We start from the raw sequence: 268,861 nt of genomic DNA on the forward strand, positions 1-268,861 counted from the left end.
ATCCCTAGGAAAAATGTAACTTACTAATACTGACTCAAGAAAAAAAAAATGTTACAACTGCTTTAGAAAAGAATTGGGCTTTTTCTGGGCAAGTTGAAAATAGAGATAGCCTGTAAACAGCAGTTACACTGCTAGATATATACTTTTAAGAATTCATGCATTTGAATATCATAAAAATGAGTAAGAATATTTTTAGAAGCACAGAGTGCTGTTCATAAAAGCTAAAAAATTGGGAACAACCCAAATATCCATCAGAATAGAATGTGGCATGAATGTTATAGTGGAATAATACTCTACAATGAAAATGCATGAAGGACAGCTACACTCAACAGGGTGAGTATTACAAATGTAATGTTGAGAGGGAGAATGAAGACACAAAAACATGTATTCAGGGAGACCCTGTCAATATAAAGTTCAAATATATGCAAAACTAAATATATATATTTGCATATGTTAAATATATAATATATATTAGGGATTTACAAGAAACTTGGGAGTGTTGGCAATGTTATCTCTTGGCCTGGATGGTAGTTACACAGATGTTTAGTTTTTAAATTATGCACTTAGTTTTTATGTACTTTCTGTATGTAATCTTTCTTTCACAACATAAAAGAGTGTTTGAAAGAATGGGGCTGGCAACTGGTTGAATAATAGCACCAACTTCTGAAATGGAGTTTGTTTCAGGAATGAGGGTGAACTCAGAAGATGGAGAATCCAGAAATGAAAGATCCATTTTTGCCATATAAAGTTCACCATGTCCTTTGGACATTCAGGAGGAAATCTTGAGTGTGCAATTGCATGTAGAATTTCAGAGGACTCAGACCATGGATCTGAAATGAATAGAAGATACTTATAACAGACACATCTGACATAGAGCTCACATCCAGAATGTATAAAGAACTCCTACAAATGAATGAGAAAAGCCAGACAACCTTGTAGAAAAAAATGGGCAACCGACTTGAGCATGCTAGGTTTTCATGTAAGAAATTACACAATTGGAGATTTTATGGGAGTGAGGAATCCAGTGGCATGAAATCCCCCTCATTGACTTAAGAGACTGGTCACTTTCAGGAAAGGATCTGAGATGCAAAAAATTGAAATAACTATTGATTAAATTTCAGTGAAAAGGCAAGAGTTTAAAAAGTGCTGGTGACGTGGCCAACAGAATCTTACCTCCAGATGACCACCACCCCGATCAGCTCCTTGGGAAGTCCACTCACGATGAGGCTCTGTGGGTCGCAAGCATCTTCAGTGTGCCACGGCACAATCTTCATGGTTCAACCAAAAAAAGTCATCCCAGGCAGAAGCTCTCAATCTCCTATCAAGTAACTATAATGCTATAATTATATCTGAGCTATAATGCCAGATAATAATGTGGATCATTGTAATTGGGCTAAGAAATTTGTAGGCTGACCCACAGATGTTCCTTTTAACATAACAAGACAATATAAAAAATGAATCATAACATTGATATTGCTGTATAAGTTGTGTTTACAGTTGTAGTAAGAAATTTTATAATCATTGTTTTATGTACAGCATGTTCTTATTTTTACAATGTCTAAAACAAAATCCAAGCAACTAAATTTATGTCTGATTAGATATACAGTTATGTAAGTACTTAGGAATAATTTGTTCACCATATTTGTAAGTCTCCCTTGTCAGGTGTTTGAAGTGTTTGAATCAGATAAATTGAATCTGTAATTGTAGTTTGAAATATCTGAAGGAATTTGCTTAATTAAATGTGTGAATGGTGTTAAGACTTTATGGGAATTTAATCTATCACATTTATGAGTTAATTGAATATGAATTAATGAACAAGTAAATGTGATCTTGCTTTTATATCAAAATTACCAAGTTCATAAATAAAATATCAATATCCATACATTGGAAGTAAAAGCTAAATTAAGAGCTAGGTTCTATGATCTATAACTGTAATAAACTAAATATTGACTGGAATGTGAGTAATTATAATTATCCCTCACTAGCTGAATTCTCACATCTGAATGGCTTACCAAAAAAAGCAGTGCCCCAAACATACTAAACAATAGAAATTGAAGAGTAATTAATATACGTGTTCTTCACTGCTAGAAGCATTTACATTGCATGCAAGTCTCAGTGAGAGAACACAGTGGGTGCTGCAGATGAATCACCCCTGTTCTCCCAGAGAGATCAGGTTTTTGGCTTGATTATTCTCCATACATTTTCCTTGCTTTTGCCAGACACCTGGGGGCACTCCCAGCCCAGGTCCAATTCGGATGGACTCTACCATCTTTAACCTATCCATCTACTAGTATTTGCAGTGCAGCAGGTGTTCACTGTGGTGCAGAAGAAAAATCTCCTTCACATCTACACTCTATATAGTCACTATATATATACTATATATATATATAAAAACCCCTGGTCATCATTCATGCAGTGTTAAGAAATTGGGTGATTTAAAAATAATAAATAATAAATAATAATTTTTTTATTTCAGTTTACAAAGCCTTGATTTAGGCAGAAATCCCTGAAAGCCTGCCATATACATGTTTAATCGTGTTTTTGAGATATTTGAGTTGATTGGTTGGGAGTTTGGATGGGCTGGGAAAACCGTATGGTCTCCCAAGTGCTACCGACAAGGACAGATTCAGTTCACGTGAGGAGAAATGCTGGCGTCCCCTTCTGGGCAGACAGCCCTTCTTGGAGAGAAAGGACAGCCTTCACTTCTCTCTTGTCACTGGAACATTTTAATTTCCCACTTGCTTTTCATCTTGGTGTGTATAGATGCCTGGGAAAACGCAAGGGAGGAGGACTAATTAGCCAGGAGGTGTCCTCCATTCCTGGCCGAGTCACCAGATTTACACCACCAGAAAACATCACCTACACCTCCAATGAGATGTTGATGGATGTCATTACAGATGCTGAGAAATGATTCAGCTCTCCCTGTTCAAAGGGTGCACGTTGGGGCAGCTTTCTGAAGGCCAGGGTTCAGTTGGTAGGAAATGAATACATGTCACAGCAGGTGTGGATATTAGCTGTCACCATCTCCTTTCACCCTTGATTTTATGGTATGGGAACTCAAGGGTCAGAGGAGGAAACGAGGTGTCTCAGGACACTCCGTTAAGGAGTGTCAGCCCCTGGACAAATCAGTACTAGTGTCTCCTCTCTGCCTGCCTGGTATCTCACATTTATTAGAAGGCTCTCCCTTCTGGGTGCCATGCTGGGGATCTTTAAACACAGGGTGGACTTTATTGCTGCCATTTGTCAAATGAGAAAACTAAAGCACAAAATAGGTAGGGGACTTGCCCAGCGATCCTAACCTGGTTCTGACAATGCCAAAGCCCTTATTCATCTCGATGTCTAGGTCTGTTCACTACTATTTATTCAGGGTATGTGGGCAAGTTACCAAGAAGTGACCAACAGAATGCTGAAAGGAGAAGAGGTTAACACTCCAGTTGACAAAAGAGGCTCTGGGGGCCTTTCCATCTATAGGATTAACTCAGGAAACCTGCTTTCAGACTTTTTCCTCCACTGGAGTGAAGTAACTCAGTGAACTTTCAACTCATTCTGGAGCTGATGTATGATGTTTGCCCCCCTTGGTCTAGGAGCTGCAACCAAGAAACATGGGGTCCTTTGGGGAGACCCTGAAATATTGAGCAGCCCAGGCACCCACAGCCTTTGGCTCTAGAGGAGATGTCATTCTCTACTCCAAACTGAATCCTCAACCTTGAAAATTTTCCTTGTCTACTTCTGGAAAACACTATGATAATGAATTGAAGAGGAGTAACAGTTTCTGGCTCAAGAAAACTTGCAATCTCCAGCTCTGGAAAATTCTGTTCCTAGAAAAGTTCTGTCCACAGCTCTGGAAAACCCTGTATCCTTGCATCTGGAGAAGCCCTCCCTCTTGAGCACAAGAAAACACCTCAGTGCAAGCTCCGGGAAACATTGGTCTTGACCTAAAAATCACTCCATTGCTGGCTATGAAAAACACTCCATTCTAAGCTGTGTGCAGCATTCCCTTCCTGACTGTGAAAACCACTGCCCAGGGCTCTAGAAAATACAGTATCCAAAAATCTAGAAAACCTTTGCATCACATGATCTGGACAACCCACTGCACTTCGGGGCGAATTCTAAATCTGGAAGGCTTTCCCTTCTAAGTCTGAGGCCTCAGAGTGATGGGCTCTTGGTGGGGGAGGGGAGCTGCTGCAGTGTCTGCTGATTTCCGTGGCAATTGGACTACTCCCGCCCTGGCTGATTTCCAGGTACTACTGTGACATCACTGAAAGCAGGTTTGGGAGGAGATGCATGCCATGACCTCATACAATCACCAGTGAGCCGTCTGCATCACCCTACCATTTAAGGCCCCAAAAGTGGAAGACTATAAACCCTGACTGTGGTGGACTCTGAGTCCCTGGATATGGAAGACCAAGCTTTTAAGTGGAAAAGACTCTGGTTCTGGAATAATCACAGCCCAGAGGTCTGATGGCTCCCAGGTCCTGGGTGCTCCAAGTCACGCAGGTAGCTAAGCCCTGTCACGTGACTTACGGCGTCCCTCCCTAAATTAGTAACTTCAACTCAAAGATTTAAGGGGACGTAAAAGGCAAGACTCTTCTGAAAAACCACATTCCTAATGTCCTAGCATATCCTGAAATTACCCTAATGACCTCCATAATATGTACATATTTAAGGTTTTTCCTCCTGTCTGGGAGGCCTAGAATTTGATCACCTGGGAGATAAGGCCCATTTTCTAGGTGACACATGAGTAGAATGGTTGTGATTATAGGCACACTGCTCACTCTGTCTGAGAGAGGGCCCCCAGGAGATGGAACATGGGGTGACGAGTTTGGGTGGGGTGTTGAGGTAAATTTGGAGGTCCTGACAGGTTGCACAGACCAGTAATAGGCTCTGTGTATATCCGTGGGTGGAGAACGGGAAGAGGAGTAGGCCTGACTGAAACAGAGCCATCTTTGTTAAACACAAATTTACTTTTCCCAACCTCACAGCCTCTGAAGGGCTGGCTGGGGCCATGGCCCAGTGTGACAGAAAAAAAGCCCTGAGCTCTTGGGCCTGGTGGAGATGCCCACTTTGTGCTGGGAAAAGTCCATTTCCATTGTACCTGGTCCAGAACACCCTCTGCCTGTGGCCTGTGAAACTCCACCCCAGCTCTGAACAATGCCCATCACCAGCTCTGGGAAATGCTCAGACTGTGGTTCTAGAAAGGTCCTTCCTTGCCTCTGGAAAGCACTTTCTCCCTTACCCCCAGACACCCACCCCACCACAGCCCAGACCCCAGAGGACTCCCTGCCCTTGGCTGCGAGGAAGACCCAAGGGATGCCTCACTCCTGCCTCCGGAAAACATCTGGTCTCTGACTTTGGAGGGCCCTTTCTGACAAATGTAGGAAAAGCACTTTGTAAAACTAAAAAGCTGTGCCTGGCATGCAGCAGATGCCTAATAAACATGTGTGGAATGAAGGAATGTTCCTGGGAGATCTTTGCAAACTGCAGTGCCCAGCACGATCCTCAGATATTATTCTTACTGTGACTAAATAAAGCGGTTATCAGAGGTATTATGGGAAACGCCATATTTCTCCCTAACGAGATCTTTTTCTTGTGAGTTCCCACCAGACAGGGAGCAGAGGGTCTGGCTCACAGTGGGCATCAATAAATGTTTGACAAATGAATGGACGCATGGATGGATAAATGAGGGATATATGGATGGATGAATCACCATGTGGATAATGAGTGAATGGAAAGATGGATGGAGTGCTAACACATTGGCCTACTCATCAGCCATCCCCCTCTTCCCCTCTCTCCTTCCTTGCTAAATGAATCCCAGTTTTATTCATGTCTCTAGCAACTTAGGAGGAGATGGGGACCCTAGGCAACACATCTTGTTTAGTTTAAGGCCGCCATGGTGATACATTTTCCCTTGCGAGAGTTGTTTAGGAATAGCCATGTGATGCAATTCTGACCAGGACACACGAGGGCACGTCCACTGGGGATCCTCCAGAAAAGTTTTCCTTGTTAAGGGAACACAATAAGATGCCTAGGCTGCTGCAGCTGTGAGGAGATTTTACAACCAAGAGGAGAGAACATGGAGAACAAAACCTGAAGGTCTGAGTACCATAGAGCCAAAAATATAGACAGCCTGGGCCTGAAAGCTTCTCACTGAACCTCTGAATTACTCAGTGTGGGTATGTGTGCGTGCAGATGGATGGATGGATGGATGGATGTGGAAGTATATAGTTGGATGGGTGATGTATGGAGACAGAGGTATACTAAAATATAAAGGATCATAAGTAGTAGTATTGTCTCCCTCTGAAAAACACCCACTCCCAAGCACTCAAGGTCAGAAGTGGCTGAGAACTGAACTTTTCCAACACTTCCCTCCAGGCCTTCATGCCTGCTCCCTATTTCATGTGCCCTGGGCCTACCTGTCCAGGCCAACTTGCCTTCTTATTTGTCACCTGGCTGGAAGGGCTTCTGCACACCTGACCCTTTCATGCAGGGGCTTACCCTGCCAGAGACATGTTTGGTCTGTTAAACAACTCAGGTGAATTTGGAAGGCAGCCTGGCACAGTGGACCCAGACAATCCTGGCCCTGCCTTCTAGCCCACCTGAGATCAGCCTTCTCATCTACAAAATGAGGATAACAACACCGCCTCAGGGCTGCAATGGGAGAGGGGAGATCGTGTATGAGAGCGTCCAGCACCATGATAGCCCCTAGTAAGTCCTCAGCAAACGCTGAGCCCTCCTGGATTCTCCTGGCCAGCTCAGCCGTGGCTGGGCACGCATGGGCTGTGGCCAGACAGCAGCCAACACAAGGATGCAGAGAAGCCCAGCCTGGAAGAACAGCCTGTGTGCCCTCTATCCGTCCTTTTGTGCAAAGCTGTCTTGAGGCACTGCTCCATGGAGCCAGCACAGGGATCACGGAAGGGCCAGAGGAAGCTGAGCAAACCCAGACTGCTTCCTCCTTTCTTGGTGCTGCAGGGTCTGGCAGGCTGTGTGGGCTGCCCGGTGCCGCGGGCACTTGCAGGTTCAGAGCTGACAGTGGACAGCGGCTCGGCAGGCCGGGGCGGAGCCAGAAGAGGGTCGTGACCTCCCATCCTATGGCACCGGTGCCCTCCTGGACAAGTCATCCCAACAGGGCCAAGCTCTCCCTCACGGCCGTGCCTTTGCTTACGCTATCCTTCCTGGCTTTCTGCCCCTTCCCACCCTCCCCCTCATCCTTTAAGACTCACCCCAAATGTCAAATGCTCCAGGAAACCTTTCTGTGTTACACCGAACCCCCTGTCAAACCACACATGAGACCCTGAATTTGTGCCTTTACTGCACAAATCACACTGTCTTCCCAGATGTCTTCCCCATTAGACTGGGTGCTCCTTGCAGTTCGAGATGGTGTCTCGTGGATACTTGCTCCTGGTGTGTGATCAGCTCACTCATTCCTACCTTGCTGAACACTTATTCTGATGCATCCAAGTAGTCCTCTATTGTGGGCACATGACCGTGCAATGAGAACACCAACGCCTGCAGCTTATCCTTGGTCCTGTGTACTTGTCAAAGCACTTGAACTCTCTTTTCTCATTAGTATGAAGCTCTCAGTCAAACACATTGATTTCTGGCTCGGAGAATTATTAACTGTGTCCTTGGGCAAGTACTGACCCCATGAGCCATAGTTTACTTATCTGTCATTCATTGATTCAACAAAAATTTATGGAGAATCTACTGGAGGTCTGTCTCAGGTGCTGGAGGAAGTGACAGACTCAAGGCAAGCCAGCAGCACAGTGGGGGCCACACGTCATCCTGCTCACCCATGGGGCCTGCGAGGCCCCAGGTGCGCACACCTGTTGGCCTCTCCTCTTGCCCGGCCTGGGACGCCACTCAGAGCCTGGACCATCCCTAAGTCACACAGCTCTCCTGAGACACTTCATAATCACACTTCATTCTGAGTTTGATAAATAAAGGTAATTGTGGGACAATTAGACTCTCTTCTCTTCCAACATTTTAACTGAAGCAAGATGCATGATCCTTTCTTGCACAGGATCTTGCCATGCATATTTGAGGCTTTTCACCAGGGTTTTCCTATGCACTGTAGGAAGAGTGATGGCTCAGAAGCCACTGCCATGACATGCCCGGAAGTCAATAGGCAACTCCCACAAGACCCCTGACTAATCACCATGAATGTCTCTTGTCACATGCTGGGAGGGTCCCCAAGTAGATCATGGTCTCGTAACCACAGTCATCAATTGCATGGTTGCAGTGCTCTCCACAGCACCTGCACAAGTGAGAAGCACATGACTTTAGGAACCTGAAGATCCAAGTTCAAATCCCAGCTCTGCTACCAACTCGCTATGTGGCCTTAGACAAATTGCTGAACCTCTCTGAGCTGCAGTTGCCCCAAATAGTGGTGATCATCCTTCACATTATCAAATAAATAAGACAACACTTGTGACAAGGCTTCCTAAAGGATCAGGCGGACGTCACCTGGGTGCTGCCCACCCCACCCCCGCCAGCCCCCATCCACACAACCTGCAAAGCAAAGCCTGACTGAAGAGAGGGAAGAGCAAAAGTGAGAATGGACAGGCCTTCTCTTGGGATCAGTAGCTCAAAACTGCACACTGTAATTCAGAGGCACAAAGGGGAAGGCACAGGAGTCTTTCTCAGACTTTTCACAAATTATCTCGCCTCAAACACCCAGCCACTGATGGCAGGGGGCAAGGGGAGGAGAGGGACTCTTCATTGGCCAGTTCATCTCCAATTAAATATGACTCCGTCCCCCTCCAGTTTAATATGGTCTCTGGGGTTGACTCAGTTGCCTTGCAGTGAATGCTCAATGTTTCAGGGTTTCCTCCCTTCCAACTTCTCCTTCGGAATATGGCAGCCAGGCTCGGGGCAGGCGGTGGGGTCAGGGAAACTGACTGAGCGTCCCGGAAACAGTGGGGTGAGATCTCTGGTCTATGTGCTGCCCACCTGCTCCACACTGGCACCCACTCAAGTCGCCTCTTCCTGCTTCTCTCGGCACTGGCTGCAGTCCACAGTGGCGCCGCTGGTGATGGAACAGGTCCCACAGACCTGGGCCTCAGCCAGCCTCCACTGCAGTGGCCCAGGATGCCCCATATCGTCCCTGGTCACAAGGTGCCCCTCTCTGCTGGTGGTTGATCCTAGTGGCATGCTGTAATTCTGGACACCCCACACGGATCATGGGGACCCAGCATGGCTAGGTCAGCCTCATCTAACCAGACACCCCCCTACCCAGTGCCATGTTCCCACCCCTACAATCCCACGTTGGATAAGGGGACCATCAGCACTGATGTCTTAGGGCCTTTCGTGGGGTTTCTGGTATCTGTGGTCTCATCCCCGCCGGAGGCTGATGCCTGGGAATGCAGGCCCTTGGGACCAGGCCGTGTCCTCACCCTTGTCCGCCCACCACCCCCACCCCAGAATCCCTGTCTTCCCCCTCCTGTGATGGCGGGCTCTCCACTTCCTCTCTTTATCTGGCAGGAATTCCCCCTCTTCGCCTCCTTCGTCCCCTCCACACTCCTCCTGTGATCTCAAAGGCAGCCAGGCTGGGCTCTTGATATGCAAAGAGGACTTCAGGGGCTTTCCCTCTCTCAACAAAGCCTGGCTTTCAAGACCATTAACTGCAGGACCCTATTCACTCCAAAGCTGAACATCATTTCTTTTCTTTTGTATTCCTGATCCCCAATCCCATTTGTCACTCAAGCCCTGGATGCCTCTGGCTGAAAAGAAAAAGTCACATAAAAGCTGTTAAGAAGCACACAGGTGCATTCAAAAACAGTATCGTTCCTGATACACCAGGCTCCCTGGCTGTAGGAGCAGAAAGGTCCCTTGCAGAGAGCTTCTCCCACCCACTTCAGAGTCCCAGAGAGGACAAAGACTTGCTTCAGGCCACACAGCAAGGCCATGGCAACGTGGGACCCGGAAACCACGTCCCAGTGCTCGATTCAAGGCCCTTCCCACTACTGGTCTCCATGAGAGAAGGGGTGCCGGGGACGTCCCTCTCTGGACCTCCTGTGTCTGGGCACTTTTCAGCCGCTCTCTGAGGCAGGAACCACATCTGTCTCGCTCACCAACACGTCCCCATCCCCCAAACCCGGGTCCAGAACATGTTGACTGAGGTTTGTCATCCCATGTCATGCTGCTCCGGTGGGTTACATCGCCGCCCATTCTCCATCCTGGCAATCATTCGTTCCTCCACCCAGGCGCCTCTGTGCTCTCCCTGTGTGTGCAGCACTCTGGGCTTAGATGCTGGCCGAGATGGAATAGACCTCCCCGCCAGGCCCTTCCTCCATGCGAGGTGCTATGGGGCCTCCTTATCCCCAGTCCTGCTGTCCGGGGCTTGAGTTCACCATTGTCTGACCAAGCTTCAGTTTCCCCATCTTTAAACATAAGAATCTGACAAGACAGTGGCTTTTAGATATTTTTTAGCTCTGGAAAAACAGAGCTGCTCTCTTAAGCAAGGAGATGGGGTCTACCCATAGTGCCTGGAAAATTGGGAGATATGTATGTATATATTCATGCATACATAAAGATGTATATACACATACATACATATACAGTTTTATATGTATTCAATGATTCTGCTGGTCCCCTAATGTGCAGGTGCAGCACCAAATTTGAAAATCACTGACCTGGATATTTCCTCAATGTCCTTCCAACACCAACTTGATTAGAATTTAAGACTCAGAGAATCTAGACACAGATAATTCATAAATACACTCAGGTGCAAGTAACAAAATTAAAAAGAAAAAACTGATCTGGGGCTTACATCAAAGAGGGGTTTCTTGTTCTCATCTACCAAGAAGTCCAGAAGGCATTCCCAGGCTGAGAGAGGCTCAAAAAAGGCGATGCCGCTGGGCTCCGAACCTCTCTCCACTCAGCTGTCCCCAGCATGTGGCCGCAGCCGCAGACTCGGGAGCCTCAGGGTATCAAAGTGGCTGCTCTCACTCCAGCATCTTGGATGAGTTCTGGGCAGGAAGAAAGGACTGGCCACCAAGCTAAAAGCCCATACCTGTTGAGTGACCTCCTTTTAAAGACTCTTCTGAAAGCCCCACCTAGTGCATCTGCTTAGATTTCTTGGGCCGTGATGTGTCACATGGCATCCCAATAGACTAGGGAGAACGGGAAAAAGTAGTTTTGGTTTACTAATCTGGGCACACTGCCATCATGGAGGAAATTTGGGTCTCGTGAGTAGAGATGAAGAAGAGGACAATAGGCAACTCACTGTGATAGCCACAGAAGGCCTGGGGCCAGTCCCAGGCTGCCGTAAGTGTGTGTGGTTGGGGGCATATCCCTTCACCGATCTAGGACTCAGTTTCCCAATTTCAAAACCAGGAGAATTGGACCAGGTGCTATATGACTTTGTGCTCTGGTGGCCTGGGTGTAAACCCTGACTCCACTACCTACTAGCTGTGGGGCAGGGTATGCGGCAGCCCTGTGCCTCAGTTTCTCCATCTATAAACTTGGGACAGTCATGGTGTTTACCCCATAGGGCTGTGAGGACTAAGTGGGCTAGAGCATGTAAGGCACACAGAGGAATCTGACAGAAGGTCAGAAGCCAAAATTCATTACTAACACTGCTGCTGAGTTTCTGAGAATCATGAGCCCTGAGTTCTATTTCTGCCAGTCCCTGGGTGCTGTGTGACATAGAGTAGGTCCCCTCCCCTCTCTGAGCCTTAGCAACTAATTATAGCAAATAAGCAATTAATTGGACACTGCCTTGGCCCCAACAGCCCTGAGAGTTGCTCTCAGAAACTGGGCTGGGCTGTTGACAGGACAGCAAATCCCTTCGTGGACTGGGAGGGAGAGACAGTCAGTGGGTTTCCTGTGGCCAGGGCGGTGACCTGGGCCGCATAGACTTCCTGTTTCCCAGAGGGAATCCAGGACTGCTTGTCCAAAACTGTCGCCGAGGCGACCTTCCCTGCGTCATCCGCATGGGTGAGGGGAGCCCCAGCAACAATGTCCCTTTGTCCACAGTGCTCTCTGCTGCCTCCGGCCCTGAGAGTCTCATGCCCATTTCCCAGATGAGAAAACTGGTTAAGGGAGGGGAGGTCACTTGCCCAAGGTCACAAGGCTGGAGAGAATTTAGCTGGCTTTAAAACCCGAGTCCACAGACACCCTGAACATGAGAGAGCCTGGAATCTGACCCTTCAGTGGCCTGGTGACCTACAATATGACTCCCAGGCTATTGTCGCCTCCCTGGGCTGGTTCCCTTGGGCACAAGGCTTAGGTCTCCTGCTGTACCCCCTTGTTTGCCTTTAGCATGCAGCTCCTTGACCTGTCCCTGGACATGCAGTGACCCATGCGGTGGAATGTAGGGCAAATAACCACATTACAAAGTGGCCAGGCCGACATGCCACTGGCCAGGAGCAGGGGCTTTGGAGCAAGGGAGCCCCAGGTTCAAACTCTGACAGTGGTATTTACCAGCTGTGTGCCTTGGACTGGTGACTTAACCTCTCTGAGCTTCAGTTTCCTCATCTGTGAAATGGGCTGTATTCGCTTCCTAGGACTGCTGTAAACAAATTACCACAAACTTGGTGGCTTAAAACAACAGATATTTATTCTCTCATAGGTCTGGAAGCCAAGAGTCTGAAATTAAGTTGTCGTCAGAGCTGGCTCCTTCTTGGGGGCTCCGGGGGAGAGCATGTCCCAGGGCCTTCTCCCAGCTTTTCGCTTCTCACAGTTGCCAGCAATCCTCGCTGTTCCTTGATGGTCCCAGCACCACTCCAGTTGCCATCTCCATCTTCAAATGTCCATCTTCCCTCTGGGGGCCTGAACTCCTGACTTGTGCCTGTCAAACTCCCAGTGGCTGAACTAACAATAAAAGCCAACACCTACTGAGCACTTACTGTATGCCAGGCACTGTCTGTGCCCTAATGAATGTCAGACCACTCCATCCTCATGGCTTTCCTATGAGGTAGCAACTTCCATTACCCTTTACAAAGGCAGAAACAGAAGTTCAGAGAGATTAAGTAACTCGCCTGAGGTCACCAGCTAGAGAGAAGCTGGACTTGAATACAGTGGGTCCAACTCTCTTTACTATACAGCTTTCCAGCCTCCCAAACAGCAGACCCTGGTTCAGGCCCACCAGCCACCTGCCTGCCTCATCCTCCTCTCGGCCTCACTGCAACCTTCCCTCAGCGGCTTCCTGTGGGGAGGCCATCTGCCTGGACCCCCGTCTCCATCCTTCCCGCTGCTGAGCCAGCCTGGTCCTGGATGCACACCTCACCTCAGGCCTGAGACTCAGCAGTGCAGGTGGATCTCAAAGGAGAGGCTGGAGGAGACAGTCCAAGTGGGGAAACAGCACAAGCGAAGCTGTGGCATCTGGAAGGAGGGAGCGAGTCGAGGCACAGATGCACACAGAGCACAGAGCAGTGGGAGGTAAGGTAGGAGTCAGGTTAGGCCTGGTTGCAGGGACACTGAAGGCCAAACTAAGGCATGTGGATGGGAACCGGGGGGTGAGGGGGAGCCCAGGAGGGTGTCGGGGCAGAGTGGGGACAGACTCAGGCTGGTACCACAGAAACCCTCCCTCCAGCAGTGCAGGCTGGCTGGGCGGCAGGGAGGCCCAGGAGACCGTCTCCAGAAGGAAAGCTGCCGCCAGCTGGGGGCAGAAGGGCATGCGGCCTCTCCACCCCTGCATGTGCACAGTCCCCAACATGCTGCATCCTCACCAGGAAAGGTCCCCAGCCCAGGTGGCCCTGTCTGCCCTGATTAGTCTGAAGGAAAGGGCAGACAGAGAGGTGACCCGAGACAAGGGGGTCCCACCCCCACTGATGTCCTGAGCCAAGCCTCCTGGCACAGGTCAGGTAACAGTACTAGATACATTAACCCTTACTGAGCAGTCATGACGCACTGTGGGGCTGTTCCAAGCAGTCGATATGGATTAATGTCTTTACCCTGACAAGCAACCCTATTAGCAAGGGGTTATTATTGTCCCCATTTTATGAAGAAAAAAACTGAGGTTAATAGACTTTCTAGGTAAGAATTGGAGCTGGACTTGGAACACACACCCAGAACAAGCCCTGTGCACCCAGCAGGGGCTGAGTGAGAGTGGGGGCTGGATGTCTTGGGATGGGAATAAGGGACAGTGAACTCTGACATCTGAGAGCTGACTTCAAAGGCCAGGCAGGGAGGAGGGCATCTCAGTGGGAGCCAGTCTGGGGTACCAACAACCCAGAGGGCATGCCCCAGTCCCAGGGCTGCCGCAGTGAAGTCTCTTCTGCCCTCTTCCCTACCTAGACACACCCCCACGCAGGGAGCCTCAAATGACTGAGATTCCCTTTCACTACACCTGATAAGATGGCAACAGGTCAATGATGAAAGTTGCATTTCGTATGAGCTAACTGTGGCTTCATACCTGATATTCTATCATCAAAACCATTATACAGATAAGGAACCTGAGACTTAGAACAAGTAGTGAAGCTGTGCGTAGTCGAACACCAGGGTCCCAGGCCGTGAGCTCAGTTTACTCAGGCCAGTTTGAGTAAACCTGGATGCACAGTGAGGCCAGCTGGTGCTTGCTACTCTGACAGCTCTTTGGTTCAAATCCTGTCTCTGCCACTTGGCTGTTATGCAGCCTTGACCAAACTGCCTCTCTGAACCTCAGTTTCCATGTCTGTAAGATAAAGCTAATAGTAGCTCCCTTCATTAATTCATTACACATGCATTTATTGAGCATCTACTATGTGCCAGAAACTGGGGAAAGTGCAGTGAATAAACCTCTTGGGTACGTCAGGGTCCACCTAATAAATGAAGAGCCATTCCCCTTCTTTCTCCACCCATATGTGTTCACCCCACAGCAGCTGACTTAGGCCCTGCATCTGTAGGTACAATAACACACAAGCCTGTCATGGTGGTTCTAAGATGTTGTAACTGGAGACTCTGGTACTCAAGGCATGTTGCCTGAAAGGAGAGACAATCAGGTGGGAATTCCTCTTCTGAAGCCCCATCACCATCTGTGTTTGCCGGAACTACTGGCCTGCAGGGCCTTCCCACTGACCTGCTGTCAGGGGTGTGGCCACACGGGTGGAAATGGAAGTCAGAAGGCGGCGCTGGCTCCCAGCCATGACTTGGGCACCGGAAAGTGTCCCATCTGGGGAGGGGAAGCCCCAGAACCTGTTCCAGCCATTCTGTCTGGGACAAGGGCTACCAGCCTTCCTTCTGAGGGTACTCCTGGCAAAGCCAGTCCTGGGCAGGGCCATGGTAAGCCTCCAGACAGGCCTGTGTGTGTGTCTCTGTGCATGTGTATCTGTACCTCTGTATGTGTCTGTGTGTGTATTTGTGTGTGTACATCTCAAGTTTACCAAGCCCCGGAAGGGAGAGTACCCCAGACCCTCCTATATAAACGCCATGCTGAGATAGACACACAAAATACCCGTATAAACCACCCCAGAGGCCCACTACCCAGCCACAGTCTCACATGCACATAGGTATATCATATATACATAGATGCAGCCATGACCACAGACACACATCTTCACACAGGGACACATGCAGACACCCAAGAGCAAGAGCTGGCAGCACCAAAGCCTGGAGGGTAGGGTGCCAAGACAGGACAGAGATGGGCCTTCCAAAGGCTCACAGCCTAGGGGAACAAACATATTGGGTCCCTCACTGCAGCACAGGGTGAGCTGTGCCCAGATAGAAGGCAAAAGGAGGAGCACAGGGCCCGGAGGTAAGAGCCACCAGCCGTGGCAGACTGGGGTGAGGCCAAGGAGGGCTTCCCAGAGGAGGTGGCAGAGTTTCGTTAAAAGAGGAGCCTTGCATCTCAATCCATTTGTTTAATAGGTTCTTTCCTAACAGTTATGTAAGACACCAGGAGTCCAGAGACAGGAAGAGGCGGGTGGGGGTGCGTTTTGGAGTGTGCTCACTGCTGGGGGAGGGGTGAAGAAAGACGGTACTTCAAATGCCCATCACCTCATCCCTGAACCCCCTGCAGGCCTCGCTCCCACCTAAACCGCCCTCCTCACCCGTCATTGTCCTGCATCCCCCCTTCAGTCCCCTCCCTACTCCATGTCTGCAGCCATTACTGAATGGTGTTTTCCACCCGGAAATCCTGCCCCCAGTTTCCAGGTTACATGGTAGAGGAAAATGGAAGGAAAAGAAAAGGAAAACAGTCCGCTTCCCTGGGAGAATTTCCTCTCCCCAACTCCATGTGGGCGGCGCGATCCCAGCGCGCCGGTCGGTCTCGCGCCCCGGGATGTACACGCGGCTGCTAGAGGAGGGAGGCTCGCAGTCCCCAGCGCCGTGAGCGGAAAGGAGGACCTTCCACCTCCTGCCCAGCATGAGAAAGGATGGCTGGCGTGGAAAGAAATGAGCCCAACAAGAAAGGCAAAGTGGGGGGACAGACAGCCCGACAACTCTGCTTGAGTCTCTGACCCCGGTGCGTCCTTCTCCGGGAGGAAAGTCAGCTGAGTGCGCTTGTCATGGTTCTGCCTGGGCTTCTGCCACCCGCAGCGAGAGGGGCGCTGACGAGCACAGTCCCTTCTGTCCCTGCCTCGTCACCAGCTCCCACCCAGGCCTCCCCATCATGGGCTCTGCCCCACATGCACCCTCCCAAACCCCCTGCCTCCCCACCTCAGCCCCCTGAAGGAGCTGTCCGGGGGCTCCCATGGCAGCTGCAGGCCAGATTTCCCAGAACTGGTGTCCAGGCCTGAATGAGAAGCTCCCTGTTAGCAGGGATGAATAGAGCAGGCTTGCTGGCGGTCAAGCCTGGGAACCTCTGCCCGTTCTAAGGTATCAACCCCTCCCTGGTCTTCCTGCCTGCCGTCTCTCTCCCTCTCCTCCACCCCATCCTGTGCTCTGCAGCCAAATCTGCCAAAAATGCAAATCTGACAATGTCACTCCCCTTCACACACAACTCTGACCACTCTGTGTGCCTTAGGGGAAAATAGCCTTTACCCTGGCTACTAGCTAGGAGGTAGATTTGGCTTCTAAGGCAGGGACACCAAATAACACTGGCTTAAAAAAGAACAAAGTTTATCTGCCACTTATATATAATAATTCACACATTAACTGTCCAGTGGCTGGTGCTCCTTGGCATCATGGACCCAGGTTCCTTCCAGCTTGTTGCTCCATCCTTCCTGGGCTGTTGCCTTCATTCACACATTCCAGATGGGACCACATTTACCTTCCAGCTAATGGGGAGGGGAAAGGTTGAGGAATGGGTACTACCCTTAAGGGAACAACCCTGAAACTGGCTGAAATACTTTTGCTTGTACCCTATTGGCCACATTAATCGCATGCCCCCCCCATGCAAGGAAGGCTGGGAAATGTAGTCTATTTTCCAAGCAACCATGTCTCATTAATTGGGAAAGAAGGGAGAATGGCTATTAGGGGCCAGCCACACAGCCACAGACTCTGCTACAGCCTGCCATTCAGGGTCCTTCATAGCCAGCCTTGTTCTGGGGCTTGGTACCTTCACATGTGCTGTGCACCTTTGCCCACCTATCCTTTTCTACCTCCAAGTCTGGGAAGCCTTCCCTGACCACCACCACCCCAGCCTGGATTATGGGTCTCAGTGTCCATTGATCACATGGTTGTGAGCAAGAGTCTGTCTCTCGCCCTAGATTTGGAGCAGGTCCAGGGGAGGGACCACAACTGATTCAATTCTGTGTCCTACCCAATGCCAAGCCTGAAATGGGATGGACACCCGGGAATATAGAATAAAGGAACGAATGAGAGAGTGAACTGTCTAACTTAGAGCTCTTGAGTTGGTGAATGGTTATTGATGGAGTGATGGCTGAACCCGGGAGGCACCTGCATTGATGCTGGGCTGATTCGGCAGGCCAGGCTTCCCTCGGGCTCTCGCCTCCACATATGCCCTTCCCTCTACCCAAAATGGTCTCCGCACCCTCTGACCATCTAACTGCTGCTCAGCCTTATGTCTCAGCTTACATGCCACTTCCTGAGGCCTGCCCTGACCTACCCTTCACTCCTGCAGCACTGCTGCCCCCAGACAAGGGCAGCCCCTCCCATGGCAGGCCCAGGCCACACGCCACAGGCCCCTGCCCTGCCCTTCGGGGCAGCACTCAGCCCAGCTGTCATTAACTAATATGCCCTGCACTGATTTGTTCAAAGACTGAAAACTCCATGAGTGTGTGTCCCGAGAGCCTGGCACAGGGCTTGACACACAGGAGCTGGCCGGGGAAAGGTAAGTGAGTGAACCTGACCTCTAGGAGTATGTCCAAAGGGGTTAACACTTGGGTTCCAAGAAAGGTCAGCATAATGTTTGTGGCATAAGTGGGTAGGTGACACCAAGAGGCTGTGTCCAGTAGTAAGCCTGACTGAGGGGCTGGTGGGGACAAGGGACAAGGCAAAAACTACCCACAAGGCCCAGTGACAGAGCCCTCAGCTCAGCTCGGTCTGCTACCTAGAGAACAACGAAGGGCCTAGGAACCACACTTCATGAAGACTGCCAGGAGGAGAGAGGCCCACTGGAGGCAGAAGACACGGAGACATGGATGGCAAGTTATTGAACTGCCCTCTGCCTCAGTTTCCCCCCTTTGAGGAGGATAATAGTAGTGCCTTCCTCATGCAGTTGACATGAAGATTTGAAGGGTTAATCCATGCCCAGTGCCAACCTGGGCTTGCTCCCTTGTAAATGTTGGCAGATAACAGAAAGGGACAATGAAAACATATCTGTTCCCAGCTCACAGGCCTGAGGGGACCCCATTCACCCTCATGGAGCCTCAGTTTTCTCCTCTGCAAAGTATGCCTAACCTCGGGGGCATGGAGAGATGCAGCCAGACAAGGATGTAATGGGCTCAACACCACGCCTGGACCAGGGAATCCTTTCTTCTTCCCCCAAGACAGAGAGGAAGAGGGAAGGTGAGGGGGGAGGCCGCCTGGTGAATAATCTCGTTAATGGTAATCATCACCCTGATGCTCATTAATATAATAACACTGGCTCCCAGCCGCTGCCTGGCTCAGAAGCTGGCTCCTCAGTGCCTCTCATCTCTGCCTGGCAGGGGGCTCCGTAAACAGTCATTACACTCCAGTCTCCCGGGAGGCCGCCGGGAGAAGCAGCTATTCTGGGCACACAGCTCAACTCTGGGCTGCAGGGTCTGCTTTTAATAAACATCATTACACACACCCGGGCACTCACACACACAACTGCTCACTTTCCAACCTCTTGCTGACCACTAATAATAATGGCTCAGAATGACTGAGCCTTACATCATAACAATGAGTGGATACTCAGTAAGCACTTCCCACTTGCCAGGCACTGGGTTCCCTCCAGGACACTGCAATTCTGTGCCTCCACTTCCTAGCTGTGTGTCCCTGGACGAGTCACATCACCTCCCTGGACCTAAGTTTCCCCAAAACAGAGACAATAGCTGGCACTGAAGAAGCATTTCCAACACTCCTGGAATGTTCCATGTGCTTGCCAGGTGGCATTTCATTTTATGCTCACCACAGTCCTCAAAGGAAGATATTAAAAGTCTATGATTTTTAAGATTCTGTTATTCTACAGAATTCTGATTCCCATGGGGTCTGTTATGATTCTATTCAGCAGTCTGTGAATCATTGTGTTAAAGGATTGCATGAATTGATGATTCATTGAGCCTCAAGGGCAAGAGACAGCCCTCAGCCAGCCTTGAAGACCACCAGTGTCCACCCCCTGCCCCTGCCCCCATCTTTGGCTATGACATCAGAGCCAGCTGAGGCAGAACAACCTGTCTCTATGACATGACCTTGAGTCCACAGCAAGAACTGTGGAGGCCGCCAGAGTGCTTAGTGGGTGACTCTCAGACAAAGGGCACCATGGATCCGCCTCCGCTGCCCTGGCCCAGCCTCACACACAATGCAAGGACCTTTTGAGGCTGCACCCAGCCACCCCCTCCCTCAGTCAGACACCCAGAAATGAAGCTGAGTTCAGTTCCAGAGCAGGCCCCCTCCCCTTTCAGAAGGTCTACAGCAAGGAGGTGGGGAGGAAAAGAACAAAAATACAGACATCTCTTCCCTCTTTTCCTGTTCTGACCTCTCTACCTTTGATCGTGCTGTTGCCCTGACTGGCATAGCCCCCTCCATCCCCATCTGTGCATCCTCCAAAGGTCAGCTCAAGTGCCACCTCCTCCAGGAAGACCTTCCTGGTTACTCTAACCCTCACTGATCTCCCCTCTCCTCAGTCCTGTTCCATGGCATTGGGTGCTCATAGCTCATAGATACCAGTTTCTTTTCCTCTCCATCCTCCCTGCTATCACTGGAGTAATCTCTCTGGGACACAAATGTGACCTTGTCACTCTCTTTCTATAGATCTTGGTTTTCCATGTCTTTCAAAACCACTCCCATCTCTGTCCCAACCTTTCTGTCTGACTTCATTTCCCACCTCAGATGCATGCACTAAGGCTAAGGCTTGACCAGATAAAGTGGGGATTTTGCCTCCCTGACTACATGGGGACCCAAGCCGTCCTTCTGAGGCTGGAGCCGCTGGGACCCTGCCTTGATCCCAAGACACAGCTGTTGAAGGTCCCTTCCCCCACCTCATTTCACACACACACCAAGCTGCCACTAGGGAGCCCACTGGGGTTTGAAGCTTTAGCGTGTAAAGAGTACCATGGACAGCGCCAGGGGGCCTGCTCTGGGTGCTACTAAAATCCACCTGCATGCATGCATGGATTTCATACAGCAGGCATTTGCTGGGCACCAGCTGCTACTGGATGCTCCGCCCCTACTAGATGTTATGGGAAAATCAGAGGAAAAGACATGGCCTGTCACTGCCCACAAGGAACTTATAATCTGGTAGGGAAATTGATTGTCCTGCCACCAAATTCTCACCTACTTCCCTATAGGCTACCATAGCCATGTTTACAAACCACAAGTCTGACCACATCGCTCCGCAAATAGCTCCGTGACATCCCCCATTACTTAAAAGGTAAACTCCAAGCCATTTAACATGACCTTCAAGACCTTCTCTGACCCAGGCCACGCTGTCCTCCTGCCCTCACCACCGTGTGAACCCAGCCCCAGCCTCACTTGACTTTCATCTGTCTCCGACTACCCTGGGTGCTTTTATCATTCTTTCCCCCTCATTTAAGAAGTATTTCCCCACTTCTTTTCACTGAGAACTCCAACGTAACCCTCAAAACTCAAATATTTCTTCCTCCGGGAAGCCTCAAAGTTCACTGTCCCCTCCTTCAGACTCCCAGAAGCTTTGTATGTACTTGTATCACCTGGCATCACTGAATTCTGCCATCTATCAGTATTGGGTAATAAACAAACTAGAAAGAATCATATGGGCTACTGATCAGATTGCCTAGTTTGAATTCTCATTCTACCATGTGCTAGCTACATAATTTTAGACACACTTTGAAGAGGCCTCTGTTTTCTCATCTAAAATGGGCATTTTAAAAATTAATAGTATCTACATCATTGGGCTATGATGACATCTAAATGGAACACTGTATAAAAAGGACCAGGCCTAAAATAGTAAGTGTTCAATAAAGAAGGTTCATTGTCATTATTATTATGACTGTTGGGTTGGACTGTTGGGTTTATACTTAAGCCCACTGGAATTCAGAGGAAGAGAGAGCAGCATGAAGTGGAGTTAAACCCAGATGACGTTATTAGCTAATATTCAGGAAGCATTTTCTCCATACCATGTATTAATTAAACATGAGGACCATTCTATAAGATAGGTACTATGATTATTCCCATTTTTTCCCCATAAGGGAACTGAAGCACAAAAGGTTAAATAACTTATGAATTATGTGTTACTTAGCCAATAAGCAGAAGAGCCAGGATTCAGACTGGGACAGACGGTGTGGCCCCTGTCTGTTTCTAACTGTACACCACACAGCTAACCTCAAGAAGCTGGAGGCTGAACTGGGCCTTGGAAGACAGGCCACAAGACAGAGGCATCTGTGGTGGGAAGAAGGACCAGGAACTTTCCCCTCCACACCCTTCCCCACAGCTGACCCAGGGGCTCTCTCAGGTCTCCAGTCCCCCATCAGATTCACTTGCTCCCCACCCTGCTCAACCATGGCCTCCATCAGGCTCTCTCTTCTCTCAGTCCTCTGCTTTCCAGGCTAATTATTTCCTTCTGGCCTCTCTTCCTTCCCTTACCAGCCCCAGTGACTAATGCTGCCTCAGGAGTGATGTCGAAATAGGGCTTTGAGGTACCCATAGGAGTTTGCCAGGAGAAGTGGGGAGGGGAGCCAAGGTGGACTGTATTTTTAGCTTACACCCGCAGCCTTCTTGGCGTCTATACCTCAGTTTCTCCAGCTATAAACACGAGCATAGTAAGAGTACCTACTATGTCTCAGGGCTTTTGTAAATATCAAATGCATTAGTCTGCTTGAGCTGCCATAACCGAATACTGTAGACAGGGTTTACTGGCTTAAACAACAGACATTTGTTTCCTCACGGTTCTGGGAGCTGCAAGGCCAAGAGCAAGGTGCCGACGTGGACGGCCGCTCGTGAGAGCGCCCTTCCAGGCTTGCCGATGGCTGCCCTCACTGCGCGTTCACAGGGCCTCTCCTCTGCACATGCAGAATGACCGAGCCCTCTGGTGTCTCCTCTTAAAAAGTAAGGGACACTAATCCCATTGGTTTATTTTCCCAAGGCCCCACCATTATGACCTCATTTAACTGCCTCCTTAAAAACCCCATCTCCAAATACAATCACTTGGGGCCTAAGGGTGCAATATATGAATTTTGGGTGGGAGTCAATTCAGTCCCTAGCATAAATAAGCTCATACATGCAAAGCTGTTTTATTCTATAAATACCTATATAGTACTTACCATGTTCCAGGCATTTACTATTCTAAATGCCACACGTATTTAAAAAGTGCTTAGGACATGTCTGGCACATGGTAAGTGCAGTCCATTTGTTGTTGCAGTTATTACTGTGGAGACCGCTGCTGTTACCTGCTGTGTGTCATTGTGCTGACCTGCCTCCTCTTTGGATCCCCACAAATGTCTGTAGGAGTCCTCGCTGTGCCCATTATACAGAGCAGGAAGCCCAGTCTCAGGTGCAAAGTGGCTTCCCCGGGACAACCTGGCAGGAACTTGCGGAGGCTAGTGAAGAGCTGAGTGCCCATGCCGAAGGCCATGCCCTTTCCTTACAGCCTGCTGTGGCTGGCAAGAGTCTATTTCAGTATTTCCAGGGAGGCATGATAAAGATCTAGACTTGGCCAGCGCCTTGAAAATGGGGAGAAAGTGACCAAATCCAATGTCCTTCTAAGTGGGAGGAGAAACCCCCAATGAGGCCCCCCTCCCAGGACTGATGTGAACAATAAGCAAGGCCAAGAATTCCCTGAGAAGCCCTGGTACCCCGCCCACGTGGGAGGGGCCATTTCCATTGCGCTCTCTGGCAAAATGCAAACACCTCTGGAGGAGGGCGATAGCTGACACCATGTCAATCATCACAAGTTTCTGTGAATTCTTTCATTAGAGCCATTCATTCACAAGAGAAAAAGGGGAGGGAAGGCAGCCAATGAAGGTGCTGGCCATCTGGAAGTGGACGACGTTAGGCGGGAGGAAATACGACACTGCAGGAGTCCACAGCAGGGCCGGGGCCGGGGCAGGGGGCCTGGGCTTGGAATCAGAAGACCCAGCTCTGCGTTTACTAGGCGTGCAACCCCTAGCAAATCCTCAGGCCCCGCTGTAATCAGTTTCTTCTTTTTAAACGTTTTATTATGGAGAACTCAAAATTTAAACGTAGAGGAGATAGAATATGAACCTATGCACCCATTACTCAGCTTCTACAATCATCATCTCAAGTCCCGTCTTACTTCCTCTGTTCTCCCGACTCCTCCCCATACATATTTGTAAGCCAAACCCAGACATCCTATCACTTCATCTGCTAATATTTCAGTCTGTATAAAGCGTTGGACCTTTTTTTAAAAAACATTAATTACAGGGCTATTATCACATCTAAGAACACCGACAATGATTCCTTTATAACAAATACTCAGTGTTCAAATTTCCACTTGTCTCATAATTCATTTTTTCTTTAATTTGTTTGAATCAGGATACAAATCAAGTTCCCACATTGATTGTTAACATGCCTTTTAAATATATCTATAAATTCCCTCTCCATGTCTTCTTTTTATCCCCATCTCAGAAGCTGGGCTGTTTGTCCTGTAGAAGGACCCACAGTGTGGATTTTGTTCATAGGGTCAATGTCTTCATCCATAATGTGGTGGTAACCATTCTCTTCAGGAACTAAATGAGATACCGTCTGTGAATGGACACCAACAGTTGGGAGGCAGCCCACAAATGTCATGTGTTAGTGTATCTTTTGAGCCATTTAATACCCTGCTGCTTCTGTTCTTCCTGATGACATAATCAAGGTTCAGAGAAGCTTAGTAACCTGCCCATGCTCACACAGTAGCTAATGGTCCTGGGAAGGGACAGGAGGGTGGAATTGAAAAAACTCTGACTTCAGGCAGAAACCCAGACTGGAATGCCACTGCACCTTGGGTTTCTGCTCTCAGCCTCAGTGTCCACTGGCCAGGAGGCCAGACCTGCATGAGGCTAAGATGAGATAATGTGAGAAGAGCCCTTATCATCCCATGGCTTTTGCTGTGTGCTCTCCAGCCCTAATTCCCCCACTCCCACATCAGGCCCAGCCTCCTGCCTTCCTGAGTGCAGATGAGGCCTGCAGTGCTGGCAGTGGTAAACCTGGACCTGGGTCTGCCCCAGTCCACCCTCCAGCCAGCAGAGACACGGTGGGCGGCCCTCAGAAGCTGAGCACACTCTGTTCTCGGAGCATCTTAGGCAGGCAGCACTGTGGCCTCTCAGGCTGCAGGAAACAATCAGCTATTCTTCCTCCCTCCCTCTCTGTTTGCTGCCATCCCTTGAGCCAAGGGGCCAAGAGAGATGCTCCAGCTCCCAGCAGTGCCCAGCCCATCTGTGCGGCCCTTGTGTCCGGTGCACAGACATTGGCCTTGACTCTGATGAGCCTAAGCCTAAGGCATCGTTCACACCAGAACTGCCACAAAATTTTGATTTCTACCCAGATTCAGGGCCATTTACTCATTCAATGGGCAGCAGGCTGGCCCAGCAAATGATGACAACAATAAGGATGACAGTATCAACAGTAACCATAATAGCCCACAGTCATTTGGCGCCTACTCTATGCCAGGAATGGTTCTAAGTGCCATGCATTTGAGGCAATACTTTTATTGTCCCCATTTTACAGCTGAGGAAACTGAGCACTGAGAGTTCAAATAACTCGCCACAGTCACATAACTGGGCAGTAGCAGAGCTGGGGTTTGAAAAATGCCTGCCTGCTAAAACACTGACACGACAAAGAGAGGGACTGAAGTCCAGCTCTTGACTTTCATCCAAGCCTCAGGCTAGTTGCTTTCAACATATTATCTCATTTAACCCTCACAACAGACTCCAAATAGCAGACAAATGAGCTCAAAGAGGTAGAACATTGTGCCCAAGTACACACAGCTGGGTGCTCTAGACCCCAGTATCATACTCTTTCTACTCTTTATTCTTGAGAATAAAATGTGGATGCACATCACTAGAATTCAAATGAGAAGGTGATGGAGCCCTGCAGGAGGGGAGATAACTAGAGGCTACAGGGACTCAGAGGAGCAGGGGATTACCCTCTAAAAGCTTCCTGGAGGAGGAGCCATGTCGAGAGCTGGCCCTTGAACGGCATCAGACGGAGCCCTCACATCACAGTGCGCCTCTGCCCGGTACCCAGTCCTGTTAGAACCCCCAGTGGCCAGGCTGGCGCCTGCATCCCATCTCACAGCTGTGCAGCCTGAGGCTGTCAGGGCAAAGTTGCCTAAGGTCCCACGGTGAGGACCGAGGACCCGGGCTCTGTCCCTGAACTGTCTGGCAGTAGGGGCATGCCTGGGTGGTGGGGCTTGGAGGTGGTGGCCAAGGAAGAGGGACACCCACCCCAGACCAGTATTCAGTCATGAGACTCTGGGTGTTGTCTGTAAGTGCTCAGGGGGCAGGGTCTGGGTCTGCCTCGGTGACCTCTCATCTCGTTCCAAGCACAGGGCCCGGCACAGAGTGGCACTCAAGGAAGCTTAGTGGAGTGGGAAAGGGGTGGGCAGGATCTCATACCAAATTCCGGGGCCTTTGACTCCAACCCACCTGGGAGCCATCAGGACCCTGTGTATTACATTTTAAGAGGACTAAATTTACAGAGGAAATATTTGTGGGACACGGAGGGGTTTCCCTTGGAGAAGGGAAGCCCATGACCATACCCACATGCCAAGGGGCTATCCCATGGTGGGGGCAGACCTGGTGTGGCACCGAGAGACTGAGGACCAGAAAAGGGAAACACTGGAGGCAGATTTTGGCTACAAACAAAGGACTTCTCAACAGGCAGAGTCCCCAGGATGCACCAAGCTCTGCCACAGAGGCGTGCAAGCAGGTGCAGGCGCATGTCCTACTGAGGCCCTGAAGAGGGGTTTCCACACGGAGGGGCCCAGGGCTGGCTCTCAGGCCCCGCAAGCTGTACCACCTTGGGATCTAGGCATCAGTCCGTGGTTCAGACCATGGAACTCCTCCCATCCCAGGGCTCTGTTGTTCCAGCATCCTCCCTGAAAACCCTGGGAGCTGAAGCCGACTGTGCCAGGCCCACTGTGCCAGGCACTGCGCTAAGTATTCCTCCTCCCGTAATCCTTGCCACAGTCCACTTAGGGCATGTTCATTGTTATCCCATTTTACAGGTGAAAAACTTGAGGCTCAGAGAGGCCAAGTAGCTTCTTGAGTCAGAGCTAGGAAGTGGACCTGGGCTTGAAACCAGGCCTATCAGACCCCACAGCCACACTGCCTCACAGGTCCAATGCCAGTACCCTGCAGTCCCAAGGTTCTCTTTGTGGCCTGAAACCACGATTCTTCCTCTGGGGGTGGACCACAGGCCCCCACTGCCACCACAGCCGGCCCCCACCCAGCTGCAGCGCCACTGGGCCTCACCACATCCAGCTTCGTGGCTTCCTGAATGCTCTCAACCAACAGCACCTTTTACCACAACAGTTCCCACGAGGGGCTGTTGGTCAATTTTCCTTGCTTGGATCTCAATTTCCTTCAAAAGGGAAGGTGGCTGAGGTTCAAGGGGGGCAGTGGGCTGCTCCCCCACAAATGACCTCCATCTTCATCTCACACTCTGGCCACACTACATCATTTCAGTTTTATTTTATTTCCTCTTATAAATGGGCACAGCATGGGAAGTGTTAAAAAAACAAACAAAAACAAACAAACAAGAAACAAACACAGAAACCGGAGCGGTTCCTTCCCTGGCTGGGACATGTGAACAGCCACAGCCGGCCGGCGCCCTGGTCTTTCTCCAGCCTTTTTCCTCCGCGTCTCATTATTGAGAGTTTTGGCCATGAACTCAGGACAGGTATGGTTAATAATCAGGTTATGGGGAAGAGAAAGGGCGGGGAAGGCCTGGCAGAGGGAAGGACAAACTCCCTCCAACCCCAGGCCAGGTGCTTGGAGGGCCTGTACAAGAGAAAGGACGCACAGGGTCAGTGTCTTCAGGGGGCTCTCTGGAGCCTCGCTGCCTACGAAAAATATTTACACGTATTCGCCACGCTGGGGCCAAATGTGCTGAGCTGCCAGGTGGGCACCTGGGGGATGCTGGGGCCATCAGCCCTTTGACGGCAACTCCAAGGCCCAAGCTTGGTGTCTCTATAAATCTGTACACAGTTTACGGGCTTTTATTTACAGACAGGAGGCCTGGGGAAACAAGTCCAGGGTGGTGGCTGTCCGAAGAAATCCAGGAGAACGGAGGAGGTGGCGGCCACTCCTGCCCTGAGAGGCAGAGGTGGGTCTGCTCCTTGTCCTGGAGGCCTGGGCAGGTGGCTTTGCCAACCCTGGGGGGGGTCTGGCCTGAGCACCCCAAGCCACTGCCTGCAGACCTGTCCAGCCCAGCCCAGGTGACCACCCATCCACCTCCAGGGATCAAGGGGACCAACCTTTCAGGAGAGGTACCCCTCTGGCCCCCTGGAAAGACACAGCTGGAGGGTCAGGCTCAACCCTCACCTCCTGGGCCTCAGCCTGCCTCATGCTCCATGGCAGCCAAGGCCCTAGAAGTTTACAAGCTGCATAAGCTCCCTCTCCTTTGGAATTGGCCGTCCTTCCAGGAAATGCTAGGGCCATGCAGGACACCCTCCCCAAGAGCACCAGGGGGCTAGGGAACCTTCTTGGGCAGGCCCTGCACACATCACCCCCATGCCCAGGCAAGGTGAGGGCCCCACACCCACATTGCACCTAGGAGAGCTCCAACCAGCTCAGCCTTTTAACCCACCTCGGGTTGCCTTGCCCAAGTGGGCTGGCCAGACTGTTGAACATCATGAGGTTAAAGCCTACACATTTGTCTTAGGTCCTGGGCTCTATGAATAAGGCCCTGGGCCTCTTCTCTCAAATTCAGGATACAAAGAGGCCTGTGCCAGGAGGCAAAGCCCCAAGCCCCAAGTTAGAAGCCAGTCCTCAGGATATGAGGATTCAGACCTGCTGGGGCCAGGCTGGACCCCTGCAGGCCACTGCAGCCAGCCTAAAGCCTGGTCATCCATCCTGTGCGGGACCCTGCCCCCACCATGGGCTCCAGCTCCAGGCAGAAGCTGCACCCCCATGGGGTCTCCTAGCCCAGTCCCAGCATCCTGGGGCTTCCCTGGGTGGTCCAGGTCCTCTCTGCCCCATGCTCCCTGGCTTCTTAGCCTTGTCCTGCCCAGGCCTTCTCACCAGAGCTGCTGTCCCAGAGAGAGCAGCCCACCAGGAAGCAGAGTAGATAGAGAGAGGCTGGGGCTTTGATCTCCCCGGCACGCCCAGCCCCTCTGCTCCAGGGATGACTGAAGCCAGGTCTCCTCCAACAGATCATGGGCCCAGGGTGCCTTCCCCCACTTCTGCCCCTTTCGAAGGCTGGGACCAGCTGGCTCCTCACAAGCCTCCAGACCCTGCTGAGGGGCTTTCAGTCTGAAAGGTAGAGCGTCAGCCTGGAAATAGGATGGTGGGAAGTTCCCTGGAACCTCACCCTCACTGCCTCGGCACCCCCAGCCCTAACCCTGCAGACCTCTGTTGCTAAGGTGTCTTGAAAAGGGAACAGAAATAAATCCTGGGTTCTTGACTTTAATCTGGGTTGTGGATGAAGGGAGGGAGTGTGAGCACCATTCAACCACAACTCAGACCACATCCCTTGGCCCCAAAGCCCCCACCAAGCACACGCTCCCTAAGGGAGATTTGTTGACCCCACATTTAAAATATCTAAGGAAGTGGCCCCCCTTGCAAGGGTAACAGAAGCAGGAGGCAGGCTGGGGCCTGTGACACCGCCTCCCCCACCTGCCCTCAGCTCTCCACCTGAGGCAGTGTGCCTGCATGGGCTGCTTCCAGCTCCAGGTCCATCCAGCTGCAGCCAGAATGCCAGGTTGTTTGGCCAAATGAGTGGACAGGCCTCCAGGGAGGCCCCGGGTGGGACCGAGGCAACCCTGGAGAGGCCAAGGGAAGAGGGTGCAGAGGGCCTGGGCAGCAGGCCCACCCTCACAGGCACTTTGGAGATGTGTCCTGGGAGGCAGAGGCAGCCCCTAGCTTAGAGCAGGAGGGGGAGACAGGGTGACCAGGTGCCAGACCACACGCCACTCCCCAGCCAGGGCCTGTAGTCCTGGGAGCCAAGCCCCCTCCATAGCCTGGGGCCACATTCCAGGAACCAGCGTGCCCTCCTCAGCAAGGCTCCACATGGTGGGGAACTGGCCTCAAACCAACCCCTCTGCAGGCTACAGAGGGGAAGGAAGCAGGTGGGGGAGGCCAGGCCCAGCAGGCATGCAATGCCCTGAGGGCGCTGGTGGCGCCATCCCCCCACACCACCCTTTATTCTGTAAAGCCAAGTGCCCACCTGTCCTACTCCAGTGTGAGAGGGGGACTGTGTGGGGGTGATTGTGCATCCATATGGGAGTGTATCTGACATGCTGGGGTCGGTGGCAATGTGCTTGATGTGAGTGTCGTCGTGAGGGACTGAGTGTGACAGGGCGATTCGGGTGACCCAATATGGGCTGATTGTTCTGGCTGAATCCACCCTCCCCAGTGAGCCTGAAAGCTGGAGACAACATGTGTGGTGCCAGAGTGGTGGTGGGGAGAGGTGAGGGACAGAGAGAGAGGGAGGCAGGCCACACCATCACCACCGAGGGACAATGTCTAGCGACTTGCATTATAGTTAAGTATTTGGGGAATTCGTGAAAACGCATGAGAAAAGCGTCTTTGGAAGAATGTGTGTCTGTGACCTGTCTTGGATTGGCTGGGTGGTAGGATTGCTCTGATTTTGTCATGGCAGTATGTGTGACTGTGCGGGGCACGGTGTCTGTGCAGAGTCCACTTGCAAGAGGGAGGTCCAAGCAGCCCCATCCTCCTCACCAGTGGCTGCCAGGGGACTCTCAGGAAGCCAGTTCCTCAGGGGCTGACTGGAAAAGAGGTGAACTATGGGTGCATGTGCACTGGGCAAGGGTTAGGGGAGAGGGACCCCACAGCCCCAGAGAGGCCAGGACAAAATGGGCAGATGACAGCGGTCATCCTCTCATGGAGCCTTGGGGCAGGAGCAGTGACTTCGAGGGCTAAGCCTGCCAAATGCTTGTCCCGGAAACTAGCCTGAGTGCCTCTCTGCCCCTCGGTGCCAACCAGCCTGGTGGGGCCAGGTTGGGACTCAAGCTCATCACAAGCCGCACCCTTCCTTCCACCAGCCAATCAGGAGCTTCCTTGCTCCTGTGCGTCTGACAGGAGGTTCTGAAGCCCCTCGGTGGTGGCAGACAAAAGATGAGCTCATAAGGGCCCAGTATGGGGCAGATGGCAGCACCCACTGCCCCTCAGGGAAGATCTGGGCAGGCCTTGGGAGGGTGGGCAGAGATGAAGCGGGGCCAGGCTCCCTCCCAGACCCAGTCCCAGGCCGGGGCTGGCGCAGCTGGGCTGGGGACCGAGCAGAGGGGTGGCGCTGGGGCTACAGGGAGGCACCATGTCTCTGCTAGGCGTAGAACTCCTCCTGCTTGTCAGGCTTCTGGTACGTGACGCTGGCCTGCTTGGGCTCCTCCAGCGTGTAGCTGCCCTCGTCCTTCTTCTTCATGCGGTAGACGAGCAGCGCGACCAGGAAGGCAGCAAAGAGGGCACCCACCACCCCGCCTACGATCACAGCTGTGGAGGAAGAAGGCAGAGGTCAGGGGCCGGGGCAGGGTGGGACCAGATCAGTGCCTGGCGAGAGGGCAGGGGACCCTGGGGGTGGGCGCAAGAGTAGGGAGAGGGCAGGGGGTTTCAGATCTGAGTCTGGAGCCGGAGCAGAATTGGAGTCAATCTAACACCACCATGTATGGCCTGGCTGCCTCACTGCGGCCTAGCTCCATTCTGGACACCTACCACACACGAATACATCAGATCCTCATACGGTGCTATGAGGAAGATGCTAGGATCCTTGTCAGACATAAAGATCCCATCAGTCCGAAGATGCTCTGGTATTTTAGGTACTATTAGGGAAGAAAAGCTCTGCCCACTAAACTAGGACATATCCCAACTACAGGAGAGTTGACACAACATATGAAGACTTCATAACACATGAACAGATGTGCATTGAGACAGATTAAGTGGGAAATGATTATCCCCATTCTACACATGACAAAGCATGAAGGACCTGCCTGAGGTCACACTCCTAAGTGGGGAGCAGGGTTTGGATCACAAGTCCAGAGCCTCTTCAGGAGATGCAGCCACGACAGGGCCCCAGGGCAGGCATCAAGGTTAGGGGCGGGTCAAGCCAAAGAATGAGGTCAGAGATTAGGATCCAGGGCATAAGATCCGGGAAGGGTCAACCAGCACGGCCCAGGGAAGCAGGGGTCAAGGCCAGAGTCTGAAGAGGTGTCTGAAGGTGCTGAAGAAGAGGAAGCCAGGGATGGATCGTGGGATGAAGGAAGGTCAGAGGGCAGGTCCTGGAGGTCAAGTCCCCAACTTTCCTGTCCTAAAAAACTAGGCTCCTAGGAACCAGGGTTCCTAGAGGGCAAACCAAGGCCCAGCTAGCCGCCTCACCGTGAGCTCCTCCCAGGCCCCAAGCTCACCTACAAGCACCTCCTTCCGCTCCAGGATGCTCTTCTGAGGCAGCTGAGCAGCTGAGCTGCCCGAGTCGATGGCATTGTCCAGGAGGCCAGGGCCTGGGCGAGCACCCTTGGGCACTGTCCCAGGAGGAGGTGATGGCTTGGCCGCAGCCCCACCCACAGCCACCACCTCATTGGCTGTGTCTGGCTGTGTCGTCTCTTCCTCCGGCAGCTCAGAGTCCCCGCTGGGTCCCCCACTCACTGGCACCTCTGGCTCATCCCGAATCGTGGTCAGGAAGGACTCTGGAGTTGGGGTCTGTAGAGAGGGTGGCATGAGTCCAGGAGCCAGGCCCCAGCACCCACTGCCACAGGGCAGTCACACACGCACACATACACACACCCATTACCACCACTCCACTTCCCTAGTGTGACTAACACTTAATAAGCACTCACTATGTGCCAGGCACTGTGCTAAGCATGTATGGGTATTTTACTCTCATAACATCCCCATGAAGCGGGTACTATTAACCCTAATAGAATAGAAAATAGGCTCAGAGAGGGTGAGTTACTTGCTCAAGGACACTCGGCTAGTAAGCAGTAGAAGTAGAACTAAATTCCAGTTCTATCCAACTCCAGAGTCTGTTTCTAACCCTATACTACACTGCCTCTGCTCTCACCTGGCCACATCCTGTCCCCATCCCACCTCTGTCACTTCTCTGTCCAGCTGCCTTAGTAATGCTCTTTTAGTGGGGTCCTATCAAGTTGCTATTTGGGGACTGCTGGATACAGCAGTTATATACTCTGGTCCCCCCGTCCACATGCCTGGGGCAGGGGTGAGTCCCTTAGCCTGGAGGTCAGTTCAAGAGCACAACCGCTAAGTACAATGTCCCTTGGGGGCAGGGGTCCAGGAAACCAGCCCGGTGGCAGTGAATCTTGTCGGCTCCCACCACGTGGAGGCCGGGGCAGAGCTGGGATTGGGGCCGGGGTATGGCTGCTTCACTGGTGGGCATGGAGAGGGTGGGCCTGCTGTCCAGGCCAAGAGGCCACGCACAGAGGCTGCACCCGTCACTGGTCCCCATGCCATCATCGTCCCCCCACCTTCCTGCTTGGCCAAGTACCAGTGAAACACCAGGCTGGGCCAGTTGCTCAAGGAGCCGAGGGCCGGCCTGCGTCTGGCTGGACTGGCTGGGAGTCAGGGGCGCTGATGTGGACCTGACAGCAGCCCCCCAGCCTGAGAGCCCTCCTCTGTGAGGCCAATCACAGAGGGCTTTCACACCCTAAAAAAATGTCAGCATACACCCTCTTTGCCCAGCGTCCCAGCAGGGACCAGGCTGCTGCCCCCATTGCCCGGCTCCCATCCCCCAGCCTTCCTGACTTCATCCCTCATCCTCTTCCCTTCAACCCCCACCCACAACACCCTCAACACACACCCAGGCCTGGCCTCTGGAGCTGCCTGCCAGGTTTGAATCCTGCCTCTGCTGCCATTGCCAGTGGCCAAGCCTTGGGAAAGTAGCCTTGTCTGTAGAAGGGGGATGATGGCAGTGCCACCAGTGGTGTGGGGGTGGGACAAGGGAAGATGACACAGCGAGAGCTGAACACAGAGCCCACCAGCAGGCAGCACCCCCAAATGTGAGCCACGAGCACCCCTCTCATGCAACCCTGCTCTTAGCGGCCCTCAGACTAATAACGATGACAAAGGATGATGGTGACAATAATACCAAAACTTTTAGTTTGTTTACTATTGCCAGGCACTAAGCACTTTGAATATGTCGGGAAACATAATTCTCACAACAGTGACTTGCATTCTATTTTTTTCTCCTTTTCACAGGTATAGAAAGGATCAGTGGCTTCTTGAAGTCCTATGGCCAAAGAGGGTTGGTGGAAGGACTCCAAGCCAGGCTGCTGGCGGCCAAGTTTCCTTAACCAGAACACAGGCCCCGGCCCCTCCCCACTAACAGCGCAGTCACCAGTCCTGCCCCATGGCTGTCTTGTCCCAACATCCTGGGATCCAGGCCCAGTCCCCCTTCTCCCGCCATCCATTCTGACCTCTGCCCTCATCCTGGGACCCACCCCAGCCTTAGGACTCTCTGCCCTCCCCATCCCTGGCTGGCTCAGCTGCCTGTCCTTACCTCCTGCCCACTCCATCCTCTTCCCCCAGGCCCTGCCCCACCCCCTCTGCTCTCACCCTCAGCCCTCCCCCAACCCGCTCACCTGAGCCACCTCCGAGGGTCCAGGGGCAGCGGTCCCGAGCGGCAGGGTGCTCTTCTCAGGAATGTCAGGCTCCTGGGTGGTAGCTGGCCGGGGAAGGGCCCTGGGCCTGGAGGTAGCCGCGCTGACCAGCCTGGGTGTTGGGGCCTCTGTGTCCAAGACGGCCACTGTGGTGGGAGGTGAGGGCGCCGCTGGGGTGGTGGCCCAGGCCGTGGCTGCCGTAGTCAGTGGAAGAGGCAGAAGCCTCCGTACACTGGTGGTCCTTACGACAGAGGTGACAGCTGTAGAAGGGGGTGCTGCAGGGATGCTGGAGGCAGCGGGGGCCACTGTGGCAGGCCCCATGGCCACGGTAGGGGCCCCTGTGGTTGTGGCAGCTGTGGTCGTGATGGGAGTGGAGATGGTGGTGGCTCTCTGGCTGGGCTCTTCTGGGACCTCTGTCACCACTGGGGGGCTGGTGGCTGGCTGCGGGGTGGGGTGCTGAGAGGGGAGCTCTTCAAACGGGGTACCCACAGGCTGGATGTCCATGGTGGGCAGCACAGCAGGTGTGGTGGGCCCTGCCAGGGCCACATCCGGGCTGAACCGCATGGCTGTCTCGATGCCCGACTCCTGCTCGAAGTCTGAGGGGGTGCAGGAGAGGAGAGAGCTAGGGAACTGGGTAATCGTGAGGGCCTGAGGGTCCCAGCCATCAAGATGGGGGCTCCCAATCCTTGCTCTTTGCACAACTTTCCCAGGATGGAAGAGGGCAATGAGGAGGCATGGTCAAAAGCTACCAGCTGGCTTCCGCAACTCTTCTCTGCCTGGTCAGAAACTCTTCCAGCGCATCACCCCTTCTAAGAAGGCTTTACTATTGCAGTCCTCACTACTCCAGCCCACTCCGGCCCACCCAACCTCCCAGCAGGCTGAACCCAGGCAGTGGAGACTTAGACCCTACTGGCCACAATCTTCCTGGAGGTGGAGAGGAGTAGGGGACTGGCATTCTGGGGAGAGTCGGACCTGAGGACACCAACCGTGTGCACAAGGTGGTAGGTACATGAGGCGCTCCCCCCTGGATTCAGGCAGAAGGCAAGAGACAGAGCGAGCCCTTCCTGCAGGGGCTGACTCAAAGCCAGGACCAGTGAGGAAAGGAGAAGCCACAGCCAGCTCCCAGGGGGCCTGCTGCAGGCAAAGGAGGGGCGGACAGGAGCCGGGGAGGGTTGGGAGTACAAACATGACCCATCAGGGATGGGCTTTACAGAGATTAACTTGCAAGAGGCTTGAAAGAGCAGACGACAGCAGGGAGACTAGAGGCAAGGGGCTGCAGGTGACCAGTTCTGTGGCACATGGACCTCCTACCATCCCATCAGACCCAGACTGTCCTCTCACTAGGCCCAATCTCAGCACACACCCCTTTACTACCATCTTAAGAGCTCCTTCTCTGCACCAGACCCTGAATACTTATGCTGAAGCCTTCCAGAAGCTCTGAGAAGAAGGCGTATTTTTCACCATTTACAGATAAGCATACAGAAACTCAGAGAAAGAAAGTGGCTAAAGGTAGCACAGCTTTTAAGTGGTACATCTGGGACTCGAAATGGGAGCACCTCCCTTGTCTCACACCACTTTGCAGGCCTTCCCAAGGTGGGGCCATAGGCAGGGCTAGGCCACAGGGCTGTCCCAGGCTCCGCAGGAAGCCCATCCAATGGTCTCTGCTGAGAATTTGCCACGACAACCGAGAAGTGGCTACTAAGTCCCTTCGAGAAGTCAGAGCAGTACTAAAAACTGGATTTGCGGGGCAGCAGTGCTCAGTGAGGCAGAAAGGTCTGCAGGGAGATACAAGCCGTGGGTCCAGAGGCACAGAGACAGCAGCAGTGCGGAGCTGGGGGTCCGGAGCTCTGAGGTCTCAGGGCCCTGGCTCTGCCCCTGGGGGGGACGGCTGGCCCTTCTCGTGCTTGAGGCCCACGAGTGCCCCTGCATGACCTCCTCCCCGACCCATGGCTGAAGGAGCCTGCGTGTTCCCTGCCCTTAGCGCTTTGGATGGGCCACTGCTCACGTGCAGGGAAAGGGAAGGGGGAGGTACTTACAGCCTGAGCCTGACCCCGAGTAGAGGTCATCCAGCTCATCGTCAGGAAAGGAGTCATCGTCGCCAGAGCCCTCGAGGTCCACAGGCCTCTCGAAGTTCTCGCTGCGCCAGCGCTGAGCCTGGGGAGGGCAGAGGGGACACAGGGCTTAGCGCCTGAAGCCGGCAGCCTGGACATGCCCAGAGGGACAACATTAATGCTCACGGGCAGAGCAGCAACAAAGGGACAGCATCCGATGTGGCCATGACGTGGACAGAGACCTGGGGCAGGCCTGTTTACCACCTCCCACCGAGCCAGGGGCCAGGGGTGCAGCCCCATCTTCCTGCCTGACAGCCACCACTAGGGACCCTGGTCACTCCCTCATTCCCTGAGCAGAACTGCTGGATGGCAGACCCAGTTGAGAGCCTGAATGCTGGGTTTGAGTCCTGGCTCCATGGTTCCCTAAATGTGTGACCTGGGGCAAGCTCCTTAGTCTCTCCATGCCTGTTTACCCCTTACTCATAAGCAAAGCCCATCTGCCTTCAGGGCTGTGAACATGCAGTGTCTAATGTGTGCAGTGCTGAGCACCTGGTATGCAACAGGTGCTCAGCAAGGGCTAGCGTACTTGGTGCGACCAGGGTCATGGCCCCACTTTCTAAGGGCCTTTCACAGACAAGATCCCACTGAGTCCTCGGGAAAAGGGGGTTGGGGGGAAAGCCGTACACCCCACTCCACAGAGGACAGAACTTAGGCCCCGGTCAACAGAAAGCACGTGACATGATGAGACGCAGACTCCATAAGGGAGCCCAAGTACACTTCTCAAAACCTCAAAGGAGGGCAGTTAGTGCCATCAGATAGACCGCGTGGTGGGGAGATCTGGGGCTCTGGGAGGGAAGCACCTCGGATAAGGGTGGGTGGAGAGAAGGCAGAGGAAGGAGGGAGGGCTCTAGCCCTGGCCCTGGGTCCCCCCCGAGCAGGAAGTCAGCCCACAGCCCCCCAAAAGTATCTCAATGCCCAGAGTCAGCTCAGGAGCTGGAAGTTACTTCCATGTCTACTACGAAGTGGGTCAGAGGTCAGGAGGGGTAAGGAGTGTCCCCCAGGGCCAGGACTCTGTCCAGAGTCAGAACCTGGGAAGGCTGGCTGTTAGGGCTCCGGGGCCCAGACTGTCCCCCTCAACTGGAATGCTGGGGACACTCAAGGCAGGAGGACAATGCTGCTGGGAGGGGCAGGCATGGTCTGACCCCCAGCCACATCTCTGACCTCGGGCTCCAGACTGAGCCCAGCCAGTCCCTGCCCCCTAAGAGCTTTCCCGAGGAAGGCAAGATTGACCCCTGGTGCTCAGATCTGCAGGATTAGCAGTCAGGGCTTAAACAAGGGAAAGAAATGCATCCCCAACAGAGGGAACAGAATAAGCAAAAGACGTGGGTAAGCGCAACCTGGCCTCACCCATCCCCCAGCCTCATCCAGGGTTCCTCTGCACCCCTTCATTTGATTCCAGCTATCCTGGACCCTGCTGTTCCTGGAACATGCCTGGCCTCTTCTGCCTCTTTCACTCATGCTGTTCCCTCTGCCTAGAACACTCTTCCTCCCCATCCCCTCCTTCTCCAACCTTTTGCCAGCCAGCTCCTGCTCCTGTCACTTCTGTGGAGAAGCCCTCCTACCTTGATCTATCTGCATGTTGTACTTCTGAATTTACATCTATCACTACTTGTGAGCTGTGTGTGTTTGAGCGTGTACTTGGTCTGTGACTGTGCCCCCCACTATACCTCGATGGAACCTACCATGTCTGGCACAAAGTAGGTACTCTGGAAATGCCTGTTAACTTATAGAGTCGGAGTTGGAAGAAGTGACTCATTCCTGGAGCAGGGGTAGAGTGGGGGCAGCCTGGAGCTAAGGCTGGGGAAGCCCCATCACAGAAGGCTTTCAGTGTCTGGCTGATAACTGCATCTTAGCAGCTGGTCACTTTTCATTCTGACTGCACATCAGAAAACTGTGCAAACTGAATTCAGGGTTCAGCAGGTCTGAGGTAGAGGCTGTCTGACCAAAGTGGGGAGCCACGGAGGGTGTAGGAGCAGAGGAGGGACTGGCTTGGCATGGCCTTCTATGCTCAGCCTCTCACAGCCCCACCCCCGGCAGGCCCCCACCTGGAGTTAATACAGATCTCGAGGGAGGCTCCCAGTCCTGGCTTCCTGACCCCAGCCTGGACCACCTGCTCCAAAGCTGTACCCATGCCAGCCAGGGAAGGAGGCCAGGGCAGGGAGCCAGGAGATTCCTCCACCCCACCCACCCCAACTCTGTTACCCCCACCACCACCACATGCACACACACACACACACACACACACAGAGTCTGAAAGTAATGAATTAATCAGTATTTACTTGCTACCAGTGAGTCACAGAGTGGAACAATTAGTGTAATTGCTCCCGTGACTAATTGCTGGGTCTTCCTCTGCTTTAGACATTCCAGGAGCTCAGAGCTGCTGTTGTCCAACTTTCCCCAGCTCCCATGTCCGCTCCCACCACCCAGAAGAACAAGTCCCCTAGAAGGGTCCCTGCACTACTGGCCCCCACAACCTGGCCAGCAAAGCTGGAGCTCCTTGGGGCCCTCCTGCTCAGCTCTTAGGCGAGCAGCCTGAGGCAGAGGCGTGCAGCTCCTGCTCAGGGCCGCACTGCAGGCTGGGGATGCAGCAGCCACCAGGCCCCGGGCTCCAGCCCCAGGGCAGGGCCATCTTCACTATTTTCTATCCTTCCAGGCAGCATGGGGAGTGGCTGAGAGACCTGTAGCTGGGAGGAGGGGGTCTAAGAAGTCTGTGGTCCCTGAAGACCCCCAAGCTGGGGTAAACTTGGGAGTCAAAATAGGGAGTCCTCATGATTCCTCAGTAACTAGTGCCCCACACCAGCCCCTCTCACACTGCACCAGGAAGGCCAGCACAAATCCAAAGATCCCCATCGAAGCCACATAGACCCTTTAAATGACACCGAGACACACAGAACATACACAGGCACACCCTGATGCACACTCACCTAAAGGCAGCCACATAGAGGCACTGCGTGTTGGCATGCCTTTGAGTGCAAGCAGGCACATGCATGGGGGGTGGGCACTGGGTGGGGGCACACGCTATGCAGGTCTGAGGCTGAGGCAAGCATGGATCCTCCTGTGAAGCCATCAGCCTCCACTCAGGTAGCTCTCACCTAGATGCTATTCATCCCCAGCTCAGTAGCCATCGACATGACAACCGTTACCAAGGCAACCATCTCCTCCATGCTAAGGACTGGGAGCTCCAGCTCCCCACAGAGATGGGGGGCAGGAGAGGGGGAGCTGGAGCCACAGAGATGATGGCAGGGAGGAGGGGGCAGAAACAGGGACGGGAGGAAGTCAGGGTCAGAGGGACGCAGCGGAGGACAGGAGGGGGAAGCGGAGGGGGGACTCACGTGGGAGAGAAAGATGGGAAGGCGAGAGTGGGAGCGCAGGGAGAGAATTCTCTCACATCTTAATTTAGCCTCACACTCAGAGACAAAGCTGGGGAAGGGGCCACCTCAGTGATTTTCCAAACCTGCATCTAAGAGAACATTCTTTCTGAATAATAAGCAACCCCCATTGGAAGGGCCAATAACCCAGTTACCCCTGAACTTGCCCTGGGAAGCTAAATGCTGGGGACACCTGTGGGGGCAGGAGGGCAGCTGCAGGGTGCCATCTTGCCCAGCACCAGCCAGGCAGCTGAGTGCCAGCTCTCCCCATCCCTGGGCCGGCTGGGGGGCCAGGGCTCCTTAGACGCTCCCAGGAACACTACAGGGATGCTGGTAGCTAATGCTCCCCGGAGGACAGAGAGGGGAGAGGCAAAAGATGGGGGCAGGGGACTGAGCCTGGGAGGCAGCAGGGAAAGCCTCCGGAGCCGCGGAGGACAACGGCCTTTGACCCCCAAATGACCCCCATTTGCATAATCCATACATAATTAGCATAATTATCCATACTATTCCCTTAGAGGAGCACAGAATCCCAATGCCCCAGGACCTGCAGCCTCCCCCTGAAACCTCACTGCACCCCTCCCGGGTAAACCCAGACCCTCTGCCTGTGAAACACACCCACACACCAACACACACACACACACTCTGCAGCTGATAATCCAGCCCGACATTCTCATGCACACATCACAGTACACACACAGCCACACCCCACAAAAACACACAGTTGGCACACACATGCCCACACACACACCACAAGGTTACAGGCAACATTTACTGACACCAACATGTGTCCACCTTGGCCCATAGACAATACAGCCTGGAACACATCCACGCATGTGCTACATCCCTAGCTTCACAGACACACGACTGCACCTTTCTCCTCCCGTGACACACCCCACAGATGCCCCCACACACTCCTACCACGGTCCCCAAATCACACATCACTGCACACTCTCCCCATGGCAAACACCCTCAGACTCTGACACAAACCTCACAACTTGTAAATGACCTTTCTCATGCTCATATCCCCGCCCCCACTGGACTCAAGGCGCTGGCCGGTGGGCAGTGCCCACCACAGAAGCCCCTGAACCTTCTGCTCTCTACCACCACCAGTCTGGCGAGCAGACTCCTGGCTGCAGGCTCCCTGAGCAGCTGGTGAAGGTCTGAGCCCCGGGGAGCCACTGGGGGTGCTCAGGAGGCTTTGGAGGCCTCTGCCCACAATAGCCGAGGGCCTGCCCCACGTCAGGCACTGGACACACTTTAACTTACTTGACCTCCTTCGGCTGTCACAGCCTCCCAGAGTTTTATTATCCCCATTTCTCAGATGTAGGCACTGAGCTTGGGGCTTAGAATTGAGAAATGAGCACAGGCCCTCAGCCTCTGGAATCCTTGTCCTGAACACTGCAGGGCCACCCTCAACCAACTGTTCGCCTAAGACTCCTATACCCGTGACCCACAGCCCCACTCACTGCCTGGACACCACCCCAGTGGTCCTCAGAACTACCCAAAGCTGTCCTTACATGCCATATAGACTAGCACACGGCAAACACCATATGCTCCCGAACCCGCCCACGAGTTCCTCGACAGGCACCCACTGCGGCATAGGCATGCCGTACTCTCAGATGCCCACCAGCAGGGCCCTAGAACCCGTGTTTCCAGCCCCCACACGCTCCCAGGCATGCACACAGGCACACTTTCCCTCCCAGGTATACATAAGTGCCCACGCAGTGCCAGGTGAGACAAGGTACCCCCTCCCAATGAACTGCCATGCCCCTGCCATTTTCCTCACTGCCCCTCACCTCCACCCTGCCTTGAGCTGACCCACAGCCTCACCCCAAAGAGGCATCCCAGGATCCCACAGTGATCCCTCCCTCACCATCCACCCCTACCTGATCCTCCCCTAAGTTCTAGAGCAGCTGGGTGAGGGGCCCAAATCGGCTGATATCCGGTATTAGGCACGTCCCCTCACTGAGTGCAGGGCATGTGTTCAGGGAGAACGCTGAGGCACCTCCCTCTGCCTCCAGCCTCCTTCCAAGGCCAGAAGTCTGGGGTCTCTCAAGCTCCACCCCCTCCCCACCTGCTCTCCCCCATCATGAGCCTTCCCAGAGAAACGGGATAGCACAGGAGTTAAGCCAGAATGAATCCATTCTCCCCTTACTACCCATGGAACATCAGGCAAGCCACCAAATCCCTGAGCACCTCAGTTTTCTCATCCATGAAATGGGGATAATAATAATAGTATGCAGCTTGCAGAGTTGCTGTGATAATCAAGATCATACAGGTAAGAGCACAGGACCTAACACCTAGAGCTGAATTAATCACTGTAGGTGCAATTATTGTTAGTTATATGTTAATATTTATGTTATTACTTCTGAAGACTTTATGTCATTTAAGCTTCACCATCCTCACTGGTGAAGTAGAATCAGAATGATTACAACCCACACTGCAGATGAGGCTATGACTGCCCAGAGAGGCTAGATGCCATTGCCAAGGCCACACAGCAATGGAGAGTAGAGAGAGAAAAAAAAGGTTGGATGAAGGAGAAGAAAGGGCAAGTTAGAGAAGCAGACACAGACACACAAATTAGGTCAGCTGGCAGAGGGCCAGAGCCCAGCACCTCAGTGCAGTGCTAACCTTGCTGCAAAAGCTAAGAATAAAATCAAGTATAATTAATTCTGCCCAAGCTTTCTTCCCCACTTTAGCCAGATGCAGGCACCATTCTCCTGGTGACTAGAAGCAATGTGAGCAGGGGTTGGGAGCTCAGCTTTAGAGTCAGACAGTCTTGGGTTCAAGTTCAGCACTGCTTACTTGCTGGGTGACTCCAGGCAAGTTACTTAACCTCTCTGATTAAACAGGAACAAGAATAATACAGAGTCCATAGCACTAGTGTGAGGATCATGTGAGAACGCACCAAAAATACTCTTGTTGCCCAGCATACAAGTGGTGCTCAGTAATGATTTGTTAGTACTGCCAGAGCACATGTTTCCTACCTCAGGCCTCACCCTAAGGCTAAACTAGGCCTGAGCGATCACAGTGCTCAATTCTCCTCAATGTAGGAATTGAGGCCCAGAGAGGGGAGTGCCTTGCCTTATTCCACCCCATAAGCGGGGTGGGGGGTGGGGAGAGGGGAGTTAGCCCACCAGGTAGCACTCAGAGAGCTTAAGTGATCTGTGCAGGGCCACACAGTGGCTTGACCACTAGTTCTTGGAGGCAGGGTAGTCTCAGCAGGGCCCTCCGGATCCCCACAGGCTGCGTCCCGTCAGTGCTCAGCCCCAGAAGGCCCTCAGTCCTGTGAGAACTCAGTGCCCCTCACGCTCACCAGCTCCAACCCGGAGACCCAGAGCCTCATCCCAGGAATGTGGGCCAGGGCCAGGCTCCGGGCGGCGGGCGGCCAAAGGGGCTGCACAATGGAGAGCCAGGCCGGGAAGGGGGCGGCCTCGGTGTCCACCCCCAACCTGTCCACAGCTGCCCTGGCTGGAAACCCAGCTCCCACCACAGTCGCCGGCTGCTGCTGGAGGGGGGAGGGGCGCAAAGGCTGCATCTGCGGGGGAGGGGACCGCAGAGCCCAAGCTCCCGAGAGCAGAAGCGCCGGGGGAGGGGTGGGGTGCGGGGAAGCAAACGGCCCAGGCTGAACTTGGCAGACCTCCCCATCAAAGTAAAGCCCGCAGAGCCCAGGCCACACCTGCTGACACGCCCTCCTTCCAGCGCCCTTATACTAAACACCTGCCCCCAGATCTTCCAAAGGGCAGCTCAGAAGGCAGGAAATACCCCTTTGGGCCCATCTCCTCTCAGCCAACTGAGCCGCAAAGGACATCCCAGCCGCAGAGCCCTCCCTACCCCACGCCCAGGTCCCACCACCAGCTCCGTCACCTGCACTGCCCCACCACCCCCAGGCTCCCACCAACCTCCCCTGAAGCCCCTTCTCCACAGCAGCACTGCCCCCATCCACACCCACCCTGGGTCCCTCGGGAGAGCAGGCAACGTCCCAGCTCAGGAGGACACGGCCTCTGAGACCCATACAAGTCTGTCCCCCTTCTCCGCACTTCCACTGCCCCATTTGTAAAACAAATAGTCAAGCTCGATGCTCTAAGGGCCTTTCTCATTCTGACACTCTGGGCACGCAAGAATTTAGTCCTTGGGTCAAAGAGATCCGGAGCAATGTTACTTAATAGAGAGAAAAGGTGAAAACAACCTACATTCCCAACAGAGGACTAGTTAAATAAGTTAGGGCGCAATCATAACATGGAATATGATGCAGCTATTGAGAATCCTGTTTTCACAGATCCACAAATTTACTCAGGTCATTAGAAGACAAAAACATAACAGAAGGCTTTTATTTTTCCCTTGTTTCAAAGAACATGTAAGGACATGGGAAAGTGTATGCATGCCTGTCGGGAGACTGTTGATAGGATCATACAGATGATCTGCCTCTCAATACCTGGATGACCTTGGGCAGGTACTTAACTCTCAGCTTGCCTTTCCTGGTAAGCAAAGATAATAATACCCACCTCGTGAGGTTCACTTTAGGAGTCTCCAGGTGCCCACACATTAACAAATTGCTCGATAAATGTTGACTATTAATATTATTATTATCAAGTTTAAAAAACAGGTTACAAAAATATAAAGAGAACTTGATCCTGCTTTAATGAACTCACCACCAGTGAATTTCTAAACACTGAATGCTACTAGAGGTTCCCAGAGGCTCTCTCTGGGTGGTGGGATTACAAGCAGTTTTTCATTGTTCTCTCAGGACCTGACTGCATTTTCCAAATTTTCTACAATAAACTCAGAGTGCTTTTATTACTAGAAAGAGCACGTCCTTTCTGAGTCCCCATCCCTGCTGTTCTCCAGTCTGTGAAACTCCCTGGCCCTTGAGTTCTGCTGAGACCCCATCGGAACTGCTCCTGAGGAACCTTAGGCGCAGGGAGACCGGCAGAAAGGAAACCACACAAAAGCCTCCGAGGGAGCTGCAGTAGCTGGCCCTCACTGCAAACAGGCTGGCCCGGCAGGGCCAGGCAACCTTCCCAGGCACCCACCCGTCTGGCAGCCATGCTGGCCCACAGTGCCCAGATGCCCTGCACGACTGCCGTTTTCTCCTACCAGCCCGGCTCCTGACCCTGCCGTCCCCAGCCGGGGTGCAGCTGGCCACCCCACAGCTGCCCTCCCCGTCACCTATGCCTAGATGGAGGATGACAGCACAATCCTGGGAAAACCAGCCCCTCCAAAACCCAGGGCTGTGACGCCCTCATCATTGTCCCATCAATCCAGTCACCTGCCCTCTAGAGTCTCCCCCTTGGCCACCCTGACTCACACTGATCGTTTATTCCTGTCCCCACGCTCGCTCGTGCCTGAGAGCAGGACCACCCACTGAGGCCCTGTTTGCAGACTCAGCAGCCTCCTCCCCCAGCTGCTCGCTGCCTGCCCCGTAATTCTCCTACACCCTGTAGGGTTCTGGGAAAGGGGGGAGGGGGCTCGTAGGGCCTTCCACATGCTGTTCCTGCTTCTTGGAACATCCTTCCCCGTCTCTGCCTGGCCAGTACCTACCCCATCAGTTAGTCAGGACAAGAAGTATTTAGGAAGCACCTTCAGTGTGCCAGGTGCTTTTTCTGGGCACTCATGACCCCACGATCAGCAAGACAGGTACATCCTCATGAAGCTCAGGCAGCTCAGTTACCCTCCCCTCTGGGAGGTGGCCACAAGCCAACCACCTGCCTGCCCCGAAAAAGGACGTCCCTTCTTGGGAGCTCCATCTCCACGAAGTTGTCATTTACCAGGGGAGGAGGGGCCACCAGCCTTGCTCTCCTTACTCTGATGGGCCCCTTCTGCCGGACCTCACTGAACCCACGTGACCACCGGGGAGGCAGGCACTAAGGTCCCATCAGATGAGGAGACTGAGGCTATGAAGCCAGCAGCAGGGGCCCGGCCAGATCTGAGCCCTGGCCTCGCTGACATCAGACCCTGTGCTCAGTGAATTCCTGAAGCCCTGAGAATGCACACAGAGGTCCCATTTCATCCAGGCATTTTCCCTAAGGAGGCCTGGGGTCACCCTGTCCCTTACCGTGAACAACAGTTACAGCTACCACGGAGGGAGCACTCACTGTAAAAATAAACAGCACCAGGCTCTTTACTTGCACATTGCCTCATTTCTCTTCACAAACACCTTACTGATGAGGGATTATTATCCGTATCTCACAGACGGCCATCCAAAGTTCAGAGAAGTGAAGCACCTGGACTAAAGCCACACAGCAATGAGGCCAGATGTGAACCCAGGATTAGTGCAACCCCAAGGACCATGCTCCTTGTACTACAGTGTGTGTACTACTCGCAGCCTGCACCAGTCTCCCCCACCAGGAAGCTCCACACAGGCAGGGCAAGCATCAAGGTCCGCAGACCCCCCACTACCACCAGTGCCCTGCACAAAGACAGAAAGACAGACGGACCGAATGTCTGGGAATGAGCAGAAATGGAAGAGAAGCTCTCCTGCCTTGACAGGTAGCCCTGCTCAGGGAAGCAGCCCCATCCACCACCTGCCTCCCCAGCAGGTGCCTCTGGGACTGAGTCTCCAGGCTCTGCAACCATCATTGCCAATGAACGTGGCCAGGGCCTGCCCACTCCTGGGGCCTGAGTCTCTAAGGAACAACCCAGTGTGGGGCGAGGTACTCCAGTCCTGGCTCCCAGGGAGCTCTAGGCAAGTCCCCTCACCTCCCTGGGACTCGTCTGCCCTACTAAGAAACAGGGATAATGATTCCCAACGCCCCCAGATACCAGCTGTGATATGCCGAGCAGTTACTAGGCAGGTAGTAGGTGCTACAATGTGTCCCTGATCGAAGCTCCCCTCCTCACAGAGGCCCTCCCTGAGCACCAAATCCACTCAAATGACCTCCCCACACACCCTATCATTCTGTCAACACCAGGGTCGCCTCCTGGCTCACCGCTGCCTGAAGTTAGCTTACATATTTCCTTGTCTAATGTCTGCCCCCTGGCCCCCAACAGCTCCTGGGGGCAGTGACAGGGTCTGCTGAAGCCACTCCTTTGTCACCAGGGCCCAAAATATTTCTGGGACACAGTTGGCCCCCATCAATATTTGTTCAATGAGTACTGTGAGTGGGATCACCTCCTACAGACCCACGTCACCCGCTTTCTGGCCCCAATCACTGTGTGATGCTGGGCAGGGCCCATTCCTCTGGCAGGTCTTCCCATGAGTGACAAAGCTGTCCATCACCGGTTCTCTCTGGGGTCTCCAACCAATCAGGAGGACTCCAACCGAGCTGGGAGGAGGGAAGAGAGACTAGACTGATCCTGGCACACATTTCCATAAAATGTCTATGCAAATTATATGCAAAAATATGCAGATTAGCAGGCTCCTAGTGGAGCCTACAATTCTGGCCATTTGACAAGGTCTGGGCTGGGAAGAAAGAAGAAAGTTCCGGAGCATCTACTAAAAGCCAGGCCCCTTACTGATGGAGCCAGGTGAAATGGACCTTCTTACTCCATAGACTCAGAGAGAACAGGCGACTTGCAGGAGGTCACAGAGAACTCAGTTAAAGTGTCAGAATGGAGCTGAGGAAGGCAGGGCCTGCGAATGGGGTCTGGTGGTGGGGAAGGGGCTGAGTGAGCAGAGAGGCCCCAGTGCCATGTGTCTGGTCCCCATGCTTACCGGACCCGAGGGAAGGCCAGTCCAAAGGGCAGAGGGATCTTCAGCCTATTATTGAGGGCCACTGAAGTCAGGCGACTGACCCCCAGCCCTTCTCCAGGAAACTGAACAGAGGTCCTGCTGGAGTCAGGCCAAAGCAGGCTCAGCCCTCCCAGCTGTCCTGCACCAGTGCACAGCTCCGACATCCTCCCCAAGCCCAGCCCACACCCTGAGGATACACAGCACATGCACACAGCCCCAAAATGTCCCCATCTGTGTGTGTGTCCAGGCCCAGCCCTCTGAGGAGTCAGGTTGTGGTCCCCCCACCATCCTGCTTGTTACATTTATAACCAGCACAAACTCACACTGGAGATGCAGCTCCCCACCCCTGGCCCAGAGCTATCCCACTGGCCTCTGAGCTGCTCCATTTAAGGGACAGAAGAGCCAGACTCAGGTAGAGTGAGCCATGGGGGCCTCCAGGGCTGCCACCACTATTGCCCAGATGGGAAATGAAGGCACAGAGCAAGAAATCACCAAAAAAACCTGAGGGACGGACTGGCAGAGCCTCCAAAGACCTGCCTAGGGCCACACTTTCCCCGAGGGCTCCCTCCAGCCCAAGATGACATTGTGAGCCACAGTGGAAAGACAGGGACAGACTGGTACCTGAGCTCTCACCCTCAGCTCCTGGGTCTGGGGGACAGGCGGGGCCTTGCACTGAGCAGGAGCTCTGAAGCTAGGCTGCTTGGGTCCAAATCCCAGCACTGGCCCTCAGCAGCTGTGTGACCCCAGGCAAGTAAGTTTACCTCTCTGTGCCTCAGCTTATTCTCGTATAAAATGGGTATAAAAGTGGTACTGACCTCAAACAATTGAGAGGATTATATGAAATTATCCAAACAGATTCTCAGGCCAAGACCTGGCTACTTCTCAGCTAGGTGACCTTGGGGCATCCTGCCTGGCCTGAGCCTCAGTTCTCCCATCTGGAAACGGCACAATATGGCCCAGTGGGTCATGAGGACTGAAGCAAAGGTTCTGACACAGAGGAGGTTGGTCAGCACACACAGGTTCCTTTCTCTCTTCCTCTGCTTTCAGGGGGCGCAGTGAATCCTGACCACTCCCAGCGTCCCCCCTCCATTATCTTTACCTCATCACTAAGCACATAGAGGTTTTTATAGATATTGTGCCACTGAATCTTCTAACAGCTCCTCAAGGGATAAATTCTCTTCCTAATTCTGCAGTGAGCACCCAGCCTTGTCAAATATAGATGTTCTATAAATATCTTAGGAATGAACGGATGTGAGAATGAATGTGGTTAGAAAGTCAGAAAATAAGAAGTGTTGGCGAGGATGAGGAGGAACAGGGACACCAGGGGAATGGAAATGGGGCAGCCACTGCGAAAAACAATCCAGCAGTTCCTTCAAAGGTTCGGCAAAGAGTTACCACGTGACCCAGGCAGGCTATTCCTCGGGTGTATATCCAAGAGAAGGGAAAACACGACAACACATAAAAAAAAACAAAAAAGGCAGCATGATTTCATACCAGCCAAAAAGTGGGAATAACACAAATGTCCATCAGCTGCTAGGTTGAAAAATAAAAGATGGACCGTCCATACATGGACTACTGGTCAACACACAAGAAATGACGTACTGATACATACTATCACGTGGACAGACCTGGAAAACATCATGCAAAGTAAAAAAAGCCAAACACAGAGGACCAAGTATTGTGTAATTCCATGTACATGGCATGTCCAAGACAGGCAAATCCATAGAAACAGAAAGGAAGTTAGCTTAGGGCTGGGGGAGTGGAAAAACATGGGGAGTGATTGCTAATAAGAATGGGGTTTCTTTGGGGGATGATAACTGTATAAAATCAGTGATATTGCACATCTCTGAAAATGCACTAAAAACCACTCAATTATATGCTTTAGAAGGGTAAACTGTATGGTACACAAGTTAAATCTCAATAAAGCTGTTGCTTAGAAAGAAACAAAAGAATGAATATGAGACTGAGGCTCAGAGAGGGTGAGAAACTCACCCAGGGTCACACAGTAGAGCCTGGACTCAAACACTCAGATGGGCAAGGAGGTGAGCAGGGCTAAGGCTCATCTGAGTAGCACCCAAGAAGCCTACCAGCCCCCACCTCCAGAATGGCAAACATTGACTCTTGCAGACCACAAGCTGGGAGGGGCCCAGCATAGCAACTGCCTCCTCAGTGCTAGTCATAGGTTACCTTGTCAAGTGGGACCACTGGAAGGCGGCAGGCTTGGCCCAGAGTGACCCAAGACATGGGAGGCAATTCCAAATTCAGACTGGCTGCCATATTCATCCCTCCCCACTGTGTCCCAGTGCCAGTTCTCTGTGGTTCTGGGATGCCTCCCGCCTGGGCCCTCTGTCCACGTGGCTGGCCCCTGGCTGTCCTCAGGAAGAGGCATGAAGATATACCCCTGCCACGGAAGGGAGCAGGAGGGTGGCGGGGCCCCGGTGGTGAAGCACATCTGAATTTGAAGACAAGTCCATCTGTCGCCCTACCCCCTGCAACTGTCCATGGCAGCCTTCAGGACACACACGTCTCTGGGGCCTACCCCCACCCCCTGCCCCACCTCCACTTGGCTTGGGACCTGGCCTCCACCCATCCCAGCTGGCAGCCACCAAGCCCCCGGCTGGTTTCCACTCTCTGTTCTCAGAGTGAAGGCCCCTCTGTCCTGAGGGCTAGGCCTACATGAGCAGCTAGGCCTGTCTGACAGGTGCTCGGTACACCAGACGCACCCCACACCCCGACCAGGCTGAATTCAGGAGTGAAGCCTGCACGGTTAGTCCCCTGCCTCCAGTCCCTCACCTCCAAGAGCTTCCCTGGCCCTGGCTCTGACCCCGTCTGTCACTAAGAGGGGAAGAGGTGACCTCACAGCCCTACAACACAGACTGCAGGGCAGAAGCCACAAGGATCCTGAATTGGGGAAGCCAAGAACTCCGCAGCCCCAGTTACAGGGTGGAGGGAGCCAGAGGAGGCCCCAGTGCCCCTCACATCATTTCCCAGCCTCCTGCGGGTACAGCACATCCCTGTGTCCAGCCTGCCCATGCTCAGCCCACTGCCACGGCTTCCCACTGAGCTCAGAGGGAACCAAAATGCCCACCAGGGACTTAGGAGCCCTGAGTGCCCTGGCCCCCATGAACCCTGCAGCCCAGGGATGCGAGAGGCCCTCCTCTCATGTCCCTGGAACATGGCTGCCCTGACCTCATCTCCTACAGATCTCGTCTGTCCCCTCAGGCACTGGGCCTTCTGCAGGCAGGGTCAGAGGCCCCAGTCCTGGGCTCCTACCATCAGAGCCCCAGCCACACCTGCCTGGACCCCCGCCCCACTGGGAGTTCCACGAGCCCCGCCCCAGGCCAGAGCAGGGCCCCTGGGAGGTCTGGATGAATGAGCCCCAAATGGGCCAGCCCAGGTACTGGAGCAGATAGAGCCTGTGGGGAGAAGGAACTGGACAGAAAAGCAGGGCTCAAAGTTAGACATCTAGCAAGGGACTGCTACTGGGACCACATCGTGCTCTCAAAACCCCAGGACAAGGACAGGGTAGTGTTTGTCACCCTGTGGTGACAGAGGCCTCTCACTAGTCCCTGTTATTATCAGCACTGGTCACCAGCTCTGGGCCCTATAAGACCCTGGACCTTGGGCCAGGTAAACCCTACGCCCTGCAGTGCACGGTAACCATCCAGCTTTACAGAGGGGCCCACAGGCACAGTGCGCTGCCCCGGGTCATACAGCTGACAAGCAGAGGTCAATGCCCTGCTCGGGCCTCCCTTCCCCTGGAGGCTTCCCCATCCCACCCATGTCCCAGTGACCTCCGCCCTCCCTGTTCAGGGCCCCAAATTCAGCATTTCCAGGTTGGAACTCATCTTCCTACTTTGTCCAAAAATGCTCTGGCCAGAATAGGGTTCCCAGAGATCAGAATCCCCAGCAGGCCTCACGTCTTCATCAGTCAGGGCTTTAAATGAAGGGAACACCTCCCCGGCCTCTCTAATCCCAGCTGTCACTTTCCTCAGGGAAACACAGCCACACCCTTCTCCTTCCTCCCCAGGGTGTCTGCACCCAGAGTTCCATAAATTACATATAACCAAATCTCAGAAAGAACCCAAGTTTTGAGTTTGCAATGTCCCTGGAGGTCAGGCAGAAGATAACGCTCCGTCTCCCCCTGCACCCCGCCTCTGCGCTTGCTTTAATCACTGCTAAGGAGGCCAGGCGAGCAGCTGCCCCCTCTGGCTGGGCTCCCTAGACTCTGAGATTAAGAGCTGAGATTAAGGATGGGCACATTCCTTGTAGCTCAGAGCCCCAGAAACATGCATGCTTGCAAATGTGTGTGCGTTTGTGTGTGTACACGCAGGGTGCAGGTGCACACATGCAAGCACATTCCAGGGTGTTTCTGAGCATGCGTGCAGGTACATTAGTGTGTGTACACCTGAGGGATCTTAGATGGGCTTAGATGCCTGGGTGGGTCCGGGTGTGTTCACGTGCATACCCAGGCTGTATCTCTGTGAGTGGTATGTGTGCACAGGTGGTGTGTATGTAATCTTGTGTGGGTGTGCCTGTGTGTGTTCAGGCATGTACATGGGTTTGTGTCTCCACATGTGTGCACATTGGGAGGATGGGTAGGAGTTCACTTGAAAAGGGAACATCCATGCAAAGTGAATAGTGCATGCATAGACATGAAGGTAAAATAGACGATGTTGTGCCCTATACACAGGGAATAGCCAGGAGTCTTGGGTTGTAGCAGTGAGGGGTGGACAGGGCAAAGCGATGAAGCTGGATTAGTACAGTGAATGCACTGATGGGAATCATTTTGGCATAGAGTCTTGGGCTGAGGGCAACCAAGACTGGGTCATGGAAGGCATCCTGGCAAGGGAGGAAGGACCTGGGCCAGCAGTCTGCACAGAATAGAGACAGGTAAAGAGAAGAAACATGGTACAAGGGATGGTACCCTGCCCAAGAGTCAGGAGACAAAGTTCTCAATCCCAGTTCAGCCGCCAACTTGCTGTGTTACTCAGACAAGCCACTGTACTTCTCTGAGCCTCAACTTCCTCTTATGTAAAATAAGAAGGCTGAACAACCAGATCTTAGCACATCCTCACTATGACTACTGATCACTCCTTTGGCATCAGTTTCCCCTTCTGGACAATAAACAAGTTGGATAGGAGAGTGTTTCCAAAGGCCCTTCCAAGTGAAGTCATCTTCAATCCTCTGATCTTCAGCCTGTGGCCCAACCTGCACAGAAAACATGCAGCAGAAAACAGAACTGAGAGGGAGCCAAGAGCCCCCAGGTCTGGGTCAGGATCTCCCCACAGCAGCCACATGGGCTCCCATATCTAGCAAGACCTGATTCTGTTGTCACCTTCACCTTTTCAAGGCACCACACTTTCCAGTTTGCACCATACAAGGCAGCATGGAGCAGTGCTTATACACCAGACAGTACTCTGAGACCAGCCTGCATAGGTTCAAATCCTAGGAAATCTGCCACTACTCGCTCTGAGACGTCGAACAAGTTGTTTAACTTCTCTGTGCCTCAGCTTCCTCTTTTGTAACATCAAGATAATAATGGTGCCTCCTTCGTAAGGCCATTGTAAGGATTAAGTGAGTTTTTGTACATAAGACTTTTGGCAGAGTATCTTGCACATGGCAGACACTTAACAGACATAATTCAATATCAAAATTATTGCACCCATGCTCTTGTTGGCATTCAATGCCAGCCCTTCAGGGCAACGGAGCTGTACCCACTTTATAGACCGACATCCTCTACCTGCAGGATGGAACCCAAATGCCTCGGTTTGGACTCAAAGCCCACCTTGTGAGCCACTGGTGGCTTGCATGCCAACACCCTGCAGCGTTCAGCCATTCAGCCCCAGAGCACCCCATGGCATAGGGCCTGGCACCCAGGAGGTGCCCAGTGAATGCCTGTTAAATGCTAAAAACAACATACTCGCATTAGAAACGAGGAACCTACAGCATTGGTTCCTCCACCCCAAAGGAAGGTATGTTCCCACCTCAACGTATGGCTCCCCTTCCCTAGTTGGGAGTTGCTGCTTTTAACCACCTTTTAGTTCCCCAATGTACCATGACGCATCCCACCTGCACCTTTGTCTACCCTGGTCCCTCTGTCTATCAGTGTGCTGCCACCCTTTAAGGCCTGGTACAAAAGACACCTCCCCCATGGAGCCCTCCCTGATTCTCCAGAGCCAAAGCCAACCTCTCATTCCCTGACTGGCTCCCTCACCTAACTGGGAGCTTCCTGAGGTCAGGAACCAGGCTAAGCCCCCTTGGGGTTCCTTGTGCTCAGGCCAGAGGGAGAGGAGGCATCAGTAAACAGTGGCTGCAGTGATGGGCAGGTCAGCAGCAGAGTAGGGACAAGGACCCAGATACCAGACTCTCTTCCCAGTGCTCCTCCTCTGCCAGGAAAACAGACTCACAGCCCAGCCCAGCCCCAGTGACCAGATTTGACCAATCACGTCCCAGAGACTGGGAAGAGAAGTGGTGCTCGGTGTGATGGGCAAGAAAAGGGGCACCTCCCACCCTGGCCCAAGAGGACCCACAGAGAGGCCACCCTCCTGCAGCCCAGCAGGCCTGCTCTGCCCTCCCCTCTGGGCCGCCCCAGGTCGGGCCCTGCCCGCTCTGGCCTCAGGTCTTTCTTACGGCTCCTTAATTGCGAAGACAGGAAGGGCCCTGGGTCCCCCAAGCCAATCTCCCCACATGGCAGATGTGGAAGCAGAAGCTCAGATGGGGAAAAATCTGCCCCCAGTCACTTGATAAGCCAGTATCAAGTGTATGTGTGACATAACAATCTCAGGGAAAGTCTAATAGTCAACTATCCAGCAGTAGTTTCTGCTCACTGGCTAGCTAGCTAGTTAACTAGCTGCATCTCCCCACACTATGCCTACCCTATCCTAGCAAGTGAGGCACTACTGGCCCATTTGACAGAGGAGGAGACTAAGGCTGAGTCAAGCAGTCGCTGGCCCAAGTTCATTCCACTTCCGTGGCAAAGCTGGGATTCGAACTTGTCTCAGAAGGGGTGACAGGGCTTCCCTCCTGGCTTCTCTTCAGTGTCGCCCCTAGACCCTCACACAGGCACAACACACCCACCACAAACACACATGCCACTCAGCAAGGCTCACTGATAAGACGGGACACACGCGCAAGATTCCCCCGCACACCCACAGTCCCTAGCATGGGGGCAGGCATACAGCAGGGGCTCAATAAATGTTTGCAGAATGAATGAACCAATCAGAAGACAGACACCCCCCAACCCATGCATAAGCACACACAGCCACTTGCCTCCTCGGCCTGCCCAGGGCCCCCAAACATGGCATCTCGGGAAGCACAGACCCCATCTGCTTACTAACTGCCTCACCTTAGGCACGTTGCTTAACCTCTCCAGCCTGTGTCCCCATCTGTAAAATGGGGTAACAATGCCTACCTTATAGGGGCACAGTAAGAACACAGGGAGAGCATGCGAGGCACTCAGAACCAGGCCTGGAGCACAGCACGCACTCTGCCAATACTGGCCGTTATTATCGTCAAGGTGGTCACCCTCGGTGCCCGTCTTGCCAACCCCAGGAACATCTAGAAGGCAGCAACCAGAGTTCAGCGGCAGACACCCCTACCCCAATCTCAACAGCAGCCTGGCCCTGAGAACATAGCAATGAACACAAGTGGGTGAGTAAGGGGTAGAAATAAACACGGGCACCCGCCCCCAGCCATGCGCTCCTGAGACAGTGGTGGTATATGGTTCCATTAGGCACCCGAGAAGCACCAGTATCCTTCCCCTGCTCCCAGAATAACAGCCCCCAGCTCCCTAGGATCCTTGTCTGCTCAGCCCCCACAGCCTCCAGATGAATCCCCCAACCCCACCCCAGGGAGGGAGACAGGCCTAATAAGCCACCCACAGCACCCTGGTGCCTGCAGTCAAATTGGCAATCAGTTGCTGCAATTAGATTTCCCAGATCCTGCTGGTGATTGATTCTAAATTACCCTTATTAAAGTCTGGGCCAGTGAGCAGGGCTGGGGGTGTTGGGGAAGGACAGGATGGTGGGGGGCCTGGCTGGCAGCACGGGGGGTGCAGAGAGCTGGGAGGGCTTGGGCTGAGGCTGGCCCTGGTGTGAAGCAAGCCCACGGCGCATCCCAGAAGCAGGATGAAGACCCTAATCAGCACCATCCCCCACCTCAATCCTGTCTCAGAAAACCCTGGTCCTGAGGGAGGTGTGATGACAGGCCAGCAATGCGACAGGCAGAACTCTGGCAAAGGGGTGATGACTGGACATATGGCTCTGCCAATACCTGGCTGTGTGAGTTTCGGCAGATGGCTCAACATCTCTGAGCCCTCTTCTAAACAAAGGGAATACCACCAGCCTCCTAGAGTGACGGGAAGACTCAATGAGACCACGTATGGCTGGAGAACCGGCCCCAGTCCTTGGGCAAAGCCCCAGGCCAGCCCTGGGCTTCAGGATCCCCATCTGTGTGGTGACATGCTGCGAGGCTGCTCACCTCTTCAGGGCTCTCCCCTCTCCAGGGTCCTCCACACAGTGACCGTCCTCCTGGGGCCAAGGCCTGCAGGATGAACACACAGCTGAGGTGCTCCCCAGCTGGGAAGAAAATGGAAGAACTCGGTGTCACCATGTCACGAGCTAAAGCTGCAGACAGCAAGGTCTCTCTGGGACTCCAGGACCAGAAGGACCTAAGAGCCAAGAGTCCAGTCCAGACTGGACCGCAGACTGCCGACAGCTCCAGAGAACCACACTGCCCGTGAGCTCAGCACCGCGAGGCAGTGGAAAGCGCTACCCCTACCCGGGCCCCGATCCTGCCTGCTCCAGCTGGGTGGGTGTCCTGGCCCAAGTTCTTCTTGGCGTAGCCCCCAAACCCAGGGTTCTGTGGTAGGTCATCCATGATCATTCAAACTTGGTTCCCACACTCTCCAAGGGAAAGCCTTATCCTCATGCCCAAAAAAGCAATTCCTCAGTGAGACCAAGAAAGGGACAGGAAAGAGCAAAACCAAAGCAGGTAAACGGAATTTTAAAAAAACTGCATTTTCAGGAGCAGCCACTCCTTATCAGATACCTTATTATTTCATGTTGTTCATTCCCAAACAACTCTGGGGCAGAGAGAGGTACTTTTGGCTCATTTTAAAGAAGAGAAGAATGAGGCTCAGAGAGGTTAAGTGAATTTGTCAAGATCACACAGGAAGAGATTGGCAGAACCAGAATTTCAACTCCAGTCCAGCTGGCTCTGGGGCCTCTGCCCCTTCTACTACCTCAAGCTGCACCCGCAGGTTTGGAAACCTCAAAACAGACAGAGCACCAAGGCCCAGGTGGGGAACCAGGGATGGGAAGAAGGCAGACTTCAGCCAGCTGGGGAGTGAAGTTTGTAGAACACTCCCCACCTAGTATAAAAGGACAGCCTAGGTGTTCTCTGCTTTCTACCCTCAGCAGCCAGGTAGTTAAGAGCCAGATCATTTGTCAGGGGCCAACTCCACACCCATCCCCCAGCTGGGCCCTCAGCCATTGCAGCTTAGAGTCCCCCTGTAATCACAGCTTCCTGTTTGGCGCTGAGACTAGGCCTGGTCAGTGGGGGAGGGGAGAGGCCGCCCCTCTGGCCAGAGCCTGGTCTGCAGGGAGGGGGCCGGAAGTGATGGCTACCCGGCCTCCTGGAACCTTGGGAGGCTGAGAGCCAAGACAAGATGTCAGCCAACAGACATCTACCAGGCCCTGGCCTGATGTTCCCAGGATGTGGCAGAATGTTAATAGGACAGCAAGACAAGTCAGGTAGTTCAGAACCAGCCTAGCCCCTACTAGACTGGAGGCACGGGGGAACAAGAGGCTGAGCCCCAGGACAGCTCCTGGCTCCTGCTGCCCTACCCCATCAGACACAAAATCACAGGGCTCCAGGCAGCTGGGCAGGAGCCCAAAGCCACAATGCCTCAGTCCCACCCAGACATGGTGGCCACACCTTGGCACTCAGACCACAGGCCCACCCCATGAGGCCCCCCAGCACCTCCCAGCCCACAGGCACACGTCTTGCACCCAGCAGGACTCCGCCAGTCTCCCTGTCCCCCACCCCCCACCCACCTCCACAGGAGAGAACACAATGTCCCAGCCTGGGCTCCAAAGCTTACAGTCCTGGCTTCCCTCCTGCCTTCATTCATTCGTTTGTTCATTCGTTCAAGCCATTCAATTCTGGGCCAGGCACAAAGTTGGCCTGAAGGGTTCAACAAAGAACAAGACAGCCACAGAGGTGGCCCTAGAGACCTCATGGTCTATCAGGAAAGCATTCTGACACTTCTACTGACTTCTGTGTGACCTCCACCAAGTACTCCCCCTCTCTGAGCCTCAGTCAACTCAGGCTAGAGAGAATCTTAGGTGCAATGGGCGCAGGACACAGAGCAGGATGGGGGGAGGGGGGGGCAGGGATGTAGATTCGGGCTCCACACAACAACTTTCTAAGGGACAGAGGGGATTAAAGTCAGACCAGAGGGAATGGTGGCTTTTGGACCCCCTCATCCTGAGGTTCTAAATACTTACCCTCTCTTGTGCCCAGACATGAGCCCTGCCCCCTCAGTCTCGTTGACAGCCATGCAGTTTACAGAGCTCTCCCTCAATCTATCCCCAGTGACCCTCAGAATACCTCCATTTTACAGATGACAGAGACTTGTGAGGCAGTGAAGGACCAAGGGCTCTGGGCCAGGCCCCCAGCAAGCCCCTTCCACCGCCTGCAACGTGGGTAAGGTCACCCGCCAAAGGCTAGAGTGAGACTTAAATGAGAACAGATATGGGACATGCCTGGCTCAGAGTCCAGCAGAAAGCAGGCTTGTGAAACAGTAGGTAATGTGGACATAATTTGGGGGTAGGTAGGCCCCAGAGAAGTAAAGCAACTTGCCCCAGATCACACAGCAAGAAGGGGTAGAATTAGGACAACAGCCCAGTTCTATTAGCCTGCCAAGCCCTGGCTCAATCCAGCTCTGCCATCTTCCACCTGTGTGACCTTGGGCAAGTTATTTAACTGCTCTGTGCCTCAGTTTCTCAGCTGCAAAATGGAGGTTCTAATAATTCCTACCCTACCCCCAAAGATTGTCATAAGGATTAAAGGAGCCAATCCACGGACGGTGCCTAGTGGGTGGAGCTCTCAGGAAGCATTAACTGCTGTTCTATTATTAAGCCCTCAGAGGTGCGGAGCCTGCTGCCCAAGTCCTGCCCTCAGCCTCTGCCAGGCTGAGGGGTGGAGACCACCACCTTCCATCCCCAGCCGCCTTAGTCTCTCCAGTCTTCAAGAATCCTATTGCAGCCCCTTCTAGAATGACCCATCCCTCTCCCCAAGGCAGCTTTGGGGGAAGGCCCAGCTCCAGTGGGAGAGTCGGAACGGAGGCCTGTGGCAGCCGGGCTCCTCGGAGGAGTTGTCTCAGCCTCTTTCTCCTCTTCAAGATGACCCCTCTCACCTACCCCACTGCTCCCCAGCAGCTTCCAGAGCCCAAACCCAGTGCTGCCCTGGGGCCCCCAGGGGCCCCATACCTCAGTCTACGAAGTGGAAGGAGCCATTTTTCACAAGGCAAACCGCTCTTTTCTCCAGCAGAGCTCAACCCCACACCAACCCCCAACATAAGGCAACAAGAAACATGCTGAGCTGGAGGTACTGCGTGGCCCCCCAGGGAGAAAGCACCAGGTCCCAATCCCAGCTCTGCCTTGAGGATGTTACAAACCCCCAACAACAGTTCTGTAAGTCAGGTATTTGTCCCCGGCTGACAGGTAAGAAAGCTGACTCAGGGCAAGCAGGCTACATACAGTTTGCTCAGTGACACATGGTACCACTTCTACAGCTTAGATCAAAACCTCCTCCTCCAGGGAGCCCTCCCTGACCCTCACCCCCAGGCTCCCTCCTAAAAAGACCCCATCTCCAGAGAGCTCATTACATGGCAGACTGTGCTCAGTCCACCCAAGGAGTTCATTTTCTTATCACAACAACCTGTGAGGCTGGCACTGTTTATGTCTCCATTTTACAGATGAGGAAGTTGAAACAGATAAATCCCTTAGCCAAAGTCATACACCCAAGTGCCTGTCCCCAAAGACCTTAACACCTTGGGGGCTAACAGGCAGACCACTGTGGTGCCCCTGTGTCAGGGCCTGGGCTAGAACAGCCGGGGATCCCTGACTCTTACTTTTTACAGTAAGAACAATCTTGCCTGGCAGCCCAGCATTCATAGTCAACCAGAGAAGCAAAAGCATGCAGAGCAGCTCCTGGATGCTTGATATAGTAGGGGTGGGAGGGAGCAGGCACCTCCAGGCCTGGGGAGGGGCTTCACAAGAATTCCCAGGTGGATTTCCCTTTCCATGGTCCCTTATCCTTTCACTTCTCACCCCTGCTGCATTCCCAAGCAGGGAATAGCAACCTTGTAAAAAAAGAAATCAACATTTATTGAGTGCTTGCAAGATGCCAGGCACTGTGCTAAGAACTCTCCATGTTAACCCCTTTCATTCTCATATTCTCCCAGTTTTAGAGGTGGAAACAAAGGCAGAGAGAAGTTAAATAACTTTCACAAGGGCACACAGCCACAAAGTAGTGAACTCCCAACATAGGGAATATTCAAACAAGACTAACTAACACCTAAAATCCCTTCCAGCCCTGAGCTTCTAAAAGAACATGTTTCCAAGCTAAAATTTTTCCAAGATCCCCACACTACAAGCCTCTCTGGGTGATGACTGAAGTGTCCTGAAGGGCCCTTAAAATCTTAGTCACCTGGCTTTACAGCAGAGAGAACTCCCCAGATGCCAGAAGACACCAACCACCCACCCCCACCCCGCAACTCACCATCAGCAGCATGAATGAGACCTCCTGTCCGCAGAGGCCACCTTGGAAGCCTGCCACCCCATACACATGCACTTCTTTCAAGCCAGTGGGCAGATAGGGGTCATCTTGTCCCCTCCTTGCCCTGGAAACAGCCACTGCCATCCCAGCGATGTCCCTAGAGAACAGCACCATGGAGGCCACTTCTAGAGCCATCGTGGCTGGGGCTCTGCCAGTCCAGCCTCAGTTCCTCCTGCTGCAGGCATCGCCCTCTTCCTCTGGTACCCCTGACACCTGGACACCACCCACTAACCCTTTACCTCCAGGGTCAGATAATGCCCCTCTTTGACAGCCTGACCCCTGGGTAGCTGTGGAAAGGAACTCCCCCAGAGAGGGACTCCCCTGCTTCACTTGGGGTCCCACCCCTCCTCTGCTCTAAGTCAAGCTCCCCATTTCCACCTCCAGGTCCAAACCTGTGGGGGGACTGCTTTATCTACCACTCAGTATTGGGTCCGAACCACACCCACTGTATACTTCACCTTCAGATCCAGGGCACCCTGTCTCATTGAGGCCCTACTGTGCACCAGAGCCTGTTTTATGGATAAGGAACAGTTGTTCAGCGAGGGACATGGCCTGCCCAGAGTCACACAGCTCCAGACTCCTGCTGGGCCTCCAAGTCTAATGCATTTTGTCCTGAGCTCCCTTTCATTCACCTATACATCAAATAGTTACCGAACTCCTTATGTGTGTGAGCACATGCCTCCTCTCATTGAATCTCTGAGAGGGATATTAGGTCCATTTCACAGAGGGGAAAACAGGCTCAGAGAAGGGAGATGACTTGCCCAAGATCACTCCATGAATCAGTGGTGATAGCAGGATTTGAACCCATGGCTGTGTGATTTCCACGTCTTTGATTTCAAAAAGGGTCTTCCAGAAAATGGTCTTCCAGCAAGAGGTGACCCAACTGCTAGGAAGGGCTGGGTCCCTGCACCCTGCTCTCCTCCCTATACCCTGCTCTCCCTAATGACACTGGGACTGAGCTCAACTCCATGGCTGCTGTGGTCACTCAAAGGGACTCTCAGATTTTTTTTAAAAAGGGACAAAGGGACAAATAGGTCACCTCCTGCACATATACTCACCTTGGCATCCCCCAGGGTACATGCCCCATGCACAGGGTCACCCATGCCCCCACATGCACACGCATGCACATGCTCACAAGCCCGTGCGCACACACACTCCCACAGCGCCAAGCACACGCCCACCACAGGTCTCTCCCCCACACACTCTCAGCCCCTACAGGCACACACAGCCCTGGCCAACAGTCGCCCAGTCTGGTCACTCACTGGTGCACACCGTGCACAATGGGTCACCCTCACTCGAGCACACACACAGGTAGGTGGCACCCACCCATGTGGCGGGCCTGTCCTCACCCGCCATTCTTTACCCATACACACCCCAAGATGCCAGCACCCTCACCGAGGTGGACACACACACACACACACACACACACACACACACACACACGGTCACCTTCACCAAGTCACCCTCACCCCTCCCCCTCTCTGGGCCCCCACCGCCCTCACCACAGCGACCCTCGGAGGAACCAAACGCACACCCACTCCCAGCAGGGAGAACCGACCCGATTCCCTCCAAGTGGCCGAGGTCTGGGCACACCTACGAAGCCAAAGCCACGTTCACTCCAGACCCAAGACACACCCAGCCCGGCCCCGCGCCGGCGACCCCCGGCCGGCGCGCCTCGGCCGCCGGCGGGCAGGCAGGTCCTCGGGCCGGTGCGGAGGGGCAGCGACGAGCCGGCTCCCACCCCGGCCTCCCTCGGGGGAGGGGTCCCCGCAGGAAGGCGACAAGCCCCGGGAGGCACGGCGGCGGGCGGCGCTCGGAGGGGCGCGCGGCGGGGAGGCCCGGGCGCGGGGTCCGGCGCGCGTCACTCACCCCCGCGGCGCGCCCCGCCAGGAGCAGGAGCAGCAGCGGGCGCAGCAGCAGGGCGCCCGCGCCCGTCCCGTGGGCGGCCCCGGCGCGGTGCGGCGGCCCCGGCTTCATGGCGGCGGCGGCGGGCGCCTTTGTTCCCGAGGCGCGGCGCGGGGCGGCTGCTCGGCGGCGGCGCGGCCCGGCGGCTGGACCGACGCGCTCTCGGCTCGCGGCTCCCGGCTCGGCGGCCCGGCTCCGCCTCGCAGCTCCGCGCCCACAGCAGCCGCGCCCGCAGGAAGCGTGCGCCGCCGCCGCCCGGCCGCCCCCAGCGCGGGCGGAGCGGGAGGAGGGGCGCGGGGGCGGGGCGGCCGGAGCGCGCCCCTCAAAGGCCGCCCCCGCCCCGCCCCGCGCCGCCCGCCGGGGGCCCCCGCGCGCCCTCCCCGCCGCAGCGGGGGCAGCAGGGACGGCGGCGCTCGGCGGGCTGCTGTGCGACCTGGGGCTCGTGGCCTGCCTCGCTGAGCCCCGGTCCGGAGATCGGGGATCCCCCAGAACGCGCCTCCTCCGCTGTCCTGAGGGCCGGACGGGAAGCCCCGCGTGGGAAAGCGGGGACGCGCTGGCTCATTTGCGGGCCTGGGGGATCGTCAGCTGCCCCCGCTGAGGGCGCCGCTCACGGGGCTCCTCCGGACCCCATCACCCACCCGCCCATGGAGGGGGCCGGAGGTCCTCCAATCCCAGGGGCTCTGACGTCTCCAGGACACCAGCCAGGCGTGGCCCTCCCTGGGCCTCAGTCTCCCCTCCGCACGTGAGGGGCCTTGGCTTTGGGGTGCAGTCACTGGATCTATGGAGAAAGAACCAGGCAGACTGGGGTGGTGCTGATTCCCCACAAGCTAATGGCCTCAGGCAGGTGGCCCCAGCCCTGAGGCTCGGACTTCTGACCTCAGAATGGAACCCGCTGCCCCTTCAGAGCAGGTGCTGGGGCAAGTGTGTCCCCCAGGCAGTGGCTTGCCCTGGTGGTGTTTATCCCCTGCGTGCTCCCTGCACGCGTCTCTAGAGCCTTCATCCCCGTCTGACATACTAGGCACTTGACCATCTATCACTGGACTCTCCCACCACAGCACATGAATCCAGGAGGACAGGAGACTGGGTCCTCTGGGTCGCTGCTGTGTCCCCAAGACTAGCCCAAGGCCTGGCACGTAGTGGGTGCTCAATACAAATTTGTTGGTCAATGAGTTTCCCATTCACCTGAGTTCATCCCCACCCAGGGGTGTTTTGGGGGGAAAGGAGGCACATACTGATTAAGCCCTGACCACGTGTCTGGCTTGGTGCCAAGTGCCTTAGGGGGTGATCTCCTTCACCCCTCAGCAGTCCCATGAAATGATGCGGTCAGTATCACCACCACCCAGAGGGAGCGCTGAGGTCCGGAAAGGGGAAGTTATCTGCTGACTATGGCAGGCTGGAAGTGGGCCTGGGGCTTCCCACCCAGTGAGGGCCCGCCATCAGGAAATAGGAACTGAACTGAGCTAAAATTGGGACAGTTCCCCAAGAAAAATGGAACTGAAACCAGGACAAAGAGAGCCAGTAGGGGAGAGGGCTGGGGTGGGCCCTGGGGAACAGACGCTGGGACACCAGCCATGATTTTAGGGTGTCAAGGGGACCCACACCTGTCCTTTCAGGGCCTTTGGGAGGAGGCCAAGAGGACAAACATTAGCTCAACATAGGGTGAAGCGTAATTAGAAGGTGTGCCCCGAGCTGGAATGAGAGCCCTGTCCCTAAAGGATGTTTAAGGCCAGGCTAGCTGCCCATTGGTAGAGACCGTGGAGAGGAGGAGAGGGAAACTTTCCAACTCTGAAATTCAAAAATCCCTAGGAATTTTGAGGTCGCAGCCTCTGGAAAGCCCATTCCCAAATCTTTTGGAATTCTGATCCATAGGCACCTTCAGGAAATGGGTGGAGAGGGGCTGATGGGGCCTAGTAACTGGGGAGCTGGTTCTAGTTGAAGCAGTACAACTCTGATTGAAGAGCTCTGGCTGTGAGTTAGGCAAATCCCTATGTTCAAATCCCAGTCCTGCCAGTTAGGAGCTGTGTGACACTGGATGAACAACTTTACCTCTCTGAGCCTCAGTTTCCCAAGTGTAATGTGGAAATAATGACCACATGAGGTTCATTCATTCATTTGTTACTTCTCCCAATATGAACTGAGTGCCTGTGTGTGCCAGGCCCAGGTGTTGGGCTGTGGTTGAATGAGCTCTTCCCTGCCCTTGGATGGGGGCTCATCAAAGGCGGCTGGAATGATGCTTATAAACTGAGGGATCCAGATGTAGGGATCGTCACCTCCCAGAGGGGCAGCCACAGGCCCAGGGAACAGTCTGTTTTTGAGGAGCTTCTAGCGGGCAGGGTAAGGGCCAACAGTCAGGGTGGGGACTGTGACAAGCCCGATGCCAGCTCCGTGGGAGGAATGCCTTGTGCACAGACGGCAGTGGGCCCTCCGAGAGATTGTGAGCACTCTATCTGGGAGGTATGGAAGGCTCAGAACAGCTTACAGGGAGGCCATTAGGACGGCGGTCCCTTTGCAGAGGGTGGGCAGTGAGCATGGCTCATCTTCAGGTTCCTCCTGCCGGTACTGAGACTTCTAGAAGCAGCAGCAGCCCCTCTTCTGCCATCGAAAGAGGAGGGGTGGGGGGAGGATCTTCGGGCCGGGCAGGCCAGGAGCGCCACCTGCTGCTCCTCAAAGATACTGGGCACAGCAAGACCTGAGCCGGTTCTGGGCCCCTGAGGGTCTCAGCCTTCGCCTCACCCGCCCTCCCCGCTCTGGCTCGCCTTGGGGTTCATAGAGCACACATTCATCTACCGTCCATCACATGGTGCATGCAAACAGTCACCCTCCCCCAGGCCTACCTTTGCCTTCAAGCCATGTCACACTGTCACACGGACACAACCAACAAGCACCTCAGGGTCTCCCTTCGCCTGCCATCACCTCCCTACGAGCACAACTCCCATGGCCCACGTGGCCCCTGTGGGGAGCATTCCTGACTCTCTCAGGCAGGGCTAGCCCCACCCCTGCCCAGCACCCTGGACAAGCCCCATCCTGGCTCTTCCACCCTGCTTCCAGCCTCCACTGCCTGTGTCGCCCAGCAATGGGGGCACCTCAGTACCCCCAGTGGGCAACAATCACAGAACTCAAGCAGAGCTAACTATATGCCAGGCACCGCTCTACAAAATACACACTGACATTATCTCCACCGAGGCACAGAGAAACTACGAGACGTGCCCAAGCTCACATAGCTGGTAACTGAGAGCTGAGATCCTAACCCAGGCTCTTAACAGTCACTCTGTAATGCCAGGTCCAAAGGTATACAGGGAAGTGTTTGATGAATGACTTAAATGGTCAGTGAGGGGATTCACACTGTCATATGGACACAGCCAACTGGCAGGCATACTTAGATGAGCCTAGAACCCAGACAAACACATCCAACAAACACACCTAAGGGCCATGCCTCACTACCCACCCTGGTCAGACCTTTCTCTGCCCTTGGCAGGGCCTCCTGGCTCTAACAAGGCAGCAGAGGGCAAGTAGGAGGCCCAGCCAGCACTTCTGAGGCCCTTGCCTGAGACTCCTCGTTTGAGAGTTGCATCTCTGAGCCTGGCACAGAGTAGATGCTCAGTAAGTTATCTGACGACACCTGCCCCCCAGAGGTTTGACTAAACAGACTGGCTCTTTGGAACTAGCACCGCCGTGTACTGAGAGCCAGCACCTACTGAGGGCTCACTGCTGCCAGGCACTGCTCTCAGCCCTCGGCAGCCCACTTGCATTACCCCTCCCCATAGCCCAGTGGTTTGGGTACAACACGCACACTTGCTTCCCGAGGCTGCTGCTGTGGGGACCAGATGAGCTAACACTTGGGAGCCCTTTCAAGGGAGCCTGGCACGCGTGAGCGCCATGCCTGTGTTGGCTTTTTGTTCCATTTTGCATCCAGGGCAGTGGCTCTGAGAAGCTGGGTGGCAAGCCCAGGTACACAGCCAGGAAGCGGGCATGCTCGTGGAGATCCGCACTGCACCACCCCCGGTGGGTACAAGGGGACTCTGTGACCCTAGCTGGCCCTCCTGCTCACGGGCAATCATGTGTCTCAAAAAACAGGTCCCAGTGCCCAGGACACCCCTGGCTGCACTGTGCTCCCTCCCCTCCTCATCCACCTTCTCCGCGATGACTTTCAGTCTTGCCCAGGATTCAGGATGGAGGCCGGAGCCTGGGTTTGCTTTTGAGAAAGTCTGAGTGACAACAGTCCTGAGGTCAGTGACTCCAAAATTCAGAAACTGAAACAGGATTCTGGCAAGAGGGCTCCTGACCCACAGACCACTGAGGGAGTCTAGGGCGACGCAGGTCTGCCGCCCCAGGTTGCAGAAGGCTCCCAGGCAGGCTCCTGGGCTGCGGGGAGGGTCCACAGGGCCTGCAGCGGGGTCCAGCAGGCAGTGGGAGGGCTTGGCTCTGTCTGTGGGGCCTCCATCTGTGAAGAGCCCCTGCCTATCTAAGGGTCATGGCTGCGTGAGGGTCTCACAGGGCCATCCTGGAGCTCGTCCTGAGTCCTCTGTGTCCTACGTAAGTCTTTTCAAGATGGGGGTGGGAGAGCGACACCCCCACAGATACACAGCTGCCAGGAGTGGGGTCAGGATTTGAACCCAGGCCCCTACTAGGCCTGCAAGCTGGGGACTCCTGAGGGCAGGTGTGAGACAGGCAGGAGGAAGGCAGGCTGCTTGAGCCAGATGGCCTGTGAGCCACAGAGCAGGGCCTGAGCTGGGCTTGCAGGAGGAGAAAGGCAAGGCCACAGAGGCCCTGAGCAGAGCCCACGGATGCAGCTGGGACAGGTGTGGCCCAGGTGCCAGGCCAGCAGGTGGGGATGGCGGCCAAGGGTCACTGTTGGAGGGGAGGAGGGCTCTGGGACTTCAAGCTGGGTAGGAATGAAAGTAGGGGTGGGTCCAGGCTCTGTGGGGCCTGAAGTTCATACAATTTGAAGGGATCAAGAATATAATATTAGGAACAAGACTTTGGAAGGGGACCGTGCAGATGGAGCCCCGAAGCTTAATCTTCATTAATTTTACAGTAAGTGTGCTTCTGAATGGAAGCCCACAGCCAGACATATTCATCAACTGAGTACAGCAAAGTCGGTGGGGGGACTGTGCAGGGAGAGGTTAACACCACTCTGAGGGTCTGGGTATCATGGAGGGAACCTAGGAAGGCTTCGTGGTGGTGGCGGCATCTGCACTGACTGCTGTCAGGCAGGCACTGGAGAGTGAGCACTCTGGAGTGGTGCCCTGCCCAGGGGGAAGGCCTCTGAGGTCTTGCGCTCCAGCTCCAGGCTTTGGGTGTCAGGTGTATGGGTGAGGCTGAGAACATTCTAGGGCTTGCTGACCATAACCTAGAACGGACAGAGCATGTAGGGCCTTGTGCTGCTCTCCTCGCTCAACTCACTTCATCTGCCCATTTCACAAATGAGAAGACTTGAGCCCCGAAAGGAGGGAGTGACTGGCACAAGGCCACACAGCCCACCTGTGGTAGAACTGCAGACTCCTTCCCTCCCTGCTCTGGGGGCTTTGGCTCACCACCCACTTCTCCTAGACCAACTGCCCTGTTGTTTGGGGTCCACCTCCCACACAACCAAGACCCTCAGTCAAGCCCTGCCATGGGCCTCCCACACTTACCGGTCTGAGGTCAGGGCCTGGAAATGGCAGTGTGAGGGCATGGGGGCCAGGGAGCCCAGGCCTGGGATCCGGGAGGTGGAGGGAGAGGCGAGAGCAGAGGGGGTGGGAGCAGGGCCCTGCCGTTCCAGACGCCATTCCACTCACACACCCCATCCCTGGGAATAATTGCACATTTGGAGTCATTTTTCTAGAAGAAAAAAAAGCTCTCTAAAAATATTTTTTCTTTCTCGTCTCATCCTGGGGCTAGAGCAGCCCAGCTGGTGACACCCAAGAAGGGAAAACAGGAAGCAGGCTAGGGCCCCCGCATGAAAAGGAGGACTGAGGGGGCCAGCAGATTCCCCCCACGCCGGTCCCCCATCCCCAAGGCCTCAGAATCCCAGCAAGCACGACTGTCACAGAGACACTTGATGTGTCTTGTGTTTTTGTTTGTTTTTGAGATTCAGAGACCAACACTCAGACTTCACCCTCTAGTTACGGAGTCCCCGCTAAGGGCACTGGGGGAGCTGGCATCCCAGGATAAGAGGTGGGCAGTGACCAAGTACCTTCTTTCCCGTGGGGTGGGTCCCAGCTCTGTCCCCTACCATCTCTGTGGCCCTGAGCCAGTCACTTCCCTTGTCCTGGACCTCAGTCTCCTCATCTGTAAATGAATCAGATCTCTCTCGTGGTCAAACTTAATTCCCAGCACCCAGCAGGTGGCCCTGGGAACAAGGCTCTGCAGAGGGCTGGAGCAGGGTCTGGCAGCATGGGCCCTAAGGAGAGGCATGGGAGACTCCGGGGTCAAAATCTGGGTCTGCCATTGCCTGGCGGGTGACCTGGGCCAATTTCCTATGAAGTTACAGTGTGTGACTGTTAGCCCCTCCCAGGGTTTGAGGTCTGGGAACAAGGTAACACAGGGCAGTGTCCAGCTCAGGGTGGGACCCACAGCTCAACTGACCACTGTTTCCAGTCATTTGCTGCTTGACACACTCCAGACCTGAGGTGGGTGGGCCTGGGGACCCTCTACTGGGACTGAGAGAGGCTGAGCCACCTCTGGAACAGAACAACTACAGCCTCCTGGAGTCCCTGGTCCAGCCCCACCCAGAGGCATGTCTCCACCCTGGGTTCTGAGGAGCACCAGGAAATTGCCTGGAGTCCCGCCAAGGGCCAGCTCATGGGGGTGGGGTGGCAGGGGCAGAAACAGGCTCTCCAAGGCCAGCACAGACTTGGGGGCAGCATGTGCCTGGTGGGAGAAATGAGCAATGGGCCTTCTGCTTTGCCTGGGACAGCCCTGGGTTACACTAGTCTTTGCGCTGTGTATCAGTCATCCATCGCTGTATAACAAATTACCCCCAAACACAGCAGCTTAAAACCATAAAGACCGTTTCTGTGGACCAGGGGTTCCAGAGCAGCTGAGCTGGTCTGGTTTGGGATCTCTCGTGAAGTTGCAGCCTTACGAGACGGCAGTTCAACACTAGCTACAGCAGAGACCTCAATTCCTTACTGTGGGGACCTCACTGAGTGTCCTAGAAAGTGAGCGAGAGAGCCCAGAGAGCCAGCCTGAGCCGCAATGTCCCGTGGGGCCTGGCTTCGGAAGTCACACCCCACCCTTCCGACAATAGCCTAGTGTTTCCAGGCAGCCCTATTCAAGGTGGGGAGGGTGAGAACACCAGGAGGAGGCCGCTCTGGAGGCTGGTTGGTGGCCATGTGCTATAATAATTCAGTGCATCTGCTTTTATGCTTTAAAGTGTCCTGGTTTGGGAGGCCAAATTAAATAATCACCCTAGTGAAAAGTCCAAGAGCCCCAACACAGCAGGGACAAATCAGTAGCAGAGGTAATAATAGTAACAACTCCTATTTATGGCTTACTAATGTGCCAATGTTTCTAATGTACCCTATGAAGAAGAACTATCATTATCCCCATTTCCCAGATGAGGAAATGGAGGAATAAAAGGGCAAATGATTTAAAAAGGTCACATTAGACTGGTGGCACTAGGATTTGAAGCTAGGCAGCTATTTATTGGTCACAAAAAGACTTGTGGATTTTAGTTGTCTGAAAGCTTGGTGGAAAAGCCAGGGATGTGGCCCCAGAAAGAGGCCCCAGAGGCTTGGGTCATTAACAGTGGCATGGCACTGCTTCCTCTGCCCCAACCATCTGATTCATACCAGCCCCGTAAGGGTAGCCAGGCTGGGCTTCCACCCCGTGACGGCTGGAGAAACCGAAGCCCAAAGGTCAGTGATTTGACAGCAGTAACACAGTGAATCAAAGGCAAAGGGGCAGCCTGTGAGCCAGATCCATGACCATATCCTGCCTTCCCAAGCCGGACTGAGGGACTAGCTCCATGCTTAGAAGCTGGGGAGGGAGGCAAGAAGTGGGGAAGTCAGAACAGATGCCAGACCTCCAGTCTCCAGGCCACTCAAGCCCTTTAAGCTGGGGAAAAGCCATCCCAACCTTGACCTTGGAGCCTTGAGCCCCTAGAACTTTGTAATACTTTATTAGGGCAGCGGCACCCTCGTGTGGCTACAACTGGCAACTACATGAAGTCCCAAGTTTCCTCCTGTGAAACGCTTCTCCCCGGTGCCTTGCCGTTCCAAAACCCAGCTCAGCCTTGAAAAATAGAGAAGACAGCTTATTCCTGGGGCTGATGAAAGGAGACAAGACCAAGATGGCAAACTTCAGATAAAATCCTTACTTACTGACTCATTTTATGGCCTGGGTCTTAAACCCCTCATCTGTATAATGGGCTGGTAACATCTACCCTCTCTCACTCCCTGAGGCTTTCATGAGGACCAAGGAATCAGAAATGAGTGGGCTCTGTAAACAGTTAAGCACTGCGAACAGGTAAAGGATGATTATATAAACTGTGGGAGGAAGCCATGTTGGAGGAGCTCTGGCAGAACGCAGGTTGTCTAGTTGATGGCAGCCAGGACACCAGCAACCATCCTTGGGCAGAGTTGGTAGCAGTGGGTACTGCCAAATGAAGTGGGCACTCGGCCCAGGACTGCAACTCAATCCTGCAGAGGCAGGGGTCTGCCCTGGCCCCCACTGCTCTGATAGCCAAGGGGGAAAGCCTCAGGCTCAGAACTGGTCTGATCTAGAGACTGCCTCAGACCCCAGAACCTGTTTCCATATCTGAGTTGGGGGTGACCACATTCCTCGCAGGACCTGAAAGGAATGAGAGGACATACAAAAATCATCTCTTCGGTGTCTGGCATAGAGTTGGTTCACAATAAATGACTTCATGTTAACTTTTTCACGTGGTGGGCAAGAACTGTTCTGTCCACCAAAACCTGTGCACAGATATTGGATGAGTGATGGTAACGGTGAGAGATGGTAGGTCCCATTTGTTTACTAGACGAATGTGCCGGGGACTGGGCTAAGCTACGAAATTGCATTCGGTCCTCACAACTAGGTGCTATTACTTCCCTCATTTCACAGAGAAGGAAACTTGGCCTGAGAGGAGATGATCCAGGCAATTAAAGGCAATTGGGATTAAAGCCTCCCGAGGCCTCAAAGACATGGGCTTGAAACAAAGGCAAGAGTAGGGTGATCACATTTCTAACCCAGTATTGAGTTCTACCACTGAAAAATACAAACATAAAACATTTCAGTAAATGCTAAAGAGTAAAAGGAGGCAGACGGGGGAAGAGAAGTATAAATAAACCAGGTAAGAAGAAAACCAACCTGTGAGTGCCTAGCATGTGCCAGGCTGCTAGTGTATGTTAAACAATTCTGTTACTACAGCTCTATGAGGCATTATTCCAGTCTTACAGAAGAGGAAACTGGGTTGAGCTCACAGGCTCAACTACTTTCCCAAGGTCACAAAGGCAGTAGGCAAACGGGAGAAACCCAAGCTCCTCCATGGCTTACCTACTTCACATGCTGCCTCTGCAACTCTGGTAAAACCCCCATAACCATTCGATCGCCGTAACTTCCCATGACAGGTGAGGGAACCACTTCACATACATGTTGTGTCACCTTCAACCTTCAGCGAGGAATCTGATAAAGATGAGGTGAGAGGACCCCAAGCACACCCAGTGAGTGGCGGGAGCCACACCTGACCCCAGTCTATCTGGGTCCAGAGCTGCCATGTTCAGAGCTGCACTGGCTGTGGCAGCTGGCAGCACCCTCAGCATGCTGCCTCTGGGGAGCCCACGCTGACAGCTGCGCTGGGAGAACGCTGGGGAAGGACCTGGTCACTGCCACTAGGGCACAAGCTGTTCTAGACCGGAAACCTGCATTCTCTCCCCATCTCCCTTTGTTCCCTGGACCACGGTGCCTGCAGGGCTTGTTAGTGGATGTCTCATAACCTTGGAAGGTACTGGGCAAAGTTCTTTCTGCAGCCAGCCTGTGGCTGCACTTCCAGACAGGAGGTGGTGTGGGCTCCCCGCAGGCCTCCTGGGCTGAGCTCAGGCTGCAGCTACTACCACTGACCAAAGTTTCAGTGGCAGGTTTTGCCAAAGCTGCTTCTGGAGCAAAGGTGGTGAACGGAAGATGGTCATCCTCAGGCATAGGTGACAGGCACCTGAGTGAGCAAGTGACCCTGTACTAGGGTCGAGGAGGTCCCCAATATGAGGTAAGATGAGCAAGCTAGGCTATCAGGCCCACCTGTGCTGGCCACAGCGTGTGGGCACCAGTGAGCAGCATGAGAGGAGAGGAAAGGGGGCCTGTGGGGAGACCCAACAGCCAACACTTAGTTAGGAGGCATTTGTAATTAACTGGGTTCTGTCCAGCTCCTGGCTCACAAATGCTACAGAGGCCAGAAAGGCCAATGAAGATCACCAGCAGAGAACAGGTCAACTGCAGGGCCTTCTGAGGATGCTCCAGTGACTAGCATGCAGACTCGGCCCAGAGAGGTGAATATTCTGATTTTTCAATAGAACTTAGAAATTTGGATTAATGTGGAATGTCCTGATTTTTGAAGCACTGGTCAGGCTAAACCCAGCATCCTAGGGTTAAACTGGGCTCAAGAGCCAACAGTTTGACACCCCAGCCCTATTCCAAGTCCCCCCCATCCCCCCACAAAACAAGCAGGAGGAAAGAAGCACAAACAACAAAGAAAGGGCTATCCTGGCATTAGTGCAGGTTGTGGTGGTGGGGGGGGGGGGTTAAAATAAAGCACAAACTCAGATTCCAAAGTTCTGTATTTTTCAAAATAAAGATCACACATTGTTTAGAGACAATCTACACAAGAGTTACAAAAAATAGTTGCCCAGGCATAAGCATACACAGGTTTGTTAATTATACACATATGGTTACAAGTGTGCTTGCAAAAAAGTTCATTGGAAATATACACAAGGCTCTGGAAATGTACACCGTGTAGTGTTACAATTCTATATTCAAACAAGGAAAATTGACAGTATGTTACATTCACTTACAAGTAGACAAAATGCAAAATACAGTTCATCTTCTGTACAAAAAGGGCAATTCACACTTTACAAGGGAGAGGGGCTCTGATTGTAAGGAAGGCTAGGGCAGGGTTGAACTTTGCACGTCCTTTCGACTGTCACAAAATAAGTAAAACATTACTTTAGGATTTAAAAAAACACTAATGTGAACTGAATCATCTTGAAGAACATTTAGAAAGGACCTTGCTACTTACTGACTAGGTGACAAATGAAACCAAGTGTTTTTTTCTTCTTTTTTAACGTTAACTATGCTGTATAAAGAACATTTATTCCTTCAAAAGAAAAAAATTTACTTCTGGTTGAAATTACAATTTACAATATACAACACTATATGCTACGACCATAAAAGGTGTGAATATACACTGAATGCACAGGGCTGGCTAATTCTCTTTTCTTACCAAAAACGTGTTTATGTTGATTCAAACTTCTCCACATTTACATTACAGGTATACAAATGTACAATTGTACAATCAAAATTATGTTCGACTACTAGGGTACATTATAGATACAGATTAGACATCAAAACAAGAAAATACTACAAATTTGTATATATGCAAAGTCTACACCAAGTATACACTATATATTTATAGAAGCAAGACCAAAAGCAGAGTTGGATTTTTTTTCTCATGCTAAATAATCAGATTTTGCCTTTTAATGTTAACAGAAAAGAATTCAGTAGGCAGCAAACCGATATACCCGCCCACCCTTGAAAAACATCCTGGATGCGCACATCTCCTCCTCACAGAACAGACTACGTAATTTTCTTCAGCATAAGAGAGTCTCCAAAAAAGGCAATTTTTAGAAGTTTCATAAACTTAATGTCATAAACTGAGGTTTTAGCAACTCTTAAACAATTTTCATTATATATATATATGTATATATATATATTTTATAAACAGTGTTAAATGCCAGTTTGAGGTCATTTAACTAAAATTCAATCCTTTCAGGTTTTTTTGTTTGTTTTTGTTTTTTACTAAAATGAGGAGGTGGAGAAGAGCTATTTGCAAAACTTGCCAGTGAGGCAAGTGATTTAAAAACCTTCTTCTTTTTTTTTCTTTTTTTTTAACTTTTTTTGTTAAACCAACCACCCTGAAAGTTTCCATACGTGGGATATAGATACAACATTGAACAAAATAATGTGGCCTCCCGTGTACACTGGTAACCTATGTACAAGTATCCTATACACCAGTAAAACAACAGGGCAATTAGTCAATTAAAAAAAATAATTAGTACATGTTATGCGTAATAAAATTAAACAAATTTACAAAGGCTTTTCCACTGTGGATTTGATTCCTTTTTTTAGAGGACAGGGTACCCATTTTAAGTCTACACTAGAACATTTCTGGTTGCTGGCTGGACTTGCCAATGGGCCAATGAGGTGAGTGGGAATGAGGGGACAGGGGTGACACTGCCTCAGATAATACCATTGGGGGGGCCACAGATGGGCCCTAAGTCGACGCCGTTCTTCATGTAGTATTTCTCCAGCTTGGCCAGAATGTGCTTGCCGTAAGTATACTTGCGAAGAGTTGCGATGTGAGGCCGGATCTGAGGAGGAATCACATTTTGCGTTACTCTGGCTGGAAGACACACTGGGGCAGGCTCCCGCTGTGCTCCCAGACCCCCAGCCTGCACCCGGGCACACACCCCTCAGCAGCACTCTCACTGGCTCAGCGGCAGCACCTGAATTCTAGAGCTAAGTGGCCCATCAGATGAAAAGCACAGCTCCTATCCTGAGTGTTGACACAAGATGTGAGGGGTCTGGAGGCTAGACAGCCACAGACCACCTCCAGGACAGAAATTGTGTCCTGAGTGACAATCACAGCGTCACCACCGCCACTGCACAGGGCCTCCCTGAGGCACAATGATCAACCCCTCTGGCCCCATGCCAGGAGCCTCAGCTCCCCTGAGCTGTGAGGTTTTCTTTCTGGGTACCAAGACTCCTGAGCTCACTATCTAAACCTGTCCTCCAGTTCACAGAAAGCTACTAATGACAACAATAAAAATGACAGACGTGACACAGGTACTGTTCATGTAAGCCTCATAGGCATATGTGATTATCCCTCTTTTATGGGTGAAAAAATGAAGGCCCAGGGGTTAAGTGGCTCATCCTGTGTGTGGCCCCTCTAGAAATTACCTTTCTCCCCACCATGCCTTCCCGTCGCTGCCTGCGGCAGTCTCATTCCTCACCTCTCCCACCCATGCTCGGCTTGGCCCTCCCAGCATTCTCCCCTCCTCTCCCGCCCCCAGGGTGACCTGTGCTGAGAAGTCCTGTGCATCCCAGACAATGAGAGGTGCTTCATCTCTGGAACCACCTTCCTCTTCTGTGAGCTTGTGGAGCTTTCTACTACCTCTGCCATGGCACATACCAAACTGCCTTACAGTCACTTGCTTAACCATCAGCTATTCCACATAGGCAGTGAAGGACCACAGCTTATTAACCTGTTTCCACACACCGCACGTGCAACTCCAACACTGAGACAAATGTACCAGGGAAAACGGATACTCTCCAGATGGAGAGTTCTATGTGGGCCACAGTTTTTGTCTGTGTAGCTGTGTCCTCAAAGCAAGGAAGAGCCAAGTGACTCTAGAAACCCCTCTGGACCACAGGACACAGACCCGTGCTAGCTACTCCATTCTCACTTAAGAGCCTATGTGGGAAACTGTTAATGGTCCTTGGCTCGAATTCTAAGCTGTGCGACCCAATTTGCCTAAACCTACCCCTCGTGCTTTTTGGCAGCTTTCCTTTTAGAAACTAAGTGAAGATTCAATTTTTTTCACCTCTCTATCCCTGGGATTGGTTGACTGATAGTTCATCCACTTAACCTTTATACACCTCCTTTTCCAGGCAAAACTAACAACCCACATGCACGTGCATGTATAATATTACTGAACTCCATTCTTCACTGGGTTTAATGGGAGGTGAAAAGCAACCTGCTCCACTGTTCCCTCTTACTGAAAAGGGCACTGCCTACCAGTGAAAGCTGAAAAAATATTAGATATTTTTTAGATTCTTTGGGGCTTTTCCTCTCAGCACCCTCAATGAACTGCTAAGCCCCACGTAAGTCCACTTCTCAATCCCAAAGCCACCACCATCTCTTGGCTGAACAGCCTTCCACCCAGTCTCCTCACTGCCTCATTTCCTGCTGCCTCCCCTCCTCCAAGATGCTCATCAGCCAGGACAACCGTCTGACATGTAAATGTGATTCTGGCACCACGGTCCTGCCCTCCTGAATGTGCTTTACTTCTTCAAACACACCATCTTGTCTCCTGCACCCAAGCCTTCACACAGGCAGGTTCCTCTGCCTGGAAAGGATCAGGGCTTTATTCAGTGTCACTCTCAAATGTGCCACAATCTCACACAGCCCTCTCCAAACTATCCCCAGATCATTGTGACAATGATACAGTAGCTGCTCTGAAAGGACTTGCTACTGAGTACACATGCAAGTTTTTGTTGCATGAATGGATATGCCATAAACTTCTATACTTCTCCAACATTCCCTCTGCCTCCAGCAGCGCCACCTGTGAGTCTCACACCTTTCAGGACTCTGGACTCCCCCAGCCTTCCACTGCCATGGCCAACACCAGCACGGTGTTTTGTTGTGTCTTGTTTTGAACTGGAGGTGGTGAGTGCCTCGTCTGGCTCAGAACTTGAGTCCATAACAAAGATTCTCATTACCGAACTTTGTTCTCAGTGAGGGCAAGTGGTTCATCACTGCCAGACCATGACCAACCTCTTCATTGAGTTCAAAGCCCAAAGGCTGAGGGTTCAAATCAGAAGCACCCCGAGGCTCACGGCCCTGCCTGGCACAAACAGGGGCAGCGCACCTGCTGTGGGCTCGTTTTGCTTCCTGGGCCCCGTGGTCTGTGTGGGGCTGGCTCAACCTGCTCCGTGACTGTTCTGGAAGCTGTGGCCTCCCTCAGGTGTGTTCTGTCAGCTCCCACTCACAGCACCTAACAGTTCAGATTTCTGTCACTTTTCTCCTGTCTACCTCCTCCTTAGGCCTGGTCTTCTCTCCTGCAAAGCCTCCCCTCAGACTCAGGGAACGTGCTCTCACACGCTCTCCACTGCCTTCCGTCACCCTTTCCCACTGTGCTCTGGAGCAGTCATCAGCTTCATTCACTTCTGTGCTGGCGTCTGGCACACAGTGGGCATCAGGTTCGTGGGCCAGGCCGGGCACTGCACTGAAAAGCTGATCTCCTGGGGACACAGGGGTAGACGCATGGCCTGAAGGTCAGGCAGGAAAATCCCTCACAACAACTGAGTTTAAGACTCTTTCACACCAATGAGTTAGTGATAGAGGTGAGGTGGCTAACGGAAACAATGGCCACTCCAGATAAAAGGAACAAGGAGCACAGCGGGAGACGTAGTCCTGTGACAAAGTCCACCAAAGCAGCCAACTATTCGCCCTCCTTGGCACGTCACAAACATGAAGAACCTGGCACACATTCTCTCTGACTGATTTCTGTCGCACCCGGCCTACCTTATGCATGACAATCTTGCGCTGGGCTGGCTCTGCGACATCAATCATCTTCTGGACCACGTAGTTGGCATACTGGTCCTTCATCATGGTGTATAAGGCACTGTGGGGACCGTCGTTCATGGTGCATACCTCATCAATAAGCACGGCACGCTCCGTACGGGACGCGTGAGTGACACACTTCTCCACAACATTGCTGAAATGAGACAAGTCCAGGGGAAACTCTTAGAAAAGGGACGCTGTTAGGCTGTACTTATCTGGCCTCTGCTCTAACCTCAGATTCAGCAGCAAAAGAGAGCCCAACATTTTCGGGTAATAAACTCATCAACTGGTTGGCTCTACGAGACTCTCCACCTTTGCCATCTGAGGCTTCCTATGTGAACCATGGCTGAGACCAGGTCATGGAGGATAGCAGAACCCCCACCACCACCCCAACAGGTGAGGGTAAAAAGCCCAGGTAAAGTGAAGGGACTTAAACACAAGGTTCACAAAACTAGTTAATAGCTGAAGTGGTTCATGAGCATAATTTCAATATGTACCAGAATCTATCAATTCTTCCTCACCTCTCTGAGCCTACTGAAGCCAGAACAAGTATTACTTAGTATTTATATTCCTGTAGAGCTTGGTAGTTACGAGAGGCTCTATGGACTGAGTGAGTGAAGGAATACACAAGTAGGGACCATAGCACTCTTTCAATTACTTCATGCTGCTGCTTTGGAACCTAAGAACAAGAACCCTACAGGTGTGCCTGCATTTCTAAATAGTTCAGAAATACATCATCCTGCGAAAGGAAAAAAGGAATGTGGTTGTTTCAATCAGAATTTTTCTACAATCCAGAAGGACTGCAGAGGCTGATCAAACTGCACACAGCCATACTAATGGATAGTTATCATCCAGGAGTGGCTGATTACTTACTAATGTTTGATTTTTGTAAGTCAACACCACTTTGTATCTGGGGTTCTGTGGCAGGAGACAACTGTGTGATGTCAAAGAATAAGACATATTATTTCTATTTGTATTGCTGGAGCCAATACCTGGCAAAGACAATATTTGGTAGGTGGGTGGGCAGGCAGTTGAGGGCTTTGCAAAGAGTTCATGACTGGAGGAAGAGCTGCTCTGGATCACACACACTCAAAGTAGAAAAGGAATTCAGAAGAGCCCAGACCTAGCTAATGCAGAAAGCTCTTTTGTGACAGTTCTGGAAGATGGCCATTTAGTATCTGCTTGGGAATTTCAAATAATCTGGAAGTACTTACTTTTTAGGGCAACCCACCATATGGGTGAATGGCTCTGTTAATCATTCTTCCTTCCTAATTTTGCCTTCAGGGGCTAAAAAAGGACAGGTATACCTAACTCCGGGGGCACCTGAAGGCAGGGACAATGTTCTTACTCCTTCTGCCAAAGGCCAGCCTTCTGGATATTCAGCTAGTCACCACAGTAACTCTCTGTCCGAGAGGTTTTTAAACCTTAAGAGGGTGTTGCTCTGTAGGGTTCTGAAAGGACCCTCTCATGTTACCTGGCTTTGCACACTGAGCTTAGGCATATGCTTTTATTTAGAAAATGGAATTGTCAACTTAAAATGTTTAACAGCTATCATCCTACCAAACATTTCTTCAATATTTCTTCTTAAAATATACAGTGTATATCAAATCTGGTGAGCTAATGTATCAACTCTAATATTAAAACAATAGTCTCTCCCCTCTGATAAAGCAATGGGGAAACTTATCCCCCTACCCTCCTTCCACGGTACTATGCAATTCTAGCCTGAGCTGCAGGTGTAGTACTGTGGAAGTGATAATAGCCTAATAGCCACTGACTTCTTCCTTGGCAGAAAAAGGAGTTAAGATATTACTGAGCTGGTTCAGAGAACACAAAACCAGTCACTGTCTCAAAATGTTCAGGCAAAGAACTCATTGCTTTTCAGGACTAGTTGGCTGAGTTATACCTTTATCCACTCCAGGCCCGCTTCTCCTACAATGGGGTCAGAATTAAAACAGGGCTTTGTACTAAACTGGGTTGGGGACACTTCTTCTGGGTGGAGGACTCAATCCTCAGCACTGACCTGTCTTCCAAAAAAGCAAGCAGGTGCATCAGCCCTATCATGGGGTACCCCCTCCACACACAATCAAGTATTGTTTCAGTCTTTGAAATTTGTCCTGGTGCTTCCAAAATTGTAGTTTCCAACCCACTTGTAAGTCATGAGATCAACTTAGTGGTTTGTGCCCTTTTTAATTTTTTTGATGAAACAGAATAGTATCAGAATTAATCGTGGGCAATACAGTTCCAGCCACCTGCGCACATTGTGCTTGCAAAGCTGATGAAAATTTTACTCTGTATTCTGGGTCACCATCAAAAATGTCACAAAGTCATTAATCTATTTTACTGGTTTATTTCTATTAAGATATTTTCTAATTTCCTGCTTTCTGTTATCTCTAATCTGCTGTTAAGGTCATACAGTGAACTCTATTTCAGATGATACATTTTTGTCTATTCTAGAATTTCCATTTTGTTCTTTTTATAATAAGGTTTCCATATCCTACTAACATTTATGCTTTTATTAATTACAAGCATATTTTCCTTTATACCTCTCAATATAATTAAAATGGCTGCTTTATGATTGATCTCTGCTAACACCAACGTCTGGGTGGCCTCAAACATGTGGTTTTTGTTACCTCTCTTTTATTTTCTTGAGTATAGATCACATTCTCCTGTTATCTAGACATAGTGAATGATTCACTATAGAAACTGGGTACTACTGTGTTCATCCAAAGAGTAGGTCCCACCCCCTTATTTTACTGCAGTTACCTTGGCTGAACTCAAATTGTAAACTCCCATGCAGGAGGCAAGCAGCTGAAACATCAGAATACTTTTTAGCTCCAGTTGGGCTGCCTCGAGTTTATCCCATGGAAACGTGGTTCAGGAGTCAACTAGGTATTTACAAAGTTTAAATTTGGGCCTCTCCTTCCCTAGTTCTCTTTCCCTCTAGGATTTCTCCTTTGTCACTCTGCCACTCTCCATGTCAGGTCCGCCCCAAACTCTGCCTTCTGGGAACACTGCAGAGTATTCTATCCCAATTTTAGGAACCCAGCATGGAGCACTGTGAAGTGCCTACAGGTTGAAGACATTAAAAATGGGTAACTTCCTGACTGTAGTCGACAATACTGTATCATAAATTTCAAAACTGCTGAAAGACTAGATCTTAATGGTGTTCCCAACACAAAAAAGAAATGTAACTATGTGACACAGTAGAAGTGTTAGCTAATGCTACTGTAAGTTATATTGCAACATATATTGTACATTTCAAACATGCATAATGTTAAATTATTGATATTTCAATTTTAGAAAAACAGAGAAGTTTACCCAGTGCAAATTACCTTCTTCCAAGTATCAACAGTCCACACCCCTCTAGTATCCACCTGCTCTTAGTCACTCTCTAGTGACTTAACTCAGGTAGTTCTCTGACATTTTGTTCACAACTTATAGTTGTTATCTGTGCGAGGGTTGGGCCCACAGTAGCCACTCGGTCACTACCAGACCACAAATCTATTATAATATTAATTACATCCAAGGGTGACATTATTAAACACACTAAACAAAAAGCAAACAGCATAGTGACCCAAGGGAAAGATCTAAGGGATCCTGACCCCTTTCCCTGGTCCTTGCCAATGTCCAGAAGAGGCTATATGAGGTCTCAGCGATGACCCTGATCAGGTAAGGCTATTGAGAGACTAGATCTATGGATGATTTTATCTCTTTTCCCCATTATCCATGCTACAATATTGTAAGATTTTACTAACTAAAAATGAACAATTTAAAAACATCAAGGTTGTAGAGCCACAGCTGCTGGCAATCTATTCTAAAAACCAGAGAAGAAAAAATTCCCAAAATACAAAGTACTATGTTATGTGTACAGCAGAGGAGAACACACAGAATCCACTTAGAAGACCACACCACTAACCCCTTGGAAGGGTCAGCGATTTCTTTTCCAGCCACTGCTACTTAAAAGTTACCTAAACATCCTTCACAAGCTGGGAAGAACTAGTGCATCTGATCTTTGAGTGGGGCACGACATAAAGACTGGAAGAAATTCTAAGAACATTAAGGCCTGTACAAAGGTGTGGTACACTGCCTCTTGATTCAAAGAGGAAATGAGTAAAGGACATTTCACAATTTCAAGCATATATGCTAATGAGATGTCTAGTTTACCAATGTACAAAATCTATATTCTTTAGAAACATATTCACCAGATTTCAAAGGGGCTGATTCTGGTCCCATTAAAGGACCCTTTATGTCTTTTACTTTGTAGCATATTTTGTAGAACTATTTGACTTTTTAAGTTAGGTATACATTGAAAAAATGAATATTTGAAGAAAACAGAATGATAATTTTCTGGAAAACAGAGTTTGTATAATTCAAAGCACATACCTTGCAAATTTGTGCTGACTCAATACAAGTACATTGCCTCGGATTTCTGCTACAATTTTACTTTTATCCTCAGGACGACCATGCTCCAATACATGCTGGATTACATAATTTCCGTATTGATCCTATTTGAGGAACAACAAAAATAAAATCTATGTAAAATGAGTTCTGTGGGTTACCTAAATCCTTACATCTAATCAACACCTATCTTCCTGTAGTATGACGAGGGCTTACCTGAATGCTAATGAATACTTTTGAATTTTTAAAAATGGATAATGATCATTTTTCCCTGCCATTACAAAACAAGAACACATTCCCAGACAATAGACTATTTCTATATGCATTTACACTCAAAGGTCCTAGTTGGGTTCTTCATACAGTATTATACATAAAACTGTAGGCCTCCTCTTAAAATTTAAAAAAATTTTTTAAAGGGGGTTAGGTGGGAATAAAGAGCGATTTTGCTTCCTAGTAGAAATGTACAGATGGTTCACTGAACTTATCTATAACAAAGAGAAACTGGAAATAATATGTATGTCCAACAAAACAGACAACACCTACTTAAGTAACATCATAGGCATACAATACATATATTCACTCATCTAAAGTGAAAAGTACTTTGAGAGAATACATGCAAGGAACTCCAGTGGCAAAAATATCTGTAAGATAAAAAATTAAAAGTGTACAAAAATATTGTTTTTAAAAGTGCCACTGCCAAATGTGTTTGCTTCTGGATGGCAGGATTATGGATAATTTATTTTGTTTCATGGCTACTTACTGCACTTCCAAATTTTTCCACAATGAATATTTAATACATTCCCAATTTCATACCTCTCACCAAGTAAAAAGTAAACAACACACACTAACAAAAAAAAAGAAAAAAAAAATGCTTCAGTATACCAAATACTACATGTAGAAAGTTTTCAAACGGTTATTATGATATGGAATAAATTTTTAGTGGCAGAGCAAGAGAAGTATCAAAACATAGAAAGAAGAAATATAGCCTAATCTGCTTATTTCATCTGAAATGATGAAAATGAGACAAGAGAGAGTAAATGGCCTAGGGTGACTCAGCTAGGTAGTTCTCAACAGAGCGCCGACAGGCAGATCTCTTCGCTCCAGGGCCAGGGCTCTATTCATCACCCATAGTCATAAAACATAAACCAGGCAGGTATAAATGAAAACCAGTGCCCAAAAGCATCAATGGGCATTTAAACACATTAACATTAACCTCTTCTGGAACCTGTGCTGAGAAAACACACAAGCTCTGGGCCTGCACAAGCCCACAGGTGTTTGCAGTTACTCTACTGGCAACTCCACTACCTGTACAAGTTGCTCTGTGTGCTGGTGAAGCTCCTCTAAAATAGGGAGTGTCTGGTCAGGGAGACAGTGCTCCAGGATCCTCTGAATCACCCGGCAGCCATAAGGATGCGTGGACAAAGCAAATACCTGGGGCAGACAAACAGAAATAAGAAAGCCCAAAATGACAGTTGCCAGTTTTCAAGGCTTCAGTATTATATATATTATGTTATGTGTTACATAACTATATATATTACCATATACATATTATACATTATGTACAATTATCACAGTGACCCTGACAGTCATTACTGTCAGCAGAATAATGAGAAAACTAAAGCTCTTAGAATTTTATATAATGTGCTTACAGTCATACAGATAGTAAATGACAGAGCCAGGATTTTATTACCTAGTCAGAATCAAAAGCCCAAATTATAAACAGGGCATTTAAGTTCTCTCTAAAAATAATAAAACGTATATGTATGTGTGTATGAAAACCCACTGCTTAACTATCCTAGGAATTCATAAATGCACATAAATTCAGAGCTGTAAGGGACTTTCCCAAGAAGCCTAGACAGGATCAAAGAATCAGTCAAGGTCAGGAAAAACACAGGTAAGAGTTCACAGTGTCAAAAGACAGGGTTAAAAACAGGAAAAAAAAAAAAAAAAAGGCTGGCCTGAATGCTTTCACATAACCACACCACAACGTTCCAAATTTAACTGGGGTACTTTCCAGTAATAAGCAAGGGGAGTTTCCTCTTTTGTGGGGTCTGGAGCTGGATGATCACACAGGCATCAGATCCAAACTACCAGATCTCTACCCATCTCAACTCTGCCCTCTGCAGCTCAACAAAAGGGAGCAACTTGCACCCCTCAGATCTGTACCAAGAATGAGTACAGTAATGACAGGAAAAATAACAACAGCTAACAATTAGATGTTTACCAAGTATCACTCACCATACTGCCTTATGTGTGGTTTTATATATGCAGCGTTATGAGTACAACTGCACACGTACACAGTACAGTGTGAGACCCTGCTCCATTTTAGCTTTATAAAAATGCTAAAAACCCGCAGTCTGAGACGAACTGACTTATTTCACTCAACGTTATGTTTCAAATATTTACTTATAATTCTATGGGCTTCTGCAGTTTACTCTGGATAGCTATATAGTACATTGGATAAGTGTATGAGTTTGGTTTTTTTTGTCCAACCCTCTGTTGATGGACATCTAGGTTATTTAGTGTTTTCCTATTAGGAAAATAATACTTCTGTAAACACGTCTGAATATGTCTCGTGGTGTACATGTGCAAATGTTTCACCAGGTACACACTTAAGCCAGGAGTGCTAAATCACAGGAAATATGAGAACTCAGAGAGGCAATAGTAAATTATTTTCCAAAATAGTTGTGCTAACATCTACTCCTACCAGCAGTGTATCAGATCCCATATTCCTGCCAGCACACAGCAACAGATAGAGACCAGTCTATCACTTATGGCTATATTTTCTATTTTCCTGATTGCTAATGCAATTATTTTTTCCTATACCTACTGACAATTTGTATTTCTTATGCCTTTTCAAGCTTTTGGCCCATTTTTGCACTAATCTATGTTGTTGTCTTTGATAACATGAGTCTTTATATATTCTTCATAATTATTATATAGCTATCAATTCTTTGGCAGTCTTGAAAATATTCTCTTCCATTAATCCTTTATTTTCTTTGCTGTATACTTTGATAAACATAAGATCTTAATTTTAAAGTAAACATATCTTTTTTTCATTAACTCAGAAAATCTTAACACCCCCTGGGTTCCCATCTGTATAAGCATGCCCCCTTTTATTGCGTTTCATTTTATTGTGCTTTGCAGATACTGCATTTTTTACAAATGGAAGGTTTGTGGCAGCCCTGTGTTGAGCAAGTTGACTGGCACCATTTTTCAACAGAATTTGCTCATTTGGTATGTCTGTGTCACATTTTGGTAATTCTCAATTTCCAGTATTTCAAATTTTTCATTATCATTATATTTGTTATAATGATCTATCATCAGTGATATGACTCCTACTGAAGCTCAGATGATAGTTAGCATTTTTTGGCAATAAAATATTTTTAAATTAAGGTATATATGTTGTGGTTTTTTAGATATATACTATTGCACACTTCAGAGCCCAAAGTATAGTATAGACATAACTTTTACATGCACCGGGAAACTAAAAGATTAATTTGACTCACTTTATTGCAGAGGGCTGGAATTGAACCTGGAGTATCTCTGAGATATGCCTGTAATTTATTTAACCACTGCCATCATTGAAAAACCCCAAATCCTAAACAATGCAAAAATCCACTTTGATATAGGCTTAGCAGTACACATGACTGCACCTATTAATCTACTTGGTAGTTCACATTCTTTTTCCCTTAAAAAAAAAAAATCACATCTCCAAGAAGGAATTATGTTTTACTCGTTTCACATAATTTAGGAGGGTATGAGGATGTTGTTTTATGGCAAATGAAATTAACGACAATAGCCAATTATGGGACAGTTATGGAAAACCCATGGCATAAGAAAACATCAACTCTGCTTGGAAGCGGATGCTCAAGAGCATAGAGGCTCTTACACCATACAGGTGAACAGCCAAAATTAGAAGCTCTCTCTGGTTGTGTGGCTACTTAACAGAGTTCAAACAAACCTGATCACCCCCCATTAAGAAAAAAAGTTAAACAAGAAGTACCTTGTTATTTTAAAGATATATTAACGCATAACCTACAAGATTAGTTCTATAAATGACCTGACTTTTAAACTGTGATAAAAACTTTAAAATAGCAAGATAAATAGCATTTAATCGAAGGAAAAATATTATTCTTCAAATATAAGATTTAATCTTAACTCTGATGACAGTGTCTCATCCCAACATGAGCAGGTAAGATGGAGAGAAGATCTCAAACAATTAAGGGAAAAGGCATGGATATACAGAGATAGGTACCTGACACCACTGAATAGAATTGCTATTTATTGTAGTCTAAAATACACACAGCACTAGAGAACATCCACAAATCCTATCCTGTTCTCTGCTCACAATGAAATACCCATAAATTTGTTTTCCGTATTTCTTTCCTAAGTCACTTACCTGCCCCTTAAATGCATCGATGATAAACTGCAAAGACTGGGGCTGCACACACTCAATGCATTTCTGAACCACGTGATTACCATTCTGGTCTTTCACACACTTCAGGACATGGCCGTCTAGTTCCCGAACCATCTCATTCTATTGGAGACAAGAAAAGAAAGCACCACCAGAATCACAGCGAGCAAACACCTGGGCAATTGCGTTCTCCTTAACAAACGTGAAAGCACTGATCAGGGAATCCATGGTAATGAAAGGGGAACAACTCAGTTATGGCACTGTGACAACAACATAATGGCAACAAATGACAACAGTTTTTCCACATGTTAACCAATTTCCTGCAAGAGTAATCAGTCTAAAAGAAAGTACTATAACCTGCAAAAGACTTCTGGGAGTCTGCAAAAATGTAGAGAAATAGAAAGGAGCTTATATCAAGTACACTGTATTAGAAAATTTCACATACAATTTCATCATGTTTTTATCTTGACAACCTTTTATGGTACATAATATTAACAATACAGGTTAATCTATAGCTTACTCCAGGCATACCTCTCAGTGCTTAAACATGTTTTGACTCAACAAATTCTTATAACAATCCTATGCACTGGACACTCTTACAGATGAGGTAACCAAGGCACAAATTAAATGACATAATCACAGACCCAGGGCTGCCATGGTTCAAACCCGAGCAACCTGGCTCCTGTGTATGGTAGGTAGAACAGTGGGTCAGTAAACCAACTGTGAATGACATACTACCTTACACACCTCCTCCATCACTTTCAATGAAGAAATTTACCCTGAGAGGTTAAGTAACATACTTAAGACTATAGACAAGTGACTGAATGAGAATTCTAAGCCCAGGTCTGTGACTCCAACACGGCATTTCTGCCAGGCCAGTGACTGCAATGTCGGTGGGAATGGTACTCTCATTAACTCTCAGTTAATGAGAAGTGTCCAAATTCAGAGAACACAGAAGACCGGACACGAATGTGTATTGTGTAAAGAGAATGAGTAGAGGGGACAGATAAATATACTGGTATTGTGACTGGATCCCTTCCCCAAAACTCACTGCCTCAGGTCTCGGTATCTTGAAGATGAATACCTGGTACGATAGTTTGGCCCTTGTACCTGCTGCCGTAACCAATCTCTGAATATCAGCTCTACTGTGCTGACTCTAAATTTATGGTGAAACTACAAGCCAGTTTAAAATGGTGACATATATTAATGCAATGCTTTAAGTCTCTCAGATGTTGAGTAAGTCAAAGCAATTAAGAGATTTTCTAATTAAAGAAATTCAAGACTACAATGCCAGGAGCTAAACAAGCAAAAGACAATAGACTCAGGAAATTTCCCTAAAGCAGTCAAGTACCAGAAAAGATTTATTCTGAAAATATAATTATGGGAATGATAGAGAAAGAATGATGCCTATATATAATGGTGCACTTATAACCAAAATGAAGGAGAGGTGGCTTTCCCAAATATTTTGTTGAGACCAAAAGGTAAAAACTCTACCAGAAATGAGTTAACTCCACCATAATAAACCTGCACCTAAAAACAGTAAATTATCCACAGCAGTAAGAGAGAAGTTCAGGCTCAGAACAAGGTATCACAGAGAATCCAGCCCAGAAAATAATATACAGAAATACAGGGAAGAAAGAACAATAGCTTGGGAGAATAGGAAAGGAAATAAAAAACAACTACAATGTAGCCACCCAATCAGAAGACAGTAAAATCTGAAAAGCTGGATATAAAAGCAATGATTTATCATGATCATGGGAGGGGACAAAGATGAGAACAATACCTGGGACACTGTAATATTCCTGCTTTCTCTGAGCAAGTGGGCATTACCATCAAAAAAAGGTAAGAAATTTTCATGTTCAAAAGAAACAAAAAACTAAAAAGGAAAGATTCAACCATTACATTTCTACCCATGAAAATCCCAAGGAAAATCAAAGTGAATTACAAATTTTAGAAGAAAACTAAAAGGAGTAGCTTCACCCCTGCACCTAACTTCTTCCATATAACACTGTTTTATTTGCTGCATCTCCAGTTCTGAACATGAACCAATGAACTCCACACGTACCTGTGTGTCTCTAACATTCCCTCTGCCTCCAGCAGCGCCACCTGTGAGTCTCACACCTTTCAGGACTCTGGACTCCCCCAGCCTTCCACTGCCATGGCCAACACCAGCATGGTGTTTTGTTGTGTCTTGTTTTGAACTGGAGGTGGTGAGTGCCTCATCTGGCTCAGAACTTGAGTCCATAACAAAGATTTCTCATTACCGAACTTTGTTCTCATTACCGAACTTTGTTCTCAGTGAGGGCAAGCGGTTCATCACTGCCAGACCATGACCAACCTCTTCATTGAGTTCAAAGCCCAAAGGCTGAGGGTTCAAATCAGAAGCACCCTGAGGCTCACGGCCCTGCCCGGCACAAACACAGGGGCAGCGCACCTCCTGTGGGCTCATTTTGCTTCCTGGGCCCCGTGGTCTGTGTGGGGCTGGCTCAACCTGCTCCGTGACTGTTCTGGAAGCTGTGGCCTCCCTCAGGTGTGTTCTGTCAGCTCCCACTCACAGCACCTAACAGTTCAGATTTCTGTCACTTTTCTCCTGTCTACCTCCTCCTTAGGCCTGGTCTTCTCTCCTGCAAAGCCTCCCCTCAGACTCAGGGAACGTGCTCTCACACGCTCTCCACTGCCTTCCGTCACCCTTTCCCACTGTGCTCTGGAGCAGTCATCAGCTTCAGTCACCTCTGTGCTGGCGTCTGGCACACAGTGGGCATCAGGATCATGGGCCAGGCACTATACTGGGCTGGCACTATACTGGGCTGGCCCTCATTCAGTAAAAGCAGACAGAATGAGAGGAAGTGAAGGAAAATAGCAGGGGGTTGGATAAAGGTTTGGTTTGTTGAAGTGGTCAGTTCAGGATGAAGAAAATGACAACTTAGTATTTTACCTGCTTCAATGCTTGCCAAACAAAAAACTCTCCTATAAAATTGCACCTACTTATTAAGACTAAATTCTGGTCAACAAGAAATGTTAAACCACCAGTTTTCACACAGGACACTTGATCCACTATGTACAGTTACAAAATTAAATGGAACAGTCCATGCTCGCCATGCACAGAAAGGCAGCCACAAGCATCAAAGAAAAACTGTAAAGCTAAAGACTGACAAATTTACAGGGTTCACTACATATACCATGGCAAAACATCAAACACCAAGAGAAAAGTTAAAGTGGAAACTTACAATTACCTGCTGGTCTGAAGGAATAAATTCAAGAGCTTTCTGGATAACACGGCAGCCGTACATCTGCAGTGCCAATGACAGGACATGGCCTCGAATCCGTTCTGCCAAAGCCAGCTTCTGTTCAAGGCTGCCAAACTAGACATAACGTGAGGGCGGACACCATTAATTAGGTGGAAGAAAGGAAGCCAGAGAAAGCAAAGCGTTCATTATTCTGTGTCAACCACTGGCACAACTTCTGTTAGCCCTGTCACCTACGAAGAACTAACCAAACCTTTTGTTTAAAAAACTTTGGCTTCTTCAAGCCAAGAGTTCTCAGCTTCTGATTATTAGTTCTGAGGAACTCTTTTTAATGTTGAAAATTTTCTCATTTTTGATGTCCAACAGTAGTAATTTGACTATTAATAGCTACTAAACAACTTATATAATTTCTCAAACTGCCATTTGTTAATATTAATAAATATATATAATCTATTAATTATAAGAGCATTTACATTTATTCTAAAAATAACAATCAACATGGGTGACATTGTTTATTAAGGTTTTAGACAATGTCTACGGAAAACTCAAGGTCTTTTTGCAGCCCAGATGATCTACAGCTCTCAGGTATCTACAGCCTGCAAGTTGAAAAGCTCTTCCATCTACATGAAGTTTAAGACAAAGAACATATGGACACTCTGTTTTGAATTAAGTGTTCTATATCCAAGAACTGATATTGTCTAGTTATACAAGGCAACAGAATAAGAGGTGGAGGGGGGAGTTAGCAGAATCAAGAGGTATGGCTATGTCAAATTATAACTCTTCCTAGAATGATTCTGCACCCCTGGCTTTTAATTTTCATTTGGATTGCATAATCATGAGACTGGAGGAGACTTAAATAATCAGCTTGCCCAAAACACTCATTTGTCATACAAGAGAACTAAAGTCCAGGGACATTCTCTAGGCCAGGGAAGTTCTCTAGCTTGTCCTGAATCATACAGTTATAATCCATGGTTCATTCTGACACCCCTAGCTGCATTAACCTCTGGAGCTGGAGAGCTCTATATTTTTATATCTGTGACAAAATGGTGGTGAAAAGATAAAAAATACAAGAGTCATGTTTAAGTTGATTTCTTAAGGTATATTGCTAGAAAATTCAGTCAGAAAACTTTAGTCTTTATGAAAAAATTTGGGAAGACAAAGGCTGTGAGTGAGCCATTTTTTACTCTTCATACAAATCAAACAAATTAAGATACAAGAAACTTGGAAATTTCTTTTGTCTGGAGGCAGGTGATATGCAGAGCTCCAGCATTTTCCTGCTATACCAGATTCTTCATCCCAATGATTCATTCCTTTCTGGCTTTATAACTTGGGGTTGCTGACACCGGTGTACCAGGGCTACAACAGGAGGCAAAAAAATCCCTGCCTTTCTGGCATTTTGGTTTAGTAGGGAAAACAAGACATTAATCCAACAATCTCAATAATCCTTTCCAAAGATGATGATGAGTGGACATTATTCACATCAACAGAGTAAAATAAGGAACAAAGGCTGAAGGATCACCCAAGAAGAAGCATTTAACAATCCTCACAGCTATAGTTTATCATGAAAAATACTAGAGATGATGTTCAAAAATAATTCTCTAGGAATCCTAAAAACAAAAATTCTTTTTTTCAGAACACTTCATTGTATCCTGCTAAAATTATCTCACAAGGATTATCTCCTCCAAAACTGACATGTTTGGTGAAACTATTGTAACAATCAGAAATAATGGGCTGAATCCTAAACAGGGACAATGGTTCTTCAAACACATTTCTAAAACAGACGCATCATTTGCTTGGGCATTAATTTAAACAATGCATTGCTGCTAATGACTTGGAGAAGCATTCAAAAGCTCTTCAGGATGACCATATATACACTTCATTTTGAGGACTGGCATAAGACAGCAATTCTAAAAAATAGCTAATGAAAATCAAAATGCTGTGGAGATTCTCTAGTCAAAGGATAGAAAGAACAAAGACTTACTTCAAAGAACTTCTGAATGACATAATTTCCAAATACATCAACCATTAGCTGATAAGCGGCCTGGAGGATTTCATTGAAAACAAGCTGGCGCTCAGCTGGTGTGGCCCGCTCTAATTTCAGCTGAATGAATCTGAAGTACAAAGTAAAAAGGGCAATCACAGCATTTTAAGACACTTGCAAATAAATAAGGATTAGCTCAATTTATATAATGTTATCAGTTCTGAAACTACAGGTATGTATGTGCAGGTGTATACACACAAATACAAATAGTGTTATTTAAATGAATCACTTGGCTCACTTAATTGAAGAATTTCTGAAAAGGGAAAAAAACTATATTGCAAAGTATCCCCTAACTTACCTGAGCTTTTAGAAGAATATTTAAATGTCAGTGTATTTCATTACAGTAGGACATAACATACAAATTGTACTTATGTGAGGTGTTGAGAGGGAGCTGAAAAGGGGGGGTAGGAAAAGAGGAGGAAATGAAGACAGGCACAGGGCGAACTTCTGACCAGTCCCACGTCAATGAACTCAGAGCTATGGTCCTTACTGCATGCTTTAAGTCGGACTGATGTAAAGCAGTATTCACTAATGATGTGGAATAGTGCTATACATGTCTGCACTGTCTTCTCAAGTAGTAGCTACTCAGTTTGCTATTTGTTTTTAGTTCAGGTGACTATTATCTGAAAAATCATGCTGACTCTCAATTTGATCTACAGGATCCAAATATGAGAAATCCTTGCCCAGTTAGCAAGCTAGCAGCACTTAAGGGGTGTTAAGTTCTTCAGAAGCTGTTTCAGTGGGCAAAGTGAGAGAAAAAGAAAGAAACAAATCAGAAAGAAGAGGTCACCAAAATTATGCTTCTCCCCCAGGACAAGGGTCCCTTTCTGTGAAGCCACTGGCACAGCCAAACAGGGAGGGGTAGCCTAAGATAAACTGTGTTCTGTAACACCTTCTTCTCCGTCACCTCTATGCAGACTTTCCTTTCTAGAGTGGAACAACAAAGAAAAGTGGTGGAATGTCTTATTCCTGAATAGCAGAGAACCAAACTTATATTTGAATAATGTCTCTTGAGAATAAGATTCTTAATAGTGACTAAAGTAGCAAGTATGTGCATATCTTTGTGTGTTTCTGTTTCTTAAACTGTAGACATTCTGTGAAGTTCTCATGAACTAGTACCATCGGGGTAATCTTTCAGAAAGGAATAAAGGTTTGTTTTAATCATATGATCCGGATTACTAAATGGCTCTTTTCAATCACTTTTATATCTGGTGTCCCTCAAATCCATGTCCCTCTGAAATAAATAAGGACATTAAGAGGCAAACTTCATTTAATTATTGTATGGCAACTTACTGTATACCTTATCTGCAGCACAGAACTTAAAGCACTGAGACTTCAGTTACCTTAACTGCCCAAGCCAAGTCCTCACCTGGACCCATGCTGGTCTTGGGAAAATTCCATTATATGCCCAGCAATCTCCCGCAGTTGTAAATTGGGGTACCGGTTATTTCGAAAATCTTCTAAAAGCCTGCTCCTGCCAGAGGGCATGACATCAGACATTCCATATCGCAAACGAGAGGAAGAAAAAAGGGTGCTGCTGGGGCTGAAGAGGCTGGAGGCACTACTCGCACTTCGGTACTTGGCTTCAGCGCCTGGAGCAGCAGAGATGTATCTTCCACTGCCATTCGTGAGTCCTCCTGTTGGTTACAGAACAGGAGAACTCAAGACTCATTCTTAAGCCACTTTGTTCAAGAGAGGAAAAAGCATCCCACACATGAAAGCCTGCATCACTTCTGATTTCAATTCTGTTGCTTTTGTGCTAAAATTTAGTTCTATTAGTGCCACAACTTTCATTAAGGCCAACTTACCAAGCTGGAAGGAAACTTTTGCACAAAGTTTTAGTGGAGAATGCTTTTAACCACTGACAGAAGATGGGTAGCAACAATGGAGCAATAATTGGTATAGCCCTTGGTAAGTAAAGTGATCCCGAAAGTGCCCTGCTGTGTGAACCAGCACCTGAGCACCAGGAATCAGAAAACACAAAATGCACAGACTTCAGTAATTTCCGACTCTGAGCTCTGTGGCAATTCCTGTCATTAGTGAATAAACCTCCCACTCACATATGAAACTCTTCCCCAAATCACACCCCCCCCAAAAAAATAAGGGTACCTGGATTAGTCTATTTCATATAGGGGGTCCCCAAAAAAGCTTTGAGGGAATGGTTTTCCACTAAATAAAAATCTGAAAATCACTAAGCACCCCAAAATCACTGAGGATTAAACATAAGGGGTTAAAAAAGAAAGGACATGCTTTGAAATGGAAGGTTTCAAGCACTTTATCAGGAATGGGCAGCTCGTTATTAACACCTTCTACTGGGACAAAGCCTGAAAAGACTGCAGCAGCTTAGCTGCAACCTGCATGCCACTGATACTGCTGTTTTGACTGATGACAAGGGAATAATTGTGAATCACTAAAGAACAGATGAAATAAAGGTAAGACAAAAAGGCTTATCAAAATGTAAAGTAGAGTAACAAATTTTAATGTACATATTTTTAATATTCTTTGTTTATAATGACGGATTTTTTAAACTTTAAATTGCACTATAAAAAGGATGTGAAGTCTTTGTTTCCCCCCCTCACTCCTGTTAAACAAAAAAGCAAAGTATGTAACAAAGATCACATAAACCACAAAGAGTACAGATGAGTAATAGTTCAGGAGAAAAGTCACCAACACAAACTGTTCACAGACATCTTCATGTGTTTTAATACATGTCTGGTTTGAACCAAGTTTAATTAATGGTAGCTACAAAAAGACATCCAGCTTGGCTTTCTCCAGAGATTTCTAGGGCCCATCTTCAAAGGTCTGGATCTCAGTGACACTGATGGAACCAAAAATGGCTCAAAGTTAAAACCTGCAAAACATTTACCGAGCATTTCTTCTATACCAGGATCTGTGCTAGAAGTATTTCATATATACTTCCTATTGAATTCTCACTGGAATTTCAGAAAAGTAGTTTTTAAAGTCCATTTATGTAACAGAAAATTAAGGCCCAAAGAGGTGAAATGCTCATCTAAAGATATAAAACCCAAGATTGCCAAGGCCAGAATCTGACACAGGACTCTAACTACAGAGTCAATGTCCCTGCAATGATAACTACATGAGACTCATTTTCATACTCAGTAATATAAAGCTTTCGTGTTCTAAAGGACAGCTATTCTTGTCAAATTCTACAATATTTCTAATCCAAATGATAAACGTTTCTTTAAAGAAGGGATGAGATGAAGGTTATTAAGAAAAGAGAGAACTGTGAGAATATATTCATAAATGACAGATTCAATAAAGGGTTGACATCCAAAATATATAAAGAGATCACACACCTCAACAAATAAAAAGCAAATAATCCAATAAAAAAATGGGCACAGGAATCAGAGAAGGCACACAGTGGATCTCTGGCATCTTGCTGCACTGATGGACAGTGACTGCATGGGGTATGGGTGGAGACTTGATAATATGGGTAAATGTAGTAACCACATTGTTTTTTCATGTGAAACCTTCATAAGAGTGTACATCAATCATGCCTTAATAAAAAATTAAAAAAATAAAAATGGGCACAGGATCTGAACAGACACTTCTCCAAAGAAGAAATTCAAATAGCCAACAGACACATGAAAAGATGCTCCACATCGCTAATCATCAGGGAAATGCAAATTAAAACCATAATGAGATATCACCTCACACCAGTAAGGATGGCCAACATCCAAAAGACAAAAAACAACAAATGTTGGCGTCGATGTGGAGAAAGGGGAACCCTCCTACACTGTTGGTGGGAATGTAAATTAGCTCAACCATTGTGGAAAGCAGTATGGAGGTTCCTCAAAAAACTCAAAATAGAAATATCACTTGACCCAGGAATTCCACTCTTAGGAATTTACCCTAAGAATGCAGCACTCCAGTTTGAAAAAGACATATGCACTCCTATGTTTATAGCAGCACTATTTACAATAGCCAAGAAATGGAAACAACCTAAGTGTCCATCAGTAGATGAATGGATAAAGAAGATAGGGTACATATACACAATGGAATATTATTCAGCCATAAGAAGAAAAGAAATCCTACCATTTGCAACAACATGGATGGAGCTAGAGGGTATTATGCTCAGTGAATTAAGCCAAGCGGAGAAAGACAAGTATCAAATGATTTCACCCATCTGTGGAATATAACAACAAAGAAAAAACTGAAGGAACAAAACAGCAGCAGGCTCACAGAACCCAAGAATGGACTAACCGTTACCAAAGGGAAAGGGACTGGGGAGGATGGGTGGGAAGGGAGGGATAAGGGGGAAAATGGGGCATTACGAATAGCACGCATAATGTAGGGGGGTGGGGACATGGGGAGGGTGGTATATACAGAGAGGACAAGTAATGATTCTATAGCATCTTACTATGTTGATGGACAGTGACTGTAATAGGGTATATGGGGGGGACTTGATAATGGGGGGAGTCTAGAAACCATAATGTTGTTCAAGTAATTGTACATTAACCATATCAAAATAAAAAAAAAGAAAAGAAAAGAAAAGAGAGAACAGTAGCCATACGGCTGTTCTTTGTTCCATTTCAGAAACAATTCTTTCTTCTCTGACTTGAGACTGGGGGAAGTGGGCAAAGAAGTAGTAGCCAACTAAAATCAGCAGGTACCGGGAGAGTGTGTTAACAGCAAGGAACATGCTTAAGAAGAAAGGATGGTACAAACACACAAAGTTTTAAAAAACAAGTTAACCTAAAATTCATATGGAACCACAAAAGACGCCAAATAGCCAGAGCAATCCTGAGAAGGAAGAATAAAGCTGGGGGGATTATGCTCCCCAACTTCAAGTCCTACTACAAAGCCACAGTAATGAAGACAATTTGGTACTGGCACAAGAACAGAACCACAGACCAATGGAACAGACCAGAGAGCCCTAATATAAAACCAACCATATATGGTCAATTAATATATGATAAAGGAGCCATGGGGAAATGACAGCCTCTTTAACAGCTGGTGTTGGCAAAACTGGACAGTTACATGTCAGAGAATGAAACTGGATCATTGTCTAACCCCATACACAAAAGTAAATTTGAAATGGATCAAAGACCTGAATTTAAGTCATGAAACCATAAAACTCTCAGAAGACAACATAGGCAAAAATCTCCTGAATATAAACATGAGCAACTTCTTCCTGAACGCATCTCCTCGGGCAAGGGAAACAAAAGTGAAAATGAACACATGGACTATATCAAGCTAAAAAGCTTCTGTACAGCAAAGGACACCATCAGCAGAACAAAAAGGCATCCTACAGTATGGGAGAATATATTTGTAAATGACATATACGACAAGGAGTTAACATCCAAAATATATAAAGAACTTACAGGCCTCAACACCCTAAAAGCAAATAACCTGATTAACAAATGGGCAGAGGATATAGAGACAATTCTCCAAAGAAGAAATTCAGATGGCCAACAGACACATGAAAAGATGCTCCACATCACTAATCATCAGGGAAAAGCAAATTAAAACCACAATGAGATATCACCTCACACCAGTTAGGATGGCCAGCATCGAAAAGACTAAGAACAACAAATGCTGGCAAGGATGTGGAGAAAGGGGAATCCTCTTATACTGCTGGTGGGAATGTAAACTAGTTCAACCATTGTGGAAAACAGTATGGAGGTTCCTCAAAAAACTCAAAATAGAAATACCATCTGACCCGGGAATCCCACTCCTTGGGATTTACCCAAAGAATACAACTTCTCAGATTCAAAAAGACATAAGCACCTCTATGTTTATCACAGCACTATTTACAATAGCCAAGATATGGAAGCAACCTAAGTGTCCATCAGTAGATGAATGGATAAAGAAGAAGTGATACATATACACAATAGAATACTATTCAGCCATAAGAAAGAAACAAATCCTACCATTTACAACAACATGGATGAAGCTAGAGGATATTATGCTCAGTGAAATAAGCCAGGCGGAGAAACACATGTGCCAAATGATTTCCCTCATCTGTGGAGTATAACAACGAAGCAAAGCTGAAGGAACAAAACAGCAGCAGACTCACAGACTCCAAGAAGGGACCAGTGGTTACCAAAGGGGAGGGGTGAGGGAGGGAGGGTGGGGAGGGAGGGAGAAGGGGATTGAAGGGTATTATGACTGGCACACATGGTTGGGGGGGGGGTTCATGGGGAAGACAGTACAGCACAGAGAAGGCAAATATTGAATCTGTGGCATCTTACTACACTGATGGACTTTGCATTACTGACTGCAATGAGTTATGTATGGGTGGGGACTTGATAATATGGTAAATGTAGTAAACCACATTGTTTTTTCATGTGAGACCTTCATAAGAGTGTGCATCAATAATACCTTAATAAAAATTTTTAAAGAAAAAAAAAAAAGTTAGAGGCTATTTAAGAACCTGATCACTAACAAAGCCACTTAGGGAAAAGTAACAAATCAACAGAGAAAGAGAACCAAACTCCTAAGAGGCCTGACAAACATCCACATTAACATGGAAGGTAGCCAGGTCCTTAGTGACAAGGGTGAATAACAGAAACTAACTCTGACTACTCTACCTCTATATTTTCAGTTAAATAAGCCAATAAATACACTTACTACAAGTGTCATTGAGATAGCTCAGATGATGGTTAGCACTTTTTAGCAATAAAATATTTTTAATTAAGTTATATACATTGCTATTTTTTAGACATAATGCCATTGCACACTTAATAAACTACAATATAGTATAAACCTAACTTTTATATGCATTGGGGAACCAAAAGATTGATCTAGAACTAAACACATAATATTTCCAGGGTATACCTGTATTCCATCCTCTTGTTATGTGGAATATTTTCATTCATTTGCTTTTCGTACTCACAGATCTAACAGATGCCTAGTGGGCAAAGCCCTGACTGATTTCTTCACCTTAAAGTAAAAATTCCCAAGGTCCCCAACATCAGGCTCTGTATTTAATTAACACAGGCAGAGCCAATATTGCTCACCAAATGTTTATATAACAGGTTCTCCCCAATCCATTCCCTAATATCACAGCAGGCAGCCCCAAATAAGAATAAGCCTAAGATCGTCTTTAATGTGTATATGGAGTCCAAAGTAAGTTCATTTTCACATGGTTGTGTTTTACAGATGGCCAGTCACTTTCAGAGAACCAGAGAAGAAATCACAAAATACCTGCATTTCCATTTAAAATGAAGAAGTACCTAAAGGCACACACACAACTGACTACCAACCTGAACTTAATACAGTTTACTGAACAATAAATTAAAACCATCTACTGCAGTACAGACAGGGACAGAGAAAGCCATTTTTTTGGTTTGAACATTACTTTTCTTAAAGGACTAAAACATACAACCTTGAATTTAAAGTACAGAAATAATCCATTTTAAGAAGACACGAAATTTATCATGGTAATAAAACTAAATGCTTGCATTCTTTTGCCTGGACAGATATGAACTTTTGAGCCCATTTTTATTTTATTTCAATACCATGGGAATCAACAAGCAAAATACTTTTTTTCCAGGGTACATTAAAAAGCTAGGGTCACTGACCATGTGCATAATAATGTATCTGCAAATGGCCATACTACCCAAAGCAATCTACAGATTCAGTGCAATCCCTATCAAAATACGAACAGCGTTTTTCACAGAACTAGAGCAAATAATCCTAAATTTGTATGGAACCACTAAAAACCATGAATAGCCAAAGCAATTCCTGAAAAAGAATAAAGCTGGGGATATCATAATCCCTGATTTCAAACAACACTACAAAGCTACCGTTTATTTTATAAAACAAGTACAGTACTGACAGCAAAACAATGGAACAGAATAGGCAACACAGAAATAAACCCACCCCTGTATGGTCAATTAATATATGACAAAGGAGAACATGCAACGGGGGAAAGATACTCTCTTCAATAAATGGTGCTGGGAAGACTGGATGGCTATACACACAAAAAAGAAACTGGATTACTGTCTAATTCCATACACAAAAATATACTCAAAATGGATCAAAGGCTAAAATATAAGACCTGAAACATAATACTCCTAAAAGAAAACACAGGCTGTAAACTATTTGGCATTATTAACTTTTTCTGGATATTATCTCCACACACAAGGGAAAGAAAAGCAAAAACAAACAACTGGAACCACATCTAACTAAAAGCTTCTGCACAGCAAAGGAAACCATCAACAAAATGAAAAGGCAACCTACTGAATGTGAGAAGATATTTGCAAATGGTATCTCTGATAAGGGGCTAACACCCAAAATATATAAAGAACTCATACAACTCAACACCCTAAAAAAAAACCAATTTAAAAATGGGCAGAGGAACTGAATAGACATTTTCCCAAAGAAGTCACACAGAAGGTCAAAAGACATGAAAAGATGCTCAACACCATTAATCATCAGGGAAGTACAAATCAAAACCACAATGAGGTATCACCTCACTCTAGCCAGAGTGGCTAATATTAACAAGACAAGAAATAACAAGTGTTGGCAAGGATATGGAGAAAAGGGAATTCTTATACACAATGGTGGGAATGTAAATTGGTGCAGCCACTATGGAAAGCAGTATGGAGCTTTCTCAAAAAAACTAAAACTATAAATACTAGTAATTCTATTTGAGTATCTACCAAAGAAAAGAAAATCACTAATTTGAAAATTCATATGCACTCATGTTTATCAAAGCATTATTTACAATAGCAAAGCTATGGAACAACCTAATCATCTGTCAAGAGATAAATGGATAAAGAAGTGTGGTATCTATCTATGATGGTATATTACTCAACCATAAAAAAGAATTAAATCTTGCCACTTGAGACAACATGGATGGACCTAAAGGGTATTAGGCTGAGTGAAATAGAGGAGACAAATACCACATGATTTCACTTATATGTGGAATCTAAAAAGCAAAACAAACAGAAAACAAAAACAGGCTCATAAACATAGGTAACTGGTCATTGCCAGAGGGGAGCCCGGTGGAGGAATGGGTGATACAGGTGAAGGGGAAAAAAACTAGTGAGAATGTTTGATATCTGAGTGATGGTTACACATGTCAAAATTCAGCTACACATGTCAAAATTCAACCAGCTCTATGCTAAGATTTGTGTATTTTATGTACCTTAATTTGGTACGTAAATTTATGTAGGAAATACCTTATGGAAAAGAAATGCTATAGAAATAGACATCTGAGTAGTTCCCACCTGCTTGGGTACAACATGTCATATTCTCTTTACCAGCGTAAATTCTTAATAAATATGTTCCACATTAAAAAGTAATAAAGTGAGGCGGAGCCAAGATGGCAGCGTGAGTAGGACAGTGGGAATCTCCTCCCAAAAACATATATATTTTTGAAAATACAACAAATACAATTATCCCTAAAAGAGAGACCAGAAGACACAGGACAACAGCCAGACTATATCCACACCTGTGAGAACCCAGCGCCTGGTGAAAAGGGTAAGATACAAGCAGCAGCCCGGCGGGACCCGAGCGCCCCTCACCCCAGCGACCGGCCGGAGGAGAGGAGTCGGAGCGGGGAGGGAGAGGGAGCCCAGGACTGCTAAACACCCAGCCCTAGCCATCTGCACCAGAGTGCAGACACAGTGCATGTGTGGGGTGCTGGAAACCAGGGAAGCAGGACAGTAAGACCTATGAGCGGGTCCCGCAGCTGGCGCCTCTGGGACAAAGAAAAGCGAGTGCTTTTTGAAAGTCTTAAAGGGACAGGGACCCACAACTGGACGGAAGCATCCCAGGTCACAGTCCAGCAGCTGGAAATTCCAGGGAACTCCGGGCGCACTAACCCCCTGGGCAACAGCTCTGAGACCCCTCACGGAGGTAAACAGCCAAACAGCCCCCCCCCCCCCCACCGTCCATTACCCCTCCAGGGCCCCGCCATAGCAGAGCAGCAGCCTGAGGCTGGCCACGCCCACAGCAAGGGAGCTTCCTCCATACCAGCCGGGCAAGATACAGAGACTCAGTCTACACGCAATTGCCCAACACAAGCCACTCGAGGTCGCAGTTGTACCAGAAAAGAAAGGCCAGGAGCAAGCGGAAAAACTCTTGGCTCTCCCAGCTGACACACGAGTCAATAGCACACCACTGCACCTATCAACATGAAAAGGCAAAAAAATTTGATCCAGACAAGACTAACCCAGACATCTTCGACATCTTCTACATCTTCCCCTGAGAAGAAACCTGGGGAGATAGATTTAACCAATCTTCCTGAAAAAGAATTCAAAACAGAAGTCATAACCATGCTGATGAACTTGCAGAGAAATATGCAAGAACTAAGGAGGGAGAATACAGAAATAAAACAATCTCTGGAAGGACTTCAAAGCAGAATGGATGAGATGCAAGAGGCCATTAATGGACTAGAAAACAGAGAACAGGAAGGCAGAGAAGCTGATGCAGAGAGAGATAAAAGGATCTCCAAGAATGAAAGAATATTAAGAGAACTGTGTGACCAATCGAAACGGAACAATATCCGCATTATAGGGGTACCAGAAGAAGAAGAGAGAGAAAAAGGGATAGAAAGTGTCTTTGAAGAAAAAATTGCTGAAAACTTCCCCAAACTAGGGGAGGAAATGGCCTCTCAGACCACAGAAGTACACAGAATTCCCATGACAAGGGATCCAAGGAGGGCAACACCAAGACACATAATAATTAAAATGGCAAAGATCAAAGACAAGGACAGAGTATTAAAGGCAGCCAGAGAGAAAAAAAAAGGTCACCTACAAAGGAAAACCCATCAGGCTATCATCAGACTTCTCAACAGAAACCTTACAGTCCAGAAGAGAATGGCATGATATACTTAATGCAATGAAACAGAAGGACCTCGAACCAAGAATACTGTATCCAGCACGATTATCATTTAAATATGAAGGAGGGATTAAACAATTCCCAGACAAGCAAAAGTTGAGGGAATTTGCCTCCCACAAACCACCTCTACAGGACATCTTACAGAGACTGCTCTAGATGGGAGCACTCCTAGAAAGAGCACAGAACAAAACACCCAACATATGAAGAAGGGAGGAGGAGGAATAAGAAGGGAGAGAAATAAAGAATCATCACACTGTGTTTATAATAGCTCAACGAGCGAGTTAAGTTAGACAGTAACAGTAAAGAAGCTAACCCTGAACGTTTGGTAACCACAAACTTAAAGCCTGCAATGACAATAAGTACATACCTTTCAATAATCACCGTAAATGTAAATGGACTGAATGCACCAATCAAAAGACACAGAGTAATAGAATGGATAAAAAAGCAAGACCCATCCATATGCTGCTTACAAGAGACTCACCTCAAACCCAAAGACATGCACAGACTAAAAGTCAAGGGATGGAAAAAGATATTTCATGCAAACAACAAGGAGAAAAAAGCAGGTGTTGCAATACTAGTATCAGACAAAATAGACTTCAAAATAAAGAAAGTAACAAAAGATAAAGAAGGACATTACATAATGATAAAGGGCTCAGTCCAACAAGAGGATATAACCATTATAAATATATATGCACCCAATACAGGAGCACCAACATATGTGAAACAAATACTAACAGAATTAAAGGAGTAAATAGAATGCAATGCATTCATTTTGGGAGACTTCAACACACCACTCACTCCAAAGGACAGATCCACCAGACAGAAAATAAGTAAGGACACAGAGGCACTGAACAACACACTAGAACAGATGGACCTAATAGACATCTATAGAACTCTACATCCAAAAGCAACAGGACACACATTCTTCTCAAGTTCACACGGAACATTCTCCAGAATAGACCACATACTAGGCCACAAAAAGAGCCTCAGTAAATTCCAAAAGATTGAAATCCTACCAACCAACTTTTCAGACCACAAAGGCATAAAACTAGAAATAAATCCTACAAAGAAAGCAAAAAGGCCCACAAACACATGGGGGCTTAACAACATGCTCCTAAATAATCAATGGATCAATGACCAAATTAAAATGGAGATCCAGCAATATATGGAAACAAATGACAACAACACTAAGCCCCAACTACTGTGGGATACAGCAAAAGCAGTCTTAAGAGGAAAGTATATAGCAATCCAGGCACACTTGAACAATGAAGAAAAATCCCAAATGAATGGTCTAATGTCACAATTACCAAAATTGGAAAAAGAACAAATGAGGCCTAAGGTCAGCAGAAGGAGGGACATAATAAAGATCAGAGAAGAAATAAATAAAATTGAGAAGAATAAAACAATAGCAAAAACCAATGAAACCAAGAGCTGGTTCTTCGAGAAAATAAACAAAATAGATAAGCCTCTAGCCAGACTTATTAAGAGGGAAAGAGAGTCAACACACATCAACAGAATCAGAAACGAGAAAGGAAAAATCACGACGGACCCCACAGAAATACAAAGAATTATTAGAGACTACTATGAAAACCTATATGCTAACAAGCTGGGAAACCTAGGAGAAATGGACAACTTCCTAGAAAAATACAACCTTCCAAGACTGACCAAGGAAGAAACAGAAAATCTAAACAGACCAATTACCAACAACGAAATTGAAGCGGTAATCCAAAAACTACCAAAGAACAAAACCCCCGGAGCCAGATGGATTTACCTTGGAATTTTATCAGACATACAGAGAAGACATAATACCCATTCTCTTTAAAGTTTTCCAAAAAATAGAAGAGGAGGGAATACTCCCAAATTCATTCTATGAAGCCAACATCACCCTAATACCAAAACCAGGCAAAGACACCACCAAAAAACAAAACTACAGACCAATATCCCTGATGAACGTAGATGCAAAAATACTCAACAAAATATTAGCAAACCGAATTCAAAAATACATTAGAAGGATCATACATACACCATGACCAAGTGGAATTCATCCCAGGGATGCAAGGATGGTACAACATTAAAAAATCCATCAACATCATCCACCACATCAACAAAAAGAAAGACAAAAACCACATGATCATCTCCATAGATGCTGAAAAAGCATTCGATAAAATTCAACATCCATTCATGATAAAAACTCTCAACAAAATGGGTATAGAGGGCAAGTACCTCAATATAATAAAGGCCATATATCATAAACCCACAGCCAACATCATACTGAACAGCGAGAAGCTGAAAGCTTTTCCTCTGCGATCGGGAACAAGACAAGGATGCCCACTCTCCCCACTGTTATTCAACATAGTACTGGAGGTCCTAGCCACGGCAAATAGACAAAACAAAGAAATACAAGGAATCCAGATTGGTAAAGAAGAAGTTAAACTGTCACTATTTGCAGATGACATGATATTGTACATAAAAAACCCTAAAGACTCTACTCCGAAACTACTAGAGCTAATATCGGAATTCAGCAAAGTTGCAGGATACAAAATTAACACACAGAAATCTGTGGCTTTCATATACACTAACAGTAAACTAATAGAGAAATCGGGAAGACAATTCCATTCACAATAGCATCAAAAAGAATAAAATACCTAGGAATAAACCTAACCAAAGAAGTGAAAGACCTATACTCTGAAAACTATAAGACACTCTTAAGAGAAATTAAAGAGGTCACTAACAAATGGAAACTCATCCCATGCTCCTGGCTAGGAAGAATTAATATCATCAAAATGGCCATCCTGCCCAAAGCAATATACAGATTATATGCAATCCCTATCAAATTACCAACAGCATTCTTCAATGAACTGGAACAAATAGTTCAAAAATTCATATGGAAACACCAAAGACCCCAAATAGCCAAAGCAATACTGAGAAGGAAGAATAAAGCAGGGGGGGAATCTCATTCCCCAACTTCAAGCACTACTACAAAGCCACAGTAATCAAGACAATTTGGTACTGGCACAAGAACAGAGTCACAGACCAATGGAACAGAACAGAGACTCCAAACATTAACCCAATCATATATGGTCACCTCATATTCGATAAAGGGGCCATGGACATACAATGGGGAAATGACAGTCTCTTCAACAGATGGTGCTGGCAAAACTGGACAGCTACATGTAAGAGAATGAAACTGGATCACTGTCTAACCCCATACACAAACGTAAATTCGAAATGGATCAAAGACTTGAATGTAAGTCACGAAACCTAATAAACTCTTAGAAAACAACATAGGCAAAAATCTCATGGACATAAACATGAGTGACCTCTTCTTGAACTTATCTCCCCGGGCAAGGGAAACAAAAGCAAAAATGAACAAATGGGATTATATCAAGCTGAAAAGCTTCTGTACAGCAAAGGACACCATCAATAGAACAAAATATGGGAGAATATATTCATAAATGACAGATCCGACAAAGGGTTGACATCCTAAATATATAAAGAGCTCACACACCTCAACAAACAAAAAGCAAATAATCCATTTAAAAAATGGGCAGAGGAGCTGAATAAACAGTTCTCTAAAGAAGAAATTCAGATGGCCAACAGACACATGAAAAGATGCTCCACATCGCTTGTCATCAGAGAAATGCAAATTAAAACCACAATGAGATATCATCTCACACCAGTAAGGATGGCTACCATCCAAAAGACAAACAACAACAAATGTTGGTGAGGTTGTGGAGAAAGGGGAACCCTCCTACACTGCTGGTGGGAATGTAAATTAGTTGAACCATTGTGGAAAGCAGTATGGAGGTTCCTCAAAATGCTCAAAATAGAAATACCATTTGACCCAGGAATTCCTCTTCTAGGAATTTACCCTAAGAATGCAGCACTCCAGTTTGAAAAAGACAGATGCACCCCTATGTTTATCACTGCACTATTTACAATAGCCAAGATATGGAAGCAACCTAATGTCCATCAGTAGATGAATGGATAAAGAAGATGTGGTACATATACACAATGGAATATTACTCAGCTATAAGAAAAAAACAGAACCTACCATTTGCAACAACATGGATGGAGCTAGAGGGTATTATGCTCAGTGAAATAAGCCAGGCGGAGAAAGACAAGTACCAAATGATTTCACTCATATGTGGAGTATAAGAACAAAAGAAAACTGAAGGAACAAAACAGCAGCAGAAGCACAGAACCCAAGAATGGACTAACAGTTACCAAAGGGAAAGGGACTGGGGAGGACAGGTGGGAAGGGAGGGATAAGGGTGGGAAAAAAGAAAGGGGGCATTACGATTAACATGTATAGTGCATGGGGAGCACGGGGAGGGCTGTGCAACACAGAGAAGACACGTAGTGATTTTAGAGCATCTTACTATGTTGATGGACAGTGACTGTGAATGGGTATGTGGGGGGGACTTGGTGAGGGGGGGAGCCTAGTGAACATAATGTTCTTCATGTAATTGTAGATTAATGATACCAAAATTTTTTTTAAAAGTAATAAAGTATATCTGCTTAGAGTTTTTAAATAGCACAATCTGGGGATTATAGGAAAATTGTTAATAATGAAGAAGCATCTCAGGAAATGAGGAGTGGGTGGATGTAGGACGGAGCATTTGTGCGTAGGCAGGACATGAAACCATTAAGGTAAGAACCAGATCTTTTGGAGATTCACATACCTTCCTCTTTATCTTACTGACATAGGAAATGTAATTCATTAGAGATGGATGCTTTAGGCATAGGGGAGAGCCTAAAGGCTTAAATTAATCCACTACAAACCATAAAAAAGGATTATAGATCTAGTTAATAATAGTATCAATAATTGTGAAAACAATACTTTTCAACTGAGAAATATAACACATACTTAAGCGAAATAAAATAAATACAACATATGTCTTGCTCAGGGTTATAAAAAATTTATTTGTATTATTAAACATGCACGTGCATGTGTGTGTATTTATGTATGGGAGAAATGGGAGGGAGAGATTGAGAGAAAGTGGAAGTAAGATTTTACTTTTTAAAAAAGTACTACCTATGCCAACAAATTTGACAGCGTAGATGAAATCGGCAAATTCCTAGAAAGTCACAAATTAACAAAACTGACTCAAAAAGAAATGGAAAATCTGAATCTATAAGACATAAAAAATTGAACTAGTAACTAAAAAGTTCCCAAAAGTCAATATCCAGCAGGACGGCTTCACTGTTGACAAACTCCCCCAGAAAATAGAGAGGGGGTAGCACATTTCCCAACCTACGTTATCAGGTCAGTATCACCAGGTTCAACAAATCAAACAAAGACATTACAAGAAAGGAAAATGACAGATACCTTTCTGAATATAGATGCAAAAATATTTAACAAAAATTTTAACAAGCCAAACCCAACGTGATCAAGTGGAGTTTATCCCTGGAATGCAAGGTTGGATTAACACCCCCTACCCCCGCAAAAAACAATGAATGTAACATAATCATAGAACAATAATGTACATATTGTTATATACCTACTATACACATATTCATAGAATAAAGAATAAAACCACATGATATTAATAAACAAAGAAAGTATATAACAAAATCCAAAACACTTTTTTGACAAACTTGCAAATTTGGAATAAAAAGGAACTTAACCTGATACAGGGAGTCTATGAAAAGCCTACAGAGATCACATTTAAAAGAGGAACACTTTATCTTCAAGATCAGGAACAGGGAGGGCAAGGATATGTGTTCTCCTCTCTTCTACTTAATACAGTACTGTTAAGTTCCAGTTTTAGCCAGTGCAATCAGGCTAGAAAAATAAAAGGCAACCAGACTGGAAAACTGTCTTTATTTGCAGGTGATATGATCTGACAGAGAGAATCCTAAGAAATCCATCCAAAACTATTAGGTAAGTACAAGAATTCTGCAGAATACACAAAAAAATTGTTTTTCTACAAACAAGCAATAATCCAAAAACAAAACTAGAAAATAGTTTGCATTCACGATAGCTAAAAAAAAAAAAAAAGTTAAATATGTAGGAAAAAATTTAACAAAGGAGTGTAAGGTCTATTCTATGAAATTTTTAAAACTTTGGTGGGGAAAATGGTGCATGCAAAAAATAAACCATCCTTCCTAATTACAACCCTTAAATAGAATTCATGCCTCATATCGAATTTACCGAGTATCATAATTCTTCCAAGTGGTAAAGACACCTCAAGACAAATGCTGGGCATAGAAGCCACAGGGCATAAATATGCAAAGAAGTAAAAAGCTAACTTTTTCAAACAATAAGGCTTCTCTCTCACTTACCAACTTCACATTTCCCTGTATGGCCCCGGAAGATGACTGGTTAGCCAGAGACGGGTAAGATTCCTCAAGGGAGGAACAACCTAAGACAGGCACAGTCGCAGGGGGGCCATCAGGTGAGAAACTGGGGATCAACAGAGGTGAGGCTTAGAACCTCACCCGCCCTGTTCTGAGAGAAATCTTCTGCATATGTGGATGTTTTATTGCCCTTGTCTAGCTCGAATTAACACATAGTCTACAGGCACACACCTGATCATCTACATTTGCTCTCTTACAACACTAAACTATGTTTTCTACCTTTATCTTGTATCTACCTACCACTTCAGCATTTTATTAAAAATAATAATAATAAAGAGAGAAATGTGGTATCCACATATAAATCAAGTATTAAAATCAAATGAGTATTCATATTTGAACTGACTGTTTATAGTTCATAATGCATGAGCAAAACCGAAAGCTTCTGTGATGACTGCCCTTGTAATGTTCACCATGTAACTTATTCACTATGTAAGAATTTGTTCTCCATGTAAGAACTTGTTTGTTATGCTTCAGAAGACTGGAGACTGACGAAAATTAGGCTTGGGGTGGATTAATAATGATTGTGCACTTAGCATTGACCCCCCTATACAGAATTTTATTGTTGTTAACAACCATTTGATCAATAAATATGAGAGATGCCCTCTCAAAAAAAAAAAAAAAAAAGAAAAGAAAATATATATATATATATACACACACACTTCCAATTGTAAAATAAATAAGTAACCGGGATGTAATGTATAGCATAAGGAATATAGTCAAAATATTGTAACAACTTGGTATGGTGATAGCTGGTACCTAGAATTATCATGTATATAAATGTTGAATCACTGTGTTGTACACCTGAAACTAATGTAATACTGTGTGTCAACTACCCTTCAATAAAAAATAATTATCTAAAAAAAAAAAAAAATGAACCATCACCTCAGATGATACACAAAGTTAATTTAACTCAGAATGGATCACAGACTTAAATCTAAGAGCTAAAACAATAAAACTTTTAGAACAAAATACAGGAGAAAATCTTTAAGAACAGAGCAAAGATTTCCATACCAGAAAGCAGGATAAACCAAACATCATCAAAATTAAGAACTATTGCACTTCAAAAGATGCCACTTAAAAAAGGATAAGCAAATAACCAGAAGAAAATATATGCAAAACATACCTGATGAAGGACTTGTATCCAGAATACATGAAAAAAAACCTTACGACTCAAAATAAGACAAATAACCCAAAAAAATGGGCAAAAATATGAGCAGACAAGTCACAAAAGATATACAAATGGTTAATAAACACATGACATGATGCTCAACATCATTAGTCATTAGGGAAATGGAAATTGAAACAAGAATGACATACCATTTCATACCCATTAGAATAGCTATATTAAGACAAGGAAGAACAAATATTAGTGAGGATGTAGAGAAATTATAGTCCTCATACACTGCTGGTGGGAATGTAAAATGGTGTACCAACTTGAAAAAGTTGGGCAGTTCCTCAAAAAGTTTAACATAAAATAACGTATAATTCAGCAATTCTACTACTGAAGAAATTAAAATGTGCCACAGAAAAGACTTGCATGCAAATGTTCACAGCAGCATTATTTCTAATAGTCAAAAACAGTAACCAACAAACTTCTTTCAACTGTGAGTGGTTAGACAAAATGTGTTAAATATACATAAAATGGAAGACAATTCAGCAATAAAATGGGACAAACTACTGACACATATTACATCATGGATGAAATCTCAAAAACATGAGAAAGAAAAAATCCACACAAAAGAGATCACATACTGTATGGTTCCATTTATATGAAATGTTCAGAAAAGGCAAATTTTGAGAAAACAGAAATTACATCAGTGGTTGATTGGGGCTAAGGGTGTGAATGAGGATTAATTATAACTGGTCATGTTTGGGGTATAAAAATATTCCAATATTTAATATTAGATAATATATCTGGGATAATAAGAGATAAGCTGAAATGTGTGTTCCAAAACTTACTTGTGTGGATTATGAAAGTCATTACATCATGCTGAGTTTAAGTTTCCCTTTAGAGAATAGTTATTTGAGTATTTAACACAATGAATGAATACAATGAACAAATGCGTAGTATAATTGTTAGTGACCCAGGAGTTGATGGTGTGGCAGTAATGAAGTAGTATTAATAGTAGAAGCTATATCAGGTGTGGCCCAGTATGCATTTGGCAAAAAAATGTTAAGCTTCTTGCACCAAAATGTTAAGGATTTATATGGACACTGTTAGAAACAAATTACCACACCTCTATTTTCTCTAAAACTAAAGCAAACAAGAACCCTTTTCTCAAGGAAACTAACTAAGCTGAGACAAAGTTCTACCTATCAAGATACAAAGTTCCTCAGGAGTGACAGGTATGATTTGCATAGTACATGTACCAATGGAAATCCAATGCAAATACATACAATTCAATTGCTTAAACGAGGCAAATCTTTTTTAAAAGGGAAGGTACGTTAACAAACTAAGCAGACAGTAAGAACCATTAAAATAGGAAATAACTCACACCAATGGTTATTTCCTACTACACAGGGGAAACATGAATTATGAAGTATTTCATTAAATTACTGGTATATTGGAAAGAGGAAAGGCACCATGCATGCAAATAATGTTTCCAGCTCCATTTTCAAACACCAAGAGCCACAGCATTTAGTCAGAGGTTGACAAGCTACAGTCCACAGGACAAATCTGGCCTGCCACCTGTTTTTATAAATAAAGTTTTATCGGAAGAAGGTGCACATTCATTTATGGTTTGTCAGTGGACTACTTTCCCACTTCAACAGAAAAGCTGAATATTCACTGTGGAGACCATCTGACCTACGAGTCTAAAATATTTGCTATCTGGCTCTTTACAAAGAATGTTTGCAGATTTAGTTTGTTTAGTGCTTGGTATGAGCCTGACACAGTTTAAATGTTTAAACCAAGAAATTTAAAGGTAAGATTTCTGGATCTGATAATGCATTGGATTAAAGATATACTGGGCACATCATGTGACAGCATATATACTGACATTGCAATACTCTGGAGCCAAAAAGGGCTGACTCTGTATCTTTCAGATATATGAAGATCTAGGCAAGATATTTAAGTCAGTTTTCTCATTTCTTTATCATGGGCATTATACCTATACCTTCCAGAGTTGTATGTACAGCACCCAAAAATAGCAGTTGGTAATAAATGCTTAAAATATGTTAGTTCCTTCCACCTACATTCTAAACTGGGAGTTTTATATACCCTCATAATTTTGCAATAACTTCAAAGCCAGGCAACCTGTCAGTAGCAAACACTATTGTATTGTGCAATGTACATCATTCCCTTATCTATCCAATACAGATTTTACCAATCTGGAATATCTACAACTTTTCTATAGTAATGTCCATATATAACCTGAGATGATGAGTTCTACAACTATAGTTCTTACCATGTGAAATTTCAGGATACACACATATACAAATATGTATATGTTTTGCCTTAAAACTCATCTCTCAAACTCAAAGATAGCACTCTTTGTTCTAGAATAGTAACTATATTATCCTATCCACTTCACAACTTTTTCTGATTTTTATCTTTCCAAATTAGTCCTCATTTCTGAGTCTATGAAGCCACTTTTAATCTTGCTGGTTAAAAACTGAAAAAATTCTACATAAACTATAAATGTCAGAATGTGTCAATGTAGGTTCCTCGGATGCAACAAAGGGTATTACTCTGGTGAGGAATACTGATAATCGGGAAAGAGATACATGTGTGGGGCAGAGGGTACAGGGGAAATCTCTGTACTTTCCTCTCAATTTTGCTATGAACCTAAAACTATTCCTAACAAAAAAAGTCTTAATCTTAAAAACAGTAATAATAATAATAAGAGGATTAAAAAAGAAAGCAAGAAGGAAAAACAGAATCTTGTAGACAAAGCAGCCATACATGATGACTTTTCCTGGGACCGTCCTAATGTAGGCCTGTCATCACAGAGTAGTTATTAACAGCACCCCCACTTACTCTCAAGTGTCCTGGGTAGCATAACAAATTACATGGTCACTTTGCTTCAATGCCTCAACTTTCCCCATTTAAAAAACCTATCAGTACTTCAAAATCCAAACTCAATAAATAACTGGGGAAAGGGAGTATGCACCATCTCTTAAATCTTGAACGATTTAGAAATTTGCTACCCAAAGTGTTAATACAAGTTTCTCTTCATTTTTACAATACTTAGAATCCTCTTTTCCCTCATTTTCTAGGATCTAGATAGTAACATTAAAAAAATACCATACATACAACCTAAACATAGAACTGGGAAATACATGTCTATACTTTTTCACATACTATGATACTTTAATAATGTATACACAAAGTATTTTTTAGGAATCTAGCAAAATTTTTAAAATAAAATGCTTTATGTGAAAAATTGGGATATTAAATGTATACATGGTGGGGGGGGTCTGAAAAATAAGGCAAAATATTAATTGGGGTGATATGTCAGTGGTGATACTAAGTGAACATACATTCTTTTTCTCTATGTCAGTGTTCCCCAGATTTACTTAAAATGCATCTGTACTGTGTTTATAATAAAAGACTCACATATGTAGCCAAAGAAAAAGATGTTCATACTAAAGCTGAAGTGCATATATAGGGGATGCACCCAAACTTTAATAAATTCAAAACTGCTATGCTATCTAGGTACAGCCTAAATAATATGAGGTACTTAAGGAAGGCATAAAATACCCAGGAAACTTTTAGGATAAAGGGACTGTCCTTTGCTTATGCAAAGTACTTCTAATGTCATCAGTGGCAAGATTCTAGAGTTCAAGGTGGTGGTAGAGTAATGGTTCTTACCCAGGTTTAAGCTTGAAGAGGATCCATGTGAAGAGAGGGAAGGAGGTGGTGTCTGTGAATGTCCTGGTCCCTGACTAGGGAGAGGCATGCCCACGGGTCCAGGAGAGGAGGAAAAGCTAAGGCCGTTATAAAAACTGTGTCCAATGGGGGTCAAGCTGCTCGATGTCCTCTTATAAAGGTCACTGCTGCCAGTCAGGGAGTCACGGCGGGAGCCACTGCCAGTGTTGGAGTTTGCAACTAAAATGGAATTAAAACAATGCAGATAAGAACAGGCCTGTTCTTCGAAGAACAAGCCTAGTGACCTGTTCCTAACACTTTGATCCAGACTCCTTACCACCGCAAATTTATCAGCAGAGACAGCTAACTGTTCATGTGGCAATTCTAGGGGCAGATAAAGTAATAAAGAGGACATGGCTCACGTTAACATGAAACTTTTGTTCAAACCATCACACTTTTGCTAATTTACCTTCCTTCTGTGTCACACATTATGGGGTGGGGGTGGATTAAAAAGCTCTGATGGCCACATAAGCTATGGAAAAGGTGAAAGAAAATGGGCTAGAAAGAATGCCTTTCATCAACCCAAAAGTTGTAATAGAAAAATGGAGTACAGAAAAAAAGATTTGTAAATGGGGTATCACCCCACCCGCTACACAAGACGGATTCAATCAAGAGTTATTACTAACCCCCAATTCCAATTTAAGATATTTTCTCTCAAACATGCCCTTCTGTTTTCAAATCACATTGTTTTACAAACACTGCAATTATCCCATGTTTACCTTACTACTTTCCTGCTTATTTCTCCCATCAAAACATAAAGTATCTTGATCTAATTTCTTTGCTTTCACGTTTCTATGATTATCCACCTTAATTCTTCTCAAAAGACTGAAGAAAATGACTAAGGACTGCAGATTATGGAGTTCATTCCCCTGAGGTCCTTGATAAGTCAGTCCTCCTCCTGCAGTTTTTAACATCCACATTTCTGTACTTCCCTCTACATTCTTCCCAAAATCTGCAAAAATCTCCCTGGTTTTTTAATCCCTGAAACAAATCGACTATGTGAGTATAAATAAGTAGCAACATGAATATAGAACTGAAGTAGGCCCCAACTGTATAACTTCATTTTAATATTAATAGTCCATCATCTCAAAGATATGTGGGTGGCTGAATTCCCATGGGGTTCAGCCCAGATCTGCCTGGGGTATCTGCCCAGGGTTCCATGACTTATCAGTGTTCCATAAAGATTGTAAAAATAATTAAAAACAGTTTAACAGCACATCAGTCTGATTTCTACCTGCTGTTCCAAACCCTCCAAGAGCTGATCCCAGGGTGGCGCCGAGAGAACTGCTACTTCCAAATCCCAAGGATGTGCTGGCAGGCTGGGCAGAGCCCTGGGAGAAGAGGGAGCTGCTCTGCGAATTGCTGCTCAGAGAGTTGTTGCCATAGAAAGAGCTGGATGCCAGGCTGTTATTGGGCTGCTGCTGGGGCTGGGGCTGAGGCTGCTGGGTTCCTAAAGGGCGAAATGGTCCATTTGTTGTTCCAGCAAGACCACCGGCTGCTCCATTTGCTGAAGCTGCGGCCGCTGCAACAGCTATGAAGAAGAAAGCAAACCATTTGGCTATGAAAGGGATTGGCCACATTTCCGAACTACGTTGTTATCCTTTTGAAAACCTTTTAATGCAGCCCTATCTTTTCAGAGCAGACACAAACCTTGCAAAGAACTATACAAATCTCTTTCATTCCTTCATCTGAAGCTTCTACTTTCTATTGCTATTTTCAATTTGAAGTTAAAATACCACTGGAGTCAAATTCACTATGTTGGTAGCTTTGAAGAATCTCTTGTTTAAAACAGGTACAGATATCAAATGTACCCATTTTAAATATAACTACTTCGTAAAATCTCAGATTGTACAAATATCTATATTAAGGACATCTTCCCAGAACCACTGCCAACCACATACTAAGGCTTCAAAATTCCTAAGATACTTAAGCATACTGCTCTCTTCTAGATGTTCTCACCACTATTCCTAATTGAAAGAGGAAAAAAATACATATATGTATATATAGACATACATGTTTATACACACATACATACAGCTTAAAATAAAAACCTATTCCTGCCCCCACGAAAATTTATTGTACTGTACTTCTCACCATCCCCTTCCACTACCTCCATCCCTGCACCCAACGCACCAAAATAACACACACGCCAAAAAAAACACATTATGTTAAAACAATGACATGGGTTTCTGTGTAATTAGCCTTGGACTTCGGCTAACAGTGCCATTCTGTGTGAGTAATCCAACTTTCTATGTTCACAGTGGAGCAGGTCTTTGCTGCTAACCAGCTGGTACATGTTGTCAACAGAATCAGAATCTATCAAGGTCACTTGCTGCTTCTGATTCTCTCTCTGAAGTATCACAAGGTAGAATTGCTATACTGAGATTTGTCATATAAAGTTTACTTGAACATATTTTTAGGAATACCATCCACCACCCCTTTTACATCTCTGACATGAGTCCATTAAATATAAGCTCACCTGCTTGTGCGGCTGAGGAACTAATGATGACTGGGGCAGGAGCTACCAGTCGAACAGGAGCTCCAAGACCATTTCTTGCTCCAGCATTCACGACAAGAGCACCAGTTTGGTCATAGTAAGCAGCAGGAGCCAAAACTGGATAACCTGAGAATATCAAACCAACATGTAAATACATATGAAACCAAAAATGTCCTCTGGGCACGAGCATATTATGAATAATCACAACTCAGCTTTGGGGACAGATGTAGATTTATTTACCTGGCTTCACCAGTTAGCCATATAACCCTGAATCTCTGGGTAGCCATTTCCTCATGTGTAAAGCAAAGATAATACCAACACCTGCCTCGTACAATTCTTGTGAAGATTAAAAGATGGTATCTGGTGCAATAAGGAGCAGTGTTTTTTACCATCCACTAAGTGCTAGAATGGGAATTTGGAAGGATGAGGAAAAACCTGTGCTCTCCAAAGTGCTAACCAAGGCATATCACCAGCAATCATACACTGACAATTTTTTTTATTTTGTTATCATTAATATACAATTACATGAGCAACATTGTGGTTACTAGATTCCCCCCATTATCAAGTCCCCACCACATACCCCATTACAGTCACTGTCCATCAGCATAGTAAGATGCTGTAGAGTCACTACTTGTCTTCTCTGTGCTATACTGCCTTTCCTGTGCCCCCCACTACATTATGTGTGCTAATCATAATGCCCCTTATTCCCCTTATCCCTCCCTTCCCACCCATCTTCCCCAGTCCCTTTCTCTTTGGTAACTGTTAGTCCATTCTTGGGTTCTGTGAGTCTGCTGCTATTTTGTTCATTCAGTTTTTTCTTTGTTCTTATACTCCACAGATGAGTGAAAACATTTGATACTTGTCTTTCTCCACCTGGCTTATTTCACTGAGCATAATACCCTCTAGCTCCATCCATGTTGTTGCAAATGGTAGGATTTGTTTTCTTCTTATGGCTGAATAATATTCCATTGTGTATATGTACCACCTCTTCTTTATCCATTCAGCTACTGATGGACACTTAGGTTGCTTCCATTTTTCGCTATTGTAAATAGTGCTGCAATAAACATAGGGGTCATATGTCTTTTCCAAAGTGGACTCCTGCATTCTTAGGGCAAATTCCTAGGAGTGGAATTCCTGGGTCAAATGGTATTTCTGTTATGAGTTTTTTGAGGAACCTCCATACTGCTTTCCACAGTGGTTGCATAAATTTACATTCCCACCAGCAGTGTAGGAGGGTTCCCCTTTCTCCACATCGTCACCAACATTTGTTGTTTTTTGTCTTTTGGATGGTGGCCATCCTAACTGGTGTGAGGTGATATCTCATAGTGGTTTTAATTTGCATTTCTCTGATGATTAGAGATGTGGAGCATCTTTTCATGTGCCTGTTGGCCATGTGAATTTTTTCTTTGGAGAAGCATCTGTTCAGATCCTCTGCCCATTTTTAACTGGATTATTTGCTTTTTGTTTGTTGAGGCGCATGAGCTCTTTATGTAATTTGGATGTCAACCCCTTATCGGATCTGTCATTTATGAAGATATTCTCCCATACTGTAGGATGCCTTTTTGTTTTACTGATGGTGTCCTTTGCTATACAGAAGCTTTTTAGTTTGATATAGTCCCACTTGTTCATTTTTGCTTTTGTTTCCCTTGCCAAGATATGTTCATGAAGAATTTGCTCATGTTTATATTTAAGAGTTTTGCCTGTGTTGTCTTCTAAGAGTTTTATGGTTTCATGACTTACATTCAGGTCTTTGAGCCATTTTGAGTTTATTTTTGTGTATGGAGTTAGACAGTGATCCAGTTTCATTCTCTTAGATGTAGCTGTCCAGTTTTGCCAACACCAGCTGTTAAAGAGGCTGTCATTTCCCCATTGTATATTCATGGCTCCTTTTTCATATATTAATTGACTATATATGCTTGAGTTAATATCTGGACTCTCTATTCTGTTTCACTGGTCTATGGGTCTGTTCTTGTGCCAGTACCAAATTGTCTTAATTACTATGGCTTTGTAGTAGAGCTTGAAGTTGGGAAGCGAGATGCCCCCTGCTTTATTCTTCCTTCTCAGTATTGCTTTGGCTATTTGGGGTCTTTTGTGATTCCATATGAATTTTAGAACTATTTGTTCCAGTTCGTTGAAGAATGCTGTCGGTATTTTGATAGGGATTGCATTGAAGATGTAGATTGCTTTAGGCAGGATAGCCATTTTGACAATATTAATTCTTCCTACCCAGAGCATGGGATGAATTTCCATTTATTAGTGTCCTCTTTAATTTCTTTTAAGAGTGTCTTGTAGTTTTCAGGGTATAGGTCTTTCACTTAGATACTGACAATATTTTGTCTTCTTGTCCACACAAGTAACAGCAGGTATAATTCATTACAACAATCATAGTACTTTCATACTACGTAATAGTCTAAGCACAAATATCCTGCAAGTTAGCAGCAAAAGCATAGACGGGTTTCAATGAACACGATTTTTTAATATCATATGAGACAGCATCTCCAAATCCTACTGAGTCATTGGAAAAATTACAGGTAACTTCCTAATAAAACACAAATGCTTAGTAGCTAACAAAACAGATATGATTCAAGTTAAAGTTACTCAGTGAATTCATAAACAGATCAGTTAATTTGGCTATGATCCATGGTCAGTGAAAATCCATAAACTTATGCTGAGGTCTCACAAGGACCTGTGTCTAAGGAAGAACCTCAACTACATCTAACCCATGCAAAGAATAGGACTAGGCGATAATGAGCCAAGAATAAAATGTATTCAAGATATGTGTGTGTTTGTGTGTATCAATCATAGCTAAGCAGTTACAAAGCACCTCTACTATTGGTTTGGAAGAAACCCTAGAAATGTAAGGGATGACCCCATCAAAGAATATGAGGAATTTCTTCCTAACAATACTATTCAAAGACATCAGTGTAAAGACTAAAGCCTTGGTGTGATGTTGCAATAGCTTGACCACTCCTTCAATCCCTAATCCTGAGGGAGAAAATAGATCATTATCAAATGAAAATAGCATATTCCAAGCTTTATGTACAATCCCCGATATGTACGAGTAAGACTGGCTCAGAACAATTAGGTGCTCTCATCAACGAACTATGGTCTAAGTGAGGGCAAGTGTATGTCTTCCTTGCCAGTCCCCAAATCATGACAAGTATAAGCAAGCTGAAAGTAATTCCTGCTCTCTGAATCCCCTCCAACAAGCAGAATTTTTCTTTCTCAAAGTATTAGGAACAACCATGCAGCCTCACCTGGCATGCCTGCAGCCAGTCCTTGTCCAAAGGCAAGGGCAGAATTCACTGCTGCAGCTGCCACTAGTGGATCTGTTTGCTGCCCCTGCTGGTTCTGATTTGGGGTCAAAGGACGCTGACTGGCTCCTCCACGGAGAACCTGGGAGATAGAAATAAATCAACCACTTTCTTCTCATTAGAAATATCTAAGACCCACAATGTGCTTAAGTCGGGTTGACTTTTAAATAAAAATTGATGGTCATAAACTACTTTTCCTATAATGGTTTTTATATGGCATGGCTGTTAGGATATAAATTCAATAAGCAACATTTCATATAGCGATATCTCATTCTACCACTCTTGTTTTAAACATACTACCTTTGGAAGCAGCCAAAAGCATATAAAAGTGATGACTCATTCATTAATCAAATACTTAATGCCTACCATCTGGCAGGTACTAGGATGAACAAAGCTTCAGCCCTCTTGGAGCTTGTGTTCTAGTGAACAGACAGACAATAAAAAGTAACTCTATAATATTCTGTCATTGCTCTGACAAAAAGTGAGTGAAGAAGAAAGAATACAATGGAGTGGGGAAGGGAGTTTAGAAAGGATGAAGAGGTAATGTACCCACATAATTAAGTTGAAATATCTGTGTCTAAAAGAAAAAACACAAAAAGAAGTTGTATTTTCTTTATGGAATATGAGAACATTTTCTCTACCCTGTAACACTATTCCCATTCATCAAGGCCCAAATGGCCCCAAATGAGCTCACCAGATTTGATTTAGGAGGCTTCTGACCTGTTTCTATTTCTCCTCTCATAAATTCCACAACATACAGCAATCTAAATGGAGATGAGTATTAGTCAAGAACACTGACATTTCAGTGCAGAATACCAGTTCTGCCACTGTGATAAAGGATCTACTTTTTATTAATGAAACATAGTATCAAAATTCTGGTAATCATTCTTATTCTGAATGCTCCTATTGAATTCTGAATTTTTAATCCTCTTGAATTCTATTCTGAATTCTGACCACAAGATCTAGACAACCCAAATCAAGTAAAAATGCAAAACCCACAGACCAAGGCTAAAATCACCAAAGTTTATAAATAATGCATTTTGCAATGTTTTCAAAGGTAATGTTCTTATCACTTTCACTACTACTCTGCTATTCATAAAAGATATGTGGTCAAGAACCTGGGTACAGATTATTCTGGGTACCATTTGATAAAAAGTTTAAAGAGAAATATCAGTAACAATCAAATGTTTATTAAGTGGGCATAAAGTGAACTACACTGAACATACTGGCAGGAACAGATGTGTAGACACTTAATTTACCCGAAGTTTCTTACTTCCTTATTTGTAAAAGTGGTGAGAATAAACGCTGATGTTCCAGGTTTGTTGGGATCATTAATGTCTGCAAGGCACAATACCTTGCAACCAAGAGATAATCAGTAACCAGTAACTAATTCCTATCAAAATACTGGGCAATTTATTTCTGTTTGTGACCTAACGAATCTAGTAAGACTGAAGAGTGCTTCAGTCTACATAGAAGAATCAAGGGAGATTGTGCACAGGCTAAGTGTTTGAGGCAAGACATAGGAGACGCCTAACCTATAACCCTGAAGATCTCTCACTGTAGGAAAAGTTAACAGCATGCACAGAAACATGGCAATACTAATAGTTCAAGAATAAATTCTAATAAAAAAATGAAAGCAGCATTTTTGCATGGTATAATGAACTAGGTTTATGTCTGCTTAGAGGTTTTGTGAAAGGTCAGAGGCAGGGGAATGTACAAGGTGCCTGAAGACAGGGGTAGTCCAGCTATTGAGTCCTGTTTTAATTGAGAAGAGCAACTTATTTCCTTCTTGTATGGTGCTTGATAAATCAAAGTTCTTAAGTCAGCTGCCAATGTTTGTGTATTTCAATTTCATCAATAGCTGTCAAGTCTGGATTTTACGGAAACAAATTAATGAAATTTCACAAGTAACATTTTAATATGTAATAAAATCAGTAAAAATGACTGCATATATATTTGTAAAACACTAGATTAGGAGTTAGTTTACTACCTGTCTTATGATGCAAAAACTCTCAAATTTAGATTTCTTTACAAAGGTACTTAATGTACTGATTTAAACAAACCTTTTTGAAATCTACCAATACTTAATAAGCAAGAACATGCTCAATGGGGATATTTTAATAATCATCCATACTTCTGTATTTCTGTAGTTCATGATGCTTGGCAGAATCATCACCTATATAGTCCCCCTAATCTAGGAAGTTCACAAGCCATTCAAAGCTCTTCTGCCTCAAAATACAATATCCAACACCAAATCACCACCAAGTTTACTACCTGTGTTGGATTCAGCCTAACACCCAGGATTTTTTCTTGAAATAGAAAAAGAAAAAACTTTTATCATATGTGGAAGGAACCTTTGAGAAGGATGAAAAAGGTATCAGAAGGAAGATGGAGTGGCTGGAATGTCAGTGACTCTACCAAAAGATCCAACAATTAGATTTGGAATAGTTAGGGTGCCTAGAACATAACAAATGCTTTCTGATAAAATGTAAAGGCCAAAAAAAAAGTTTTAAAAGGGCCTCTCATTTCCATGACCAAGACAAAGGAGTTCACCAAGAAAATCATATTTTCCTAAAACAACTAAAGGCAGAAACTGGCAAAAATAACACTGGAACTGAAATATGGCTGTTTATTAAAGAGTAATGCTAACAGTTTTTCCATAATAGGTTTTCTAATTGCGGATGTGAGAAAACTCTAAAATGCAAATAATTATCAGGCCAATATTATAGCTAAGGCATCTAGATTTAGAGAGGTTATACAACTTACCCTAGTTGCAACCAGTTAGTAGCAGAACAAAGACCAAATCTCAGGTCTTCTATAACTCCAGACATCACAATATGATCAGAAAATAGGTCAAGCTGTGAAAGTACACACTTGTTCTCAAATCTTAAAAATATACTATCTGTGTTACCTTGGGCACACAAATTCTATCTCCTTAATTTTATGATGGGAAGTCATATAATCTACCAGAATTAGAGTAAGTAAACAGAAATCATATACAGAGCCATTAGCTTTAAACAGAAAGCTTTCAATAGGAACTACTTATTACTATTTTTCTTGTTCATTCTATTAGAGATAATTTTAAAACATGGTTATTACTTGTCTTTTAAATACACAATGATTTGGCAGCCATTCAACAACAAAGATCACACAAATACTGACTATCCACAGAGTAGCTATTAAGAAATTTATTAACAGAGATCACCCTTTCTGTCAGCAAATTATCTGCTGAAATCCCTTATATACCTGGTACTAGAATGGTATCTATAGCAAAGAAAATCATACATTAGCTTCCCAAAAAATCACCTTACTATTGACAAACTGACCAGGATAAACTAGCTAGAATTTTAAGACCTCTGTGTTTTTCCTGTAATTTTGTGGGATCTAAAAAATTAAACACTCTCTTGGTGAGACTGATTAAAAAAAAAGGACCATTGTTTGAATCTTATGTACATACATGAGCATGGTTATTTTGCCTCAAAAGACAGCCTTAACTTGCAGCACATATCAAAAGGCCTAAATACTCATTTTATCTACTCAAAAAAGTAAGTCTGTTTCTAGGAATTTATTCCACGGAAATAATCATGGACTTACATAAAGGATATTAATCAGCCTTATTTATAACACAAAAATATTGCTAAGTTAAATATCAAATAAAAACGAACTGGTAAAAAGTAAAGTATGGGATACTCTCTGATGGATTTAAATATAGCTGGTATTTTTTTTTTAATATGGACCACTTCTCTAATTTGCTTATCATCCTTGAGCAGGGGTCATGCTGATCTTCTCTGTGTTGTTACAATTTTTAGTATATGTGCTGCCAAAGCTACTAGCATTAGCTGGTAAATGTTACTAAAAAGAACATCAAATAACTTGGAAAAGTGTAAAAACAGGATCCAAATCATGTGGACACCATAATTCTAATTTTGAAATTAAATAAATAATAAGGCTGGAATGACAGATACCAAACATTGATATTGTTTTTTTTTCTGACATGAGGATTTAGAGTGATTTTTTTTCGAGTTTTCGAATTCACCACACTGTTCAGCAATAAATAGGTGTTATTCTAGTAAGCAGAAGAAAATGGCCTGTTTTAAATAAAAAGACATACTTAAGTTTTGCAGCTAAACATCCTTTACCAACTCAGTTAAAAAGCTATTATTACTAGCAGTTAAAACAAATACAATAGGTTTAAAGATTTATATCCAATTCAACAGATGTTATCAATAAGCAGTCTGAAGAACGAGTACCTCCCACGGCAAGCTACTTGTAAGAGAGCCCGAAGTGATGTGGGAATTGTTTAGAAGGACGCTACAGTATAGCAGAAAGAAAATTTTACTATCAGTGTGAATACTCAGTCACTCGCTAACTATGTACCCTTAACTGGACAGTCCTCTCAGCAGTTTTCTCGTATGTAATATCATGATCTCACCTAGTTATACTGACCAAGGATCTGATACATAATAGGCACTCAGTAACACACACGAGAGGGAACTCACCCACTCACTCAGTGTTCCTCCATTAGGAGCAACATCACCTTTAATTATATACAGAACAACCATTCACACTTAGTTGGGGTGAGACTTGCTGACATTTACCTGCTGCTGCCCTTGCTGAGCCTGGGGGGTAGTCTGCTGATTAGCAGAATTAGTTGCTGCAGCAGCGGCAGCAGCTTGCTGCTGAAAAAGACTGGCAGGGTAGACTCCCCAGGGAGTGACTCCATAATACTGGTGAGGAACCACAGCAGGGCCTAAAAACAGCAAAAGAAAGGTAAGGAAAGTTTAGACCAGTAACAGTCATCTCAGGGTTTCCAAACACTACAGCTGACTCGGCAGATCCTACTGTAAAATAGTAACTTAATATATTGACTCATTCTAGCTAATCACAGATTGTTTTTTAAAAACATTAAATATATTTGAGTCCCACACCAAAATCTTCTAAAATCAGTCATATACTCCAGGCCTAAAAGAACAAGCTAATGAAGGACAAAATACTGAAGATATCAAAAGAGAGAAAAACTGACAGAAGTGGAAAGGGATAGTTTAAGAACAGATGGAGGAACTGGCCTTGGTCAGCAAGAAGGCAAAAGCATGTTTTTCCCCTGAGAAAGAACGGATATAGAACAGACAGATATAGGCAAAGGTTGTTGTTAGAAGGGAAATAAATGGAAAGTTTGTGTACTTACTGTGATGGAACAGAACTAAAGATACAGTTGTACCCTGCTTTTGGTGGTAAGGATGGCACCTGAGGTGACTGATATGGACAGGGATTCTGGTGCTTCATTAATTCCAAAAGCATGAAAATGCATCAAGTCTTTTGACAACAAAACCCAGACACTCTAGAACCTCCATTGCTCAATCCCTAAGAGGCTTGGTTTTCCTCTTTCTATTCTTAAAGTCACAAAAGTCATTCAACACAACTACATTCAAACACTGATATATGAAATTTTAAATTTAAGTCAAGATTGAAAACAAAAAATATAAAACACCTTGACTTCTTATAGACCTGCTGAGTATACTAAACAAAAATCATTCTGCTTTGAACTAAATTATCTGTTCATCTTTGGCAACAAGCTACAGCTGCAGTCTCTGCCATACATGTAGGCATCAGAGAGGTAGCAGAGCTACGCAGACAGCAACATGGGTGTGCCAAAAGTCACAACCACATGATTCTATGAAGGTGGTGGCAAGAAAACACCAAAGCTGCCTATTTGCCCACCAAGACAAAGGCTTAGTAAAAGCACAGTTTAAAATATCTGCACCTTGACTGAATGATAACCTCATCTTTCAATGGAGTTCCAAAGAGTTGTTTCAAATACATCTATTCTGACATAGTAGCTAGTCCTGTAGCAACATATACTTCAAGTCAGAATAAATTGGTACACTTTTTGTTTCCATGTTTTTAGCTTCTAAGACACAATTAAGTCAAATTACATCACTGTTCAATATTGCTCTGACACTTTAATTTGGTATTTTCTCTATCTGTGGGCTTAGCCAGGATCAAGAAGCTCTGTTTATAAAGGTGCTCACTAAGAAACACTACATGTGGGTGCAAAATAAAGGCACTGCTTAGAAAAGCTATTTTTTTCATAATAAGCAAATGGGTTAAAGAACTTTTAACTTAGAACCTGAACAGTCTAAAAAACCATACCTCCAAGTTAAAGAGAATGGTGAGCCCCCAAACTTTTCTGACTACTTATAAAGTGGGGTGGTCTTGAGCAGTTAAAGAAAAGAATGAAAGAGACACAACAAAGACCCTGTCCAAGCCTTAGTTTCCTCATCTGCAAAATGGGTGTGTAGTAAGTGGTAGGGTGTTGCCACTCTCTCATGAAAAGTTAAGTGGCAACTGCAATGACAGCAGCAATGTTCCCACAAAAGGCAACAAAACAAATGTCTACTGTGCACAGACAGGTATTCCCACAAACATTTATGCTATCTTTTACATTTTCTCAAGTGGGATTTCTACTACTTTCTCCAGTCATTTGGCCTAAGACTGACTTTAGGAAAATACCCAAGGGTGCATCATTAACTGAGCCTGGCTCAACAGGATGCCTGCTTCAATTCCTGTGTGATTAACACTCCAAAAGAATATGCACTTTCATACTTTGGGTAGTTAACATTTCCAATTCTGTGTGAAATTAAGTCATTTTCACTCTGGCTCAGCTGATGAATACAAAAAGCAATATTCTCATCACCAAACTATGATATCAGTAAGGACAAGTGTGTCATCCCTGAGACTAGTTCTTTGTTTCAAATAACATACAGTTAAGTCAGTAGAGGAAAATAACTTAGTAGAGGGAAGAAAGTATAGAAAAGACAATTCAGGATAACACGGACATTGCATGCCAAAAGTGAAGTGCATGTATGGGCCTTGAATTAGACCTGGTTCAAACCCCCAACTCTACAACATTCAAATTGTGTGACCTCAAAAAGACAGCTCTCTCAGCCCAACTCCGACCTGTAAAACCATCATCCAACAAGTGAAAGAAACAGTACAATGCCTGCAAAACAGTTAAAAAGGGCTCAATACTAATGTGGTTAGCAAAGACCATTCTGCTAGGAAGCACTTTCTATTTCCCCAAAGGCTAGGGCCCAGAGGAATTACACTATTTATGTTCACATCACAACCCATGCCAAAATGCGAATAATTTTAAAGAAAATAATTCTATACTGAATGTGAGTTCATAATTGCAAATTACATGCTCTATACTAAGTAAGATCTCCTAATAGTCATGATTTACATGACTTGGAGGGATCTGTTCCCAAAAAATATCACTTTGGATGACACTTTATTTGTCCTAATGTTGAATTCAATCTACTATACATTTATGACCCAACATGGTGACAGCAACTGTGCCACAAAGAGTCACACAACAAGTGTCTACCTTTGAAAGAATTGGGTCTCAAGGGAGTGAAAAGCCCTACTCATGTACACATCCACAAGCAAATATAAAGCAATAACAAGTAACAGACAAAGAAAAGGGAGGGTTAGCAAAGGAAGGTTTTCTACAGTGGACAATGCCAGCAAAGGAGCTTTCCAGGCAAAGAATGGGAAGAGTTCACTACAGAGGACAAAGACCACAGTGTCCAAAGATACAGAGGGTTAAACCAGTGTTGTACCTACAGCAAGCTAAAGTTGGTTTAGTATTGTTAGAATGTATGGTGTGAGCCAGTGGTAGCCAATGTGGAGGAAGAGAAAATGGTGCACACATAAAAAAAATCATGCAGAAATCCCTATGTACAATGGGTCCGAATCCTCACTAATCCTCAGAATGCTATGGCAGTTCCTTAAAAATACTGAGTCCAAGGAACAACATACCACCACCACCACTGCTACCACCCAATTAGGTTGGAATGATCAGCCAGGTTTGGTAATTACTGCAGTATATGCTGTATGAGGGTAGGTAAGACAGACATCTATGAACGGTTTAAGCAGAAGGGTGAAAGGGTAAGATTTGTATTTGATACAGTGTTCTTGTACAATTTAGAGGGTTAAGGAGAGGGGAGAAGAAAGGAAATTAAAAATATGTAAAAGAGAATAGCTACAAAAGTCTAGGTAAAGAGTTTAAGGGCCTGGACTGTGGTAGACCAGAGGTAGCAGAAAAACCTGGGCAAGGGGAGAAGTTCCCACGATATATAAGAGCAATGGTGGCTCCATGGATCCACCAAAATACCTATACAGGAGGTAGCTGATTAATTTGCCTTTGGATATGTTCAAGCCTGAGGTTACAGCTAAGCAGAGATATCCAGCTGGCAGGTAGACGGCACTGGAAATCAGGAGAGAAATATCCACTGGTGACATGGATTTGCAAGAGTATCAAGAAAGCATGCCCATCAAAACCACTTTTTAGCAGGTGTGAAAATCCCTCATGCAGCAGAATGTCTTACCTAGTGTTGCTGCAGCAGCCAATCCAGCTGTGTAGGGGTCCGTCCCTGGGGGAGCAGCACTGATGATGTAAGGATTGGGAACAAACGCAGCAGGAGCTAAACCTGCTGAAAACATACCTGTCAGTAAAAACAAACTTGACTACAACTGCAGCCCTACCAAAAAGAGAAGATAGGATAGGTTAAGAGAAGAGAGACATTTTTAAAAGATAAAATAATCCAGAGAAGACGAGTAATGACTTTATAGTATCTTACTATACTAACAGACAGTGACTGCAATGAGGGAGGTGAGGACTTGATAATATGGGTGAATGTTGAAACCACAATGTTGTTCATGTAAAACCTTCACAAGACTGTATTATCAATGATACTTTAATAAAAAGAGATAAAATAATCCCTCTACTAAATATTATGACAAGGTTTTACCTATCGTCTTTTTTTTATCTTAGCTAAAGAATTACAATTAAAGCTTATGTAATTTTAAATTCAGCACAATTTCTAAAAGACTATTAAAATGTTAACAGCTAAAATAAAGCAATTTATAAGATTTTGTGATGGGATGGAGGGAAGGATTCATTTTCCATTTAAAATAATTTTGCAGTTTTCCTCAAAAGAAAAAAAGTATAGGTATTAATAAAGGTTACCTCCTACAACTATAAATCAAACCAGGCCAAGGCCTTTATGTCTGGTCTTACTGTATCTAGGTTGGAAGCAAGTCTTTTTTCCCACAGCATATCATAATCTACGATTGGCAATCTCCTTTCTATGCAATCATGTCATCTTGACACATTAAAAAGAAAATTTGTTTCTACTTATACTTATTTCTTTGGCTCAAAGAGACTCTTAAAAGGTACAGGGGTGGTCTATGGAGTAAGACAAAAATTATGTGTATCAAAACATGAACAATCACCATAGGAAAAGGGCAAAGCTCCTTTAAAAAACAGTAATTATATGAGAATACATTTAAAATTTTTCAATACATGCTGCTTGGCAAGTGGATTTATAGGTCCTACTTGCTACTTAACGAGAAGTTATATGATCCCCATCTATACAATACCAGCAAAGACAAAACTATCATTACGTAATTGATTTCGTCCAATCTCACCAACATAGTTGATGCTAGTCACTTCTTTAGTAAAAATTTGACCCTAAAACAGCTGAGATAGAACAACAGCTGGATGCTAAGAAACCTTAGGTCTAGAAATGTCAAAAATAAAGACTGTGGCTAAGACACCTGGATGAGAGGAAAAGGCCATTTACTTTCAGGGACCTGTGTGGACTGTTATAATCAGTCTACACTACTGGGTTTCAATAGCAGCCAACTATTCTAAAATGGTAGCCACAGCTGTCCTACGGGGGCGACAGGCATCAGGACTTACCAATGTGAGGCTGATGAGCGGCCGCAAGTGCATACTGCTGCTGCTGAGCAGCTGTCAACTGCTGGACGGCAAGCGCATTAGGTCTTTGGAACAGCTGAGGTAAGAAAAAGAGAGAGTGAGGTCAGAGAAACTGTCTCATAATAACATTAAAACCTCTCCGAGTAAGAAGTTCTACAACCCTTAGTTTATTAGCATGATACTTGAAACAGCATTTTCATGCTGTACTCCATTGCCGTGGTACGGCAGCACTTCACAGTTCTTTCCTTCCCCCCTCTACCTTAACCTCACTTGGGCACACCCAGCTCCCATGAGCTGACCACCTCACAGGCTGTTCCCTGAACTGCAAACATACATACATATGCCCTCATGGTTGTCAAAAGACTGTCCTGCCTGATCCAAGGCACACTGAAAATTAAATAAATACACTACAAAATGACTTACCGCAATGCTCCTGGTGCTAATATCTCCCTTCGGTTCTTTCAAATTCCTCCCCACCCCAACCCCAAGTATTTTGTTTGGGAAGGAAAATGAAAAGTACTCATTTCATCCTCTGGCTGCCTCTTCCCTGAGAAATGATACTGGATACCTTCCTCAACTAGTAGCTTACTTATCATAACGAGTAAACTAGGTAACTGCCAACTTTTGGGAATTCCCAAGTTTCCTAGGATACCTATTGTTTATAGGTAGGAAATAAAACAACAGAAATACAGCTGCTACTCAAAACTGGGATATAGCACACTTCGTAGTTCCCAAGAAAAGGAAAGGAGTTCAAGGCCTTGACATTAAGAATATCCCAAAGTTCTAGCTTAATACAAAGTCAATCATTTATTCGTCTGTTCTACAAATACTCATGAAACAAGTAATACCTACTAGGGGCTGTGCAAGGAACTAGGGATACAACGTTGAATGATATGTTCATACATGTTAGTATGAACCATATAGGTACAAAGAAAGGCAATTTTGGATCGCCTTGATATGTGCCTCTTTCCAATGAGTCATACAGATGACTTCTTTATTTGCTGAAATCAGACTGAGAGCACTTACTAAAGGGACCTCCCTAGAAAGGACCTTCAACCTACCTGCTCTTTCTATAGGACTTTTCAACAGCTCAGCTGACATCACTTCAATGATATATAACAGACACCATGGATCTTGAATTACAGATGTCCTCATAAAGAGACCTAACAGTTTCAGACATTAGAAGATAATACTATTCTACCAACTCAGCTTAATTATTGTCATACCTGGACGTTTAATGTTATCCTAGGTAGTGGAGAGACTTTCTGTCCTATGATTTGACTACTTCTATGCCTCAAATATATGAGTAGACTGATTTTAAATAAAAAGAAAACAAAAGGTATTTTGAATATACTGGCCAACTTCACCTATTATCTCTTTTTCCATACATTCATCTTTCTAAAAACCAGAGTAAAATTAGTCTTTGCTGTTTACCGCATGAATGTCCAAAGTAACCATGTACAGATTTCAAAGACTGTAGAATTTCTAAATTTTTAAAGGTTAAAGAAAAGAAAAACTTGATTATGATGCTGGTAAAAAGATAGTGCTACTTTACAGGCATTGATTAAATATCAAGCCTTCAAAAGAAATAAATACTGGCATCTATTGACAAACATATCAAAACAACTGTTCATTCTAGAAAGGGAGCCAATAAGTACTATTTGGTAACTATGTAATCTTGTGGTTTTTGCCAAGTTGGTTTCACATTTCTGTTCTACCTAAAGGACAGTGTCTCCTACGAACAGGATGCAGTCTACTAGGGAGCAGCAGCCAGGAGGGAGAAAACAAGATAGTGTAAAGTTGTTTTTAAAATATTGTCAAGGTTGTAAAAATACATCCTAGCTCCATTAAATACTTACTGTTTCTTCAATGGATCTCTGTAATTTTCCTAGACTAAAACCTTTTGAAATATTTAACTTATCTCAGACATTGCTCATGCTAGTCTCTTCCTACTACCTTTTTTACCCTGCTACAAACAACTCATTTCATTCAATGAACATTTTTTTGAGTGCCTGCTATTAGCTAGGTGCTGTGACATGGAGCTATGGCAATAAAGATGGTGTGTTCAGAATATAACTCTAGAAATTATCTCACTTAACTGAAAATAGTACTCCAATGCCATTCCACCTGACTTATCCTCATTTCATGTTTTTAACATTACATTTAACTCATTAGATGTATGTGTACTGTATCTGTAAATATACATACAAATACAGTATGTGAATACCACAAAAATAATCATTCTGCATAACATTAGTTTGTGCTCACCACGTTACCACACTTTGAGAGTGGGGACTATTACTTTTAACTAGAAATATATAGGCCCTATGAGAGATCCCATATATCCTGTGTTTGAGAGTTGATTAATCTCTCAGTGATTATGATGAAAAGAGTATTTTCTTGAGTGCATTTTGCTATAAACAATTAACCAAAGTAAATCATGCATCTACAGCAAACAGATTTGATTATAGCATAGATTACAGCAATTTTAACACATTCTCCTTATGTAAATGGTCCAATATTAGCAGGAAATACAGGGTATTCAAAACAAAATTGGGTAATTGGCAAGTAATAGATTCCAAAGGATTCTGAAAAACACATACAAATGACATCTGCTGGGCAAAGCACTCAGCTCTTTAACAATTCCACGATTTTCACAAAGCAAGCCAATCATAACAGAAACACAATGCTGTGAGATTTGGAAAAAATGCTTATTTTAAGGTAGGTATAATGATAAAAACATGCCACTACTGATTACAATTTACTTAGGTAGAATTCATAAGCTGTCAAGAGACTGAATGCAGGGGAAAAACACTATTTCAAGCTTATGAAGATTCCCAATCAGAAATATTGAAGGCATAATTTGGGAACTATACAACAAGCTGATCTAACAACTCCCTTCTCTGTCACTGTATGATCTTAGAAAACAGACCCTGCAAGATTTTTACTACAGATAAGAATCGCCAGTCAATAACACCTAAAACTGACCTACAGCTGGCATCTTATGAAAGATAGCTGCCACTACTGTTACTGTTATCAATAATTGATTGGCATAAAAACAATGTTCTTGAGTTTTTAGAATCTGTAGGAATAACATCTAAATATGGAGTTAGTAAAAGTGAAAGAGAAACCACCCCTTTCCCCAACCAAAATAAAATAAGCAGGCACAGGCAATAAACATAGTGGGTAAGAGCACAGACTCTGGGACCAGAAGGTCTGGATTCATAACTAGCTCCACCGCTGACTTTCTATTGTTACATTGAGCAAGACAATCTCTCTGTTGCCTCACTCTCCTCCTCTTTAATAGAGACAATAATAATACGTGTAACTCATAAGGTTGTTGTAGATATTGAAATTAATACATATAAAGAGCTTAGAACAGTTCTTTATGTGTGATGCACCTTCTGATGACTGGGGAGAGCATTGCCACACAACTCTTCCACGTACCACCTCTTTCTTACAGCTCCTCCTCAGCCAGGGCAGCCCGGAAAGTGGAGAGCAGAGAGCATGACTCTTCCAAGTCAACGTTAAAAGTCAATACCCCACCGAGTCTGTGAACACCAACTGCTGTCAGCAAGTCTCAAAACAACATGGAGGGAAGAAAACCTGTTTGTTTTTGTTGCTGAGTACTTTCCTCAAAAAAAAAAAAGCTATGAATGCAGTTGAATATGAAGATGAGATAACTCCACATTATTAAAAGGCTTTGTGTTTCTAGTACTAGGTCCAAAGGAAGCAGCAGCCTGGAGCTAGAAACCGAAAAACAGATGTCTGCATAGCTTGTAGTACATGGCCTTCACTAAATCTCTTAGCTTCAAGCCTTAACTTTCTTATCTGTAAAAATATAACAGCTGCCTTCCCACATGGGACTGTTGGTAAGGATTCACAGAGAAATGCTCTTCAAAACACTAAAAGTATTACATCAATGATGGGACTATAAATTTTTAAGAAAAAAGTCTTATCTTAGAGCTATTCCTCAGTACATGAAATTTGTGAAAGTTTGCTTCCAGATCAAAGCCCATTTTTGATGAGGTTAGCTGAAACACTGCAATGACCAACTAAACTAATGGTTACAATGATGTTTAACAGGTACATACAAACCATGCTGACAAATATTTAAAAAAGAAAAAATTCTTCACATTCGCTTAGCAGATGAAGAACCTGATTCCAAAATAAATGATTTCTAAATACGGTAGAAAAAACAAAACATATCCAAGTCCAATAATAAAGGTAAGCTTCAGTTGACCAAATTGCTAAAAGTCAGTGTTTTGACAATGACTATACACATGACACTGATAGAATAATCCTCCTCTCATTTGTACACTGAAAAGCCAAGAATATTAAATATCTATATTAAAACTATACACACACTTGGCCTCCTAATAACGAAATTTAAGCACGACCACACTTTTAAAAGCAATGCATGCCAATTTCCTCTCCCATTTGACTGGGCTGGGAAGAAATGAATACACTATGACCATTTTACCTTTCAGAATATTGTCTCTGTTAAAATTCATACTTAACAGTTAAGCATTTTAGTACATCATTATCCTCTTTTGTAAAACATGCTACATTAGACAATTTTTAGATTAACTGAATTCTAAATGCAGAAGATGAGCAATTAATCTGATTAATCTAAACCAATGTAATCCTGGCTTTGGTTTTTGATACATATGATTACAATATAATGAAACCTAGTAATAATTTTCTAAAATATGCTTAGGGAACAAGGGATAGTTGTATATAGCTGCATTCAACTTAAGAACATTGCCCAAATGTCATAACAAAAAAATAGTATGAATACATCCTCTATGATCTATTCACTGTGTTTTCCAGGACTAAGGAAAAGACAATGAGAGGAAAGTGAAGAAAGAGGGAGAATACTCCAGAGTTAACAATGAGCATTTTAAGCTATCCTAAATTAGGGGGTTTTGACCCCAGATCTTTGTACCTGGGACAGGTAAAATTATCTTGATTTTCATGAAATTTAGCATGGGATTTCAATTATGATTATAGGCAACACAACACATCAACATTAGTAATACCATCTGTAACTTATTCACACACATAAAAAAATCACATATTATTTTCATGTTACTCTGATTACTAGACATCTCAAAATCTTGTTTATGTTCATTATGACAGCTAGCACACCTAAATCTGTTTCATGCATATGATACAGCATATATATATTAAATTTGGTTTTAAATATTTTTATAGCTATTTTTATATAACTGGCTTCCTTTATGATCCTATTTATGCTACACATTTTAAAACATTATTCTGAGAATTCAGTCCACAGATCTCACCTAACTGCAAAGGGGTTCATGGCACAAAAAGAGGAATCCCTGCTCAAAATAAACCTTAGAAAATTTAAGTTTATGATGTTAATCATGTGACTAGGCAAGTAACTTAACTATCCAAAACCTTAAGTACCATTAAGTTTGTAATGAACTAAATGAAAATTACCCTTTCTTTTCAGGCTGCTGTACATATCTCAGTTTAAGCTGGTATTAACAGTTTTATGAAACCAACACATTATACCAAATCAAAGTCCTGATTAAAAGGAAGTAAGACACAAGAAGGAATTTATTCACTGTCAATATCTAAATCAGAGCCCCTTATAAAATCACTAATAAAGCTACCTACCAATTGTAGCAAGTAATTCAAAACTAAAAAAAGAAATACAGCCTTTGATGCCCATTTAAGAAAGCCAAGAGAAAAGAGAAAAATGTACAGAAAAAATATGTATGTACCACCCTAGATGTTTAGTTCAATCCTCACAATCATTAATATTGTCTGGGACTCAGCCTATCTCTCCAGGCCTCTGTGACCTGGACTTAATAACCAAGTGCACATATCTCCTTTTCCCCTTTCACATGTATCTTCTTCTCTTGTCAGCCTATGACCACACCACGGTCATTTCCATTTCCATACCTATGTTCTGAACTGCAGCAATATACCCTCCACCTGTCTGTCAAGTTAGGCCTATGTAATTCTGGTCCTAATCAAGCCCTATCCTGGTCTGACAGCATTCCAGACCAACCGATTTAGCACTTAGTTCCTCAACTGTCCCACAACTGTTTCATGTATAACAGCCTTACTATGAATAGTAGCTCTGTTCACTATGGGAAGAACCTGGGTTCCTGGAAAGCCACACAAGTCAACAGATAACTGACTAATATGGGTAAAAGAATGTCTACTAAACTGCTACTATATTAACACTCAGCACAAAATACTAAGCAGTAATTAAGTCATTCCTTCCAAAAAACATTTTGTTATTGCTCTAAGGCATCAAAGCAAATTGGTAAAGACATACACCACTATCTACGCAACCTCACAAGTCATTTTTTTTCATCCTCAACTACCACCTAGGATAACTGCTTTTACATATATCTACTTAACACACATACCTGCTGACTTCTAATTTTAAGCCTTTACCTTTACTATTTCCTCCTCTGGAATTTTTATTCGTTTCCTAATATAAACAAGTCTTGCAAGGTACAGCTCAAAATCTACCCCTCCCGTAAATCCTTCCAATCCAAGAGAGCAGAATATGCTCTCCCTTGGCTAAGATTCCTAGAACACAGACAGGCATGATGGTCTCATCATGTCACTGAGTACTTCCTTGCACTATTTAAACAAGCAAAGGAGTCACAATAACTAAATGGAGAGCCATGAGAGCCCCCTCCATTCATGAAAGATATGCTTGGCTGCAGGTAAGAAGAATGCAAACAGAACGTTATAATCCAAAACCCACAGATGAATGACCTCCCTAGTTATCCACAAAATTGGGCATCAAGAGAATTACATACATTTTTCTGATGAGAGGACCATGGCTTTTGATCAGATGGCAACAGAGGGCTGTGACCCTAAAGTGGTCAAATGCTGATCCAGGAGGTAACTGTCCTGTCTATTATGCAGGTTTAGTTATTCGTATATGAAGCACAAGCTAGTGAGCTACATCTAAAGGACTTGCATATGCATGCTGGGCCTCAAAGAATAACCTCCAGTTTTCTTAGATGGCTAGTTTCAAATTTTAGTTTTGGGAAGTATATTAAATATGGAGAATATTCTGTGGCATTATACAAGGGATATGAAAAAGGTTTCCTGAAAACTTCGTCTGCTAAAGCAAAGCAAAAGACACAGAGAGGACAAGACCTAGGCCTTGCCCTAGGCCTAGCTAAGTAATCATAACACAAGGGAGACCATGGCGACACCTTTTCTCAAGGGAACTGCAAAGCACTACAGAGTTCAAAGAAGAGAGACAATACAACTTTCTGATTTGAAGAGCAAGAAAGGTAACAGCACTAGACCTTGAAGAATGAGAATGATTTAAATTAGCAGAAATGGAATGGGAATAATGTGTGATGAAAAGCAAAAGGCTAAGAAAGATTGGAGATATAAAACACCAATTTCCAGTAGAAAAAGGATCCTTCCTTTTTAACAACTCCTGGGATTCTATGCAGGAGCCTTTGGGAGGTTAAGTCTTCATACTTAAGAGTGCTGGGTCAGTGATACCCAGGCATGTTATTAGGGCACCCAGTACAAGAATGTGTAAAACAATCTACTCAGACAAACAAGAATTATGGGCCCATAGGGGGAAAAAAAAAAGATAGTATCATATTTGTTGATATATGTGTGTTAACAATGCCCATATGTTGCAGCAAGACATATATGGGAAGCCAGACCTAATAACAGTTTTAGTTTCAAAATAATAATGTTCACTTTCAAAACTGTTGAAGGTTTTGAAACTGGTGAAGACACCCTGGTTTTATACATCTGAGTGGGTAATGTTTTTGACGTAATCATGTTAACTACCTGTGGATATGCAGAAGTACATCTCTGTTCAAGTTCTAAAAATTATCCAGCCTTCAAAAAAAATGGTAAAATTATTTTAAACCACGGATCAACTAATAAAAAAAAAAAAAGAATTCCAACTCTGAATATGAAGTAAAGAACAACTGAAAGAGAATTAGATTTTCATTCTTAAGAGGTTGGAGATAAACACTTCTCAAAGGAAAAGCAAAGAGTTATAGGCTGGGTTGGACTGGGAATGGAGGCTAAGAACCAGAAAAGGCCAGAGTGCAAAGGGTTCCTAGGTAAGTTCAGACCAAAGACACAAAGTAAATGAAAGAATTCAGATAAACCTTCTTGATATAACTATGTTAGAGGATCCTGATTTGAAACAGCCTATGCTCACAAACCTTAATTCAGATAGAGAAATTAGCCATTAATATTTTAAGCTGGACACACTGAAGTCTATATAGTAATAGCATGTCCCTATATTTCCTGATGTGGAATAAAATATTTTCAAGTCTAACACATCTTCAGCATCCGAAGTACTTTCTGGCTTCACTGCCATTTTGAGAATTCATTGTAAATAGGGACTAAACGGTGAAAGTACACTGTTTCTCATAAAGAAGAGAAAAAGCACAGAAAGTCAGTTCTTATGGAGAAGTGGGCATTATCTAATGGGAACTACAGGGAGAAGAAGAATGTACACTTTCAGTTTAACTCTCTCTGGAGAAAGGAAAAAGAGTTTATTAATTAAACTGTATATATCCATCCATTTGATATGGCCACAGAGTATGCACATCCCGTCACTCCTTAATGGGGATTCCTTTTTGTAAACTTCGTACTCTTAAGTATGAAGACTTAACCTCCCAAAGGCTCCTGCACAGAATCCCAGGAGTTGTTAAAAAGGAAAGACCCTTTTTCTACTGGAAATTGGTATTTTATATCTCCAATCTTTCTGGATAACTTTATAATCCAGATGTCCATCAGTCGAGATGCCTTTAATATGAGCTTTTATAACTAAAGGGACAGTACGGTACAACTCATCTCCAAAGACCATAAGCCCATTTTGCCCTATAGGTAACTTCTAAACTTCAAAATGAGATTTTAACCTTCCAAACCTTTAAGTTGATATTTATGTTCCACTCCAAAATTAATGAGTATCAGAAATTCATGGCCCATTAAACTGCTTCCAGCTACAAGAAAGAACTTGTCGGACTCAAAGAGACCAGGAAGCCACCAGACAGCTGATTTTTCACTTAAAGAAAAAAAACTCAACAGAAGGATCAGTAATCCCTGAAGGCAGCCATACCATGCCTTCAAAACCAGGAGGCACACACACAATGTTTTCCAGGGATTTATGAATAAAAGAAAAGCCAAGTAATTTCACTGTAGATTTTATGTGAAATGATTTTTTTCCCCCAATCACAGGTATGTTTGTTATCTGTATTAACTCAACTAAAAGACATGACTAATAAGGCAACCTAGCACTGGACTCCTGAGAGTGGCAGATACCAGAGAGTTTACTATTTTAAGAACAAACCAATAGCACTGCAATTACATTAATCTTCAGCAAGACTAATTCAGCATCAAAGAGGACTATGTTCCAAAAGGTACCACCTCACCCACTCCCCAGGTCCTGGGGCAAGAGAGGAGCCAAAGAAGTACACGTAGAACAGAGTGGTCTCTTGCCAATAACCTTAGCCGGGAATCAGCTTCTTGAGGGGATGACACAGAGGCTTTGTAAACCCACACCACTGTTGGGTTAAGAAGGGCTGGCTATCAATAGCCTAAAATAATGCTACCCTCCTCCCATTCCCCCATTCTTAGTTACTTGAATAATACACTGACTGGAGGGAGAGTAGAGAGAGTGACAGAGACACACACAGTACCTGTTGTTGAGAATTGTAGTCAAAAAGTCCCACAGTTGCTGCTGCTGAGTCCACAGGTACCTGCGTGCCTGAATAATCAAACTGAAGAGGCTCCATGCCCACATGTTCCATGGGGTCCAAGGGGACACTCTGGGACTCCATGTTGGAGAAATCCTCCACAGGCTTGGCACCATTGGTGCTGGTCAGCTGGGCTAAGCCCTCAGAACCATTCTGGTTTGGACCCAGAAGATCCACTTCATTAGCAGAGTTCTGGCAATTACCAGGGGTACGGCTAAACAGAGAAAGTAAAGGGCATTAAACCTTATTTTGAGTGGGGAGGGACACTACAGCAACCTAAGTTTAAGGACAATGTCCTTGACATAGCTTATTATCAATAATACTTAAAACTATTTCTTACAAAACCACCAGATACCCTTTATTGTGTTTACATGTTATATCCTATAAAATGACTCTTCTATTGCTAGCCTTCCCACCACAACCCACCTCTTAAACTTACATTAACTGCTATTCATTTACAATCCCATTAATGAAAGGGCCCAGATTTGAGGAACACTGGATGAACTAGAAAAGTGACTGCCTATGGGTTCATGAAAACAGAGATCCCAAAATGCAGACAGTAAAACATGCCCCCAAAAAGCAACATGTACTCATTAAACATAGAGCCAAAGGAAAAAGTAGTTTCTAAGGGAAAATTCTGCATCTGAGAATGATTCTATTAAAAAAAAATGTTATGTATTATCTGGGTACTACTGTCCAATGTTAAAATTGTACCCTCTTTCTCCTCTAGGAAACCAGAAGCAGGCAATTACGAAATAGTATAACTCTAAGAATTAAAACTTGAGAATAAAATTTATCATCCAAACCAGGATACTCATAAGAGCAGAAAAAGGTACTACTAATAAATATTCTGGGACAGAGATATAAAATGAGTACTGTCCTTGGTAACCCAGAACTCATGGTACATAGTAACATAGCTTATATAGTAACCCTATATAAAAGGACTGCAGCACTATATAGAATCCTACAGCTGATACAAATAAAAGCTATTGTTGTGTACGTACACACACACACCTACCACCACCACCTGCCCCAAAGTCTAACACCACACAACACTGCTGGACTACTTGAGATTCAGGAATGGGGAGGCTACCCAAATTCATTCAAAAGACCTTAGGTAAATGTTTTATTACTTGTGCCTCAAATTTCCTCCAAAGACGGTAATTCTTTATACTCACAAGAAACAAAAATTAGATTAAGGAATACTGAACAACTGAATGTTGTTCTACAAATGGTAAGTCAAAATACATTTTAATTTTGGCTTTGGTAGATATTAGGATAAAGGGTGTGTGTGTGTGTGTTTACCAACATATACATATTAGCTTTAGAGTAACATTAAAATTATTCAAAATTAAACTGTCTACCTGTATGTTACTGACCAAGGATTTTTGGGTTTTAAAATTATATACCATCATTGAAGGTTACCTATATAAATGAAGAGTACTTGTCAAATGTGGAAGACAAATATATAATATCATTTTAATACAGTGTTGTTTAAAATACAGGGTAAAACCTGCAAATCAGTCATGACCAGAGATGAAATGAGAGGCATCCATGGAAGGGATATAATTAAAAAGTCATTTAAACTGCATCTCTGATTCTTCAAAATGAGTAATGATACCTGACCCACCTACCCCAAAGGGAATTTATGAGTCTCAAATGAAAATAATACATCTGTTCTCAACTGTTTTTCCCTCTATTTCACCATGCCAGGAAAATATGCACACTTCCATCAGTGGCCATGTTTTCTCCCCAAATAGTGATTTGGAAGAAACTTGAGAAAAGTCCCATAGCACTCAGGTGATTCTGATATGTGAGAATCACTGAAATGGTCTTTATGGAATGATTCTGCAAATTATAGAGCACTATACAAATGTAACATCTATTGTTTTGGCAAAGCAACAGGCACTGACAGCTCTTAGAAAATTCCACCTTAACAGTTAATTTACAATCATCGTGGTATGGCCTACACTAGACCCAATTCTTAAAAAGGACACATACGAACTAAAAATCAACAAAACTAAATCACAACAAAAACCCATAGTCCCCATTCATAAATCAGAAGTGTAAAACATACAAACCTAAAATCTTTGACGTCTGCGTCAATCCCATTCTGCACTGGTAAACCATTGGTCTTGTCCATCACATCACCCTCCTCCTTCAAATCTCCTAGCTTATCTCCATCAAACGTACCCTTGTTCTTCTTTTCACCTTTGTCGTTTTCATCACTGTCTGCATCCCTTGGGCCCTGTTTAAAAAATAGCTTCAGCTTCACTAATCATCAACTAATAATAGTGGGCAACCACTGTGGACACCAGACTACACTGGACACTAATTAAAACAGGATAGTGTCTGTGCCCTTTCAAGACATTACAATCTAATTAACAGACAACACAGAGGCAGGAACACTGCAGAAAGTCTTGCCAAATGGGGGAGACAGACATACATTTATGTTACGAATTTAGGACAGTCTTACCATGCCCAATGTCCCACCACTCCATTTTTTTCCTTTCTACCCAAAGCCCAGTCACTTCATTCTATCTCTTGGTCCCACTTGTCTATCCTCAAATCTAAGTCTATATAACAGCATGACTCCTAAGCCCCAGGTATGGCAGCCAATAGTACAGATGGCGTTAAGCCTACAATAAGAATTTCCTATTTCACCAATGCCTATATAAACTCCTCCTTTACTTCCAAATATTGAGCTAAGTGTGGTTTGACGTCATTTTCCAGTTCAATTATTCTAAACTCTGTCTTGGTATATATGTCCTACCAACTTGTATCATCACCACCACTACCCTACCGCAGTTCCACCCTATGGCTCACAGCTTACTGCATCAATAACTCACCCATCATCCCTAACTTTAATTTTTAAAAATTTTTTAACATGTTAAATCTAATTGTGAAATTCTTTCACCAAGAATACTCTGTGTTTGTCTGTTGTCTTTCAATGTCTACATGGAATACCAGATTATCTTGAGACTATTTGAAAGCATGTTAAATTGAATCACTGATGCAACAGAATTTATGTCCAAAGTGTATCAGACTACAAAAGTTCAAAGACTGGACCTAAAAGAACTGACGTGGTGCCAAGGACACTGCTGTACTGCCTTCTAAGGAAATTAAGTCTGTCTCCTCTTACCAACATCCTAAATTAACCTGAACATATAAAAGCAAATGTGCCAGGATTTTCAAAAGGAAAAAATTTGGAACTAGTGCTTGGCACAGCACAGACAGCTTTGAAGAATCTCACCAAGGAATAAGTAACCTTTGCTTTTGTAAAACTAGAGAAAGGCAATCTTGCCTGTCCCCACCACTGACTTCTAGTTTAAGGACAACACAAATACATCCGACCAAATCAAAGCTCTTGGTAAAAGGCAAGACCCAATCAGAAAAAGAAGACAGCTGCTGCACAGCATTTCCAGTCACCATAATCAAATTTCTTTGGGGGAATATGAATAATGGAGGCTGGAGCAGCACTCAGTTGTGAATGAGTAGACAAAATCAACACATGCTCTCAAGAGTAGTTCTCAGAGACCTCTGGTCCAGAAAGGGTGACTCATGTGCCTTGACATTCTTAGACCTTTCAACTACTAGTCCAGAGCCCTTTTTACTTTCAAAATCAGTCCCTGTTCAAATGAAACACAGATAAAAGAAAGACTTCATGGCTAATATTAACAAAGAAACACACCTAAGAAGGAACTTAGGAAAAAACACAGCTTAGTTTCATGTGGCATCAGGTGGTACACTACAGTTTTGGCAGCCATTGAGATGTGACTTCCACAGCAGAATCTCCCAAGTATTGTTATTGGTTGAAAAGGAGTGAATGACAGCCAATTAAGTACCACATTGAAATCCCAAAGCAAAAACAGAAACACGAAATACAGGAAGATCTTTCAAAATGTCCAGAGACAACAGTTCCCTACTACTGCAAAGATAAAATGACAGAAACTGTGTATTCATTTTCACATCCCCAGCACCAAATACAATGCCTGGCAGAAGTTCAAAAAAACATGACAAAGAAAACTGAAATGACCAAAAAATTGTGCAGAATTGTAATGCTAAAATAAGAAGGATCTTCCAGTGTCTTATCATCAGAAAAGAGCCCAGGAGATGGTGATATGATCTAGATTTAACAAACAACTCTGCCTTTATCAGACACCATTAATGTCAATAAAAATAAGCATTAAAATAATAATCCCACTAACACACCTAAGTATCTTCTATAAACATACAAAGCAAGTTACTTGCTCAGGAGAAACAATTCAGTTCCAGTTTCTCATAAGGAGTCCAAAAGGTCTGCAGGCAAAAATAGGAAGAAAATGGGATAAAGAAGCAGTAAGAAATTTCACCAACAAGCAAGAAATCTGGTGATGGGGACACTCACTAGCCCAATCAACAATCTGCATTATCTTTCCTCAGTGACCCTTTACAAGGGCTTGCTGAGAAGCTGCTCAGCCTGTGCCTAAGCCAACTGTTCTGGCCTGAAAATATAGCCACTGATAACTTGCATTCTCAGTTATACTGCTATGGGCTTGATTTTCAAAGGTATGCCTGTGATGTGCTATTTTTGACCAAACTGTACAGTCCATAATATAGCCATCGGGTTTTCTATACCGAGTTTTCTACTCTGAATTAACTATTAATGCCTCAGCAGAAGAGTAGATTTCTTCCACTCAAAGGTCGGGGACCCAAGGGAGGATTCCGTTTTGTGATCTGGATGGTTGCATGGGTGTATTCACTTTGCAGAAATTCATAAAGATGAACGTTTGTGACTTGTATACTTTTTTGTTACAGGTCATATTTCCACAAAAAATTTATTTAAGAAAAAGAAGTTCAGTAAGCCAACAACAGCCCTAAATAAGAATTGATGACATGAATTGTGATTTCTGAATGACATCAAGAGCACAAATGGGAACCGATTTCATCAAAAACCTAAAGAGAAATAGGGTTCTGGATCATAAAAATGGTCTCTTAGAAATATGAAGAAACCTAGAGAGAAGAATAGGGGTATAAATGGGTTTTTAATATTTTTTATATTTAAGATAAGGTATTCATTCATAGCTATATAGTCTTTAAGTACTAACCTAGATTGCACAGAACCTACATTCTATCTCAAGTGCTAACACACTGGTCATGGGACTTTGGACAGGTAATGAAACCTGAGTCTTAGTTTTCTCATCTATAAAAGAGGGATAATTTTGCTTAAAACAGAGCAGTTATGAAATGATGTATATGTAAAAGTTTTTTAAAGTATAAAATATTTTATATAAATGTAGTATGATTATTAATAAAAGCTATCCATTGGGATGGTATTTCTTACGTAACATTATGACATCAAGATTAAAAACCTTACATGCCCCATTAGGTAGTTAAACTCTACTGTAAGTATATAGCCAATCTGGCTCTCCCAGGGACACTGTCATTTTCACACTGAAGCAACTCTATGGCTAGTGTTGAACATCACAATCTTTTTAAAATTTACAAGTGTCTGAGGTCTCTCCAAGAGATTTTCTGATTTAACTGGCCTGTAGAAGCTCCCACAAGTATTATAAAAAGCTTCTTCCTTTGGTTAACTTCAGTAAAAACTCTCAGTTGAGAACCACTGTAATTAAGTCCAATATAAGCATCATAAAGGCAGGGTTTATGTTTGCTTTTTTGTTACATATTACCTAGTACATAATAGTACAAAGTCTATTGGCTAAACGACAGAAAAAACAAAGAAGGATTGATAGCATCTTTTTACTGTGGGCTTCCTTTAGACAAATGTTAACCCAAACCTATAGTATTCAAATATAGGCTTCACAGAAGGCTCAAAATGCAAGTGGCCAAACCAATCAAAACTCAAGAGTGAGGTCAGGAAGGGTTCTGAGAGATCCCACATCTACAGAAGCAGATGAATGTGTTCTGCTGCTAGACATGAAAGAACTGCGAGAAGCAGAGAGAAGAACCATATATTGTGGAGATCAGAGTCCACCCATTTACGGCTCAGCTTCCTCAAAAGCCTCACATAACAGGAGGCATATTTTAGAGACTATTAATTCTGAATGAAATCAGAGAAATGAGAATTTAATTTCTCCTCTTACTGCGATGATCTTACCACAAAGCTTCACACAGCAGAAGTCACATTCAATGAGATAAGCCATTTTCCTTCCTTCTTTCTAAAAAATAATGTTTTGCATATGTACTTAGAATACTGAGTCCAGAAACCATAACATTAACTAAAATGGTGTTTTCTACTGTGTAGCTGTGTTTTCCACAAAACGCCAAAACACAAAATGTCAATTTTTTAAAGTTCAGCAGCTTTATTAGTAATAAAAAAATTTAAATATTAAAAAAATGAGAAGTTTAGATTACTAGCCATGTGAATTACTCTTAAATTAACATTATTAAATATGATCCTATTGTTAAGAACTCAACTAGTAAAACAAGCCAGCATAGCAGAGTAGAAAGCAGTATAGCTAAGAACTGAAATTAGAATAAAGTTTGAATCCAGGACTCACCACTTCCCTACTAAGCCTCATTTTTCTCATCTATAGATTCATAGCGACAACAGTATCTACCTCAAAGGGTTGTTTCAAGGATGAAATAAGGCAATTCATGAAAAGTAAAATTTTTTTTAAACTCTTAAAAGGACTTTATCAAATTTTCACATTTTTTCCCAAAGCCTTTTTTAGACATATCCACCCTCACTACCACAAAGCTTTAAAATTGCTAGACATCTTGTGTTTTTCCCCCAGGGGGTGGAAAAAAAACTATTACGGATCAAATCACTAGACCCTTTGTCCCACTGATTTTTCTGAGGTTATCTGTATATCACTACCAACTACCACATTTTATCAAATCTGAGACACGATTTATAAGACATACTATCATTTTATGTGCTGTTATAAGGAAAAACTGACAATTAAACTATGACTATCATCTCAATCTCAAGATGCATTCCCATTTCAAAACAAAGTGGGGAGGTATGCTCTTTAGAAGTAGAACACAGAATACAGCAGTGTGTGTACAGTTCACCCAATTCCTGGTGAGCAGAAGGGTAAGAGTTCCTCTCTGCTGGCCTAACCAGATCCAGGAAAAAAAAATTGTATTTGAAACATATAGGATGATATTTATTGTCATTACAAAGATGGGCATCCCTCCTGCCAAAAAAAAACGTTTCCTAGAAGTTGTGGGGGCTTTAACTTTTTATCTAGTCAGTGTCTAAAAGCTGACTGCAAAGTATAGCACATATATTTCTTGTTTAAGGGAAACTAAAATCTGAAGCTCCACCCTGTAGAAAAAATTTCTGAATTTGATTCATAGCCTCAAAGTAGGTAACTTAATCTTCCAAGCAAATTATCTTACAGCATAACTTTAATGTGCATACAAATCACCTGAGGGTCTTGTCAAAATGCAGATTTTAATATGTCTGGGGTAGGGTCTGAGATTCTGCCTTTCTAATAAGCTCCCAGATGATGATAATGCTATTGGCCCATGGACTTCGTGGAATAAGATTTTGTAAGTTTTACAAAGCATTTTCATATATATTGCACAGCCACATGAATTAGACTTTGTGGATTTTTAATTATCCCCATTTTGCAGATGAGACTCAAACCACTGACTTCAATCTGTACTATACTACACAAAGTTTTTAAACAAAGTCAATTACAGCAGCACTAGCTAATCTAAAACAAAGTGAAGACTAGAAAAACAAATCAGATCCAAATGAACTGATGAGTGTGCATGCATCCTCCAGGTCAGAAAGCAGCCCATCTCTACCAGTAAGACAAGTAGAAAAGCCTTCCCAAGATATTTTTTCTATGTATTTTTCTTCTGCAAGGTTTGGGTGGTCTTCACCCAAATTGAAGTTGACAGTGGTCTTCTCATTTCCCAAGGCATCATAAACCAGGAAAGAAATTCCAATCCATTTCTCTGTTCTAAACATCTTGTTCAAACTCTTTAGAACACTTAGGCCACAAAATACAGTAGCTACATGTGATTGTGTAGCCACTCTGAACTATGCACTTTTTGGGATGGGGGGACATGTGGAATGGGGACAGGATGGGGGACTGTCTTATTTCTGGAGTAAATAAAGGATACAAAAAGAAAATCAAAATTAAAATAAAAGACTTGACTCTCACTTAACTGGTATTCTGAGTTTTTCTATTATTCTGAAACCAGTCCCCTAAAGTTTCTGATTCAGATGTGGAACACTACCAAAAATTTATAGTGGGTGCTAACAATAAAACACTGCTGTCAGATTCTTACTGCAGCCTGAAAGTACTCTTACCACAGAAGCCAAAGCTACTAAACTGAGTCCATTTATACAATCAAAATGAACTTACAAAAGCTCAGGAACCAGGAAACAATCTTCCTGAAAATGGAAAACTACTGTAGAATGAGTAAATTATTTTACCGCCTTTAACTGAAAAATTAATCAGTCTGAATTATCTGTTGTCAGTATCTGAGAATGGCCCCTCAGTACTTGCCAACGTTGAGGTTTCCATTTATTATGCTATCAGAAATGATGTTTTCAGCTCTCAGGGGATTAATGTGGAGTTTCTTCATGGCCTGGAGGTAATGTTGGTATAGCCACCCAAAAAGTGTTCTGACCTATACACCACTAATTACTACTCTTTAGAACACTATAGAACACTACTTACAAGAAGCTGATATTCTATCTTCCTTAGCCTTAAAACTCAGCACTTCAAATGACAGACCAGATTTTTTTTTAAAAAGGCTCACCTTTTCCAAGAAGATGCATGCATACCATGACAACCAAAAAATGATTCATGTTTCCATGACCAGAGCTTTGGTCAAATGTCATCCTAACCAACAGGTAGAGCAAAGCCAGGTTAGGTGTAAGATAAGCAGGAGACAACCAGAAAGTTGATAAAGTAATTCACTGATACACAGACCTCCATCTACCAGAAGACTGGATATGCCAATGTAGCAGCTTGGTGTCACTAATCAATCCTGCTGTATCACCCTTCAGATGCAACTCAAGTCAAAAAATGGAGTAATAGTTCATTCCCCACAACCTTCTTTCTGAGAAAAGGTTGGAACACATATTTGGAGAATTTTCATTTATCTTTATGCAAACCTCCAAAGCTCAGTAAAATACCTGAATGTCAGTTCAATTTTCTGATTTCAATCCTGAGGTCTTAATCTCCTCTGGTGATATTACAGTAACAGAGCTAAAAGTCACTAGCCTCCCAGGACAACTAAAGATGGAAGCCACCTTTATAAAAATGAATACAAGACACTGAATGCAAAAAATACAGTTCTGTCATATGGTTAACTAATGAAAAACGGGCAGTAAAAGTAATAATTCAGTCTCAGCATTTTACCTTTCTCTGAATTCCAATTATTTTTCTGCCTCTACAAACTTCACAGTAACCCAGGCACAGGCCTCCTGGCTAATACCCAAGAATTACAAAGTGGTCACACACATGATAGAGAATTCATGGCAAAAGTCATACAGGTTCCAGTTCTCCAAATTAACAACTTATGTATGCATGATAATAACTTTTCTCCCATAGTAAATAACTAATAACTAAAAGTTATAGGCAGAAATTAGAAGGCAGCACTTCCTCTGAGGAATCATGAGATGAGAAAGGTATGAGGACAGAAAAAGAGGTGAGATGGGGATAAAGTGAAAGAAAAGAAATAACACCATTCTTCCCAGGGAACAATAGGCAAATGATCCTATTTGACTGATTCCATTCCTCACATTCAAAGGGTAGATCTTGTTCTTCCCAAGCAGCCCCTTGGGAAGGTTCAAATCAAAGAAGCCTTTTCCTATCTGATCCACAAGCCACTAAACCTGACCTCTGTCTTGTGCAGGGTCAAAAGACCCAGAAGCAAACAGGTCAGCTTTGGAATGGCTAGTACTCAAAACTCAAGGCAAAAGCCTCAATTTAGTCCCTTGATCTTCCTAAGGGTTATTGTCAAAATAAAAGATCCTCTTCTGGCTAAATTCTTCATACCAAACTTCTAGGTGCAGAGCCATGAGAAATCCAAACCAGTGTCTTAAATTAAAGAAGTTCATTTTGCTTCTTTTATTTTTTCCTGGTTTTTCTGTGGAATTAAAAGCTCCAGTTCACGTGTCAAGTGTCAATGTCAGCTAAAGTATCATCTTTGACATGCCTAAAGTTAACTCTACGTGGGTTCTGGTTACCTAACATGCCACCCGTTCACTTCATGCCAACCAAGTCAACAATCATTCATTTAACGTCCACTAACATATTAAAAAATTGTACCTGACACTTGAGGAAGCTGCACAAAAAATGAACTGTTACTCTTAAGAAATTTCAAGTGGAATGGGGAGGCCAAGCCTCTGATACTTGGCAACAAATGTATGACAATAAAAATGTTGACAACAAATGCTACAAATAAATAAAAGTGGTGGAGGCAAAATTATTAATATGATCTGAGGGAAAGAAGGTCTCTTAAATGATTGCCAACAAGTAGTATATTAGCCCAAAAAGACTTCAGGGAGAAAGGGCTTTGAAAAGGTACAAAACAAGTTAAATTGGTAGAAGGAGGGAAAACAGATACAGGGAGTCTCTCGTGGCCTTCCTAGCTGTGACTTGAAATATAAAACCAGTCACAGAATACATCACAAGAAGACTCAAATAGAATTACATCTCAAGGTTTCTAGATCTACAAAGTTGGGGATCAAGACAGAAGTGGTTCTGAGAAAGGTATCAAAGATGCTTGAGGAAGACTGCTTAAAATTTAAAAGGGAAGAAGCTGTAGACAAAGAAGCTGCTCTGACTACAACTTAGCATTAAGAAAGGTCAATGGTGATGAATCTGAAAAAAACTGCAGATATAGAATTAACAAAACTTCTACTTTCCTAATAGGCTGGGTGTGAGAGGCAAAGCTATTCAAAGAGAGTCAGAGATCATCCCATAATTAAAGCCTAGCTAGCAAAATAGAATGATCAATCCTACATATGGTCCATCTTAAGGATTCTGGGGTATTGGCAAATCACTGCTCTCAGCACTATTCCCTACTGACACCCCAGCTTCAGTTTTCCTATTTAAAAAAAAATTTCCTTCTCTTTTTAGTTTTTTTTTTTCTTTTGGTGTTAAACTAAAAATGGTGTTTTCTGGTAGACTGATGATCTAGATTTCAGTTCTTATACCTTACATTACTATCAATGTGTCTCAAAAAAAACATTTCTCTACTTTTAAAAAGTTTAGTTTACATCTCCTACTGCGTTTGCTGATCTAACTGCAATAAAAGTGTTTTTTAAATACTCTATAATTACTGCTATAAATAGCTAAGGAAACTAAACACACATGTTTTGCTTTGGGGGGGATAAAAGAGAGAGAGATAGGAACAAGTTCCTCAAGCCAACTTACAAATCCTCCTTTTCTTAGACAGGAATCTCCCGGGGATGAGCTCAACACATACTCCACCATGCTAACGCCTAGTCCCCCACTCTCCGACCGTGGGGACAGTACAGAATTGACCTCACTGTTCACATGGAAACTCTGACCAGGTCTTCTCTGCACCATGATTGGCTGGGAAACTGAATGATCTACAAAAAAGATACACAAGCATGATATAGTGCAGCCAGAGGCTCAAACAAATTATGAGTGATGTCTCATGGATAAACCAATGACTGGGAATCAGGAAACCTGCCATGGTCAGTTGAGCCAAAATCTCCTATCATATTTTTCCTTAAGTATTCTACATAAGCTAAGGAAGAGGAACACACTCCTCAAATATCCAGGATAACAGAGCAAAACAGGTCACATAACTCATTTATCTAGCTAAATGAATAAATTAATGTTCACCCTTTTCAATAGCAGAAATTCTTTTAAATAAATTTTATTATTAATATTACTAAAGCAAAATGTGATTTTACTGCCCTTTTTAAAAACAACATAATTTGACCTTTTCACACTCATTGACTCACAGTCTTCTGAGGCGCCATTCTTACACTGTGCTGTAACACAGCACAACAGCTTTTGGGTTTTCTCTCTCTCTTTCCTCCCTATCATTTGTCACTTCTTTCTGCTGTCATTGTATCTGCCTCTACAAATCTCCCCATCTCTCTTCAGGGGTAGTGTGTCAGAAAAGCATCCATGCCCAGTGATTTGATTTGGCCTCAACCACATTTATAGAAAGATCATCCCATACACAGTACACAGGGGCAAAGGGAAGAAAAAGAAACACGAACTTCAAATGGCAGGCAGGGATTTTCTAATTCTAAGTATGCTGACAGCAGTACAGAATAAGAAGTTAAAGCTGAAATTATGGTCATTTCAAATAAGACCATTCTCCTGTGGCTAGCACTTCAGTAAAATATTGAAGACTTAACTTTGTGTTAATTATGTTTTAATAAATTACATCATATAAGCTCCTTCACGGCAATTATACTATAGGACAGGACATTGCTTGACATGCTTATGTCACTGATGTAAAATTCATGACTTGCCAACTGCTGAGGAAAGGAGCTCTAAGACAGGCATAAATCACAGTACAGATGCTAGATCTAGATTACCTGATGTTCCCCAGGCATTGTCTCGCCATTGATCACCCAGGAATATTCCTTTTGGTCCATCTTTGCTGGATTCATCTGTTTCCCAAAACTTTTTACCTGGCAAGAGCTGCTGCAAATTAAAAATAATAGATGCTTTTAAAGAATTCATAAAGGATGAAAGTACAGCAGTCAACACTTTCTTTCAGACAAGGGTACTGAAGATGCTCAGGTGCCCTGAAGATCGTTAATCAGTGTTCTGACTACACAGTTCTGATCAGAACACTACTGCTAATTTGATAAAAGTCACAGAGAGGCCTAAAGCAAGGGAGGACAAGGGGGGAAGTACAGATCAACCAACCCATCACAATAGGGACTCAGCTTAACTATCTAGAATTATTCACGTAACTTATGCCACGATTTTTTCAGGGGGCTTAGGGGACACTAATGCTAGATCTTAAGTAGCTAACTGCTGGCTAAAAAGACTCTTATTGAAAAATAAAGTACCTACAACTACTGAAACACTTCTTCCCTACATGTATACTAACTGACCATATAATATTACTCAAGCTGGGGGTATTAACTCAAACCCCAGTTATGAGATGCTAAAGACAAAATTTAAATTTACCTCCTTCATACACAGAGATTCTGTTCATCAAATGCTTTCATCACCAGAAAGGGTGTCAGACTCTATCAGGGGGACGGGACACTTCCCAACCGCATCATGAACCTATTCCAAAGTTTTGGAAGGACAGGAACAGGTATTTCTCATGGAAGGAAATAAAGTCTCCTAACCTCAGTTAATTTTAACAATATTTATTAATGCCATAGTGACTTCACAAAACATTCCATGCTTCATAGAAATGCACACAATGGCCCTAAACCAATATGAGAACTTTAAACTACTTTGGACAGAAGAAACGCAAGGTACCCTTCAAGCAAAACACTACAGTTCTGCACAAGATTAAAGCAATAGTGACCAGGGTTACAAAGTCAAATTCCACTAGAATCCCATCTTTCCGGTTATCAGTTTAACTCATCAGTGTCCCTCTTATTTCCTTTAATTATGTTTTCATTTCAGCTGCTATTAGACAAGAAACTCAGAAGTTCGAGACAGTACTTAATCACTCACTGCTTTTGAGTACAAAAGAGTACTCCTGGAAAGTTTAATTTCTTAGAGGAAACGAATAAAAAACCAGAAAGCACAAAACATTTGCTCTCCTCTTTGACAATATTTTCCTTTTCAAATCATAACCTATAACCCAATGATAATGGAGGAATAACTCACCTTTGCCCTTATTAAAATGAATTTCAGCTTTCCAAACCTATATTCTATGTTTCTCAACATAATTTTAGTCTAGCTCTATATATCTATCTGGTACACATGGGTTATTACATGAACCAAAAAAGTTGCCCACACTTTTCTCTTCAGGTCTTCATTTGTTATTTTCTAACCCAACAAGATCGTAACAAAAGATAACATTCTGGCCTGATATTCAGCTACAGGGATGCTTAAGGTTTATTTTAAGGTGAGTAGCTTTAAGCAGTCATTTCCTTGTGTGCCTCTTGGGTTCATTCTCTGAGGAAAACAAAGACATACAGCTGGTCTGTTAACTTGAGAGACGGGAGAGAACAGACGGAGGGAGAGCGCAGAGCACAGATAAGCAACGGAGTCAGGAAGCCTTGGACTAGGCAGCTTTGATTTGCCCTGGGACAAACTGCCCAACTGCCCTGGGCCTCAACCTCTTTGTACTGATGAAGGAATTATTTTCAAGTTCTTGTGCTTATCAGAGATATTTCTGATGAGTGTGTAGCACAATGCCCACCATATAGCACATTCTCAATAAATGTATTCAGAGGCATCACACCAAGGCAAACAGCTGTAAATCAGAGAAGGGACACTGAAAATTAATGTGAACTGCTCCAGCACAATTCAAGAATACTTGTTTTTAAACCTTTTTTCCTTATGGTCTCAAAAATGCACTCTCACAAGATTACAAATAAAATTTATTTCACTACTGGTTGTACCCTTTCCAACTAAAATTCTCATTTTTCTTCTGTATTTTGTAGGGACTGCCAACAAGTCCACTTCAACTTCTCTTTTGTATATAGAAGAAAGACTGTCAGTGCAAGGGACACCTCACATGTTGGTTAATTTTATTTTCCATGTAGCAGTAGAAAGAGAGGAAAAGTGATCAAAAATATTCAGTGCTCATCCCTCTCCACACAAATTTGGAAATTTTTGTTCAATACTCAGGGGAAAGCTTCTGTATTAAGTACCAGCCTCCATATGCAAATATAGTGTACCCATAATTTGTCAAATTGCTTACTAAAAGCAGCAGCCCTTGATCTCAAGGCTTCAAAAGTGATTTCTGGGATCCTGTCATCTCTCACTGTAGCCTGCCAGGTTGTCATTAACAGGCAAAGACAGCAAAAGCAGGAAAACAGACAAGCAAGGCTGTTTACAGGCCAAATTCTCTTGAAAGAAAGCAATACAACCAACATGGAAAGAAGCACTCAAAAGTGAAGATCCTACTTCAACGTAGTAATAGATGCATCAAGTCTCGAAGTAGTAGACACAAAAAACTCAAGACCCTAATCAGATACCAAGAAGCAACCGTATCTCCCACTATAAACAATCAGTATAAATATAAATTCAAAACAGATGCTAGGAACAGCCCAGAAAGCACTAGAACTCCATATGCTTTGGCAAAGTAAGCAGCAAGACGACCAATTAATTATTATCAGTGAAAACAGCAAGGACTGAAAAGGCAAATTTGTAAGAGATAAAAAGGGGGTGGGAGAAGATGGCAGCATGCCAATTCTGGGAGGAAAACAAGGTGGAACCTAGGGTTGCAAGAGTGCTCTGCAAATGGGAATAAAAATAAAAAACTGAACCAAGAAGGTACAAGAGCCAAAAAAAAAAGCACTTAGCAGACCTTTTCGGAGTCTCTGCATCTTTCTCTTTTACTGATCCACCATCCACAGTGGCAGCAGTGGCACCACCACCAAGATGTACATTTTCATGAAAACCCTTACAGGGAAGGTCCACATTCTTCAGGCTGAACCCTCAGATATAACAGAAATGTGAAGGTCAAGATCCAGAATAAGAAAAAGGAATTCCTCCTGATCAGCAAAGACTGATCTTTGCTGGCAAGCAGCTGGAAAATGGACATACTTTTCCGACTACAACATTCAAAAGGAGTCCACTCTTCATCTTGCATTGAGACTCTGAGGCGGTAGTAAGAGAAAGAAGTCTTACACCACTCCCAAGAAGAACAAACCTAAGAGGAAGAAGGTTAGGCTGGCTGTTCTAAAATATCCTAAGGTAGAAGAGAATGGCAACAGCAGTTGCCTTTGCCGGGAGTGCAATTCAGATGAATGTGGTGCTGGAGCTTTTATGGCCAGCCACTCTGACAGATGTTTCAGTGGCAAATGTTGTCTTACCTACTGTTTCAACAAGCCAGAAGACAAATAATTTTATATGGGTTAATAAAAGACATGAACAGCAGCAACAAAAAAAGAACTTAACATTTCTCTTTCCTCCAAAACACACCCATCTCTACTCCTCAGCTGTGTGGGAAGAAGCAGCATCTGAAATGGCTCCTAACGACCTCTGCCTCCTCATACTCAGGCCCTTTTGTAATCCTACCCTGGACGGTTGACTAGACCTGATGACGTGCTCCTAGGGAGTAACACAAGACAAAAGGGATGGGGTGTCACTCTCAAGATTAAGTTACAAAAAACTTCAGTCTTGCTTCTGTTCCTTTCTCCTACCCTCCTATTCTCATCTCTCTTGCCCTCTTGCTTGCTCACTTTGATGAAGCTAGTCAGTCTGTTGTGAGATGCCCTGTGGAGAGATTCACATGACAAGGAACCAATTCGTTAGGAATTGAGGTCCTCAGCCCACAATTTGTGAGAACCTTAATCTTGTAATCAACCACGAGTTAATCTGAAGCAGACCCTTCCCCAATTGAACTTTGAGAAGACTGCAGCTCCGGTTCAAATCTTGATTGCAGCATGTGGGAACCCTGAAATAAAGGATCTTATGAAACCATGACTAGGCTCCTGGCCTATAGAAAGAAATTTTGAGGCCTAGTCAACTGTGCTATTTTAAGTCACTAAATTTTGAGGTGATCCGTTACATAGCAATAGGTAACTAATACAGGTGTGACCATGGGGGGAGGGGTTTCTTATATAACACTTCTCTAAGGGTTTGTTTTCAAGAAGTACTTCGTCTTTCATTTCTAGTATCTTTCGAATTTGGAAAAATTACTCCTGTTCCATTTCATGTTGTCCTCTCTGTCTTACAGCTCTTCTTATTAAAAAATGACTGGCTCTTTAAATTCTGTAAAATTACATCAACTTAGACACGTTAAGCTTACTGAGAAGTAGCAACCACATATTCAAAAGTCAACTAAAATAAAAACATTAGCTGTTCAAACCTGATCATCTTAAAAGAAGCTATAATCTACTGAACTGTAAAACAAAATGACAATGAGAAAATGATTGTTGTTTCAAATTCAACAGCAACCCCTCTGGAGGTAACATCATCCACAACACTAGCTAAAACATTGTTTCACCAACCTACTGGCATAAACTCAAGGAGTTGCCAAACCTTTATGTAAGCCACACCTAAATTCAATCACCAAAAATTTAAATGCAACTTGCATATGAAAAGATAGGCACTGCTTACCCCCATCAAGAATTTGGAAATAAGGAGTGTTCTTTGACAAGACATAAAAGAACAGATCACAGCAGAGGTTTACAAAATTCACTTTAAGGAAAGATTAGGCAATAAAAGGATTAAAAGATTTGACAATTCTAAAGGGAGATAACAGGAATTAAGAACTGGTCCAAAAAAAGCAAAGGAGACCCAAGGAGTCAGATGTATGCAGTATTATCTAGTTGGCATGTTCAGGGAGAGAGCACATGATGCACAAACAAGTCTATCCTTATAAAAGCAATTAATGCACCAGACTAGATAGCAGTTTATTTACGGTAGCCACAAAACCATACAAGTAACTTCCCTGGCTCAGACTCTGCTTACCAAGCAAACTTCTTATGAGAACTTGGCTTCCCCTCAGTCAAGCATGCTGATCACTGAACACAATTATCCTGTCTACCTGAGAGTTATTATTTCTCCTAATAAATTAGTACTGCATTTTGACCTTTTCTTTACATTAGTCTCTTGTGGTTCTGGTTAGTATAGGTCAATCCCATATTCCAATCATCTCTGAATTAGTAATCTAAGTCCCTTTCGAGACCTACAAACTGATAACCAAGGTTCCGGTGGTCCCACCATTCTCCCCAGCAATTCAACAGACCCTGTATTCTCCCTTCTATTATCCTATTAAATAGGATCCACAGTCACCCTTGCAGTAGTGTTTTTTCTCTTATCTTTGGGAGAAAAACACACACACTATTTATCCCAGTCTGTAAAAGAAAAGGCTTAAGGAAAGCAAGGAATCAGCAAGCTTATTCATTAGGCTTCTGGAGAACAAAACAAATCAAGCACTGGTTTACAAGGCATGTTAGCCACCTCTAAATTTTGTTTGGAAACACCTTTTTTCTTGTATCAGCTAACAAAAAAGACAATATACAAAGCCACACTTGCACAATCAATCATCACATTAACCCCTACTAAATGCCCTTGTGGGTAAAATTGTAACATTTCCAGAATATCTGGCCTGGCTTGACTGCATTTGCATATCCTCAAGGGTGGAGAGTTTATCTCCATATCAGTGAGTATAACAGAAGGTGTGTCTGAACCTGAGAGTTTAAAGGGAGAGACTGGCTTACTTCCTTGCTTTGCTTCTTCAGGAGCAGAGGGGAGAGATGAGCCTGGACTCCAGTTTGTAAGCAATTACACAGATTTTAAACGTTATTTCTCCCTTTGACTGATTTTGGTTTTTAGAGGTATTTTGCCCCGGGATTTCCTCTCCCCAGACTTACACCCTTTAAACAGAAATGGGAACAATACAGGACTGAGAATGTCAAGAACCTCTAGGCTTCTTATTTTAAGAAATATTGTACAAATCACATGCAAGTGCTCTGAGATCATTTTAAAAAAAACAGACTGGTTGTAACTTCCAACTGTGCACATTTAACCCCTCTACACCTCAGTTTTCTCACCTATGAAATGAACTATGAACATTAAATGAGATATAAAGTAGTACAGTGAACTCAGAGTAACCACTCAAAGAATGAGTTTCTACTATTATTTCAGAACAAAGTAGTAACCAAGAGACTTCACAATAATGGCTAGCCAAGGAATGCTCCTAGGTACTCCGCCAGCAGTGAGCACAGAATCTCCCATTTAATTCAGTGTGAATCCCATAAAATTAAGAGCCCTAACAAACACTGCAAGAACCATGACTGATTACTGCTTTGCAGGAACTAAGAGGTATTATTAAGGACTAGACTTGTTTGACCAGTCCACCACTAATATTTGCAGAGGGAAATATCAATGAGGTTCTCTGGTGGTCTCAACACTAAATGCACACTCCAGCAAGTACTGTGTACTCAAGAGTAAGAAAACATTAGATAACTGCTTACATACTCAACATAAGCTACTTAGAGATGTCTCTCTGAGCAAAAATTTTACTTCTTAAGGAGTACTATTCACAGGGATGCTACAGCCCTGCAGGCCAGATCAGGTCTGATCATGTTATCTTGGCAATGAAAGCTTCCAACACAAGCTTAGTTTCATTCAAATGCAGCCAATGCAGGAGTCAAATATCTGATATTTAATAGCTGGCAAGACAGAGACCCCCAAAATTTTTAAATCTCTTTGTAAATATTCCCACTACATTTTGACATCAACTCAGAGAAAGAACTGCTCAGAATTGACTGAAATAAAGAAGTATTACTAGTGATCACTGATAGTCACACGTTCTAGTCAGCAGTCCAATGTGTGAAAAATGTGTATTATTTAGAAATTCCTTCTCAAAATCTTCACACCCTAAAGGGATTTACCTAGACCTCCATACCATACAAGGCTGTGTAAATCAAGTGAGACAGTATACAAAGTCTTTTCACAAATATTATGAACTACATTAATATAAGTTATTACTAAAGCTTTAAAAACAGGAAGTTTAAATATAAAAGTATAAATTAGTATCCTTTACAGGGCTTTAAAAAAAAGGTACATCCATTCACCGTTAGGACAATTCTTTTGGGAAGAGTTCAGAAAATACATACATCAAGAGTCATGTTCCTGAAAATGTATCTCAAAAACAAAAATTCAAAAGAAAACTACGAAGTGTAAGAGCAAAAAAGTTGAGAGCAAACTAAATGTTCACTAAGATAGGTGCAGTATAAAAAGGTAAGCTCACCAAAAATAACCACAACAACAATATGTAATACTTATAAAATAACATTAAATTTCAGAAGTAAATACAAAATTGTACATGTAAAGACTGCTTCTTCATGCACCCTTCCCTTCTGGATATAGATTAGAAAGAAAAATAAGAACTGAAACAGGTGCTTGTTGGTGTAGTGAGATTATAAATGACTTGTTATAAAATAAACTTTCATGATGATTTAGAACTGATTTTCTAATAAATAAAAACTGAGATTATGGTGGTATGGAATTCACCACAAATAAGTAAGGCATTTTTTCCTAAGCAGACACTTTTCACTTCAAAATAATTTTGAAGTGCCAAAAATAAGTGGCAATTTTAAGAGAGGTCACACAGTATGTTTCAAATGTTTTTAAGAAAGTAGATGATAACTTCCAGTCAACTTTGAAAACTGTACCTTAAAAAAAAATAGAGAGAAGAGCCAAGATGGCGGTGTAGGAGAGCAGAAATCTCCTCCAAAAACCATATATATTTTTGAAAATACAACAATTACAACTTTCCCTAAAAGAGAGACCAGAAGACACAGGACAACATCCAGGCTACATCAACACCTGCGAGAACCCAGCACCTCCCAAAGGGGGTAAGATACAAGCCGCAGCCCGGCGGGACCCGAGCACCCCTCATCCCAGCTCCCGGCAGGAGGAGAGAAGTCGGAGGAGGGAGGGAAAGGGAGCCCAGGACTGCTAAATACCCAGCTCTAGTCATCCGCACCAGGAGCACAGACACACAGTGCATGGTGTGCTGGATACTAGAGAAACGGAACAGTAAAACCTGCGAGCTCATCCCTGCCACCGGCACCCCTGAGACAAAGAAAAGCGAGTGCTTTTTGAAAGTCTTAAAGGGACAGGGGCCTCAGAGCTGGATGGAAGCGTCCCGGCACACTCAGCCTACCAGCTGGGAATCCCGGGGAACTCCGGGCGCCCTAACCCCTGGGCAGCAGTGCAGCACTGAGGCCCCTCACACCGATAAACAGCCTCCCACCCATTCCCCCTCCGGCGCAACCCAGCCATAGTGGAGTAGCAGCCTGAGACGGGCCACACCCACAGCAACTGCAGAGTTTACTCCACACCAGCCAGGCAAGAATCAGAGATTCCATGTGCACGCAGCTGCCCAGCACAAGCCGCTAGGGGTCACCATTCTTCCAGGAGAGGAAGACCAGGCGCAAGTGGAAAGGGTCTTGGTTCTCCCAGCTGACACATGTGCCAACTGCACACGACTACCTCTGTCGCCATGAAAAGGCAGAAGAATTTGATACAGACCAGACTAACCGAGACATCCTCCCCTGAGAGGGAATCTGAGGAGATAGATTTAACCAAACTTCCTGAAAAAGAATTCAAAATAAAGGTCATAACCATGCCGATGGACTTGCAGAGAAATATGCCAGAGCTAAGGAGGGAGAATACATAAATAAAACAATCTCTGGAAGGACTTAAAAGCAGAATGGACAAGATGCAAGAGGCCATTAATGGACTAGAGATCAGAGAACAGGAATGCAGAGAAGCTGATGCAGAGAGAGATAAAAGGATCTCCAGGAATGAAACAGTATTAAGAGAGCTGAGTGACCAATCAAAACGGAACAATATCCACATTATAGGGGTACCAGAAGAAGAAGAGAGATAAAAAGGGATAGAAAGTGTCTTTGAAGAAATAATTGCTGAAAACTTCCCCAAACTGGGGGAGGAAATAGCCTCTCAGACCACAGAAGCACAAAGAACTCCCAACACAAGGAACCCAAATAGGACAACACCAAGAAACATAATAATTAAAACGGCAAAGATCAAAGACAAGGACAGAGTATTAAAGGCAGCCAGAGAGAGAAAAAAGGTCACCTACAAAGGAAAACCCATCAGGTTATCATCAGACTTCTCAACAGAAACCTTACAGGCCAGAAGACAATGGCATGATATATTTAATGCAATGAAACAGAAGGGCCTTGAACCAAGGATATTGTATCCAGCACGACTATCATTTAAATATGAAGGAGGGATTAAACAATTCCCAGACAAGCAAAAGTTGAGGGAATTTGCCTCCCATAAACCACCTCTACAGGGTATTTTAGAGGGACTGGTCCAGATGGAAGCACTCCTAAGGCTAAACAGATGTCACCAGAGAAAATAAAATCACAGCAAAGAAAGCAGAACGATCAAATACTAACTAAAGGCAAAAAATAAAATCAACTACCCACAAAAGTAGTCCAAGGAAACACAACAGAGCACAAAATAAAACACCTAACATATAAAGAATGGAGGAGGAGGAATAAGAAGGGAGAGAAATAAAGAATCATCAGACTGTGTTTATAATAGCTTAATAAGCAAGTTAAGTTAGACAGTAAGATAGTAAAGAAGCTAACTTTGAACCTTTGGTAACCAGGAACCTAAAGCCTGCAATGGCAATAAGTACCTATCTTTCAATAATCACCCTGAATGTAAATGGACTGAATGCACCAATCAAAAGACACAGAGTAATAGAATGGATAAAAAAGCAAGACCCATCTATATGCTGCTTACAAGAAACTCACCTCAAACCCAAAGACATGCACAGACTAAAAGTCAAGGGATGGAAAAACATATTTCAGGCAAACAACAGAGAGAAGAAAGCAGGGGTTACAGTACTAATATCAGACAAAATAGACTTCAAAACAAAGAAAGTAACAAGAGATAAAGGAGGACATTACATAATGATAAAGGGCTCAGTCCAACAAGAGGATATAACCATTATAAATATATATGCACCCAACACAGGAGCACCAGCATATGTGAAACAAATACTAACAGAACTAAAGGACGAAGTAGAATGCAATGCATTCATATTAGGAGATTTCAACACGCCACTCACCCCAAAGGATAGATCCACCGGGCAGAAAATAAGTAAGGACACGGAGGCACTGAACAACACAGTAGAACAGATGGACCTAATAGACATCTATAGAACTCTACACCCAAAAGCAACAGGATATACATTCTTCTCAAGTGCACATGGAACATTCTCCAGAATAGACCACATACTAGCTCACAAAAAGAGCCTCAGTAAATTCCAAAATATTGAAATTCTACCAACCAACTTTTCAGACCACAAAGGTATAAAACTAGAAATAAATTCTACAAAGAAAACAAAAAGGCTCACAAACACATGGAGGCTTAACAACATGCTCCTAAATAATCAATGGATCAACAAACAAATTAAAATAGGGATCAAGGAATATATGGGAACAAATAACAACACAAAGCCCCGACTTCTGTCGGACGCAGCGAAAGAAGTTTTAAGAGGAAAGTATATAGCAATCCAGGCACACTTGAACAATGAAGAACAATCCCAAATGAATAGTCTAACATCACAATCATCGAAACTGGAAAAAGAAGAAGAAATGAGGCCTAAAGTCAGCAGAAGGAGGGACATAATAAAGATCAGAGAAGAAATAAATAAAATTGAGAAGAATAGAACAATAGCAAAAATCAATGAAACCAAGAGCTGGTTCTTTGAGAAAATAAACAAAACAGATAAGCCTCTAGCCAAACTTATTAAGAGAAAAAGAGAATCAACATAAATCAACAGAATCAGAAATGAGAACAGAAAAATCACGACAGACTCCACAGAAATACAAAGAATTATTAAAGACTACTATGAAAACCTATATGCCAACAAGCAGGAAAACCTAGAAGAAATGGACAACTTCCTAGACAAATACAACCTTCCAAGACTGACCAAGAAAGAAACACAAAAGTTAAACAAACCAATTACGAGCAAAGAAATTGAAACGGTAATCAAAAAACTACCAAAGAACAAAACCCCTGGGCCGGACGGATTTACCTCGGAATTTTATCAGACACACAGAGAAGACATAATACCCATTCCCCTTAAAGTTTCCCAAAAAATAGAAGAAGAGGGAATACTCCCAAACTCATTCTATGAAGCCAACATCACCCTAATACCAAAATCGGGAAAAGACCCCATGAAAAGAGTAAATTACAGACCAATATCCCTGATGAATGTAGATGCAAAAATACTCAATAAAATATTAGCAAACCGAATTCAAAAATATATCAAAAGGATCATGCACCATGACCAAGTGGGATTCATCCCAGGGATGCAAGGATGGTACATTCGAAAATCCATCAACATCATCCACCACATCAATAAAAAGAAAAGACAAAAACCACATGATCATCTCCATAGATGCTGAAAAAGCATTTGACAAAATTCAACATCTATTCATGATAAAAACTCTCAGCAAAATGGGTAGAGAGGGCAAGTACCTCAACATAATAAAGGCCATACATGATAAACCCACAGGCAACATTATACTGAACAGCGAGAAGCTGAAAGCTCTTCCTCTGAGATTGGGAACAAGACAGGGATGCCCACTCTCCCCACTGTTATTTAACATAGTACTGGAGGTCCTAGCCATGGCAATCAGACAAAACAAAGAAATACAAGGAATCCAGATTGGTAAAGAAGAAGTCAAACTGTCACTATTTGCAGATGACATGATATTGTACATAAAAAATTCTAAAGACTCCACTCCAAAACTACTAGAACTGATATCGGAATACAGCAAAGTTGCAGGATACAAAATTAACACACAGAAATCTGTGGCTTCCCTATACACTAACAATGAACCAATAGAAAGAGAAATCAGGAAAACAACTTCATTCACAACTGCATCAAGAAGAATAAAATACCTAGGAATAAACCTAACCAAAGAAGTGAAAGACCTATACCCTGAAAACTACAAATCACTCTTAAGAGAAATTAAAGGGGACACTAACAAATGGAAACTCATCCCATGCTCGTGGACAGGAAGAATTAATATCGTCAAAATGGCCATCCTGCCCAAAGCAATACACAGATTTGATGCAATCCCTATCAAATTACCAGCAACATTCTTCAACGAACTGGATCAAATAGTTCAAAAATTCATATGGAAACACCCAAGACCCCGAATAGCCAAAGCAATCCTGAGAAAGAAGACTAAAGTAGGGAGGATCTCACTCCCCAACTTCAAGCTCTACTACAAAGCCATAGTAATCAAGACAATTTGGTACTGGCACAAGAACAGAGCTACAGACCAGTGGAACAGATTAGAGACTCCAGACATTAACCCAAACATATATGGTCAATTAATATTTGATAAAGGAGCCATGGACATACAATGGCGAAATGACAGTCTCTTCAACAGATGGTGCTGGCAAAACTGGATAGCTACATGTAGGAGAATGAAACTGGACCATTGTCTAACCCCATACATAAAATGGATCAAAGACTTGAATGTAAGTCATGAAATGATAAACCTCTTAGAAGAAAACATAGGCAAAAACCTCTTAGACATAAATGTGAGTGACCTCTTCTTGAACATATCTTCCCAGGCAAGGAAAACAACAGCAAAAATGAACAAGTGGGACTATATTAAGCTGAAAAGCTTCTGTACAGCAAAAGACACCATCAATAGAACAAAAAGGTACCCTACAGTATGGGAGAATATATTCATAAATGACAGATCCGACAAAGGCTTGACGTCCAAAATATATAAAGAGCTCACCCACCTCAACAAACAAAAAATAAACAATCCAATTAAAAAATGGGCAGAGGAACTGAACAGACAGTTCTCCAAAAAAGAAATACAGATGGCCAACAGACACATGAAAAGATGCTCCACATCGCTAATTATATCAGAGAAATGCAAATTAAAACCACAATGAGGTATCACCTCACACCAGTAAGGATGGCTACCATCCAAAAGACAAACAACAACAAATGTTGGCGAAGTTGTGGAGAAAGGGGAACCCTACTACACTGCTGGTGGGAATGTAAATTAGTTCAACCATTGTGGAAAGCAGTACGGAGGTTCCTCAAAATGCTCAAAATAGACTTACCATTTGACCCAGGAATTCCACTACTAGGAATTTACCCTAAGAATGCAGCAATCAAGTTAGAAAAAGACAGATGCACCCCTATATTTATCGCAGCACTACTTACAATAGCCAAGAATTGGAAGCAACCTAAGTGTCCTTCAGTAGATGAATGGATAAAGAAGATGTGGTACATATACACAATGGAATATTACTCAGCCATAAGAAGAAAACAAATCCTACCATTTGCAACAACATGGATGGAGCTAGAGGGTATTATGCTCCGTGAAATAAGCCAAGCGGACAAAGACAAATACCAAATGATTTCACTCATCTGAGGAGTATAAGAACAAAGGAAAAACTGAAGGAACAAAACAGCAGCAGAATCACAGAACCCAAGAATGGATTAATAGGTACCAAAGGGAAAGGGACTGGGGAGGATGGGTGGGTAGGGAGGGATAAGGAGGGGAAGAAGAAAGGGGTTATTATGATTAGCTTGCATAATGGGGGGGAGTGGGAGAAAGGGGAGGGCTGTACAACACAGAGAAGACAAGTAGTGATTATACAACATTTTGCTATGCTAATGAACAGTGACTGTAAGGGGGTCTGTAGGGGGACCTAGTATAGGGGAGAGCCTAGTAAACATAATGTTCTTCATGTAATTGTAGATTAATGATAACAAAAAAGAAAAAAAGAGAGAGAAAGAAAAGGGGGATCACTCCCTGATAGGATAAAACTAACTACAAATCACCAATTAATGCATGCTTTAAATATCCTTAATTTTGAAAGGGTGTCAGATGGTCAGCTATGGAAGTACATTTTTCTAATAATATTCCTTTCTCTTAAAAAAAAAAGCAGTTCCTGTGTGGTGATCTCCAATAAGTTCTTCATAGTGGTATAAAGGGCATATCAAAGTGTGGGCAAAGGGTTTGTTTGTGTTTATACAGAGGATCAAAGCCTAATTTGGCTACCCAGAAAACGAATTAAGATATGATATGAAGAAGAACTTCCAACATCAACATTCTCTGGAAGAGTCATTCCAGAAGATGATCATCAAAAAACTTCAACAAGGATCCTGGTACTGTTGCAGTTGTAGCTGCATTCATCCCACCGGTTCCTGGACTTGCCATTGGAATGAAGAAGGAGATATCTAAGCTGTCCTGTGCATACGGTAAAACAACAAATTTGACTGGATCTATACTATCGGAACTCAACCAAGAATTAGGAGAAGTGCAAGTTGCAGCACTCCAAAATCGAGCGACTACAGACTATCTACTGTTAAAAGAACATAGGGATGTGAACAGTTCCCAGGAATGTGTTGTTTTAATTTGTCTGATTTTTCTCAAAATATTCAAATTCAGTTAGACAATATCCATCATATCATTGATGTTTTCACAAATGCCTAGGGTGCCTAACTGGTTTTCTTGGTTTCACTGGATATGGCTGGTAATTGTAGGTCTGCTTTGGTTATGTAGCTGTATTCCTATTATGTTAATGTGTGCATGCAACTTAATTAGTAATTTAAAACCTATGCATGCTTATGTTACACTACAAGAAGATATGTCAAAGAAATAATCAATCTTCCCATGTTTTCTTCCATCTCCTACTTCTATAGCTTCTCTTCTTCCTTCATAATCACAACCCCTAAGTAGAATTCGTGCCTCATATCGAAATTACTGAGTATCATAATTCTTCCAAGTGGTAAAGATACCTCAAGACAAATGCTGGGCATAGAAGCCACAGGGCATAAATATGCAAAGACGTAAAAAGCTAACCTTTTCAAACATTATTGCTTCTCTCTCACTTACCAACTTTACATTTCCCTGTATGGCCCCAGGAAGATGACTGGTTAGCCAGAGACGGGTAAGATTCCTCAAGGGAGGAAAAACCTAAGACAGGCACAGTCGCAGGGGGGCCATCAGGTGAGAAATCGGGGATCAACAGAGGTGAAGCTTAGAACCTCACCCCTCCCCTGTTTTGAGAGAAATCTTCTGCATCCGTGGATATTTTGTTGCCCTTGTCTAGCTTGGATTAATACTTAGTCTATAGGCACACACCTGATCATCTACATTTGCCCTCTTACAGCACTAAACTCTGTTTTCTACCTTTATCTTACATCTACCTACCACTTCAGCATTTTATTAAAAATAATAATAATAGTAATAATAATAAGGGAGAAATGTGGGATTCACATATAAATCAAGTATAAAAATCAAACGAATAATCATAATTGACCTGATTGTTTATAGTTCATGATGCGTGATCAAAACTGAAAGTTTCTGTGATGACTGCCCTTGTACTGTTCACCATGTAAGAACTTATTCACTATGTAAGAACTTGTTCACCATGTAAAAACTTCTTCGTTATGCTTCAGAAGATTGGAGACTGTTGAGAATTAGGCTTGGGGTTGATTAATCATTGTGCATCGAGTCCCCTATACAGAATTTTATTGTTGTTAACAACCATATGATCAATAAATATGAGAGATGCCCTCAAAAAAAAAAAAAAAAAAAACCTACCCAAGAGCAAAACTCCCGGGTCAGATGGATTTATGGCGGAGTTTTATCAGACATACAGAGAAGACATAATACCCATTTCTCCTTAAAGTTTTCCAAAAAAAACAGAAGAAGAGGGAATACGTCCAGACTCATTCTATGAAACCAGCATCACCCTAATACCAAAACCAGGCAAAGACCCCACCAAAAAAGAAAATGACAGACCAATATCTCTGATGAATGCAGATGCAAAAATACTCAAGAAAATATTAGTAAACCGAATTCAAAAGTACATCAAGAAGATCATACACCATGATGAGGTGGGATTCATCTCAGGGATGCAAGGATGGTACAACATTCGAAAATCCATCAACATAATCCACCATATCAACAAAAAGGACAAAAATCACATGATCATCTCCATAGACGCTAAAAAAGCATTCGACAAAATTCAACATCCATTCATGATAAAAACTCTCAACAAAATGGGTATAGAGGGCAAGTACCTCAACATAATAAAGGCCATATATGAAAAACCCACAGCAAACATTTTATTGAACAGCGAGAAGCTGAAAGTATTTCCTCTAAGATCGGGAACAAGACAGGGATGCCCACTCTCCCAACTGTTATTTAACATAGTACTGGAGGTCCTAGCCATGGCAATCAGACAAAACAAAGAAATACAAGGAATCCAGATTGGTAAAGAAGAAGTCAAACTGTCACTATTTACAGATGACATGATATTGTACATAAAAAATTCTAAAGACTCCACCCCAAAACTACTAGAACTGATATTGGAATACAGCAAAGTTGCAGGATACAAAATTAATACATAGAAATCTGTACCTTTCCTATACACTAACAATGAACTAATAGAGAAATCAGGAAAACAATTCCATTCACAATTGCATAAAAAAAAATAAAATACCTAGGAATAAACCTAACCAAGGAAGTGAAAGACCTACACCCTGAAAACTACAAGACACTCTTAAGAGAAATTAAAGAGGACACTAACAAATGGAAACTCATTCCATGCTCTTGGCTAGGAAGAATTAATATTGTCGAAATGGCCATCCTGCCCAAGGCAATCTATAGATTTAATGCAATCCCTGTCAAATTACCAACAGCATTCCTTCAACGAACTGGAACAAATAGTTCAAAAATTCATATGGAAACACCAAAGACCCCGAATAGCCAAAGCAATCCTGAGAAAGAAGAATAAAGTAGGGGGGATCTCACTCCCCAACTTCAAGCTCTACTACAAAGCCATAGTAATCAAGACAATTTGGTACTGGCACAAGATCAGAGTCACAGACCAATGGAACAGAATAGTCTCCAGACATTAACCCAAACATATATGGTCAATTCATATTCGATAAAGGAGCCATGGACATATAATGGGGAAATGACAGCCTCTTCAACAGATGGTGCTGGCAAAACTGGACAGCTACATGTAAGAGAATGAAACTGGACCACTGTCTAACCCCATACACAAAAGTAAATTCGAAATGGATCAAAGACCTGAATGTAAGCCATGAAACCATAAAACTCTTAGAAAAAAACATAGGCAAAAATCTCATGGACATAAACATGAGCGACTTCTTCATGCCCTTCCTGGGCAAGGGAAACAAAAGCAAAAATGAACAAGTGGGACTATATCAAGCTGAAAAGCTTCTGTACAGCAAAAGACACCATCAACAGAACAAAAAGGTATCCTACAGGGAGAATATATTCATAAATAACAGATCTGATAAAGGCTTGACATCCAAAACATAAAGAGCCTCACGTACCTCAACAAACAAAAAGCGAACAATCCAATTAAAAAATGGGGAGTGGAGCTGAACAGACAGTTCTCCAAAGAAGAAATTCAGATGGCCAACAGACACATGAAAAGATGCTCCACATTGCTAATCATCAGAGAAATGCAAATTAAAACCACAATGAGATATCACCTCACACCAGTGAGGATGGCCAACATCCAAAAGACAAACAACAACAAATGTTGGCAAGGTTGTGGAGAAAGGGGAACCCTCCTCCTACACTGCTGGTGGGAATGTAAATTAGTTCAACCATTGTGGAAAGCAGTATGGACGTTCCTCAAAAAGCTCAAAATAGTAATACCATTTGACTCAGGAATTCCACTTCTAGGAATTTACCCTAAGAATGCAGCAGCCCAATTTGAACAAGAGAGATGCACCCCTATGTTTATCGCTGCACTATTTACAATAGCCAAGAATTGGAAGCAACCTAAGTGTCCTTCAGTAGATGAATGGATAAAGAAGATGTGGTACATATACACAATGGAATATTATTCAGCCATTAAGAAAAGAAATCCTACCATTTGCAACAACGTGGATGGAGCTAGAGGGTATTATGCTCAGTGAAATAAGCCAGGCAGAGAAAGACAAGTACCAAATGATTTCACTCATCTGTGGAACATAAGAACAAAGGAAAAACTGAAGGAACAAAACAGCAGCAGAATCACAGAACCCAAGAAAGGACTAACAGTTACCAAAGAGAAAGGGAATGGGGAGGGTGGGTGGGAAGGGAGGGAGAAGGGGGGAGAAGAAGAAAGGGGGCATTACGATTAACATGTATAGTGTGGGGGGCGGGCACGGGGAGGGCTGTGCAACACAGAGAAGACAAGTAGTGATTTTACAGCATCTTACTACGCTGATGGACAGTGACTAATGGGGTATGTGGGGGGGACTTCGTGAAGGGAGGAGTCTAGTAAACATAATATTCCTCACGTAATTGTAGATTAATGGCACCAAAATTAAAAAAAGTAGCGAATGCTGAAAATGTTCAATGGTTTTACCACAAGCCAGTTACTTTTTAAATTTAAACCAACTAAGTATATACAGAAACAAATAAAGAAGATGGTATTTTAATCTTCACCTTCTCTTTGAGTTTAAGGCATACAATCTTCTAAATTCTTCCCATTTATATAACTAAGAATTAAGGAAGTATCCTGCATTCCTTTTAATCAGTCACTCAATACTTTTATGTAATGATTTTTAAATGTTAAAACATTTTTGCTGTTTCATTTAATTCAAACACAAAAAAAGCTATTATCTAAGAATTAATATTTGCTGCATAATCTTTTCCTATCTCTCTACCTGACAGCATCACAATCTGGCATCTAGTAATTACTGCTTAAAATTATTTTAGCCTATGTGGCAAGATGGCTATTATGTAAAACAAATCCATATTAATGGTCCCTTAACTAAGTATCTTTTAGTTGAAATGTAATACACTACTTTAAAAAAAAAGTTTGATTTTTCCATAATTATAATTATGCAGTATATAAAATTAACAGATTTTTCTTGTAAATACTTTCCTGAGTTATTTAGCACTTTTCACGAGTACCGTTAATGGTTGCAGCCAATGTCCTTTACCACTAAGGTGGAAATCACACAAATCACTTAGGCATGACCAAGATGAGGTAATTTGACCTTTCCTCCCACATATTAAAAACCAGTAGCACTTTCCTGGCTATTGAGAAAATTTAAGATTTAAGTTTCAGCATCTGAAATGCTTACTGATGTCAAAAAGTAAAGTATTACTTGAACATACACTGAAAAGCACTGCCTGCATTAGCCATACTAGAAATAACAAAAGTAGTAAAAGACATTCTGTGCCCTAAAAGGAAAAAGAAGAAAAACCTGCCAGGAATCAAACTGATGCAGTTACAAGGCATTTTAAGATAAGCACACTAAAAGTGTGACACAGACTGCTCAACTTTGCAATCTATTACAGATGAAAGAACCACCACCTAGTCGAGGAATGCCTTAAAGGAAGGGGGAGAGTTCAGAGTGAGAGATATTGCAAAAGGCTTTCCACAAAAAGCAAAGGTAGAAATAAATGAAAGTAGTGGGACAGGTGCCCACCAATAAAAAAGCAGTCTGGCCACTAATGCAGGGGAACATTAAGGAGGAGAAAAAGCACAAGTCCAGAGAGAGGCTTTACGGAGCACCAAGGAGTTAGGCTCTATCGAATCCAACAGGCAGGAATGGGAAAAACAGGAAGGAAAATTTAAAAACATTTAAAAATTAATTTTAAAACATTTATCTGCCATTTCTCCACAAAATGGGGTAAAGGAAAGCAAATGGATGCTAGGAGGCTAAGCAGCAACAAAGTCACTGCAATAATCTGGGCCTGAAATGGCAAGAGAAGCGACCTGAAAGAAGGGGGTCAAGTAAGGTACAAACTGCTGCTTAGATGTCTCTCTCAGTTTTCAAAGCATTAAAAAAAAAGCTATATAATTTCAAAAGTGAAGATTCATAACCTATTAGGGTGATCAAGAATGAAGTCACTAAGGATACCAACGCCAGTCTATCACTGAAGTTCTTTTAGTCAGGAATCTATTCTGTAGAGTCAACTGAGTACAACGGCTAGATGAAAACAGGATCCAATTACCTAAGAATATGGTGTTGCAAGTTTAAATTTACAAATCCAATGGTGAAAGTTTTAAGGTTGTCCGAAAGATTCACTGTAGGTTGCTGTGGAACAGTAACAGCAAGAAGAGCAATCAAGTAGTGAGTGATAAGCCTTCGGTAGCTCTTAAATTAGGACAACCACAAATTAGAACTGCAAAGAGCTGCAATTGATTACTACTGTTAAACTCTAAAATGCACTCTCCTCAAAGCAGCACAGGGGTTTCCCAGTGTTCTTTACCACACAAAGAACATAATCACTGTTAACAACTTCACCCTTGAAACGAAATATACAAAAAACAGTTTGTACTTTTATAAAGCAAGCCCTTCCAGAAAATTTAGATACTGTTATCACCTCAATTTCCATGTTATTCTGTGATAAATTACCCTGGGGCAGCTCCACACTAATTCTTTCTCCAATGCACATCCCCCTCCTGAATCCACAGAAAGTAAAGTTTTCTTTATACCTTACTACTTCAAATTATTCGAAGAGAGCCAAAAGATACTTTTCTCTGCTATCTTCATAAAACTTGATAGACTGACGGTTAGCTATGTTCAGAAAATGAAGAAATACCTAGGGTGAACCAGGCTTTTCTGCAGTATAAAAGGGAAAGCATATATGGAAACACAAAGGACTGTTACCTCAAGCTACCTATAAATTACCTACAAATAAGGTAATTTGTTCTTATATGTGCATAAGCTATACAGTTGGATCTATAACCTAACTATATTATTGTATATAGGTCTAGACTTTAGTAATTATATAAATGATTCTTACAATAGTACCTGAGAGCCCAGGAAACCTGTAAAGTTCATGAATAAAACTATGAAAAAAACATCTAGATTTCTTCATAACCTACCCAGCATATCCCCAAAGCAGGAAATAAGTAGCTCAATTAAGGGAAGTAAGAGTCCTTTGCCTCACCATGGGACTAAATACTCAAACCCAACCACACACCCAGTCAGCCTCAGAGTATTTTTAATTATTAAATTGACAAGGATCTCAGCATGCCAGATAAGGACAGCCTCCCTTTTTCATGCACTCCAGAAGATGAAAATATCATAGATATGGCTATTATATATACAGGGAAGACCAACACAGAAAATATACAACTTCCCCACATGCTTTGCTATAATGAGAACCAGAATGCATTAATTAATCAAGAGACAGTGAATTAACTTCAGTGTTCTGGTTCCGCATCAGGAAAATTAACAGTAAACAAGAAAGAACTGCACACAGCATAGTTTAATACAAGCCTGAACAATAAATGTAACAAAAGTAATTCCAGTTTTCAAAACACCATTTTATTAATTATGTATATATATAATAAGGATATTTCCATGCCCTAGGAGATGGTCCAAAGAAAGTGTCCTACTGATCTGGTTACAACTACATTAAACAAAAGATCCTTTATAATAAATGCCTTTATGTCAAACTCAACTTGGATGGTAACAGCATTGCTGATTTACTATTCACCTTAGGTACCTTTGCAAAACTAATTATCAAGTACTTAAAAAATGTAAACACTTGCAGAGAAGGTTGAATTAAGGCTTTTCACCTCTGCCTGTTCCTTGTCCTCCCCTGCATATCCCAACATCCCTCAAGATAGAAAAATAATCTGATAGAGAATACAGGCAACAAATATTTACTGAATTGAACTGAGGCAGGATGATACCAACTTTCGAAGTAAAAGAGAAAATAAAGGGGAATCCATGTTCAGAAAAACATATATATACTGGTGTAAGAGTCATTCAACACAATAAATTAGACAGCCACCGCAAGTACATTACCTGAAGCCCCTGTCCTTATCAAACTTATATGCAGAAAGCAATTACACAAATAACTATACATACAATAAATTAGGGCCATAAGAATGATATAAGTAACTTGCTACTTAAATTCCCCTCCACAGCTTCTGGCTGGTGAGTGCAAGAGACCTTTTATAGGGGAGCTGATCACTGAAGTTGATTCTGACTGGACATACAGAAACAAACAGCAGAACACTCTGGATTTGGAGTGATAGAGTCAAACAACTGACTCATGATAACACTAACCTCTCAAATCCCTTTTTGCCTGGTCTATAAAAGGTACCTTATTATTGCAGAACCACTGTGAAGACTGTTATGTATATGAAGTGATTAAGCAAAGTACCTGAAAAAACATACTTGCTCAATATATTGCAGCTACTATTTCTGAGCAATAAAACAGAACTTGGAGTTAATCCACATCTTGGCACTAATGAACTTACCTGCCCTTAGGTTTCATTTTCCTCATGCAAAAATTGGTACTAGTATCTCTCAAAAATCCGGGAGATTCACCCAGGTAATGAAATTAACGCCAAAGTGTCTTGAGAAGTGATTGTGTATTATTGTAGTTATTTAGTTGGCTTGCCCTCAATTAAAGCATACTAATATGGACGAAAAGAATGAAAACTTTTTAACCAGAGGATAAAAGGGGAGGAATTTCATGAAGACAAAATAAGCAGTATGTGGATTAGCTACTTCTTGCAGCAAAAGCGCATGTTTCGCTGCATTCAAACATACCAAGACAGCTCAACATACACAGTGGTAGGGCTGGCTAGTCTTCCCAGTACAGGGTGACAGCAGATAACTGAATGAGTGGGGGTTCCACACAGGTCTCAAAATGACAGGGAAGAATTGGGAACGAGGTTCCAAATGTCAAACGCACCCACATTCTCAGGGTTAAAAGACACCTCCTTCTTATCCTGCCCTCAAAATGCCCGATCCTGTTTCCAAAACTATTATGAGATCCAAGGAACTTCCCCAAATAAAACTCATGAAGTGGTCCTTGACTTCTAACATAGTCATTAAGATAACAAAGAAAAGTTATTAACTAAGATTTCTTTCCTCTAGGTCACTTGACCTGGCTATGTTTTCTCTAAAGTAAACATCTCATTTTAGTAGCAAGATGTCAAAAATGCCCAAAAACCAAATGGAATTAGTACAAAGTCAATGGAACTAGGCAGCTTTTACCATTCCTATCTGTACTCAAAAGCTGTATTTTGGGGGGAAAAAAAGATTCATTATACCGTTTGGCAGTTATTTTCAGATTAATTTTCCTTTTGCAAGAAAGGTTGCAGGATTTTGCCGGCAGACAACATATCTCCTTTCCAAAATTCAATCCATTTTGGAGCCAACTGAGTTACTCTTATGGAGCTCTAACTCCAAGGAACTGCCAGGGGTGAAGGAGCCTTTCTAGGGCTGCGAATTCTAGAAGTACTTATAGCTACTGAAAAGCCCTCCAATTCTATGAGCCATTCTGTTTGCCATGATGGAAAGATATGGAAAAGAATTTAAAAGATTTGGTATCCACATTAGGCTTCCACTTGCCCTGATTTCAGAATTACCACCCATGAGCCCTGAGGGACACTTCAACTTCTTAGGCAGCTGCAGAACTGGTGAATGAGTCATTTGAGGACTCAGTGAGCCTCAACATCACAAGGGGGAAGTCACTTCAAAAAGACAACTTTTGGATGCCCTCTGGCATATCCTAGGAAAAGCAGAGCTATTTCTCTTTTCTATCTTTTTAAAGACAGAAATAAGGGCAAATTTCAAGAATCTTAGAATTGAGAAGGTCCTGGGAAACTAGTCCAATATCTTTGTCCTATGAGTGGGAAAAAAGCAAAGTCCAAAGAATATGAATGTCTGAACCAAGGCTGGAAGCTGTGACTTCAGTGTTCTTGGTCCAGTAAGATTTCTATCCCATTGAGTTATACCTTTCTTTGGGTGAATAGCTCTCCAAACCACCATCAAATTTCTCCCTCTAAAGCCATTCTTTTATCTCAAACTTACAAACAGATATCCTAGGTAATATCTAATGAGAATCTGCAACTGTATTTTTTTTTCAGCTTTTGACATTATTTATTGCCCTTTGCTCCAATATGTGAGGATTCAGTTCACTTACGGTATTTAGCTCACTTGCATGTCTTCTTTCTGCTTTTCCTTCTCTTGTTATTTTTAAAAAATATTACTGGCTTATGGCCCAGAGAAGATAATCAATGACTCCACAACATCCCACTACAGTTGATAGACACTGACCGCAATGGAGGGGGTGAGGACCTGATAATGTGGGCGAATGTTGAAACCACTGGGCTGTTTATGTGAAACTATCATAAGATGGTTTATCAATGATATTCTTTTTTGTTATCATTAATCTACAATTACATGAAGAACATTATGTTTACTAGACTCCCCCCTTCACCAAGTCCCCCCAACAAACCCCACCACAGTCACTGTCCATCAGTGTAGTAAGATGCTGTAGAATCACTACTTGTCTTCCCCGTGTTGCACAGCCCTCCCCATGGCCCCCCCCACATTATACATGCTAATCGTAATACCCCCTTTCTTTTTCCCCGCCCTTATCCCTCCCTTCCCTCCCATCCTCCCCAGTTCCTTTCCCTTTGGTAACTGTTAGTCCATTCTTGGGTTCTGTGATTCTGCTGCTGTTTTGTTCCTTCAGTTTTTCTTTGTTCTTATACTCCACATATGAGTGAAATCATTTGGTATTTGTCTTTCTCCGCCTGCTTATTTCACTGAGCATAATACCCTCTAGCTCCATCCATGTTGTTGCAAATGGTAGGATTTCTTTTCTTCTTATGTGTATAATATTCCATTGTGTATATGTACCACATCTTCTTTACCCATTCATCTACTGATGGACACTTAGGTTGCTTCCATTTCTTGGCTATTGTAAATAGTGCTGCGATAAACAAACGGGTGCATCTGTCTTTTTGAAACTGGGCTGCTGCATTCTTAGGGTAAATTGCTGGAGGTGGGATTCCTGGGTCAAATGGTATGTCTATTTTGAGCATTTTGAGGAACGTCCATACTGCTTTCCACAATGGTTCAACTAATTTACATTCCCACCAGCAGTGAAGGAGAGTTCCCCTTTCTCCACAACCTCGCCAACATTTGTTATTGTTTGTCTTTTGGATGGTAGCCATCCTTACTGGTGTGAGGTGATATCTCATTGTGGTTTTAATTTGCATTTCTCTGATAACTAGCGATGTGGAGCATCTTTTCATGTGTCTGTTGGCCATCTGAGTTTCTTCTTTGGAGAACTGTCTGTTCAGCTCCTCTGCCCATTTTTTAATTGGATTATTTGCTTTTTGGTTGTTGAGGTGTGTGAGCTCTTTATATATTTTGGACGTCAACCCTTTGTCGGATCTGTCATTTATGAATATATTCTCCCATACTGTAGGATACCTTTTTGTTCTATTGATGGTGTCCTTTGCTGTACAGAAGCTTTTCAGCTTGATGTAGTCCCACTTGTTCATTTTTGCTTTTGTTTCCCTTGCCCGGGGAGATATGTTCATGAAGAAGTCCGCTCATGTTTATGTCCAAGAGATTTTTGCCAATATTTTTTTCTAAGAGTTTTATGGTTTCATGACTTACATTCAGGTCTTTGATCCATTTTGAACTTACTTTTGTGTATGGGGTTAGACAGTGATCCAGCTTCATTCTCTTACATGTAGCTGTCCAGTTTTGCCAGCACCATCTGTTGAAGAGACTGTCATTTCCCCATTGTATGTCCATGGCTCCTTTATCATATATTAATTGACCATATATGTTTGGGTTAATGTCTGGAGTCTCTATTCTGTTCCAGTGATCTGTGGCTCTGTTCTTGTGCCAGTACCAAATTGTCTTGATTACTGTGGCTTTGTAGTAGAGCTTGAAGTTGGGGAGCGAGATCCCCCCCGCTTTATTCTTCTTTCTCAGGATTGCTTTGGCTATTCTAGGTCTTTGGTGTTTCCATATGAATTTTTGAACTATTTGTTCCAGTTCGTTAAAGAATGCTGTTGCAACTGTATTTTAAAAATGTCTCACCTACTCTACTTCCAGGGAACATGATAGGATTTACTATTACTCCATTTACGGGAGTACTTTTCATATCTCCTTCCTCAGGTTTACAAACTTGTCTATTACCAAGGCTAAGTTTTTCTATGTTTCAGTTTTTTAAGACAAAGATGAAGAGTCACATACCTAAATACACTGTCTATTCTAGAAATAATCACTATTATCTTAATGTCCCTGAAAGCTGTCAAGTTTACTTCATGTAAAACATTAAAGATCTTGAAGAAATGATGTCCTTGGTTTTTGTTTTTTTATTTTGCTATCATTAATGTACAATTACATGAACAACACTATGATTACTAGACTCCCCCTATTATCAAGTCCCCACCACATACCCCATTACAGTCTCTGTCCATCAGCATAGTAAGATGCTACAGAATCACTACTTGTCTGGTGTTATACTGCCTTCCCTGTGTCCCCCTCCCTAAATTATATGTGCTAATCATAATGCCCCTTTTTCCCCCTTATCCCTCCCTTCCCTCCCATCCTCCCCAGTCCCTTTCCCTTTGGTTACTGTTAGTCCATTCTTGGATTCTGTGAATCTGCTGCTGTTTTGTTCCTTCAGCTTTTTCTTTGTTCTTATACTCCACAATGAGTGAAATCATTTGATACTTGTCTTTCTCTGCCTGGCTTATTTCACTGAGCATAATATCCTCTAGCACCACCCATGTTGTTGCAAATGGTAGGATTTCTTTTCTTCTTATGGCTGAATAATATTCCATTGTGTATATGTACCACCTCTTCTTTATCCATTCATCTACTGATGATGGACACTTAGGTTGCTTCCATTTCTTGGCTATTGTAAATAGTGCAGCGATAAACATAGGGGTGCATCTCTCTTGTTCAAATTGGGCTGCTGCATTCTTAGGGTAAATTCCTAGAAGTGGAATTGCTGGGTCAAATGATATTTCTGTTTTGAGTTTTTTGAGGAACCCCCATACTGCTTTCCACAATGGTTGAACTAGTTCACATTCCCACCAGCAGTGTAGGAGGGTTCCCCTTTCTCCACATCCTCGCCAACATTTGTTGTTTTTTGTCTTTTGGATGTTGGCCATCCTAACTGATGTGAGGTGATATCTCATTGTGGTTTTAATTTGCATTTCTCTGTTGATTAGCTATGTGGAGCATCTTTTCATGTGTCTGTTGGCCATCTAAATTTCTTCTTCGGAGAAGTGTCTGTTCAGCTCCTCTGCCCATGCTTTAACTGGCTTATTTGCTTTTTGTTTGTTGAGGTGCGTGAGCTCTTTTATAATTTGGTGAAGTCCTTGGTTTTTAAAAGTGAGAAAACCAATTATGCAGAATAAGGTCCCTTTCCTGTAAGACTCTCAAAGTCCTTTCCAATTAAAACTGCTCTCCTCTTTTTAAGGACATGAACAGTAATAATGCTCCCCTCCTACAGATGGAACAAATAAGTCATGCAAGATCATAAACCAAACCAAGGTAGAAACAGCCCAGAAACCCCTAATGAGTCTTCCCTAGTACTACAAAGATACAGTCCTGAATACTCAACTAACAGACTAATCTTTTCATATGTGAAAAAAAGCTGCTCAAATATGCATTTAAACTTTTCAGGGCTCAAAAACTTTAAAATGAATGAAAGGGTCTGGCAAGGAGAGCAGATGAAATCTTTTAAAATAATTGTGGCCCTAAACCTAAGACATTTTCCTGCCTTTCTTTTTATACTGACTTTCTGGAGTAGGAGGCAAGCACTTGTACTGTCCTTCAGCTAAGAGCAGCTTACTTCAGACAACCAGCAAGGTCTGAAAGTGATGTTTTAAACAGCCACTTCTTAGCAAGATTTCTATTAAGATATGCTCTAAATCTTGCAAAGTGACACCAAGAGTCTAGTAGTGACTTTGATGAAAAAAATATAACAAGAGCCAAGCACCATTAACTTTTCTAGAGATCAATTAATTACCTTCAATGGAGCTAATTCTCTGAATTCTAAAGATTCATACATTCTTGAGCATAGGTATTGTTTACATAAAATACCTGCAGCACAAATATATTGTGCCTGGGTTAAAAGCCCATGCAATTTACTTGAAATTTTAGTGTTTATATGGGTAAAGACTCTATTTATACAAACCCCCTCCCAGACAAGTTTTGCTACTTAAAGGGAAGGAAGTTTAATGAAGCTAAACTAAGTAGAAGCTGTGCTATTTTATTATAAAAGCTTATTTTCTTCATTTCTCTTTTGTGCTGAATTACTCTTGTATCACTGCAGAAAACACTCTCCCAAACTGTACCTGTGCAAATCCTAACTTAACTAGATGTTTCCCATCTTACACATCCTTCAATCAAGTAATCACAAAATAGTCATGCCAATACTGATCACCCCCTTCTCTAAACTCAAACCATACAAAAAACTGTGCACTATTTCTGTTGTCATATGTGGTCACTGCTTCCTCAATTAGCTCAAGAAAGAGTTCCTTGAGTACAGAAACCTCACTCCATACTTATTTCGCTTATCCCCTTTGTGCCTAGACACTGTTATGTTTTCAAAAATAACTTCAGTAATTATCTATATTTTGGGGTGGGGGTGTATGAAGCATTTTTTAACATCCTCACCCAAAATACCAATTTTTATAAAGCTTACTAAATGAGATTTTTACCATCAGTTATTTTACAAGTATTGGCTTCACTTACTCAAATGGCACACGCTTTGGGAGGGGAAGCCAGGTCAGAATCCCAGCTTCATCACTTACTAAATATGTGACTCTGGGCACAGTAATTCACCTCTCTTACCCTTCTTCCTTATCTGGGTAACAGAACTGTCCTGACTGAGTTATTGATGAGAGACTACATGCAAACCCCTTAGCATCTGCCTAACAGATGGTGAGTAAATGGTAGTTAGTACTACTTTGTGAATAAATAATGAGGAAACCAGGAGGAAGAGAGCCCCTACTTTACTGCTGGAATGTACTTTGTGTAGTATTTACATTTGCCAGCATCCAGGTCTGGGGAATTATTTATATGTACAAAACGATGGCATTTCTAACAAAAACAAGGAGGATGAGGTTTGGGGACCTTAGGGAAAAAAAGCAATGGAAGAAAAAATTATTTATAAATATTTTTTTATGCTGTCATTTAGATAAAATTCACTTTCAATTCTGTTCACTACTTTTCAAACAGAATTTAGAGGTTATAAAGTGCTGCTTACAAAACAGCAACAGAGCGTTATTTTTATTTTGTATAATTAATTTTAAAAACTTGGGATTCGATTTTTGGTAAAGTGGACCAGGTTAGAATCACAGGACTGGGTTAGAAGATAAATGTTGTTTCCCATCTATACTTAACATCAGACTCATCTGTTAGCTTTCTGTTCAAACTCTGTGCCAGAGTTAACTGATAAAACCTTTTACCCGATAACCATCTAGGGTTTGTTCATGTGCACTGTTTCAATGATATCAGGCAGGCACAGGAAACACAAGGACACCCAGTAACCTTCTCTTAAAGCTCTTGGGGGAAAACAAGAATAGGCCAAAAACCCATGACTCCAAGATGATGAGACGCTGGACTCTAACCACAAGATGATTCAGGAAAGCTGGAAACGGAATCTTGTAACAAAGAAAGTAAGAGTCTCAGAACCAAACACCAAAAGAATTTAACTATATAATGCCTAACCGCAAAGGCAGTCAATGAATATTATTATAAATCAGGAAGGAATTATCTTAATTCTGAATCCTCAGAACCTAGTACAGCTCCTGAATCAAAGAATAAATGTATGTAATGAATGATATAAAAGAGAATCCAGAATAAAACTGTTCTGCCTCCTTTAAAAACATTAAAATAGATGTGGGAGCTTTTGAATATTAGATACATACAAAATAAAACAGAGAAAACACCTAAAGTTAATTTCTGGAACAAGACAATCACAAGCAAATGCCCACAAATTCAGAATCTGTGACACCTTTAGCACTTAATTCACACTATATAATACTCTACCTCGTCACCAATACATTCTTACTGTCAACAACTAGACCCACCAGAAGTCAGCTGCACTCTATCTGTACTCCCTTTTCTTTTAGAATCATGACAATCTTCCTTATCAATATAACAGATGGTAGCAAATTTTGTTTTTGCAATTTTTAAGCATTATAAACAAACCAAAATTATTGTTTCTGAGTTCTATGTATGCAAGGGATGACTGGCTCAGTCTTCTAACTTCTGGAATTATTTCATCAGAAACCTAACATCTTCCTCTTCCCAATGGAGCCCTAAAAAACTTTCTCAAAAATGGCTCTACTCTAAAAATAAGTTATCAACATATTCTGATTAGAAACCAATCTGACCTTTTCCACTGCAAAAGTACCTAGCAACTAGAAAATGAAGCAAATCTAAGGACATTTGATGAATATAAAATTATTTTTGTAAAAATTCAATGTTTCAATTTACAACTAACCAGTTAATGTAACATTCAATAATTTCTGCTCATACTTTGGTTATTTGGCTTTGTTTTTAAGACATAAGGCTCAAGTTAATATTCTTCTTATAATGAGATCTTTTTGGCAAAATTCTACAATATCACACTCCTACCATGAGGATGGCAACAAGGAAAAGCAAGCACATACTTCTGGAGACTAGATTCGGACACATTTGATGAAAGACAGCTCCAACCTTCCCTTAAAAACAGGCCTACTTTTCTGACACACCAGTTCACTTACCTCTCCCATCGCTCTTCCCTCCAGAGCAAGTGCTTGAAAATCATGATTCAGTTCATCCATAGACCGAACCTATTCAGAACAGAGGGAAAAGTTTCAAGTAAGCATCTTGGATTTTACATACACATTAAACACAACTGAAAAGCTTTTCTATGTTTATTTTCAGATATTGACAAAGACAGTTAACAGTAATCAAGTGACTAAAATTAAACATCCACTTACCTTTAACCATCAGAGTTCAGCACAGACCCCTGCTTTCTCCCCTCCCATACCCTTTTGTTTTCAAAACATGAAAAACACATAATCCAGAAAAAGAAAAAGCAAATTCCATCACATGAGAATTTTATTAGCTATTTTTCATACATTTTAATTTAGTAAGACCAACATGCTGAAAGCAATGATGTATGAGAATGATTACATTACCTAAACCTGGCTACTGAGTCAAAGGCCACAGTGCTTGTCCCCAGCTGTGAACATTAAGTAAAAACTAGGAGACTCATTTGATCCAATCCAGTATTTCTTTCATAAACCTAAGGGAAAGGTGCTACAAACTATGTAATGGAATGCCCCAACATTTCTCCATATTGGAAGATTTATTTTTGGGGGCTCCCAGAATCTCAAAACCAGGAGAGGAAAAAAAAAATAGCACATATCATAAGAATTCCTTCAAAATTTACCTGTCATTTAATTAAATGTACTACCCACGTAACAATCTTTACAGGCTTCAATTAACTCATTTCCACGGTCATTACTAAAAGGTAATGTTACAATCAAGGTATGAAATACATTATTCAAAACAGTCATAACTCAAAATCCTTTGTTGTCCAATAGTCTACTGGTCCTCTCAGTTATGACAACAAGCCATCTCTGCAAGAGTTTGTTAAAGAGGAAGGCTCTTTTGCCTGAGACAGACTGCTGATTGCCTGAAGCAGGAGTCTCCCAAACATCCTCATCTGATCATCACTACCTCCCAATGCGGTGTACAATTTCTAGCAGTGGGTAAATACAAAGAAGGTCAAGCTAGGGCCAGGCACAGAGAGGGAAAAGTATAAAGACCATGAATCAGAATATAGCTGAGGGAACCAATTTAAGGATTTTATTAACATTCTGTCTATGTACAAATCATCTTAATTTGACAAGACTGACACCACATAAAATACAGCTGCATTATTTTTTAAATCACCTATTTTCAAAAACCAGAACTGACTCAATATGACACACTGTATCACCAAGAAGTAACAGCTTTGGGATGCTTGCTAAAAATATAACTTTCTAAAATTCAAATGAAGTTAAAATTTAGCCATGAGAACAGAGAGACAAGGCTTGTTATTGTAGTGAAAAACAGTTTCAAAAGACCTTGAAATAGAAGCTGTATCACTTTATGAGGTGTTTACATTATTTAGGTAAGCACACTGAATAAGCTGCTAAACTATATAGGTGGTAAAAATAAATGGGGATAGACTGGGGATGAGGACAGGATATTAGCTGGAAACTCTACAAATGTTAGTTGAAATCATTTTGAATCTTTAGGCCTGAGTTAACATTTACAAAGCATGTAAATCAAATGCATAAAGCTCTGTATCTAGCTTTTTCTGTGGAATCTAATCATACATTTAACTAGAGCTAGTCATTCCTGAAAATCCAAAAATCTACAAATAGTTATAACCAAGAATGTTGGAAATTTTATTTATATTTTCCAAGGAAAAAGTAGGAATAATAAAGGAAGATAGAATATGCAATACATATATCTATGTAATCATCACAACAATCTCACAGTAGTTATTCCCATGTAAGAGATTAGAAGAAAACTAAGACTCAAAGAAATGCCTTCACCAACTACTGTTATGTAGGGAAGAGCAGTTCAATGGCACTGCCGAGCTCTAAATCCAGGTACTCCCACTTAAAGTGCAATATCCTTTCTTTGTCACCAAGCAGCCTCTCTGGCAGCCACAGCATGTTTCCACCCACAGATAAAAGTGCCTTCTGTTTCTGCTGTGGGCTTTGAGGAGTGTGGTCTCTTGGTCTTCTTGCTTTTGCTTTTTACTGTTTCCCCCCACACCTTCAAAATTTGCCCATCCTGCCCTGGTAGCAATTTGCATTCCGTCATACTCTCTCTTATTTGCCTCACTTCTTATTTGCTTGCTTGCTCTCTCAGGTCTCCTCTCTCCCTCTCTTTAGCTCTCTCTCTTCACTTCCTCCAGCTCTTCTTCTCAGGGTATCTTCCTGTGACTCATGTACAGAATGAACCACTCTTCCTCCTACCTTTGTGTACTACCCTCCCATCTTTGTGGACAACTGTTGAGAAAGGAGCTTAACTTTCTGTGAAGTTTTCTTTATTAGTCCAGAAACCCATTTAAACCATTTGCACCCACAAGGGCTAGACCAGATAAAAACAAACCACTCTCACAAAAATGTTTTTAACTAGTCAGGAACTTATTATTTATAATGGGAACGGGCAGACTCTCCAGACAAAATTCTCCCTAAGAAACAAAACTAACAATCACAAGAAGATGCTCAGGAATCAAGAAGACACAGACGATTCTAAGAATTATTTCAGGTAGGTAACAAAGACACCTTTTATATCACAAAGGAGAAAAGCGGGCTATAAATTATAATCAGAGTAAATGTTCCCAGCAAGACAGAACATTCTTTTCCCATTCTTGTACTCTATTTCCCCTTTCTCCAGAATTGAGTTTGTGGTGGGATAATGTTAATTTCTAGTACTATTCACTAATTCCTCCTTCACTTTTGCTAAAGTGTCTACAAGCCTCCTTTCCTTCCACTAACTGATCCTGTCTATCTCCTTTGGTCTTACCAACGTATTTTTCTCTTTGGGATACTTGCCAGTAATATGAAACTTTCTCATCCAGAGGAAGACCATCCAAGACTTTTTCTACTGCTACATCTCCCCATAAAAGCATCTCCCATTCCCTTTACTAAAGAGGCAAAAAGCAAGATGACCACTTTAGTGGTCCTACCTACCTGACTTACCTCCACAGTATTATCTCTTCATTCCACCCACAGATCTCACACATATATGACCTATATTTCCGCATTTCTCTTCCGTTTCCCAGATCCCAGAACTTTCTTTTGTAAGCCTCAACCCTTGGCTTCTTACAGGGATCCTGTCCTAACTAGAACCATAATTTAGCAAATTAAGTTGATGTTTTACCACATACAAAGTTATCAAATCAAAATAAACCCAGAACTACATATCACATTTGGAAAATAAAAAATTAAGCACAAGTATCACTTCACAACCTTCATTTTAAGAATCATATTCTAAAGTGCCTGTACCATCCATCACCCCTTGAGAAGCCCCTTCACCATACCAAACATCCCATACACTTATCAAAATCATCAATGAAAATATACACTTCACTGTTTCCTCATCTGTAATACTGGTGTTAACACCAGCTATTTTACAAGTTTGTTAAAATAATTAAATGAGACAAAATGTCTAATACTTAGTAGGCACTTACTCAACTGTACGCACCTCAAAATTTATTCTTTTAAGTGACCTAAACATCTCCTTCACATATTCATGCCTTCTTTCCCACCCTCAGTTTGTGTTGGTCATTCACTGTTGGGAGGGAGAGGGCACAGGAGGCACTCTAGTTCATCATTTCCATAAGCAATATTACAAGTACCTAGAGTTTATGTGAATGTCTAACTTACTTTCTAAAACTTAGCGTATCCATTTTTCTCTATTCTCAATTCCCAGCTAAATCATCAATTCAGAGAAAATTCCACTCTCCATTCTCATCCATTCAGAAACCCCCTGCCCACCCCCCCAAAAAAAAATCACTGGCCCAAGCCCTTATTTATATTGTTCTCATTTTTTCGAAAAATTTTCAGTTTAGTCACTTTCTAAAATTCCTTCATTTCTTCACTTGCATGCCACCATCTCTTGATTCTCCTAACTCTCTACTTAGATTTTTGTCTCTTTTTGCCAGCCAACATTCCAAAGAAAAATAAACTGAAACTCAGACTTAAGCACAAAAGAATCTGAATGTAAGAAGTTAATGATCCAAATATTTTATGTATTATAATTTATCAGCTTTTCAAGAAGATATTACTAAACATTAAGCCCCAAAGAACAGAAGAAAGCAGTTATCATGGTAGACCATGCAGTGAAGAATAAAAGACCTAAGTAAGAAGCAAGTTTTGGTAGCATTCTGGTTCAGTTCTTGGCCTTCCTTTGCTAACATTCCTGTCGTTGAATTACTGTCCTTAAGGGACATTATACATTTTATATGTATGTTAAGCTGCTCAATGTGTCTTTTCAATAACTATCCCTTTATTTGAGCCAGTTTAGTTCTCTGTTACTTGTACAGAAGAACCAAACTCAGAAGAGGGTATCAATGAGCTGGTGGGTATTAAATCACACTGGAAGTCTGTATTTTTAAAAAGAGTAACTCAGCTATATACTGCACTTGGAAAAATTTAATTCAACAAATCACCACGTACTTCCTCTAACAGACACGTTTTAAGACACATGCCTAGGCAGGGCAACTTCATGATTTCCACCACCTCTGGCCACACCTATATACCAAAAATGTTCCCTTAAAAAGTAAATGGCCAAATCCCTAGTACCTGGTATGACAAACTGACCAAATGAAATTCCTCTCTTAGCATTTGGGCCAGATAGTGAAAGAGAAATAAAATGAAATTCCTAAAGACCTGGCAGTTGTGCTTGTCATTTTGGGTCAAGTATAACCTGGTAAATAAGCAAATTGTCAACATAGAGAAGAGAAAAAAATGTGCTGAGAAAGGCAGAGACAAGAAACTATGGAACTATGGGAACAGAAAACCTCCCGATGCTCAGGAGGCTCTCCACATTTCCTGCTCTGGGGTTCACAGAGAATCCTTGATGTTCTCTCACTTTATGCCCTGGGTTTTTGCTAGCTAGAATAGATTTCTATACCTTGAGACTAAAACTGCCTTTCCTAGAATATTTGTTTCTTCAACCACTGACTCTAAGTTGTCAGGTATTTTTCTCCTCCGCATCTACCTTCGTTCTCCTGTAGGATTTTTTGCACAAGGAGGCCTGAATCACTATGTCTCCATTTCACTAGCAGAGATTCAGAACAATATAAGCAAAAGAGATGGTGCCAAGAACCATTACAGGAAGGAGGTACCAGTGAGAAAAATCTAGGCAAAGGCAGAAGAAACTTGGACAATGAGAAGAGGAAATCGAATATGAGAATTAACCTAATTTGAATATAGGGAAATCATTAAGGGAAAAAAACCTAGTCAGTCTGTTGTACAGGGTCTTCTGCTCCACTATGTATCTGTATTATAGTAACAATAACTCATATTTACTGATACTTGCTTTGTGCCAGGCCCTGTCCTATAAATTCTTTATATGCTTGATGTTCTCTTTAATAGTCATAATCTGCAGGTTACTCTTATCCCCATTTTTAAGAAATGCAAAAAGCTATTACATTTCTCAAATAAAATATAAATAAATCAGCATTCTTCTTGATTACTACAAAGAAAAAAAACAATAAACTATGCTTTTGGCTTAAGTGGCTGCAAATCCTACTACATGATCTTATTTATGAATGTTTCCATTCTTATTTATTCACCATCAATAACACTAAATACCAGCATTGCTGAATTTCAAGGCACTGTACTGCAAAACAGACATTATTCCATTTTATATATGAGGAAACCAAGGTTCAGAGAAGTAGTTGTCCAAAGTCACATAGCTGGTAAAGATTAGAAAAGGAATTCAAATTCAGGTCTCTGTGTTACTTACCACTTCTCTCTGCTTTCATCAAAGGCAGCACAAATGCTCCATCACACCTGGGTTAAACAGCTGCTGTTTCAGTAACTGATAACTACACTATTTTTATAATCTTTCATGATGGGGGTGGGGATAAAATCATGACAGCAGCCAGGTTTAGGGTGAACTTTCATTTTTTTATTATTTATCATTAAAAACTGCTACTATACCTTTAACAACTAAAGTAAATCTATTAAAGTTACAGATTATCTAATGTTTTGATGGTACTCTGCTAGGATAGTTAACAAACCTAAGTGACAAACCATAATTAAATTATCGAAACTGTTCTGCTGCCAGACTACCAGAATATATGCACCTCATGTAAATGTCAGCACTTCATCGACACAGAAGAAAACAATTTACACAGATAAATTTTCAAAGTCAGTTAATGTAGTAGTCTATGACACTGGTGACCTTTAAATACAAAAACTTCACAATTGCTGGTTCTGGCAGTCTTTTTCTTCTTAATTTCACCAATCATGATCAAGCTGAAATCCATAATGAGGGCAAGACCATTTTAATTGGAGAAAGTGTTTAACTGATTTGGAAGAACCTAATAAAATAAGGAAAATTTTATCTCTGCTTATCTGGAAACTACAATATATAAGCCATTTACGTGAATGGCATATTCCTGACTTCCAAAGCACAAATTTCAAAAACATGAGAAAATCTTATTTACATCAAAAAATGTTTATTTGAAAATGGAGAACACATCAAAGGACTTCATCAATAATAGTAAAAAGTTTCATTCTGAAATACCAATCTCAAGAGATGACATACAGAAAAAGCAACAACAAAAAAGATAAATCAACAACATTCACCCAAAAGTTCTTAAACCAGGTTGCAGCAAATCTCTAAGTATCAGGCTCTTTTCAAAAAGCTAAATTAAATTTAATATATTTGCCACCACTGGAATCAGGAACAATCTTACCAGCAGAGTAAAATCTATGTAATTAATGCGAAAGCAAAATTTTTCCACAAAAAAAAGGCACAGAATTTGCTTTTCCAAAGTTTTGCTAATATTAAAATTTTTGACATTCACTTTGTTGTCCCTTGTCCTTACTAAGGGAAATGTAAGAGAAGGCATAAGAGGTTTATAATAATTTCCTCATAAGAATAGTTTGTGAAAGGAAATTATGGGCCTCCTTAGCCACTGATACAAATTTTCTACAAATTATTAGACTCAATGTTTTTTAACAGATATACAACTTAGACTACCAGTGAAAAGTACCAAATTAGAAAACTAAGTTCCAAGGAGAAACTATGAACTACAAAGCATGCCTGTGGTTAGTCTCTGGGGATTTGGCAGGGCAGGGTGTAAGGGGTATAACTTATACAAAGACTACTTCTCTAGTTAATTCTCTCCCTTTTTGACAGGCCAGGGGTTGGAGAAATGTACACTAAGGCTCAAAGGCCCATGGAGAAACATCTTACTAATCTCTCAACTCCTGAAATGACAATGACTGAGTAGCAAAACTGCCCTCTATCAATAATGCCATGGTAGTATATCCTGTCTCCCTAAGAGTATTAAAAAACATGACAAGCATTACATACAAGTATTTGTAATGTAAGATAGCACCCTTAGTCTTACAAGTGATAAAATAGCAGAAATGATATTTCTAGAGCCAGCTTCTTTAAAAAGGTTTTTATCCTGTGTAAGAGAATACTCTGTCATGCTTTTGCCAAGTTTTTTCCAGAAATTTTACAATATGCATCAAGTTTTATAAATGTTCATGCCCTTTGATCCAGTACTCCACTTCTAGGAATTTAGCCTAAGCAAATAATCAGAGATATGGTCAAAATTTGATGACAAAGATCTTCAGTCTGGCAATGTGATGGGAAAATGGTAAAAAGTTTAAATATACCAGAAATTATTAAATACAGCATATATTCATTCATAGAATTTTATGCTATTTATTACATTTTTTTAATTCTTATACAAAGGAAGACATGTTTATGTGTAAGGATTCTAAAGTAGGCTACAAATCTGTATCTATAAAAAGGTATGATTATGTTTCCAAATAAAGACATAAAATAAGACTGGAAGGTAATATACTCAAATGTTAAAACTTCTTCAGTAGTTTCTACATTTTCTATGATGCTTATGAAAAAATCAGTATCCTCTAAAAATAAATTTGACATTTGTTAAGTCTGTAAAATATTAATACCTTTCAAACCAATAATCCTATTCTAGAAACATCTTAAATAGCCAAAATAAAGAATAAGCTTTTTAAGCAATGTGGTCCTTGTGCATTTTTTTTTTTAACAGTAAGAAATGGAGGGAGGGGTAGGATTTCCAACTGTAAATAAAAAGGTTAGTTATGGTATAAGCCAAAAGCAGTTTCCACAGGACAGCCCTATGGAAAGGAACAGAAACAGAATGAGCCTTCTAGGCCACATGTCATAGCTGTTGTAATATGTCCTGGGTAGCAATGTGCGTTATTTAATTCTCAAACTATGAAATAATTCCTAATTATTCTCCATTCCCTACTTTTTTAATAGAGGAGGAAACTAAGGGAAGGCAAGGTTACATAACTTGTCTAGTTACACAGGCTCCAGAGTCTGACTCTTTATCAGTGCTCTGTATTTGGGACCAGAATGTGTTTGCAGTACCCCAACTATTTAGGCAATAAAGTAAAACACAAAAGATCCATCCAGATCCAACAAAGCTGCACTAGATGAAAACCTGCTAGAAACCCCAAAGTGGAGGAGGAGCTCTGCATATTGCCCTGCCACCCAGCTGTATGTATTAAAATAAAACAACAACCCACATGGCCCATCTGTGTGGCCAAAACTCAAGGATTCTTCTCTATTAATTCATAGATGATCAAAAGGAAGTAAGCCATATTCTAGGCTCCTGTCCATGAAGCACTCCTAACCAGTTCCAGTTTGGCACTGCCTGATTCAAACAGACTTTTGTTTAAATAAATTCATAAAAACTTTTAACATACCTGTTCATCTTTTAGCAGTGTTAATTACTGCTATTCCCATTGCTTTCAGTCTAACAGCATTTTTGTTTCTAACATGAGAGTAAGGGTAGGACAGAATCTTTATTCTTAGGCCAATTCTATCAGCATTGAAATTGGTGTTAATTAGTCCCAGATTTTAGAAGCAGTTCATCAGTCCCAGTTTTTCAAATGCATCTTTGACATTTTCTCTGTCTTTATAGACTTTTATTGGGAAGTCGTAAGAGGTTGTGTCAAGGGTTACTAGTCAGCCACCTTTTAAACCAGAACACTTGTATCTAGTTTTTAAAATAACCTGCTTCAATGTGTGATTCAAGTTATGTAACTACTGATGCTATAATCCAATTGCCATAAAGAAATAACTATTAATGCCCAAAAAAAAAAAAAAAAAAAGGGAAGTAAGCCATAATGATTCTATAGGGAGAGAACTACTTAACCAGGGAAAGGAAATCTCATCCTGAGGATATAAAAGAGAAAACTTCTGAAAATGATTTATGTATTGGAGGAGAGAATATATAGACATATAGACAAAACTTCACTGCAAAATTAAAATCCACAAGGCAGCAAAGAGTAGTGAGCCAAAGTAATAAAAATGCAAACAAACCTAGGAAGAACTCAACCCACATGCCCATCAGCTGATGAATGTAAAAGCAAACACAGCATCATACACAGGAATATTATTCAGCCATAAAAAGGAACAAAGCACTGATACATGCCACAACATGCATGAACATTAAAAACATGCTAAGTGAAAGAAGGCAGACACAAAAGGTCACATATTATATGATTCCATTTACATGAAATATCCATAATAAATCTACAGAAGTAAGAGTAGATTAGCATTTGCCAGAGACTTGGGAAAGGGGGAAATATGCAAACACTATTAACGAGTATAGGGTTTCTTTTGGGAATGTTAAAATGTTCTGAAGTTAGATAGTGTGATGGCTGCATAACACTGTGAATATAACAAAAACCACCAAATTGTGAATTTACAGGTGAATTGTATGATATGTAAATAATACCTCAACAAAGCTGTTATTTAAAAATACAGAAGTTTTATGTGGGGGGGACTTGGTGAAGGGGGAGCCTAGTAAACATAATGTCCTTCAAAAAAAAAAAAATACAGAAGTTGGCAAACTTTCTGTAACAGGCCAAATAATACAGGTTTTGTGGGCTACACAGGGTCTTTGTTATATATTCTTTCTTTGTTTTTATTTTCAACTATTTAAAAATGTAAAAACCATTCTTAGCCCAAGGGCCACACACAAACAGGCAGAAAACCAGATTTGGCATGGGAGCCATAGTTTGCCAAATCTGGTTTAAAAATAAGCCATTCCTAAAGTTTTTCTAAGCTAAATTAATGTTGATCCATAAACTAAGTGAAGATCTCTTTATCAAACTTATAAATGGGGCTTCCAAAAATGTCATTAGGATAAAAGGAACAGGGGGAAACCTATCAAACAGAACCTAGTACTTTTATTAATAATTAGGATCATATATGGATCTAGAGGGTTTCCCAGCAGGGGGGAGAAATACAGTTTACCCTCTGTTCTCTGAAACCCTACATGCCAAAGACAATAAAACAAGACCTACTGTCTATGGCCCAATGCTTTTATGTCCTGAGCTACACTGTCTTTCATGTGAGGGGCTATAGAAACACAACATAGAAGTACTAAAATATACCTCCCATGAGCCATCTTGGTAATCACTATACCAAGCACTCCAGCCAACCAAGAGAATTAAAATTAAGCACACAAAATGAATAAACTGTCACACAACCATTTAACAGAATACTACTCAGCAATATAAAGGCTCAATCTATTGTTATACACAACACAGATTCTCAAATGCATATGCTAAGTGAAAGAAACCACATTCAAAAGCTACATACATTTACAGTATTATGACATTTTGAAAAAGGAAAAACTATAGGGACAGAAAATCGTTTAGTGGTTACCAGTGGCTGAGAGTAGGGTAAGAGCAGACTATGAAGGGACTCCAGGGAATTTGGGGAAATGTGGAAACTGTTTTATATCTTGTTTGTGGTGGTTACAAGAATATATGCATTTTCTTACTATCCTGATGGACAGTGATTGCAATGGGGTGTTGGGGGGGACTTGATAATATGGGTGAACGTTGAAACCACAATTTTGCTCATGTGAAACCTTCATAAGACTGTATTATCAAAAATACCTTAAATAAAAAAATTTTTGTAATATATATGCATTTGTCAAAACCTACAAAAGTATACATTAAAATAATGGTGAAGCTTACTGGATGTAAATTTTAACTTTAAAATGAGGGGAGAATTACATAAGAGAATAACATATAAAGTGCTAACAGCTAAGGACTTTATGAAGAAAGCAATTCAGACTGCAAGTATTGATAAACAAAAATATTCATTATAGCATCATCTATAATAGTTAAAATTTAGAAACCTAAATGATCAATATTAGGAAATATTACAGAAAAGAATTAGGTCATTAAATAAATGGAATATTATATAACCTTAAAATTGTCTATGGAAATATGTCATAAGAAAATATTTTGATATGTCAGACCAAAAAAAGATAGGAAATAAAGAAATATTTTTACTTATCCCAACCTGTTCCACAAAGGATTTAGATCAAATAACTAGTGAGAAAATTAACACAAAGGAAAAATTAGAAGAGCCTATTAAAAAGTAAAGGCAATTAAGTCCTATATTCTTCTTAGAAGTGAGCCATAAATCTAGCTCTAACCTCTCCAATGATTAACTAAAAGAGAAATAATTAGTAAAAAATTCACACTGCCCATCAGATTTTTTTTAGGCAAAGTTCGAGAAATCATCCTTGTTTAGATGAGAGATTTTCTTGTCTATATATATGAACTTATTTAATTTCTTAAATTTTTAAATAAAAACACTAGATGGACATATAACAAAAAAGGTAAAACAGGTTCTTGCAGAAAGCTGAATTACAGTCGGAGGTTGGTTGGCTGGTTTTTGGTATGTTTCTTGGGTGTTTTTATTTTTGTAATTTTGTACTTGTCTATACTTAACAAAATACAATGAACATTTACTGATTTTTAGAATTCAAAAATACCTACAAGTCATTATTTGTAATAAGAGAAAAAAACATTTTATTTGGTTTTTAAATCACTATTTATGAAGATACATATATTGGAATTAGGCCATAGGTTAGAGTCCTTAGTTCACTTATAATATTGAAAAACAACTTACATTCATTGCCAATAAAAATGACCTTTGTTTTAAAATATAGGCAGAGCTGGTTGATGTATCTTATATGTAAAGGGAATAAACTAGTACAGTAACAAAGGCAATCCGTATTATTAACCTAACATTTCTAAAATTTAAGTTGGACAGTTCATTATTACTGCTACAATACACACAGTAGGCAAGGAAACAGGAGCTTCCTCCATCTAACAAGTCTTCAGTCAGAAGACCTAGAAAATGTCTTCCTCCATTCAGCAGCCTTGACACTAACCCTCACACCCCTTTGTTTCAACATTCTATTGTGTGTAGTATGTAAGGGAATAAAGAATTCTCAATGACCAAATCCATACAAACAAATCACAGCAACATAATTAAGAAGGCAGCTACCAAGCACAGCACATAGCTCATTCTGGACTTCACGATCCTGAGAGAGAACATAATACATAAATCCAAAACTGTATCTGTGAGAGAGTATTTTAATAGAGTTCTATCTCCTCTGAATTTAAAAAAACCCACTAAAATGTACTAATCAAAATTACAGTGATTCTTAACCAAGAAATAGAATACAAGGGAGGAAGCAGAGCTTAGTAATCTTTTAAGTACTAGTTTGTATTATCTTACATGGTTTAATTCACTACAGAATTCCACTTGATGTTATTATGCAAACAGTAAACCTTTATTTACTCCATTTTGAAAACAGCTATTATCTTTAGTTTCTTACTGTGTAGTTTGTTATTACTGTGAGGTTATGAATCATGGAAGTTGTCCCTCTTGGGATTGAGAGGGATTTCAGGTATAGCAAATTTATTAGGTTCAAAACTTGAAGATATGGGTGCCATGGAATAATGTTTGAAATTGGATTCAAAACTCAAATCACATGTTTTTTCCTCCCATTAAACATAATGACTTTTAGGTAATTTTGAATTCTAAAAATAGTTAATTCTCACTATAAACATTTTGGAAAATACAGAAAATTACAAAGTGGTTATGAAAGCTAGTGAGAAAACTAAAGCAAGTAAGGAAGACAGAGTTGCAACTTAGGTAATGGTCGTGGAAGGCCTCACTGAGACGGTAACATTTAAGCAAAGGGCTTGAAGGTGAGGCAGCAACCTCTAATGATATCTGAGAGGGGAGCATTCAAAGTAAATGGAACTACATGTCAAACCTTGTGGGATGGGACATGCCTGTGATTCTAGAAATAACAAGAATTGTTTTAATATCATTCCAAATGCCATTAAAATACAATAATTAAAAGTCTAGACCTAGGCAGAAAGCATATCAGTGGTTGCTGCTGAGGGAAATTAATAAGTGCCAACAAAACCTTTGGAGAAAATGGGAATCATCATTATCTTGATTTCAATGATGGCTTTAAGGGTGAATACTTCGATATGTCGAAACTTAACTAAAATCTACATTTAAAATACTTCCATTTTATTATGTTAATTATACCTCCATAAAGATTATTTTTAAAAAAAGAAAAAAATTCTAGCCCTAGAGTAAGAATAAACATATCAAAACAAGTGAGTCAAAACAGAGCCACTTAAATAGGGAGACTTAATTAACTGCAAAGGTCTTTCAAATCAATAAATGGTGCTAGGATTACCTATTTAAGAAAAGTAAATTGCAGCACTACTTCTCACCTATACAATACACAGAAAAAACTCCAAATGAATTAGAGATGAAAATATTAAAATAAAACTATAAATGTATTACAAGAAACATAGGTGAGGGATGAAGTGAGTATAAAATCAAAAGCAAAATATTAACTTTTGATTACATATATTTAAAACTCTGAACTACAAAAGACACAATAAAGTTAAAAGACGTAAAAAGCAACCTTTTAAATCTAGGAAAATAATATATACACCAAGAGATATAAGGACAAAGAACACTCTATACAGTGTTGGTGGAACTTGAAACTGGTAAAAATCTATCCAGAGAACAGCCTGGAAATATGTATCAAAATGGTAAATGCATTATTGTTTGATCTGACAATTTGACTTCTATGAATATATCCTACAGAAATGACTCCAGAATCTAAAAATATAACTACATTATTGTTTACTACAGCATTGTTTAGAATTGTCAAAAGTAACAACCCAAAAATCTATCAATCTGGGATAAGCACATCAAAATACAGTTGATCCTTGAACAACACAGGTTTCAACTGCCCAGGTCCACTTATACATAGATTTTTTTCAATAAATATATTCAAAAAATTTTTGGAGATTTATGATAATTTGAAAAAAAAATATTTTCTCTACCTTAAGAGTACAACATATATTACATAATATACAAAATGTGTTAATCAGCAACTTATATTAGAAGTAAGGCTTCCAGTCAACAGTAGACTATTAGTAGTTATATTTTCATGGAGTCAAAACATACAGATTTTCAACTGCACAGGAAGTTGGTGTCCCTAACTAACCCCTGCAGTTCAAGAGGCAACTGTAGATTATTATGCTTCCATGTACTGTGGTCCTTAAAAAGAATACAGAGGTATTTACTGACCTGAAAGGATGGCCACAATGTCTTAAGGGGGATAAGACTACCATACAGTGGGTATATATACACACATACATGTGTAACATATTTAGAGAAAGAGAATGATCCCATTAGTTTAAAACTCCTACAACGCCTTCATGAATGTGTTTATATATGCACAGAAAAAGTCTGGAAGAAAATGAACCAAACTGTTAAAAGTAGTTAACTCTGAAAAACAGACAACTGAAATTTTTTAGAACAATCATATACTATCAAAAAAAAAAATTCCACTTAAGACAGAAAGTAGATTAGTGGCTGCCTAGGGCTGTAGGGGCTGGGAGAAATGGAGCATGACTGGTAACAGGTACAGCAGGGTTTCCTTTGGTATAGTGATAATGTTCTAAAATTTGTGGTGATGGTTGCACAACTCTGTAAATATACTAAAAATGAATGAATAGTACATTTTAAATGGGTGACGTATCTGAATTCTATTTCAATAAAGCTGTTTATAAAATTACACTTTAGAACAAAATCCATAATCATAATACAGACAAGTAATACTGCATTTTAATATTCACACTGTCTATATTTCATACATCCTGATAGAAACCTTAAACCCAAACAGCATCTCTTAAAAGGTTTCATATGGGAAATATGAGTCACTAGTCTTGACAGCAGTTAACCACTGAAAATACAGCAGTATATTACAACCTTTATTCTATCTTCATAAGTTTTATTATCTTCTTAAACTATACTAGTAGATAATACTCACTTCTGAAACAGGAGTGAACCTTGAACATATATTAGGTTGAAAGAGTATAACACTGTTTCCCAATGTGATGCAACTAGGAACAGAAACAAAGTTTCAAAGTTTTACATATTAAGGAAAAGTAAACTTTGTTCCTATAGCCTACCTTCTGTTTTGCCTACCTCTGACATGGTTTCAAGAAATCTCAAAAAAAAAAAAAAAAAAAATCGAGCCAGAGCTGATAGGCATTACTTTGAAAGTTCTTTAACATAACCCTTCAATAAATGCTTCCTGGCTCCTTATCTGTAGGCCCAAAAGCCTCTCAGTATTAAGACCCTACCTTTTGTTGTACCTTACACCGTATCAATTCAAAATGACATCTTAATTACTCTTCAAAATAAAACACTACACTCAATAAATCTCTTCAATATGCCCTGATAACATAATGTATTCATGCATCATTTATGAGGTACATAGTACTTGCCAGGTGCTGGAGATACAAGGCTGAAAGATTCTTTAAGAGGACTCATCACAATAGTATTCTTCTTAACCTAGGTGCACACGAGGACCACCAGGGAGTGCTTTTGTAAAAAAAGGTAACTGCCTGCTTCTGCTCTCCTGCTTCTGCCTGAAGAACCAGCATGGTCACATCAGACCCACCTGGAGCATCCAGGATCACCTCTCGCCTCAAGATACTTAACTTAATCATGTTTGCAAAGCTCTGCTGGCTGGTAAGATAAGGTTCACAAATCCCAGGATGCATGTGTGGACAGAGATCAAGAGGCAGAGACAGGGAAGGAGAGAGCACAAGAGAGATCTCTTCTTGTAAAAACACCATCTCATATGGGGTCCCACCCTCAGGACCTCATCTAAACCCAATCACCTCCCAAAGCCCCCCACCCACCCAGCGTTGTCACATTGGGGGTTAAGGTTTCAACATAAGAATTCTGGGAGGACACAAACATTCAGTCTGTAACAGTTTACAAATTTAAAGATAAAACATGAGAACAAGAGTGCCCTCAGATTAGAAGTCACACCCTTCAACAGTGCTTCCAAAGAAAACTAGAAGGGCCTGGACTCCAAAGACACCAAGAATTTGTGACCTTTTTTCTCATTTTGAATTAACGTTAACTTTTATACTACATTTGCTGCGTAAAGAAGGCCTTCAACAATGCTCTAGAGTAAGGTTTAGGCCTCACAAAACCCAGACCTGCCCAGCTAAGAAGGCTTGGACTCCAGCCATGCTGCCTTCAGGTCCTTGGAAATTACCCTGCTTTCCTTTGTCCCTACATGTTGTCCGCTTGCCTGGGGCAGGGGGATTCTCTCCACACCATCCTGGAATGAATGTGTGAATGAAAATGTGAATGGATGAACAGCATTGTTGTGTCCTCAGAATTCTAGTGTAAAAAACTTGCAAAACATGGCAAAAGAGGCAATGTGAATTAGTAAGTTGGCTAGTATAACAGAAAAAGTTTGTTGGCCAATGAAACTTCTTCATCCCTTTTCTTTCCTGATGCCATAAAGACTTGAAAATTAAATATTTATTTTCTTAACCCATGACATCAGGACTGACCATGAAACAAATTTCTGACAAAAAGCATAAGTATGTTTCCAGAAGAGTGTTTTACTTTCTTGTAAAAGCAGCAAGCATGTTGCTTATGGTGCCCTCTGTAAGGCTGGAGGCACTGGAGGGAGGAAAGCAAGGACAGTGCAAATGGAACAAAGACAGCACCAAATAGCTCTGTGCCATATAAGGAAGGAACAGACAGCTCTTCCGGGATTCCAGTCCCGTGAAGTGCCGACAAACCCTGAATGCAGACCCCCTCCATCTGGAAGGAGGAGACCTCTGGCTGTCCATCACCCAACCCTGAGCCAATAAAAAATTCCTCACATACCCCTAGCATGGCCCACTTCCCCCTCCCTTCCCTGTTCTCTTAAAAACTCCCAGCCTCCCCTCCTGGGCGCGACTTCCCCAGCCTGTGTTTCAGACTGGTGAACCTCCCCTGGGAATTGTGCTCAAATAAACTGCCTGGCCCTTTGTTGCCCCTCATCGCCTGCTTATTTCAGCTAGAATTTATCTTACACCCTCTTTCCCACTGAATGTTGATTTGATGGGTGGAGTGATGGCAGCCATATTGTGACAATCAATGTTCAACAGTTGTGACAAAAGTCACTGCACAAGGAGGGTAATAACAGAGGATTAACATAGAATGAGTCTGCATATTTGATGGCATTGGTAAGCCAGTGAACTTGACAACTTATAATGTGAGAAAATAAACTTCTGATTGTTTCAAAAAAAATACATGAACTATACCTCATCCCTGGAAATTTTAATTCAATAGGACTGTACTTAAGCCCAAGAACCCATTTAAGAAACAGCTTCCTAGCACCCTAAATAGTGAAGGAAAAATAAATATTTAAATCCAATACAGGGCACTGAATGCTTCAGTAAGATGTGTACCAAATATGATGGTGGCACCAAAAGAGGACACCCAGCCTTTAAAGAAATGAGGGAATAGAGAGAAAGATCAACCAACAATGAAGATACTTTAGTTGAAGCTTGAAAGATAAGGAAGTGGCTAGGTGTGTGAAGAGGCAGGGGGATTCCAGGCAAAGAAAACAAATAAGTAACAATAGCCCACTATGCTGAGGAACTGCATAAACTATAAAAATGACGTGTGTTGAGAGAGTTACAAATACTTGAGTATAGCTGAAGTGGAGTCCCAATTAAGACTGCAGAGGTGAGCTGGTTCAAAACACCTAGGGGCCAGAGTTTGCTGTGCTGAAGAGCTTAGAAGTTATCCTAAAAGCATGTGAAAAGTAAAAAGCAAAAATTAGGCAAGGGTAAGACATAAGCAGATTTGTGTCTTACAGCAGCACAGAAAACAGGGAAGGATGTGAGTGGGAGGATGGGGGTTGTAGAAAACCAGTCAGAATACTGCTGTAAATGTCCAAGCAAGAAGTATGAGCCTATCAAATAAGGCAATATGGATATATCCTTGGAACTGTCTGAAACAGGTGGCAGGAATCTAAGATTCCTAGGCTGCCTGTAACAGAGATACTGTCCACAGAAATAGGATACAGGGAATGAAGGAAACTAGGTTCAGTTTTTCAACAGTATCATGCCATCACTGAGCACCTATTATGCATCAAGTACTGGACACCTACAATTAGACATGCAAACTAAACTTACTGGTGTCTGTAATATAAACATATGAGCAGCAAGCAGAACTTAAAATGTGTGATGTGAAAAAGAAGACTGCGTGTTTGTGTTAGGGGAAAGCTGACTTCTACATTATGAAAAATAGTACATTTCTAAACAGATAGGTCTGGTGGAAAGAGCATGAGCTAATCACCTTCAACATATATCATCTATATAATCTTAACACATGGTACCTCATTTTTATGACCCTGCATTTCCTCACCCATAAAACAGAAATGATAAAAATTAACTGAGCCACTGGGATTTCAAATCATATAAAAAGACTAGAAATGCACCTCACACCAGTTAGGATGGCCAACATCAAAATGACTAAGAACAACAAATGCTGGCAAGGATGCAGAGAAAGGGGAACCCTCCTACACTACTGGTGGGAATGTAAGCTAGTTCAACCATTGTGGAAAGCAATATGGAAGTTACTCAAAAAACTAAAATTAAAAATATCATTTGACCCGGGAATTCCACTCTTAGGAATTTACCCAAAGAAAACAACTTCTCAGATTCAAAAAAACATAAGCACCCTTATGTTTATTGCAGCACTATTTACAATAGCCAAGATGTGGAAGCAACCTAACTATCCATCAGTAGATAAATGGATAAAGAAGATGCGGTACATATACACAATGGAATAAGCCATAAGAAAGAAACAAATCCTACCATTTGCAACAACATGGATGGAGCTAGAGGCTATTATGCTCAGTGAAATAAGTAAGGCAGAGAAAGACAAATACCAAATGATTTCCCTCATTTGTGGAGTATAATAACGAAGCAAAACTGAAGGAACAAAATAGCAGCAGATTCACAGACGCAAAAAGGGACTAGTGGTTACCAAAGGGGAGAGATGGGGAAAGGCGGGTGAGGAGGGAGAGATTGTAGGGTATCATGATTGGTGCACATGGGGTGTGTGGGGTCACAGGAAAGACAGTGTAGCTCAAAGAAGACAAATAGGGACTCTGGCATCTTACTACACTGATGGACAGTGACTGCAGCGGGGTATGGGGAGGACTTAATAGTAAGGGTGAATGAAATACCCATTGTTTTTTTTGTGAAACCTTCAATAAAAGAGTGTATATCAATGATACCTTAATAAAAAAATAAAAGACTAGATATAGCACACAGCTTATGGAGTACACATCATTATTAATACTAAGAACTAACTGTAGATCTCACTGGACACACTCAACATATCCTAGAAACCTCTCTGTCCAATACATTAACATTTTCTTTATTCAAAGAGATAATTAAAGTAGATGATGGCATTAAAAAAAAAGTAGATGATTTCCAAAACTTTTTCCAACACCAAAATTCCACCGGAAATGTTATCAGCCAATTGCCTTTCATTCAATATGTTAAACCAAGCTCTTAGAAGGTAAAAGGTTTGTCTTTTTCTTTCTTTCTTTCTTTCTTAACCTATAAAAATTTCAGGATTTCATATTTGGAAAACACCAAACTTATAAGAAGAAACCAACCTCCCACCCACAAAATAGAAGCTACATTTTGCCATATTTCCTTCCAGTTCTTTTTCCATTATGTCACTCTTAATGGATACGTAGAGCTTAAAGCTCATGTTCTAGATAATAAATTAATAAATCAGGGAATTGTATCTAACATAAAATTATGCACCTGATCTGTTTGTATCACCCAAACACACTATAGCTCCACCTCAGCACTCATTTCAATATAGACACTCATTGAAATTCTCATTTTGAAACAACTTTCTTTATAATTCCTTCCTCCCCTCATGGTAATGTTCAGTTTCTTCAAAGAAAGAGTGATATATTTCACTGTTTTGTATTTTATTAGGCTTCTAACCCACAATAGTAGTATCTCCCTAATTTGGTCAAATAGAAGAAAAAAGAACAAATTTAATGAACAAAAGAACAATTTTAATGAGCAAATTCTTAGTAAATTACAGGATGTTTTTTAATTAATAGCAGGTATAGTGCTTTTAATAACAAGAATTAGGTTAATGACCTGTTCCCTTGTTAAAGTCCTCAGGAAACTTTAACAGAAATATTAGTCATTAGCAGATCAACTGACTGTATATTCATGACATCTAAAGATTGCAGTTCCCTGAAAACACCTGTTCTCTAGAATTTAAGCATTCATCTTCCTAGGGTTGTAAGCAAGTTTATTTATGCTGTTACTTTTTTTATAGGTAGAGAAGAAAAGTTGCCCCTAGCTCCAGTAAAACTTGTCACTTGGAAAAATTCCAAATCCATGGTGTAAAAGTTGTGGTAACTAACTTTCCCAACCTCTGTTTCTAAAAAGCACTGGCACATTTATAACTCTTAACAATGTGTGTGCAGAGGGAACATACCTCAACATAATAAAGGTCATATATGTCAAACACACAGCAAACATCATACTCAATGGTGAAAATCTTAAAAGTTTTTCCTCTAATGTCAGGAACAAGACAAGGATGCCCATTCTCACCATTTTTATTCAAATAGGACTGGCAAGTCCTAGCCACAGACATCAGATAACAAAAAGAAATAAAAGGCATTCAAAATGGTAAGAAAGAAGTAAACTCACTATTTGCAGATGACATGACACTATATATAGAAAAACCCTGAAGACTCTTCCGAAAAACTATTGTAACTTACAAACAAATTCAGTAAAATTGTAAAACACAAAATAGAAATCTGTTGTGTTCCTATACAATAATAAACTATCAGAAAAGAAATTAAGAAAACAATCCCATTCACAATTACATCAGAGAATAAAAGACCTAGGAATAAATTTAACTAAGAAGGTGAAAGACCTGGTTGGTTAATGTAAGAAATTGAAGATGACACAAAGAAATGGAAAGATGTACCAAGCTCATGGACTGGAGAATTAACATTGTTAAAAGGTCCATTCCACCCAAAGCAATCTACAGATTCAGTGCAATCTCTATCAAAATACCAATAGCATTTTCCACAGAACTAGAGCAAATAATCCTAAAACTTCTATCTAACTACAAAAGACCCCAAATAGCCAAAACAATCTTGAGAAAAAAAGAACAAAGCTGGAGGTATCACACTCCCTGGTTTCAAACACAACTATAGTAATCAAAACTGTACAGTACTGGCACAAAAACAGATACAAAGATTAGTGGAACAGAACAGAGCATCCAGGAATAAACCCACACATATATGGACAACTAATCTACAACAATGGAGGCAAGAATATACAATGGGAAAATGACAGTCTCTTCGATAAATGATATTGAAAGCTGGGCAACTACATGCAAAAGAATGAAACTGGACCCCATTCTTATGCCATATACAAAAATAAACTCAAAATGGATTAAAGACCTTAATATAAAACCTGAAGCCATAAAAATCCTAGAAGAAAGCATAGGGAGTAAACTCTTGGACATAAGTGTTAGCAATATTTTTTCAGATCGACTGTCTCCTCAGGCAAGGGCAATAAAAGCAAAATTAAACAACTGGGACTACATCAAATTAAAAAGTTTTTGAATAGTAAAGGAAACCATCAACAAAATGAAAAGGCAACCTACTGAATGGAAGAAATTTGAAAATGGTATACCCAATAAGGGATTAATATCCAAAATGTATACAGAACTCATACAGCTCAACACCAAAAAATCAACCTGATTAAAAATGCACAGACCTGAACAGACATTTTTCCAAAGACATACAAATGACCAACAGACACATGAAAGAAAAGATGCTCATCACCACTAATCATCAGGGAATTGCAAATCACAACCACAGTGTGGTATCACCTCACACCTCTTATAACGGCTAGTGACAAAAAACAAGTACTGGCAAAGATGTAGAGGAAAAGGAGCCCTTGTGTACTACTGGTGGGAATGTAAATTGGTGCAGCCACTATGGAAAGCAGAATGGAGGTTTCTCAAAAATTAAAGAGAACTACCATGTAATCCAGCAATTCTATTTATCCAAAGAAAAAGAAAATACTAATTCAAAAAGATGTATGTGCTCTGTGTTCACTGCATTATTACAAAGGAATATTACAGAATAGATGAATCCATAAACACAGAAAATAGACTGGTGGTCATTGCCCAGGGTGAGAAAATGAATGCTACTGGGCACAGGTTTTGGGGGATGATGAAAATGTTCTAAAATTGATTGTGGTGATAGCTGTACAACTCTGTGAATATACTAAAAACCACTGAATTGTACACTTTAAATGGATGAATTATATATACACAAAACAGTTATAGAACTTTACCACCCCCAATTTCCACAAACGTATGATTTTCCTGATGAGATTCACAAAAACACTAAGAAATATACTTTGACCATAAAGAACATTTAATACAAGGCAATAAATAGACAAACTATGTCTGCTAAATCTTCTGGAACCATTAATAAGGCACTTTAAAACCAACGGTTCTCCAAAAATATTGCATAAAAAAAAAACATGAAGAACACTCATTCCTCTGGCAGAGGTCCAATAACTCCCTTCAACTGCAGGTTTTATCACAAGTGCCATGTACCCCCTTCAAACCCAAGTTCTTCAAACTCCCAAATATTAAACTCACCCAACCTATTGCCAATCACTGACCATCACTTCTCACAATATTCACAGCAGGGAGCAAAATACCAGAGCAGTCTACTAAGCTGAAGGCCACACTCCTATTATGGCTCTTACTATATCCAGAAGATAAATTCAATGAATGTGAAAAATAGAGAAGGAGGGGGTCAGAAATCCCTCAACAAAAACAAAAACTATTATTTACCCTATCCTCAGCACTTAATGCTCTCTTTGGCATTGTGTTGTCAGTCCTATGTTCCTCTATGAATGTTAAGCCATTTCTCAAGAGTCAATAGATAAGAGTCTAAACAAGGGCTAGAAATTCTTTTTTAAGTATTCTTTTCACAATACTCAAGAGGCATAGTTCTGTACTTAGGCTCAGCCTGTAAAAAGTATTCTGCAAATGTGGTTGCTTGAAAGAAAAATGGACATATGCACAAAAGATGTGTCTCTTTTCCCAGTACAGAGGTGTGATGAAAATATCATCAAATTAATTTATAGTTTACTTCAACTACATCCAAAATTGAAATTTGAAACACAGCTCAAAGTAACTACTGTATTTTTTGCTACTAAATTATCTCCCCATTTCCCTCTTTCCTTTGGCAACAGGGACACCCAGAGCAAATTCTATAATCTATCACTTGGGTACATATGTCTAAATTTTAAATTTACTTCTTTCATTTTCCTGATATACCCTATTTTCTCACTACATTTCATTACCACTTATAATTTTTTAATTCCATACCAACAACATTTTGAAACAAAACAAGTGAAGCTATATCATAAACCTCTGCCAGTTGCCATCTAGAAGGCACATACAATCACACACAGCATTAGAGAAGAGCATCTAATATTTTTTTACACTGAAACTGAAAAATAATTCTTAAAATTATAGTCAAAAAAGGCCTGCTGATGATCCTTTTGACCAAATACATAATGTAAGTCTGTAGAAGTACAGGTTTAAGAGATAGCAAAGTATGAAAGCACGGATCACTCAGCTTTAATGCAGGATGTTAACCGAACACCAATGGCCCCAAATGCTGAGGCATCTAAGCTATCTACCCACAAAGGTAAGAGATTCATGATATACCAGAAATCATTCATCAGGGACAACAGAAAAAGATCTTCCAGGAATGACAAGATGCCCAGCACAGGAGAATACTTGGGGCTCCTTCCCAGTTTAACATAGCATTTATTAATTAAAAGTATAAGGATAAGCTCACAGCTACTGGCAAGTAAAGAAGACAGACTTGTCAGGGTGGGTGTCAGGATACCACTAGAAGATGGCAACACCAAGAGAAAAAAAAGGGGGTACAAATGGAGTCAAAGAGAAGATCCAACCACTGATTTCTGCCTAACTATCTAGAACTATCTCCCACTGGCTATTAGTCTACGATGGATACTGATACAGTCTATTAACAAAAGACTACTAGTAGCATAGTGAGAAAGCTAAATCTCCTTTCTTCCAAAGCAGAGCTTCTGTCTATCTCTGCCACCTAAAATTCAGTACAGAGGCCCTAGTTCAACTGGTGGACCTTAAAAAATGTTGCCCTATTTCATCACCCACTTTATCACAACAATTTACAGAGAAAACAAATTTCACAATAAAAGAATAAAACAATCACATGTCAAAGACTTGACCTTGGGCTTTGCATGAAACCTTTTTATTCAGGGGGAAAAAAAAGAGGATCCTAAGTTATAAAAACTTCTGTTAAAATAAATATGCAAATTATTTTGTAGGCAACATTTTAAATTAATATTCTTCACTTAGGATAAGATGTGTTTTCTAGTATCTTGATCCATGTCCACTGTCTTACTTGCACTGGGTAAATTTTACAGGCCCCAAAATAACTTCATGGAACTTCTTTCCTTCACTCCCCTCAAAAGACCTCAATTTCACCCAAAAATGGGGGCACTGAGATTTCTAACTATACCAAATACAGTAATTTCATGCACTAAAACAAGTGATATTTAGTATGTTTATATTCTTAGGGTAAAAAAGACAAATAACTACAGAAAGACCATAAAGAGTTTGCATATGTTGCAACTTTTAAATAAACATACCAACAAACCTGAACACCTTTCCCTGCCTCAAAATATTTTATCATTTCTAAATTTCACCTAATTTTAAATATCTCAGTTTGCAAGATTTTTAAGTCCTGCATATTACCTCAACACATTTTAAACATTTATTTCAAGGGCCTTATGCTATTTATCTCAAGTTTTACACTTAGAAAATAAAACTTATTTTTAAAAATCAGCCATATATACATATATTTCAGCACAGATTATAGGGCTCACATTAAAAGGGCAGAAAACTCAGACGTTAAGAATTTATACATCAGGAAAATCTAACTTCAAAAGGTAAAAAAAAGTTTTGTAAGTGTAAAACAGTGATTGCTCATAAAAGGGGGTAATAATGATAGAAGTGTATGTAGTCCCTGGCACAGTAAGCAGTTCCCTTCCGTCCAACACTGCTGGCTGGTATCAGTCTGTAATATAATTTACTTCACCAGCTCATGGTGAAAGCATTAGGCCAATTTCATCTTAAATTTTGTTACAATATGCCAAAATGCCTTCTTAAAAAGGGGCTAAGGAAACAGGCCCACTGAACAGTTATAACGGCCAACTGATACAGCAGAATAAAAGAACAAATTATAAGAATAAAGTACAAAACTGAACAAATAAGTAAAACTAAATAAAAACAAACCGAAAAAAAAAAAAAGAACTTTAGCACTATTGTTCTTGTGGGAAAAACAGGACTCCTACAATTATAGCGGAAAAGTCAAGGTTATTTGTATTCATATCCTTATTATCAAGTTTCTAAAATCCAAGCAAAATTATCGCAAACAATTCTTTGACCTTGGAATGTGCTACTTTGTTGTAGTTGTTTGGTTTGGTACAGTTTACTTTTTAACACTAGAACTATTCCTATGGAGCATGGGAACTGGAATCACAAAGACTGAATTTCAAAACCAGGTTCTACCTGGTAACTAGCTTCAGTTTCTCATCTCTCAAAAAATGAATATTACCTCCCTCATACCACTGTTCTGAGGATTAAATACAGGAAATATACAGCCCAGTACCTAGAACTAAGTGCTCAATAAATGTTTCTGGCATCATCAGTTATTCTCCACCTCTTGCACTCCTACTTAATCAGACATCCCGTCCCTCCTCCAATCAGTAACAGAGGCTGATGAGGGCAGTGATTCTCCATCTAAAGAAATGCCTCCTCACTCTTCAATTACACTATATTCACCACTGCTGCTTGTCCAAGAGGCCTCTAGCTGTTGCCATGTGTTCCCCACCAGGACAGCTGAGCTCTAAGATCCACTGACTTGTCTGAGTGCACATCTCAAGAACTTGTGGTCTTCCCTCATTCAATCAACACAAAAAAATTTTCAGATACCTCCTAGGAAAGGGGCATGAAAAACACAATAGTCTCTGCCCTAGAACAGTTCAGTCTAGGAAGTGAGATCAACATCAAAAGCGAGTAAATCACAACACACTATAATGATTTCAGGGCACACAATTTGTGGGTGGCCCATATCTGCAATATAGCAACTACCCTGAGTTTCCCTAAAGCTGTTCATTATATCATGTATCTGGCATAACGGAATTGTGTTGTTATGAGTGCCAATTCCAAGTCAGGTCACTGGTTTCGGCCTCCTGGGTATGGAACAGGTTTTCCCATTTACCATTAACTTTGATTTGCTAAATGACTTGGAGAAAACTGCTCAGTAAGTCAGATGTGATTCCTTATGATAGGACTCAGCATAAGACAGAGCCCAGAGTAAGCCCTTCAATAAACACTTGTTGCCTTGGACAACACAACCAGGTTTTAGATCTTAGAGTACTGCCAAGGACTGATTCAGAGTTTGATTTGCTCACCTAGCAACAGCCAGGCTGAGCACCTTGATTCTCCCAGCTTTTACCCACCAGCCTATCATTAGAAAGCCAACACAAGATTTTAAACATCTGTAACACAGATTTCAAAAACCAATGTTTATGATTTTTAAACAATGCTTAGCACAATAAGGCAAAAATTATAGGCTCCTAGAGATACCATCCGAACCAAACACCTCCTACTACCTTGGTCTTTCTTTACATGTACAGCTGCCTACATCTCAGACTCAGCATGGACACTTCCACACTTGATCACCTTATCCCCAAACTCCTCCTGTATTCTTTTTCCTCTATTACTTCATTTTCCCAGGGCCCTAAGATTTCTAATTCAATCACCAACTGTGCATTTCTCAGTCCCATTCCCTCTTTTCCTTGGATTACTGACCAGGGCTGTTAGAACAGTTACCTAATTAGTCTTGGCCCTTACCACTCCAATCTCTTATGGCCAACTCAATCTTCCCAAAACACCACTAGATAAAAGCCACTCCATACACACACACACTGAAAAACCCTGCTGCCTACTGAATTAAACCTTAGCCTGGCATTCAAGGTCCTTATCTTTGTGACAACGTCCTTTTTCTCCAACTTAGAGGGCTAAAAGATTAGAGACTCACGCATTCAATAAATTTCTTCCAAAGCTCTATTATATGCCAAATTCCAGGGGACTGGGATATTGAGATGAGTAAGATTTTATCCCCACCTCCAAGACTCTAAACAGATAGGAAACAAACACAGTACAAGTAAATACAAGTCATTTTTACCACTAAGCACCAGAATAAGTAATAAGTATATAATAAAGATTAAAAAACTAAGTGCACAAGAAGCCCCCTACACCTCATTCTGCTTAGTATCTCACCTACACATAGTATCTGCTAATGAAGCAGTGCTGATATTGATGACTGCTCCAGTAAACCAAAGACCTATGATGAATGTGCTCAATAAATTTGTTAAATAAGAAGATAAATTTCACCTCGTTTCTATTATGGTAAAGAACTATGGTACATGGGCTGCCTCTCTTTTGGAAGAGTCAGGGAAGCACAAATGAGAATTCAGATTTGCAAGTGTACTTGTGCCTGATCTGTTTCTGAAGCAGAACAGAAGCACTAGAGGCCTAGTGAGAAATGTCAGTTGTTTTTGCTAGTTGGTACTCAGACACTGGCAATAAAAAATGAACCTCTGCTAATTCAACCTGTACCAATTTCAAAGAACAGCCTGATTAACATTCTAATCCTTTCATCACTATCAAGAAGTTAGGAAACACAGATCAGACTAAACTTTTTTCAGTAAAATATGCTGTGATTCCAGGCTATGATTTTGGATTAGTAAAAGCAAGCATGTTAAAATGAATCACATGAAGCCAAGTGCTTAGAACAAGAAGAAGAAGAAGAAGATGGTTAAAACCTAGAAGCCACAACCATTCCACTCTGACACAAAACATTAGATATTTATCAGTTCCAGTTCAAATAAATTTCACTTAAGCAGCTAATTTGTTATCAACTTCTTACTACTTTCAACTATAACATCCTAAAAACAAGTCACCCACACCCAACAGGAAAAGCTCTAAAATTGTATTCAGCTTATGAGCAGGCCAAACAGTTTTTTAAAAAATCATGTCGAGGAAAACAGTATTTTCTGTTGGGGAAAAAAAAAAAGTATACACAGAAAAGCAATGTGCACATTAATACAGTCTTAAGTTTTTTTTTTAAATGAACTGGTCATTTATTATTTAGCACCATAATGAAAAATGACCCAATCACTATATTAAAACAATCATCCTTTAAAACAAGTGACTATTTAGACCAAATCAACAATTTAGGTTTTTAAAGGCATTCATTGAAAGCAGATATCCTTAATGCATAGCGATTATGAGTTTCAAAGCTGAAATAGTAAACTTTTTTTTACCTGATGTTCTGCATGAATGTTATCCCCAGTAGGCCATCGATGTTTGCTATTATTATAGCCGCCTCCACCACTTCCTCCTCCCCCAAGCTGCTCACCATGCTGCCTCTGAAAGAAGTAGTCCACCATAGCGTCGTCCTGGGAACGGCCAGCAACTCCTATGGATCCTGGGACAGGGCTGGAGTGTGTCCCAGCTGCAAGAGCCTGATTTGCAGCTGGTTGTGGCTGCGCTTGGGACCCTGTTCCAGATGTCAAAACAACAGGCATGTTGGGATTAGCTGGTTCTTGAGGGTGATGTTTCAGGTGGGGGCTGAAAGAGTCCTGCCAAAGCACTGCTTTTCTCTTCAAGACACATGCAACGCTCATTCCACCAACACCTACGGGCAGACAGGTTACAAATGTTTAAAATTTTGCATTTTTTAAAACATAGCTTGACACACACGGAGATGAAAATGAGTCCCGTGTCTTTTGCAATACACCATCTACACCCAGTTTCAGAAAGCACCTACGTTTTATAATATATACACAACTTTCTAAACTGAAACCTCTATTTTAAGTTGCTGAGTGTGTGTGTGTAAATAAATGTAGTTCATGGCAGGCACTCTGACAAGGTATTTGAGATCAGGACTCAATAAGGCAACTTCAGGGAAACATACATTGTTATCAAAGGTAAAAGAATCAGACTTCAATCAATGGCTCCTCTTCCTATTGTGGCAAATATTTTTTAAGTGAACAAGAGCTTTATAAAACATAACTAAACAGCTGGAGTAGACATATGCCAATAAAACAAACAAAAATCTAAACCCCATATATAATTAAGTAGCAATGACTAAGATTGTCTGAAACTTCAAAGAACCCTTTAAAATGTCCAACATTCATAGAATGCTCTTTGAAGAAACAACAAGGCCCCCTTATCAGGAACAACAACAAAATGTTCTTAGCCTGAACCTTCTCCTCAGCTGCTTTTGATGGGGGGAAATTTTTTCAAGGAATTTACCAGTAATTTACAATTATGATTGTAATCACATCATTATTCCATTAGTACCTTGACTCCTATAAACAAAGCCAAACCAAATTCAAACACTTGACTAGTGAACAAAGTCTCACTGTAAAAAAAGATGCCTCAACACAGTAATTGTGGCAAATATACTGCAGACATTATCTAATCTTCCCTATTTTACAGATGAAAACACTACAGAAATGCTATTTGATGTGCCTGAGGCTATTCAGCTAGTATGTTGCAAAGGCGGGATTCAAAGTTACATCTATTTTGTACCCAAACAGTTTTTTGTATCAACCCTTGGTACTCCCTAGTAAATCAACACTTGTATCTACTACTCTTCTCTGGAAAGAGCAACAAAAAAATCTCCAAAATATTACTATGAAATGTAACTTTTTAAATGTTTCTTAAATCACAAACTACATTTGCATAAATAGAACCTGTGGGTGCTAAAAAAACTTTTTGCTACAAAGTAATGAATCAGTCACCCATTAGAAGACATCTGCCCATAGTCACTAGAGTCCAATTTCAGAATACAAATTCCTGATCTTAGCACTACTTTGACATTTCCAGAAGATTCAAAATTTGAGAAATCTATTAAATTATTTCTTTATAGAATAATAATTAAAGCTGATAAAGAAACATTGGCTTCTCACAATTCATGTTTTGAAGGCGGAAGTAGAAGACAATGGAATTTGGAATTTGTTCAAAGCCTAATTTGGAATGCCTAGTCTTTGTTAACAATTCCAATCCATCTGAACCTTACCAGGGTACTGGAGTAGTCTAGCTTTCTAGACTATAATTACTACTTTATGAATAGAATTGTGTTCATGCTTAAGTATCGAAAACAGAAAGCCACAGCTGTGTTTATCATAGGTCTTTGCAAAGTGCTAACCAGCCTAATGCCTTTCCAATTGATTTTCAAAAGAACCCACTGTCTCTATCTTTTCTATTGAGGGTGTTAAGTGACATAAAACATATTAGTTTTTACATGTGCAACATAATGATTCGATGTTTGTATACACTTCGAAATGATCACCACAGTAAGTCTAGTCTCTCATCATACCAAGACGTTTCTCTCTTATTACCAATAGTAGCCCAGTCCCATTTTCTCCTACAAGGGACTATTAATGGAACACTGTTCTAGAGCAAGCTAGGAATCACAAAACCCAAGTTTTACCATTAACTTAGCAACCTCTCTGAGCCTGTTTCCTCATCTAGAAAATAAAAGAAATCTTTCCTTTATGCCTCACAAGGTTATTCTTTTCCAATCAAAATAAAATAATAGATAAAAAATTTTTCATAAATGTAAAGCCACCATGCTGAGACCCCAGGAATTCAATTACCAACAGTTAAGGCAATGGAGCTCCACTCACCAAGATTCCTAAAATAACAAATGCAACTTTTCCTGAAATAAAAAATTTGCCCTAATACTTCTCTAACAAAGATTTCCATATGCAAAAGGTGTTTACCACTGAAACACACTGAACACAACTTCATTCTAACAAGGGATTGGGGGTGGGAGAATTCCTATAAAAAAGTTCAAACGAAACAACTGGCTTTTGTAAAGTTATCGGTATACCCTGAGACTTCCTGCTTGACCAAGTGAGGAGGGGCAGTTTCTCAAACAAGAGAAAACCTGGCAGAACAGACAGTTTGAAAGTGAGCAAATACCTAAGCAATTAACACGTGTCTTGTGTAGTTTTGTAGTATTTTGGCAACTACAGCACAAAAATAAAGAAATCACTTAAATATTAGAAAACATTTAAATTGTTAATGCCTTTACAGGATTCTCAGAACCCATTAAAGAGGTACTTGTATCTGAAATATGACCTTTTTTTTTAATAAATGGCACACTGTAAAAATAAGTATTTCAGGCAAAATAGAAGTGCTGATTCTAGTTACTCTTCCAAAGTTTTCCAACTGTATAATCAAGTTCTTTAATATCACTAGCAGGTTTTATTTCAAACAAAATACGGTTTAATCTATCTCCACAGTTTTTTTTTTTAATGCTTAGTGGATTAAAAGTGTTTATTTTTACCATACTGAAAAAAAATGTTGTGGCATAAATTTATTTTAGAACAGGTCATCAAACCCAAACTTAACTTCAAACCCAGCTTCAAAAAGCTGTGGCCTTGGTCAAATTGAAGGCAAAATACTAACGCGAAGTTCAGAATCCAATGAGTATTTCCCAAAGATCCATAGAAACAATCAACAGCCCCCAAGAGTGTTTTTAAAAAGGTAAAAGTAGCAATGGGTCAAAATGCTTATTTTGCTTACTAAAACTACATCGAGAGCCACATATCTTGGAGGAGGCTTTTGGAGCTTTCATGTGTTTTCATAAAGCAAACAAAAAGCTAAAGCTACAAACCTATTGTTTCAGAAGTAACCGGCATTAAAACAGAACCCCCCAAAGCCTCCTTCAACTCTCATTCAAGATCCCAAAAAGAGAAAGAAGTGAACGCATTGATGCCGACCACTAAAAACTGTGTTTTCTTAATTGGACAATGAAGAGTAACAATCCTTCAAGTTATGGGGAAGATAAAACCTTCCCTGATCGTGTTGAGTGTGCGCGCCCGCATGTGGGGTTTTTTTCCTCTGGGGGGAGGGTGCTTCCAGTCGGGGGGGCGGAAAAAGTTACAGGAGAGTATTCCTCACTTGAGGTGGGAGTGGTACAGACAAGTATAACAAATTACCTATGTTTACCAAGAACGTCCTTAAGGACTGAAACTAGTATTGTGGATCTGTTTTCCTACTACCGAGGGGTGAACCCCTCTTTTGAGTTAAGACAGACACGCACCAACACCCGGAGGATCAAAGAGGAAGAACCCACTAAAAACATAAGCTCTCACGGAAACAAAAGGCCACAAGTACCCAGGAGACTAAAAAGCGATCTGAAACTTCCTGATCGCCACTTCTCCACATTTAAGGTTCGCAAAGTTCCCCCATGGTGGGTCTCGCCTGTAGACAAGGACCACGGTTGCTTCTAAAGCGATTTTTTTGTTCCTCCTGCTTCAGCACTGCCACGGAAGCTCAAGAAGTCGAAGAAATCCAGGGTGGAAAAGAAATACACTTCGTGGCCACAGAGAAGACTCGGGGCTTTGCAAACCCATCAAAAAAGCAACCCGAAGAGCAACATCAATCTTCAGGGTCTCCAAAGGGACCGAACAGAAATGTAGAGGAACGTCTGTGCCCCCGGCCAGGGCCTAAACCCCAGGCATTTTCCTCGCTTCCACCCCGCTCCCCACCCCCTCCCGCCTTTGATAACAATAGGGGCCTTGCTGCTGACTCCAAAACATGTACTAGGAACAGCGAGTGAGAAGCCTCAACCAGGGCCCCGGGCGGCTTTTCCAAAGGCCTTCTCACCCCCACAGCCTCTCTCAAACACCAATACAAAGGGACAGTCTGTTGGCTGGGGGTCCAGAGCAGCGTTTGGGGCCGGTAAAGTGCGGATACTCACGGGCGGAGCGGTAGGATGAAGATGGATTTCAGCCCCCCGATCTTCTCTCTCCAACGCTCTCGCTCCCCCTTACCTTTCACTCCGACAACATGGCGGCCCACTGGGGATGGGGCTGGCGCGGTGCATCATGGGATAGGCTCTGGCCCCCGGCTCCGGCGGTGGCGGCGGCGGCATGTGAGGAGAAGGCTGGCGGCTCTGGAACAGGTTGCCTGGTTGCCATGCCAACCCAGGGCCTGTGTGAACTTGGGAAACTCGCAGGCAACACCGCCGCTGCGCGAGCGAGTGCCCGCCCGCTAGGCGAGCGCGCGCCGCCTCGGGCTGAAGGCCGGGTGCGGCGCGGTGTCCAGTCCTGCACCGCACCGAGGTGGGCAACGGGGTCGGAGCAGTGATGCTCGACCGAGTTGCCGAGGGACCCTTTGGACCCCCGCGCCCTCCCAGTTTCACCCCCAGACTGTAACAGCCTGCAGTGTTAATGGACGTTTACTTGCTTGGCGTGAAAGCTGCTGGGTTCAAACCCCTTTGCTGCAGTTGTCTGGCTCTGTGGCCTTATTTAATCTAACCCCCTCCACGGCCCCATTTGTAAATTGAAGAGGAAAATGAGAACGGCTCAGAATTGCCATGAGGATTAAGTGGAATAATATGGCATATTATTATTCCATTAAATAATGCAAAATGATTAGGACAGTGCCTGGGCCTTGTAAAGAGGGCCACTGCATAATTTGCGGATCTAGCACAAAATGAAAGTGCAGGGATCCCTGTTCAAAATAGTTAACGAATTCCAAGACAGCTATAGCAGAACAGTAATCCAAAACCAAAAACGTAAAGCCGATCCTGTTTGTAAGCACTCAGTCGGTGTTAACTGCTGTCATTCTGTCCAGTTTCGACAATGAATATAAATTTGATTAGTTATTTTTCAAATCAGTGGTATGTGATAAGATATAGTTATTCTATCTCAAACTAAACCAAGGATGGATTGAAACTTAGGCAAACCATAATACTATAAAAGACCAGAAGAGGATATAGGAGGTTGAAAAGCTTTATAATTGGAGGAGGGAAAATGTTTATAAATGAATCAAAATCAATAAATCATTTTAAAAATCGAAAGAAAGTTAAACTTCTGTACAGAAAGAAATGCCACCAACAAAGTAAAACAAATGAGAAAACAGCTTTAAAATATTGCAGATGCATGGGTAGACAAATGGATAATCTTCATAAGTATAGAACTAAACACAGAATGTATATAATTATTTTAAAAAGAGCAATCCAAAAGACACAGACATAAAACCACTAATGGCCAATAAACACATAAAGAGAACTGCCTGGGGTTGAGTTGCAGGGGCTTGAGGGAGGCAATGAGAAGGGCCTGTTAGAAGGTATGGGTTTGAGCATACTGAAAAGTTGGAAAATTAGAATGTAATGATGGTTGCACAACTCTGAAAATATTTTAAAAAGCACTGAACTGTGTGCTTTAAATGGGTGGAGCTTATGGTATGTGAAATATATTCAATAAAGGTGTAAAATAGTAGAAAAATAATAAATGAAATGCAACTTTGAAATGTCATATTTTCCTAATAAATACACTGGCAAATTTTAAATGATTATTAGTAACCTGTTTTGGCAAGTTTTGCGAGAAAACCAGTACTTGCTTGTTTAAATTGTGTATAACTTTTTTTAAAGAATGTTATTTTTATATAAAAAATAAGAGTGAAATTTTCATTTCTGAAAAACAAGACAAGATTTGAAAGTTAAAGGCTCTTAGCTCTGCTGCTTCCGGACTGTGTGACCTCGGGCCAGTCCCAGAGTCTCACCTCCACCATCTGCAAAATAAAGATATAGATATTCTTCTCACATGGTTTCAAAGGTTAAGTTAACTAACATACATAAACTGCCTGACACAGAATTAGCACGCAATAAATATAGCCTTTTTATTGTAGTTGCAGTCTTGTATTCCCTTCTGAATCCCCAGAGACAAACAGTACAGAGTACAATCATTGCTTGTTAAATGTTTGTTAAATGAATGAATTCAACAGCCCTTTAGAGTGTCAACTCTCAAATTCAACAACCCAAAAAGTAATACATTGTATTCAGAGATCTAGCTCTCAAGCCAGACCAGAAATCACTTACTTAACCTCTCTGAGCTTCCATGGAACATGAGGTTACTAGAAAAGCACTAAATGAAACAAAGCAGATAAAGCATTTAGCCCCATGGGACTAGTACACTGGAAAGTGTTGAGTAGCTATAATAGGAAAACGTCTAAGAGGAAGAAACATAACAGACATGAGAAAACTACAAAGTTTCCAGAATTTTACCAGGCTCTGTGCTCCATGATTTCATTCCAAGATCCATGATTAACTCCTCAGTTTTAAGCTTTAGCTTTTATTATTCAAGCACAGAAATGCTATTACTATTTTAGCCACAGCCATGTGGTACCATGCCACATTCAGGCCCCTCCCCAATCAAGGGCTGCAATCCCAACAGACTACTAGTCACCCACCTCTGGTTTCCCTGAAGGAATTGCTCTCAAAGGACCTGAGGCCCTGCCCAGCCCCCAAATAACACTTATCAGAGCATCACCTCCAACAAACTCATGGAACATGGAACGTCCTGTTATCAAATGCTTTCCTGTGTGCCACTGTGCTAAGACTTTTGTATTCATTCTTGCATTTAAAACCCCAAAACCCCATAGACAACGTTATTATTCCCATCTTAAAATGAGAAAACTGAGGCTTGGGGAAATGAAAGGACCAGATTAGCAACTATCCAAATGTGTTATCTAAGGCTGTTTTGTTTGCTGAGAGTTGTCTGGCCAGGAGGGTGTCAAATCTTCCCTAAAACTCAGGAATCTTCACAATTCATCTATTTAAACCCATATATAATAGATAATATAATCAATCTTCAGGAGTTTTTAAAAAACAAAAATCTAATGAAGCTGGCCTGGGTGAGGATTAGAGTGGATTTGAGGAAGAGTTTTAATCTAATCGATAGAAGCCTAATCTGCTCCATGGTAACCTAACCAGAGAACGACAGAGATTTCAAGGCAGAAACATTTAGTTGAGGCCACTCAAGAAATCCTTGCTTCAACAATTTCAAATGTTACCTCTTCATTTGGTGTGGTTCTTCTCAAAGTATGGTCTGAGGCTCACTGGTGACTCAGCCATCCTGGCCTTGCCCACATCTTAGAACAAATCCCTGAATGGACAAACACCTTTCAATGCCAGACATACATCCTTTCTTACAGCCAGCTACTATTGGCTAGTAAAGATTACTATCAGGTGGTATTCATAAACTGAATATGTAGCATGCTCAAGCAAAATACTCCCAATTTTCTGCAAAGATACTTTGTTGTCAGTGTTGGTCTGAGTTGCTTTTTCAACTGTGTTACACTTGTGTTTTTGTTATTTTGTAAAATTTCTCTTGGGTGGCACTTCCTCTCATTGTTTTGGTGTTTGGAGAATCGTTACACAGTGAGCATTTTCATTGTCATTTTGTTTCTTAGCAAACCTTGGTTACTATGGGCTTTTCCCATAAGAAGGTAGGAGTGAGGGACGGTTTCCAGAATTGGTGACTAGGCAATTCTGACCAACTCTTCTACCAAGGGAAACTAGTAAAACTGAAGAAAAAAAAATCTGAAAAAAATCTGAAAATCTCTCCTTGAAATCATTACAAAATTAACAAGTTAGGAAAGAATTTCTGACCTAGGACCTGGGAAATAAAAGAAATTGAGGAATATAAGCCCCACATTAAAGACTACATTTCTAGGTGGGGCATTTCCTGAGAGGTAGCTAAGAGACTAAGTGAGGCTTTTAACAGCTTTGGATAGACAGGGGAACAGAGATTGGAATCCAGAACCGCCTAAGAGACAGAGCATCTAGTAAACAACTCTTACTTTGCACTGGGAGCCCAAAGGACTCTACCCTAAAAGCAAAGGTGAATAGAGTAGACAAGCTTTTACAGAGGCCAGAACTCAGCTCCAAACAGTCTTAAACCCTGTAATTGTATTAAGGTGATCCTAGAGTGTCAGTATCTCCAGGTACTTGGCAAAAACAAAGTGAATCCTTCTTGGTTAAAGATAATCATTAACCTAGGCCTCAAATGACTCAGTACAAACACAATACTCAGTCCACAAACAAAAACAATCACACCTACCAGAAGACAATATAACATGAACAAAAAACAGTAGCAACAAAAAACGATTGAAAAGGAGCCAAAAGAAGCCAGCTATTGTAGACATCAAGTTGTTTACTGGAATTCAAGAAGATAAATAAAAGGTTGATAATTTTGGCAGGAAAGTGGGAAGTATATAAAACAACCAAGTGGAAAGACTGTAATTTGAAAATATTTAACAATAGAAATTAATAGCCCAATCAATGGACTAGGTTTAACAGCAGATTAAACACTGCTCAAGAGAGAATTGATAAACTTAGAGATGAGAAGAAAATATCCAGAATGAAGCATTATAAAGCAAAGGCTAAAAAACTACAAATCCTGTATACCTGAAAACTAAGTTACATTATTAAGTAACCATTGCATTAAAAAGTGTAAAGGAAAGTACTTAGAAATGAATAATAAGGAAAACCCTACATGTCAAAATTTGTGGGAAGAGCAAAAAAAGTATTTGGAGGGAAATATATCATTTTAAATGTATTTGTAATATATTTTTAGGAGATAAAATTGTTCAAAATAAATGGATCAAACACTTCAACTCAAGAAGTCAGAAAAAGTTGCAGAGCAAACCCAAAGGAAAAAGAAGGGAGAATCACATGGCTCCTCTAAGAGAAAGCGAAGGAAATACTAACACAGGACTGAAAACTGCAAAAGATTTGTGCACTTTACACTCTGTGGAGATGCCAGTGGTCAATTATATGATCTTGCAGAACTTTAAAAAAAATATTGAAACTCACCAGACAAAACTACCTCTTCACGGGCAGATATGTAGATAAATATTATTATTCATAAGTGACCCTGCTTGTGAGAGAGAAGATACATTGTCTGGAAAACATTACAATATTGTGAGGAAATCATGAAAACTGAAAAATTACCCAAATATTTGCCTTTTAAAATGAATATAATAACATATGGGAATGCCAATATTTAGAAATGCTTTAGGGAGCTATTTGCAAATATGCAGGCTTTCATGGTCTGTTAGGATGATGAAAAATAAAGTGGATTATTTCTCCATGTGATCACACATTTGGATGAGACATTTCTGAAACATTTAACCTCGTCGATGGTCTCACACTGCTTTCTCGTGGCCAATTTGGAAGGATATAACTGGTGTCCCCATCAATATGTGGCTACTGTTCTCCATGAGAGTCTCCAATACTGTTATTGTAATCATTGCAGGAATAAAGTTGCTACCATGGAGGTGGATGAAACTTTCAATTCTTTCTTTAATTTGACCCAGCATCCAGCATCATCTTACCTTGTACAATCCCTGACTACTTCTTACAGATAACTCTTGGGAAAATCTCACTTTGTATGCCAAATTATACCTGGCATGTGTGTGTATGTGTCATTTTTTTTTTTAAGGATAATAATCTACAGGTATTGTAACAAAATTGATCATGCCTGGGCGTTAAAAATTCATCATGGACCAAAACCTTCCATAATTATGAAAATCATTTAGCAAAATTTGAGGCTAAAATTCAATACATCACGACTGAGATAAATCATTTCCAGAGTCCATTTGCTAACCCTTTTCTTCTGTATTGTTTAAAAAGAAAGGGTAACACCATCTCTTTTGCGTTTATTTGTAAATTTTAGTTGTGTTATTAAACTTGCCAGGTTGAAAAGAAATTTGAAAATATGTTTAAGTGAACACAATTTAACTTCTACTTCTGTTTTATCTTACTGGAATGCATTTGTAATCTAACTGGTGAGGGAAAAGATTCCTCTTGCAGCTATGTTGTCAAAACATTTAAAAAGCAAGTTCCCTATTTAGGATGAAATGAAGTAATGTCTGGGATCTGATTCAAAATAATCTGGAGTGGGGGAAGTAGAAGAGGGTATAAATGAAACAAGATTGTACAGGAATTGAAAATTGTTGAAGTTGAGTGATGAATATATGGAGTTTTATTATACTACATTAAGAATAAAAGACCAACAGACCAGATTTGTAAAATCTTTTTCTTGTAGAAAATTTCAAATACATAAAATAAGTTTAAAAATTAAATTTAGTCTTGGCTATTCTTGGTCTTCTGTTCTTATACATTTCAGAATCAGATTATCAATCCAGTATTGTCAGATTTGTGTTGAAAATCTATTGAATTTGTAGGTCAATTTGTAGAGAATTGACTTTTTGTGATTTAAGTCTTCCTACTATAAATATGGAATAGTTCTTGCTCTTTTTTTTAGCTCTTCTTTAGTATCTTTAGTACAGTTTAAAATTTTTCTATGTAAAAATCTTACACCTCTTAAATTTATCCCTGAGCATGTCATAGTTTTGTTGCTATTTTAATGGTTTCTTTGTATAATTACATCATATTATTGTTGCTGGTATAGACTTGCAATTGACTTTTGTATATAGACCTTATAATCAGCTACCTTTCTATACTCTTTTATTACTCTAATAATTAATCTATAGACTGTTTTGTAGTTTTTAATGAAAATACTCATATCTGAGTATGACAATTTCACTTCTTCCTTTTGAATAGTTGAATAGTTATGCCATGAATTTCTTGTTATCTTACTGCACTGGCTAGCCCTCCATCACTTTGTTACATACAAATAGTGATAGTTGGCATGCATATCAGGTTTATGATTTTTTTAAATGTACATTTGGTATTTAATGAAATATCTACCTTCTCTAAAACTACATGGCATGTTTTGAATTTCCTTTGTAGAACTTTGTCTCTTTTATATTCTACCTATCGTTTATCTATCTATCTAATATTGTAAATTCCCCTAGACCTACCATGCAGTGTGAAACTTAGGTCTTTAGTAATGACTTGCATCTAACTACATAGTCCCCCAGCTGCATTCACATGACTCCCCCCTCTTGAACTTCCTCTTATTCTGAAGACCTGTACTCTGCTTTGCTTTGCTTTTGTTTTTAATGCACTTTTATTGCATGTATATCCATTTCCAGGAAGTTTTTTTTGTTTGTTTCTGTTGCTGTTGCTTTAGCTGTTTCTATCAGGTTTATGATTTTAAAGGGGATGTTTATAAAATTTCCACATTTAAGATAACATTTTTTGAACTTTTTTTGTAGGTGCTCTCTTTGGGTTACCATTGTTCTTCAAATTTATGTTGAATTTTGTCAAATAGTTTTCCTGCATTTATTGAAATATGTATTTTTTTCTCCTCAATCTGTTATGTAGTGAATAACCTCTATAGATATTCTAACATGTAGATATATTATTCCTGAGATAATCCCAACCTGGTCATTTTAAAAAGTAAAATAACCTTTTATTAATTATTGAGTATTATTCACTAATATTTTGTTTGAGAACTTTACACTCACACTCACAAGCGAAATGGGTCTTTAATATCCTTTCCCTATTCTTCTTTTATCTAAATTTGGTATCAATTTCAGTCGTTATATTTTCCAGGAAGTTATCCATTTCATACAAATTTGGAAATTTATTGGCATAAAGTTTATGATTGTTTTCTCTTACTATCTTTTAAATCTGTTTTCTCTATAGTTATATCCTCTTTTTATTTGTAATATTATTTATGTGGGCTTTTTCAATTAATCTTATTAAATCTTACCAGAGATGTGTCAATTCTGCTAGTTTAAAAAAAAAATTTTTTTTTCCCCTCTTTTCCAGCTGTAACAGTGGAGGGCGCAGCAGAGAAGAAAGACAAGGGTTCCTGCTGTGCCAGAAACCCTTAAGAAAGAGCGGAGGAATTTCATAGGGTAGAAGAACAAGCATCTGAGAAGTCTGCCCAAAAGAGGCTTTGAAAGGCAAGGAGGAAGCTCCTCTATGAAAAAGCTAAGCACTATCACAAGGAATATAGACGGATGTACAAAAGTGGCTAGAATGTCAAGAAAAGCTGGCAACGTCTTTGTACCAGCGACACCCGAATTGGCTAATGTATTCAGGATCAGGGATATCAGCGGTATGAGTTCAAAGGTCTGAAAGGCGGTGCAGATTCTTCATCTTCACCAGATCTTTGTTGAGCTCCGCAGGCTTCATTCAATTCACCTATGGGGGATTTTGGAACCAGATATAGCATGGGGATACCCGAACCTGAAATCAGTGAATGAACTGATCTATAAGCATGGCTATGGCAAAATCACCACTCTCTTGGTGAATATGGCATTGCATGCATGGAGAATCTGATTTATGAGATCTCTACCGCTGGAAAATGCTTCAGAGAAGCAACAACTTCCTGTGTCCCTTCAAATTATCTTCTTTGGTGGAATGAAGAAAAAGACCACTGATTTTGTAGAAGATGGAGGTGCTGACAACAGGGAAGACCAGATCAACAGACTTATTAGAAAAACTAATTTATTTTTGTAATCTGGTCAGTTAATAAACAGAGACTGATTTCAAATACAAAAAGAAAATTCTTTTTTGACTTTGTTTCTATTTCATTCATTTATACCCTTAATTATTTTGGCTATTATATCCTTAAGACTGTTTATTAGTTTATTCTGTCAGTTTTTTCTTTTACATCGAGTTCATTAATTTCCAGCTTTTCTTCTTTTCTAATATAGATATTTAAAGCCCTACATTTCCCTTGAGACTGTTTTCTCTGCATCCTACAAATGTTAAGTGTAGTATCTTTATAGTAATTTAGTTCTATGTATTTTTCAGTTTTCAGTGTAATTTCTTCTTTGACTCATGACTTATTTAAAGGTTTCTTTCTAAATTTCTAAACATACAAATATTTGTATTTATCTTTTTACTAGGAACTTCTAACAAGTGCTGTGACATGTTATGATACTTATTCTTTGATATCTTGAGTCTTGCTTTACAGTCAGTACCTAGTTAATTCATAGTTGCTAGGGGATGGAGAAAGAGGAGGTTGGGGAGTAACTGTGTTAATGCGCTCAGGATTTCTCTTTGGGTTGATAAAAATCTGGAATAAGATAGTGGTGATAGTTGTGTGACTTCGTGACTTACTAACACCCATTGAAATATGTATTTTAAAAGGGTGAATTTTTCAGTAGGTAAAATATGTCTCAAAAAAATTTTTTATGAATATATTATTGATATACACTCTTATGAAAGTTTCACATGAAAAAACAATGTGGTTACTACATTTACCTATATTATCAGGTCCCCACCCATACCCCAATGCAGTCACTGTCCATCAGTGCAGCAAGATGCCACTATGTCTCAATTTCTTCTTTAAGTTTAAGGTAATCTAATAAAGGAAAAAGTAAAAACTATTTTCACTGATAAATGGAAACACAAACACCTAAATAAAATGTATTACTAATCAAATCAGATTCAGAACCCTACAGTGTAGCCATTAAGAGTGTGAACTCTGGAGCCAGGCTGCTGGGGACATTACTTCCTGATTAACTTTGAGCAAATTGTCTAACCTCTCTGTGCCTCAGTCTCCCCATCTGAAAAATGGGCATAATAACAGTACCTACCTCATAGGGCTACTGTGAGGATTAAATGTAATCACATAATAAAGTAATTAGAACTGTGCTTGGCACATAATAAGTGTTTGATAAGTGTTGCCTATAATTATAATAAAAAATAATACATCCTTAGACAATAATATTGTATTATAATCATCAAACTTGCTATGAGACTAGAAGGTAATCATTCCAGCCACTAAAATATAATGATAATTATATCACATGATAAAGGGGCTACAATGGTAATCATATCACTATATAAATGTATCAGAGTAACATGTTGTACAACTTAAATTTACACAATGTTACCTGCCAAATATATTTAAATTAAAATTAAAAATAAATAATATATCTTGATCAAGTAGGATTAGCCCCACAGAAAAAAGCATGGCTTAATGTTTTTTAAACCTATCAGTATAATGTACATTAATGAATAATTAATAAGATTATCTCAATGGATGTTGGAAAAAAGGCAGTTTATAAAGTTCACCATTTTTAAACACAGAAAACTAAGAATAGAAGGAAACATCTTTACCTTGGTAAAGGTTTTATACCAAAAATCTACAGCAAATATTACACTCAACTGAGACATTTTAGCGTGTTCCTTTCAGTTTGGGTCAAGACCAGTATGCCCACTCACCACTACTGTTTACTGTGTTACTGGAGGTCTGACCAATGCTGTAAGGTAACAAAATGGACTTCAGAGGGGTGAGGATTCAAAGCAAAAAGATGAAATTATCACTGCTTGCATATGACAGAATCATCCATCTAGAAAAGCCAACAGAATTATCAGAAAAACTATTGATATCAACGTTGCTGAACCTACCAAAATCAATGGAATTTCTCTCTACCAGCGATAACCAACTAGAAAATATAACTTAAAAACATAAGAAACATGTCCAATAGCAACAAAAACCTTAAGTATTTAAGAACTAACCAAGAATATGCAGATATCTACAGAGAAAACTGTCATAGTAATAATGGACATCGACAATAATCTGAATAAATGGGGAGATATGTCTTAGATGGAATAACTCAAAATTAGGTAGATATCAACTCTCCCCAATATGCTATACATTAATTGCTATCTCAATAATAGCTCCAAATTAAACATCCACAAATAAAGGTCCATCTTGAAAAGGCTGAGTAAAGAAGGGGGACTAACCTTAACAGATATTAAGACACATTATAAAATCATAGGGATAAAATGTATTGTACCATTGTTCAAGAACACATTTTTATTCAAGGACAAACAGACCACTGGAATAAAATAGAAAACTTGAAGACAAACTCCTAAAGGTATGAGAACTTAATATACTAGAAAGGTAGCACCACAACGTGGAAGGGATGGTTTATTTAGCAGGAAAACTGGCTCACGGTAAACATGATGACTACTTACCACTATATACAAAAGTAGACTCCAAATGAAACTGTGTAAGCCTGAAGTCTCAAGTTCATAGGAGAATGTATTTGTGACACAGGAGTGGGCAAATATTCCTTAAATAAAACTTAAATGGAAAGGCACAAAGCATTTTGATCACATTAAAATTAGGATGCCTATTCAAAGCATGATACAATAGACAAAGTTATAAAACAGAAGACAGAGGGGAAGAAGATAAACTCCCAATGACTAAAAAACAAGGGATTCCTTCAAATCAATATTGGCAAAGGATATATGCACAGGTAATTTACAAAACAGAAAAGCAAAGGCCAACAAGCATATGAAGAGACATGCAAGCTCATTAGTCATCAGAAAAATGCAAATTAGAGCCATGGTGGGATACCACTTCATACTATTAGAGTAGCAAAAAGTAAAATTAGCCAGATAATCTGAATGTTGTCAAGGAGAGAGGAATATAGGATCCCTCAGGCCCTGCAGCCATTTTAAGGATCAGTACACTGATCTTGATGATATAGAATAAGCACATCCTATGATAGAGCAATTTACCTCTTATCTTAAATTCCAAAGAAATGTTTGCAAGGGTCCTAAGAGCAACTTGTACAAAGATGTTCATCATGGCCTTGTTTGTAGCAAAAGAGACCATGAGGCCCAGGTATCCATCACTGGGGATACTGTAGGTTGCAATGGGGGGTAGATGCCCTCAATGGGGTGTTATGCTTCAGTACACATAGTGCCATGGATGGATCTTTAAAACATATTTTTATTGGAAAAAAAAGTAAGAAACACAGTTCCATTCTCATAAATTAAACAGACAAAAATACTATGTTAAAAATATTATTGTAATTTACAATACTAATTATAATTTCAAAGATGTACATGAAATGATTGTCCTTGACGGGAGAGGAGGGAGAAGGAGATGAAAATGGGGGAAAGAGAGATATTATTCTGGCAGCAGTGGGGAGACTGTATCATAAAAGGGCCAGAATGAAGCCAAAGAAGTGAGAAGTGTGATTAAAAAATCTAGATGGGGAAAGATCTGTTGTCAACTGTGTATTTGGATCTCCTCAGAGTTTTCCAGATAGGCAAGTGAAAAATTCGACTCTGGGCCTTTGGGGGAGATGACCGTCAGCCAGTTTGCTGGGAGAAAGTTTTGATTTACACCCAAAATGGCCCAGAAAACAGCACCTCTTTTCACTCCTGGTTGGGATGGTAAGTGCATGGGATGCTGCCGCTGTATCTGTACCATGAGGTTTATTGTTGAGTTTCCAACTAAATTTACTAGTACCGACACAAATTACTATGTAATAACCAGTATGAATCTCTCATTAAAAATCTACAAAGTAAGGATTATGTTGTTGGGCCGCTGTGACTGGAGAGGTCTCTCCCTGAGCACTAGGTGAAATCTCAACTGGGGTGGGGGGAGGGTTCTTGACTCTGATAGGGAGAAAAATTCTCAAACAGGTTGGATGAGTTGTTAGGTAAGATAGGATTTCATTAAAGCGAGAGAAGTAGCAAATGGCAGCAGAGAGCAAGGAAGAACAGAAGGAAGAAAGGGAAGCACATTAAACTCGTGCTCAGCATAGGGCAGATCCCTTGCCAACTCCTGAAGCCACAGTCACCTTGGCATCCTGTGTCCGCTTGAATCTGCACAGGGTAGGAGCAAAGCTCCGACCACCCCAGGATTTGGGGGAGCCACAGAGCACTGCATGGAGTGAGATTATGTTCTGAGAACTTTCCAAAGACAAAGAAAGGAGATTTGGGGGCCGGCTACTAAAGAGCATGATCATACAGCTACAGTCCTGTCCAGGTCACCCAGGCAATGGGAACTTGTAAGCCCAAATCAGAGATCTCAGTAGCTTGTACCTACTTGTCTAGAGTAGAACAGAGACAGAGTGAAGACTTGTGCTTAAGTCTGGGAAATAGAATGAAATAGCAAATACACTTAAAACTGGAAGAACGCAGAGAGAAGCTGCAGTTAAGTTGAGCAGTGACAAGTCTAAGGCAAAGTACACATTCAAAGAAAGGGGAGCATAGGCCACCTCAGAGAGGAGATGCAAAGGGTTAGGATTCTTTTAAAGGCTTTCAACAATGGACAAGGGAGAGGGGAGGGGTTGTAAGCTTGACATATGGTCTCATGACGTCTATATCTGGTGAGAGACATTATGTCACCGTCCACAGTCAGTCCTCCAGATGTTCTGTAAGATAAACTTAAAACAAGGAATTTATTGATCTTACTCTTATCCAAGAGAGGGTAACCTCAAGCAGTGGGGACAGACCATTTAGGACTGCTTGCCCTGCCTTAAGATTGGTTGTTGGCTCATTACCATAAAATATGTTAGGAATCTTACCTGCTAAAGCCCTGGTTTTTAAAATGGAATCTTAGCCTTAAGGTGGAGTCCCTCCTGTTCTTAATATACTATTTATATCTCAGCATTTTTAATCATAGGCAGGAAAACTTATCATGATGCTTGTCCCATGTCTCTGCCCTACCTCAATTACACAGATATAACTTAAAAATTATTACAAAATAACCTGCTAATTATATTATATCAATTACATATTTGTTGTTATAGAAATTTGATTACTACAAATATAAATACTGTGAATTTTTATTAGCATATAACACTGATATCTTAAAGTGTTATGAATAAGAAGATAAAGTACTAAATCATGAAATTACCTATCCCCAGATATTAGAAAAATCATTTTTAAAACATTATGAGATCAGTAGATGAATGGATAAAGAAGATGTGGTACATATACACAATGGAATATTATTCAGACATAAGAAGAAAACAAATCCTACCATTCGCAACAACATGGATGGAGCTAGAGGGTATTATGCTCAGTGAAATAAGCCAGGAGGAGAAAGACAAGTATCAAATGATTTCGCTCATCTGTGGAGTATAAGAACAAAGGAAAACTGAAGGAACAAAACAGCAGCAGAAGCACAGAACCCAAGAATGGATTAACAGTTACCAAAGGAAAAGGGACTGGGGAGGATGGGTGGGAAGGGAGGGATAAGGGGAAAAAGGGGCATTACGATTAGCACACATAATTTGAGGGGTGTGGGGGCACAGGGAAGGCCGTGTAGCACAGAGAAGACAAGTAATGATTCTATAGCATCTCACTATGCTGATAGACAGTGACTGTAATGGGGTATGTGGTGGGGACTTGATAATGGGGGGAATCTAGTAACCACAGTGTTGCTCATGCAATTGTATATTAATGATACCATAATAAAAAAATAACAAAATAATAATAATAATAATAATAATAATAATGAGGTCCAGAAAAAGAAATCAGAAAGCTGCTAAATAAATTTTATTTTAAAAATATATGTATGTATGTATGTATGTATGTATGTATGTATGTATATATATATAGTTGCTTACAATAACCTGGGCATTATCTTAGGCAGCTTGGTTCCAGTGGCCATCTGAGCAACTCCTCTAGATGATTGAATTTCTGGAAGAATTAGTTGGGCTGCCAAAAGAAAAGGAAACACTTCAGTACCAGTTTTAGCAAACCATAGCACTGACACATTGCTGATGGGGCAGGATGTGAGCTTACCCTAGACTTCCACACTCCGTAAGTGATGAAAATCAAGAACTAAAAGAGAGGAAAAAACTAAAATTAAAAAAAAACAAAGAATTCATTAAACCAAATGAACTTTCTTTCTGCCTATCAGGTACCCAACCACATAACTTTGTGTATTAAACCGGTAACTCTGATTGAAACCATCTAGCTCAGGTAATAAATGTTAAATTTTCAGGTAAAAAGAGGTAGAAAATTCTGGAAACTTAATACTCACAGTTCTTCTTTTTAAAAACGATCACTGAATTCTGGTTAGTTTGTTCTACCTCAAAAGATTCTATATTTTGTCAACATTGTAAAGTCTTTGTAGATGGAAAAGATCAAATCAATACTAGGATGAAAATGAAAGCAAAGACTGGCAGCATTTTCTGCATATTCTTAATGAACATGAAGAAAGCAAAATACACACCAACCAAATTGAAATTTGATTCCAAAATCAAATGTGTGTGAAAATGAGAAAAAATATTTGGGTGCTGTTTTTGAACATATGATACTTATGATTCACTTTTTGGTGAGGGAATATCTTAGCTCATCCAAGAAAGTTAATGAGTGTGATAATAGGAAATGTTCTTTATTTGGCAGGAATCACAGCAAAATTTGATACAATTATGTCAGAACATTTATGAAAAATATAAACATTGACACAAAATAATATTACACATTGTTTAGGAAATAAAAGACAAATCAAATAATTAAAATGACAGATGCAATGAATAAGATCATATTAAGTAAAGTAAGAAATGTTAAACATTACTCAATTATTTTAACTACAACTCTAGGAAACAAGATATGTAGAATACACAATAATTATTTTAGGTTTATTGATTTTCAAAATGCAAATCTATCTATATGTGAACATCTTGGGGGACTTGTTTAGCAGATAATTGGAGTAGGGAAGGATTTTACATTCTCAGTAGATTACTTACAAAAATTGAATCTAGACAAAAATAACCCAGGGGACCAGGAATATGACAATGCAACAAAAATGCATGGAAAATTATAATAGATTATAACAGAAGATCCTTGAAAAATAATCCTAGGTAATTCTGGGTTTTTTGGTGTATTCTTTAAGTGTGGTAGTGAATTATGTGGTAAAAAATTATTTTGACATCACTGAATTTTTAAATATTGTCAAGAACTAGCCAATAAAACTTCAGTTTTGATGTAATATTGGAGTGTTTTTGAACAATGGTTGTCAAGCAAATTTTCAAATGTTGAATCCATAATGAGAAAGTCAAGTGGATGCCAGCACGTCAGTGAAAATTTGAAAGGCAGGACACACAGACCTTTTTTAGGAGCTGTTAATTATATTAATAAAAAACACATTCTCTATTATAATGCAAGTGTAATGCAAAGAATACTCTAGCACATTTCAACTTTTCAATGTATTTGCTCAGGGCTAATATGAAATGGTATTGAGGTAAAATATTATAAACTAATCATAGAGGAACCAAAATTTGATATACATAATGCTCTCGAAAGCACTGAAAAAAAATTAAGATATTCTTCATTTAAAAAAGGAAGCAAGATTTGTGAAAAATAGATTATTGATGCTAAATTACAGGATTTCAACACTGATGCCATTACCCATGTAGAAATGTTAAGAAAAAGGAGATGACTCATTTTATTGTGATTTCCACTATCCCAAACTATGTTTCAATGTTTTTTTCATTTTATTTTGCTATACTGGACCCACTAATAACATCTTTAAAGGAGAGATTTATGATACTGAAAGAATATCATGGCCTATTTAAAGTGTTCTAATCCAGATAACATAAGTAATTCGAAGAATTTATAAATATGGACTACCAACTAAAAAATTACAATTGAAATCAACTTTATACACAGAAGTGAATAATTTTGATGGGACATTAATGTATTAAGAACGAAAATCTTGTTCTTTTTCTAAAATCTAGTATGATTATTACTGAGGAATTCCAATGTATTTGCAACAATAATACTTTTCTATTATTTTATGCTCAATATTTAATTTGTGTAATCTACAGAATAACTTAATGTTTGTCATAACTGTTATTGACAATATTTAACTTAGAAAATGTCTTACTGCAGGATGCGGCCACTTTTTCTAATTCTCCAAAATAAGAATCAGCAAAGTACAGCCTGTGAGCCAAATTCTTGACTTGCTCCCTGTTCTTATGTAATCCCAACAAGCTAAGAATGGTTTAAACATTTTTAAATGGGTGGAAAAAAATAAAAAGAATTTTGCTTTTCCTTGACATGTCAAAACAATATGAAATTCAAATTTCAGGGTCCATAAAGTTTTGTTGTTACACAATCAGACCTATTTGCGTAAGTGTTGTCTGTGGCTTCTTTCATGCTTCGAGAGCAGAGTTGAGTAGATTCAAGAGAGACCATATGATCTGCAAAGACTAAAATATGCACTATCTGACCCTTTACAATAAAAATTTGCCAGCCCCTGCTCTAACAGCCACTCACTGAGGGGCAGCCCTGTAGAGATCTGAATTCAAGCAAAATTGCCTCCAGATTCTCCCCAACACCTAGCTGCCGCTAGACCATTACACCTCACCTTTATGGCCCACAGACATTTTGAATTCAGCATGGCTCATACCTGCTGCATCTGGCCACATCAACCCTGCTGCTCAAGCCAGAGATTTGGAGTTATTTTTTATTTCCTTCCACTTAAACTTCCTTGCTGTTCTATACCATTAATCTCTTTTATCTCCCAACGCCTTCTCCATAAATCTGCCACCACCATGACTGACGTTATCAGCATTTCCTGTAGGATAACTGGACCAGTGTCTTCAGTGCAGTCCTGGTCCCGACTCTTTGACCCTTTAATCCATCCTTCACTGGGTAGCCAGAGTGGTCTTCCTAGAATCTGATCTCATCATTTCCCACCTTCCATCCCCTCTGTTGAAGAGAACCAAACCATTTGTCTACCTATGACCTCTTCCAGTCATGGCACGATCTTCTCTCTGTGTGGGTATGATGGGCCTGACAATCCCAGCATCTGTCCCCATGAGCCACCCCTAGGTAGGCATATGTCTAATCCTGGACCAATTGGGCTTTCTTTTCTGGGATTTTAATCTTGAGTGAAGATGCATAGAGATGCTGAATCAGTTGATAAGGAGGCAGATTTATAGGGTAGGGTTTCAGATACAGACTCTGGAGCCATACTGCCCAGAGCTCAGATTTCAGCTCCACACTTCACTACATTGTGTGACTTTGGGTAAGTGACATAACTGTCCCATGCCTTGGTGTCCTCACTATGCAATGGGGATCAGAATAATAGGTCCCACTGACTGAGGCTTTGCCTCTTGAGGATTAAGTAGGTTCACACATGTGAAGGGCTGAGAGCAATGCTTGGCACAAGGTAGGAGCCTGGTAAGTGAAACTGTCTTATTACCTAGACAGCACACAAATTGTTGTAGTTGGGACCATCCCTCCCACCACGCCTCCCTTACCTGGCCTGGTTTCTCCTTCTTCAGCTCTGGTTAAGAGATTCCTGTGTCTTTCTTAAAATAGTTCAAGTGGAATTTGGGGGCATTTACCACAGAACTCTGGCTAACATTCTCTGTGGCTTCCTATTGCCCTGGGGACACAGGTCAGAAAGCTTTCCATGGGCTCAGGGTCCTCCGTCCATTTCAGCACCTCCTCGATCCAGCTTCTGAATTTGTCAGGTTCTCCTTTGACCCCCAGGGCCCAGATTTTCTGCTTCCTAATCAGGAATGCCCTCTCCCATTCTTCAGTTATCAATCTTAATTCTTCCCCATTCCAGTCACACCCATCCATTCCAGACAGGTCTCTGGAAAGGGGCAAGGCTTCCCTTTCCCTCCACCCCTCCCAGATTTGGGATCACTGATAATAAGAGACTTGTGGTAACCCCAAAACCAGATTTCCTGACAGATTTTCCTTCCATTTTCCTCTCCATAGTCTGCATTAAGGAAAACAACTAGCTTTGTTTTGCATTTTCCAAATGTTATATCATATTTTTTAAATGGTCCATACACATCCTGGGGGTTCTGTTACTCGCCCTTCCTTCTCCCCTTTCCTACCTCCCCTGCCCCATACATTCCTGGGGTGCCCTTGGTCATTTTCCGTGCCTCTCACTTTTCCCTTGTCCCCAGCAGGCCAAGAGCTCCGGGAAGGCCAGAACTGCAGCTTCCGCAGTCAGTCAATGTTTGATGAGCAGTGAGAGAAAGAGGGACCCCCACTTTGCCCTCCGGGAGCCTTTCTTCTGAGTCAAGGAGCCCAGAGGGGATCTCTGATTAACTTAACTGTTCACAAAACCCTTGCCCACCACAGCAGTGGCACAAACTGACACAGGTTCCTGTTCCATCTTCAGTCCAGCCACCCCTCGGGGTGAATCCCTCCCCAGCTGCGCCTTTGACTTCACCCCCTCCTGGCTGGAGGTAGCAGGGAGTGAGGGGGTGCATCTCCGGACCTACGTGCACAGCAATAGGTGGGGTCTTTTCCCCAGCCCAGGGGGAAGTAAGCATCACAGGTGTCCTGTAACTCAAAGGCAAGAAACAAACTTAACAGAAAGGTTGGCCAGCTGCTGGTGTTGGGGGTAGCTGTGTTTTCCATTTTGTGCTGTCTAGAACAAGTATTACCTTTCAAGCAAAAAAGCAAAACCAGAATAAATACTGCTTCAAAGTTGTCTTTTTTGAGTATGTGTTTTGATTTTGTGGTTTATTGTTCTTTATTTTCAGTTGAGTAGAAGCTAGATTCCTTTCCCCAACACACACATACGCACACACTCACACACACACACACGCAAACCCCAGGAATTAAATCATTATACATTATAAAAATTATAAGTGGGAAGAAGGGGGTGGGGGAGGAGTCCAGGTCCTGGAGAGGTGAGGGCATGAAAAGGCCCTTGGGAGGAATAGGAGCCGATCTGTTCACCAGGAGCCTTCTGTACTGCTACCACACAGGCAGGTTCTACCCCAGGCCAGGCTTGGGGTGGGGGTGGGGACTGAAGGGGGCCTTGTACATAGGGAGCAGCCCAGAGGAAACCTGGGATTTTGCCACATTCCCTCAGTGACCTCACTTTTCCTAAAAAGAAGGGACTTCACGTCTGCTCTTTTCTCTATGAACATCTAAAACAATTCTGAAGCAAAACATAGTATCTTTAAAAGATGATTTTCAAAGCAGCTTTTGAATGGAGCTCTCTCCCTTCTTTCCCTGCCCCGCAGGGTCGCAGGGAGCGACGGAGGGGCGGGTCAGGGCCTGACCTGTGAAGTTGGAGCCGGGCCTGCCTCCATTGGGTGGAATCTTAGCAGGAGGGAGCAGCAGTTCCCTCTAGCCTGGCCGAGAAGGAAATGATTCCCCCACAAAACGCATGACCCACAGACCCTCCCAAGGACTTGCACAGATTCGTTCTTAAACCAGCATCAAAATTCTGCGGATTTTGGAGTGTGGAGGTCTGCTTCTGGTTTCCTAAGGCTGCCTCCTGCTTAATGAAGGAAACTGCTGTGCTCGAACAGCTGAAGAAACACAGGAAAGAAGAAGGGAACCTCTCCCAGCTCCACCTTCCCATTCTGCCTCAGAGTCCAAGTGAAAGGTTGACTCCCAAAATAGGGCTGCCTGGAAGGCCCGCGCGGTGCGGAGGACTCAGGCTCCGGCGCCAGGCCAACGGGTGTGGGCTGGAATCCCTGCTGGCTTGCCTCCATTTCTTTATCTGTAAAATTGTGTCAGGCGCTGCTCTACAGGCCTGATACATGCTAATTCATTTCATCCTGACCACAATCCTATGAGGGATGTGCTATTATTGTATCCCCATTTTACCCAGAAACCTAAGGTTAGGAAGGTTACTAAGGTCACACAGTTAGTTGGCAGAGCAGATTTGAGCTCGAGCAGTCTGGCCCCACTAAGCGCCACTGCCCCGAGGTAGGCACAGGTGCCCGCCCCAGGGAATCTCTGTTAGAGTCAAAGGAGAGATGGGGAATGTAAGTGCTTCCCACAGAGCCTGGGACTTAAACTCTCAGGAAACACAGAGTCCCCCAGTCGGCATTCAGAAGCAGCCACAACCTTGGTTCTTCCGGCACAAACGTGGTGAGAGTCCCTCTGTGCCTAACAAAGCCATACCGACTTAAAAGAAGGAGGAAGGGGAACAGGAGGAGGAGGAAAACCAGGAAGGAAGGAGGGAAAGGAGAAGAGAAAACAACAAAACCGAACAAAACCGCAAGCCGCTGGTGACTCAGGTAGACCGCTCAGTTCTTCTCCGTCGTCCTCTGGTTCCGTTTCTCTTCAGTGTTTTGTTTAAAATGAAAATGCTTCACGGACTTTTATTTCTTCTTTTTAAAGTTGCAATTCTAATACATGCTCATTGTAAACATTTTGGACAGACCCAAAGAAGTCACAGCCATTTTGGAAAACAGTATGCAGATGCCTCAGAAAGTTAAAGGTGGAGCTACCCTGTGACCCAGCAATCCCACCTGCAGGTGGGATCCAGAGGAAATTAAATCCGGATTTTGAAGAATTATCTGCCCTCCCATGTTCAGTGCAGCATTATTCACAATAGTAAGTATCCCTCAGTAAATGAATGGACAAAGAAGATGTGAGAGAGATATATGTAATAGAACATTATTCAGTCATGAGAAAGAAGGAAAACCAGCCATGTGCAGCAAGATGGATGAACTGGAGGGCATTGCACTAAGTGAAATAAACCAGAGAGAGACAAATACTGTGTGATCTTACTTATATGTTAAAAAAGTCAAACTCATAGAAGCAGAGAGTAGCATGGTGGGGGTGGAGGGACAGGGAGATGTTGGTCAAAGGGTTCAAAGTAACAATTATATGGGATGAGCAAATCTAAAGAAGGGTGTACAGGCATGATGCCTATACATAATAATACCGTATGGAACGTTGGAAACATGCTCAGAGAGGATATTTCAAGTGTGCTCAATACTCACAAAGAAATGGTAACTATGAGAGGACACACTGTGCTAATTAGTTTGACAGTAGTAATCATGTCACTATGTATATCAAATCATGTTGTACATCTTATATATAGCTATTTGATTTTTATTTTAAAAGATAGGAATAAATGAAAAAGAAAAAAAAAAGGTCAAACACAGAAGTCCCTTCTTGCCCCACATCAGTTGGACTACTCAATTTTTTCACTCACTGAAATATCACAGGCCGTACGTACAGCTCTACCACATTTCTTTTAACAGCTGCACAGTATTCCACAACAAAAATGTTTAATATTGGGGGACATTTATACTGTTCATAATTTTCTTTTCACTATCTCATATAATACTTCAATAAATATTTATAGAGGACTCTTTGTGACTTATGAAAGTATTTTTCAGTGATAGATTTTCTGGAATAGAAGTTCCACACCTAAAGAAACATGAATATAAAACTCATGCTTTCACTGAGTGAGTTAAATATGTATCAGAGATCTATGATGCCATATATTTCCCCCTCACCCAGTGCTGGGAATACAACACTGGGTATGGCAGTGAGGTCCTAGGAGCCCATGGATTTTTTTCATTACTGGTGCGGCAGGGCTCATGAATGGAAGGGAAGCAAGCAAGTAATTCAAGTGTTAATACATTCAGTCAGTTCCTCTCCAAAATAGTTGCCCAATTTCAAATCCATGTATTTACGTACCCTTATATTAAAAAATACAAGGGTACGTAAATACACATGAACACTGCACTACCAACACAGGCTATCACTAACCTGTATTAACTTTGTTAATTGGCTACATGAAAAATTGTCTCCTTCTGTTGGATTTTTTTTGTAACTTGGTATAGTAGGGATTTTAAACATCTTTTTATGTTCCTCAGCTAATCTTTTGTAAATGCCTATTTGTATTCTTCACTTTTTATTAATTCATTTATTTATAGGTTCTCTGTGCTTATACTATGTATATCCATTAATATGTTCTAATATTTACTCCCAATCTGTCATTTGTCTTTTAACTTAGTGTTGGATGCTTTTGCAGTATATAAGTTTAGTTTTTTCTTTGTCAAATTTATCAGTCTTGTACATCATAGCTTCTGGTTTTGTATTCATTAGGAACACCTTCCTCAACCCCACATTATGAACTTTTTCACATATTTTCTCCCTGAACTTTGATGGTTTTAGCTTTAACATTTAAATCTGTAAGGGAGCTGAGCTCTGTCTGGGCAACAATCCAGGCTTTCTCTGAGAATTGTCTGTCGCCAGCCGTGACTGACATGCTGGCTCCTTAAGTTTTATGGCCCTGACTTCCCTGGTACAGAGCTTGATACGTACTGAGCCATCCTCAGACAAAGAACTCTTTTCCTTATAATCCTGCAAAAAAGCTCTGCTAGCTGTGGGAAAGGACCTTCCCAGTCTTCCCTCCGGCAAACTCTACTAATCCATAAAACCTTCCCTTTGTTCTGGGAGCCTGCTTCTCCCAGTGTCTTCATCACCCTTAGCTGGTAATTAGAGGTTCACACTCCCAGCCTGGCCCTGTCACCTACACACAGCGCTCCATTCCCACCACAGCAGATGCTCCCACCCTCACCCAGTGAATCACACTGAGAATTTCTTTAGGGTTTGAATCCCATGTGCTAGTTCTAGCAGCCAGGGCCTGGTAGACAGCAGGTGCTCCCTAAAGGCTTGTTGAATAAATATATACACAAACAAATGAATTGAGTGCTTTACTCAATATATATATATCCTAGCACTTAGGATATATATAGATAGATAGATAGATAGATAGATAGATAGATAGATATGTGTATGTGTGTGTCACACACACACACGTATACATATGGCATACTCTTCTATGCATATTTTTCTACTTACAAAATAATACATGATTATTAGAAAATACAATTATAGAAGTCTACACAACATGCATGTCCCCCATAACCCTGCTCCTTAGTGATAACCATTAAGAACAATTTGACCTACAGCTATTATTTTGAATTCTTTCAACAGCTGTCCCAGATGGGTTTTATTACCCCCATTTTCCAGTTTGGGAAAAGGAGGCCCAGAGAGATGGAACAACTGGATTGGGGGCACAGAGCTGGTAAGTGGTTGAGTCAGGATGGGCAGGGGTAGCAGTCTGGCCCCAGAGCCTTTGCTCCTTTCATTGAGACCTCCTGTTGCACCTACACATTAGCAAATGAAAGATGCTAGAGACTTTTGTGGATGAGATGGAATAATGGTGCCAAGCAGCCAGCAGTGCCTGGTACACAAAGGACTGCTACAAGTAGGAGGGTCCCCTGATAGTCCCCTCATGGACTTGCCTCTTTTGATCTTCCAGGGATTTTAATATTTTGGGATTTGGTGCATAACCCAGGATCACACACAGTGTTCTCTGGAGAAACTGAGTCCTGAATAAGCTACTCACCAGCAGAGGAGGTAGTAGACCTAGACTGGGCCTGAGACACTGTGATGGTGGGATGCACCCTAGACATGGTCCAGGATACTGGCGCCTGAATCCTGGCTCTGCCACGGACTTGCTGTGTGGCCTTGGGCAAGTCACTTTACCTCTCGGAGTTTCCACTTTATGTTTGTAAAATGGAGGTAATTAAATCTTCTTCACTAAATCCCAGGGTTACAGGAGGTGATGTGCATGAAACTGGGAGTGTCAAGGACCTCCTGCTCCTAAAGTCCTTTTTGTGCTGCCCTCTCTTTTTGTACTTACTGTTGTGTATTGGAAATATCTTTTTACCAGTCTGGCACTCCTGAGAGGAAAAAGAGGAGCAATCATGTATAAATAATACATATAAACGCCAAGTCCTACATGTGCTCTAGGTTTGTTGCAGAACAATGTGTTAAGCTTGCAAACTCCAGAAACAGACTCCTCCGTTCAAATTCCAGCTCTACTGCTTCAGACGTGTGTGCACTGCAGCAAGTTACTTAGCCTTTCTAGGACTTTCTCAGTTTCCTCATCTGTGAAACAGATTAAGGGCTGCACATACCTCGTCCTGTTGTTGTGAAGATTAATTGAGCCATTAAATGTAATGTGATGAACAAGGGTCAGCCAATTACATCCTGGCAGCTATTCTTATATAACTCACAAGCTGAAAGTGGTTTTTACATTTATAATTTCATCAAAAAACTAGTGGATATTTGTTTTCTCTCTTGCTATATATGTATATGCCTACACGATAGCTTCAATTTTGGCTCTTCCTTGCAAATCTTAACATATGTACTATAAATATTTACTAAATATATAATATTAATATATCCACATTTACATAATGTATTATATTTGATTAATATGTTGAATATTTACATGATATTAATGTATTACTATGTAAAATATTATTTACTAAATACTTACTATTTATTATCTTTCTTTATTATATTTACTATTCTTTATAGAAAAGGTTTGCTGACCTCTGGTGAAGTATAACTCCTGAACCTTAGGAAGAGTTTAATGAGTGTTAACTATTTATCATAATGGTAAGAAATAAGTATTTTGATCTCTATTTTTATGGAGGGTGGAATGGAAGCTTGGTGATGGGAAGTGACCCTGGCCACTCCTTTGACTCTTGCAACATTGCTTTGGGATGATTGGGACTGTGTGAGGGCCCTGGAGCCCATGCAGGTGGTCCTCACTCCTTGGCACCATGCTGGAAAAGACTTGGAAGCTTCCTGGCTTTAGCACGTGAGGTGAGACACAAATTCCCCTCCCTTGTGGATTTCCCCTCAACCAGTCTGAGAAGTCTAGCATGTCTGCATCATGCACCCATCATACACTCATAAAACAAATATTTATGGAAAAGCTCTGGGCTGCGTTGTTTCCCTGCTGGGACTGAGTGTCTTGGGACAGAAAGGGACATAAATTCCCACTGCAGGATGACAGAGAGCAAAGGCTGAGACCCTCTTCTTGGATGTTCCCGCTAAAAAAGCATAACCAGAATCTAATCATGAGGAAACATCAGACAAAACTATCTGAGGGACTTTCTACAAGACAACGGCCCTGGACTCTTCCAAAATGCCAAGATCAGAAAAGCAAATAGAGGCTGAGGATCTATTCCAGATTAAAGGAGATTAAAGACAGGACAATTAAATGTAAATCATGATCTTGGATTAGATCCTAGGCCTACAGGAAAATGGCTCATAAGGGCATTACTGCAACAATTGATAAAATTTGAATATAGATTGTATTTAGGTAACAGTAATGCACAAATAGCAAATTTCTTGGTTTTTGTCATTGTAATGTGGTTATATCAGAGACTGTCCTTGTTTTATATGCAGAGAAAGAGAGACAGAGGTGAACACTTCCTCCTCCCAGAAACTCTTTCTTTATTTGACTTCCGGGATACCACATGTTTAATCCTCTTACCTCTCTGGCATCTCTTCCTCTTATTCCTTGTTGAATCCTTTTTCAATTTTCTAACTTCTAAATGCTGGAGTTTCCCAGGACACAGTCCTGGGACCTGTTCTTCTCTACCGTCTCTTCCTAGGTGATTTCATCCAAATCTGTGGCTTTAGATTCCACTTCTGTTCCCAAATTTATCACCAGCTCTGAACTCTCCCTTGACTTCCAGACAAGGAATTCCATGGCCTGCTAAATTTTTCCACTTGGTGGTCCAAATGGGCATCTCAAACTTAACCTAATCAGAATGGAATCTTGATTTTCCCTGCAAAGGCTGCTTCTCTCCCAGTCTTCCCCGATCTCCTTGGCAACAGCTCCATTCATTTAGTTGTTCTGGCCCAAAATATCATGTCCTTCTCGATTCTGCTTGTGTCTCTCCTCACCAGTCCACCAGCAATGCTGTCAGCTCTGTCTTCAGAATACATCCCTAGTGTGGGTGCTTCTTACCTGCCCACCTCATCCCCAGGCTAGGGCAGACCACCATCACTGCTCCCCTGGATCATTTAATTTGGCTTCTACCTGCTTCCACCTTTGCACCCTTCCCCCATCCCCCACAGTCTATTCCTCACTCAACAGCCAGAGTGATACTTTTACAACTTGTCACTTCTCTACTTAACCCATTATCACCTAAACATATCAAGCACATACTCACCTCAGGACCTTTCATTCTGCCAAGAATACTTTTCCAGTGATTCACCTGATTCTAGTCAATGTTCACATGTCACCTGATCAGAGTGGTCTTCCCTAATCAATGTGTCTAAAATATCCCTGCCAGTCACTATCTATCCCTAAACCTGCTTTACTTTTCTTATAGCAGTTATCATCCCCTGATACATTTTATATTTATTTTGTGTGAATATCTATCTCTCCCCACTAGTGTGTAAGCTCTGAAAGGACAGGCACTTTCATACGTTTTGCTTATTAATGGTATCCCAGCACCTAGAACATTCAGCCCATAGTAGTCCTTGGCCCATAATTGGTGTTCAATAAATATTTGTTGAATTAATGAATGCTGAATTATATTTTTACTTACTTGGGAAAACCTAGTAAACTCTAGTTACAAAAACAAACAAACAAACCCCCACCCTCCACTAAACTACTTGCAGTAGGTTAAATGATGGCTCCCCAAAAATATATGTCCTGGGGGGAGAGGGAGGAGATATGTCCACCCCCAGGAGCCCAGGAACTAGGACCTTATTCAGAAACAAGTCTTGGCAGATGTAATTAAGGATGCTGAGATAAGATCATCCTGGATTATCTAGGTAGCCCTAAATCAATGACAAGTGTCTTTACAACAGACACGCACAAAACAGGTATGGACAGAAAAGAAGAAAAGACCATGTGAGAACAGAGGCAGAGATCGGGGTGGCAGTGCCACAAGCCAGGAACCCCTGGAGCCCCCAGAAGCTGGAAGAGGCCAGGCAGGATTCTCTCCTTCAGAGCATTGCCCTCCCACCTTCATTTTTAACTTCCGGCCTCCAGAACCATGAGAGAGCATGTTTCCATTGATTTAAGCTACCAAATTTACCACAATTTGTTACTGCAGCCCTAGGAAATGAATACACTGCTAGAGTAATAAGAGAACTTGGCAGGGAGCATGGCTATAAGATAAACATGACAAAATCAATAATTTTTCTTTGTACTCTCAGTAACAATTGGAAAAAATCCCTTAGGAGAACTACTCAATTTAAAAAAGTTACTCTGCCTAACTGAAGAAAAGTATAAAATCTTATAGAATAAAGAATGAATCTTATAGAAAACCAGAGATAAATAAAGGGGAGAAAAACATGAGTACTTCAAACTTCACGAGAAAGAGTAACATTTGAGACCAGCCAAGAACATTGTAAAAAAGAAGAATAAGGCTGGAGTCTTGTCATTTCAATTAATAAAATTACAGTACAGAAGTGGACAAATAGTATAATATTATGACTTAATAAGTATATTAAACATTATACAATTAAAAGAACTAAATGGAATCTAAAAATAGATTCATATGTACGTACACACATATACATATATACATATGTGTATGTACACACATATATATATAAACACACATATATACATGTGTAATAAATGGCAAAGGTGGCATTTAATTTCAGATAAAAAAGGTGGTCATTTCTGAAATGATGTTAGGCCAGCTGGTATCCGTCTACCCTGGAAGACAACAAAGTTGGTTGGCCCCCCTCTCATTATAGCAAATGTGAATTCAAGATGGATTAAAGATTTTAGTATGAAAAGTAAAACAAAATTTAAAAGAATATGTGTATAACCTAGAGGTCAAGGCAAGTCTTCCATGCAAGAGAGGAAATAAAGAATCTTTAAATAAAAGGTAGATACATTTATCCCACAAAAATTAAAAAACAAAAACAAAATCAAAGCACAGATGTCTGACCAATACACTGACCTGTAAACAGATGTCAGATAAAAGAGCTTCTAAACTGGATTATATAAAGGGCTCCAGAAATTGGTAAGAAAACGGCAAACACTCTAATAACTGGCAGAGAATGTGAGCAGGCAATTTATAAAAGAGGAACTCCTATATGAAAAGATGTTCATTCCTCTTAACAAATAAATGAATTTCAATAATAAGATACCATATTTTGTCTCTTACTTTGGTAAAAATTAAGGAAAGCATGAACCTTGGTTCTTAGCAAGGCTGTGAGAATATAATTATACATTTTAATTTACAATTTAAAAGACACAAAGCCTTTCATCCATTTGGAAGTGCATCCAGTAGGCCCGGTAAAAGGACAGCTAACACAAGAACGTTCATTACAATATTGTAAAGTCAAACACAAAACAAAACCTGAAAGCCCACTGATATAAGAATGTTTGAATATACTGTGGCCCATCACGAGTATGGAATATTTTGCAAGTATTAAAATTTTTAAAAATGAGTTAATTCCATTCATTGACTAGTAAGATCCCCATGTTGAAGTGATGAAAAGAAACTTCGTGGAACTGCACACAGGATGTTCCTGTTGTTGACAGAAAACCAGGACAAAGCGTGTGTGTGTGTGTGTATGTGTGTGCGTATATATGTATATACATATATGTATAATGATTGATGAGCATGAGGAAGGACATGGAAGGATACACTTTATAATGTTCAAAATGTTAAAATTGATTACCTTTGGAAGGAGAGGGGAGAGAAGAAGCAAAAAGTGTTTTTAATGAGTAAAACAAGGACAAGAATATAATTGTTCTTGAACAAGTATGAGAAAAATATTCACAGTAAAAATGAGGGAACAACCTAATTGTTTGCTTCAGGGAGCTGGTTAAATTAATAACGGAATGCGAATACCTCCAGAAAAATAAATGACAGACATTAGAAAATAGTGCCGTACATGTACATTTATACACTGAATGTGTTGAAAATATCAGCACATATGCATTAAGATCTCGTCTAGTTACATATTTGTATGTAAAGGAAAGGCAGCCTAAATGGATGTGGGCAGGTAGTGTCCGTGCTTGTGGGATCCGGGTGGCTGTCCCTCTTCCCTCTCCTGCCTTAATTTTGTTTGCTTCTATTCTCTAATTTCTCTAAATTCAAATCTGAGAGGAAAAAAGCATGGAGGTGAGTTCAGAAGGCACAACTTCTAACTACTAGGCATTCCAGAAAGAGAACAGAGAGAAGACATGTCAGTCCTTCAGAGATGGTCTAATAACTGACCCTCAAAGGTAAAGAGTTGGGGTCTCAGTCTGGTCATTCCTTCCCTCTTCCTGGCTCCAGCCAGACACCCGTTTGGAGAGGCAACCTGTCAGGCCACAAAAGGTATCTGAACACACATAACACGCACACACACACAGGGAACAAACCTGCCTTACATTTACATAACTATTAGGGGTCATGCCAGGAAGCCTTCCCTGGAAGTAAGCTTCCCAGGAAGCTCAGCCCCTAGGTGACTTTCTGTGTCCTTCTAGAGTGAGAAGCAAGCAGCAGTTTTAAAATAGCAGCTTTGCTTGCCAGGCCAAAAATTAAGGTCTGTCTTACCAGGCAGCCTTCTAACAGCAAAGAGGCCAGGAAGATCTGCTGGTCCTGCCCTTCTGAGCCTGCCCTCTGGCCTGGAAGAACCAGAAAGCCCCAGCTAGAAGCCCTGATCAGGACCCTAACTCAATATGCCTTGGCCTGCCCATCCCCTTATTTACAAAGGATCAGTTTGCACCTCAAGCAACCAGCTCAAGGTCACTCATCTAGTGGGGGAACCCAACTCATCTCTGATGCCAGCTGCCCGTGCCTTTTTCACTTGACTCTTTAGGAAGGCTTATCTGACTGTAGATGATTCTTTGCAGAAAAGAGTAGACAGTGTGGATGTCACAAGTGATGTGCGGGTAACTATCTAACAGTCAATTATCAGGGTAAAAAGAAAACTGGTTTGTAGCATTTGGCAATGTCCTTGGTTTGAATATTTGCATCATGGCTGATTTCAAGCTGATGTCAACTTGGAAACTGAAGTGTCTGCTCAAGAGCTGAGGTGGGCCCTTCCAGAGGACAGACAACTCCAGGGTTTGATACTTTCTAGGTCAAGTCTCATCTCCATCTCATGTCAGCAGGGCCCTGTTATGTAAAAAAAAAAATCATTAGTAAGAATTTATGTTGAGGCAACGTGAACAGAAACTTGGGAGCCTCAGCTGCCTCACCTGTAAAATCAGGATATTGATATCTGACAAGGTTGTTATGAAAAATAAATAATGTTCATGGAGGACTTGACAAGCCATCAATATGATTTCCTTCTATACGTTGCCATGAGCAATTGTTTATGATAGAACAGAACACGTGCAAAACTCAGAACACAAACCCTTCTATGCTTCTATCAGGGATGCACTGGTTGCCTGGGATGGAGGTGGGGAGATTAACAGGGAGAGCACAAGGGACCTTTCCAGGGTGATGAACGTATTCCTTATCTTGAGAAGGGTGTGGGTTACTGGGGTGTGTGCCTTGGTCAAAACTCATCTAACTGCACAGTTATGATCTGAGGATTTCATTCTATGGAAGTTTTACGTCTGTTAAAAAATAAAGATAAGTGGGGAAGGGAGCATAATTATAGATAACAAGTGACTTTAAGAAGCATACAAATTAGTAAGTGGATATGAGAAAGAGCTGGGTGAGCAGGCTCACCAGGCCAGGCCAAAACCCTCCTCCTGGCCCTGCCTGGAAGCGGCCCAAACCTCTGTCCTGCATAGAGGTGTCCAGGCAACTACTGATCATGGTGACCATGGGGGTCCTGGGCTTAGGCAAGAGTACTATGTTGTTGGCACCACCGCACACCACCTAATCTCTCTCCAGCACACCACTGCTCCAAGACCATGTGCTAAGGGAACCAGATGTCAGTGTTTAGTCAAGGCTGTTATGGTGCAAGGGATGCCCAGCCCAGACACTGTGACTCAGCTGGAAAATCTCACCCAGTAGAACTGGCTGTTGGATCAAGTTTATCTGACAGACACAGTAATCGACCCAAGCATTCTTCTGAAGACTATTAAGCAATACCTTCCTGCTTCCCAGATTCCTACAGCCAGCACCCTGTGTACTGTGCTGAATTCGACCCTCCCCAACCCACTGGCATCTGGGATGTGACTGGAGGCTGTTGCCAAGAAACGAAAGGCTTAGGAAGCCTGTCCTGCAATATTAATAGAAAAAAAAAAGTTGTAAACATTCTCCCAAACAGAAACCAGTAAGATCTGGCCTTATTTATGATACCCTTTTCCTTCTTACCAGAAAATGAACAAACAAAAAAAAGTGACACAAATAAGCCAGAAGCAGCACTTACTTCAAGATGAAAAATGAGTGATTAGTACAATGAACAGAACTTCCTTTTCCTGTCATTCAGAAGGTAGTTGGCCTAAGACCCCAGCAGGTATAAGTTCCTTCATGCTCTGTTCCCATTTCCTTTCCATTGATATTAATCTGAATACCAAGATGGGCAAGGATTCAACACACAGATCAAGTTTCTGGAAGAGTCTAATATGGTTTCCTTTGTCATCTCCTGTGAGTGAGCAATGAATATCAAAATTGCTAAACATCTAATTATGCCAAACTTAAAAAAATTTTACAGTAAAGGATAAAAGAGTAATTGGTTGTTATCTTTTTTATCCATAAGAGTAATGTGTTTATAGTGTTTCCCTGCTTTTCTGGGAAAGCAATGAAAAAATTATATAATACTAATTTTGGAAAAGTATCTCAACAGGGGTTTTTTGTGGACTGATGCCAAAAAAACCCCACATTTCTTACTCTAGGACATGGTTTGTGAGGCTCTATGTCTATGAAATGCAATTCTGAATAAAAGCGACTTGCAGATTGGATGTTGCAGCATATAAATTCACTACTGCCTTTAAAATAAGAAAACTTGTAAACAAGTTGGCCACATATGCTGAATTAATTTTGTTGGTGAACCCGTTTCAGTGTATCTGTTTCAAAAATAACTCAAGACATAATTTTTGCTAGTCAATCTGCTATAAAAATCCATCAAGTGACACTGAGGAAAATATTATCTTTAAATGACTTGCTTTAATTTTTCTTTTGAAAGTACATGTGTGTCCAGAGTTATGATTTATGCTAGAAATTGACGACACCATGACATAAATGATTGAATAAGCATCAAAGTTGCTTGAATTTTCTCCAGTGGCAAACTAAATTAGATCTTGTGTTATCAGAGTTTACTCAGCTTAAGGAATGTGTGTGCTGCTCTCTATCTACTTGCCAGTTTTGCTTTCTGCAAATGGCAAAGATGCTATACTTGAAGAAACAAGGACTGAGAATTTTTCCAAAATAGAAGAATGACATGAGTCTTGGGATTGAAAGTGCCCAGGTACTGGGTAGCTTCAATGAAAACAAGACATCAAGCTGATAGCAGGATAACCTAAGAAAAGTTTGGGGTTGGCTTGATGCTCAAAGCAGATTTTAGCCTTAGCTATAAAGCAGACATTTTTTCTAAGGAGACTGGATTTGTGTATTTCATATGCAGTCAGGAACTATTTAAAAAGAACTTACCCAGACATAAGCATTGAGTTTCTAACTGGGAAGCCAATCAGTTGGAAGCCAGGGAGTGGTCTTGAGTCGTCACATAGATCACTACATAGAATATCTGCCCTGGAGATGCCAGTGCCCTGGGAGGAGACAGAGCCACTGAAAAACACACCATGAAAACTCTCAAAGTAGATGAGACATCATCTGCTGATGGCAGCGGCTCCTGTTCCAGGTGTGCTGATGATAATGCTGGGTGTTTAACAAGCAGTAGCTGATACAAATCTCACAGCATTCCTTTGGGGCTGGGCAATCGTTATTTCCACATCATAGATGAAGAATCTAAGGCTCAGACAGAATAAAGGACTTGCCTCAGGATTAGGTCATTTGCTAGCAATCACAACAGCTAACCCTTGTTGAATGCTCCCGACGAAGCAGACACTAAGAAATTGTTGCATGCGTGTATTAACTCACTTAAACCTCACACTGACCCTATAAGGCAGTACTAGCTGACCCCATTTTACAGAGGAGGAAACTGAAGTCCAGTTGTGATAAGACCCAGATGTGTTAAAGTCAGTGGTAGAGCTAGGATTTGAACTCCATCTGAATGGATCCTATGTCCTTCATTTCACAATATTTTATGTATGTGATGAGGGCATAAAAGAGCTAGGAAATAATTCCTATCTGAGGATGGGGGGGTTCAGGATGGAGCAGGGAAGGACTTGGGAGTGGGTCTTGAAGGGTGAATAGAATTTTGCCCAGGGAGAGCTTGGAAGAAAGGGCGTTCCCACAGAAGACAGAGCAGGAGCAAGGTGGGTGGACTGGGCGTGGCCTGGGGACACGGGGAGGAGGTGCGGGCAGGAAGGGAGCGTCCCATTGAGGGGAGGCTTTCTTAGGTACTTGAGTTTTTAATCTCAGACTGTGAAAAATAACCCTCCTGCTCTGTCCTCAATTTCCTTATCTGTTTTATGGAAATGATAATAGGCTCTACCTATTATCATAGGTAATAGGTATCTACATATTATCTTCACATTCATATTATATCTACATATTATATTATATCTATGTATTATCATATTATGATAATATCTACATATTATATTATAGCAGGGGTCTAGTGGGAAGATTAAATGAGGTAATACACTGAAAACATTTGTACAGAGCCTGGCACATCATAAACCTCAATACATGTCAGTCACAATGATTAATTATTACATAAGTATAGTAGTCCTCTCTCATTTCTCTATCAGACACAAGTCTTCGTTTCAAGTGATGGAATCCCAGATCAGACAAATGTTTTTTGTTTTGTTTTGGAAGACTCACATCGTGATGGAAGGTGCAAGAGTCTAGCACTAGTTTCAGGAACAACTGGATCCGTGGGCTTAGGCACCACAAAATCTCTCACTGGGATCCTGGTGGCCAGCAGCTATGCAATCTCCATCTTTATCCCCGAACAGGAAATCAGTCATTCTTTCTAGCTCTGGGTTTAAGCGATTTTAGAATTGGCTCTGATATAACAGGGCCAGGGAGGAGGGGACCTGTAAAACTGGGGAGAGGGACCTGACAGGGAGAGAGGGACAGGACCATTTCTCAGAAGAGTGACATGCAATTCTGGGAAAACAAAACAGCAAAGCTCACCCAGACTTCACTCACTTCCAAACAAGGTACATCCTTGCGCAGACTGCTCTTTGCATAGTAACAATATAGTATGTTAACATAACATAATATTGATAGCATAGTAATCAATGTCCTTGGTTTACCAAGTTTTAACGTCATAACTAGACTCCGTGTACATGCCTGCTGGAAAACTTATTTTTCTCTCTGGAATCTTGTAACATCTCCTTTTTGTCCTTATTGTTCTGAAATTTCCTGCTAATGTAACTTGGCATAGACTGATTTTCATCAAATTTTCTGGGAACTTAATGGGACTCACTATGGTAACCAATGTTCTTTAGAGTTCTCGAATTGTTTATTTGAGGACTTCCTCCCATGTGTTTCCTCTGTTCTTTCTGGAACTCCTGAAACTAAGAGAGTAGACCTCCTAGACTGGCCCTCTAATTTTCTGATAAGTTCCCTCTTACTTTCCAGCTTTGTCATTTTGCTGAACTTTTTGTGACATCCCCCTAAGTGTATTTCCAACTCTGTTCTAATTTTCATTGCCATTATCATAATTTTCATTCTAAGAGCTGTTTCCTATGCATGTAGAACATCATTTGACACAGAAAAAAGGTTCAAGCTTTTTAAAGTATCTCCCTGTGCAAAACAAAGAATAAATTTGTTCTTTTTGTGAGATTCATTTTCACAGTATCAGGTCCAGCTCAAGGAGGCAGTTCTGACTTTACACAATTAGGTGCTAAAACCAAGATGCCTTTGTGCAGTTGCCAAAGTGCTGATTTTACTGGTTTGCCTGGAACCAGCCAACACCGCATTTTGCACCAAAGGATGTGCCATATTGGGAACAATGGGAAGGGAAAAGGTGCCACGTTAGATTCATGTTGTGCCAGCAGTAGACACTTTGAAAACATGTCAGGTGATTTGGCGTTAATCCAGAAACTGTTAAATACAATAAGGCTTTCACTGTAGACTGATGGCCCTACAGACCTCAATCACTGTTGTTATTTATGTGGTCCCCGTTGAATCCCCAAAGAGAAATGTCTGCGAGAACATCCAAAGTTCTGAGACCATCTGCTGAGGATGAAATCTTTAAAGTGGTAATAAATATTTGGAAACACATGAGATATTTTTGGAAAGTCTGGGTACTGGTGGTACAGACAGGGATGTATGCAGCTCTATATGAATAATTCCCTCTGGGAAACTTGAGTCAGGTAATATTTGTCTTATTCATAATAAAGCTGTCCTATGTCAGCATATAAACCTTTGCCTGTAGATCTGAGTTCCACATTAAATGAAGTTACAGAAAATGATGAATCTAAGTAATACAAGATGCTAACAATCCCTTCTGCTTAGGATCAGAATACCACTTCTCATGTTGCCTGTCAAAGTACATGTGTTTCCAAAGGACAAGTTGATAGCTCAAATAAATATATTTTATGAATAATTCTTGCTTTTCAGATTTGTTGCAAGTTATCATTGTCTTTGTAAGAGGTTTTATTCATTTGACTTTTTTTTTTTTCTGAGAACCTGGTTGAACTTAATCAAAAATTACAAAGATGGCATGAAAATAGCTAACCTGTGCTGAAAAATGTTCATAAGCGGCAAGGCAAATTTCAGCTTTGGGAAAAGAAGATTGAAAAATGATGTGTTGGAGGAACCAACCCTGCTGACATCCTGATCTCAAACTTTAAGCCTCCAAAGTGTAAGATAATAAATGTCTATTGTTTATACCAGAAAAAACAAAAAAGAAAAGAAAATGATGTGTTGGTGGTTTATGAAATAGGAGATGGATCTGAGGTCTCACTCTTGTAGATAGAATTTCAACAAGTCTCCATTTCCCACCCCTCCCCTCACACCTAAGAGCCACCTGGTTCCATCATCGCCTGAGTTTGGGGGCACACAGCAGTGAAGTTGGGTGGCTTCTCAAATGTGCCCTGGCTGGTTTACGTTCAGTTCAATCACCTTTCTTCGCATTTTAGTAAGAAGAAGCACATATTGGAGTGTGTGTACAGTCTGCCATATTTAACTGGAAATAGATCATGATTTTTCAAACTCTCTCTCTCTTTTTTTAACCAAATAACCTTTTTTTTCAAAAGGAAACCATTTGGGAGTCCAGTATATTAAAGAGAGAAAGTGGAGTTGCTTTGGTTGAGGTAAGAATGAGGCCCTTTCCACATGGGAGTGTTTTATTTCAGAGTCCATTTGGTCCCTCGACCAAGGTTTCATTGACTCAGTTTGTCTCAATTAATTGGCAGCAAGAATGAGATTTTTCTACACCAAGCCCTGGGCTAGTTCCTGAGGATGCAGATGTGGGTAACAAGGTCCCAGCCTTTGGGAGTTTATGGTCAAGTGGTAGAGACAGACTTGTATAAAGAACCACTAGATCTCTGAAATAAGCAATGGAAGGGGCATAAGTAGGGGACTGTCTTTCAGTTGCTCCAAATGCAAACCCACTCCAACTAGCTTAAGCAGCAAGGGTGGGAGTGGGAGGATTTGCTGGAATGACAGCAGGTCATGTTATGGGTCTCCAGGCCAAGATGTGCAGGCAGGAGGCCCTGGGCCCAGAAACCAGCAAAGCCACCCTCTGTTGGCAGCTGTCCTCTGGCAGTCACATACGCCTGTTCTGTTGTGTCTGATAGTCACCCTTGGAGTCTCCCTTAACTCTCATTTCCTACACCTCTTTGCAACTCATCAACAAGTTCTGTTGGCTTTACCTTAAAAAAATACATCCAGGATCGGACCCTTCTCACCAACTCCACCACTATCCTTTGGGTCCAAGCCACCATCACTTTGTGCCTGGAATCTTGCCAAAGCCTCCTACCAGGTGTGCCTACTCTGCTGCAATCATCATGCTGCCATGACAGTGGTCAGGCTTTAAAGGGTAAGTTGGATCATGTCACTCCTCTGCTCAAAACTTCCCAACGGCTTTTCTCATCCACAAGGCTCTGCAGGTCCAGCCCCTGTGACTTCTCTGGCTGTATCCCCTACCACCTCCCTCTTGCCCCCTCTGCTGCTGCAGTGTCCACCAGCAGGCTGCCCCTTGGGGCCACTGCTCCTAGGGTTTCCTTTCCTGGGACTGTTCTTCCCCCTGAGGCCATATGACTTGCCTCCTCTCTTCCTTCAGATCTTTATGCAAATACCTCCTCCTTGGTGAAGACTTCCCTGGACACCTTAACTGACGTTTGGATACCGGCCCTCTCCTGCCCCTGTACTTCCACCCCACTTTCCAGCTTTTTTTTTTTTCTCCTTAGCTCCTATTTTCTTATGTATCCTGCTTACTGTCTCTTCCCAACCAAAACGTGCTTCCGAGAGAGCAGGGATTGTTGCCCTCTTAGGTCACTGATGAATTCTCAGGGCACAGAAGAGCGCCTGACACTTGTTGCTTAATAGAGATTTATTGAATGAAAGAAAATCTTACCCCTCTTTTCTCTCTGTAGCCTGTCTTCTCTGCCTTCCCCTCATTCTCCCTCTCTTCCTTCTTGCTTTCCTAAGCATTTTGTGGTAAGTTGCTCGGTCAGTTCTAGAGCTCTGTGATAAATTCCAAATTCCCAGCCCAACCCTGACAGACCCAGTTTGAGTCAGGTGTTGACCCCTGGACCAGTCATCTGTGGTCCCTGGGGTGGGGTCATAGACACACCCTTCTCTGTGGTTGGGGCCAGCTCCCGGAGAATCAGGGCTGAACAGATGGCCCCAAATGGCTCTATGAATGTGAGGAAGCAACCTAAAATGTATCTAGAGGGCAGTAGCTGCCATCTCAATTTTTGAAAACAAACCAAAATAAAAACTTTTGTATTTTTGGTTCCTTATACATTTGTGGCAAAAATGCCAGTCAGGTTTCCTGCCACATTCAACTTCCCCTTCTGACTTCAGCTGCCCTGGCTCCCACTGTCCTTCCTGCTGCTGTCCTAGCCAGAGAGGACTGGCTAGGCTGGGAGGGAAACCAGTCTTTTCATTGGGTTGAGCCAAGAGAGACTCTTTCCCAAGAGCTTGAGCAAAGAGACCCGAAGGCCATGGTCAATGGGTGGCAGGCTGCAGGGTGCAAAGGTCCTGCAGTAGAACCAGGTAGATGGTTGGCCCAGGAGCAAGCCTGCCTGTGGGAGGCCAAAGTGATGGCAGTGCAGCAGCTGACTGAGGGGTGGCCGTTGGCCCGTAGGGAGAAGTTTCCAGGAGGCCTGAGACCAAAGCAGAGCCAAGAGACAGTATTGCCCACAGACCAGGAAACATAGAAGCTGCCTTTCAGTTCTTCTCCCACTCACTCAGCAACCATTTGTTGAGCCTCTCTTCCTGGCTTGGAACTGTGCCAGTCACCTGTGATGTGGATGAACAGGACCGAAGGGGGCCTTTCCTTGTGGAGCTTGCACTCCAGTGGGGAAGAAAAACATGAAATAGTCATATGGGTAACTAATTCATTCATTAGAAGCATAATTACCAATGTGAATTAATGATAAGATGAATTAATTATTTACAAGGGCTCTAAAGGTAAAATACAGTATACTATAGAGACATATGATATGGGATGTCACCCAGCCTGGGGCCTCAGGGAAGGCTTCTCTGATGGGACTGGTAAGTTAAGTAGGAGTTAGGAGTTAGCTAGGCGAAGAGGAAGGGAGAAGAATATTCTAGAAAGAAGCAAAGGGTATTGTTGTCAACAACCATTTGATCAATAAATATGAGAAATGCCCTCACACACACACAAATATATATATATATGTATACACGCACTTCCAATTGTAAAATAAATAAGTAACCGGGATGTAATGTATAGCATAAGGAATATAGTCAAAATATTGTAACAACTTGGTATGGTGATAGCTGGTACCTAGAATTATCATGTATATAAATGTTGAATCACTGTGTTGTACACCTGAAACTAATGTAATACTGTGTGTCAACTACCCTTCAATAAAAAAAATAAAAATAAAAATAAAAAAAAAGAAGCAAAGGGGTGTGCAAAGGCCCTGAAGCAATAAAGAGTATGGCACATTCAAGTAAGTGAGGGGAGTGCAGTGTGGCTGGAGTGGAGTGTACAAGAGGAAAAGAGCATGGGAAGAGTCAGAAGGGCTGGGTGGGGCCAAATCAGGCTATACCTGCAGCACTGTGTTAAGGAGTTTGGATTTTCTTCTGAGAGCCATGGGAATCATTATTTTGAGGGCTATAAGCAGGGGAGAAGCATGATGTCACAGGCGGCTTTTTAAAAATAGGACCATTGATGCTTCAGAGTGGCCCTGGCACTGTGGAGTCACCAGCCACTTCCTACACTGGACCTCCTTTGATGTGAAATAATAAATGTTCTTACTGTTTAAGCCAGTTTGAGTTGGGATTTATGTTCTGTGCAACAGAATGCCTTGTAAACCAATTCATACTGATACGATCAACTGACTCTCTTCACAGTCTCCACAGGTATGCTGTTGAATTTGGCGCAGTATGTGAAATGTGTTTACTATGCTTTACCCGAGAGTGTATGATCCGATGATGTCTGCTAGACAGATGGCTAAGAGGTGTAACAACTTCAGCTAATGAGCAGGAGAGATTGTCTTGATTGTCACATGCAAGACCTTGGCCTTCTGAGTATAAGAGAACATGGTGGAGACAGGAAATTCTTCTTCTCAAGCAATAAAGCAATACTAAAGGCCCTTGACTTGGCATGATACCTGTGAGCATTTTGTAGACATCATACAATGTCAAATTTCTGTGGTCATATTGCACTGTGACTACTTCTAATTTGTGAGGTGTGACTGTCAGTCTTTTAATCTTTTCAAGGTTGCTACCAAAAATTCTTTAAAATTGAAAGATGATGATACTCAGCATAGGGCAGATCCCTTGCCAAATCCTGCAGGCGGGGTCACCTGGCATCCAGTGTTGGCTCAAATCTGCATGGTGTAGAAACTAAGCCCCTGCCTCCCCAGGATTTGGGGGAGCTTCAGAGCACTGGATGGAGTGAGATTATGTTCTGAGAACTTCTTAAAGGCAAAGACAGGACATTTTCAGGCAGACTACTAAAGAGCATGATCATACAACTGCAGTCCTGTCTGGGTCACCCAGGCAATGGGAACTTGCAAGCCCAAATCAGAGATCTCAGTAGCCCTCCCCTACTTCTCTGAAGTAGAACAGAGAGTGAAAACTTGGCTTAAGTCTAGAAGATAGAATGAAATAGCAAAGTAACAAAGATGCTTACCACTGGAGGAGTACAGAGACAAAATGCAATAAATCGAGCAGCAAGTCTTTATTAAAGGCAAAAAGTACACACTTGAAGAAAGGGGAGTGTGAGCAACCTCAGAGAGGAGGCACGTTTAAGGGCTTAGGATTGTCTTTTAAGGCTTTCAAGAATGGGGCAAGGGTGGGAGGTGGGGTGCGTAGGCCTGACTTATGTTCTCATGGTGTCTATTTCCAGTGAGAGACATTGTGTCACCATCCACAGTCAGTCCTCTAGATATTCTGTAAAATAAACTTAACACAAATAGTTTATTGATTCTGTTCTTCTCCAAAATAATGGTTACCCTCAAGCAGTGGGGACATTCATTTAGGACTGCTTGCCCTGCCTTAAGATAGGGTAGATTGTTGACTTCATAAAATATGCTGGGAATCTTACCTCTTAACTCTCTGGTTTTTAAAATGGAATCTTAGCCTTAAGATGGAGTCCCTCCTGTTCTTACTATACTATTTATATCTTGGCATATTTCATCATAGGCAGGAAAAATTAATCATGATGCTTGTCCCATGTCCCTGCCCTCCTCAGTATGCTTTAATTTATATTAAATTCTAGAAAAGGCAAAACTTACCTAAGGTGACAGAAATGGGAAAAGAGTTGCCTGAGGTGGTTGTGGGATTCATTGGGAAGAAATGCAAGGGAACTTTGTGTGTGGGGCTGGAAATGTTCAATGTCTTGATAGAGATGTGAGCTACGGGAGTGTTTTCATTTGTCACAACTTGTGGGACTGCATGTTTAAGTTCAGCCTGTGCGTTTCACTGAGCGTAAATCATACTGCCAAAAAACAAAAAAGAAGTATTTGAATAGGTTGAGTTACAGCATACTAAATAAATGCAGGACAGGATAACCCCAGGAGGGTGGGGTGAGGGTGTGGAAGTACCAGAGAGCTCAGGGAAGGCCGCTTCTGAGAAAAGTGAGATTTCAACGTCCTTAGGAAGACAACAAATTGTCCATGCGAAGTGGAATGGGTGGAGGGTGATCCTAACACATATTTGTCAACTTTTTATCATTGAACACCTTCCAAAGCCAAGTATCTAACGTTCACTTTAGGCCTGCAGCTTTCATATTCGTGTTTTCACATTTAATCTCACAGTGGTTCTTCGATATCAGCATGTTGGCTCCCATTTTACAAGTAAGGAAATCGAGGTTCAGGGAGGTCAAATAATTTGTTCAAGGCCAATAACTAGGATGTGGCGTGAGCCAGGTTTTAAGGCTGCATACTCGGTGTCACTCTCTGGAACCATAACCTGAAACCACTGCAGATTCTCCAGGTTGGGAGGCTAGAGCAGAGGAATGTTCTGCCGAACAAAACAAGGGCTGGGCTGGCGCAACTGCACCTCCCACCTCCCCAGGAGCCAGCCTTCAGGTCGTCAGAGCGAAAGGGGTGTGGGTAGGGGCGCCAAGGTCTGGCTCCACTCGGCTGAGTCAGCTGTTCCCCAGACCTGGGCCGTCCGCTCGGGAACAAAGAGTCCCTGGGGCTGAGGGGCGGGGCCCGAACCTGGGGGGGTAGGGGCGGGGCTCAACTCCCGGAGGAGGCCGTGGGGAGAGGCGGGCGGAGCCCAGAGAGAGGGAAGTCGAGGGGCGGGCCGAAGGTGTTGCGGGGCGGGGTCTGAAGGCGGAAGGTGAGGGGCGGGGCGGAAGGTGAGGGGCGGGCCGGGGAGGGCGGGACCCTAGGCCCCTTTGGCCCAGTCAGAAGGGGCCTAACCTCTGGGAGAGCGGGGAAGGGAGCCTCGCTGCCGCGGAGGGACCCTAAGTGGGGCAAACAGAACTACTGGAGGGGGCCGAGCGAGGAGCGAGTACGAGGGGGCGCAACGAGCCGGGCCAGGGGGACCCGACGCCGAATCTGAGCTCCTAGTTGGCCACTGAAGTTTCCTACGCCGCTCCCTCCGCAGCCCCGCCTGCTGGTCCTTGCAGGGCCCGCCCAGCAGATCCGAGGCTCCAGAATCCTGGAGCAAGTCCTGACCCTGTCTGGGTCCTGTTTCCTGTTCTGTGACTTGATGATGACCCATCGTGTTTCACAGGGCCGTTGGAGAGTGGCTTGAGAGAATGAAAGTGAGGCTTGTTGTCATCCCCTTAACGAACATGTATTTTGTACTTGCTAGGAAGAACTGTCTTAATAGCTGTGCTAATACTTCGCACACACATTTCCATTTATTCCATACAAGATTCCATAAAATAGATAACATTATCATCCTCATCTTAGAACAACTGAGGCTAAGAATAACTTCTGTGGCTTGTCCATACTAACAGCTAGGAAGTGGGAGAAGCAGGACTTAAACCTGGGGTCTGACTTAAGCATTTTTGGAGTCTTTCTCACCCTGAAGCCTATGCTCTTAATTACCATGTAATTACAGCCTAATTATTTATTCAGCCATTAATTCAAGAGATATTTACCGATCACCTCCATGCTAGATCATGTGCTGGGTGTAAGGACCATAGTGAGTTACAGTCCCTACACAAATGAAGCTTTCAGTACAGTTGGAAGACAGTGAACACTTAATGACAAATAATAATTATTATTCAATTAAAATGGTACTCTGCACTTTGGTGGAAAAGGATAGGGAACAGTGTTTTCTGAGAGATGAGTGCCTACCATGTGCCAGGTTCTATGCTACACCTTTTATGATTTGACTTGGGTTTCCTGCCTGCTTAAGATCTAGATTGGACTTATTTGAATATGTGTTAACCAGGATTCTAGCAATTGCAAATGATAGAAACCTATCACAAACTAACTAAAGCCAAAAAAAGGTGGGGTGGGGGTGGGCGGTAAAGGGGTGGAGAATTAGTGGGAAGTATACTCATTTTAGGAATGGCTGGATCCCAGGGCTTAAAAGAAGTTTTCAGGGCTCCATCTTTCCCATTATCCCTCAGTTCTCTTTCCATGAAGCCAAACAAGATGACTACAGGCAGCCCTAGGCTTTCATTGTCTTTGCAGATCTCAGTTCCAGAACAGAGAGCATGTTTTCCAATAGCTTCAACATAAGAAAAGCAATCTTGGGACTGTTTTCCCTTAACTCCTTGAAGTTGTCCTAAACCCTTGCAAAAGCTGAATCCCAGAGCCAAGTCTGTCTGAACTCTTCACTGTCTCCTAAGCTTACATCATTAACTATTTTTCTTTTATAACAACCATTGAACTTAATGTCTGTACCACTTGCCTCCAAATTAAGCATTGTTTTGTCACATTCTGGGTTATAACAGCATTAATAGGTATTGACACAGCCCCTCCCTGTTATGGGTTGGGGGTTTAGATATACAACTTATTCAATATTCGCTGAGTTTTTTTATGAGCTAGGTAAAACCATCTGGTAAACAGAACAGACCCCAGTCTTGCCCTCATGGGAATAAACTGTCTGGTGGGGAGACTGATAACAGCCACTAAATGCAAATAAGTTTATAATTATACCTGTCAGTAATAAAATACTATGAAGGAGGCTGCGGTGCTCCAAAAGCTTCTAAGCAGAGGCCCTGTCCTGGGTCTGGAAGGTCAGGGAAGACCCCCTCAGAGGAATGTTTGATTTAAGATCTGAAGGACCAATAGGATAATTAGGCAAATTAGGAGAAAGAGCATTTTAGATGGAGGTACCTACATGTGCAAAGGTCTTGAGGTAGAAGGGAGCATGGTATATTCAAAGGCTTGAAAGAAAGTCAGTGTGGTGCACGCAGATAAGAATGAGGCCTGGCATGGGACAAATTTGAAAAGGTGGTCAGAGGTTGGTGGACTTTCCAAAAGCTCACAGTCTGAGGTGACAAAGGGAGTGCACAGAGGCTAATAAGGATGTTGGTCACCATTTTTGTGTAAATTAAGTGAAGTGGTATATGACAGGGCATACAGCCTGGCACACAACAGACACTCAGTAAATGGTAGCTTTTAATATTATTCACTGTACTGTGATTTCCTAGAGGTCAGGGACTGTATCTGTTTCTTCTCTGTGTCTATAGAGCCTCTGTGAAAGGAGAGGACTCAGCAAATGTTTGTGAACCAAACTGAATGGGTGGCATTCAATCTGTGTCTCAGAAAGCAGGAAAAGAAAGAGCACTTCTGGCCAGGGGGAAGGTACAGGTCAAGGCCAGGAGGCAGGAATAAACTGAACTGATTTGGGGAAGGGGAAGAAACGTTGAGGCTACATACTCAGCATCAGGGATAAAGCGAGCATGTGACCTGGCTCAGCCAATCTTTTGTCACTTTCCCTGGGCTGTGATGATTGACTCACGCTTGGATACATGACCTACACCAGTCCAATCAGAATGGGTTTGAGGAGTTAGGCCCGCCTGGGGAGGAAGGAGACTGTTGTATCTCACCCGCCTGAGGGCATCTCTGGGAGCTGAGCCAATCCAGAGGCCTTGTCACCGGGAGATGAAGAGAGAAAAACCAGTCCCTGGTGACATCACTTGAGAACCTGCAGTCCGGCCTGTTCCTGGGCTGTTCAGCTAACAGTGCCATCACTAACTTTGTGCTTCCACTCGTGGGCATTACACTTTCTGTCACTTGGCTCCTGAAGTTGGAGGTTGGTGGAACCAGTCTGGGAAGGACCTGGATGTTGGTCCATCCTATCTTTTCAGTGAAAGGATGAGTCAGCCCCATGCTATATCTTTTTTGATCTACAACACAGGCACAGGCAGAGTAAGGGAGAGACAAGGGCACATGTGCAGAGTGACCAGCAGAAAAGCAGACAGTAGAGGTGTGTGTGTGTGAGGGTTGAGACAGCTGCAGAGCCCTTGATGACAACAACTTTGTAGAGAATGGCCTAGATCCCCGAATAATCACAAGGTGCAGAGCTTCCCATCCACCTGGACTAGTCCCATGGGGGCTGCTATGTGCAAAGGGTACATACTTCTCTATTTTTAAAGCCACTGCATGGTAGGGTCTCTGTGTAAGAGCAATCTGGCCTTATACCAACTAATTCATTCTTCCTGATGCCTCCATCTGTAGAGGCTCAGCTCAAATGTCCCCTCCTTTGTGAAGTCTTCTCTGAACTCACCCAGAAGAATGATCAGCTCCCCAGCTATGTGTTTCAAGGCTGTGCTCCTGTGTGCCTCCTGCAGACCTCTGTTATAGACTACATCTGCTTCCAATGTGCTCCAGTTATATGGGCAGTGACTCTCCTTTGGTCTGTGACCCTTCAAGGGATTGTGAAGAGAGATTGTGAGAGATCATTTGAATCCTCCATGCTTGCAAAATGTCTGAAAAATCCCGTGAGATGCAGAGGAAGGCTGGAGCTTAGGTTCTTATGATCTGCTAGGAATTTGAGCTCTTGTTCATGTTTAATTGGTTCAGTTCATGGAAGCATCTCCACCTTGTTCTCCTGTGTGAAGGGCATTTTGTGGAAATGAGAGAAAGAGGCTGAGTTCTAAATCTGGCTTAACAAAATGTGTCCCAGAGACAAGAGAACAAGGTGGAGATGCAGACTTTACTGAAGATTTGGTTGGAGGTGCAGCAAGGGTTTTAATATCTAAAGTTGGTCCCTGTTTTATTTCTTTCTCAGCAACTTGTACATTTCCTTAATTTGTAGTTATTGATCATAATTTGTAGTTATTTTATCAATCTTTTAACATTTTTATGGTTTGTTTGCTTCCTCCATTAGATGGTAAGCAGGGAGTAATCTTACCATCATGTTTGCAATGCTTAGCACCAGTAGGTGCTGGTAGGCAACTGTTGCCTGAATGAATGTGAATATTAGACATCTGTCTTAAATTCCTCTTCCACAGGGAAATTTTCATTCAGTTCACCCCCTTGAAGTTCCCCCAGGCCTTTGCCTGTCCCCTTTCTCACTTTTTTTTAAAGCCAGTTTGTCCCACAGGGCCTCTAAAATTCTTCTCAACCTAGAGGCAGAGCATTTGCCATTCTCTCCAGCCTCTACCCCAAGCCCATCTGCAAATCCAACCCCCTCAAAGAACTCAGAAGAAACAAGAGGCCTTCAATATGGGGGACTCTCCACTCCTTAGGATACAGCCCCGTTTCCTTCACCACTACAATCTTATCCTTCTTGCCCTGTAGGAGCTGAGGGTATGTGTGTTGTTTTCAATTTAGGAGAACAGAGCATTACTTTGAGATGGGGAGACTTTAGACAGTGTGGCAGATTAAAGTGGTCAAAAATTCTTTTCCAATCCTCCTATTAAGAGGTAGGGTCAGTGGTTCCTCCTCTTGAATTGCAGCTGGCTTGTGCTTGCTTTAGCCAATGGACTATGGTGGACATGATATGGTGCCAGTTCCAAACCTCACTTTTAAGAGGACTGGCAGTTCCCAGCCTAGTCTCTAGGTGCTCTAGTCACCATGTCAGACTCCAGTCCTGCTGGAGAATCCATGTGGGAAGACCCTGAGACTACTGGAGAGGGGCTGGCTGAGCTCAGTCTTGTTGCTCATGCCACCAGGGCACCAAGCATGTGAGTGAAGCCTCATGGGTATCTTGGACTCTCAGGCCAGACTAGTCACCCACTAAATATTGCCAAGTAACCCCAGTTGACACCAGATGGATCAGACTAACCCAGCTGAGGCCTTCCAGACTTCCTGTCCCACAGAACTGTGAGATAAATGTTTTGGGCCACTAGGTTTGGGTCTGGTTTGTTATACAGCAATAGGTCATTGGAACAGAGGTTATAAACCCGCTGGGGAGCCAGGCCAAGGATGCCCGCTGAGCAACCCCTGGAGGGTGGACGAGTGATATTCTGGTAGAAAGGAAGGCAACCAGAGCCTCATTTGACCTGACCATGGCTGCTGCAGTCACTGGCCAGCCCACCTCTCCCTGGCCAGCCCAAACTGAGAGTCCTTGGTGGTCCGTGGCACTGGCCTCACAATGGAGGTGCTGATTTACCTTACAGTGAGGACATGGGACAGAAAGGACACATATATACTGAGCTCTGTGATGCATGGCTCCTTACAAACACAACAGGGAGAGAGAGACAGAAAGGGTCTGCATTTTACATATGTAAACTGAGGCTAGGAGAGGGAAAGAGATTTACTCTTGGGCAAGGCCCCAGATCTGGAACCTTGGCCTGGCCATGTCAGAGAGGTCAGAGTGCCTTAGAGGGCCTCGAAGAGCTCATGGTGGTGATGATCCAGCTCTCAGTGGGCCGAGAGGTGGTCCCCAGCACTGTGCATTAACCCTGGAGGGGGGGCTGTGGCCTCCGCCAGGATGAGGTCTCTTACACCTTTTCTAGGGAGAAGACGGTGGCCAGTGTGGGGAGCCCAGGTCCCCTAAGACCCAGGGAATTCGATCAATAGTTCTTACCATGCCCATGGAGAGCATGAAATGCTGCAGGACCCAGGCAAAGAAGCAGAATCTCCACAGGCAGGAGAACAGGGCTCCAGAGTCAGAGACCAGGAGTCCAGTTGCGGCCGTCGGCCTGGCAAGGGAAAGGGCACTTTGCCTCACTGAGCCTCAGTTTCCTCATTTTAAAAAGGGAATAACTACAGTACCTATCCTTCTATTCATTAATTTATTCATTCATTTGCTTCCTCAAGAAATACCTATTGAGGCCAACAGGACTGGGCTGGATACCCTAGGTGCAACCCCAGCAGCAGTATGCCCATAAGGTCCAGACCACTGGCCAGTCCTTGAAGGCCACAGGGATGGACAGATGGTCATCCCCAGACCTGGAACAGTTCCTTTCCCTTCCAGGAGCTGTTCTCACCTCTGGGCATTGAGAGTACTTATCACAAAGGAGGCTTGGAGAGACCGATGGGGCCTCTGGGCAGAGGCTGCAAGGAGCTGAGCAGATCAGGGAGTGAAGAGAAGGCAGGAGGAGAGTGTCGCTGGTTCTCAGGGCCGAGTTCTGTGACAGTGAGATGGGCCCTTTGCCCTTCGCCACCCCAGGAGGGCAGGCTGGGGCTGCAGAGGCAGGTGGAGGAAGGCGAGGTCTGGAGGAAAGTCTAAGCAGCTTCCAGAGCTGCCCCAGGACGGGGGAGACCCCATTGGGGTTCAGAGTTGAGATTCAGGTCCCTCCAGACTGCTCCAGAGTGTGGTCTGGCAAGGAGAACTAAGGCCACTCAAGATAGTCAGTCTTCCCCTGCATACAGCTTTTTACAATTTCCAAAGCCCTTACCCTTACCCTTTATAACCCAAAGATACACATCATTAGCGTCATTTCAAAGATGGAAATACTGAGGCTCAGAGCAGCAGGCCATCTGCCTACAATGACCCACTAAACTGAGGCAAGAAGTTACCTTCCTGGTCAATCCCACTTCCCTCCCCACTTCGCTCTGACCTTCTCCCAACCCCAGCTCCCCATCTGCCTTCTTCCCTGAAGCCTCCCTGTCCCATCCACGGTGATCCCAGAGCTGTCATCTTTCAGGAAGGGTTGTGGTGCCAGGGAAGGGCAGGGATTCCAAGGTTCACAGACTGGAGTCAAATCCTATTGGGTCAAAATCCGGCTCTAAGGCAGGCAGACGCCACATTCCTGTACTCAAACATTCCTCCCTCCTCCCCCAGGCCCCCTACCTCCTCTAACACAAATGTCTGGAGGTCAGGGGAGGGGACCTCACACTTCAGATTTCACATTCACTACCACCTCAGGGAACACTGCCCAAGAGACATTTTATAAGTGAAGCAACTGAGTTTCTGAGAAATCAGACTTGGCCAAGATAACCCTGTTAGTTAAGTGGCAGTGTGGGAACACAAGCCCTGGGTCTGTGTATTCCAGAGTCCATGAGCTTTACGAGGCCAAGAGCAAGAAAGGAGAGGGAGAGGGTGGGCACCGGCTGGGCAGTTGGATGGCCAGGCGTCAGGAGGACACGGACCCAGGGAGTCCCGGTGGGGAGGGGCGGTCTCCTCCCAGTCTAGATATCTGGGGGCAGCGCCGGCCAGCAGGTGTCGCTGTGACCGCCGTGCTCGCCGGTGTTCTGAGAAAGGCGGTAAATGAGAGCAAGATTGTGAAAACAGAGAAGGCCAGAGTAAAACGGGCTGTAACCCTGGGGGCGATGGTGGGGAGGATGAACGATATCATTACCCAGCCAGGCCTCAACAAGCAGGCGTTGTCCTCCCACTTTACCACCTGTGAAATCCTACTTAAGCTCTCTATGCCTCGGTTTCTCTACCTAGAAAAGGGAAATACAGTAGCTGTTTCACAGGGTCGCGGAGGATTAAGGGGGTTATGTAAGTAAGGACTTGATGAGTGTTTAATGTTGATTACTCTCCTCTATCAGTAGCAACCTGCCCTCTGGGCCCCCAGGGCTTTATTTCTGACTTTGTTCACAAACCCCCTAGTCACCCCAAGGACTCTCCCTGAACACAAAGGCAGGAAACCAGGACGGTGAACATAGATGCCTACAGGTTGTGCTCACCTGGAGGGTGAGAGTTTGGAAGTCAGTGTCCTTGGCAGGTGACACAGGGCTTGCGAACCTGTTTCCTTGTCTGTGTAGTGGTGACAAAATCAGCAAATGAGCCCATGGCATATGTGAAACTGCAGGCCAGGGTTGGGCACAATAGCTGCAGGACCTTTGACATTGGCACTGGGGCTTGGTTGTGTCTGCTCTCTCAGTTCTTCTGGTGTTTGGGAGCCTCTGAAGGCAGAACAGGGTCCTTGTGCTTTCACTGTATTGCTGGAAGCCAGAGAGCCATCCCATACATAAGTGGGAAGAGGTTGCCCAAACCAACAGGAGAATCTCTGGGGCCAAGATCACCCACTCTCCCCCCTGCGGAGCCCTGCCCCACAGAGCTGGGACAGCTGTCTTGCAAATGGGAAATAAATGAATTATTAAGCAATGTTCTGTTTTTTTAATGGGACCTGGATGGGAGTGACAACTTAGCAGCTGGGGAGCCACTAATCTGGTTTCATTCCTCTCTTCACGCCAATGCACTTATAGGCAGAGACACTGAGGCCCTAGTTTGGAGCCTAAAGAGCACAGTCTAGGAAGTGGCCTGTAGTTTGGTGAGACTGGGGGTCCCAGGTTGTCATTCTTGTCCTACCCTGGAAAAGAACTAACACTTACTGGGGCCTCCCATGTGTCAGGTGCTTTACAGGAATCTCATTAATTATCACAATAACGCTTTGAAATATTACTCCATTTCACAGATGAGAAAAAGGAGGCTCAAGGTAAGTGTTTTCCTCAATCTCCCTCGTTCCCCCTCCATAACTCACTTTGTTTCTTCGGTCAAGAGCAGTGGTTCTCCACAGGGGGCGATGTTGCCCCTCAGGGACATTTGGCAGCGTCTGGAGATGGTTTTGGCTGTCACTGCTGGGGGCAGGGGTTTCATCCTGTGGGTCGAGCCCACGGATGCTGCTGAACATTCTGCAGTACACAGGACAGCCTCTCACAAGGAATCGTCTAGTCCAAAATGGGAATAGTGCTATAGGAGAAAGTCTGGTCTAGGGAACTCCAGGCCCTTCCCTCTGGGCCAGTCCCAGAGGCCTGCTCTGAGTCGCCCTCTGGGAGAGACTGCTTATCCTGGTAGCATCTATAGCCACCACTGTCTTAACAGGATGCTGATCCCCCTACCTCTCACCAGAGCTCTTTGGGTAATTGGTATTGGATTGCTATTCACTAGATGCTTGTTGCCTTGTAACACAGATAGTGCCTATCTTTCTATTGATCCCTCACTTCAATTAGGCTGGTGGCTCCTCCAGGACTGAAATGTGTGTGAAAGTCCCCACAGCCTCTTTGCACTTGCCAGAGAGGTAGCAGGCTTCCTGTCACCCCGTGTGCAAACTGAGGCTGCATGACCACTTACCAATGCAGATGTAGTACAATGCGAGGTTACAAACACAAACTTGTATGACAGAAAGACCCTGAATCAAGTCCCAGCCCTGCGAATTACCTGCCGTGCACCTTTGGCCATGGTACTTACCTCTCTGAGTCTCAGTCTCCTCACTTGTGAACTGGAAATAACGATAGTAACCACTTACAGGGTTGTTGTGAGGATCAAATCAGACAAGCCATCGCCAGTGCTTAGCACAGTGCCTGGCAGATGGCAGGCGTTCTGAGAATGTTGGTTATTACTGTTAGGGGATGCAAGCGACAATGGGGTTTCCACTAAATAATATCAAAGTTCCTTCTAACTCTGAAATTTAAACATGCTAGGCTTTCTCATACTTATATGATTTTGAACAAGCCGTGCTTTTGGCCTGGAATTTTGTTCTCTCCACGCGTCTTCCAACCCACACTCTTGATTCTTCAAGTCTCTTGAAGCCCCCTCTTCCATGAAGGCTCCCTGGATTGCCCTCTCCTCCTATACTTCCACCATGATTTCCCACCATATCTTGTGATCATACTGCCATTATGGCACCTATTTTTTTTTCTTGTATTAAAATTTTTTTGTATTAAATTCTTCCCTGTCTAGTCTGAGAGCTTCCCCCAGGGACAGGGACTGGATCAGCTCTATCTTGGCACCCCAGCTTCAGGACACAGACATGTGCAGGTGGCAATAAGTATACATGAAATGAACCTATTGGGTCTGATTATAGGAGGTCCTCCAGCAGTTCTCCATAAATATTTATCAAATATCTACCATGTCCCAGGCACCACACACTCTCCATCAGCGAACAGGGCAGATCCTCTTTGCCCCAGTGTCTGAGGTTTTAAGCTTTTGAATGCAGAAGATCACAGGGAAGACTGGAGGGAAGGAGACTGACAGTTCATTTTTCTAAACACCTGTTTGGTTTCTTTAAAATAGTACAAGAGTATTATACCAACAATCAGAGTCCCTGTAGGGGTTTTAAAGTATATCCACAAATTCTTTGACAATTCTCCCTTCAAAAGGTGGAGACTAACTGCTAATCCCTTCAGTGTGGATTGGATTTAGCAACTCACTTCTAACAAACAAAATGTGGCAGAAGTGATGGTGTGTGACTTCTGAGACTAGGTCTTCCTACGCTCCTCTCTCTCTCATTCTCTCTGGTCACTTGCTCTGTCTGGTGCATACTGGCTGCCATGTTGTGAGCTTTCAAGTAGTCCAGTGGAGAGATTCACGTAAAAAGGAACTGAGGCCTCCTGCCAACAGCCATATAATTATGCAACCTTGGAAATGGATCCTCCAGTCCACCCAGACTTCATACATTTGCCGCCCTGACCTAAATCTTAACTTGCAAGCTCATGATAGACCCCAGTCAGCACCACCCAGCTACGCTGCTTCTAAATTTCTGACCCACAGAAACTGTGTGAAATGTTTTTTGTTTCAAGCTGCTAAGTTTTGGGTAATTTGCTATGCAGCAACAGAAAACTAATAAGAGTCCCCCAAGTCCTAGGGCAGTGGTTCTCAACCCTGGCTGGGCATCAGAATTTCCCAGGAGGCAGTATATTCAGCACTTAAGAGAATGAGCCCAGGGGTCAGAGTGGCTGGATCTAAACTGATTCTGCCACTTACTAGATGTGTAACTTTGGGTAAGTAACTTACCCTCTCCCAGTTTTAGTGGCTCCAGCTAGAAGATGGTGGGAATAGAATTTACCTTAGGATTGTTAGAAAGACTAAACAAGAAAATATACATCAATTCTGCCTTGAAGGTAAGCTGTAAGATGGAAAGCTAGGGGGTTGGTGATTTTGTTCATTGCTGTGGCCTCAGTGTCTAAAATAGTGCCTGGAACATAGTAAGTGCTCAGTAAATATTTCTTGACAGAGAATGAAATCAGTAAACTGAGAGACAAGTGAAAAATGCTAGTTTGTGTCAGATCCCTAGTTTTCCTTCCTCAGCCTTCTTTGCTGGCTCCTCCTAATGTTCTCCAACTCTGAATGTGGAAGTGCTCCAAGACTCAGTCTTCAGTCCTTGTCCCGTCTACTTTCACTCCATGGTGACTTTATCCATTTTCATGACTTG

At 42.8% G+C, this 268,861-nt stretch overlaps 2 protein-coding genes, 1 long non-coding RNA gene, 5 other non-coding genes and 2 pseudogenes across 22 annotated transcripts; 2 read left to right on the top strand and 8 right to left on the bottom strand.

Annotated features, from left to right (window-relative positions):
* Positions 1-27,096: 27,096 nt before the first annotated feature.
* Positions 27,097-63,119, bottom strand: SDC3 (syndecan 3). The gene is made up of 7 exons (XM_036885165.2): positions 62,983-63,119; positions 62,745-62,884; positions 62,071-62,615; positions 36,241-36,358; positions 34,187-34,800; positions 32,000-32,291; positions 27,097-31,091 (listed from the first exon to the last, which is right to left on the bottom strand). The coding sequence occupies exons 1-7, from the start codon at positions 63,117-63,119 to the stop codon at positions 30,925-30,927; spliced, it is 2,013 nt and encodes a 670-aa protein (XP_036741060.2). The 3' UTR covers positions 27,097-30,924.
* A 9,723-nt stretch (positions 63,120-72,842) lies between these two features.
* PUM1 (pumilio RNA binding family member 1) lies at positions 72,843-215,693 on the bottom strand. Of its 15 annotated transcripts, none has more exons than XM_036885137.2 (22): positions 215,556-215,693; positions 211,026-211,399; positions 182,289-182,357; positions 151,634-151,742; positions 150,486-150,664; positions 141,210-141,376; positions 139,072-139,342; positions 129,368-129,461; positions 127,992-128,108; positions 124,203-124,354; positions 119,548-119,686; positions 116,273-116,416; positions 115,028-115,324; positions 113,737-113,973; positions 93,115-93,382; positions 91,686-91,815; positions 89,687-89,821; positions 86,445-86,582; positions 83,348-83,473; positions 82,028-82,149; positions 77,606-77,798; positions 72,843-74,669 (listed from the first exon to the last, which is right to left on the bottom strand). In XM_036885137.2, exons 2-22 carry the CDS (start codon positions 211,386-211,388, stop codon positions 74,538-74,540), a joined length of 3,582 nt encoding a protein of 1,193 aa, XP_036741032.2. In that variant the 5' UTR covers positions 211,389-211,399; positions 215,556-215,693; the 3' UTR covers positions 72,843-74,537. The 15 variants fall into 15 exon arrangements, with proteins under 15 accessions (XP_036741032.2, XP_036741033.2, XP_036741038.2 ...); XM_036885138.2 differs by having other exon boundaries at positions 151,634-151,739; positions 215,483-215,608; XM_036885143.2 differs by having other exon boundaries at positions 89,693-89,821; positions 127,992-128,093; positions 215,483-215,608.
* Positions 76,760-76,844, bottom strand: LOC118912355 (small nucleolar RNA SNORD103/SNORD85). Its single transcript, XR_005024778.1, has one exon. It is a non-coding gene; the product is annotated as a small nucleolar RNA SNORD103/SNORD85 (small nucleolar RNA).
* Positions 88,682-88,786, bottom strand: LOC118912357 (small nucleolar RNA SNORD103/SNORD85). The gene has a single exon (XR_005024780.1). It is a non-coding gene; the product is annotated as a small nucleolar RNA SNORD103/SNORD85 (small nucleolar RNA).
* Positions 119,357-119,434, bottom strand: LOC118912356 (small nucleolar RNA SNORD103/SNORD85). The gene has a single exon (XR_005024779.1). It is a non-coding gene; the product is annotated as a small nucleolar RNA SNORD103/SNORD85 (small nucleolar RNA).
* LOC118912354 (U6 spliceosomal RNA) lies at positions 123,330-123,440 on the bottom strand. The gene has a single exon (XR_005024777.1). It is a non-coding gene; the product is annotated as a U6 spliceosomal RNA (small nuclear RNA).
* LOC118912358 (small nucleolar RNA SNORD103/SNORD85) lies at positions 126,257-126,340 on the bottom strand. The gene has a single exon (XR_005024781.1). It is a non-coding gene; the product is annotated as a small nucleolar RNA SNORD103/SNORD85 (small nucleolar RNA).
* Positions 152,981-155,116, top strand: LOC130683328 (ubiquitin-40S ribosomal protein S27a-like; annotated as a pseudogene).
* On the top strand, positions 215,572-223,948 carry LOC118912344 (60S ribosomal protein L7-like; annotated as a pseudogene).
* Positions 223,949-243,842: 19,894 nt separating this feature from the next.
* On the bottom strand, positions 243,843-248,558 carry LOC118912347 (uncharacterized). The gene is made up of 3 exons (XR_008996952.1): positions 248,323-248,558; positions 247,103-247,239; positions 243,843-245,892 (listed from the first exon to the last, which is right to left on the bottom strand). It is a non-coding gene; the product is annotated as an uncharacterized LOC118912347 (long non-coding RNA).
* Positions 248,559-268,861: the final 20,303 nt, after the last annotated feature.

The sequence above is a fragment of the Manis pentadactyla genome, chromosome 4 (genome assembly GCF_030020395.1).
Source record: "Manis pentadactyla isolate mManPen7 chromosome 4, mManPen7.hap1, whole genome shotgun sequence".
NCBI classification, from domain to species: Eukaryota; Metazoa; Chordata; class Mammalia; order Pholidota; family Manidae; genus Manis; species Manis pentadactyla.

Excerpts from the sequence above, each read along its gene's own strand:
- PUM1 (XM_036885137.2), bottom strand. The coding sequence starts at position 211,388 with ATGAGCGTTGCATGTGTCTTGAAGAGAAAAGCAGTGCTTTGGCAGGAC. Across the intron at positions 128,109-129,367 it reads CGCTCATCAGCCTCACATTG|GTATGTTTTCAGCAGGTTTA; the intron begins GTAAGTCCTGAT and ends TTTTACTGACAG. Across the intron at positions 119,687-124,202 it reads CTCAGCAAGGGCAGCAGCAG|GTTCTCCGTGGAGGAGCCAG; the intron begins GTAAATGTCAGC and ends TCTATCTCCCAG.
- SDC3 (XM_036885165.2), bottom strand. The coding sequence starts at position 63,119 with ATGTCAGACGGGGATGAAGGCTCTAGAGACGCGTGCAGGGAGCACGCA. Across the intron at positions 62,885-62,982 it reads GCAGCGGGTTCCATTCTGAG|ATCCAGTGACTGCACCCCAA; the intron begins GTCAGAAGTCCG and ends CTTTCTCCATAG. Across the intron at positions 62,616-62,744 it reads CCGGCCCCCTCCATGGGCGG|GACAGCGGAGGAGGCGCGTT; the intron begins GTGGGTGATGGG and ends TCCGGCCCTCAG.